A 288,358-nucleotide genomic window follows, 5' to 3' on the forward strand; every position below is an offset into this window, starting at 1 on the left:
CTACTTGGGGAGGCCATGATATGGCCCCCCCAAGTGGGAGCAGGCTGAGCCTTGGTGGGGGGTGGGAGTAGAGGTGGGAGAAGGGCCCCAGAGGGTTGGGGGGCATTTTGCATGCAAAATGCCACCCCTGGCAAAGGAAGCCTGCCTCTTCATTTTTTCCCATAGGAAATAATGAAGAAGATTAGCAGCAGCAAGCTAAAAAGACGCTCACTTTCCCCTTACTTAGGCGAGGATAGGGGGACCTGGTTTGGGGGGCCATAACATGGCCCCCCAAAGTCCAATCGGTCTGAAACTTGGGGGGTTGTTAGAGAGGGGTTAGGGGAAGGTCCCCACCAATTTTGGTATGATTCGGTGGGAAAATGCCTCGCCCAGGCGTCCGGGAAGACGGAGGCATTTTCCCATTGAAAAAAGCCGAAACAACCCGAAAAACCCGAAACGTTTCGGGTTATTTTGTTTCGGATAACCCGAAACGTTTCGGCTTTCCCCGAAACGTTTCGGATAACCCGAAAAAAGCCGAAGGACATTTCTTTCGGCTTTCTTTCGGCGTTCGGAAAGCCGAAATGCACATCCCTAGTGATGACCCCAGATCTCCGATTCACTCCGATCAAGTCCCCTTTCCGATCTGGGATCTGGGATTGGAGGGGCGCCCCCCCCATACACACACTTAGAACAGATGGGGAAAAAAGTTTTTAACCCAGCGACGAGCCGCGTCCCCCCAGGGAGGGAACGTTTTCTCTCTCTCACACACACACACATGCACTTAGAGCAGAGGGGGGGAGTTTTTAACCTGGAGTTTTCTCTCTCTCTCACACACACAAATGCACACACTTAGAGCAGAGGGGGGGAAGTTTTTAACCCATCCCTGCCTCTCCTCCAAATAGAGAGAGAGAGAGAGAGACACCCCGACAACAAGTTTCAGCCAGCTTTTAAAAAAAAGCAGGGATAGAATCTTCCATCCCATCTGATTTTAAAAACAAGCAGCCAGTGTTCCAAAAGCATATTTTAAACAGGAAGAAAGTAAAACCAGGATCCACACGGATCCTCGTGGATCCTGTGGTTTTTTAAATAGGAAAAACACAAATGAAACATCAAATCACATACCAACTTCTTGCAAAAAGCAGGCAGGCACTGGGCTGAGAAGCCAGGAGGAGGAGAGAGATATCTCTTTTCAGATAACTCTTTCAGCACTGAACGAACTAGGAGAGGAGCACAAAACAGCTTGATAGCTGCTCTCAAAGCAAGGGGTTTTTGAAAGAGTTAACACTGAGAAGAGATCTCTTCTTAACTCTTTCAATGGCACTGAATTAACTCAGGAGGAGCGCAAAACAGCTTCTGCTTCTCTCTCTCTTAACCTGATTAGACATCCCAATCACTTTGCTTATATTTTTCTCAGGAAGCCACCTTTTCACTCACAATAAGCCTGGGTCTGCAATGCAGGAGGGCTGTGTTTGGCCATAAGAGCTGCCTCTCAGGCTTTTCAGGGATGAGATTCGAGTGCCCATGGCTACAGAAGAACACCCCTTTCCCCACCCTCCCCTCTCTTCTCCCAAATGGTGATGAGACGGGCACATTGCTGGCTGCTCCGTGGTTGGAAGAAAGCCCTGCTGATCAAGAAAAGCTGGCCTTCCATTTGCATTTCCAGGGCGACAGAAGGAGGGGAAACAGCTCAGGCATTCTCCTGGCTCCATTTGCCCAGGACTCCGTTTCCCCGGGAATAGATGGCTGGCGCAAGAGTGTCTGCAATCCCGAACAGAAACCGATTGATCTGATCAAGACCCGAGCAAGCGCCCCACCCGACCGCTGGATCGGTTGCCGTGGACGGAACCGATCAGCCCGATCCCGATGGCGCAAAAGCCATTGTCGTTTTTTTTTTCCAAATCGTAATTCAGGTCATGCCCATCTCTAATCCTGATGCCCCACCCATCTTTGAATGGGAGATAAAGTCTCAGGGATCTCCATTCCTACTCCTGTCTGAAGAAGGGAGCTCTGACTCTCAAAAGCTTACACCTTGAAAATCTTGTTGGTGCCACTGAACTCAAGCCCTGCTGTTCTACTGCAGACCAGCATGGCTACCCACCTAAAACTATGCTCATGGAAAGCACTATATTCAGCCACAATGGAGTGAAAATTATCAACCTCAAGAAGATACTTGTATGGGTACAAACTGATATTATCTTTCTCTCCAAATTCAGAAGAATGGATATTATACCTAAAGGACTGAGAATAAAAAATCCACCACAAACCACTTACACTACGAACTATTGTGCCACACTTTCTCCAAGAAATTGCTCAATCATCAGATCAGTGTCTTTTACTGCAAGCAGAAACTATCAATGACTACCTCTCTGAACTGAACATTTTCATAAGGAGTCAACTTGGTTACCAGGATTTTTGCAAAATAAAGAAAGCTGTCTACAACTCATCTTCCCGAGGAAATCTGTTCTTTCTGCCCCATGAAATCTACACAGATAATACAGTTCTGTGGCAACTTGGAAGCTCTTTTTGCTCTTCATCTGAAGGAGTACTTCCATCGAGCCTCAGAACAGAACATAGATGGACAGGTAGCATTTTCACAACACAAAAACTCACAATCTATTGCTGACCAACTGCCAACTCTCCAGCTTTCCAATGGCCAACACACTGACCACCAATTGCTGTCCACTCAATGCTACAGGAAGAAAAACTCTACATGGACCCCACCCCCCGATTGTCATAATGCCACATTAGAACTCTATATAGAAACATTATCTCCTACAAGACAATCTCATACACACTGAAAGAAATGCCATAAACAGAAATAATCATAATTAAAGAAACTGACAGAGGAGTTTCACCAGTTTCACCAGTTTCGTTTTCTTCTCTCATTCTCAACAAAATGTCAGACTATGGAATCCCTGTTATCTAGAGTTCGTCCCCCCTTCTGCAAGAAGCACAATGTCTTGGTTTCAAAAGGTTTATTGAAAGACTAGGCTCTGACACAAGTATCCATATTCCAAGGCCAAGAAAGGATCTTGGCTGAACACATACATTGTTGAGAATGAGAGAAGAAAACGAAACTGGTGATACATCAAACCCTTCACTCCCAGCCTCCCCCCCCATCTTCCAGGGCGATGGGAACTTTGCTGTGGGAAGGCTCGGCCCGTCAAGGTCTCTGGCCGTAGAAATAGATAAGAGGATTCTCTCCCATGGAAAGCGTGGTCAAAATAACACCTGGACCTGGAGGGAGAAAAAGCTAGCAACTACAGATTAAACATGGCGTAACTCTGACTAAGGAACCTCACAACATATTAGATCCTGACATACCTCTCCCATCTAATTAAGCTGTATAGTACCCTTACATCCTGATACCATCCTTTATAACACCGTACCCACTTTTGGCTGGGATATAAAGGCTCAGGGATCTCCATTCCTACTTGTGTTTGAAGTAGGGAGCTCAGACTCTCAAAAGTTTACACTCTGAAAATCTAGTTGGTTTCTAAGGTGCCACTGGACGCAAATTCTATTGTTTAGCCAATTTGAGTACATAAGGGTGACGGTTGGTTTCTAACAACTTATCTATATGTCTTCTGACTAGTAATATAGGTGATCTGACTCAGGATTTTTACATCATAGTACTGTGGTGACAGGACAATCTGCAGTTAAAGGAATTCCTTGTTTAATGAAATTTCTCCCCACTTCATGTAGCCTTGAATGTATGGGAGCCATCTTAAGGTCTAGAATCAGCGTCCCAGCCATCACTAAGTTTCTGAGCACTCCAAGTTCCTTTGCCCATGTTCCTTCCTGTCAACAATTTAGGTTATGTCTTCACTTTCTCCAGCCTCCAGCATTCACTTCTCTTCTGGCTTCTGCTTTTTGATCCTTTGCTTATCCATTCTCACTTCTATTATCCACCTGGCATTTAAACTTGATTTCTTAACCATGTGTCTGCTTCCCTGACTCCCTGACTCTCTGAAAAGCTTTTCACTGTTATCAAAGGCTTTTGCCTTATACATCCTCAGTTTAACTGGAATATAGGAAGACTTGTTATAGATGGTAGTTTGATGGAATGGTCAGTGTGTGAAGGTAGCTGGCAACCCTCTAGGGTACGGCTACCATTCAATTAGATCACATGCCACTCACCCTTTCAGCTAGGGTTGCCAGGTCTAATTTGGAAAATACCTGAAGATTTTGGAGGCTGTGCTTAGCAAGGAAGTTATATCACTTCAAGGTCAAAGGTCAGTTGACTGCATGTCATGGTGTCACTTCTGGGACAACCTCCAAGCCCACCTCTTTCTGTGACGTCACTTCTGTGTTACCCTCTCAAACCTACCCCTTCCTGTGAAGTCACATCCTCCTTTCACCATTTAAATTTAGATCCCCATCACTTTCTGCTCTCTCATTTCCCCCCAACATTATGTTACTTGTAGACTTCCTATGCAGCCTCAGCCTCCTTCCAATGCAACAAAAATGGCTTTAAAATTAAACACTTTAATTATCTTAAACATTTAACATTAGAACGATTGGAACAAGTGAGCAGAGTAAAAGGAACAGTCATGGCTAAGTGTTCTGCTTCTGAGGGAGGAGGGGAATTATTTTTCTTGGCTTTTTGCCAAGAAAAAGTAGCTCTGGCTTACTTTTAAAAAACTCATAGAATTCATTACAGGACATCCTGAAGTTCAGTTTCACCTGGAGCTCCGCCTTGACAAGGCAATCACTCAGACAGTTTTTATCCTTGTTCCAGAGCTGTGTCATTAAACTGAAAACTCTTTTGCAGTAGGCATTGGACACAGGGATGGGAAGTATGGAAGAGACCAACTTGAACATTTCCCTGCCACCACTGTCTGGCATGTTCCTGAAAATCTTCACCCATCTCTGGTCTATCACCTTTTAATGTGAAACAAACTCTTCTTAACATTGCAACAAAACACAGTAATGATCATACAGCTTATTAAGATCTATGCCAATATCAAGGTCTTTAGCAAGAGTCATAAACTGATCCTATGTCACAGGACTGTCAAATGAGAACAGTGCCACATCATTGAAAAATGATGTTTCAAAATTATGCCATTTCTTGAGGGATCCAGTGCACTGTGTTAACATCTCGTATACTTTGTTTTTGAATTTCTTCCTGGCAGGTGGAGAGATGTTGTCTAGAATGTCAACAGCAGATCTTCTTTCTCCTGTCCAGAAGTTTAAAGTGAAGGCCTTTCAGGATCCTGTGTAGCTGACACTGGAACTTTCCAGTGTCTTCACCACCAGGTCAAACCATGCCATCACATTGTGCAGATACTAAATATAACACAGAGGGAGAAACTCCTCCTTTGCAGGACTGGATGCTTCCCAAACAATCTTTCGACATGCTTTTCCCCACCTGACAGGAAGTCGGGCCTCAGTGCTGACCAGCATTTCAGAATTCATTCTAAAGTAGGCATGTGATAACCACCGCATTGATACATGCCTAATATCATCTCTATACTCCGTGTCTTTGAACTCAAAGAAGGACATCAGGGGGTCTGAATTTTTGGATGAGTTTGAGAATTCAACATATACTTTAAAAACAAATGTTTCCACATCAAAACTCAATTCCAGCATCCCAGTTTTGAGGCAATTGTGGATAACATGGTATTTGCATTCCATGTCAATCGGTCACTTGTTGAGCTATTTGAGTTTCTGAACCACTGACTTCTATTTCCTAAAATTAACAGCATTATCAGCAACATATCTGTCCAAATTCAGACCATTGTCCCCTAGAACATGCAGATCTGTGCTGCAATTGCCTCACGTGTCTTGATTATCATTGTAGAAATCCAGCAAGCCTTCCTTAACTCCCTCTGTTGTGAAAAAGCACCAAACAGTCACTGGAAAGAATTTTCTGTTTCTCTTGATGGAAGTATCACAACCAACTAAAAAGAAATATGCTGCATCCAAGTTCTCCCATAACAGTTCTACAGACTTTGGTGCCAAAACATTCTTGGCAATACTGGTTGCTTTGGTCCATCCACAACATTTTTTTTGTTGCTGTGCCAGAATCAGATAAAATTCTTGGCAGCAATTTATTTGTATAATCTTGGCTGGAATAGTTATGATGGTGCATTGTGCTGTGGTACAGCTCTGCCACTTCAGCTGCTGTAACCAACTTCACAGCAGAAGAATCAACTTTGCTAAAAGCGATTAAACCTATGTCATCTTTCTGTGTTGCTTCTCTGCTTCTTTGTTTTGTACACCATCTTTGTGGTTTATTAAGGAATATTTTACCTCATACTATACACAGATTGTCTGGTAACACAACATACATTGTCAAGTCACCAAGTCTAAATGTGGTTAGTATTTGTCAGCCTCCGCGCCGGGGTTGTCGGAGCCTGAGAGGAGACAGCCCTCCAGGTTGGCACCTAAGACAGGAGGTCCTTTAGGTTGGACTCAGAATGGGGGGGGGAGGAGGGGGGTTACTGCACCCTGTCTACCTCTCTCCCTCCTGGTTGGGTAGCCATCTTAGGTGGGGCTAGTATGGAGGGAGGGGGTTGCCCCCAACCTCCGGACAGTATTTTACTCATCCGAACTTTATTTATTTAAAGTATTCATACATCCATCTTTTTCCTGAGGAACTCGGGAGCCATGGTGGGTAACTGCAATATAAAAATGTAAGACAATTGTATTTTTTAAAAAACATACAAAATGCATTAAAGCCAAATTAGAAGACAGAATGCCCACTGTCGACATAAGCCCCCTCTCAGGGTAATTTTGCTCACTGTTGGTGGGAATGCCCCTTGATATCTCGATTTTGGTCAGAAATACTAAATATTATTAAGGAAATAACAGGGTACAGTGTCCCTGTGTCGCCAAAAGTAATCTTCTTGGGACTGTGGGATCAGACATTAATCCCAAATGTTAGAAGAGACCTTATCAACTCTCTCCTGGTGGCAGCTAGGAGTGCAATAGCAACCAAATGGAAAGACCAATCTCCACCTACTACAGAACTTTGGTTTACAAAAATCTGGAACCATTTGATAATGGAAAAAATAACTGACAATTTACATCAGACGGAATATCAATCTTCGGGATCAAACTTCTGGGAAAAATGGATCCCATTTTATGAATTCATAGAAGCAAGAGATCTGCAACCTCCCTCTTCACACCACTCATTGTTGATGTATTAATGTTGAAGCACTGTGTTAATATTTGTAAATGCAATGTATTATATTGGTTTGTTGTTTGATTATTGTTACAGTTCTAAAATTGAATAATAATAATAAAAAGATAAGCCCCCTCTCAGACCAGAAAGCCTGAAGAGTAGAAGCCACAATGTTTCTCCACAAACATGGGGAAGTCACTGAAAATGCTGAGCCCAGACCATTACTGAAAGTGCTTTAGACAAAGTGCCATGGTGTGATCCTATGCAGTTATTCCAGGCTAAAGCCGTTTAAATCAACAGGCTTCTGCATAGAAAAGTGCAGCACAGTGCTTTGTGTGACTTTGTGGTTAGAGTCTTTTGTGTTCAGTTAGTGCTGTAAAAAACACTGCTTAAGGAAGTGGCAGCCTCTACAATTATATCTAATCAGTTACCTGCTTATATTCTGTGTTAAATCTAGCTCTGTTGATTGCTATATAGTAATTACTCTACTTGTTTTTTTGCAGTTCCGCTTACTTGGGATAATCTGGGATGTGGGAAGCCATCCGCTTGGCTTTCCTTCCTGTGTCTTTAATCTGGGTATGCACTTGCATGCTTTGCAAGATTTGAGCACCAGATGGCAATGCAAGTACAACAGATGTAGCTCCCCTTCAAATCCTACTTCCTTGTTAGAAAAACAAATATAATAAAGCATAAGGGAAGCTTGACCTTTTCTTGCCATTTCGACATATTTCCAAGAAGGAATAGGTTTTTTTGTGCCAAATGAAGCACGCAGCTTCATTGACGAGGACTAGAGATGGGCATGAACAGAAAAAAAACCCCAACATGATGTTCATTGTTCGTTGCCATCCACGAACAGGGGCTCACAAACAACCACGAACATGGCCCTGTTCACAAATGTTCATGGGTGGCTGTCTGTGGGGGCCAGCAGGCTCTCCTCCAGCCATCATCCAAGTCAAGATCCCTACTGCACCACTCCCAGAAACCTGACCTGAGCAGGTGCCAGGAAATGTACCAATAATAAATAATAGTTTGGCCCAGAGCCTGGCAGCAGCCCTGGAACTTGAAGGAGTAGATCCCTATCCCACCACACACAAAGAAAATTCAAGCTCCAATGCACTCTCTCTATCAAAATGCCAATAACAGCTGCCTCTTCCTCTCCAAAGCCAGAGCTGGGAGCCCCTCTCCCCCCTGGTCTTTGCTCCCTTGTAACAAATTTGGAGTTCCACACTTGAAAGGAAGACCTGCCTATCAAGCTAAATTGGGCTTAGATTGGGGTTTCCAGGGCAACAGCAGGAGTTCAGACAGAGTTCAGACAATCCCTGCCTAAGTTGCCAAGGGAATTGATTACAGGTGCCAGACTGTCTGGCTTGACAAACAGCAACTAACGAGGCTTGCAACAATCACCTATTCATTTAGAATGGGGCCTCATGAACAGCTTGTTCGCGAACAGCAGATTGGGCTATTCGTGGCTTTTTTTTGTTCGTATTGCTGTTTGTGCCCATCTCTAATGAGGACCCATTGCTTCATTTGTAGCAAGGAGAGACTTTCTGCAACCATATCCTCTAGGATCTTTGGGTGCAACCCAAGCTGAAGTGCCACACCTACATAACCATGACTATCCACATCTCTTTAGGTAACATGCAATCAGATGGATTTCAATGCGCTAAGGTACTGTGACAGAAAAAGAAACCTTTATTTCCCAATGATTCATTAAACAAACCAGATGAGATCAGCTCATCAATTTAGAAGGCATTGCATGTGGACTTCCGGTTTGGGATTCATGGAGGTCTAACGCAGCTCCACTTGCGGAGCTGACCGGACTGCCGTTTTAACCGGCCGGTGGGGTGAAAATAGCCCGCGGCCGACTGCTCTCAGGCGGAGAGCAGGCAAAGAACGCTCAAGACCCCAGGGTGAGTTAGATCTCGGACGAGGGGGGGCTCTACACAACGGGTTCCCTCCCGATCCTTGAGGTCCCACCTTGCGACGGGTCGGCTACAATCTCTGCGGCAGTTTTGGGGCCAATTCGGCTGGCATAAGACCTACATACCCAAGCTTCGATTGGGGGAAGAAGCTGAGAGGAGAACTTAAAATCGAAACAGCGATTACAACCCGAGAAAAGTGAAGAGAAGGTAAAGATCATTATCTTCTGATACGGGACAGATTGATAAAAACAGAGAGGAAAAAAAGTAGATTTTTAAACTGCAACAGACTAGCGAAAAGGAGGGGAAGACTCGGCAGGAGTTGTATTTGAAAAGAGACTAAGTTTAAAGAAGTTATTAAAGAAATCGGACTATTGTTTTGAATACCTGTGGCTTTGGAGCTGTGAGAAAAAGACACCATCGCGAGATCTGCTGTGGGAAGACGGGAGACAGGAAGTGCGTAATAACAATAGAGCGGCTGGAGAGAAGCGGCCCTTGCTGGAGGGCAGGAAGAAGGGAATCGCCATTTTTGAAAGGGGAAGGGTCGCGGCTTCAGCGGAAAAGGAAGTAGGCCATCTTGGATTACAAAATTATAGAGAAACCATAGAGAAAAGACGCCCGACATTTTGGACTCTTTAAAATTTAATTTTTGCAAGAAGACCGGGACATTTAAAATAAAAAAACGTTAAATTTTACGCCACGGAGTTAAGGAAGAGAGCGGATTCGTGGGAGCGAGCTAAAGCAAGCCCCACGATGTCAAAAAAAGAGTGGCAATCGGCAATAGAAAACCTGGATAAAAACCTGGACAAAAAACTTTTAGATGTGATTAAAGAACTTAAGGACACGAAATTGGAGCTGGTTAAAGAGGTTAAAGAGGTTACACAGACAGTAAAATCGGAGCTGTCAGAAGTGAAAAAAGGTATGGAAACAATACGAAGTGAATTACAAGGAACGCAGCAGAGAGTTAAAACAGTAGAAGACGCGATAGAGAATTTAGCAGACACGCAGCAAACAGAGATGAGACTGGTGAAGGGGAGAATGTCAGTTGCAGAAACTAAGCATATGGAGAAGCAGCTACGTTTTCGTGGCTTGCCAGAAGTGGAAGGAAAGTCAGCGCAAGAACAGATGACTGAGGTGTTGGCTGAATACCTGGGGAAGGAGGAGGAGGAAGTTGTGGCTATCCTAGATGTGGCATACCGTGTGAATTCGAGAATCGCAACCCAGAGGAAACTACCAAGAGATGTGATTGTGCAGTTTACAACACGAAATATGAAAGAGAAGATTGTGACAAAACAGTTTCAAGATCCATTGGAGATTGATGGCAAGACGATTATTATAATGAAGGAATTGCCCAGATCAGTGTTATTAGACCGGAAAAAATACAAAGTGCTAATTCAGATTTTGAAGGACATGAAAATCAGGTACAGATGGGAGTTACCAGAAGGAGTGTCCTTTGAGTTTGGAGGGGCCAAAAAACGCATCAGATCTGAGCGAGAGACGGAGCGATTTATTAAGGACAATGAAAAAGACTTACCAACAAGATTATGAGTATGGAGTGTAAAGTATTATCTTGGAATGTAAATGGACTAAATTCACCGAATAAGAGGAAAAATATTTTTAACTGGCTACTAAAACAAAAATGTGACATTGTTTGTTTGCAAGAGACCCATATTAGAAAACAGGATGTAAAATATTTAAAATCTGGAAAACTGGGCAAAGAATTTGTAGCGGCCTCTAACAAGAAAAAAAGAGGAGTGGTGCTGTACATAAAAGAGGAGCTACAGCCAAAATTTGTTATGAGAGATGTGGAAGCTAGATTTGTAGCAGTGGAATGTATTTGGAATTTAAAGAGAGTGTTGGTAGTCGGACTTTATGCACCTAACGGTGCAAAAGAAAGCTTCTTTGAGGACTTGAGGAAGCATTTAGACGATTTTTCATATGACCAGATAATTCTTGCTGGAGACTTCAATGGAGTGACAGACTTGGAACTAGATAAAAAGACTACAACGGCACAAAAGAAAAGAGGACTATTACCAAAGCTTTTTTTTGAGTTGATTCAACAAGAGACTCTTGAAGATGTATGGAGGAGAGAATATCCTAAAAGCAGACAGTTTACTTTTTACTCTGCAAGGCATTCTACATTATCAAGAATTGACATGATCTGGGCCTCAAAAGACTTAGCGTTATGGACTAAGGAGGTAGAAATAATGCCGATGGTAGGCTCAGATCACAACCCAATTATGTGGAAACTAGGAAAAAGGAGAAAAAGGAAAGCATGGAGAATAAATGAGGACTTGTTACAGGAAAGAGAGAATATGGAAATATTGAGAAGAGAGACAAAGTTTTTTATACAATACAATGTGAATAAAGAAGTACCAACCAATAAAGTTTGGGATGGTTGTTGGGGGTTTTCCGGGCTGTATTGCCGTGGTCTTGGCATTGTAGTTCCTGACGTTTCGCCAGCAGCTGTGGCTGGCATCTTCAGAGGTGTAGCACCAAAAGACAGAGATCTCTCAGTGTCACAGTGTGGAAAAGATGTAGGTCATTTGTATCTACTCAGGAGGGGTACAGGAGGGGTACTCAGAAGGGATACAAATGACCTACATCTTTTCCACAAATGACCTACATCTTTTCCTCACTGTGACACTGAGAGATCTCTGTCTTTTGGTGCTACACCTCTGAAGATGCCAGCCACAGCTGCTGGCGAAACGTCAGGAACTACAATGCCAAGACCACGGCAATACAGCCCGGAAAACCCCCAACAACCATCGTTCTCCGGCCGTGAAAGCCTTTGACAATACAAAGTTTGGGATGCTTACAAGGCGGTTATAAGGGGCATACTAATGGACTTAAATGGTAGAGCAAGAAAGAAGAAAGAGGAGAAAAGACAAGAGATTGAGGAGAAAATAAAAGCCAAAGAAATACAGCTAAAAAAGAGACCAGGGAAAAAGAAAGTATATCAGGAAATTAAAATACTTCAAGAACAGCTAACAGCAATGAGTAATAAAGAATTGGAGTGGAATCTTAAAAGACTGAATCAAAAAGCGTTCGAGGGTGCCAATAAACCTGGGAAGTACCTGGCATGGCAATTGAAGAAGAGAAGGGAAAAGAAAATAATAAATAAAATTTGTGAAGACAACAAAACGTATTTGGAGCAGACTACCATTAGTAGAGCCTTTTATAAATTCTACGCTAAGCTGTATAATAAGAAAGAAGTAAATAAAGAATCAATAGCGTTATATTTGGAGAAAACCAAACTTCCAGAAATCTCGGATGCTTGGAGAAATAAGTTGAACAGTGAAGTAACTGACGAGGAAATAAGTAAGGCAATACAATCTGCAAATCTAGGAAAGGCGCCAGGGCCAGATGGACTTACGGCTAAATTTTATAAGACAATGGCTAATGAACTGGCACCATTCCTAAAAGAGGTGATGAATGGAGTTTTAAGGGATCAAAGGATTCCAGACACATGGAGTGAAGCGAACATATCATTGATCCCAAAAGAGGGCCAAGACCTGACCAACGTGAAAAATTACAGACCTATATCGCTACTTAATAATGACTATAAAATTTTTGCGAAGATATTGGCGGAGAGATTGAAGGGGTGGCTCTCGGAAGTTATAGAGGAGGAACAAGCAGGCTTTTTGCCAGACAGACAAATAAGAGACAATTTAAGGACAGTGATCAATGCTATTGAATATTATGACAAGCGTTGTGACAAAGAGGTTGGTTTCTTCTTTGTTGACGCTGAAAAAGCGTTTGACAATTTAAACTGGGACTTTATGTTTGCCACTATGGAAAAGCTACAATTGGGAGAAAGATTCATCATAGCAATTAAGGAAATTTACAGAGACCAGACTGCAGCAATCGTGGTGAATGATGAAGTGACCAAGAAACTGACGATAAGTAAAGGAACAAGACAAGGTTGCCCGTTGTCTCCACTGTTGTTCATTTTAGTATTGGAGATTCTGATGATACAAATACGACAAGATGAGGAAATTCGTGGAATAAAAATAAAGGACTATTCATATAAGGTCAGAGCATTTGCGGATGACATAATGTTAATTGTAGAGGACCCATTGGAGAACATGCCAAGAGTGATAGATAAGATCAAGGAGTTTGGAGACTTGGCAGGTTTTTATATCAACAAAAAGAAGTCAAAGATATTATGTAAAAATATGACTAAGCAGAAACAGCAATTATTAACGGAAACAACGGACTGTGAAGTAACAAGTAAAGTGAAATATTTGGGAGTCGAATTAACTGCAAAGAACATAGATTTATTCAAAAACAATTATGAAAAACTATGGACTCAGATAGAGAGAGACTTGATTAAATGGAACAGACTGAATTTGTCATGGTTGGGTAGGATTGCAGCAGTTAAGATGAATGTGTTACCAAGAGTAATGTTTTTGCTACAGACAATACCAATCATCAGAGACTCTAAACAATTTGAAAAATGGCAGAGGAAAATATCAGATTTTGTTTGGGCAGGCAAGAAGCCTCGAGTGAAAGTGAAAGTTTTACAAGATGCAAAGGAAAGAGGCGGAATGCAACTGCCCAATCTGAGACTTTATCATGATGCAATCTGCCTAGTTTGGTTGAAAGAATGGATGACATTAAAGAACAAGAAACTACTAGCCCTAGAGGGATATAAAAAAATATTTGGATGGCATGCATATCTATGGCATGATAAAGTAAAGGTCAACTCGATGTTCCTGCACCATTTTGTACGGAGAAGTCTGTACATGATCTGGAAGAAGTACAGAATTTATCTACAAGAAGGAACTCCCTTGTGGGTGGTTCCATATGAGGTGATAGACCCGAGAGCTGTTGATAATGAACAACAATGTTTAACGTATAAAGAAATAACTAAAACTGAAGCATCCAAACTTAGAATAAAGACGCAAGAGGAACTATCACCTAATTACGACTGGTTCCAGTATAGACAGATCAGAGACTTATATAACTCGGACTCTGTAAAGGGAGGTATACGAATAGAGAATTCGGAACTAGAGCAGACCCTTCTTAAAGAAGACAAGAAAAGAATATCCAAGGTATACCAAGTACTGTTGAAATGGTACACCGAGGATGAGACAGTTAAAACACAAATGGTGAAATGGGCTATAAATTTTAATAAAGAAATAACAATGGAGGCATGGGAATACTTGTGGAAAACTACAATGAAGACAACGACATGTACTAATATTAAAGAGAACATTTACAAAATGATCTATCGTTGGTACATGACACCAAAGAAGATTGCGCTAGGGAATTTGAACACTTCTAATAAATGCTGGAAATGTAAGAAGCATGAGGGCTCCCTCTATCATATGTGGTGGTCGTGTGAGGTAGCCAGGCAGTACTGGGGGGAAATAATAAGAGAAATGAGTGAAATTTTACAATTTCAAATCAATAAGAACCCAGAACTCCTGCTACTGAACTTGGGAATGGAGGGAATTCCAGCCCAACACAGGACGTTGATATTTTATATGACAGCAGCAGCTAGACTTTTGTATGCGCAAAAATGGAAAGTACAAGAAGTGCCAACTATTGAAGATTGGATTTACGAATTGCTGTATATGGCTGAAATGGATAAGATGACAAGAAAATTGAGAGATCTGGACTCAGGGCAGTTCAACATAGACTGGGAGAAGCTGAAACAATACCTGGAGAAGAAATGGGAGGTGGGAGGAAAACTGTGGCAGTTTGAGAACTACTGAAGTACTGAAGTAGAGGGGGGAGACTTTACCGGGGGGAGAAGAGATAAATGTGAATTAATAAGCAGTTAGACTAATAGATTGACATATATATAGATATATATAGGTTAACAAACAGAATATAGATAGAAAATAATTAATTATAAGGACTAAATATAAGGATTGATTAACTAATAATATTTTCTTTCTTTGGTAAGTTTTGTAAAATGTACCAAACTGATTGTCTGAAGATACAGATGAGTCAAATTGATTGACTACGTGATGAGAGTTATACAGAATTATTACAAAAAGATAGAATGAGTAATATATAGAGAATAAGTCAAATTGTTTGATTTAAATGAATGTATGATTTACATGGTTTATGATATATAGAAATATTTGAAATTGAAAAATGGGATAAATTGTTTATCTAAGATGGAAACAAAGACTTACAGTTTGGGTATACAATGTTAAAAATAGTTAAGGGTGTACTGCTTAGATTAATGGAGAATATATATTTGTTTTAGATAGAGGAATCTAATAGAAGTAAGGGAAAGGGGACAAAGGGTTGGAAAGCTGTTGGAAGTCAACAAAAGGGGGGGAAAGGGAGGGGGTTAGAGATGAAAAATTGGGGAAAATTGAATGTAAATGTAAAAATAATGGATTCTAACCCAATAAAAAAATTTTCAAAAAAAAAAAACAATTTAGAAGGCATTGGAGCCCCAGACCAGGATCTAGTGAACTTTTCTCATTGACTCCTCCACCAAGGGAACCTTGTATACACTACTAGTCTTTTCCTGCCACATAATAAGTTTGCATGTGGAAATGACACAGCAGGTGGATCTGAGCCATGTTGGAGCAGAGTGCCTGTTTTAGAACTTGCCCAAGAAACTTGTAGCATTCTGAGTTCAATACTCATCCATAATATAAACATTTGAATAAACTATTATAGTGAAATTTTGGAAAACCATTTTTCATATTTTTAAATTATATGAAACTTATGGAATCTTCATACAGCTCTTTATTAGGATATGTGTGTTCTGTGCTGTCAAGTCATTTCAGACGTATGGCAATTAACAACTTCCAAAACGTCTGTCTAGTGCCAGCACCAGCCTTTGGGAGCCACTTGGTGTTTCCCATCCCAACAGCACAGCAGAGGCAGAAGAGCCCAGAAGGACAAGGAAGGCTGCGGCAGCCTGCAGCAACAATGACTGAGCCAGCAGGAAGGCAGGGAAGGCTGCAGGAGAAAGCAATCAGGCAGACCCAACTGGCACAGAAGCCGACGGAATGGGCAGTATCCGCTGGGTCCTAGTCACCACCATGTTCACAGCCCAGAGGCAGCCAGAAGCCCCAGAGCAAAGGAAGGCTGCCACAGCCAGCAGCAGCCAGGGGGCTGCTCTGAGGAAGGAGGGCTACCTGGGAGCAAGACAGGGAAGGAAAGGGCAGTAGGCAGGCAAAAGGGAGGGAAGAACTGGGCACAGAGAGGTGAGGGCCCTCCAGGGATTAGGAATTAAGCCCCAACAGGTGTGGCTGCCTAAGGCAGCTAGAGCAGCCACCCAATTGCTGGGCATGGGACTGGGGGTGGAGGTTGGAATTGGTAATGGGATAAATGGGCAGTCATCCAACAAACTGGGGAGTAGACAGTGGGAGACCGGGGTGTTCAGAGGTTGGAACTGATCCAAGGGAGGAGGGACTTGGGGGAAGCTAACCCCTCCACACACTTTTTTTTTGAGGCTTGTGACACCCCTACCAGCTGGAGAAGGTCATCATTGCTATGGCTGACCAGGCCAGTAGAGGATAAGGACAGGAGGGTTCTCACAATGTCCTATCATTAACAGCCTTGCTCAAGTCTTTCAAATGGGACAATGTGGCTTCCTTTATTTATTTATTTTTATTTTTATTTTTTCAATTTATATACCACCCATCCCCAGGGGCTCTGAGCGGTGAACAGTTAAAATTGATAAAAACAAAAACTAAAATCAATATACAAATAATAAAACAAATTAACAAGGTGCAGTGGTGGGGAGTTTATTGAGTTAAAGCAAATTATAGGCTTTTTTGTTTTTATAATGTTGATGTGTAGGGCCCTATTTGGATATAGACCATGCAGAAGGGAAGGGGAGATAATGCAATTTTACTGATTTACTGATTGGAAACTGACCTCCATTTTATTAGTCCTCTGGGAACAAAATATAGATAGCTCTTCCTTCCCCATGCTAGATGGACAAGCAACACAGTTTTTATATACAAATCCCTCAGAGAAAGAGTTAAGTACCTTCTTCCCTCCTCCACATGCCTGTCCCTAATCCAAGTTGGAACCACATATGACTTCAATTTACATTTAAAGGACACCTGGAGATCCACGATCTTGGTTTTGGCTATCTTGACTCTAGAATGAATGGAAAGGGGGAAAGAGTTCCATGAACCAGCTGCTATGAACCACCATGTAAACAATTCAAGCCTAAACAAAGCAAAAACCTTCTAATTCCCATGACTTGACTGGACCTAGAAGGGTTTACTTCTGTTTAGGATTTTACTGAAAGTTACATGCAAATTTTTTGACTCTGAACAGAGGCAATGGGGAAGGGCATTAACATCACCCCCTGATTTTAAAGCTGACACTCAGTGCTGTTAAAACTGACAGCTGATATCTATTGGAAGTGATATGGCATGATGGACTGTTCTAGAGGTGGGCATGAATTGTAATATGAAGCAAAAAACCCCATGAACCGGGCCGATTCGTGGTTCACAAAAAAGTGGTTCATGGGGCCACATTTTCCACGAACTCCACGACATTTCTGCCCAGATCATGAGAGTTGTAAGGGGTTTGAGAAGCCAGACAGCCTGGCACCAGTGAGGGGTGTGTGAGACTGACAGCCCCATTCTCCTGCCACCAGCGAGTGGCAGGAGAAGAGGGCTGTCAATTTCACACACCCCATGCCGGCTTCAGCCCTGTCAATTTCACACACCCCATGCTGGGTTCAGCCCATGGGCTAGTGAGGGCGGGTGCGGGGCCATGCGGGGTGAGTGAAGCTGACACCAAGTGAAGCTGACAGTGAGTGAAGCCCTGGGTGGCAGGAGAATGGGGACTGTCAGTTTGACAGACCCTGTGCCAGGTTCAGCCCATGTGGTTGGACTCTCCACATAACATCTTGATGAACACCGTGTGAAGCACCTGCAATGATAAAAAGAAAAGAACAGAAAGGATTATATTTTGACTCATACTTACCATCTATTTCACCCATGGAGATCTTGCCTTGTTCATAGAAGAAATGGAATGGGGTGCGTAGTCCCCCATGGCAATTGGACTATTGGGAAATGATGTAGGAATATTGTTGTATGATGAATGTAATAAGCTGGTATAATTGCACTGTTTGCACATCGGATAAATTTGAATACAATATTGCTATAATTTTGTACAAATACTGATATAGTGTTTGTGAATATCCGGGTGGTTTCCCACTTTTTGTGTCATTGGTCTGTACCGGATATTGGGCTTGTTGTTTTGTTTGCTTGGATAGTGATAGGTCCAGCCCATGGGTCGAATCCAGTGCAGGGTGAGTGAAGCTAACAGCCCTCATTCTCCTACCGCCCTGGAGAATGAGGGGGCAGGAGACGGGGGCTGTCACTTTGACAGACCCTACGCCGGGTTCAGCCCATGGGCTGAAGCTGGTGCAGGGTGAGTGAAGCTGACAGACCCAGCACAGGGAGAGTGAAGCTGACAGCCCCCATTCTCCTGCTGCCCAGGGAGGAGAACGGGGCTGTCAGTTTCACAGACCCTGTGTGGGGTTCAGCCCATGGGCTGAAAACGGCATGGGCCGAGTGAAGCTGACAGCCTTGTTCTCCTGCTGATGGGGCTGTCAGCTTCACACCAGCTTCAGCCCATTGGCTGAAGCTGGCTTGGGGTGTGTGATAGTGACAGCCCCATTCTCCTGCCATCTCCACCAGCAGGAGAATGGGGACTGTCTGTTTCAAACACCCTGCGCTGGTTCAGCAGCCTGTGCCTGGCATTTGAAATTCCATAAACCCTGAATCGATTCATGAACTGAGAAAAGGTTGTGGAAGTTCGTGGTTCCTGGTTTATAGAAATGCATCAAACCATGAACCACGTGGTTCGTTTTTTTCAGTTCGTGCCCATGTCTTGTCTTTTCCTCAAACAAAAACATTTTTTAAAAAATCAACTAGGCTACTAGACTGGTTTTTGTTAAATATTGTAAGTAGAATTCTCTCCTTAAGAAAGAGTCCTGGTTAAAAAACTAAAAGATCTGTATAAACGAATTAGATCAACAGAGTATCATAACTCTCCAGGGCTGTCAATCGTCAGGTGGTGGCAGGAACTCTTCTAGAATTCCAACTGATTTCCAGACTATTAACTGGCCTTCTATGACCAAGGTAAGCCTTTCCTGCAAGAGGGAATCTTTTCTAAGTTTTGTTTTGGGAACATACATCTGAGGAGAAAGAAAGAAACCAAACATCCAATTCATAAAGTTATAAAATTTATTTAGGCCAAGTTTCTTCAAAAATCATAATACTGAGCTCTAAGAGACCAGATTGTAACGTGGAAAAATGTGAATTACATAGACTAGAAACATCTAGAACTCGGTTTATTTCTATTAATAAAAGACCAGCAGAAGCAATTTTAGCAATACTTAAAATATATACTGTCATAGCATAGCAGGGTATCTCACCAATCCAAGAGGTCTGTGTTGAAGAGAGGAAGAGTTTCACCTTTTCTTTCTGGACAGCATACCTGCAAAATAGAGATGAAGTGGAGAGGAAAGTAGTTTCCTCCCTTCCCCCTTCTTACTTCCATCAGGTTTCATGTCCATCTTTATATTCTTTTGGGCACATCTGCTCACCTCTCTCAACCAATCAGATCTCTTGGATTCTATCTAATCTTTGGCAAGGAAAGCCCCATAATCAGCAAAATTTGCAAAATAACTGTGTCACTTTAACCTATCTTGGAATTTACTGTTGGTGCTCAAATTATGACAACTCATCTCAAATACATCAATATGAATTCTCTGGGTTGATTTGAGCCATTCCTTGAGCCAACTATGCTCCACTGCAGCATCCTGAACATATATCCCTATTTTAAATGTGAATAACACCCTATCATAATTCCATTTATTCATATAACTACTATCTGCTATATAACTACTATCTTGGTAGCTTATAGGTAAGTATGAATATACTTCTATATGGATATATGGTTACTGTATGATTCTATATTGATATGTATATGTGTAAGTGAATAGTAACACTTATAACTTGTATTAGTGAACATGACTCTATAACTAACTAATTCCTTTAACTCTAAGTGAAGTTTAGCAACCTGCAAAAGGAACTGGGCTCTTCCTATTATGAGTTTGGACAAAAGAACTTTTCTTTGTTTAAAGAAAGGACTTCAAACCTTTCCTATTAGAAAGAGATACTCTCTATAATTTTGGGAATTTCCTAACAATAATAAGTGATCATTCAGTCATTCCACTTCTTTCCTGTGTATGTGTGTCAGCAAACAAACTGGGGATTTCCAATAAAATAGATTTTATTGAGTGTGCAACTTTAATAAGTATGAATCTTAAAGATTGCAGAGAGAGAAAAGCAAACTATTAAGATTGCCCTCATTTTCTCTCAATCCAATCCCCATAGCCATTATTTGGAGTCCCTCAATAAACCAGAACCCTGTTCAAGTAAAGGTCTGTCTTTCAAAAATCATTAACTCTATTCGGAGTTTGAGTGGTCAAAGTTCTTCCAGGCTACCCACCAAAATAATCAAGCCACTTCACATTTCAACTGTGGCCATGACTCTCTGCCAGGTCACAGCAACTGTTTGGCTAAGTCTTCTGTCAATAACATTCATCAACTGTTTGGCATAGCTCGTTTTCAGAACAAAGGTTGCTTACTGTACAACAAAAATCAATTCTACAGAGCAGCATGATTATATCAAAGCCTATAGATTTGATCGTTAGGCCTGGTCCATAGGTCGAACAAGACTACATAGATCAGTTCCCCTGGAGAAAATGGCTGCACTGGAGAATGACTGTGTGGCATTATATTCTGCTGAGGCCACTCCACTTCACAAACCCTGCCCTTCCCAGGTTCCACCCCCCAAATCTCCAGGCCTTTCCCAATCTAGAACTAGCAACCCTAAGCTCCACAGATGTTGAGACTGCATTTTGAACCCCTTCGTATTGAAAACAATGCAATCCTAAACAGAGTTACTCCAAGCTTAGACTGGAGTAACTCTTCTTAGGATTGCATTGTTAATTAGTTTAAACCTGCCTGAACCAAGAAATCAATTTTCTATCAATTTCTTTTTACTGTTTCTTTTCATTCCCTGAAGAATTTGTTAAGGTTTTTCATATGATTAATTTATTGATAGTTCATTATGAATAATCTGTCAAGGTTTTTGTCACATCAAATAGGTTATTATCTTCCTAATTAAAAATGGGAAATGTTTTAAATTGAAGAATGTAAAAACTTAATAAATTGTAATTGTTAAAGCTTAGGATAAATTACTGTCATCTGTCTCCTCCTTCCACAGCTATGACCCGCAAAGTCTACCCTTCACCAAAAGTGAGAGGCTACATTCAATTTGTCAGACAATGAGGCAACCCCAGCTGCGGCCCTCAGCCGCTCTGGATGGAAGCTGTCCTTTCCCAACCTGAAAGGAGAAGGGACAGCCCCCTCCCTTCCTGGACTTCGCAAGAGTAGGCAGACCTATACATCTTATAAGGTGGCTCCGCCCCTCGGCGCTCTCAGTCTGTGTCTCATGCTCAGCCCACCCATTGCATCCTGTGACAGGGCAGATCTAGCTAATTGTTGATAAGGTGCCAGGTAGAACTTTCCCCCCCTTTCACCAATTTGGCTATGGTGAGAAGCAGGTTTTTGCTTACCTTGCTCTGTATGCAGTGGTTGTGGTAACTGGATTTGTTGGAGTTGTAATATAATTAGGCCACTGGCAGGTTAGAGTTGGGGAAATGAGAGCGGGCCAGTGAGCACCCTTGGCATATCCCCATTGATGGGGAATTGGGATCTGTCAGGAGCAGCTGGTTGCTTCATGGCTGCCAGCTGTGAGGGCAGACTGCCTGATGGGACCTCCTGAACAAGTCCTTCCCTCAGGCTCCATGGCTTGGGGTGTTTGGAGCTTTAAGGGGGAAACTATTTGCCTGGCCAGCTGGGCCCCAGCCATGCCTCATACCTAAGGCAGTGGGTCTCACCCAGACAGGTTCAAAGAAGAGGTCTCAGAGTGACCGCTGGCTTGATCTGTACCACTAGTTAGACCCCCTTTGCCATATTAACTGTTTATGTTGTTGCTTTAATAAAGTGGTCCTTTAGTACCCAAGCCTTGTGTCTGCCTCTTAATTCCAATTAGGATGGCAAAGTGACAGTTACCATCTTGTTCGTAAAGCAAATCTGCCTGTGCTTCTGCTTGACATCGTAATGTTAACTGTTTTGCATTTTTAACAGTGCAGTTGTGTATCTTTCAGCAGCTACTTAAAGCAATTAGAAGAATCCTCTCCAGTGAGCAAACTGTTTTCACACTGAATGGAAGCTGGAAAGGAAAACACTGCAATAGCACTTTGGTATAGTCCTCAAAGAAGTCTTGCATTGAAGGTCCTGAGCTGTTCAGTAAGTTCTGTGCTAAAGCATCATTTTAAGAATGGATGCCTATAAATGATTTTAACCACATATTTGAAAATTAGTTTTTCCTCCAATTCTAGTCTTTCCCTCCCACTTTTTCCTGCAAGAGGTGTTTCCTTGTTGGATTTTATTTAAAGAAACCCCAAAGTGCTGACAGCCTCATTTAATTTATCTCAGCGCTGCCTTTTTTGTTGCAGAGATAGCACTGTGAAATTGAAGAAGTTTGGGAGTTTGCTGTATATCAAAGTATATTGGTCATAAAAGCTTAAATCATAGCAAAGGGTAAAAGATTAACCCATTCTAGTATATCACACTGCCAAAAAAAAGCAATAACGTTCCACTAAGGATCCAAAGAACTGAGATAGGAAAAGCAAAATAAGGGTTATAAACTCTGGGATATATCCTTATCACTGTCATGCACTTAGGATTTATGCATGTAATATTCCAAGTGCAGAGATGAGAAAGTAACGTGAAAATAACCTTGCCTCCTAAAATGGATTATGATCTTATTTTTCCCATTTGTAAATGTTACTGATTTTTAAATTGGCAATATGACAAAACAACAATTATAAACCCTAAAACAAGCACATCCAAGCCATCCAATCCTCCCTTGAGCACCTACTTCTCCCTAACCCACCTTAACCCTATGTTCTACAAACAAAAAGATCTTGGATAGGACAAGGGGAAAGGAAGGGGGCTAGAAAGAGGATCATGTGGCTATGTTTTCAGTTAGGGTCAAAATACATGTTCCACATGACACAAATCAGATCACTGCTGCGCAACATGTGACTCTCAGTCACATGTTCATGTGAGGACTAACCTTTAAAAATGTCTCTGCCTTTCTGCTTGGTTCCAAAAGCTACAAGGGGGAAGACTTGCCTCCTGCACTGTTTTCACCAATGGAAAGAGCTGTGGTGGGCTCTTCACCCCTTTCTCAGGGACCATGTGCCTTGGGGTGGTCATATGGAGCCTGAGGAAAGGGCAAAGAAGCCCCTCAGTAGCCATTTCTGCTGATGAAAATGAAGAGGGAAGTCTTCCCCCTCATCACCTTTGGAGCTATGTGGAGTGACAAAGAGGTTTTTAAAGGCTAGTCCCTGTGTGAACATGTGACTGAGAGTCAGGTCAGGTGCCCAAGACCCAACTCATGTCATGCATAATATGCATTTTGGCCTTCAGTGGGGTATAACTAGACATGGGCATGAATGGAAAAAAAACCCTGAACAAGGTGTTCGTCGCTCATTGCCATCCATGAACAACGAACAACGAACAGTAACGAACATGACCCTGTTCACAAACATGTTCCTTGTTAATTGTTTGTGGCCCTTTAAAGATCCCTTTAAACTGGGATTCCTGCCTGCCAGCTGATAGTTTAAAGGACCCTTTCCTGCCACGTGCAAGGGGTAGGGCCCTTTAAACACCCCACAAACTGACCTTCCCAATGTCCATTACCCACCAAATCTGCAGGGGACATAGTCCTCACTGTCCTCTGAACCCCCCCCCCCCCAAGTTTCAGAGAGATTGCACCCCAGGAAAGGCATGATCCATGGCTGTCATTTTCTCTTCACAGTGGCAAAAACGGGACTGCCTGTTGGAAGGTAGCTACTTTGAGGGGTTGCAAACTGACCTTCTCAATGTCCAATACACACCAAATTTGCAGGGGAGATAGTCCTCTCTGTCCTCTGAAGACCCCCAAGTTTCAGAGAGATTGCACACCTGGGAAAGGCATGATGCATGGGTCTCCCCCTTTGTTGTCATTTTCTCTCCACAGTGGCAAAAATGGGACTCTCTGCTGGAAGTAATTTGAAGGGTTAAAGCCAGAAGGAAAGCCAGAGGAAGTTTAGACAGAGTTCAGTACCTGCCATTGCCAGGGGAATTGATTGAAAGGCCCCAGACTGTCTGACTTGACAAACAGCTGATGAAGGCAACGAACGAGGCTTGCAACGACCACTTGTTCGTTTAGAATGAAGCCTCATGAACGGCTTGTTCGCCAACAGATGAACGGGCTGTTCGTGGTTTTTTTCCATTCGTAATGCTGCTCGTGCCCCTGTCTAGGTATAACTCTGTTTAGGACATCATACCGAATTTCAGAAATAGACCTTGCTCCACATGCTCTGTCTCTGTGGTTATTTAATTTTACATCCTTCCATGGGAATTAGCTATGGCATAAAACCAGATACAAACTAGAAAATGCCCCCTAAAAATCCACTTGTCATAACCAACTAAAACATGAGCCAAAAATAAAATATTTGTCTTTACAAGAAAAGACCACAAGCTCACATAACCTTTTGTCAGAAGACACACAATGTTCTTATAATAGAGTTATTGTGTTTGAATAATGTATTTGTTCTTTGAGTTTCAAAATTATATAGTTTGCTTGTGTTCATGAATAGGATAGTGATCAATGGGAGTCATGTTGAATGTAATGAAAGAGGAAAGGGCAATTTAAATAGGGCAATTTAAATATGAACCATTTTGCCATAAAATACTTTTGCTACTCAGAGAGGGTGGCACAAGTGTTGCAACAGTAGAAAGGGGCAGACTTGGCACTCTATTTGCCATTTCCATTTTTATTTAAAAGCCCTATTCATTCTATTTGTTAGTAGTGAAGATGGCAATGCTGGGGCTGTAGATTTATTATTGTCAAAGGTTTATTATTTTCTAACCCTGTTTCATAGTGAAAACATTTATTATCCTTGTGGCATTCTGGAAAATATATGCTATAAAATTGTGTGTAATCTTTACTAAATATGAAAAACTGCCTGCAATTTTGATGGGCATCCTATTATTATGAAATCATTCCATGGCCAACTTCAGTCCTTCAGCCCTGAGTTCTGCAGATGTCCAAGAACTTTGACTTAACCTTCCAAGCAATATTTACAAGAAAGTTTTCCCCACCCTCAGTCTTATCTTTGTACTCAGAATATATCTTTGTACTCAGCTTTTTATACTATTAAATAGTTGCTCATTTTAAAAGTCCTCTCCAACATCTGGACATTACTCCTTGCAAACAAAGAGCTCAACTCAACTTACAGTCAAACTAGATGATCTAAAAAAGTTTTATGTTGACCACCAGCATTTCCCCATTCCCCCAAAGATTATACCCACCAGACAGACAAATTGGGTCATGATGACTCATGGTTATAGAATATGAGGCATGTAACCTCACAGCATTTTTTTCTGACTTAAATCATCCCCCTCTTAGTACACCTACAGGGATCTGCATGAAAGCTCTATGTTTTCTTCCATGGTACAAATTGTATCTTAATGGTAGGGATTACAATGGGTGGAAATGCCACAAAGAAAGAGTTAACCCTCTTTCTCAGCATCATAATTGTAGTAGGATTTGTTCTGCCCCCTTGCACACTATTTCAAGCCTTGAGATCCTAGTCATAGAAAGGGTCATCTAGTACACCCCCCTGCACAATGCAGTAAATTCACAGCTATCTTCCGCCCCCTCACCTCCCCCAGTGACCCCTGCTCTATGCCCAGAGGACAACAAAAAACATCCAGCATCCCTGGCCAATCTGGCCTGGAGGAAAATTCCTTCGATCCCAAACTGGCTATCAGCATTACACTGAACATATTAAAAAGGGCCACAAGAACCTAGCACTGGTTCATCCCTTCATGCCCCCTCTCTCCTGATCTGCCTAAATTCATACTGAGTCAGATGGCCATCTAGCCTCTTCTTAAATACCTCCAAGGAAGGAGAGCCCACCACCTCCCAAGGAGGGCTCATCCACTGAGGAACTGCTGTCTGGAAGTTCTTCCTAATGTTTTGCCAACACCTCTTTTGCTTTAATTTTAACTTGTTGTTCTTGATATGACCCTCTGGGCAACAGAAAACAGCTCTGCACCACCATGTCACCTCTCAGTTATCTCCTCTCCAGGCCAAACATACCCAGCTCCTTTAAGCTATCCTCATAGGACTTGGTCTCCAGATTTCTCACTATCTTTGCTGTCTTCCTTTAGACACGGTCCCACTTGTCAACATCCTTCTTAAATTGTGGTGCCCAAAACTGAACACAGTACTCCAAGTGCGGTCTAACCAGAGCAGAGTAGAGTGATACCATCACTTCGCATGATCTGGATACTATGCTTCTGTTGATACAGCCCAAAATTGCAGTTGCCTTTTTTAGCTGCCTCATCACACTGCTAATGTTCAGTGTGTGATCTACTAAGACTCCTAGATCCTTTCGCATGTACTACTGCCAAGACAAGTCTCCCCCATCCTACAATTATGCCTTTGATTTTTCCTCCCTAAATGCAGAAAATGGTTGACACTTTATGATTACCTTCTGAAGAGTCATGTATTACAGACCATAAGGGTCAGGGATGTATGGATATTCTTTTAGCCCTTGAAAAAGTGGAATTTACAAAACAGGTTGAGTGAGCTAGCTTGGTTGTTGGGCTTGTTGGGGGACTTGATCCCCAGGATGCAGTATCCAACCTGTACAACAACACAGAGAAAGAACATTAATTAATAGTCAACTTTCTTGTGCTATGTATAGATGGACATGATTGTTATTTATATAGAAATGTAGGAAGACTGTTTGAAATTGTGAATAACTTATTTATTCACATACTGCACTAGTCACTTTAAATACATTTATATGAATTAATACACTGTGATTCATTGCATTCACCTCCAATTCAGAGAGGGTCTTGTTCATTTGCTGTCATTTTACAGCCCGAATCTTGATTCTGTCCTCTACTGTATTTGCTGCCTCTCCCAATTTAGTATCATCTGCGAATTTAATTCCTCCCAGGGTGCAGCTAGTCCCAGGGACTAGCTGGGCACCATTTTGGGAACCAGCAGAAATTTTGAGGGGGCTTCATCTGACTGACCATGGTGTAGTTTGTTTGTTTGTTTGTTTGTTCGTTCTTTCTTGTTTCATTCTACTACATGCTTACTCCAGGTTGCAAGTCACTTAAACTAGGCCTGGTTGAAAGACTGGTTAGGTCACACTTAGTTAAATGCAAGAATAGGTAGGGTTAAGCAGCAAACACCTGGAGGTATCATGACAATGGGGGGAGACTTTGGAACAGACCATCACATGACAGCCGGCTGGGTGGTGCTGTGAAGGAGCACCCTGGGTGCGAGTGGCATCTCTTAAACCTCATAGGTGCCTTGGGGCTCATCAGGGAAGGCAGATGAAACTGGGCATCTCTTAGCACAGAAGTGCTGTGTAGGCTGGGACAAACAGGACCATCAATAACCATCTGCCAAGTTTGGAGCCAGGTGGGCAGCCATAGCACAGCCTGACCTCAAAAGGAGCAGCTTATTTAGCCAAGTACTAGCATTAAATAAATGAAAATAAATTTAAATACACAAAACTAGTTGAGCCCCACACAGTGTCTGGTGTCCTTGTTGTCCTGTGCAATATTTGGGGTTTTGGGACAAAATAAATAAATAAACAACAGCCAGTAGATCTAGCCTATGCACACAAATGGTGCTGCCTTGGATGCATGGGCTCTTGCCACATGTAGGAGCTCTGCTACTTACACAACTTTTCTGTATGCCTGGAGTATACAAGGGACAATTCTAGGAAGGCATCCCTACTATATCCACAGTGGTGCCATGAATGTGCACCCCAGGAGTTCTGTGTATGATTTGAAATTGTTTGTTTTCAGCACACAAGCAGAATCCTGTGCTTGTGCTCCTGAATTTATAGATTATGCAGTGTGTAGATTGGGCTGACTGTACTGCAGGAAAAAAATATCTCATGCAGCTATATTTTCAATGTAAAACACAACGGTGAATCAATACAGGAATAGGACATAAAAGCAATACAGGTGCCAGACACAATTATATTACAATATGCCTTGATTACCATCTGGTTAGTTTTAATTAATTTTCTTAATTGGAGAACAATGCATTTTCTAATTACACATGAAAACACTACCAGTTAATTCCAGGTCTTTATCTCTTGCACAAACTCTCCTTTAAGATCCACAGTCTGGCTCATTTTAACAACCCACGTCTCAGTGGACGAAGGCTGTTTGGCAAACTCTTGACAATTACTCAAACTAATCACATGTGAAGGAACAGTCCAATTTTGTAACTTGGGTGCCATAAAAAATGAAATGTGGGTAATTTAGGCCTTACAAATAGCAGGATGAAACCTCAGCTAGAAATGTAATTATAAAACAATAGAGAGATAGCTGGAATCAAATTTAAAGGGAAACATCCCGTTTTAACAACCGCTAGCAAAATGAAAGCAATGACCATTGAAATGGAAATACATTTCCCCATTTTAAGAAGAAACTTCCTGGGATCTAACATTAACCTTTCAGTGAAGTATATAATAACACTGTTAAGCCATACGATGAAAGCCATTAATAGCAATGGCCCAAATAAATCCAAGCTGTAGCCCTGCTGAGATTGGTTTGATTCCTTCTGGAGAGTAGATCAAACCAATGACTTAACCTATATCCCTCTTAAGAACATTTACCTAAATTTGTTAACTACCCTTTTCCTTTTGGTCAGTAAGGAATCATTACACACTGGTTTTAGATGCTTGCAACTAGAGATGGGCATGATCCAAAAAAAAATAAATGATCCAGCTGATCGTAGATCGGTGCTGGCGACGATCCCGAATTAACGATCCGCACCGATCATCTCCTGTTCCTGAGCCGTGCATCGTGGATCATGGATCGTGGATTGTGGAAGCCAAAGCGGGGAGCGCTGCTATTCCCAGCTATGTGGGAAGGTGGGTGGTGGCGGCGGCCGACTCTCTCAGTCTCTCTCTCTCTCTCTCTCCAAAGGCTAGCAAGTAGCAAGCAAGAGCTCTGTCCCACTCCACTGCTCGCAGAAAGTGAAACCCAGCCTGGGAGCCCATGGCATGGGTCCCATTCAGCAACACAGGAGGTCTGTGTTTGGCCGTCAGAGCTGCCTATCAGGGTTTGCAGGGATGAGATTGGAGTGCCCATGGCTACAGAACACCCCCTCCCCCCTCCCTCCCCTGGCTGTCTTCTCCCAACTGGTGACTGCTTTGCTGCTCTGTGGTTGGAAGGAAGGCCTGCTGATCAAGGAAAGATGGGCTTCCATTCGGGTTTCCAGGGCGACAGAAGGAGGGCAAACAGAGCTCAGGCATTCCCCTGGCTCCGTTGCCAGGGGAATAGATTGCTGGCGCCTGAGTGTCTAGATCCCCGATCCGAGCCCGATCACCCCAATCCAGGCCCCTCCTGATCACTGGATCGTTGGCAGTGGCTGATCATGATCTGCTGGTTCACGATCATGCGATCACCATTATCGTGGGGTTTTTTCGATCGTAATGAGGATTGTGCCCATCTCTACTTGCAACTTCTTGAAACATTTCTGCTTGACCATTTGGTGTAGTCTGAATTTTGCTGTCATGATGTTGCTTTTTGGAGCTCTCCTCACCTTCATTCCTAGTTCCTCATTCCCTGTCCCTATCCCACCTGCCATTAGTACACCTGGAGTGCAATGGATGAGTCTCACCCTGGGAAATAAAATTGGATGAATTATGGCAGACACCTGCTGTCACTCCCGAGGGGCCCTGGGAGTTGCGATCGGCCTCATCCTGGGCATTGATGTAGCCCTTTATACCCTCCATCTCATGATCTGCCTAGGTTCACAGAATAAGCATTGCTGTCAGATGGCCATCTAACCTCTCCTTAAAAACCTTCAAAGAAGGAGAGCCCACCACCTCCCAAGGAAGCATGTTTCACTGAAGGACTACGCTGTCAGGAAGTTTTTTCCTACTGTTTAGCTGAAAACTCTTTTGATTTAATTTCAATCTGGTTCCAATCTGACCTTCTAGGGCAGCGAAAAACAACTCCACACCATCCTCTATATGACAGCCCTTTAAGTACTTCACAATGGTTATCATATCACGTCTTCAAGCTAAATATACCAAGCTCTTTCAACCTTTTCTCATAGGACTTGGTCTCCAGACCCTTCACCAGCTTCATTGCCCTCCTCTGGACTAGAGATGGGCACAAACAGCAATATAAACAAAAAATAGCCACAAACAGCCCAATCTGCTGATTGCGAACAAGCTGTTTGTGAGGCCCCATTCTAAATGAATAGGTGGTCGTTGCAAGCCTTGTTCATTGCGGTTTGTTGCTCTTCCTCAAGATAGACAGTCTGGCCCCTGCAATCAATTCCCTTGGCAACTCAGGCAGGGATTGTCTGAACTCTGTCTGTACTCCTGCTGTTGCCCTGGAAACCCCAATCTAAGTCCAATTTAGCTTGATAGGCTGGTCTTCCTTTCAAGTGTGGAGCAAAGAGCAGGGGGGAGGGGGGCTCCCAGCGCTGGCTTAGTTTGCAGACAGTGGAGAGGGAGAGACAGTTGCTGTTGGCATTTTGATAGAGAGAGTGCACTGGAGCTTGAATTTTCTTTGTGTGTGGTGGGATAGGGATCTATCCCTTCAAGTTCCAGGGCTGCTGCCAGGCTCTGGAGCCAAGCTATTATTTATTATTGGTACCTTTCCTGGTGCCTGCTCAGGTCAGGTTTCTGGGAGTGATGCAGTAGGGATCTTGACTTGGATGATGGCTGGAGGAGAGCCTGCTGGCCCCCACGAACAACCAACCATGAACATGTTCATGAACAGGGCCATGTTCGTGGTTGTTCATGAGTCCCTGTTCATGGATGGCAACAAACAATGAACATCATATTTGGTTTTTTTTCCTGTTTGTGTCCATCTCTACTCTGGACATGTTCCAGGTTGTTTATATCATCCTGATATACTGTTGACTAATGTTTATTGTGTGATCTACTATGACTCCTAGATCCTTTCACATGTACTACTGCCAAGACAAGTCTCCCCCATCCTATAATGATGCATTTGGTTTTTCCTACCTAAATGCAGAACTTTGCATTTATCTCTGTTGAAATTCATTTTGTTTTAGTCCAGTTTTCCAGCCTGTCAAGATCATCCTGTATCCTGACTCTGTCTTTGACTTTATTTGCTACCCTTCCCAATTTAGTATCATCTGCAAATTTAATAAACCCCTCTATTTCTTAATGCAAAATATTTATAAAAATATTGAACAGAACAGGTCCGAGGACTGATCTTTGATGCACTCCACTTGTCACTCTTCTCCAAGAGGATGAGGAACCATTAACAAGTGCTCTTTTGGTGCAATCAGTCAACCAATTACAGACCCACCTAACAGTAATAGGATCCAAACCACATTTTACGAACTTGTTGACAAGGATATTATTGGGAGCCTTATCAAAAGTCTTACTGAAATCGAGATAAACTACATCTACAGCATTCCCCTGATCCGGCAAGGTAGTAACTTTCTCCAAAAAAGTGATAAGGTTAGTCTGGCATGACTTGTTCTTGAGAAACCCATGCTGGCTCTTAGTAATCACAGCCATCTTTTCTAAATGCTCATGGACTGATGGTTTGATGATTTGTTCTAAAACTTTTCCAGGTATAAACATCAAGCTGACAGGTTGGTAAGTACCTGGATCCTCCTTTTCCCCCTTCTTGAAGATGGCGACTGTGAGGCTTCTACCTAACTGGCACCCCCACCTGATGGCCTGCCATCCTACCAGCTCTCCAGGCAGGTATCCTCTGGCCTCAGATGGGCAAGGAAGGGGGTTGCATCACCTTGTTCCTTCTCATCCTCTAGGAGTAACAGCATGCTCCAGCTGCCTCTCCCTGCAAAATCCTCCTCGACCTTCACAGGACCCTGAATTTAAAGGTCTCTCCTTGCCCCACCTCCATGGCTCTGTCCCAATCTCCACCCAGTCTCCCTGACTGGCCCTGCTCCCAGCCTATCTGATAGGAGGGCTGGTTAGACCCTGCAGTCTCCTGGTCCCATCCACTCCATCCCAGCCTAGGGTGGGGCATTTGTTCTGCTGTCTGCTTGGCTCATCCCTGCTGTTTCTGAATCCTCCCCAGTGGCTCCCCTGGTAGCTTGGGGCTAGTGCCTGCCTGGCTTGTACTGATGGAAATCTCCTGTGGGCCTGGATGAGGTGGAGATGTCTAGGCAACTGCAGGAGAAGGGCAAGTCAGCTGGGTAGCTGCAGACTTCCCCAGAGTTGTGCCTGGGCGTTGGCTGCGACTAGCCTAAGGGTGAGGGAGGCCTGGGGATCTGTAGAGGCTCCTGCAGCTGAGGCACTGCCAGAGACCATGCTGTATGGCCTGAAGATGGTGTCTGCTACTGCAGGTCTGGGGGTGAGTGGACAGAAGGACGGCATCACCGGACAGCAACATTTACTCGCCTCCAATCTTCTGGTACCTCACCTGTTTCCCAAGAATTCTCAAAAATGATGGACAGAGGCTCAGAAATTACATCTGCAAATTCTTTCAGTACCCTTAGATGGAATTCATCTGGCCCTGAGGACTTAGGGCCAAGCTACACATGACGAATGACACTTGAACGGCAAGTGTATTTCTCCCTGTTCACTTGCCCTCCACTCAATCCACTTGCTGTTCAAGTGTCATTCGTCATGTGTAGCTTGGCCCTTAGTTTCATTTAAAGACACTAAATGATCCTAGGCTGTAACTCTCTTCCCCCTCCATGTGTTCTGTTTTTGCCATGTTGAGCAACATTTCCCTCACAGGAGAAGACTGAAGAAATTCATTCCTTAATCTTATTCCTGTCCTCAACCTCTATGTTCTGCTGAAGGAATGTACAGAACCCTATGTGCATTCAAGTGTATGTTATTAAATGTTTCCATGCAGTTGAGAACACTGCAAAAAGTAGGAAGCCGGATTGCATGTACACTTGTATATATGGAAAGCTTTCTGTATACCTTTGAGTGAATATTGAGGTTAGGACCCATGGTTGTGATTTTTGCTGTCCTGTAGGAACCTTCACTGTATGCTTGCTCAAACATCTAAACAGAGTTAGTGAAATGATTCCACAAACGATGTGGTGATTTAGGGGAAGATATATCAAGAGAAAATGAGAATTATGCATGTCTGTCTTTTGAACATTTGTGGAAGTTTGAATCAATAGTTTAAAATGCTCTTGGAGCAAAGATTAATGGCAAAATCCATGTAGTCAACATGATGATGACTGAATTAATGTATCACCCTTGCTCTTATTTTCTGTGTAAAATCTGAGCCTTATATGAGTTTGGTCTTGATTTTTTCCCCCTTTGCCTTTCTATTTTTACTTTTCCAGGGGAAGGGCGTGTATGGCTCAGAGATGGGATGTTTGTGAATGGGCAGTGCTTTTACTGCTCACCTGGCCCTGACCAGTGATGGGGTGGGTGTCCTGTCTGCCACTGGGGTGGGTGTCCCCTCCAGGCTGGGGAGGGTCCTCTTGTACCATGTGCGTACTGGAGTCTTTTGCTACCCAAATTGCTATCCCTGTGAAGGTCCTATAATAAGCAAATCCGTCCCTTTTCCAGACATGGAACAAGCATGTGTATGGCAGAGTATTTAAAAGATATTTAGGGGCTTAAACTAGTGCATACAGAGGTCTGGATTCCATACAACACCCAAAAGAACAAGGAGGAATGTGTTTTTAATTAAACAGATTTTTTTCTTGAATTAAGTCAAATCAAAAAACTATTACAAGAGAGAGACACACACACACGGAAAGAGATTTTACAACCAAACCCCCCCAAACCTTTCCCTAACTACTATCCATCTATAAGAGGAAAATAAGAAAGGGAGAATCAAAGACATAAGCCTGATCTCAGCAACGCAGTGAGGGAAAATTGACCAGGCAGGTAAAGAAGGCACAGCAAAGAAGGCCTGAGAGTGGCCAACAATGAAGTTGGGGTAACTGGAGGAGTTCCAAACTGACTACAAAAATTGAAGCTGAGGGATAACATTTTATACCTTTTTGCCAGCAATGAGGAGGGGAAGTGGTATTGGCATCTGAATGGGTGAGTGATAAAACTTCCATCTTCCCAGAGATCGGTTAGTTTGAAAAGGGAGTTTTGTTAATATTATGAAAGTGGAGTTTTTCTGGTCCAGAATGCTCCATTGATGAGATTTGGAACTGTAGATCTATGGCTGGCTGATTGATAGGATTAGGAAAGGGCATAAATCTTCCTGTATATTAATCAAGATGGGGAGGAAGGTGCTGGCTGGAATCGGTCCATCGCTTATTGTTTTGGAAATCTGACTCATTCATAGGGTCAATTACTTAGGGAGGAGGCTCTGAAGTCCTAAGGAGGTGGCCTTCTAGTTTAATATCTCTTCTGATGGGTTTTGCATGATTGATGGATGTGCTGCTCTACATTCCATTACACCTTTGGCGTGACTCACGGCTATTTAATATTGGTTTGATGCCAACTCCATCTTTTATTTGTAGGCCCATGCTGAAACAAGATGGGGACCAAAAGGGGAGTCTTCATGAGGAGAGGATTCCAGGGAGATCAGTTTCTTCCCTTTCCACTGATTCTCTGTGGGGACGGATTGAGGGCCAGTGGCTGCATTGTCGGCTGGTGATCGGCTGTGCTGGTAAGTGCTACTCACAGGGCTATCAATGGTGACTGTTGCATGATTAGTGGATGCTGGTGTTGTTGTTATGGGCTCCAGAGTGCTTGCTCCGCTGTTTGTACCTGGTGGGAAGTTTGCATTAGTTTGTACCTCCACAGACTGTCTGTAGGAAGCAGGCTAATGGTGCAGTAATTACATAGGTGCTGGTGTACTTCTGTCCTGGGGCCCCTCGGGATTGCACGGGCCATGACTCCTCTCCAGGAACATTACACCACAATTAGAAGAAATTCTATAGATTTCCCTCCATTTAAAGGCTTAAATTTCTTCATGGTTATCTTAATTTTCCACATAATTTATTAGGACGAATGGATTTGCTTTGACAGAAGTTTAATTAAACAAAAGTGGCACTTAACTTGACTTCTGATTTTCTTTTCTGGTATTACTTTTAGATTCTAAAACATTTCATTATACTAACAGCCTTAGATGTGTTTTCATTCACCAGAAACAATAATCACAGTTACAGTTGCACCCCTACCCCCCAGAACTGAAATGGCACTTTCTGAAGGTGTTAAAGTGTCAAAAAGAACCTGAGGGTGAGGAATGGAAACTATTTAAAAACACATCATTTAGGTCATGGAAAAAACCTTATTTTTTCCCACAACCAGCCCACAAAATTAATTTCCCCCCTCCTATTTTCAGTGTATGCTACTCTTCTGAAGTATTTTCCAGACTGCTTGCCTGGTTCTTGGAAGTTTCAGCTAATGCCAGTGTGAGTCATTATGAATTAATTTTAGGGCTAACTATATATTTTTTACCTATCCTATAGATCTACTGCCACAGTGTACCACCCAGGAGCTGAGCAAACAAGGAATAGTCTCCTCTTTGTGCAGCCAAGATTGGGAGTGAGGCCGTTTACACCTACATTATTTTATATAGCCTACTTTGGGCCTTGACTGTGGCTGAAGAAAGGTGATGTATATATATATACTGTAAACACTATACATTATCTATTAAAACAATTTAAAGTATTCTTAAACAGATAAACCAATGCTTGGGTTGCCAACCATTGGCAGGCAGCCAGTGGGAGAGGGATGGGGGTGGGGACAGTGTCCAGGATTTTGAGAATAAACATTTTTTTCTTAACCTAACTGCTGCTGCTAACTGGTTTTTTTTTTTAATGTTGATGATTCCACGTGATTAGCAACATGTCCTGCTGGTGCTAGGTTCCATTCAGTAGTTGCATTGGGGTATACATTATGAAATTCCTAAGACAAAGATATACATGGAAATCTCTGTTTTGGGTTGTTACTATGATTTTCTGGAATCCAAGATGCTAAGGAATTACGAAAATCCCTCCCTCAAAGAATCAGTGCTCCCTCCCAAGTGCTGGTGCTTACCAACTCTGCAGCATATGCTTGTGTTTTTCTTTGATTCTACTGATTTCTCAGCCAATGACATGTCTCCCTTCCAATTGGATCCTTGCAAAGAAGAAGCACAGTCCACAATCAGCCTTTGGAGACAAGCCACAGAGAACTGCAATTCTCTTTCCTTTTCTTTGTGGGGTGGAACACTTTTTGGATTGGTGGGGGCCCATAGAATTTCATCTATTGGTCCAATTCACTTGAAATATGAGTGGTCTTTTGTGGACAGGTGGCTCTAGCTCCTGTGCAATTTTGGTGTCATTTGATTGAAAAAGAGTCACTCCAGCCCCCCCCCCCCCAAGTTCCCCATGGGGAATAATGGAAAATCTAAGGTTTAAGGTTCTTGCTCACTCTTTCTTTTCTACTGTCTTTGTGAAGTAGAGCCCTTTTTCTCTGCAAGTGGTATGGTCAGGGGCCTTTGTTCATGGGACCAGAGAATTGGATCTCTTGGTCCAATTTGCTTGAAGCTTGGGCATTCTTTAGCAGACAGGCAGCGCTCGCTGTGCTGCTATTTTGATGTCATTTGATTGAAAAACAGTGACACCCCCCCACCCCCCAGTCCTTAGTAGTACATATTCAGGACAGGATGGGTGTTTTTTGCAAAGAAAGCCTTTGTGAAAGGAAACGAACAACATACCACAGCAAGGAATGGTGGCAGAGTTTTCAGTGAAAAGGGGGAAAAATGCCAGTTGGTCCCTGAAAGAGCAGGAAAATGAAATGAATGAAGATATTTTTTTTAAAATGCTGATGTTTTTCTGTGGCTTTCCTGCTAGGCTTCTGCTTGGCACCCATTTTATGAATAAGTTGAGAGAACTGCAGCTGTACAGAGAGGCACCTACTTGGCAGGGGGATCTGGAAAATAAAGCCCCTTTGTTCAATCTGCTCGAAACCTTAGAAGATCTTCAGAGTAGAGAGAGAAGTGTCTTCTGTGCCAATTTGATGTTATTTTCTTTATAAACAGCTGCCTCCTATCCATTCTCCATTGAAAATACTGGTCCCGGTTTTCAGAATCTGAAAAGCTGCATGGATTTCAATCACCTACGTGGAAATAACCTATGTGGAATCACACAATCATGGTAAAAATCCCCCCTCCAAAGCCCAGATCAAAATTATAATGAATTTTTTTCCTCAGCACATACCTCTAAGCTGCATGTCTGCATGTGCTACAACTGTAACCTCAGCATCTGTGACACCACCTCCTGAAACCCTCTTGAAGAGCCCCACATGACCTTCTCCTTTAGTAGTGCTCAGTGCTGGGAGTGGGAATGCTCCTGGTGAGAGTGGCTGCTGGATGTATTTTACATTGTAATCTTGTAAATGTATTTCACAGGATTGACCTGAAAAACTCACCTTCACAGTTACGCTTGCAAGTGTCAATAAGGATGATATTTTTTTTGTTAGGAGGAAGGAAGCACATGCTTCCATTCCCTAGATGCTGTGCTATGAGTTCAGCTAATGAAACTGCTGCAGTTCAGCTGAGTGGGCAAGAGGAGCTTCCAGGTTGCTTAACATTCAGTTCACTGTCATCTTCCACCGTGTTGCTATCATAGCTGATGTTTCAGTACCAGAATGCATCCACATGTTGCCTAGGTGACTAGGTGAGACATAACTATTTTGAACGACTATGCTGAACTTTGTTATCTCACTTACTATGTGATTCCTGATTGGCTGGGACCTGGGCAGGAGGAGAGTCCTCTGAATGGTCACAAAAAAATTAGAGGTTTTCTAGGGGCATCTTGTGCCTTTTAAATGTCCATTATACCCATGAGAACCTTGTTTATGCGACTTCAAGGTATGCATCGCAAATTACTACAAGCATTCATATCACACACAACAGTTTACACTAGAGTACTTTTCTGTAGAAAAAAGGATATGGCTTTTAAAAGGAAATGACATACAGAAATCTTTAAAAAGCAATGCAAAGTGGTTCAGCTGCACTAATGTAGACACAATATTTATGTGGAATTCTCTGTGCAGGGTTGAATTGTTTCATGTCAATGATGCAATGACTTTAAATTAAGATGAAGGGTTGATTCAGGCTCTTGTAGATTGGAATATAGTCACATGGAGGAAGTAATATTGCATTTAGTACTTTCGTGGAGACAGCCATAATCACTTTTTTGTATTTATGTTAGTGGTGAAAAATACGATGCCATACTCCTGTTGGTTCACTGGATTAATGCTCCTTCACACAATTGGGAATAATTTAGATGTTTTGAACAGGCAGCATAGTATTGTAAGATCAGATACTTTCTTTGAATGGGCAGTTGCTAGATAGCAAGCATATATTTTCATCTAAGTGCAATAGTTATTGAATATCCATTCATGGATTGTTTTGGAGTTAAACAAGTACATTAATTCTTCACATTTATTCAGCAAGCAGAAACTGCCAGAAAGATTTTTCATCGAAAATCAGTACTGGAGTCTTCTTCTCAATATTTCCATAGGCCCAATACTCACAGAGCTCTGTTGAAATCACTTGATGTATTATGCAGGTTTAAAATGCTGAATATGACTTACAGGGAAAGTACAAGAAAAAATATCAGTAACACAACTCCACAATTCAGAGTTATCAAAATAAGGATTATGCAATAGTTCTGTGATGCCCACACATTTTGATGTCCCTCATAAGCTATCCAATAATAGAATGAATTGAAACTATACCCCAAAGACTCAAATAAAGCATGGTTTAGTTAGGAAGCACTTGAGGGAAAAACCCTGTCATAATAGTTCTCTTAACTCAACTGGAATTTTCTAGTACATGCACAACTTGCTTTGTCCCCAGGCACTGATCCTGAACTGGCTGAGCCAAGTCTTTAAGCTTCTACTCAAAGATGTAAAGCATTAGTCAGCTCTTTCTGCTAGACATCACATTTGGACATAGCATATTTCCAGGAGATTCTACTACCCTACTGGCTAATTTAGTTTGATTCTTTTTTACAGAATATCTTGGGCAAGGTGTCTTCCCGGAGTAGGGTTGCCAGGTCTCAGAATCCAGTGTTCAGAATGGTGGGTTGAAACCATATGCCCATCGGCTATCCACACTTGATGACTTCTTTTAAGACTGTTTTGCATACCTGCTTGTAGTAACTACTAGTGTTAAGAGACATTTTCATAAATCCCCTTAACCTAATTTTGCTCTGAAATTCAACATTCTATTTCTTTTTCTCTTTTTAGAATTTTACAGTCAATTTCTAATTATTTCCATTTTGACCAAATCAAAGAGAAAAGGGGCAGGAAGGGAGGTATTTACAAAATTTCATTCTGCAGAAGTTTAGAGGCAGATAGTGGCCATTTCCACACACCTGTAAATGCCTCTGGAAAATCATGCAAAACTCGTGGCATAACGGCGCCTTCATAGCGCAATTTCCCATTTAATGGTGCAATGATGTCAGAAATCGTGCCATTAAATGAGAAATCGCGCTATGATAGACAGTGAGAATGCCCCATTTTACAGTGGAAACACTGAACATCAAAAGGAAGGATTTGAATTTGTCTCTCAACATGGGAACAAAACTACAAAGCACAAGGAAACATAGCAGCAACAGACAACAGCAGAATGTAAAGGTAATAATTTTCTATAGTGCCAATAAATTAATGAACATGAAAAACTGAACATGAAGTAGAATTGTTGTTAATGTTGCTTCACTGCACTGGTTGAAGTGCTCTCTTGTTTGAGAGCCACCCAACCTGCCAACATTCACCTTCTACGGGTCCATAGTTGTGTGTGAGTCAGGCTGTCAGGCTGTGAGTTTTGTGTGATTTTCCAGAGCTTACTACAGGCTTGTGAAAATGGCCAATATCTTCCTAAATTTTCCTGCCCTTCTGCTACAGCACCATTCCCAGGTGTGTAACATAAAACAACCGAAAGGGCTGGAGTTACAACAGTGTATATTGATTTCTCTACACAGAAAAATAAAAGCAAAACAAAAGAGAGATTCTTCAGTTAAAAGAGAAAAAAGAAAATAAGAATCAGTGAAAAAGAGTGAAAATAAGAATCAGTGAAATCTAAAAAAGCTGCGTGACACACATAATAGGAACAAGGAATGTGAGAAGTATGAAACAAGGTAAGCTAGAAATCATAAAACAAGAAATGGAACATTTAAACATTTCAATCCTGGCTGTGAGTAAACTAATGTGGACTGACTCAGCACATTTTCAGTCAGAAAACCACAAAGTGTTTTACTGCGGAAATGACAAACTCAAAAGAAATGGTGTTGCAATGCACATGAGTGCATTTCCTCACCTGTTGTTGCTGTCCAGAAATGCCATTGTCTCCAAGCCAATCAGTTCTCGCAATGGGAGACCCCTCCCCACCTATCGTCTTTAAAAACATTTGAAAGGGGGGATGTACTGACTTTACTCATAGGCTGCAATTCTAAAGACTCTTCTCTGGGAGTAAAAACTATTGAATAATATGGGACTTACATATGAGTAGACCTGTTTAGAATTGCTTCCATAGTCTTTCAGGGTTCTTTCTTTTTCTGAGTCACATGGCAAATGCATATCTATTCCACCCTTTCAAAAACAATCCCCCACCCCCTGCCCTCACAACAAAAAGAAAACTTATAGGAAAGACAAAGGTCAGTTTTGGCTGGTGTGTGTGTGTATGTGTGTAATTCAGACAACCATTCCACTTGCCTGCCTGCACTTGAGTGATGGAGAAGATAGACAGTGAGAATGCCCCATTTTACAGTGGAAACACTGAACATCAAAAGGAAGGATTTGAATTTGTCTCTCAACTTGGGAACAAAACTACAAAGCACAAGGAAACATAGCAGCAACAGACAACAGCAGAATGTAAAGGTAATAATTTTCTATAGTGCCAATAAATTAAAGAACATGAAAAACTGAACATGAAGTAGAATTGTTGTTAATGTTGCTTCACTGCACCGGTTGAAGTGCTCTCTTGTTTGAGAGCCACCCAACCTGCCAACATTCACCTTCTACGGGTCCATAGTTGTGTGTGAGTTATTGTGCTTGAGGAAAAACTCAGTGGATCAATGGTTTCGACTAGGAGGGGGACTACTGGTTGTGGTTGAGCATAAAAACAGCTGCCCTAGAGACTCATTGCCCTTTCCCAAAATAACAGTGTGTGTGAGTGACACCCAGCAGACACCCAGTGTTCACCTTGATGCCTTCCCCAAACATTCTTGGGGTCTGTCAACACTGTATCCCACTGCTGTGTGCTCAGACTCAGTAAGCTGATGGTTTAGAGGGAGGACTGCCGCTAACAGCAAAAAGAGCTGCTCATTGCAACGAACGGGTCAGAAACTCATGATGATGAAAAAGATGGATGAGATCTGAGCCAGCAACACCTCAGCTAGAAAAAGTAATGATGCATAGCTGGATCCCAAACTGAAATGGAATTTTTTTTCAGTGAACACCCCTAGTTAATAATGCACAAGTAAAATGGAGATGGAAGATGAATAATTTAACATAAATGACTCTACTACATTTTACATTTAAATGTTCTTTGTAAAAATATTTTTGGTGTCATCATTAGGCCATTTTTTCAAAGCTCCTACACAGATCCAGCACTATCATATGGTACAAGCTCTAGTAGTATGTGATGATGCACTTCCTATGCCATTCAGGATCGCCAGGATTCATTCCGGGGGTCCCAGGGTGTGGGATGCTGGGGAGCTGGCCATTTTGTTATACAGATTAGAAAACTGAATAGAATTCCAGCCAACCTCACAGAAATTTACATATAATTTTGATTCAGAAGCAGACAGATGCAAAGGGCATTGCATAGCAGACTTCTTTCTATTAGAAGAACCATTTAAATGGGAGGAACACTCCATAAGCTGAAGGAAGGCTTCAAAGTTGGCAGAGCACAGTGATAATACTTTTGTAGTATGATTTTTGTTCAGGTGTAGTATAATTATTGCTTTCTTTGTGTATTACAGTTTCTGTCCTAATTATTAACCTTCTCCCTGAGAGGTTTTTTTTTTTTAAGTGAGTCTATTTACTCCCAATTAAACAGGTTCGTGTTGAATAAATAACATCAGAGAAACTTAGAGGAGACCTCTGAACACTTCCATATAGGAAAAAAATCACTCCTATTGTATTATATGATAGGAAACCAGAATTGACCTACTTTTCTGGGGGTCTTGAACTGAGGCATAGAAATCCTTTAAAGATTTATGGATTGTAGCTGGTGAACTTGTTTTCTGGATGTATCGGCAACTGAACAAAATCAAGTTCCTTTCCAGACAGTAAAACCATAAGCTGTGCATTTTATGTGGGCATGTAACTCATCTTTTAGCATTAATGATGCATCAAGGGCAGCACACAAGAAACATTCATAGCCAAACAGCTCCCTTTAGACCAGCACTCTGGAGGATATCTCCAGAATTATGCTTTCTAACCCAGTAGTTGAAAGTGGATTTAGAAAAGCAGATTTTGCAAGAAGTGTTGAGCATTGCTTCTTCTCTTGTCAGCCTAATCGTATTTATCTTTTAAGGACACTCTATTATAACTATTTACTGCCAAACTATCTGTCTTATTTTCTATCTTAGAGGAGAAAGATAAACTTGAAAAGTATAATAACGTGATGAATAACCAGAAAACAATATTTTTGTAACCTCTTTTCAGTGTTGCAGCTGAAATTTCTTTTTTAGAATGCATGGAGATGTGGCTGTACATACAACTTTTTTTCCTCTTTAAGATCTGTATATTAGTAAACAATATTCCTGGCCACTTACCAGTTATAGTTTTCTTTCTGAAGCAAACAAAAAATACATTTGGGGTACAAAGGAACCACAGAAATCTACCATTTTGTCATTCATGGTGTGCTTTCTTTTTATTGTAGTACATATAACAAGTATAACAATATCCCAGAATAAAATGTGTATCAGTTTTCCATAAGTTTACCAGGAGGTTTTAAGCATCCCCAGTTTTTAAAATACAAGAATATAAAAAGAAAATACCTGATTAAAAAAATTTCATGATCTTTAGAATGTTGCTTCCGGTCTAATTTCTCCTCTTGCTTATAGCAAGGAATCCTATTTCTGTTAACTTGCTTTCAGTATTTATTATTTTGTAATTCACTGTTGTTAGTATTTTCTAATTTGTATGTTTTACCTGCTTGCTGCTCTTGTTAACTGTTTTAGTCTGATATTTATGCTACTGTCTGTGAATGTTTTGTGTTTTATTGAATATTGTAAACAGCCTTAACCATGATCTCATTGAAAGTTCATGGTATATATATATTAAATAACTAAATAATAATTACATATCATGGAAAGATTCTAAAAAACAGCACTGAGTGAAAAAGCATGTGTTTAGAGTTGCATTGACATTTGACTTCACAGCTGGCATGTAATTAAAAGGTTTGAAATATGATCAGCACTATCATTAGTTGGTATTAATAATCTTACATTGGGAAATGGGGGCATTTGGACTGAGTGAGATTATTGCTTTGTCTGTCCTTCCAGATTAAAGAGGAAGTGAGAAATGCTAGAGCTCAGAAGTAAGACACACATAGTCTTCATAGATCAAGATGGGTAGCCATGTTAGTCTGTCTATAGCAGTAGAAAAGATCAAGAGTCCAGTAACATCTATAAGACTAACAAAATTTGTGGTAAGGTATGAGCTTTCACAGCCCACTTCATCAGATACAGCTAGAATGTGAGTACATCTGTCCTTATATCTAGGAGAGTGGAGTGATTACAGAAACTGAATGATAATAGCTGGTGAATGACAATGGTGGGTCTTTCTCTGGCATCTCTGGGTGAAGTGGGCCATTGAAATGCCCCTGGTTCTGGGGACTTCCGGTTTGGTGTTATGGCAAGCTGAAGTGGTCCAAGGAGCTGGACCATCCGAGTTGCTGTTTTTCTGGCTGGCAAGGTGCCTTGACCACGCGCAGTCCCACGCTTTCAGGCAGAGAGCGGGCAGGAACGCTTTGTGACCCAGAGAGTGAGTGATCTCGCCAGAGGGGGGGTTCTGAATCAAGGACTCTCCCCCTGCCTTGAGGTCCTCTCGAAGAAGGGCGGCTTCTAACTCTGCAGCAGCTTTGGAGTCAATGAATTGGCATAAGATCGTCGTACCCAAGCCTCAGGAACAAATTTGAACAGGATTGGGAAAAGAAACAGTGATTACAACCCGGAGAAGAAATTAAGAGGTAAAGATTACTATCTCCCCCTACGGACGCGAATTTGGCTTAAGAACTAAAGTTTAAACGTGGAAAAATAGGGCTAGACAAAGTAAAAGTTTTATGAAAGCCATCCGGAATTTTTTTTTGAGACTTTAAAAATCGTTAAGGCGTAAAAGAACTGAAAAAGGATTTTGTTTACATACCTGTGGTCTGGGGAGATAGCGACTGTGGGAACAGCAGAAGTATCGCGAGAGGACAGCTTGTTTAGGTGTGAGAGCAGTGAGACGTGTGAAGAGAGACAGGAAATGCATCAGAGAACCAGCGAGTAAAGCACTAGAAGGATCAGTGGACCAGAAGAGGAAGCGGAAGGACACCATTTTGAACAAGGGAAAGGTTAAAGCTTCACCATAGAGTATACCATTGAGAAAAAAACACCCAACATTTTGATTGGCGCAGCAGAAAAAGCTTGGAACTGTATTGAACTATATGAGACATCTACAAAACAAAATTAATAAACGGAAAAAACAGAGCTTAGAAAGAGATCAGACTCGTGGGCTGGTAGTAAATCAAGCCCAACGATGTCGAAAAATTGGCAGACGGCAATTGAAAATTTGGACAAAAAAGTAACAGAGGGCAACAAGGAGCTTAATGAGTCTATACAAAAATCACAACAGACTTTACAAGAAGCACAACAGACTTTGCTCAGTGACATCAAAGAAGCAATAAAATCTGAAGTGGCAGAGTTGGCAAAAAATATTGATGAGATTAAAAAGGAGCTCCAAGTTACCCAACAGAAAGTTCAGGAGGTAGAGAAAAAAACAGAAAGTTTAGCTACAAGCCTTAAAGTGGAGACCTCAGTGTTAAATGACAGGATGGCTATTGTGGAATGTAAAGGTATGGAAAAAAGCTGAGATTTAGGGGCGTTCCTGAAACAAAGACGAAATCAACCCAGGAGTGAATCACTGATATACTAGCAGAATTTTTAAACAGACAACCAGAGGAAATTGCAGCTAACCTAGATATAGCCTACAGAATTAACTCAAGCTATGCACTGCAAAGGGATCTGCTAAGGGACATTATTGTCCAGTTAAACACAAAAAGAATGAAAGAAGAAATTATCAGCAAGCAGTTTCAAAGTCCACTAGCGATGGAGGGGAAGCGAGTGAGAATTATGAAAGAATTACCAAAGAGAATGTTGTTGGAGAGGAAGAAATATAGGGATCTAACTCAGATTCTAAAAACCCTGAATATAAGGTATAGATGGGAAATACCGGAAGTTCTGAGCTTTGAATTTCAAACCTTGAGAAGAGTCATCAAATCACGGCATGATTTGGAGGTTTTTATGGCAGAAAATGAAAAAGACTTACCAAAACCAGCCTGATCTTGAATATGGAATGTAAATTAATATTGTGGAATGTAAATGGACTTAATTCACCTTCAAAACAGAAGGCTTTATTTCATTGGCTGGTAAAACAACATTGTAATATAATTTGTTTGCAAGAGACCTATATAAAAAATCAGGATGCTAAATATTTAAAAAATAAGAAATTGGGGAAGGAATTTGTGGCGTTAGCAAAGCAAAAGAAGAGGGGAGTTGTAACTTACATAAAAGAAGACTTACAGCCAAAAGAGGTTATTAGTGACTCTGATGGCAGATATTTGACTGTAGAATTTATTTGGAACTCCCAAAAAACTTTAATTGTGGGGATTTATGCACCGAATGGATCAAAAGAACATTTTTTTAATGAAATAGTGGCACAATTAGACCAAATGACTTATGACCAGTTGATACTAGCTGGAGATTTTAATGGTGTTGTGGATTTACAATGGGATAAAAAAAGAAGGCTACTAAAAATAAAATGGGAAGATTGCCTAAATCCTTTTTTCAGTTGGAAAAACAGGAAAACTTGGAAGTTATTTGGAGGAAATATAATGTAAAAGTGAAGCAATATACCTACTATTCAGCAAGTCACCAATCTTTATCAAGAATAGATATAATCTGGCCATCTAAAGAATTAGCTATACAGACAAAAGATGTGGAAATAATGCCAAGAATAAGCTCAGACCATAATCCTATTTTATGGAGGTTTGGAAGGAGACCCAAGAAATTAAGATGGAGACTGAATGAAGACCTTCTTCAAAACAGAATTAATCTGGATGTTCTTCAAAAAGAGACCAAATATTTTATTCAGTTTAATGTGGACCAAGGCGTGCCAATCCAGAAGGTATGGGATGCATACAAAGCAGTTATCCGGGGAGTATTGATTGACTTAAATATTAGAGATAAGAAAAATAAAGAATTGAAATTAAAGGAGATACAAGAAAAGATAAATCAAAAAGAACAACAATTAAGGAAAAGACCAGGGAAAAAGAAACTGCAACAGGAGATAAAAATTTTACAAGAACAAATAAAAGTAATGGAAAATAAAGAGCTGGAATGGGAATTGAAAAGATTAAGACAAAAGACTTTTGAAGGAGCCAACAAACCTGGAAAATATTTAGCATGGCAAATGAAAAAAAAATAGAGAAAAAATCAATAAGTAGAATTGTGGATGATGGTAAGGAACTAATTGATCAACAAGCAATAAGTATGGCATTTTATAAATTTTATGCTAATTTATACCAGAAGAAACCTATAGACATTAACTAGATTGATCAATATCTGCAAAAGATAAATTTACCAGATGTACCTAATAAATTGAAGGAAAGACTAAATGCTAAAATTTCAGATGTGGAAATTGCCGAAGCAATACAAGCAACAAAACTGGGAAAGGCACCAGGACCTGATGGAATATCAGCAAAATTTTACAAGATAATGGCCAAAGATATTGCACCATTTTTGCAAAAGGTAATGAATGGAGTATTGGAAGGAAAAGAACTGCCAGAAACGTGGAATGAAGTGAATATAACACTGATACCAAAGGAGGAGCAAGACTTAGCTAATGTGAAAAACTATCGACCAATATCTTTGATAAATAATGATTATAAAATTTTTGCTAAGATTTTAGCAGAGAGATTAAAAGACTGGTTGATAGAATTTGTTGCAGATGAACAGATAGACAATTTAAAGACAATTTGATAGATAGACAAATTAAAGACAATTTGAGAGTGGTAATTAATGCAGTAGAGTATTATGAAAAACATCCAGAGAAGGAGGCTGGCTTCTTTTTTGTGGACACAGAGAAGGCATTTGATAATTTGAACTGGGACTTTATGTTTGCAATTATGGAAAAAATGCAGATGGGCAAGGAATTTATTTATGCAGTGAAAGCAATATATAAAGATCAATGTGCAGAAATTGTGGTAAATAACGAATTAACAAAAAAATTGGAGATAAGAAAAGGCACGAGACAAGGATGTCCACTATCACCATTGTTGTTTGTATTAGAAATTCTATTAAGGCAAATACGGGACGATGACAATATAAGAGGCATGAAAATTAAAGATTTCTCATATAAAGTAAGAGCATTTGCTGATAATGTGATGGTCATAATTGAAGATCCAATTCAAAATATGCCGAAGTTGCTAAACAAGATAAAAGAATTTGGAGATCTTGCTGGGTTCTACATTAATAGAAACAAATCTAAGCTGCTATGTAAAAATATGACTAAGCAAAAACAACAAGAATTAATGGAAATTACAAATTGTGAGGTATTACACAAAGTAAAGTATTTGGGGATTGTGCTCACGGTGAAGAATATTGACTTGTTTAAGAATAACTATGAAAAGATGTGGCAGCAGATAGATCGTGATATGATTAAATGGGACAAATTAAACTTGTCATGGTTAGGTCGAATTGCGGTGATTAAAATGAATGTGCTGCCAAGGATGATGTTTTTGCTGCAAACAATACCAATAGTAAAAGATAAAAAGCAATTTGAAAAATGGCAGAGGAAGATATTAAATTTTGTGTGGGCAGGCAAGAAACCAAGAGAGAAAATGAAGATCTTGTATGATGCCAAGGAAAGAGGTGGATTACAATTGCCTAACTTGAGACTATATCATGAAGCAATTTGTTTAGTTTGGTTGAAGGAGTGGATGACATTAAAGAATCACAAACTACTGGCGTTGGAAGGTTTTAAAAAAATATCTGGATGGCATGCGTACTTATGGTATGACAAAGTCAAGGCAGATGCTATGTTTTTACATCATTATGTGAGACGGAATTTATTCATTGTTTGGCAAAAATATAAGAGATACTTAAATGAAGAAACCCCATTGTGGATTGTACCGGCTGAAGTTGTTAACCCGAAAACAGAATATAATGGCGAGGAGTGGTTGACTTATAAAGAAATCTTGAAATTGGAGCAAAAAGCAGTTATAATTAAAGCAAATGAGGAACTACCATTTCATTATGGGTGGTTCCAATATAGACAAATTAAAGATTTGTATGACTCTGATCGCAGGAAATCAGGATTCAGAACAAAAAACTCGGAACTAGAAGAATGTTTATTATAAGAGGGGAAAAAATTGATATCTAAAACGTATAAAATTTTGTTAAAGTGGTTTACTGAGGATGAAACAGTTAAAGTGCAAATGGTAAAGTGGGCTATAAATTGTAATAGAGACATCACAATGGATGCATGGGAGTACTTGTGGAAAAATACATTAAAAATATCAACACGTACTAATATAAAGGAGAATGTATATAAAATGATATATAGATGGTACTTAACGCCTAAGAAATTAGCTTATGGGAATAGTCAAATGTCAGACAAATGTTGCAAATGTAAAAAAACAAGAAGGTTCGTTTTATCATATGTGGTGGACTTGTGAACTGGCTAAACAATTCTGGGGGAATATTGTTGAGGTTATGTCAGAAATATTGCAGAAAAAAGTGAACAAAAACCCAGAGTTGTTGTTGCTAAGCATAAGTTTAGAAGAGTTTGCGATCCAAGATAGAACGCTAATGTTTTACATGACGACGGTGGCAAGGATGGTATATGCACAATTATGGAAGACTCAAGAAATACCAACAATAGAAAATTGGATCCAAAAATTGTTGTATATGGCTGAGATGGACAAGCTGACAAAGAAAATGAGAGAACAAGACTCTGAAGAATTCTTTATTAACTGGGGGAAATTTAAATCGTATTTGGAAAAGAAGTGGGATGTCAAAGGGAAATTATGTATATTGGAGAATTTTTAAAGGGGGGGGGGTAAAGTGATCTTTACGGAGGGAATATATATTTGTGAGTTTAAGATAAGAGAATGGTATTAAGAAATAACATTTTATTTTAAATAATATAACAATATATAGTAGATATAATTAGATAAGGGGTTGGAAAACTGTTGGAAGTCTACAAAGAAAAAGGGGGAGGAGTGGGTGGGGGAAACTAGGATATGGGGGATAATAGATTATGTATGAAATGACTTATGTATTAACTCACCCAATAAAAAATTATTAAAAAAAATGAAATGCCCCTGGTTCTGATGAATCACGAAACTAACAAATCGTTTCATGAAATGGGTCAATTTCATGAAAATTCATGGTTCATGATTTGTGAAATATGATGAAACACGAACCTCTCATTTCAGGTTTTTTCCATTTCATGCTCATGTCTACCTGTAGGTGTCCACCTACGGTGTTCTGTTGTTATTTTCTTTGGGCTTGTCTTGTAGCAAACTGTCCCTGGATGTCATTCTGGCTTTTCCAATTATCTTTCTCACTATGTCATGAGAATACTGTGGTTACAAAAATGTCTGTTGCAGATCCTTCACGTGACTAGCTCTGTCTGAGGGGTTGGAACAGATGTGACTATAGCGTAGGGCTTGGCTATACACAATGGATTGCTTGATGTGGCTGGGGCGGTGGCATGAAGATATGTTTGCTGATCTATTAGTTTCCAGTATAATGTGGTACTTTGTGTCCCTCATGTATCCATACTGTGGTGTCCAGGAAGTTTATTTCTTGTGTAAAGTGAACCATAGTTAGATTGATGGTGGGGTGGAAGTTGTGGAAAGCCTGTTGAAATCTCTCAAGGGCTTCTTGCCCTGAGTCCATCCATACAATAAAAATGCCATCAATAAATCTCAGTTAAAGGAGAGGTGCCAATGGGTAGGAGTTCAGAAAACGCTGTTCTAGGTCTGCAATGAAAATGTTGTCATATTGGGGAGACATGCAGATGCTCATGGCTGTGCTGCTGATTTGGAGGTATAAATTCTCACCAAACCTGAAGTAGTTATGGGTGAGAACAAACATTCAGAGTACAGGGGCAAGATCTGCTGTGGTCTTGTCCAGGATGATGTTTCTAATGGCTTGTAGTCCATCTTGATGGGGGATGTTGGTGTACAACAACATCTATGGTAGCTAGAATGCTGTTTTCTGTTATACCTCCAAATCAGTAGCACAGCCACTGCATAGCAGTAGGGAATTGCCTGCCTTTTAGATAGAGGGGAGAGGATCGTCAAAGTCTCTACAAATATGGGGAGTTTCTAAAAAAAAGGTTGTTAAAGGTATTGCATTATTCCTATCCACTGTTACTCATGCTTATTTTTTAAAAAAACAGAAGAGAAACACCAACAACACAACCTGCCTTTTAGGGAAGGGGGATGGGACCATTGGAGGTATCTTCAAATACATAAAGGTTAATTTTTTCAAGGTATTGTGTTACTTTTGTGCAACACTGCATTACCTATGCTCTTCAAATTGAAAAAAAAGAGAGTGGAGAATTTTTAGGGCCATGTGGGAATATAGCAGTGGTGGAGGGGAGGGGGTAGCATCAGTGCAAATCAGGTATGAAAGAGGAACCATGGCTAAAATGGAGAGAAAATGGATTACTCAGGGCCGTCTGGAATTACTGCTGCCAAGGCAATTTCATATAGAATTGTATCAGAAACCAGATTACAATTTAAATTCACCCTGGTGTGTAAGGAGCTTATTGTTAGCTTGTGAGACCAGGATTTACATCACAATCATTAAAATTCTGGTTTGTCTTGAATAAATGCTGGGTTTATTATCTTTACTCCCCCCTCCCCTTGTGACCAGACCGGCATCCCAGCCTGGATTATGGTGCCAGCTAGGATTAAGCAAGAATGTCTCATTTATGCATTACATGAAACCATTGTTAAGACTATGGTTAATAAACCAGCTTTAAAGTGTGGTTTCAAACTCTGGTTGGAAGGAGTCTAACTAGTGGAGTGGTTCACATATGGAACCGTAATTGGGTTAATTAAACCATGTTTCTGCATGACATCTGAACTCCGCCATGACCTCTACTGTCACCTGTTTGGCCACATCTCCCTGCCCTGTGAAACTAAGCATTGTTTGGTTTGCAAACTTTACTGTCTGCATTTTACTGCCTGTTGGTAGCACTTGGAACTTCTCCAATTTTTTTTAAAGATTCTGAAACATTTTTTTTTAAAAAAATATTTAGTTTGTAAGAGAAAGCTGTCAATAAGAATGCATGTTTCATGTGTTCTTTAATACTCATTAAAACACTTCTAAAACCTTCCCTTTATTCTAGTCTAAGTTAACATTTCCTTTTTATGGACAACAGATGGCAATATTACATAAGGGGATCCTTGATGTCTTAGCTCAGGTATAGTTAAAAGCTTGGGGACAAGTTGTCCCTCTTTCATCATTTGAATAGGTCAATGACCAATTCATTGTATTAAATGGTGTTTTAAATAAAATAAATCCAAACTCCTAGCAGAGAACGTGGGTGCCTGTAAGGTACAGAATATATTTAGTGTGCGAGGCATATACATCAGCCTTTTAATCAAAACAAATAGTTTTGTTCCCAATAGACCCCTTGCTTCTCTTGGATGCAATATTGAATACACTGGTACATATAAACTGAGGATATAGCCATTGTTTATTAGCTTAGTACTAAAAACCTGCAAATAATTCATCACCACAACATCTAAACTTAAACTGGCTGGCCTATGTTTGGTTGATGAAAACCAACAAAGAAAGTAAGGAGCTTGCACAAAGGTATATAGAAGAATATGAGTATCAATTAACAAAAAGGAAAAAATAAAAAGCAGTCTGAAGAAGACTTAAAATGTCCAAGAACCATTAAGATCAGCTGAGTTCAAGGGGCAAAGGGGGCAGTAAATCAAGCCCCAGAGCATCGAATATACATGGTGATCCTATGCAGAGTTATTCCACTCTAAAACCATTGAAATGAATAGACGGAAGTAACCTTGCTTCGAATTGCATTGACTGTGTGCCAGATGGTAAAAACACTGATAGTTAGTTAATGGAGCACCACTTCCTGGTACAGAACTATGCCCTTTTAAAAGTACAATAATCTTGCTCTTCTACTACAGACCAACACAGCCACCACCTAAAACTAATAATAAAAATGTACTTGATTTTAATGTATTGATGAATATATTTCATTCTATAAAATTTTAATGATTGAAATTTGGTGGGGTGTGGCGGGATGGGCTGTGGCTCAGTGGAAGAGCCTCTGCTTTGCATGCAGAAGGTCCCAGGTTCACGCAGAAGATCTCATTATGATAAGAAAAGCAGTACACCCTGGCTGCCTGCAGACAAGGCTAGGCCCTTTACCAACTTAGGAGACTCCCTGGGTCTGCAGAAAAATATTAAGTAAAATAAATGGAGAAAATAGCACTTCTCTGTAGGTGAAAGATTCAACCTGCCCCATCATCAGAGAGGATCCCTGTGAATGACAAGAGTCTACTGCAGAGGTTCCTAACCTTTTTTTGAGCCTGCAGGCACATTTGAAATTCTGACACAGGCCGTCGTCACACGGGCATCTCTTCCGTTAAATTTACAGCATATAGCGTCCCACCTGTTATCGGCACAGTAACGTTTCTTTGGGTCACCTAACGGCTCTTCGCACCACCAGCTGTCCACACCGAAGCACTCTGTTCTGTTCTCTCTAACCGCGCAGAAGCAGCTCCCCCCCCTTTTTTTATTATTCTGGCGTTTAATTCCGCTATAACGGAATAACAGCATAGAAACATTCCGTTAGAGCAAAACATTACGACCCTTTTGTTTTTCCAACTTTGAAATTATATAAATAGCCCTTTGCCCGCAGAAAACTCCCTGTCTGACGTGATCCCCATCGCTGAAGACTCTGCCATGGCGATTGAGTCATTTTTACTTCAGCAGAAAGTTTGCATTGTGTTATGTCGTTATGGTGTTATAAGGACATAATAAAATAAAAAAGGGGGAGTCGCAGGAAGAAATGGATTCTGGGATTGAAGGGAGGGCATAGGACGTTGCGAGGCGAAATACATCGATGTGAAGCATTCACACTGAGGCACAAAATAGCGCGACTATCGAGCACAAAGCAGAAGAGAGAAAATCGCTACAGTGTTGGAATAAGGTGGGTGTTTGCTGGGAAATAGCGCCATTTTAGCGCTAAATAAAAGCCCGTGTGACGACGGCCACAGTGTGGTGGTGGGTGTAGCAACAAAATGGCTGACACAAAATGGCTGCAGCAAGAGACTGAGCTAGCCACAAATTGGCTGCTACAGCTTACCTTCAGTCACACAGTGAAGATTCTTGTGCTGTAGAAGCAGCTTCTACCAGATCAATGTTTTTAAAAATTTCCACAGCCGATCAAATCTCCAATGGCCAATCAGAAATCTTGCTGGGCAAAAGTCCCACCTGGCCCCACCCACTTTCTAAAAACACTTGATGGGCACAAGAAAAGGTATTGGTGAGTACAATTGTGCCCTCGAACACCATGTTGGGAACCCCTGGTCTACTGTATGTCAGATTCCTCCTCTCTGCTACAAGTCTATTGTTTTCTCTTCATCATCTTCTTAGAATTTCCATATGGTAGCTGTCTCATGTGAGGATTGTTCAATATGAAATACTTTATAGCAATCTATAGTTGCTATTCTATACTACATTTACAATACTTGTGCCCTGATTACCATCCCAGGTCACTTTTTAAAAATTTCAGGATCTATTCCATCTTGGTATGAAAACAGTATGTAGTATTGGCTGAAATACCACCACAACTTTAATATTTTCATCTTATTTATTTCAAGGAGAGGCTGTAGCTATACAACTTTCAATGAATCAACTGGAACAATATTGTGTTTCTGCATTTCCCTTCCATTAAAATGACAGGTATATGGCCTAGGAACTGATTTACTGCTGTAATTTGGTTATTGATAGAATGCAGGCCATTCAAATGTCCCTCATTGTAAAGAATATGGCACATTTATTTTCATAATGTTAAATCTGACCTTGCTTTCCTCATTGGCTCTTAAGTACTGTGCCTGTTTGCACCTCTTAGGCCTTGCGCAGTAGTCAAGAGCAGAGGCAGTCCAAGATACTTGGTGTCTCTGGAAGCAGAATACTAGATTGTGGTTTCTGCACTTATTTGTGGAAAGCTGCTGCTTCTTTCCAAGGTCTAGAGTTTCCTCAATCAGAATGCTTCTCTTTGTATTTTTCTTCCTTCTATAGTACTGCCCCAGAACTCAACTTAGCTTTATAACCACAAAGTCAAAGGATGTTACAAAGGGGTAATTAGTCTGATTTCAGTAAACCTGCATATGTGCTCTTTTTCTCTTAAATTCAAGAGTATGTATATAAATTCAGGAAAGGCAGCCAAGCTCTCAGTGTGTTCCTTTTCTCTTAAATTAAATTTCTCTTAAATATGTGCCCTTTTTAAATATGTGAACCTTTTCTCTGAAATTCAAGAGTACATATATGAATTCACTGAAGCCAGCTCAGCTACCACCTATTGTCAAAACTGAATGAGAGGCCTTCTGTATGCAAAGCAGGTGCTCAATCTCTGAGCCACAGCTTGCACACTTTTCACATCAAAATACTTTACTGCTAAACTTATTGCTGTAATAAACTATGCCTTTCTTCAAGGATAGGTAGGAATGCACCCTTTGCTGCACATAAGATTACTTCAAAATCCTTCTAAAAAGAATGATAAAAATCACTTAAGATATTCTCAGTATTAACAGAGCTATTCAAGAAAAACACAGGAGCTTCCATTCCCAGTAGTGATCGCATGCATGCGCGCACACACACCCACACACAAAAACAAACACACAACAAATATGGGACTTTAGGTTTACATCTGAAATGTATATAATACCGCATTCAAGAGAGTGAGGCAATAAGACAATTAAGTCTAGAGTATAAACTTACTTAACTGCACCATGGATTCCCAGTAATATAGACAGGCTATTTTATTTTATGTGAGTTACTGAGTTATTAAACGCGAAATATCGCGTTTTTCCCGGCATGATCCGCAATGTAGCGCATTGTCCCGGCTTCAGGTAAGCCGTGTGGAATCGGCCATTGTTTGGGCAAGAATCTATGTGAACAGCTCAACACTGGAAGTTTCACCTAGTTGACTGCAAACAGAGAATTACAACAAATGTGGGGAATGTTAAGACACTGGGTAGATCCCACATATCTCTTCTACTGACAGCACCACACATGCACAAGGTTCCAACATCATCTCTCATCATCTCTTCTTCTAAAAGTGAATACAATAATCTTATTCCTATCAATAGGACAGTGGACCTGCTGATGGATAAGGTTGAGGGTTCTTCTTTCTAAGTGGACTCCAGCATTGTGGAGAAAAGTTGGCCCCTTCCCGCCCGAAAGCGCAGTGGCTAGGGCGGGGGCCACTTTTGCCACCGCAGAAGAGGGGAAGGCAGTATCCCTTCTTCCCGGCATACGGGTGCTTGAGAAGGGCCGAGCTAAGGGCAGATAAGCCTGCTCCTCCTCTCCCTCTGTTGCAGAGGACGCTGGTTGTTCGGCCCACCCACCCTCCCTATTACAGTGCAGGCTTATCCGGTCGCTGTTTGTCAGGGCCAGGTAGAAATTTTTTCTCTTTTCCCAGTTTGCATGAAGAAGGAGGAGGGTTTTTTGCCTACCTTGCACTGTGGGATGTGTTTTGTGTAATTGGTTGGTGGAGCTGTACATAGTTCGGCCACTGGCAGGTTAGGATGGCAAAATGAGCGGGCCGGTGACCGCCTTGGCACATCCTCATTGGTGAGGAATTGTGGTCTGTCCGGAGCAGCTGGTGGGCTGTACGGTAGCCAGTGGCAAGGGCAGAATGCCGCATGGCTCCCCTGTATAAGTAAGGCCCTCATGCTGTACGGCGAGGTGCTGCAGACTTGGAGGGGGAACCATTTGCCAGGCTGCTGGGTACAGCCATTCATTGGATGGCTCACCCCTGGGGCAGTGGGGGCTCACCCAGACAGGTCAAGGTGGAGGTCCGAGGTGACCCCAGCGCTTGACCTGTACCGCTAGTTAGCTAGATCCTTTGCCGTAGTGACAAGCTATGTTGTAATCAATAAAGTGGCCCAATTTTAATCCCAAGCTTTGTGTCTGCCTTTCATTTCGACTGGGGGGGCAAATGCTAGTTTGCAAATTCAGAAAACTGGACTAAGAGGCACGGCGTGTGCTCATGTAAAGTTGAGGAAGATTGAGTGACAGTTTCTGTGTGAGAAAGGTGGAGTGAAAATGAAGTAAAATAAAAATAACAAAAATGGAAATGACAGGGACCATCAGCAGGTCCACTGTCCTATTGATAGGAATAAGATTATTGTATTCACAGCACCCCTACCAGCACATACTCCAAACAATACAAAGTATCCTGGAGTAAAGTGATTGATTTTGGAAGATATGCACCACGAAATATCCTTCTCCTGTCTCTAGTTCTCCCCACCCATACTACAAGCTTTCAATGGCAGAGGAGATTACAAATTCCTGGGGGAGTGCTGTTTCTCATCCTAATTTATTGCTCCTCCCCCAGGCTCTTTCAGTTGTGTCCTAATAATTTATTCTGGAATGAATGGAGGTAAAAACGGGAGGGAATGGTTGCTATGAAACATGCAACCTCCAATTGTAGTCCTTCTCTCCTGATTCTGAACTCTTCTGAACTCTTTCCTCCTGAACTCTTTATGGGCAAAGGCCTGTAAAAGAAATGTACCCTCCCCCTCCTGCACTGTATTTTTTAAGTTCATGGCTAGATAATCAGGTCTTTACAGTTTAGCAATCAGTTTAGCAATCAACACCATAGGATGATGTGATACAGAGTTAGATAGCTGCAGTTCAGGGTTAGATGAAGCTCATGCAGTCATGGACTTCAGTCATTCATGTTTTTGTTCTTTTGAGGAAGGGATTTCCCAACTATTTATCCTTTTGGCAATTTCTTGGTGATCTCCCACACTTGTTAGAAACAAAAGTAATACGCCTGCTGTCCTTTAGTGATTCCCCTAGTCTGTAGCCTGATGTGGTTGTCTCACTCTCATTGTGGATGCAGTCCTGAGAAAGACCCCCTCCAAAAACTTGCATTGATCTGCTTCGTAGATATACTTAGGAAAGCAGCTTCTACTGCTTCCATTATGGCTCCTTTCCCAAGCAATTACCTTTAAAAAGTGAAACGAAGCAAACCTGGCATATGTAATGTGACATTGAAGGAAGCTCATTTTTAAAAGTTGGAGTGGCTGTCGATAGAAGAAGTCACTTGCTGAGTCAGTGCACTGTGGACCAGTAATATGTCAGTGCCAAGTCTGGGTGATCTAACATATTCCCTTATCAGATAATTTCCCACTAAATCAAGCCACTTTTCTGTCAAACCTTTGGTTAATGATAATGGATCAAAACTGTCAGTGGGAAGAAAGATCACTATTAAATCAAACAGTTTGATAGGTGGTGCATTTTTTAAAATAAATGCCATATTTATAATGTGCAGTCCTGTCATATTTGTCACCCTCTAGCTGACTCTGGCTGTCATGTGGACTACAACTGCACAAGTAGGCACTAAGACTACTCTGGAAGGGGCTGGCAGCTCTTGCTCATTAGCAGCCATCAGTTTTAAGTTTCGATGCCCTACCCTGCTTTCCAGGGTGTGGAAGAGCAGAACTGGAGCCCAAAGAGCTTTTATGGAGCAGGGGAGTCTTTCCCTACTGAATATGGCTTTCTTTAATTTTGTTATAGGCTGCATTCAAACATCATCATAATAAGAAGTTTGTCATTCTTGCTCACTTTGCGCCACCTCTCCTCATATGCATAGAACATGATTGAAGGCTTCTAGGTTTGAATCAGCTCTTGATTTGTTTTGACATCCAAATCCAAGCATCTCAGCAAATGCTTTACCACCACTATCAAACCTGAGTCTGCCAGATCCTAGTCTGACACTTTAACCACTACATTAATAGGGCTCTCTTTCCTACCATTCCTATCCTACTTTCATTAACTCAAGAGAGTTTACAGACAATTAAAGCAAGGAAAACAATTTAAAAGTACCAATATAAAAAAAGCAGAAGTCAATTGAAATCATTTACATTAAAACAACAGCAATTAGAGGAGTCTTAGAGGAACAGCCGCAATTAAAAAAAAATCAGTAGAAAATCTGGGTAAACAAATATGTCATTCACTAGAAACTTACTACACTTGATGCTATCAAATGTCTTTGGGGAGGCTCTTCCCTAATCAAGGTGCCATTGCAGAAAAAGAGCACTGCCTTACATGGCTTCCCACCTCATTGCACAAAGAAGTAGGGTTTCAGATGATACCTGTATTGATTGGGATAATTCATATGGGATGGAGCAAGTGGTCCTTCAAATACTCTGCTCCCAGACCATTTAGATCTTTAATTGTCATAACCAACACTTTGAACTTAACTAAAAACAAACTAGAGTCTATAATTTATGTCAGCTAGTAAAGCCACCCATCTTCAAAGGCAGCACCAAGCAGAGCACACTGCAGCAATAGTGACGCTTGGATATGAGTCAGAGGAGTTAGCCGTGTTAGTCTGTAGTCGCAAAATAGTAAAGAGTCCAGTAGCATCTTTAAGACTAACCAACTTTATTATAGCATAAGCTTTTGAGAACCACAGTTCTTTTTGTCAGGTGCATGCATCTGGACTCTTTACTATTTTGGATATGATTCAGGCTGCAATCCAAAGAAAATGTTCCTGAGAATAACCCCCCAATGAATAAAATAAGTCATACTCCTGAATAGACTTGCTTAGGATCACTGTCTACAGTATAGGTAACAGTTTGGCCTATTCACGTGTCTTAAGGATGGACTGCAGCTAGCAAACCAATTGAAGCTAGTCAAAGGTCCTACATGCCACAGGGAAGAAATGGGCCTCCAGATTAAAAGACATCCTTATAATTAATTGCCTTTGAATGTCTCTTGCTTTGAAAATGCTATGGAGTTGCCATAAGTCGGTTGTGACTTGAACACACTTTATACACACAATTGTTTTAAACACTATTTATTATTTATAGTCAGTCTTTTCACTGACTGAAGGTGGATTACATAGTATCATTTAGTATAATCAACAGCTGGGCATTCAATAAACAATACAATGGGGTATAGGTTGCTGAAATTCGAAAATAAGCAGAAATCTGATACAGAACTGAAACAATGTTGAAACACAAAATAAGCAGTTCAAGATGACATAATTAATAACAGTAACAGGCAGTGCACAGTAGGGATCTGAAGAAGAGAACTGTGATTCTTGAAAGCTTATGTTACAGTAAAGTTGGTTAGTCTTAAAGGTGCTACTGGACTCTTTTCTATTTTTGCTTCTACAGACTAACACGGCTAGTCTGGATCTATATGACAGTAGGGGTGGCACTGTTGGGTAACTGTGTAGCACACATCCAGGGGAAACTTGGAAATGATGTTATGCTTCTCTAGGAATTATTGGAAACTCTATTGCAAACCCGTAGAGTTTCTGGTGATTTGTAGAGCAGAGTAATATCATTTCTCAGGAGACTGGCCATTATGGCCACCTGGACTTCTTTCAGTGTGTTGATTGCCTCCCCTACACCTGAGCCAGATTAGTCAAGGGCTGTGGGCCCAAGGCTCTCTTGAGGCTTGCCCAGCTGGGTGGAAGTAGTGTGTGACTCATCCAAGGCCCACCTGCCTCGATGGGCTGGTGCCTGGACCACACAATGATTACCCATGGGGGGGGAGGCAGTGCACAGGGGTGATCCCAGCCCTCTCAAGCTGGGGGGTAGTGATGGAAAGAGAAGGCTGGTTCAGCAGGCAGGCACCCTATCCTTTCCTTCCTCCTTTGGGCCCTAGGGCTGGGATGGGGCAGGCAGATTGCCTCTTTCTCCTTCCCTTAGGGAGATGGGGCCTTTCCCCCAGACCTTTTTCTTGTCCCAGGCTGTCTTTTCTCCCACTAGTCATCAGAGCAGTGGTGGGAAACAGGAGGCATGGAAACAGGATCCCCACACCTAATGGAAACCTGTTGCCCCAACAATCTACACATTCATTTTAGAAAACAATTTTGCTTTTATGAATAACTACTTGAGTTATCCATACCCGTGTGTCAAAGGATCAGAAGCCAGAGGTGAGCTTGCTGTGACTTTGACTTACTAGCAGCTGTATTTCCTTATAAGGTTCTTCAGTAATGATGGTAGTCCTGTGAATGAAAATATTTATAATACATGTCCACTGACATTTGCATTTCATGTTACAACACAGTGTCACTTACACATCCCGAGAACACTTTTCAGGGAGTAAACTGCATTGAATAGTAGTATTTTGAGTGTACCTTCCTAGGATTGTTCTCTTACAGTAAAATCCTAAGCAGAATTACTCCAGTCTAAGCCCATTGATTTCAACAGGCTTAGACTGGAGTAACTCTGCTTAGGATTTCATTGATAGTGTGCAAAACATTTTTCTGAGTCATCAAATTACTTTCCTCCTTGGCTTTTCTAGAAAAAAAAATACAAGAGATTAGAAATATAGCAATGATATAGGCATAGAAGTAACCCCATTACATCCTGTTCAATAATAACTGAAATTTAAAGTGTGGGTCTAAATTGGCATAAATACTGCAGAGGTGATCTAGTCAATCAGAATGGGGAAGAAATGGAATGCATCATTATGTACTTCCCAAAACAGACATTCAAGAAAATCGGCTCATTTCTCTTAAGCAAAGGGCTTACAAGCTGTGAAAAAGCTAAATGGGTCTCACTGGCAAACCCATTATAGGATTTTGAATATGTCATTAAAATGTATTATAGCTTGCATTTTTGCTGCTATAGTTATGGTTTTCACAATTTCATTAGAAATCCCATTTTTTAAAGGTTTTACAACTTAGTCATAAAATTCTGCTTTGAACTGAAGTGAAAGACTGCAAAATCCCAGTTAGAATGTTTTCTTTCTTGCTCATGTTGTAGAAACATTTCGCCTTTGCTCAAGATTCTGTGTGCCATCCAATTTATGTTTTTCTCTAGGCAGCTGGTGCTGTAGACATTTTTGCCATGAAATCATAAAAACACATTTAATTGACCTAACCTTATTTCTGAAGTTGAACTGATGGTCTTTGTTATGGCATTTTAAAAAAAGGGTCTCAGTTTCCTACAGACTTAGTGCAGTCATGTATGGCTTGCTGTAACTTCCAGTCTCTTTAGTTTATTATGTTATAACATTTTCCTCCTCCATCCCCCATGGGTCAGTAATGACTTGGTGCTTGCACAGGGGACTACCTCTACCTTTAATCTAGATTTATGATGTGATTATGTAGAGAGTTAGGCCAAAATTCATTCTCTGTTGTGTATAACCAATTGCAGGAAAATTTGAGCACACCAGTATCTCCTGCTCCACCCTTGATGCAATCATGCATATTTTCACTATAGCCTAGTCTAATCTACCCGCTAAAACTACTGTAATATGTCTCAATGGCTGTGGATATCTCTTCAATTGCCTTTAATTGTTGGGGAATAGCTCTGGTCAAGTGCTCATACAACCTAGAGGAAATGAATTTCTGGCCTATCTGGACAACTAGGGAAGCAGATGGGCTTGTGCGAAGTGAAAGTGTCATATTTTAGATGCTAAGCAAATGAAAGAGGAACCCACTCAAATACAAAGAAACATAAAGGTGAAACTACATGAGTAGGGTTTTTACAAAATACGAATCAAAAATTGTAATGAAATATAATGACGTAAATCCTAAATATAATATTACAAGTAATTCAGCTCAATCAAAAACATATTTTAGATGCTGACAGAAGATAGACAGTAGTGGAACCACCTAGGCAGACTATGCTGTCTCAGAGGATCTGATGTGAGTGTAGGAGTGATTCTGTGCCTATAAATAATGCCAAAATTACAAAGTTGCCACAAGCTTCCAAGGTTTTTTCCTGCAAAGGGAACCAGCTGAGGTAAGTGTTGTCTTCTGGAACCACCCACCGCCCAGAGAAGTGGAATACACATAAAAATATGATCATGCCAAGGTTGCTCTCCCCCCTCCCAGTGTTTCATGAGTGTGCATTGGTATCAAAGAGATGCAAAAGAACAGAATGAACTTGAAAGCAGTGGCAAACTGCATAATTTCAGTGATGCAATTAATATAAGAAAATCATCAAGTTAAACTGGAATTAAGGAAGAGTAGAATGCAGCACAGTATCCTTAGGGATTATTCAAATTTCGCCACAAATGGTGTTTGACAGTCACATTTACCATGTTCAAAGGTATTGAACAAATGTGAACCAATCTCCCAGCCTGTTTGGTTCATGCTGAACATCGTGAACATGTGTCAAAGAGGCTTGCATCAGGTGGTGCATGTGCAAAGATGCTAATGATTCAGATCATAAGCATCACTAACGACTACTTAGCTGAACATGGAATGGTAGGAGTTAATTAAAACTCCACATTTATTTATGATTATTTTATATGATGTGACTGATCTAATTGTCTCATTAAATAATTGCCTGTTGATTGTAGTAGTTACACAGCAATGATAGGAGGTGGGTGTTGTTGGAAAGTACATGTGCATGTAGTGGCACTTTTAACACATGAACCTGAAAACAGTGATCTGTGAAAGATCTTTTATTTAAGAACAGAAGCAAGCTCAGAATAAATAAACATCAACAAAGAGGCAGAGATACACAAAGATACAAACATACACAAAGTTTCATAGCCCACACCTCCATCAGTCTAGGCAGCTGACTAGTTGTAAATGCCATACACATTTTCAGCACACATTAAATACTTTTACAGACCAAAGAACTCTGTTATAGGGGCAATGATCAGTCACATGTTTTTTCTTTATCGCTTGAGCTCAGATCAGAACTTGTTTATCTAATTACACTGCTTGCTTGATTAGAAACTCCAAATCTCTTGTTTAGGCTATAACATGAAATTTGCAATCTCTGGTATCATATGTGACAAGCATTTTACAGGATAAAGAACATGTTACAAAGAAAAGAAATGCATTATCATAAACTGGGCACATCATGGAAAAAGCCAAGTGTGATGTATAGAATGATTAAAAAGGAATACAGCGAAGCAACCTGCCAATCAGCCATGAACAGACTGAAAAACAGTTGAACCGATTATCAAAAAACCAGCTTCCTTTTCATGACTGGTGAACAGAATGTGGTGGTTATTTGAGAATTCCATTGCTATGAATAATATAGTACTCTTTACAAGATTATACTAGTATCTGGGAATATGACAGATTTGGTCATCCTTAAAAAAAAAGCAAATGAAACTGTTCAGAACAGGGCTTAGGTATTACTCTAATGTTGGTGGGTGCAGAGCAGCTTGAAGACTGATGGGGGCATGTTGGACAAGTGATTCCCGTAGATTCCTTTGAAAACTCCACCCCCATTAAAATCACACCTAAGCATCTCACAGTACTGAGGGCATAGTGTGAGATCCTGTGCTTTGCTAAAACCACTGAATAGTTTGACGGGGTTGCTTAAAGAAGCACAGAACCCTTATTATCTAAATCTCTTCTTACAATATGGGAGAAAAGTTATAGGTGTTCTGATATACTGAATATAAAATGTATGTAATAGGGGTGAGTTTAGTGTGGCAACTAATTCTTATTATAAAAACCTATATCTAATAGCAGTAAAACTGCTGAGCTTTTGGTATCTCTCTGCAGCAAAATGCAACTGGAAAGTCTTGTAGCAAATATTCTTTCACTTGAGCCATGCAGCTAATTTATGACACCATGTCTATAACATTTTAAATGTTCCTTTATAAATATTTTAGTAGCAGCACATCAACAACTAATGTATGTCCAATTACAGCTCTCTTGTGTATCTAACTACATTGTGCTGTGGTCTGTGTAGGAACCTGATAACACCTTTCCCTATATTTCTCTTATTTTTTAATAAGCTTAGTTGTGCAACAATCTGGTGATTATGAAAATCACCTCAGAGAAGAAAGTAGGTGATCTTTTAACACTGACTCAAGATACCAAATGGTTTTGTTTTCCCTGGGCTAGATCTAAAATACCATGAGAGGAGCAAAATTTATGATATTGGACTTCTGCCCTCCCCCCTCCCAGTGTAGCTCAGTGGAGCCCTGAAATTCTGCTCCTAGGGGGATCCTCATGAACAATGTATAGGTAACATGGGGTTTTTCAGAGGGATTGGGGAATTAGCAAACATCACCCCCCTTCTGCCAATGTGTTATTCAGCTAGCAATATATGCAGCTGCCTTGCATAGCGAGCACTCCAGTTTAAATAAGACACTGGACACACAGAATGTCCAATGGCAAAGTTCTTCTGCCTCACTAATGCCACATTTAGATCAGGACAGCATTCTGATACATGAAGAACAGAATCTTCAAATCCACTCCCTTGTAGCATTCAGCTTTGCATGAGTGATGGGGAGTGAGTACTGAAGAAGAAAGCAGACCTCCAAAGAATAACAACTAGATTAACTCAGGTTAGTTTCTCTCATGTAGTGGCATGCATGGAAGATGATTGTTATCGCAAGGAGTCAGGAATTAGGTAGCCTGGGAGAGTCTGAAAAGTTTCACTCTTGCCAAGGTCTCTATGACAAATCCCTGTAGTTAAAAGTAAAAAATACTAGGAAATAGCTCAGAGATTCCAACCTTAGTCCAGGCTGATATCACAAAGCAGTATTGTGCAATTTGACTAGGGAAAGGCCCCATCCACTGTTGTTCTTTGGGGTTCCCTATAGCTGAAGGGACATGAGCATATTATTCTCTTGCACTGACTCTTCTGTAGATGTGGTTTTCTTCTGTAACTACTTTAGATTACTTAAATCTATTTTCCTTCACAAATTGAGTTCATCTACTTCCATATCTTTTAGAGGAAAACAATAATTGATTCTTGGCAATACCTCCTCCCCGACAGATAGCAAGGCAAAACTGGGACAGCACCATAATAGAGAGTATCCCTGGTAAGTAGAGGCAATTGCAGCCAATGAATGAAGGTAGGATTGCCAGCCACTGGCTGGCAACTAGCAGGAGTCTGGTGGGGCAGGGATGTGAGGAGATGGTATCGAGCAATTGTAGGAAAATCCCAGAAGTTACATCTTGCTGGCCTCAGAATAGCTGGAAACCCCATGGTAAGACCATAGAATGTATGGCAACTCCTAGAGTGGAGTGCAGTCACTTGTGGCTTTTCTCTAGAAATGATGTGATGTCATCATTCCAAGGGTGATTTTTTTTCTCCCATCAGTGGCTGGCACACGGCAAGCAATGGGACTTGGGGGTAGGAGATGTCTTGCCCCCAGCAGGTAAATGGCAGGCCTATAGGACATCTTATATTTGTTTTTGTATACCAGTTTAACTGTGAATGCTTCCCCAAAACAATGCTGGGAATTGTATTGTGGTGAAAATTCTGTTAGAGGTAATCACCTCTCTTCTCAGAACTACAGTTTCCAGGATTTCCTGGGGAGAGGGAATGACTGCTGACAAGCAGACCTTTTGGCCAATCTCCCACCAACTCTTGACAGATCTCTTGACAGACAGAGGGACTCTTGGATATTGCTCTGTGTGATGCCACCTGGTGCAAACCATAGGATGGCATCAGTTTAGGTTTTGCACCAGAAGTGACATAGCTAGTTAATGCAATGATGAAGACATTGTCTTCAACGCCAACCTCCATGTGAGGCCTGGGGATCTTTCAGAATTACAACTGATCTTCAGACTTCAAAGATGACAATGCCAAAATTGGAGCTCAGTTATTGTATGGGGCCCCGCTTTGGATCAATGCAATTGACAATTCAGTTGAATATGTTCACTTTCTGCATAAGATCATGGGGGTACCTATGTGTGTCCCATATGCTGCCTTATGCTTAGAGTGTGGTCAGAATCTGTTGGCTACTAAGGCATGGCTTCATGCTATCAAATATTGGTTGAGACTTCATTTTAATTCTGACCCCCCTAGTTATATGTGTCATTTATTATCTGAATCTGTCAATTATAGTTGGTCAGCCTGTATTGAAGCTAAAATAAGTTCCTTGAATTTATCTATGGAATCTTTATCCCTGCTCTCTGAGTCTGAGGCCTTCTCAAAAATAAAACTCAGTCTTTTGGGATGAGAACTCTCTATAATTCTTCTAATAGAACTCGTTCTCCCCTAAATTTGGGGATTGTTCCTAATGTAAGTTTCCCAGAAGTATACCTTTATCAACTCCTGGCTCCCAACTTGCGTAGAGCCTTTTCTCTGGCCAGATTTAATGTTCTTCCCTCAGCCATTTTATCTGGTAGTTTCCATGGGATTCCTTTTTCTAGCAGATGTTGTCCCTGTTTGATGAACTGTGTTGAAACTGTTTCCCACATCCTTCTCCAGTGTCCTTTTTATTTGGCGCCACACCAGGATCTTCTACATCCTATATTAGCCCAACTTTCAGAGTTTTCTGATGATTTTAAGGTTCATTTTTTGCTTGACAACCCAGATGTGGAAATAACTGAAATAGTAGCGAAGTTTCTCTACAGTGTTATGGCTATACACCTTGACAAGTAATATCCTATATTAGGTTTTGCTACATTGTTGTTCTGCTCTTGTCTGTAAGTTTAACCTTACTCTGTATGGACTCATTTCTGTTTCCAACATGTTCTTGATTACCACACACACACACACACACACACTCACACTCACACTCACACACCCCACCCCACCAATAAAGGCTTGTTTGGACTTCAAAGATGAGTCCCCTGGAGAAAATGGCTGCTTTGAAGGATAGACTGTATGCCATTATAACCTGCTGAGGTCCCTCCCTATCCTCCTCAAACTCTACCCTCTCCAGGCCTGCAACCTAGGCCTGCAAAATATAACTGCCATATCCAAAATCTCCACAAATTTCCCAATCCAGATTTGGTAACCCTACCTAAAAGCCAATCAGAAGGGGGCCAGGAGGGCCATTCGTCCTGGGTTTCAAGCTCATAGAAGGCCTCAGGTGTAGATACTTAATTTTTTAGCATTTAATAAGTTTCACAACATTTTTAATGCTGGTACACTCCCTTAGCTTCCTGGTATTATGGCTAGGGGCCTCAAAAGCAGGAATTGTCCTCCTGGGCCTCTAGACCAGTGGAAGGGCCTGCCGCTGACCATTTAAAATATATATTTATAACAAATATTTGCTTCTTTGCAGATTCCAGATGGTTGATAAGGGATCAGTGACCAGCACAGGCAATTTCACTTCTAAACTATCATTATCCTAGGCCTGCAAAATATAACTGCCTTAAATCTGCACCTAAAAAGGCAAATCTCCTCCTTGCAGCCTCACCTATGGCAAGAAACAGAAACTATTTATTTGAGGAGAAAGAAAATTGGCTTTGATAATAAAAAAAAAAGTTGTATCCAGAAATGGAAAGCATCTTCAGGGCAGGAAACACCTCAGTGGGAATAAAAGAAAGGAACTACAGGGGCTCCATACAGACACTTTAGAGCAAACATTTTACACTGTGAATTGGATGGGGGAAAATCTAAACAGAAACTTGAGTTAACTGTGGTTATTCTGGATAAGCAGCAGGGAACCAGGAGATGTAAGAAAGTAAATGTAAGAAAGTAAAACCATTGCAAAAGGTATTTTTATGCCAGACAATTCTGCTTTGAAAGCTCCAAGCTAATATTAGTTTTATTCATTTTTAAGAATTTTGTTTCAAGCACTTTCTTCCTCGTCCTATTTAATCTTTGAATGAACTCTTAAAATTAATGTCAAGAGACGTTACACAGCACCCTTGTTAAATAAAGAATTTAGCTTCATGTTTAGTACCATTTTGATTGTCTAATCTTCATCCTCATTATGAGAATAGCAGTAGTCTTCCATTTATGAAGAAGAGTGGAATTTGCAAAATTCTAGACTGATATACCCTGATTTGCTGCTGTATTTTATAGCTTTTTATTAAATTCATCATCTGGATAGTTGGGTGGCCATCGGAATTTCTTTTATTTAGTACCACATTAGACCAGAATGGGAACCCTGGGATTGGCTTTTACCCATACTTTTTTATAATGTGTTAATTTAATTTTGTTTCATTATCTGAGATGTGCATTTCTCTGCTTTAGTTAGCACTTAGAAGATACCATTTGTCAAGGCAAACTGCTTCATGTTCCTCTTATTCTGTTACAGATCCGGTGATTCCCCAATGTTTTCTGACTGCAAGTTAAGGTTGCCAGGGACTTGGAGTCCCTTGACAGGAGATCCCCAGTTCCCTGAGCTCTCCTGGTGGGGGATTGGGAGCTGGCACTTACCCTGGCTTCTTTCTTTGTGTGTGCATGCAGCATGCGTGTGCTCCCAGCTCATGTGATGATATCACTTCCTGGAGTGGTGTCATCACATGGGGGGGGGGTCAAAGGGCACCCCCAGGTCAAAGGGACCCTTGTCCTTGCCAGTGCTGGCTGCTTTTGCCGCTGTGGCTGTGGCCTGCTCTCATTTGGCATCAAGGGGCCGTGGTGGCGGCAGCAAGAGCGGGTGGCAGTGGCACGAGCAATTGGTGGCAGTGAGAGCAGACGGTGGAAGTGGCGAGAGCGGGCCATGGTGGTGGTGGCAGTGAGAGTGGGCCGCTCTCACTGCCACTGCTAGCACCTGCTCCCACTGCCATCACCAATGCCTGCTCTCGTGGTGTGGGAGCGTGCCCCCCAACCGAGGGTGCGCTGCACTGCCTGGCGAGGGGGCATCCCAGGGAGCATGCCCCTCTGCCCTCAAAGTAAGTTGACACAGGTGAAAGGGTGGGATTGGGGGATCCCCCACCCTGGTCAGGGGAATGGGAACCCTACTGCAAGCGTTTCCAAAACGATTGCAGACAGTAATGGGAAAACTGCCCTTTCATAGTCATAAGGCTGTGATGATATATCAGTATCTCTAGTATAATGTGCCAGGTTGGAGCAATATTAAGGAACGTATTGTGTTGCACAAACTTGATTCATCTTCATATTAAAACTAAGCAGCATTATCTATAGATGAGTACAAAAACAAACATTGGGGCAAGCTCCTTGCTGTAGATCACAGGAAGCTAAACTTGTTTGATTTTTAAACATATTCCATTGAACAAACCTGGAGAGTTACAAGTGATGGCAGTATTGAGTAACTACACAGCTAGGAATGACATTTGAGTGAGAAGAATGTGGGTTTTTTGGGAGGAATGGGACAGACAAAACAACTTGGCTAAAATCAGTGCTTTTTTCTAAAGGAAGGAAGGAAGGAGTTCCTGTACTCATGTTTTCCCCTCTTAGGCCAAGTCCTGAATGCCAAAGAGGTGCCATTATTCCATAATGAGGTGCTGGTACTCTGTAAAGGAGTGTCAGTACTTCATAGCAGTGTGTACTCCCAGAAAAAAAATGTCCTGGCTAAAACGTAATTTGGTTTCAGGTGAGATTTCTGATGTTTTTTTCAGCTTCGGTCATGTCAACTTAATGTGCAGAGATAAGAAAAGTGTTGGTGTTTTCTCTTCATATTGTTGGGGTGGGGGGAGGCAGCATGGACAACACCAGACTCCTTCTCCTTCCTGGAACCCTATGGTATTAAGCTTGGCATCTATTAAGCCCAGAGGAGCCACAGATTTTATTTGAAAATTTATTTAAAATATTTGTTTTAAATGCATGGATGCACCCTGTAAAGTTCAGAAAGCAGCCAGAGAATCAATAGCTGCCAGACAGTTAAAGAATCAGTCAGTCACTGAGAGCTGGCTATCTGACAATCATCTGACAAGAAGCTCCACCCTGGGTGCAGGGAAGGCAAGCTGCAGCGGAGAGATTGCACAGAAGGTACTATTGGTCTCTCATGGCCTTGGCCATACCCCATAGGGCTTCTGAGTACAGGAAGGCAACTGGGCCTCAGACTTGGATAGGGCCTTTAAAAGGTGTGAGAGAAGAGGTTGAGGAGGATAGACCAGCCCTGGCTCCCATCTCAGAAGGGAGTAGAGCTAGAGGAGAGGAGGACAAAGGAAAGTGCTTTAGCCAAACTGAGCTCTTGTGAACGATGGCTGTGACTTGGGACCTACCTGACATATATAATGAATAATCTCACTTGCAGATTTCTGTATACCCTTCCTGCATGGAAAAGGACAGGCTGCTGTTAAAGAGATGGAACAGATCACACCATTAAGGTGGTGGTAGAAGAGCAGCAATTATCTTTTAAGCAATGTAACTTTAAGAAAATTCCACAACGAATATTAAGCATATCTAAAAGCTTTAACTGCTTGGTGCTTTGCTGCTTGATATTCATGTTCTAGCCCCTCTAGCTGTTTGACGATTATGCAAACAGCTGCCCAGGGACAAACATATGGATAATAACAGTCTACTTTAGGGTATTGAACAGCTGAACTTACACATGAGCAGAATACTTCCTGTGTTTTCGGTGACCAGACGCAAAGGAGGACAGCACTTCTTTATCTGTTTGTTTTGTAGATGATGGAAGTTTGGCAGATGCAAGTTTTTCTCATCTCTGCATGATCTGCTGAAACTTTCAGCTTTACACAAGTCACAGAACAAGGCCATTCTGTTTTTATTGGCAATTTCTGCTGGTTTTTTTTAAATAAAATGAATTTTATATGTTGTCACATTGGTGTTCTAGGTTAAATAGCACCAGTGCATAGTCTGCACAAATCTATACTGTTACCAACAGAAATAGAATGGATTTGTTACAGATGAACACTTCTTGGGCATCATGGCAATGTAGAAATTGGTAAGATGAATTATTTAAATTCACCACCTTGTACATCATGTTCCATGTTTAGCTCTTCTTCCCTAAAATCTGGGACTATGTATAGCATAGTCATGCCAGAACTTGCACCAATGCTTGCCTTCTCTGAAAGTTTTCAGAATTGGGAAGGTACTATCATCTACTCATAAACATGTGTAAACATTACAATTCACAGAGCTTTTCTTGCTAGAAAAGGGAAGCTAAATGTCAACCAGATGTGCAGGTTCTTGAAAATGTGTCCTAAACTACATCAGACACCTTAGAACACAACAGAACGATAATGCCATATTATAAACTGCTGAGTTGACTTAAAAAGATGAGTTTTTATTTTAGCTGTTGTTTCTGGAGTTTAACTGCATAGCCAGACACTAAATCATTATAAATGAGTGCATGATTAGGTTAGGAGACCCTGATTAAAGCTTATTGTCATGCATGAATAAGAAGAATGGAATATTGACACAAAAAAGAAGGCCATGATTACAGAATGTTAACTTAACCTTGTTTGACTTGCTCAAACCTAGTAGTTCATGAACTGTCACTGGTGAGGATAAGTGAGGATTTTGATTATAGTTATTCTTTAACAGTATACTTAACTGAACCATCATATTTAACAAATGCAGACAAAGTATATTTATGTCAGAGTTCTTTCCCGTTGTAGAAGCTTTAGGGTCTGCAGGTTTCTGATGCAAATGAACTATGTTAATTTTCTTGCAATTTCTACTTCATTTCCATTGGGTTAAACAGGATTGTCTCCTTGCTGTCTGTTCAGTTAAGCATGCCCCCTCCATGGACTTTCTTCTTGCCATTTTATTTGTCTTTTGATAAATTATTTGAAATCTAATGCTGAGCATGCGAACAAAATGAATACTTCTTTAAGATTATGCTGAGATATTTGCTGTACAGTTGGCACTATTTATTGAAACCCAGGGCAACTAAATTGTTGAAAATCTAGGATCACATTGGACAGTTTTGCCATGATCAGTTTTTTCCCCTTCAGTTAGTAAAGCCATGTTGCTGGTTTTTTTTTTTAATTAACAAGGGTAAAGCTGGAAGTCTGACGATTCTTTTATTTATTTAATTAGTTAATTAATTAATTAATTTATAGTCCACTTTCTCAGCATGTGGGCTCAAAGTGGATTTACAGCATAATACATAAATTATTAAAACAGTTAAAAACATTGATAGCAGTTATAAAATACAATATTGGACATAACAGGTAGCACATTTCACCTCTTCCACACTCCTTGGGCCCACAGGGCAGGGTGGTTAAGATTCAAGATATGTAGGGTTGGAGACATATCCTCCCCCCCATCCCCTGAGAGAGGCTGGTTGGATGATTCATCTGCCTCACCCCCCATAAGCCTGACAGAACATCTCCATCTTACAGGCCTGGCAAAACGGTAACAAATCTTGTTTAGACCGGGCCTCCACAGACAGAGAGTTCCACCAGGTAGGTGCCAGGACCGAAAAAGTCCTGGCCCTAATTGAGGCAAGGTGAAACTCCTTGGGGGCAGGGATCACCAGAAGTTGTATACCTGCTGATCATAACGTCCTCCAGGGGATATAGGATGTGAGGTAGTCCCGTAAATATGTCAGTTCCTGTCCACTAAGGGCTTTAAAAGCCAAAACTAAAACCTTGAACCTGACCCAGAACTCCAGTGGGAGCCAGTGCAGCTGGCATAAAACAGGTGTAATATGAAACTGGAATGGAGTTCCAGTCAGAATATGTGCCACCACATTCTGGATCAGTTGTAACTTCCGGAGCAGACACAAGGGCAGCCCAGTGTAGAGCGAGTTACAGTAATCCAACCAGGAGGTGACTGTTGCATGGATCACTGTCAACAGATTGCAGGATGACAGGTAAGGGGTGAGCTGCCTGGTCCGAATATGATGAATAAAAGCAGACCCGGCAACTGCTGTAATCTGGGCCTCCATTGGCAAAGAGGCATCCAGAATTACACCCAGAATCTTTACTGTCAGTGTCGGCTCAAGAGATGTCCGACCAAGGGCTGGGAGCCGGATCCCCAAACCTGATAACCCGTGATCCAGGTACAGGACCTCTGTCTTCACAGGGTTCAGCTTCAGTCAACTCTGTTTTAACCACCCAATCACAGCCTCCAGACCCCTGGAAAAATTATCTGGGGTGGAGTCTGGCCAGCCAGCCATCAACAGATAAAGCTGGGGTATAATCAGCATATTGATGGCAACCCAGCCCGAGACTCCTCACCAACTGGGTGAAGGGGTGCATTTAGATGTTGAATAGCATTGGGGAGAGTATTGCCCCTTGCGAGACGCCACACATCAAGGGGTGACGTGGCAACAACTGCTCCCCAAATGTCACTCTCTGTCCTCGACAGTGGAGAAAAGAGATCAGCCACTGTAAGGCTGTCCCACGTATCCCCACCTCAGTGGGGGATGGGGGGTGGGCCAATAGGCTGTAGTTGACTGTGTCAAATGCTGCCGTAAGATCCAACAATATCAGCAGCATCGACCCATGTCGATCCAGGTGTTTGCGGAGATCAACCAATGTGAGGGCAACCAGTGCTGTCTCCGTCTCATGACCAGGGTAGAAGCCAGATTGGAATGGGTCCAGGACAGAGGAATCCTTCAGGAATACCTGTAGTTGTTCCACCATTGACCTAAGATCTTATATGATCTCAGGTCAAACAAAGCATACCAGTTGCTCACCTTCACCTTAATTCTTCTAAAATAAATGAACTTGATAGTAAATAAATCTGTGGAGGTTTATGTAGAACTGAAAAATTAATTAATAACTCTTCCCTCATTTAATCTCAATTGTTCCTCTGTTCCCTCAGGATGTGACTTCTTCGGTTGCTTCTAACTTGCTCATGGTTATTCATGGCTTACAGTGCCATCATACACAGAGTTACTCTGGTCTTTGCATTGATTAGACTGAAGCATCTCTGCAAAGGAATGCACTGTTGGTCACATTAAACCACAATATCTGCAGAAACTTCGTAGTCCAGAATATATCTCCTAATTATTCTTTCTCTAGATAAAGCTTGAGGTGCACCTCAGTGCACTCTGTTCATCTCACTGTGAACAACAGCCTTCAACTTTCCACTTTCATTTCTGTTCTTGTTACCATATTTTTAACATTTATTCTAGTTTCCCTGCAGCTAGAATTCCAGAAATGTGCAAGATGGCCCTTAAAGCAATCTTCCATAGACTCTTCATTGGGGAGTAAGGGAGGGTGTGTTTAAATAATGGCTAACTTGCTAGTGTGACAAGCAGCAACCAGTTACTTACTTTCACTGATTTGCCACTGGTAGCCTGTTTATTTAATTTTTTTATTTTCAATCTATTTACCGAACATTGATTGATTGATTGATTGATTGATTGATTGATTGATTGATTGATTGATTGATTGATTGATTGATAACATTCATTAGTTGGGATGTGAAAACCGCCCCACCCCAAATCAGTTGATCCAGATCTGGGTTTCAAGGATGCCACGAAAATTCTGTATCCCTGAAATCTGGGTAAGAGTCTCTAATCTGGTTCAGCAAGATTAGAGAATCCCAAATGTATCTGTCCATTATTCCCCATGGGGAAAACTCTCTGGGGGACTAGGGGATATTTTTCAAGCAAACTCCAACAAATTTGCAGGGAACCTATTCCTTCCTGTCCACTAAAGACCCCTCAAGTTTCAGAAAGAAACTATTGTCCCCTGAACAAGGTGTCTCTAGTCATTTCCAAGGCTTTCCAGGGAACCATTTCCAAGGCTTTCCAGGGAGGGGAAACCTTAAGCAAAGGCAACCTCTGGCCAAAAGCCAGTTCCAATGCAAGTCCCACTTCCAGTGCAAGCTGGAAAAAAGCCCAAGAGAAGCAAACTACAGCAAGAGAACCAATGTCAAACCAGAGAAGCCCAATGTTGAACCAGAGAACCGCACTTTCAAACCCGAAAATCCCAATGTTAAACCAAAGGATCCTAGACTGAAGCAAGGAGTTTAAAATCAAAATGCACAGGTTGAAGGATTCTTTTGGAGCTTGGGATGGAGGCAGAGAAAAGCAGGCAGCAGCAGTGGTGGAGCAGGCAGCAGCAAGAGGACAGTGGTGTGAAGTGGCTGAGCACCAAGGCAAGCTCCGTGGCAGGACAGCAGTGAGAGCAAGGCCAACATGGGACAGGAGACAACATCTAGAGAGGCTGGGAGACCAGCCAGCCAGGAGCATGGGGAGCTCCTCCATGCCTGGAGGAGGGGGGAGGGAGCTTGGAGAAACCACTTCAAGCCAGCCTGCAGCTTCCTGGATCTGATCCAGGATTCTCTAATTTGATCTGGCAGAGCTGGGTTATTCTGGATAGACATAAATCCAGCTATATAGGTGGATCAGAAAAACTGTATTGCACACTATTTGTTAGCCATCTTTCTACCTTATAGAAAATCAAGGCATATTACCATAATCATAACATTAATAAAACAAAGTTTAGGACTGTCAATAAATATAAAAACAAAGTTAATTAAAAGGAGTCCTAAATAAAAATGTCTTCAGTGGCTTTCTGATGATCAGCAGTGAAAGGCCAGGCACACCTCTTTGAGAATGGTGTTTTATAATTGTGGGACTGTCACCAAAAAGGCCCTCTCTCATGTATCTACCAGATGAGCGTTTTTAGCTGATGGGACAGTCAGGAAGGCCTTTCCTGTGATCTTAATTCCCAGATGGGAAAATATGGGAGAAGACAGTCCTTCAGATACCCTGGTCCCAAGCCATGTAGAGCTTTAAAATTAACAACAACAACAACATTGCACTTACACACTGCTCTTCTAGACAGATTAGTTCCCCACTCAGAGCAGTGAACATAGTCAGTGTTATAATTACCCCCACAATATAGCTAGGGAGCTGGGGCTGAGAGGAGTGGTTTACCAAGACCACCTCCTGAGCACACGGCAGTAGTAGATTTCAACCAGCAGAGAGCTGATTGGCAACCCAACCACTTAACAACTATGCTACAGCATCTCAAATAATTTTACATTATGTAAAATGTATTGCACTTACATTTTACATAATGTATTGAGGTCAGTGGATTACATCTTTGGTAATTTTCTTGGTTCTGTATTAAATCACATTGTATATCACAGCAGATCAGCAGGGTGTCAGATTGGCTGCTGGTTATATGATAGCCACCCCTATAGTGCAATAGCGTAATTAAGTATTTGTGTGAAGGAACAATCAGTTTAGACTTTGCTTCCTGATTAGCTCCCAGCTAGGAGGAAGATGCCAGTTGAGTGGAAAGGATCTCTGTTGTCCCATTGTTGCAATATTAATATACACATGCTGCAGTAGTGTGGATTGACAATGTGGGAAAACAATTTCATGTTGCTACTGTGAGTAAGCAAATGAGGCTTGTTATCCCTCCCCCACCCGCTTCTCACATAGTTGGGCTCACAATACATAAGCCCAGGAAGGACCATCAGGCCATTCCTGGACATTGTTGGCAGGTATTGCTGGTGAGTATGAATTAGGCCTGCCACCCATTCTAAATCAATCATCTGCAACCAGATATATCTTGTGTCTCTATTATATCACCCAGATACTTCCCTTTGGTGCCACCTTATAAAAATGTTTGAACAGGGTCTCCCCATCTCTGCTTTGGTTCTACTCCAGAACTTTCTTCCTGAACCATGAGCATGAAAGCAGTGGGTCCTCCTTGTCAAGATAAGCCAAGCATGTTTCTCTCTCATTATGCATCCCTTCACGAATAGACCCTTCATGTCTACCTGTTCCCCTTTCTCTTAGTTTCTTCATCCTCTGATCTTGCCAGCTAAACTTGCAGCCAACTGGCTTTCCCCTCATAACCTCACCTGGCTCAGACTCCTTCACTCCCTGCCCCCCTCAATCCTTTACTGCTTATCCTATCTTAATTTTGGGCCCTTCGTGACCAATCCATCACTTACATCTTCTCTTTGTGTTGGTTTCTCTGGACTATCCAGTTTGGACCAAAAGTAAATTTATTTGGGGTATTTAGTTTAAAGTAATAAACACATGGATTGTGCAAAGTTGGATTGCCACACATAAATTGCTGCTAAGTTGTTGTTGGATTGCCACTCATAAATTACTGCAGTATTGTTGCCAATGAATAGCTCATTCTAGCTGTCTTGTGCTATTGCCTGTCTCCCCTTCTTTTGTTCTATGTTTTGGTTAGGTCAATAAAGTAACTTTCTAGTTAAGCAACTGTTTCCCTTCCTGAGAGATTTATTGTCTGAAGAAGTATCAGCATCCTGACCAATAGAATTTATCACCAAAAGAGATTAGAAATGCATGACATAAGAAATGCATGACTCAGAAGTTCTTAAGCATACATACAGTGTAAGCGTTGAAGACTAATTGGGTACTACCCTCCAGTGAGATTAGTGTACTATATAAATCACATAGACATTTCGCAGCAGCCTGCAGACAGAAAGTTGTACATTTGATAATCTCAATAATCATTATTGTTCTTCAAAAGGAGTTGGTACAGACAACAGCAGATGCGGAAGGTCAATAACCTCTAAATTGGTTTCACAGGTCAGAGGGAGTCTATCCAGAATCCACCTGCCCCAAAGTTCACCAGCTGCCACCAGGTTCACTGCTAAGTCCTAGCACTGGAACAGGAACCACATTTCAGGCCTAACCAGAATATATTTGCGAGACATTTAGGTGAATTCCAACCAAAAAGTTCACAGGTAGCATTGGGCCAAACTAGCCAAGACCCTATTTCAGATTGAAGCAATTAATCAATGATGCATTCAGAACTGTAATATATAATTTGTTTAATAATAAGTGATTAAACTAGTAAGTTTGCATAAAGGATAGATAAAACAACAAAGCTAAATAGCATCTAATCATGTCTGTCAAAATCTTTGGCCAGTGTAACACAGAGTTCAGCATCAGTGTTTCCAAGATTCAAAGCATGATTATAAATCCAAGTAGCCAGGAGCTGAAGACTAACTCAAGACAAAGACATGGATGATCGAACCAACCTGTTCCTAGAAGCCCAGCAATAGGGTAAGATTAAGTAACAGATCAGGACAAGGAAGTGACATAAAGACATGAGACTCCTGAATCAGGAGCTGAATCTGAATCAGGCCTCTCCACTACTGCCCACCCTCCTCTTGAGAATCAAGCTGGCTCAGATAAGCTAAGAGATGGAATGTTACTGGGCTTTGCCATTCTTGGGTGTCTCTTCTTAGCAGTTTCAAGGGAGTCTTGTATCTGGGCAGGAAACAGGCTTCAAGATGTTTCTGGAAATGAGGTCATTCTTTTTGCTAACACACAAGGTATTGAAGGGAAGGCAGCATAGTATAGCCCGATCTTACCAGATCTCAGAAGCTAAGCAGAGTCAATACTTTGGATAGGAGACCACCAAGGAAGATGCTGCAGAGGAATGCAATGGCAAACCACCTCTTGCTTCTCACTTGCCATGAAAGCCTCTTGTGTGTATGGGAGGTGGCACCATAAATCAGTTGTGACTTGATAGCATTTTACTCACACAAAACACAAGGTTTTTTACCCATAGTGCTTTAAGAGACTCTCATCAGGCAGGAATTAAACTTTTAGCATGAATTAGGCCCAAAGCAAGCAGGCATTGTTCTTCACATATAAAACTTAAGACATAATTTATAGCTGTGTAATTGGTAAATTGTGCTCATTTTTTTACCTACACCAGCTCATTGCTTTCTGGAAATTAACTTTACCTACACTAGCCCATTGTGTACTGGAAATTAACTTTGTAGTTGCGTTAATGAGGATCTTATTGCTTCTTATTTAGCAGTGGATAGTATTCATGCGAGGATTTACTAGTAATGGCAGAATTTTCATTTACACGAGTCCTCTGCAAATGCTAGTTACAGTTTAGTAAATCTGGTGATGATGGGTTGGTTGTTCTTATGTACCATAGTCAAGAGTCCCAGAATGAAATTGTCCTGTCTTCCTCTCCCAGAGGAGCCCACTAACCCCCTGAAATTCTGTCCTAGGGATCAAGGGACTCTTACAAGCACTGAGAGCCTGCCTTATGATGGGGAATCATCAAAAACCACTCTTCTTCTCTGCTGATGCTAATGCCATCCTGGAAACATAAGCAGCACTACGCTGGAAGAGCAATACGTAGAGCTGTGGTGGCCATATGCGGCTTCATGCCATGACTCCTTTGCACATACAGAGGTCCAGCTGATAGGAGAGCTCTATGCTCTATGATTTCATTAGCGAGTATTCTATTCTTTGATGATCCCTGTATCCTTATAGTTTATCATATTAAAATATTGAATGAGAATTCTACTCTGACAGAAATTCCTTTAATGTCAACATGTCCAGCTCGTTGCATTCAATATATTTTAGAGTGCAGCATGAAAAGGGGAGCATATAAAAATTTCAGCTCATCCTTGTTAGTCATTCCTAATATTCACAGATGAAGAAAATAAAAGATGGTGCTGCACTAAACCTCTCCCACTGAATAGGTTTATGATGGCATCTCTGTGAAAAGATTTTCACAAAGTGGATGGGTGGGGGGAGGGAGATTTATACATCTTAATTGCAGGAAACCATTCAACGGGGTGTCCAACAAGCCAGATGCTCTCAAATGTGGCCAAAGGCTTTGTAAAATTAATAAAATGTGGCTTTGTGAAATTAACAAAAACAATTATTGCTGAAACAGTAGAAGTGGCATGCCTTGTCTTCTGTGCAATTGTCTAAGTCTAGCATATCATCTTCTCTGGCATTTTTGCTGACAGCCCTATGGAGTAGACACTGGCGACTGATGGACTGTGTGATTAGGATTATGGGAAAGACCTATAGAACCTGTCAGGGTCATTAGAACATCTAAAGGCTCCTGTCACAAATCTTTAGTTTTGATGAAACAAATACATCTCAATTACATTTACTGTGTAATCATTTGGCAACCTGTGGGAAATGGTAAACAGAAATGATTAAAGTGATGTGAGATCTGGAGGTGATCCTAAATACCTATCAGCACTAGTTAATGGTAACGTGCCATGCATAATCAGCCCAAGATAATGAATATACATGCTGGTTTTGGCACCATTTCTGATGTGTTCAGTAGGGAGAAGTGGAAGGGGAGGAATTGTTTATTTCTTCTTCCATGCAGTTGTGTATCATGAAAATGGCCTGTTTTGGTAAACCCCACTGTGTTTTCCACATTAGAATGAGCCACATAATAATCTTGTCCATCCATTCAACGTTCTGCTCATGAGTGAGCCTACACAATCAAGATGCATTTTATACGGAGCCCCAGAGTAATAATGGGGTTCACTAGCTGGGGGAGGGGAAATGTGAGTTTCCTTGCAATAACGCACTCTGCTTTTGATTACTAGAAAATGTGATTTTCCTGCAACAGAAGATATCACAGACTTAGCAAGAAGTTTTACTCTCATTAAATTCCCTTGAGAAAACTCAATAGGTATGTAATAAATGTTATGGATCCCAAAGAAAATAACAGTATTAGTGATGGGTCTGGAAATCATATCAAGTAGCATAATCATATTATCAAGTAGCATTCCAGACACCATCCAAAGCTTGTTTGCTTATTCATTTAAAACATTTATATCAGTCTTCAGAATCAAGGTGACTAACTGCAATACCAGGTTGCAAGGACACAAAAATAACAGTCCAATTGACAAAAATTTTGAAAACACAGAGAATTAAAAAGAACACAGCCAAATTTGCTGAAACCTTTCCAAAGAACTGAATCTTGCACAGAAAAATTCTGTGACCTGGCTGTTGCCATATGGCAAGGAAGGGTACGATGAGGAGAAGGTTGTCTGAAGAATTAATAATTAAATTACATGCACAAAGGTACTGGCTGGATATTAGGAAATACTTTTTCACGGTCAGAGTAGTTCAAAAGTGGAATCAGCTGCCTAGGGAGGTGGTGAGCTCCCCTTCACTGACAGTTTTCAAGAAGAGGCTGGATGAATATTTGTCCGAGATGCTTTAGGCTGATCCTGCACTGGCCAGGGGGTTGGACTAGATGGTCTGTATGGCTCCTTCCAACTCTATGATTCTATGATTCTAAGAATGTAGCTGGTGCCTGAGAGTATATTGGGAGATGTGGTTCAGTAAGCATGGAAGACTAAGGTCATAAATATCAGTACTTTGTGTTTTTATATGTATGCTGTAAACTGCCTTGAGCCAATGGTAAAGAGGCAGTATATAAGTTAAATAAATAAATGACCAGCACTTTGAACTAGGCCTGAAAGCATATAGGTAATGAAGGCAGCACTGGAGTTTTGTGTTCCAGATGCAAAAGTAGGCTAGTCAACCCTGGCTCTAGCTGTGATAATCCTCAGTGCACCAGGGAAAGGGATTCTGTCCAATTAAATGAAATGAAAAACTAATGGATGCAAAATTCTTATCCTTGAACTGCTGAAAAATTCCAAGCATTTTACTGAGAAATAACATTATTTTAGTGCATTAAAACCCCACATAGTTAACACGTCTTTTCCTACAACACCCTACCTCTTGGAATACAATGCAACATACACTTGGTGTATGAAATATACAACACGGCACAAATATGCTCTAACTGCTTCCGATGTATCCATTTCATTGTGCAGATGTTCCATAATTCAAGCAATTACCAAGCACTGAGGAGTGCAGAAATGCTTTCTAGAAGGTAGAGTGAATATTGATGGGGCAAGAATAGTGCTTATTGACACCTTTCTAGATGTGTTTCTCTTTTATGACTGCGGTGCTGAAGATGAATTTTAAAGGTAATCTTAATGTTTTTATTCCAAATAAAAGTCTGCCTTAAATTATAGATGCAGTAATTCTAAGGGGAATCCTGTGCCTTGGAGGAGATACTTTTCTGTCATGTTCTGGTTCAAGTCTTGCATGAAACAAGCCTGTTGGTCTAAGTTCATTCTAATAACAATAGTTCAATGTGACAAGAAAGCAGATTCTTTCATTATGTAGTCCAGCTCTACGGCCTTTCAAGGTTTAGTTTATCCCGCATACTTATAGTCTAATCTTGCCATTCCCACTCCTTTCCCTCTTCTAGAGGTTGTATCTATCTGTTTTGACTTTTCTTTAGGGATCCTATTTGGGTTGTCCCCAATCCTTATAAGGAGATGTCCAGTATTCTTTCCATACTCGCAAATGTTTGCACTGTTTATCTATGCAATTACCATCTGCAGTGTGAAAATTCTCATGCTGCTGAGCTTTTATGGTATTAGAACTACAGCTTTAACTCTTTCTCTGACACATGAAGCAGTTGATTTACAGAATGAACCAGACTTTAATTTTATAAAGTTATGTCAAAGGGCAGATGCAATTAAAGTCATTCCCTCTGTTTAGAAGTCTCCCTTCATGATTCATGATTCTTTACCTTTTTTGAAAAAAGGAAACAGCCTAGAGGATTTCCTGTAATGACTGATAGAAATGTATCCTTGCCCCAATTGAATGAAAATGCTGATACAGCTATGGTTCCCATAAATCCTAGCAATCAACTAAACTCAGAAATCTCTGTACCAACAACAGCTATTGGCCAGTAGCCAGTATGGTAATGCTACCAACTAGACATGGGCATGAACAGCATTACGAACAGAAAAAACCCACGAACAGCCTAATCTGCTGTTCTCGAACCAGCTGTTTGTGAGGCCCCATCCTAAACGAACAGGTGGTTGTTGCAAGCCGTCCCAAAATGCTTCCCTCCTTGGCTTCGTTTCCAAGCCTTCTCTTTTCTTCTCTTCTCACCACACATGCATTTTAATATCCCCTCCTTTTCAGATTTCTTTCTTTCTTTCCCTCCCTCCCTCCCTTTCCTTCTTTCTTTCTATGTCTTTCCCTTTCTTTCCTTCTTTCTTTCTTACCATGTCTTTCATATTCTTAATAAAAACGTTGGGGTTACCAGGTCCAACTTGGAAAATATCTGAAGACTTTGAGTGTGGAGCCAGGAGACTTTGGGGGTGGTGCCTAGCAAGGATGTGATATCACTTTTGTGATGTCACTTATAGGTCAAAGGCCAGGTGATGGTACTTCCCAAGCTCCACCCCTTCTGATGACATCATTTGCATACTGCAGCCAAATCCCACCACTTCCTGTGATGTCACTTTCAGGGCACTCCTCCAAACCTGCCTCTTTCTCTGAAGTCACTTCAATGCATCATGTCTTACGGCTCTCAAACATCTGACATTTATTCTATGTGGCTCTTACATTAAGCAAATTTGGCTACCTCTGCTTTATTTCTCTCTGTCTTCAGTTTTCCCTCCTTTCCTACACCACACAGCCTCTTCCCAGGAAAACTTTACTTTCACTTGTGCAATACTGGCCACTGGGCTGAGTCCAGATGCAGAGTGGGGAACCAGCAAGAACTTCTGAGGGACACCTCATTTCCCCTTGTATAATCTCCATACTATTTTCTCTTCCCCTCCTCTTCCTTTTCTCCTTCCCACCTACCCACCAACCTATCTTTTATCTGGACTCCCATCTTCAGCTATATTTATTATTTGTTTACTTCATTTATAACATGCCTTTCTCCACAATGGGGCTCCAAAGAAACTTGCATCATTCTCCTCTCCTCCACATTATCTTCAGAACAACACTATGAACAGGGGCAGACTGAGTATGAAAAACCCTGGAAAAGGGTCCCTCCCTCAGCCCACCCTGGCCTATTTCATTCAAAGGAGGGGGAGAGAGAGGAAGAGACAGTATGCTTGCTTAGGCCAAGCCAGGCACTGCCTCTCCTACCTTGCATGAGCCTCTGTTAAGACAAGCTCAGGCCTTCTGTCATGGGGTGGCCCAGCCCAGGTGGTGGAGGGAAAGCGATCAGACCATTCAGAGGCATCTCAGTGCTCTCCATGGCCAATCTGTCTCTGCCTATAAGGCAAGAATATGTTAACTGGCCCAGCGTCACCTAGTGAGTGTCCATAGGGATTCAGTGTCCTATTTTGAAATTCTAACCACTACACATACTGATTCTTGTGTGGTGGCTGTTGTTGAACAGTGGCAAGCAGCCAGGCCTAGGTGAGTCATACTGGTTGGGTGGTAGCAAATCATTCAGTGGTTGTTGCCAGGCCTGGTCCTCCCTCGTAGACCAAACCTGCCCTAGAAAAGGCCCTGCCCCTCCCCTCCCCTTTTATTAACAGAAATAAAGTCTTGAAAGCTGGCAAAATTGTTGAGGTTGCCAAGCAGCAGCCATTAAGGTCATCCATTTCTTAAAGATACAAGAGCTTCTTCTATCATTTCAGGGTCACTACCAGTGTTTTTTTTTAAAAAAAGATTTCAGATTTTCTGCAAACTTGAGGGATTTTTCAGGTTTGTTGAAAGATCTGTCTTTTCTGTTCATAGCTCTAATCTTTGAATTTAAGTATCCTTAGCTTTGACCGAGCTGTAGGGTTGTCAGGTTCCCTAACTCCAACAGTGAGAGATTGGGAGCCTGGCACTTACCTCACTGTATTTGTTTTTTGTATGTGCACTCTTGGTTTGTGCAATGATGTCACTTCCAGGAAGTGACATCATCACGTGGGTCAAAAGGTGACCTGGGAGTGCTCACGTGCTCACCAAGCAGCTGAATGTGGGGTGCAATTTGGCTTGAAACAGGCCCACTGCGGGGCCTGTTTAAATTAGGCTGCTGTGGGCATGGGAGTGCACTGTGCCACCTGGGGGTGCACTGCACCACCCAGGTGGTGCCCTGGAAAGGATGCTCCCCACTGGCCAAATAAGTGAGGGCAGGGGGAGGGTGGGAGCAGGCGAATGGTACTCCTACCAAGCTGATGAATTCAGGATATGCAGTGCATTTCTTTAAAAATTTATCTCAACTAGATAGGGGGGAAAGTTGCAACCAAAAGTGTGTTTCCCATTGAAACCAATAGAAATGAATAATGACCCCAATAAAGAAATCAAAATCTGCTATAAAACAATTTTTAAATAATTAAAACTAAAATGAAACTGAAATGAGAAGGGAGAACCCTTTGGAAACCTCTATAATAATTCGGCCCTCCCAGCCGGCAGCCTTTGGCTGCTTAGGATGGGGGCCGCGTTTGCAGCCCCGGAGGGAGAAAGCGGCTATCCCGCTCCTTCCTGTTCGCGGGCTTTTGAAGGGGTGGAGCCAAGCCTTGGTGAGGCGGCTCTTCCCCTCCAGCCCCACAGTTGAGGCTCGTGCGCTCGGGAGGAAGGAGGCTTACCTTTCTTTCCCTTTGAGCGGAGCACGGCCTTGTGCAGGGCTGCAGCAGAGGCGGCGGCGGCGGCGGCAGCAGCTACTGCCTTCTGAGCCTGCCGAGCCAGCTGTCCCCTGCCTTTGAAAGAGAGCGCGGTCCGGCGAGGCGAGGCGCAGCTCGGCGAGGCGAGGCCCGGCCCAGCGAGGCCCGGCCCGTCGCGGGCTAGCGCGGCGGGGCGCAGCTCAGCGCCAGCCGGCGCTGTGCGCAGCCCGGCGCATCGGAGCAGTTTAGCTGGCTGCAGCTGTCTTTTTGGAAGGCGCACGGCGTGGGAACGCGTCGGAGAGCAGCGGTTCCGCTGTTCTCAGGGTTTGCTGTTGTGGGGAGGGTGTTCTTGGGCGTCTGTGGGAGATTTTGAGAGCGGCCCTGGGAAGCCCCCCTCCCCCGTTGTGCTTTATCAAGGGAAGGTTTGTGGTGGCTGCGGCAGTTGGCGGTTGGGGTTATTCCCCCCCCCCGGCTTTGTCGGCTGGGTGGCTGCTTCAGCTTTATCTCAGCGCTATTGCTGCCTGCAGCTGGGGTGAGGAATTTTGCCAGCCTCGCTTGTTTGGGCATTGAATTTGGGCATTCTTAAACACCAGCTATATATAGGTTGCTTTGGCTTCGTCCAGAGCTCTTACTGGCTGCAGCTGGGGTGAGGAATTGTGCCAGCCTCACTTGTTTGGGCATTGAATTTGGCCTTATTAAACGCCATCTATATATACGTAGATATTTGGCCCAGGGGAAGCCCCCTGGTGGCCATTTTACAAGGCATTCTGTTTGGTGTCCATTTTACCTGGCAAGCAGCATAGCCCAGTCTAAGAGACCTCAGAAGCTAAGCGGGGCCAGCCCTGGTTAGTGCTTGGAGGGAGGCCGGGTTTCATTGGAAGAGGAAGGGAATAGTAGACCACCTCTGTTTATCCTTGGGTACAGGTATACGTAGGTTTTAGAGCCGCGATGCCTAAAGGAAAGGCCAAAGGCCCATCTAAGGGCAAGCAGGCTGCCAAAAAGCCTGCTGCAAAGCGTGTGGTTCCAGCTTTGTCTTCCTCAGATGAGGAGGATGGGGGTGTGCCTATTTCCCAGATTTTGGCACGCATTGCAGCGCTGGAGAAAGCCAGGAGCGTTCCTCCTGCAACATCAGGGGGGACAGTACGTCAGAAATCCAGTCGGCTAGCCACAAAGTCGGCTTTTCGATGCGATATACTCACACGTCTTTCTGCCCTTGAGGAGTCTGCAGGTGTGACGGCTGGCTCGTCGAGCGGTGATGTCCAGGCGGCTGGTGAGGTTTTGGAGGTCCAAGAAGCCAGTGGTACTGAACAGGCCTGGGCGGAAGAACGTGGGCCGCTTGCATTGGCTGTGGAACCTCCAGTGGCTGAATCTGCTGAAGATACTGGTAAGAACACTTCCACACCACAGAATTATTCATGGCCTTGGGGGCCTTGGCCTCAAGGAGTTCCCTCTACACTGCCTGGCCATTCACAGGCACTTGGTTCACAGGCTGGTTCCTCTCAGGCCTTGGCCACGGCCACTGTTCATTCACCATGGAGTCAGCCTAATAATTGGGGACAGTTTGGGGCCGCAGCACCTTCTGGCCAGGGACAGTCTTTAGGATCTCAGGTTAATTGGTATGGGGGTGTACCCCATGGGGCTTCTGGGCAGCCTGCAGTATGGCAGGCTTATCCCCCTGGTGGTTGGAACCCTCAAATTGGGACGGTGAGTTATGGTATGGTCCCCTTTAATGCATTGCCATTTGGCGATACGGCTCTTCCCTTGGGAGATCATTTAACTCAAGCCACTAGGGAGAAAATCCTACGTGGTGAATATGTAGACATCTTTACCCTTCTCTTTAGGGTACTAGAGAAGAAGGATAAGGAAGATTTAGATGAGCGTGATAAAGAAAAGCTGAAGCGTAGAAAGGTGGATAGGAATTGGCATAATTGGCTGCCTGGAATGTTCATTTATGCGGGTGTCATTGCTCGGGCGCAGCCCTGGCGGGCAGCTCCGCTTTTTCAATATATGGACATTATTTACAAGGGCTATACCGAGTTCTCGGGCACAGCCTGGATGCAATATGACGAGGAGTTCCGTATGAGGGCGGCCCTCAACCCAGCTATGCAGTGGGACCGCATTCACCAGCAGCTGTGGCTGCAGGTAATGTCTCCTGCGAAACCAAATCTGGGTGACCGCTCTGATAGCGGGCACTTGCTCCACAAATCTCAATCACCTTTCGGCCCCCGCACGGCTGCGGGGCAGGCGGTTCAACCCCGCTTGCTCTGTTGGGAGTTTGGGTCTCAAGGGGTGTGCTCTAGGAAATCTTGTTCCTTTCGGCATCAGTGCCCCTTCTGCGGGGGCCCTCACCCCTTCACGGCATGCCCCAGGCAGCCCAAAAAAGGGGGCAAGCGCGGTGGGGGTGGGGGCAGTGGCTCCCAGCAGCCTTTTAGTAAAGGGACCCAGCCCAATAAAACTGAGGGTCCTTAGGCAGCTTCTTGAAGGTTATCCCAAGCGCAGTGACGCATTGTTTTTGTTACGGGGTTTTGAGTTCGGTTTTCGAATTCCGTTCCGTGGCAATAGGGTCCCCTTCATGTCCCCCAACTTGAAGTCTGTGGCGGGTATGGAGGAAGTGGTACGGGCAAAAATTGCCAAGGAATGTGCGGAGGGCCGGGTGTTGGGCCCATTTTCCTCCCCCCCAGTTCCTTCCTTGCGGGTTTCTCCACTGGGTGTGGTGCCCAAAAAGGCAGCTGGTGAGTTCCGTCTGATCCACCACCTGTCTTATCCCAGAGGTAGCTCGGTTAACGATGCCATTCCAGAGCATCTTTGTTCAGTGCGCTACACTTCATTTGACCAGGCGGTCAAGGTGGTGCGGCGATGTGGGGTGGGTGCAGAGATGGCGAAGTGAGACATTAAGTCTGCTTTTCGCCTTCTACCGGTTCACCCCGACGACTTCGAGCTCCTGGGATTCTCCTTTGAGGGTCAGTTTTACATGGATAGGGCGCTCCCTATGGGCTGCTCTATTTCATGTGCTTCGTTTGAGCGGTTTAGCTCGTTCCTTGAGTGGGCATTGAAGCATCGGTTGCGATGCTTTGATGCCTGTCATTATTTAGATGATTACCTTTTTGTGGGACCGGAGGGATCAGGACAGTGTGCCCGTTTATTAGCGGGCTTTATTGCCCTAGCTGAGGAACTGGGGGTCCCCTTAGCCCATGAAAAGACAGAGGGTCCAGTTACTGTTTTGACCTTTCTGGGCATTGAGTTAGACACTAGACAGCAAGCTTCCCGTTTGCCTGTGGAGAAACTATGGGACTTGCGTGCCCGTCTGGCATCGTTCCAGGGGAAACGTAAAGTTTCTCTCTTGGAGCTTCAGCAACTAGTAGGGCATTTGAATTTTGCCTGTCATGTGGTTGCTCCGGGAAGGGCGTTTCTTAGACGCCTGTGTGAGGCAATGAGTAAGGCCAGTAAGCCTAATCATAGAATACGTATTACTAGAGACATGCGGGCGGATATACAAGTCTGGGAGGACTTCTTGGGCTCGTTTAATGGCGTCTCCTTTTGGAGAGAGGATGTGCTGCTTGAAGCAGAGCTTCAGGTTACTTCAGATGCATCCGGGTCTACTGGTTTTGGTGTATATTTTCGTGGGCACTGGTGTGCGGAGCAGTGGCCTGCTGAGTGGGCAGGTCAGGGGCTCACCAGAGACCTGACATTCCTTGAGTTCTTTCCCATCCTTGTAGCGGTTTGTTTGTGGGGGAAGGACCTTGCGAACCACTCTGTGCACTTTTGGTGCGATAATATGGCTGTGGTCCAAGTTGTTAACTCCCTTTCATCCAAATCGCGCAGGGTAATGAGGTTAGTCAGGGTTTTTTACACTGCAGTGTTTGCGATTAAATATACTGTTTAGAGCAAAGCACGTCCCAGGGGTGAGCAACTGCATCGCGGACGCTTTGTCTCGCTTGCAGATGGCGCGATTTCGACAGCTTGCCCCCGAAGCCGATTTGCAGCCGGCTCTGATGCCGCAATTTCTGTGGCAGATTGGAGAGCAGAAGCGTGCAGGGCCATTCGTTTAGCAATCGCCCCCAGTACTCAGAGAGCTTATGACCGGGCGGTGAGACAGTTTGCTGCTTTTAGACAGGCGGCTGGTCTGCGGCAGGTATGGCCAATTCCAGCTGTTCACCTTATGCAGTTTTGTGTCGACCGCAAAGGTAAGGGTCTGGCAGTCAAGTCAATTCGGAGTCAGCTGGCAGCCTTAGCCTTTGCCAGTAAGGCTCGGGGCCTGTCTGAAGCCACTGGTGATTTTCGGATACGGAAAATGTTGGAGGGGTGGTCCCGGGAAAAGGGAGCTCGGAAGGATGATAGATTACCCATTTCTCCTTCCGTTCTCCGGGGACTAAATTCAGTCTGGGAAGACGTTTGCCATTCTAGTTTTGAGGTCCTTCTCTTCCACGCTGCTGCCTTGACGGCATTTTTTGGAGCGCTGCGGGTAAGTGAGCTCGTCTCGCTTTCCTCTAGGGACACGTCGGGGCGAGCGCTGGTAATGCAGGACCTTAAGTTTAAAGGTGAGGCAGCCATACTTAGGGTTTGGCGTTCCAAAACTGATCAAAGAGGTTTTGGGTGTGAGATAATGCTTGGTCCTTGTACAGAGCAGGAGTTGTGCCCCGTACGTGCCCTGCGTTTGTATGTGCAAGCCCGGGGAGAGAGCCCGGGGGTCCTATTCTGTCATAGTGATGGTAGACCCCTGACGAAATATCAATTTTGGGCGGTGACTGGAAGAGCGCTTGGCAAATTGGGTTTCTCGGGCATCAGATTTGCAACGCATTCTTTTAGGATTGGCGCTGCCTCCACGGCGGCGGCTATGGGTTACCCTGGGCCGGAAATACAGAAGGTTGGGCGTTGGCGTTCATCCGCGTACCGGTCATATATTCGGCCACTTCCTTAGGTCGAGCATGTGGTTAATGCTGTTCTTTCTTTTAGGTGTTGTGTCTCGCCGTGGGAGGCTTCGGATCCTCATCTGCGGACACAGCATGGTGTTTTGGGCGGCCCACCAAGCCAAGAGGACGCAGATGGGGTCCCAACTGGGGCTCAGTGAGTGGGCCACGGTGGAATGGCAGGGCCGGCGGGGCCTTAGGTGGCCTGGGTTGATGCCGCTGCTGTTCAGGGAAAGGAGGGGGCTCCCTCCTCATATCCTGGTCATCCATCTGGGTGGGAATGACCTCGGTTTGATCAAGGGCAAGGCCCTTTCCTTGCAGGCACAGGCGGATTTGCAGCAGATATGCGTGACATGGCCTGGTGTCCTGATTTTGTGGTCGGCGATTTTGCCACGTCGTAAGTGGCGTGAAGGTCTTGACGCCCGGGGTATGAATGAGGCAAGACGCAGGGCTAATAGTGCTCTTTTAAAAGCTCTGGGTAATGGGTTGGGGATTTATTTGCCCCACCCCAGAATACGGGCTGCTGCTGCCCACCTCTACAGGGGTGACGGGGTTCACCTCTCAGAGGCAGGTAACGAACTTTTCCTCGAAGATTTACGGCAAGGGCTCAGGATGGCCATAAGCCACCTGTGGGGAGCAAGGGCCTAAGCAGAGGCTTGGCCCTGCCCATGGCAGGATAGAGTTGAAAAAAGGGAGCGGGCCGGCGAGCACCCTTGGCATATCCCCACTAGGGGGATTGCAGTCTGTCAGGATTGGCTGGTGGGCTTCACGGCGACCAGCTGAGAGGGCAGACTGCTACTGGGACCCCCTAGGTTGAGTCCTTCACTCGGGCTGTATGGCGGAGTGGTTGGAAATTCAAAGGGGAACCATTTGCCTGGCCAGCCGGGTTGCAACCATGCGCTGTATGGCTTGCACCCGGGGCAACGGGGCTCGCCCAGACAGGTCAGGGCAGCAGTCCTGGCGCGGACACCGGGCCTGACCTGTACCGCAGTTAGATCCCTTGCCGTATTTGCAGTTTGTTAAATTGTTTAATAAAGTGGCCCTTTTAAATACCCAGATACTTTGTCTGCCTCTTTATTCCTGACTGGGGGGGCAATAACAACTACAAAGATGTGCTTCTGGACAGATTAGTGCCCTCTCAGAGTGGTGACCAAAGTCAGCATTGTTCTCCCCACAATACCACTGGAGAGCTGGAGCTGAGAGGAGTGGCTTATCCAAGGCCACCTGCAGAGCTAATTTTCAGGCCAACCAGTTAACCACTATGCTACAGCAGCACTATATGACATCTAGCACTAATATGATATTCATTGTGTTGTGGAAAGGAATTACCTCTCAAACATTAAAGCAGGAAAAGAATTGCTTTGTGTGGGTGTGAAAGAATGCAGATTTATTAAAGCTTGTATAATATTCAAAGGAATGGGAGAGATGACAATGCGGGGTGGGGGGAAGCAAAATATTTTTAGTTCAGTTGACCAACTTTGTATAGCTCCAGCTTTGTTGTTGTTTTTTCCAGCAAGCCTGGTTCATTTTATTCTAACTCACCAGAGCCCTTCACATGTTACCATTGCTTTAGTTAATTGCACTTTTAGCCGTTTCACAGTTCAGTCCTGTGTGCCTCCTGAATCTTGCATTGGCAGGTCATTAAGCTGGAGTAAATGCTGGAGTCTTGTTGTTGAAAGTTAATCATGTCGGACTTCTCTTCTCCGGAGGGAAAGCCCACGATGCAAATAATATTCCTCCTTGATGTGTTTTTCAGGTTGTCAGCTGTACTTTGTTCCTCTGAAATGGGTAAGTGGAAGCACGCACTATAATTTTCTCTGTCACCTTTATGGGTCTGATATTCCATTACCACAGCTAAGACAGTGACATCAAAATCTGTCAAAGGGGGAGGCGAAGGGAAAGAAGTTGTCAGATGCAGAAAGACCTTCGCTATTATACCAGGAAAAGGTCACTATTAATATTTCATGATGAGAGATTAATAAAACATTGGACAATTAAATATTTCATATTACCAATTGAGCCTGATTAAGACATTCATGAATAATACGTACAAAAATTGATAGGCTGCAGATTATCCCAGAGTTAAGCAATCTGCTTCTCTAAAGATACCAGAAAGGCATATCTATTCCTCTAGCAGGTGGTAATGAATAAATGCAAAATGTCACTTTATTCTTTTAACCTGACAAATTCTTAATTAATTATTGGGTCACTACTTAAGGCTTAAATGGTATAATTTGGACTATAAATTGTATGCTGGGAACTCAATCTTCAAATAACTTTATATTGGACTGGTCTCTTATGTTATTTAAATAATGCCCAGAAAAGGGGGGGGGTGTATATGTGTGTGCACACATATGTGCATGAGTATGTGTAGGTACCACATACCCATACAGAATAACAGCAATTTCATTAGAAATACTGTTGACCTTGTTTCAGTTTTGAATATGGAACAGACTGGGTTAGTGTATCTGGATTGTTTCTTCATGGTGTGTAGCAATCTAAACAAACTCTGCCTCCTCCATGCTGGCTTCTGCTGCAAAATGACCCTCCTGTGCCTCCAGACAAATAATGTAAGCTTAGCTGGTCACTTCTTGGGGCCAAGAGGGTATATATGTGGGTTTTCTTCAAACCGAATGTAAGAGAACGGGTGTGAATGTTGCTACTCCACGTATTTCTTGGGAATAAAGGAGTTTCTTGTTAGGCCTGCTCTTGTCATTAGTTAGGACATAACTAGGGTTGGGCAAGAAGAGTACAGGTAGCTACAGCATAGATAGGGATAATTAGCAAACACCCATGTATCTTCTAATGATGAAAGAGTTTCCAAGCCAGACTGTCATTGGCTGAGTGGATGGGCGGGTTGGAGAAAGGCCCCCCCGCATTGGTGCTGGGCAGTATTAATGACTCCTTCAGCATGTGGGAAGAGGGAGATGAGGCTTAAGACTAGAGTCCTCAGCATTGTTTCATATACCAGCTGGGAAAAAATGAAATGAAGTGAAAGCTACCAGTGATGCTGGTCAAGTTTGGAGCCAGGAGGGTTTTGTCCACAAATATTTTTACCCTCGAAGCTACCTGTTATTAACAATCTGTATTTTAGAAACCTGAGAAAATGCTATGGTGTAGATGTTAGAAGAGGAGGACTTAACACGGTCCCTTTCCTCAGGTTTCAGAGGAGAACAAACCAAAGAGTTCAAAAGGTAGACAGATCAGGTCATCTGCTTACTGCTATGACTATCCTTTAATGTGAAGATTGCTATTCTCAGGACTTCCTTCTCATGACACCTTCTCTTCCTGATTTTGTCACTTCTCTCCCTTCTGTCCATCTTGCAACCATGGATGCAGGACTTGTTTTGCCATCCATGTCCATCCTTAAATTAGATAGACAGATAGAGATCTATCTCTCCTACTTTCCTATCAAGGTATGGAGTTTCTATAAACAGAGCCAATTTAGTGTAGTGGTTAAGAAAGAGCATGGGATTCTAATCTGGAGAACCAAGTTTGATTCCTCACTCCTCCACTTGAAGCCAGCTGGGTAACTTGGGCTAGTCTCAGCTCTCTAGAGCTCTCTCAGCCCCACCCACCACACAGGGTGTTTTGTTGTGGGGATAATAATGGCATACTTTGTAAACCACTCTGAGAGGGCATTAAGTTGTCCTGAAGGGCAATATATAAATTGAATGTTATTGTCACGGGCTGGGCCAGCCCAAGCAGGGTGGTTCAAGTCCAAACCTTAAGGCCAAAGTCAAAGGGGAGTTCCAAGAGCAAAAGCCAAGTCAAACCGGTGGTCAGAACACGAGATAAAGCCAGGAGTGAGTCCAGAGTCCAAGAGCAAGGTCAGGCACAGTCCAAGGTCAATCACTGATAGTGTCAGGTCCAAAAGCAGGCACGGGCAAGGTTCACAGAACACAGAGCGATTGCAAGCAGTAGACACGTTGCTTCCACGCCCAGCAGTTCCTCCAGATTGGCTCTTATAGCCAGACATGGTTTTCAGCCAGCTGCTGGGGCTCTATCCTGCCACTACTCATTGTCACTCTCCAGCAGCTAGCGTTGGCTCAAGAGGCGAGCACTGCGCCGTCTCTCCTGCAGTTCCAGTCTCTGGCGCTGCCTGCGGCGTTCCTTGGGCGTGGGTGAACCTGGGGGGGTGGAGGCTCTTGGCTGCGCTGCACATGTAGAAGTCCCTGGCTGAGCTTCCTCTGTAGTATTGGAGCTAGAGGGTGCTGGTGCCTCAGCTGCTGGCTGTAAGCTCTGATCAGCCAGCAGCTGTTGCTCCTGATTGCTGGCTTCTGCTGAATCAGGGCTAGGGCTGGCTACACAGGGCTCCTCTTCTCCTGAGGAGTCCTGGCTGGCTACATGAGGCTCCTCTCCTCCAGAGGAGACCTCACTCTCAGACTGGGCCATGACAGTTATTGTTATTATAATAAAGAACTCTTATTTTATTTCTAAATATTAACCAAGTGTAAGTTTGTTATTTTCTCTCTCACATTCACACCAGCCAGCACACAAGCTCTAACCACCAATCACACTTATGGATTTCTTTAAATAGGTTTTTGGGGCCAGCTTCTTATTCCCCCTTTTAATAGCAAATCAACCACAGATTAAATCTAGTTTAATCCAAATATTGGTGTCTTTTATTGTCATTCTGGGTGTAGGGACCATGGATTTTAAAAAATAAAATATAGGAATAGGCAGAAAGTTTTCCCCAGTGGTGGGGAATTTTTGAAATTTGGGTCCCCTGCACTCACCTGGAAGTGGTTTGAGAGTCTACTCAGCACAGCAGGTAAAGTGAATTCTGTCAGACTAGGATCTGGGGGACTCAGGTTTGAATTCCCACTCTACCACTGAAACTTGCCAGGTTACCTTGAGCCAGTCACATTCTCTCAGCCTAACCCACCTTGCAGGGTTGTTATGAGGGTAAAATAGGAAAATGAGAATGATTAATGTAGTAAATTTACTACATAAAAAATGTAGTAAATAAATGTAGTAAATGTTCAGTCCTAGGACTGTGTATGAACACAAAGATCAGTTCTAAGCCTGCCAATAACAGACCAGCAACTATGGAATCAAACCTGCTTTTCACAAAATTTGATAGCAGCCTTATTGAATAAACCTTTGTTTTATGCTTTTTAAAATTTAATTTAAAAAACTTCATTTATGCCATCCCCAATGAATGTATCCTATCTTAATGTGCATCTAGTTCTTTCTGCCCATCACATCATACCCATTTGCTCTGTTGCCAAGGAAGTTACAGTTCTTTGACGGTGCAAAGAGGGGGGGGGGGACTGTAAAATAACAAATCCTGAGTTGTTTCACTCGTCTCAACAACTTTTAATAAATCCATGTGTAACTAAATGCTAATCACAGTTATATTGATATCTACCTCAGCCTTACCTAGGGGAGATTGTCAGTACAGATGGCAACCAATTTTGCTTTCCAAATGTGTAAAAACTACAGTGTGGCAAGAGTTTTAAATTGAACCCATCTGAGAGGATCTAAAAAATACCCAGAAATATCTAAACCAAAATACATTTTTGAGAATGTTGTCTAGACAAACATTACATATGTGCTTTCACACTGGAAAGATTATCCTGAAAGAGAAGTCAGGAGGGATTTTTCCCCCTCTTGAAAAAAATACAATGCATACACACCAAAGAAGTAAGAGGGAGAATGATTTTTCCCTTCCTGAACATGAAGAGGAGAATTTAAGAACCATAATTTGTTCTTAGCATCACAATGAAGGCCAAAAAGTGATTTGAAAATGAAGATGCTGGGCTCAAGTAGCAAACACTGACTATGAAGATCTTTTTGCTTATGAGACACAGCTGAATATGAGCCAGAATAACCAGCTTTTAGAATAAGATCATAAGAAGAAGGGACCAAGAGGCCATCAAGTCTGTTTGTCTCCCATAGGCCTACAGAGTCACAGCATATCCCCATTTGAGCCCCTTGAAGAAGGGAATAAGATTGTGTTGTTGACCTACTCCCGCCACCATTTATTGAGTCAAAGGCATGAAGAATGCCTCCGCATACACAAATGAACACATTAAGCTGCTTAGACAGCTGCTGTAGTATAGTGGTGAAGTGGTTGTGTTGAGAATGAGGACTCTGCTAGTTCAAATCCCTCTCCTGCCATGAGCTCAGTAGGTGGCCTCAGGTAAGCCACTCTTCTCAGCCCCAGCTGCATTGCTCGAATAATGCTGACTTGATTCACTGCTCTGAGTGGGGCACTAATCTTCTAGAAGAGTGGTATATAAGAGCAGTTATTAATAACATTTTATCTTGAATAGATAGCAAGGTCAGTGTTGTCTACTATGAGTCAGAGGCTCTTCTTCAGTATCTCAAGCCTTTCATACCACCTCCTACTGGAGATCCCAGAGATTGAATCTGGAACCTTCTTCATACAAAGCAGATGCTTTGTCACTGAACCACTAGATGTATATGCGTAGGCTTTTACTGCCTGATCAGGAACCCTGCATAATGTACACAGGCTACATTCAGACTTCTGGATCAGTGAATGGAGATTGGAAGTGGCACAAAGCCACTCCTCCACATAGGGATCATAAAAAGGCACTGAAAGTCTGAACAGGATTTATGTCAACAGCAGGCATTAGGTTCATTTTAGCACCCTCTGAAATAAATTGATCCAGGCAATGCAAGGAATTACTCAAAGGCATTTGCTATAGGGAAATAAAAAATTCCCCTCAGTTTACAAAACATTGCACAGGAGAAAATACCTTGTTGATCTCACTTTTCATAGGAATGTTTGTCCTTGTCCTTGAACCTGTGAATTTGCAATACTCATTTTTTAGGTTTACTATGGATCATTGTACCAACTATTACACCATTACATCCATTTCCCACGCAAGCAAAGTGATGTTCAAGATTCTACAACAAAGACTCTCACCATATATGAAATGAGAAATGCCAGATGTTCAAGCTGGATTAAGAAAAGGAAAAAGCACTGAGATCATATTCCAAATTTGCATTGGTTATTGAAGCATACCAAAGAATTTCAGACTGATTTTTGTAGACTGTGTGGATCATGAAAAGTTATGGTGTTAAACGAAATGTGTGTGCCACAACATATTACTGTGTTGATGTGCAATCCATACACTGGATAAGAAGCTACTGTTCGGACAGAATATGGGAAAACAGAATGGTTTCCAATTGGCAAAGGTGTCAGGCAAAGATATATTATCTGTTCTGTCTTTATGTAGAACATAGCATAAGGAAAACTGATTTAGATTTAGATGAAGGTGGAGTGAAAATTGGTGGAAGGAACATTAACAGTTTGAGATATGCGAATGACACCACATTGTCGGCAGAAAATGGTAAAGATATGAAACAATTGCTGATGAAGGTTAAGGCAGGAAAATGCCAAAGCAGGATATAGCTGAACATCAAGAAGATAAAAGTAATAACTACAGAGGAATTATACAATTTTAAGGTTGACAATGAAGAAATTGAAATTGTAAAAGAGTTTCTATTCATTGGTTCAATCATCAATCAAATGGGAGACTGTAACCAACAAATCAGAATGAGATCGCAACTTTGAAGGGCAGCCATGAAGGAACTAGAAAAGATTCTTAAGGATAAGAATGTGTTGCTGGGGACCAAGATCAAGACAATCCACACTGTGGTGTTCCCCATTGCTATTTATGGATGTGAAAGCTGGATAATGAAGAAAGTGGATAGGAAGAAAGTTGATTCATTTGAAATGTAGTGTTGGAGGAGAGTTTTATTGATACTATGGATGATCAAAAAGACAAAGAAGCGGGTTCTAGATCAAATCAAGCCTGAATTTTCCCTAGAAGCTAAAATGACCAAACTGAGACTATTGTACTTTGGTCATATCATGAGAAAACAAGACTCACTGGAAATGATGATAATTCTAGGAAATATGGGAGGCAGTAGGAGAAGAGGAAGATGAGCCAAAATGAGATGGCTTGACTTAATAAATGCCGTCCTCCACTTTACAAGAGCTGAGCAAGGCTGTTAATAATAGGACATTCTGATGGTCATTAATTCATAGGGTTGCCATAAATCGGAAACGACTTGATGGCACATAACACACACATGGACCATATACACTTGGTAGGCAGTAGAAAAGCAATGAGTGGAAATTACGCCCAATATAAAAAGAAGCTATGCTTGGCTATACAGCCTTTGGAATATTAATCAAATTCCATTGCCTCTCAGCTATAATGTCAGTGAGCCTGTTTACCTCAGAAGATTCAGAGAATGTCTCTGATTTTTTTATTCTAACATTATCATCCCAAAAGGACAATCCCTGTCCATAGGAAAAGCTATTGCATCGTGTTTCATCCACATATTCTTGCTAATTATGGGGGGGGGGGGGTGTAATTTATAGATCACTGTCAGCTGGATCATATGTTAACCCCTCCCCAACTGTCTCTGGAAATATCCAGAGCTGCTGCAAAGCTTGTTGCTTTCTGATTGGGATTCTGAGTATGTTTTGTGTGAATTGTTAACTGATGTGAGATTGCTGCATTTTGTGTTAGGGAACGGGCAGTTACTTTGCAAATGGGTTCCAAAAAATCCTGAGTTTAGAAGTGGGTTGCACTTTAAAAATAAAAAGTAAAAAACACTGTGTATCCATGGTAACCATGTTTCCTGTGAGGCTGATGGCAGGAGGCAAGCATAGGATAGCTGTCACATATATAAACCAGTTCTATGTTTCCCTGTGGAATTATGAATTCCACATAGAAATAACTGATCAGGTTTCCCAGACAGAAAAAGAGTGAGTCAAGAGCTGTGGTGAGTCAAAATTACTTCTCCCATTTCGATGTCAGGAAATGTCTTCCCGTTTCAGCAATGCTTTATTCTAGTCAAATGGTTTACAAGCTTCTCCTATCTGCATCATGCTGCTTCTTTTGCTTCACCCTCACTGAAAAGAAATAGCAAATATCAGGAGACTAAAAAAAGAGTTGAAGAGCATCAGAAACAACATATGTTGTCAAAGGGATGCCAAACAGCATCAAAACGCTGTAAACGTTTGGCTGGGTGAGGATTTTCTTTGCCTGTGAAAAACGTCCTATTTCAAGGCTAATATCAGCAATGGTGACACAGACAAGACATCTGAGGCTGCATTCTGCCACTCCTCTTGGTTAATGACAGCATATCCAGTGCAAGAACGCCTCCCCCCTCCCCCGCAAGAGGCTGCTCTGCCATTAGAAGAACCTCTTATGTTGCAGGCAGGCTCCTTGTGGCACTGTTAGCTGAGCAGAGAGAGAAAATACATGCACTGGTCTTGCTAGTGATTGTTGATTTTAGGGGTCTGGGGAAAACTTTGAGCTGAAGTACTGAATACTGAGTACTGAGTACTGAATATTATGTACTGTCTTTTAATGTAGCTTTCACACTGATATCTTATTCTTTCTTTCCGTACATCAACAAATCAGAAGTTGAGATTAATTCAGTAACTGAAATTATTTCATCCTAAGAAACTGTGGTTTGATAGGGAGGAGGTTTACTATTTACAGATAGATTGAATATGTGGGTTTCTTTTCAAAAAAATGTTTATTCTTACATTTGATCTGTGTTTCTCAAGCAGTTTTAGTTTGGCTGCATAGGATTACAGTTAGAACCAGTTAGCTGAGAAAAAGGCACAATTTATTCGGCTTCAGGCCAAAGAATGAATGGGGAGGAAGTAATAGCCCTTATATGGTAGAGTCTAACATGTGCGTATTAATGCAGCCTTACATTTTTAAATGTACCCTGATGATTAAAAAAATCTGTAAGTAGAAAAGTAACAGAGATACAGCAAGGATTAGACTAGATTAGAACTGTTCTCAATGATATGTTAGATATTTTTTTAAAGCAGGCAGTTTTTAAATAGGGAACACACCCACCTGCAGTTCATTCTAACATCTCTGTCTGCTGCATTTTTAGATCAGGATTAAAAGAAGGAATCAGACATTAAACAGGGCTGTGCTTTTAGACGGGCTAAAGAGAAGCCTGTGGAGAACAGTAGGAAAAAAAAGAATTGGGAAAACTCTGGCTTTGGTCAAGGGAGATTTTTTTCCCTTGATGGACAAAGGTTGTAGCAGTTCTCTGTTAAATCAGCTACATCCAGCACTACTTAATCCGATTAAGTCTACAATCTGTATACAAAACGGGAAGGCCACAGCCTTACCCCCACCCTACATAGCCTGAAAAGCATCTCACCCTCCTTTTAACATCAAATTGGGTGAAGAGCCCAGGTTAACTTGAGAGCTTGTGCATTTTTAATGATAACTTAAGTATCACACAACTTTTGTTTTTGGACTTTTCTTCCTTTGGAGATTTACTGCTGTTGTTATAGACTTCTAGAAAAAGAAATAAAACTTATATTTTGTGATTTCTTGTATCTGCGTATGGTGCATATTAAAGGGCTAGACAGAAAAGGGTAAGTGACACGTGGTCAGTTAGGTTTGTATGAGTAATATGTAGTTCACCAGTGTCATTTACCATTGGTTTAGGGTCAGTGTTTGTATTGATTGATCAACAGCAATTCTACACTTCTAGGTACTAAACCATTGATTGCATCATTTTGAGGCTTTGATGCAAGGACCAGGAAACAATCAAACTCATTTCCATTTGCGAAAGAGAATCATAAAGTTTCATCTTTTCCCAGGAAAAGCGTTTCCAGCTTTGATTTAAAAATAAAACCTCCAGCAATGATGATGGTTGTAAAAAATATTTTTGACAGGCCGTTGATGTACTAGGGGGGTGCTGACATCTTATGATCACCTAGGGGACTAGCATGAAACCTGCAATTTATATGCCAGTTGTAGGTGGAAGAAGCCACAGCTGTTCAAGAAACATTAGTACCATTTTAAGACAGGGGGTGAATGCTAGTTAAACGCCAATCTCATGCAAGAAGCAGCTGGTGGAAATATTAGCGCAGATGAGTCACGCTTTGGTGTCTCCTTTGAATAACATGAGCAATAGGACTAAAGATGCACAGGAGGCAACTGTTCAGGTGATTAAAAGAAGAGGACATCAAGGAATGTAAAGGAAATCAATATTTGCTCACTGTGCCTTTAAAGTGCAATTCTGCTCTTAAATGTAACTGTATAGGTGGTATGTTGAGTTCAATGTTTATTGTCTTGCTGGGATTGCCGCACCATGCTGTTCAAATTAAAGGTGAAAGATGTTCTAAACTAAATATTCTGCTAAATTTTCCAAGTCATCATCCAGTTCCCTGGAGTGGTTCCAAAACTGTGAAAGGCTTGCTTGGTGAAATAGCCTTTTTTTTTTTTTTTTTTAAATGATGGCTTAAAAGCAGAGCTGAATAAAAGTTGTTCCTCTTCTGGAAAACTGCTATTATTGTATTACTCAAAAGGAAGATGACCCTGAATGTAAGATGACCCCAGCCCCCCATGTTATGGACAAAAAGATTTTATTATCAGATAACTGTCATTTGTGTGTACTTAAGATGACCCCCTCTTTTTTATGGCATACTTAGAAAAAATCTATAGTCTTGTATTTGACTAAATACAGTACTAACCAACTAAAATAAGATGATACATAGATGTGCTTTACTTGACCCATTGTTCAAGAGACATCTGACAAAATCTCTCCTGAAGCAATGAGTGTCATAGGAAGGGCAAGCGTGGCAACTATCCCCAAGTCCTGCCTATCTTCTAGGGCTCTGAACCAATCTTTGGGTTTTAAGGCTTATGGAAATCCAAGTGATTGCCAGCCAATCAGAGCCCCTGGAACTCCACTGGATGGAAGGGGATGAGCCAGCCTCAGTTTAAGAAAGGAAAAGAGATACTTTCCCCCTCAGACAGGGAACTTGCAGCCCTGAATAAGGGCATCAGCTTAGTCAGGGTTTTATTTTGTATTTGGGGTCAGGTTAGGGAAGGAAACTTGTTTTAGTGAAGTAAACAAGCATCCTATGAAGGACCCATCAAATTTAACTTTCTGGGCACAGTTTCGGGTGGGTAGCTGCATTGGTCTGTAATAGAAGAGCAAGATTAGGGTCCAGTAGCACACTTAGAGACCAACTAGATTTCCAGGGTACGAGCTTTTGAGAGTCAGTGTCATCTGATGAAGGGAGCTTTGATCATACCCTGGAAATCTGGTTGGTCTCTAAGGTGCAACTAGACCCTAATCTTTCTGGGTACAGGTTCTATTATCAGGATCTCTGTGAGGTAACCAAAAGTTAACTGCACTTCCTATATCATGTGTATAATCAGTGTGCAAACTCTCACACCTCCTTTTCTTGTGCTCTCAGGGACTTCATACATTGCAGCCACCACTTGTGAAAACGTTCTCCATGTTGCAGCACTCCATGGGTTAGTGGGATAAGATGTTACTCTCCAATGTTCCAGTAGCTGCCAAACCAGAGAAAAAAATGATTTAAAGTCAGTTTTGTAGACTGTACTGCTGGCATATAAATGTGGTACTTTATTGTCTCTCAATCTTGTTTACAACTACAGATTTGTATGACTGAGTGCTATGGTCTATGATTAAGACAATAAACCATATTGAACAGAATGTTCTTACTTTGTTACATTTTTAATAGGGAATATTTCCAATCCTGCCCCCCACCCTTCCCAGGTATCTTTCACAACATACTCTGCTCCCACGGGCAAATGGCACTATGAACCTGCCCTACATAGACAAAGATGCCACGATGGTCGGATCTTGGAGAATGTCTGGGGGTGGGGGCAGCCACCAGATGCTCAGTAAGGGGTGTGTGTGCAAATGCAAATTATAGTGTTACAAGATCCTGCTTACTATTCCTGAAAAATACATGTGTCAAAGTATGATCCATTCTCTTCTGCTCCTCCCCTGCCTTGTAAAAGTTAGGTAATTTTGCAAAGATCTCTAAAGCAAGACATATTATGAAATATGCCCTTTGGAGAAAGCAAAGTCATCCTTGCCATAAGAAACATGCAACAAGTTGTCAAGCCTAACAATACAACACCAAATACTCATTAATAACCATTATGCAAAGTCCAACATTATCAATAAGCTTTGCCAAGGGTAAGTAAAGAAATTAAAGAGTTGTAATGGATCTATTGCAATTTCTACTACTTACCAAGTTTATTCATCTTCAGATCTTAACCAAACCAGCATTCCTCCTGCTTGAATTATATCGTGGGGATGACCTTTGAATTCATGTTTTGAAAGCCATAGGAAAGTGCTTCATTTAAAAAAAGTAGTAAAGGGAGAAAAATCCAAACAATTCTGTAAATATCTGCAAATAATTATAAAAAACAGACACTCTTGCATTTACCTAAGAAATTAATTGGGAGAGGGAACAATAGCAGCACACCTAATAAAGCAGCTTGTGAGTGTTCACCTTAGTAAGACCTCAGCTGATACTGAACTCCTTTTAAGGCATTACCTCTGGCTATACAGCATACATTGAATATTGTGTGCTGTAGACAATTTTGATTCCAGCAGATACATGCAACAGTAATAGTGCAATCCTAAGCAGTGTTACATCCTTCTCAATTATGTGACGTCAATGAGCTTAGAAAGATGTAACTGTGCTTAGGATTGCCCTGAAAGTCTTTTTTGATTGGCTTTATCCTTAGAACTTAAAATGTACAATTTAGAAGGTAGACAAAGGCCATGTTTCATAGTTGCTCCTCCTAAATATTTCTGCAGCCTTCAACATAGTAGACCATGCCATCTTGTTGAGGTATTTGGAGGCTGAGGTGGATATCAGGAGATGTGGTCAGCAGGGCAGCCCACACCGCTCAGAGTCAAATGCTCAGAGTCAGTCAGAGCAGGCTGGCCTGGGCAGGGAGAGGGCTGCAGACCTGGGAGGCACAGTCTCCTCTCAGGTCCACTGCTGGACTTTGTAAAGAGAGGTGGGCCCTGGACCTCAGCACTTGACTTGTGGCTGCAGTGGTTTGGCATTTGGCACCAATCTGTTTTGGGGGAAACAGGGCCCGTGAGCTCAGTTTCCCTGTTATGGGGATCCCCTTAAGGGCTCTGGGTAGTATGACATGGCAAGTGTATGCCCAGCTCAGGGGCTGTCAGGTCCATCTCACTCCCAAGTGGCAGGGGATCCACACAAGGGTGTCCATCCACATGGTATCCCACTAATTGTCATCCCATGGTTTCCTCCCCTCAACCCTGGTCTGAAGGGGCGCAGTGGTTCATTAGCTGGCATATCTGTACCACTCTATACAGAGTCAAACAGTAACTCTGTATCGTCTATTCCTGTTGGTAGATAAAGCTCTTTCCCAGTATCTGCTATCTGAGATCTTTTGATTGGAAATGCAAGGGATTGAACCTTCTGCATGCAAAACAAGTACTCTTATAATTGAGCAACCACATTTCATGCAGCAAGGTCCTGTTTTGTGTTTCTGATGAATAAATGCACTACTATCTCTTCTAAGAATTGGGCTTAGATGGATCAGTTTCTTCACTGATCCACTGATGAAGGTAAAGAATTGAACTAGAGAGACCTTTGAACTTTTCCAGCAAGTAAACTTAACAACTCCTGCCCTGTTAAATCACTAGTTAAAAAGCAATATGTTAACACTTTGGTTATTTATACCCCTGGTTGGAAAACTGATGCACAGAGAATTTTCTATGAAACAGAGATTTGTCATGGCAAACAGCTACAAATGATAACAACAGCAGAACATGTTTCTATTAATTATATGACACAAACTGTTAAACCTGATGGTTAATTTATCATAATGACATCCATGATGACCCTCATTAGATCATGGTTTCTGAATCTAGCGCAATATTTTATTCACATACCTCTCCCACTTTTACAATCTCCCAACAAGTTATAGATACCTTTATTCATTTTTATCACAATGTTTTCAGCGTTTTGTGTCACAAGTTTATTAGCCTCTGTGGATCAAGTAACTATGTGTTTACCATGTGGGGATTCCAAATTCGATTTCATTTTCCTTCTGTGAAATGTTCACGTGAAATTCTTGTTCTCCATTTAATGTGACCTTAGAGCCTGATCCATGACTCGTTTTAGCACTTGGCCAATGGAGGTAAGTCCTTTTGCTCATTGATGGATAAACAGAGTATGGAATCTTCAAAATACTGCACAATTATATTAGCATATTCCCCCAGTGCTTTCTTGTGCTCAGCACTTCAGTATGGGTTTTATACAGGTTTTATTTCAATGTTCTCTAACTTTACAATCCAGTTTCATTGCACTCTTTGTTGCTTATATTATGCTGATCTTCATTGCATTGTTTTCTAGTTTTGTAATTCACCCTGAGTCTCAACAAGAAATGCAGATTACAAATGATGGTTATGATGATGTAGCTTGTGAATGTACTCAGTAGAGCACATGCTCTAGTGGTGTCTATGGTTCAGTGTCTGATACAATTAAGTAGCTGCAAATAGCAGGTGATGAGGAAGACTCTTCTCTTCCTGAGACCCTGGAGAGAAAACATTATAGAGCAAGATGAACAAACAGAAGAGTTTAGTATGAAACAACTTCATATATTATTTATTTACATTGTTTGTAGTCTGCCTTTCTCACTGACACTCAAAGCAGATGACACAATGTAAACTAATGCAATCAATAGGATGATAGTAATAGGAAGTAATAGGAATAGGAGTTGCAGAAATTTTGAAAATGAGCTGTCACCTGAACAAAACATAGGAATTAAACATGACATGTTAAACAATGCAGAAATGTATTGGAGGGTATTACATCAGTAAAAACACAATGCATTTTCATTGGACCAATCTGTTATGATGCAGCCCTATTTCTGTTATTAAAGTACTCTCCTAAGCAGTTCTGTTTGGGGAAAATCAGAAATGTGGGAATCTTCCTGACCTCTTCAGGGCCAAGATACATGAAACAGTGGCCATGGGTTTATCCCCATTGTGGTGGATACAATTGTGCATGGGAATACATGGAAGTTGTACTTTTGTAAGTTTTGTAAGACAGAACCATATAGACTTGCTCAGGAACACGTGAGGGAAGGGATTGCCCTGCAGCCCCCTGCTTAGCTGCTGCCAGCTCCCTTCTTCCCCCTCCCCCTCCCGTCCACACTCTGGGCTGCAGCAGCTGGGCAAAAAGTGATCCTGCCTGATGCTTTCTCATGGGTCAGCCCATTTCAGTGCATTCAAGTCCCACTGGCAGCAACTCTCAGGCTCTGTTACCACAGATCCTTTTCTGCTGGAGATGCCTGGAGCTGAATCAAGCCTTTTCTCCATGCTGCTGCTGCTGCCTTCCTCCTGTCCTTGCTCCCTCCTTCCATGCTGTGAGTGGCTACATGCCTGCACCATCTGATGCATGGCCACCATGGCACTGCATTCAATAGTGCAGGGGGGAGCTGATGGAGCAGCCAGCAGCAGCCAGGTAGAGGGCTGTAGGGCAGTCCCTCTTCTCACCCTTCCCCCAGTGAGCCCGCGTGACTCTGTCTTACAATACTTACAAAACTACAATTCTCATGCACAATTGTGTCAGCAGTGGCAGGGACAAAACCAAGACTGCTGTCTCATGAAGTTTGACCCGCAGGCAGGTAGTTCCACATGTTGATTTTGCCCATTTGCAGGTTGGCACTTGCAGAAGGAACTGCTCAAGCAAGCAAAGTTTTCATGTCTGAACATAGGCGGAGCGGTGCAGATATGAGTGTCCAGGGTGAGGCGATCTTGCAGATTTGAGGGTCCAAGGCTATGAAAAGTTTTGTATGTGATAGCCATAGCCAATACCTTGAGTTAAACCTAGTAGCTGATAGGCAGCCAAATGGAGTGAGTGCAGAATAGGTGTAATATGCATGTTCCTCCTAGCTCCCAATAATAACTGAGCTTGTGGCATTCTGCACAAAATGGAATATCCAAGTTGATTTTGAGGGGAGACCTATATAAAGTGTATTACAGTAGTCTAGCCTTTATGTTTATGTGATGTGGATCCAGGTGACCATATCTGCTGAGTCATGGTAGAGGGCCAATTTCTGGCCTAACCTGAGTTGACTACATTAACTTGTTTCTACAACAATGCTGGGCCTAATATAACCCCTAAACTCTTAACTGAGTCAGCAGGCCTCAGCTGTACCCAATCAAATGTGGGAAGCCTAAGGTCTTGAATGACATCATGCTTTCCATATTTGATGGGATACAGCTAGACTTCCCAGTTGCCTGCTGGTGGTGGGCAAACTCCTGGCGCTTTGCCCTATTGCTTGCTGATTGCGGATAACAAATGTGAGCTTGCAAGCTGCCCAGCAATCACGTTTCATTGGCAGGCAAACTGAGCAAGTGCGTGTTTGGTGTGCTCCAGGTGGGGCATGATGACTATTGTGCTTCAATGGGAGTGCTCCCATGCTTTGCAGGGGCTATTTGGGCCTCAAATGGGCCAACTCTAAAAGAACTGGGAGAACTCCTGCATGAAGCACAACAACATTTCAGGAAGTGATGTCATCACATTGTTTAAGAGCCTAGGGGTTATAAGGCCCAGAATTTCTGAAGAGGCAAGTTAATGCAGCCACAAAAATGTTTTTTTCTAGTTCAGATTAGGCCAGAAGATGGTCCTCTACCATGGCTTGAGCTATGGCATGCAAGTTGTGATTATGTGTCTCCTGTACCAAACAAGAGAAACCAGGCCACTCTGCACCCAGAAGTTGTCATGCGAACACCTCTGGAGCACAGCCAGGATCTATTTCTATATATGATCAAACTGGAAACTTCCATCTTCATTGTCAGTCTCTGTGCCTCTGTTATTGACATTTATCTCTTTATTACTTCTAAACCTGAATAATGTATTCCATTTTTGCTCTGCAAGAAACCTGAGTCAAGAGATTTTCAATTAATGCAAAATGTCATTGCAACATTTATTACTTTTCAAAAAAGCTCAAATTGTGTTCCCACCATTCTCAAGTGGTACATTGACTTCAAGTTCCCATTTATATAGATCTGAAGATTTTTCACCTGACTAACTATTACAGGACCCTAAAAGATCTTGAAATATTTTATATTTGCATGCCTCTCCATGTCACTATATTTCCCCAGTCTCGTATTTATACTTTTACGGACAGGCACATTTGCTACAGGTGTCTAGATATAATTCTGTATTTTGAATTCTGTAATGGAGTTACTTATTATAGTTTTTTCAACAAGCCTCTCACACATATCCTGAAGTCACGTTAATGACTCCAAATTTTAAGAGTAACAGGGCCAAGCTACAAGTGACGAATGACACTTGAATGGCCAGTGGATTGAGTGGAGGGCAAGTGAACAGGGAGAAATACACTTGCCGTTCAAGTGTCATTCGTCACTTGTAGCTTGGCCCTTAGTCACACCAAGATAACTCCAGGATTATTTCCTTGAAGTTGAAAAGAGTCCAGTAGCACCTTTAAGGCTAACCAACTTTGCTGTAGCATAAGCTTTCGAGAATCACAGTTCTCTTCGTCAGATGCATGAAGTTCCTTGAAGCTGATGTTTCAAATATTTGTTAAAGTTAACTATATATTAGTAATCAGTTATTTGTGTTTATGAATTTGACCTGACAAAGTTATTATAATGGAAACTTTACTTTCAAGGATGTCTTCAGACTTGGCCACATTGGGCCATATCCAATCCTGAAAAAACTTTGAGTTTCCTGATAAAAGAGAGTGAACCTGACTTATTGATTTGGCGTCACTTGCTCTTCTTCCAAGCCTAAAGGCAAAAGAAAAGATTATAGAAAAACCAGGGATAGATGGGCCATAGCAGCCCACAATGCATTTTAAGGATTACAAGTCATGCAACCAAAAGAAGACATGGGAAGAGACAGCAGCTCTGTAATCCACAAAAAGTTTAGAGGAGGTGTTTTGAACAATCTGATGTTTCTCTAACAACGCTTCCTTAGTGAGGTTCACATGTATTGGGTATAATTCCTTGGCATACAGCCGAATGTGCTTAATATGTCTTGGCTACATCCTGTCCAGAGTAATAAGGGTGATGTGGAGCCACTGATACAGAAAGATAGCAGCACGGACAGCAACAGAGGGATTTTGGTATATCATAGATTTCAGTCTTCAGGGGATCCACAAGAGTAAAACCTGAAATCTTCTGCTGGAGCTTAATTAAAACTGTATTTTAGAAGACGATCTAATGATTTTTCCTTTGACTCTAAACTAAGTGGTTTAAACGGGTCCCCTTTCATCTGAAAATAACTGGTGAAACTTCTTAGGCATTGCTCTTTTTTCTGGGAAGCTGGAAGAAAAGAATCTCTGAAAGGCTAAGGTGGGCAACAGGGAGTGGAGGCAGCAGCAGCTTCCACTTCTCCTTCATTGCCTACCTGCCTGCCCTCTTGCCTGCCCACCTGCCTGCCTGCAGAGGAAATGTGGCAGTCCAGAGCAGGCATCAGTGGTGGCTCTCCAATGGCTATTTTGCAGGCTCTTTCCCTTTCTTGCCTCCTTGCTCACAATAAGATAACATTGTTTCCACAAGCACAGACAATATGTATCTTTTGGGAGGGGGAGTCAACTTTCCTCCATTTTGTCCCCCCCCCCATTTTTCTGGAATTCTGAATGATCCCCTGGTCTGCAGAAGAATACTTCCTCTCAGAACCTGCCCCCCTTCTTGGGTCTATTAATCCACATTAGGGTTGCCAGGACCCCTCAACCTCCCAGCGGGGGCTTGGGGCTTGGCACTTACATGTGTGTGTATGGGGGGGGGGTATGTGCATGCTTTGCACATGTGTGGTCCCACAAGCAGGATGACATCACTTCCTGGAAGTGACACCATCACGCCGCCCCTGGGAGCATGCCCACGCTCCACAGGGGCCCGGATTGGGGATGTTGCAGACTGCAGAAGCGTATCTGAATACAAAGAATATTGTGGGAACAAGGCCTTAGTTTTTTGCACATTTAGAAGATTAGTCATTTTACAGCCATTTGGGAAAAAATCCTACCTCTAGTATACTTTATTAAATTGTCATGGGCAATTGACAGATGCTCCTAGGTGCCCTCTCTCTGATCTAAGCCTGGACAGTCCTTGGTTTATTGAGAGGCTGTGGACGATGAAAATACAAGGGAGATGGCTAGAGCGACACAGGAGAAAGACTCAGGTCAAATCTAACAAGGCAATCGTTTGAGCTCATTTTAAGGCACACTGCATGGCAGTGATGGTGCTGAAGAAGCAAAATTTCTATGCCACTATTGCATCCGCACTGTGTTGACCTGCAGAACTCTTCTGGGTGGTCAGGGGCCTATTGGGGTGCAACCTACAGGAGTAGGCTGCTCTGTAGCCTGTTGTGATCTTGATCCTTTTGCTAAACGCTTTGCAGATAAAATTTCTCATATCCACTCCAACTTGGACTCTACATTGGCAGTGATAGAACTGGATGGTCCTATGGTGCTGATATGTTCACTTCTGCTTGTCCAGCCTGAGCATGTGGACAGGATTCTTGGAAGTTTTAGACCTGTCACTTGTATCACTCCTGCCCCTCCAGGCTGCTTAAATCTACCAGGGGTGAGTGGGCTAACAAACTGGATTTGGGAGATAGTAAATTCTCCCCTGAGCAAGGGAGTGGTTGCCTCTGCCTTGAAGTGAGTAATGGCACGTCCACTCCTAAAGAAGCCTTAGGACAGCTGAATAATTATCATCTAGTCTCCAATGTACCATTCTTGAGTAAGGTGATTAAACAAGTAGTGGTGGGCAACTCCAGGGTTTCCTGAATGAAGAGGATTGTTTGGGCCTGTTGCAAACTGGTTTTATGTCTGATTTGAGACCAAAATGTCCTTGGTCACCCTGGTGGATGACCTGCTCTGGGAGATGGGCAAGGGGAGTACGGCATTGTTAATTCTCCTGGATCTTCCACTCAATTTGATATGATCAGTCATAGCATCATTCTGGACTTCTGAGACAGGTGATCTGGAGATTTGGGCTCAGTTGCCACAAAAAAGTGGATGGCACTGAGGGCTACATCATGTTTCCAGCAGATCCCAGGGAGGGTGTGAGAACTGTAAACAGGAGTCTGGAGGAAGTGTTAGGATGGATGAGGGCTAAAACTTATTACAACAAAACAGACATGCTTCCAGTGGCAGGTAAGGTTTGAGCCAGGAATCGAGCATCTCCTGTTCTGGATGGGGTTGCACTCCCCCTAAAGGAACAGGATGTGGGATACTATTCGACCCAGGCCTCCTTTTGGATAAATAGATGGCCACGGTGGCCAGGGATGCCTTTCACTAGCTTTGGCTGCTCCTTCCCAGATGGGAAAATATTGCTCTTGTGGTACATGCCCTGGTAACATTTAGATTAGATTACTGCAATGAATTCTATGCTGGGCTGCCTTTGAAGACTGTCTGGAAGCTATAGTTGGTACAGAATGTTGTGGCCGGAATGTTGACTGGAGTGGATTGTAAGAACCATATTACTCCAGTTTTGTCCCATCTACGCTGGCTCCCAATTTACTTCCGGGCTCAATTTGAGGTTCTGGTATTAACATATAAAGTCCTATATGGTCTAAGGCAAGCATACCTTAAGAGCTGCTTTCTCTCATATGAACCTAACCAATCACTTGGGTCATCTTCAGAGGCCCTGCTAAGAGTGTCCCTACCATCTGAGGCTGGCAGGTGTCAATTATTTACCCTCTTCCCTGTTTATGTTATGTGTGTTTGTACTGAATTGTTTAAATATTTTATATATGCTTTATTTTAAATGCTGTTTTAATTTCTAATTTTTAAAAATGTCTTGATGTTTGCCGCCTTGGGGACCCTATTTGGAAGGAAAGGCGACACAGAAATGTTTTCAATAAATAGATGTTATTTTTAAGTAATAATATAGCCATCCCTTTGAAAACACATCAGTAGTTACAAATATGCTTGCATACTGTTCTCTCTCTCCCTACATTTGAACACCCCCTACGTACAGGCCATCTCCACTGTGGTTTGCTTTTCAAAGAGATTTGAATGTCTTTACACTGAGACAGTTTCCTGCAGACATTGCCATGGTGCCACCAGAGACTTAACACTGGGCATATTTATTTTTTATCTATTTGGGCATCATTATGCTATAGTTAAGGTCCCCTTGGGAACCTACAGTTGAAGCTGAGTCCAATTAATGTGTACAAGAGAAATACTGCCACTAAAATTTTTATGTTAAACTGCTACTAAGCTGCCAGACATTCACCACCCTTGAAATCTCACTTCATTAGTTTTTAAAACACTGATAGGGGAAATTTCACATTAAGGAACAAATGGATAATCCTGAGAATGTCAGAAGATTATTAAGTCTCAAAAATGAAACTTAACAATGAGTTAAACTGCCCTATGCTGACTTTATGAAACTCAGGGAGGCTATTCACATGTACATACTGTTCGCTGAATTAAACAGAACAGCAGGGTTTGAGTCCAGTAGCGCCTTAGAGATGAGCAAGATTTTCAGGGCATAAGCTTTTGAGAGTCAAAACTCCCTTATTCAGATACTTTTGAGCTTTTTCAGAATATAAGATTTTGAGAGCTTTGACTTCCGAAAACCACATTATGAAGTCTAACAGATTTGGCTACATGTTGATGGCTCAGAGGTCAAAGAGTACCCATTTGGAATGAGGGCAATAATTTTCAAAGAGGTGAATGTTTTAAGTAATCCCCTTTTAAGCAATCACTGAAAACTAAGGAAGTGTGTGGAATAAAAGTGCATTTTAGCTACTCAAAAAAATGAAAAATGCCCCAATTCCATTCAGCCCTAAAGAAAAGATCACAATGTAGTTTCTTCTTACACCAGGCAATATTTTGAGGCAAATGCATCATTAACATGTTCTTAGACTTGAGACATTCTCAGAGTAGTGAAGGGTGACTGCAGCTGAGGTAATCTTAGACAGTGTCCTTACTGACAGCATACCTTTCTCCCTAGAGATGGTTGAGGATAGGAGTCACATAGCTATGGCCCACTCCAATCTTTTAAAGCTCTTTTTGAACCCCTCTTTATATTTATTTGTGCTAAGCAGAGGCTAGTGGGTGTTTTTTTTTTTTAATTTGACATTTGGTAAGCCGTCTAGCATGGGGTTCATTTCTGCCTAAGGGACACACATGCTTTCTATACTTCACGTTTTGTACACAAATGAGGCTACGAATATGTGGTTGGGATGTATCTATGATCTAATTGCAGCACAGTCCTAGACAGAATTACCTACATCCTAGTGGTTTTAGGATCACCCTAAAACCATTAGGATTTAAAACATTATCAAACTTTTAATAATTTAAAATGTAACTATGCTGGCAAGTTGTTCTTTATTCAACTGCCACTTTTGCTTTTCTGTTCCAAACGACATTTCATTTTGCCAATAAATGGCAAAAACAAAACAAAACAGAAGACTTATGGTTCCTGCAGAAGAAGCCCTTGCCAAGTGAGAAAACAGGAACATGATTAAGAAAATATGATGTAATAACATATGGATAGAAGGCATCAAGTCTCAGCTATCATCTGGTCCCACCTTGTGGGGAATACTCATTGCTGGCAAATTGCTGAAGCATCTGCTCTTTTACTTATTCCCTGACAAGACTTGCACACAGATATCCTATTAAAGAATCATAAGCAAAATCAATTTATTTTGATTGATTTTCTCATAGTTTTGTTTACTTTCTTCATATATTGAAAATCTCACTCTCAAAAAGAAATGTAACCAAGTGCAAACATACAGATGCATTTTTACTATCCATTTCTCCATACACTTTTCTGGAATAATTCTTTATTTTCTCACAACATGTCCTCAAATATGCAATATTGACTTTAAGAACTAGAGGTATACTGATGTAAGTCAAGTCAGTGATCCACAGCAATAGGAGAGAGAATCAATATCACTAAAGTAATTAATCTAAGTTATCAGCATTTTCAATTGCAAAAACAAACTCAAAACAGTTGAGGGAAAAGGAGGGAAAGTAAAAACTCCTTTCCCACACTTAAAAAGACTGGATCTAGATTAACTTGTAGGATAGCCTACGGGTAGTTCTTGACAGAAGGAAAAGAATGGGCATTGAATCTTTCCAACTATAATGCTGTGTTTCACCCAGTGAATATCAAAGGCACAAATAGCATTGTTTCATAGCTGAAAATAACGATCACTGTTTATTTTCTTTCTCTTCTATAGCCAACAGTGGCCTGGCAACATGCACGGCTCGCTGGAATGCAGCGTAACTGGTTTATTTTGGCATGGATTTCCATAGGCACCCAACTAGCTCATGAGATGCTAGACATGATCAAATCATTTTTGTGCTTGATGGCCACTCAACTGGTCCTTGGCACATTTTTCTAGAATTGGCTGCCCACTGGCAATGAGCGGCAATCAAGCAGTGATTCCTTTGAGACAATCAAAGTGCTTTGTGAGGAACAAAGCAATTCAAACTGAATGGGGCATTTCAAAACCATCCATTCTCTGGTCCAATTTTGATGAATTTCCTTTTAAAAATAAAAGTGCTGATAGGCATTCCAAAACTAATTTACAATTGAACACTTTTGGACATAATCATATTTAGAAAGAAAACAACAATAGAGTGAATGATATATTTGATAGAGGAAAATGAAACAAACGCAGGACAAATAAGGAGTTAAGCCACTTCATATATGACACTTTAGTACTGATATGGTAAGTATATAGTTTTGTTCACTGTTTGCCCACCTTAAAAAACATGCTATGATGAACACTTATATCCACTCTGATATAAGACAAAAGATCTAGGATTCAAGAAGAAGGATTGTGTAGATGTCATTTTTAGTTTTGCCTGTTTTCATGAATATCATTATTTGTGAGTCACCTGGGGAAAAATTGCACCCTGAATGAACTTTTTTTTCTTGGGCGGGGGGGGGGGGGGGGGCGGGACAGCATCTTATACAAGTGGCTACACCACATTGTCTCCTGCACACTGATAAACAAAATACACACACTTAGTCATTTATTTTTATCTGTATATTGTTTTTCCTGTTGCTCGTTGAGGTTTCTAACAAGAGATTAAAAGCAACAGGATGCAAAAACAATATGCTTACTACAGTGGGTCATAGGGACCATATCACTCCAGTCTTATTTCATCTGCAGTGGCTACAAATTTGCTTTCATGCCCAATTTAAGGTGCTGGTATTAACCTTAAAAGCACTATACAGCTTGGGACCAGTATACTACAAGGACTGCTTTCTCCCATATGAACCCACCTGTTCACTCTGGTCATCTTCAGAGATCCTGCTTTGGGTGCCTTCACCACCTGAGGTTAGATGGGTGGCAACCTGAGAAAGGGCCTTCTCAGTCATGTCACCAAAACTGTGGAACTTCCTCTTCAGGTGGGTTCATTTGTCACCCTTTATTGCAGTCTTTCACTATTGGGTAAAGACTTTTTTGTTATGTCTAGCGTACTGTCAGTAACAATTATTGGCCCTCCTCCCTGTTTTGTGGCCTCTTCTGTGGATACTTAAATGCAGAGACTGGGGCTATGGACACACCAGACAGATGTTTCTACAAACCTGAGAAAAGCCCCAGGTTTGCAGAAATATATGAAATCTAAAAAATAAAAAATAAAATTACATATAATTTTTTTAAAAATACTGAATGCGTATGTTAAAACATCCCCAAATGACTGCTTTAAGAAATGAATGCTCTCAGTGATTGTTGCAAGGCATAGCCAGTGGTAAAACCTTCATTTCAGTGACTAAAAGGCAGAGGGATGGGCAAGGACCCTTCAGAGGACTGTTTTTGGTGTTTGAGGGAGGATTCATTGGGACCAAGCGACTTGCTGCCATGTGACTTGCATGGCTCATCCAGTCCTGGCTACTGACTACTATTCAAGAGTAGCTATCCTACAAAATCCAGTGTGGCTAGAATTTAAGACCAGGACTAGGAGACCCAAATTTGAATCACCACTCTATTGTGGAAGCTCACTGGGTAACTTTGATCCAGTCACACACTCTCAGCCTAACCTACCTCTTAAGGTAGTTGGGAGAACAATGTGGAGGCAAGGAGAATGATGTAAGCTATTTTGGGTCCCCATTGTCAAGAAAGGCAGCATTTAAATTAAGTAAATCTGCCTATATAAAAGGCTAAGTGTATTCAAGACAACTCACTTCCTACCCTGGTGTGCCACCAGAGGGTGCTGCTGTGGAAGAAAGCCCAAATGAGGCAGCCAGACCTCCATAAAGTGCACCATGGCAGGAAGTCCAGGCCAGGAGCAGGCACAGAGAAGGTGGCAATGAGTGCCCCATGCCTTCACCCAGCTAGGATCAGGAGTGGAGCAGGTGTCAATGCCTGCTCTCCACCTTCACCCAGATGGGATCAGGAGCTAACCAGGTGGCAATGCCAATCTCCTGCCTTCACCCAGCTGGAGCAGAGGGAGCAGAGCAGGAGGCAATACCCACCCTCCACCTTCACCCAGCTGGGGTCAGGAGCAGGGCAGGTGTCAATGCCTGCCTGCCCTTCACCCAGCTGGGATGAGGAGGGGAGCAGGTAGCAATGCCCGCTCCCCACCTTCACCTAGCTGGGATCAGGATGAGAACAGGTGGTAATGCCCAACTCCCGCCTTCACCCAGCTGGGACCAGAAGCAAAGCAGATGGCTATGCCCGCCCCCCACCTTCACCCAGCTGGGATGAAGAGAAAAGCGGGTGGTAATGCCTGGCCCCTGCCTTCACTCAGCTGGGATCAGGACCAGAGCAGGTGGCAATGCCCAACCCCTGCCTTCATACAGCTAGGATCAGGCACAGAGCAGGAGGTAATGCCTGCCCCCAACTTCACCCCACAGGGATTAGGAGTGGAGCAGGTGACAAGGCCTGGCCCCTTCACCCAGCCGAAATCAGGAGCAGAGCATAAAGCAATGCCAATCCCACTTCACCCTGCTTGGATCAGGCTCAGAACAGGAGGTAATGCCCACCCCCAACTTCACCTGACAGAGATCAGGAGTGGAGCAGGTGGCAATGCCCACTCCCTTTACCCATCCAGGATTAGGCGAGGAGAAGGTGACAATGCCCGCCCCCTTCACCCAGCTGAGATCAGGAACGGAGCATGAAGAAATGCCTGCCCCCCTTCACCTGGCCTGGATCAGGCACGGAGCAGGAGGCAATGCCTGCCCCCTGTTCAACCTGCTGGAATCAGGTGCTGAGCAGGTAGCAATGCCTACCCTCACTTCATCCAGCCAGAATCAGGCACAGAGTAGGAGGCAATGCCCATTTCTTCTTCACTCAGTTGATATCAGGAGTGGAGAAAGTTGCAGTGTTCACTCCTGCTTCACCTGGCTGGGATCAGGCACAGAGCAGGTGGCAAGGGAAAGGCAAGCCTCTTCACCCAGCCAGGATCAGGAGTGGTACAGGTGGTAATGCCCTCCCCACTTCACCCAGCCAGGATCAGGCACAATGCCCCCTCCCCTTCACTCAGCTGGGATCAGTTGCAGAGGTGGTGGCCTGCCCGGCCCCCCTGCCTTCATCCGGACTGAGATCAGTGATGGAGGAGGGAATGCCTACCTGCCCGCCCTCCCCTTTCTCGATCCCGTTGTATTTTTTCCCACAATTGGCTTTGTTCCTAGTTAAGAAATATGGGTGAAGATGGGAGCGGGCAGACAAAAGGTTAGTGAGTAGGGACAAGAGAAGGAAGCAGGAAAAGGGAGAGGAGATGGGAGCTATCAGAAGAAGGGAAAGAGGAAATACTGGGATATGAGAAGTGAACTGATTCTTGCAACTCCTTGTGGGTCCCCTTCTTGTTACTTCCCTATAGCATAGTCCTACTATTCTATTACCACCCTTCCCCCCCCTTCAGAAATTACACAGTGTTATTATGGCTATGGATTTCTGGTCTTTAAAATGAGGGCTATATATTAGCAGTTGTAACTTGTGATACACCCAACAGAGTACATTGGCCCACAGGGTTGCTGCTGAATTTTCTTGGTTTGTGGTTCGTGGCATTTCAAACACTCAGTGCCGGCTGCTGAAGCCGGCATGGGGTGTTTGAAACTGACAGCCCCCTTCTTCTTTCCCCAGGAAGTGGCAGGAGAAGGCTGTCAGTTTCAAAACACCCCACGCAGGCTTCATCTGATCAGGTGAAGCTGGTGCGGGGTGTTTGAAACAGAAACTCCCTTCTCCTGCCACTTGTGGGCGGCAGGAGAACGGGGCTGTTACTTTCATACACCCCGCACCAGCTCAGCCGATCAGCTGAACCCAGTGCGAAGTGTGTGAAAGTGACAGCCCCCTTCTCCTTCCCCTCATGGGTGGCAAGACAATGGGGCTGTTCACCCGTTGTGGAAGTGACCAGGGAATCCCCAGGCTGCTTCTGCAGAGGGGTGTGTGAAAGTGACAGCCCTCTTCTCATGCTGCTCACCAGTGGCAGGAGAAGGGGGCTGTCAGTATTACATGCCCCGCACCAGCTTTAGCTGATCGGCTGAACTGAGCGTGGGTGTGTGTGAAAGTGACAGCCCCCATCTCCTGCCGCTTGCGGGTGTCAGGAGAACAGGGTTGCCAGTTTCACACAGCCAGTGTGGGAGACAGTGCTAGCCTGTCTGGCTGCACAAACCACTCACGACTCTCATGAACTGGGGGAAAAAAGTCATGGAATTCGTGGAAAACACGGCCCCATGAACCGTATTTTCACAAACCACGAATTGGCCTGGTCCATGCATTTTTTTGCTTCATATTTGTGCCCACCTCTATTCCTCACGGCTGCTTAACTGGGGATGGGGGGGGGGGGGAGAGTTGTCAGCTAATGGCCTGAAGTCTGCAGTAGGCAACTTACAGTGCAATCCTATGCAGTTCCTTCATTCTAAGCCCTCTAAAATCAAGAGGCTTAGACTGGAGTAACTCTGCATAGGATTGCACTGCTACTGAGCTAGGACCAGCCCAGACATATTTGTGTTTTCTTTGTTTGTCTTATTTATTTAAATTGTTTTATAATTTGAAATTTCCTTTAAGCTGCTATGTCCCTTCAGGGAGAAAAGTGGCATAGAAATGCTTGAACAGGTAAATAAATAAAAGTCACGGAGATCCAAAACCTCCTTGTGCCTCCAGGACACACTTCAGCTGGAGGCACATTCAATATTCCACACATAAATATTGTCTCGTGTTAGAAAGGGAAACAGTGCCAGCTCTCACTGTTATAATAGTACCGATTTCAAAACATTTAAAAATCATGACTACAGCAAGAAGTTCAGTGGTTGACTGCTAAATCTATGCTTTCTTGTCTTGCCATCAAACCACACATGCTAAAACATGTATCATCTAGCTGAATAATAAAATAGTAATGCAGAGATTATATTTGTGTTCTATGCAAAAGAAAAAGAATTGCAACAAACCAGCTGCTCAAACAGGCTTCCTGGCCATGTGACCCTAACCAGAGAAGAATGAGAGCACTCTGAAATGGTGATGATGTCACCTGGACCATTGTTATAACTGCATGTACACACAATGGTCTCTGTGCTCCATTTGACTAGTATGGATGCATGCCAAGATGACAATAGCTCAAGGTCAGCTAACTAGGAACGGTTGTTCCAGGAATCATTTTTACTGCAGTTAGGGAATGAAACAATTTGCTATTTTAGAAAAAAGAAATTCCTATCCCCCTTTTCTTCTACTGTAGATATGTAGAAGATACACTTATTGAGCTAGCATCAAGGGAATAGCTTTTAAAAGTGTATTTTCTTGATGCAAAATGAGAAGGGGCTCAAGCCAAATAAAGCATGATTTCTTGCCTCCGCTCCAAGCTGAGGGTGGGAAAGGGCTGGCTATGGTCCCTCAATGATAATGAAAAGAGAGTCTGCATGAATTCAAAGCCATTCTTTACAGCTTTTTATATTTCATTACAAAAGATTCATGGCATTAATGCATGCAAAGATGTTAGCCATGAAGAACTTGGTAAAGAAAGCTGTGCAGAACTAGGGGGAAAACAGCTCTCAGCAGTCTTTTCCTGAATTTTGATCAAATTTTCTGCAAGAATCTGGCTTGCTGCTTTCTCATAACTGAACAGCTTGCTGCTGTTAGCAATTTCCCTTGTGAGTATTCCTCAGTTCTTCTAGTCATTTATCTTTAGCGCTTTCTGCCCTTTTCTATTTCATTAATGCATGTCCCTTATGGTGACATAGACTTTTTATTTTGCTTTCTGTTGAAACCTGTAATCTTAATTATTCATGCAGGTGATATTGACATGCTATACCAAGATTTGAGTCCTGTGGCACCTTAAAGACCAACAAGATTTTCAAGGTATGAACTTTGGAGAGTCAGAGCTCCCCTCTTCAGATACCTGGTAATATCAGAAATCAGATATCTTGAAAGCTCATATCCTGAAAATCTTGTTAGTCCCTAAGGTGCCACTGGACTCAAATCCTGCTGTTTTACTGAAGACCAACACAGCTACCCACCTAAAACTGACATGCTATAGAAACTTTAGGTCTTCCTTTTCCAATCACATACCTGACATCTTGTTTGCTGTAGAAACACATGAAGCTACCTTATACTGAGTCAGACCACTAGTCTGTACCAATGTCCATATCGTCCACTCCATCTGGAAGCAGCTCTCCAGGGTCTCAGACAGAGGTGTTTCACATTACCTGCCACCTAATCCTTTTTTAACTGGAAATATTAGTGATTGAACCTGGGACCTTCTGCATACAAAGCAGATGCTCTGCCAGTGAGCCACAGCTCTTTCCCATTTAATCATATAAGTGAGCCCGCTGATGCGGGGAGGGCGGAATATAAATGTAATAAATTAAATTAAATTACTTCATATAGTACGTATTAGTTACTATATTATTAGGTAGTTATCTAAGTTTTTTTTAAAATGTATACACATAATTTAACTTAGCGATGTTTCTATTTTTGTATGGAACATATTTGAACAATGAACTTCCCTATTCTCAGTGCTTGTTTTCTCTTGAGTCAAGGCATCAAATGTGACTGCAAACTCTGGACAATTCAATTAAGTAGAATTCTGAGCAAATCTGTATGACAGACCCAGCCCCTTCACTCCTCTACTCTGAGGCAGATTTTCCTGCCAAAATCCAAGTTTGCCTGCTCTGGCTGAGCCACCTCAAGTGGCTTGTCTCTACTTGTGGTTTTAAAGTTCTTTCTGTGTCCCACCCTGATAAACTGTTATATTTTTGATTTTTCAGCCCGGCTCAGAAACTTGATGGGGGGAAAGCAGGAGTCTTCTTTTTCTGTGTATGAAATGGCACTGGAGGCTGAATAATGTTCAAAAGAAATAAAAACTTTATTGTATAGGCAGGGATGGAATAAGGACAGTCAGGGAATGAAAGTGCTGAGGTAAAACTTGCTGGTAGAACAGAATACTCTTTAAATTTCAAGCAAAACAGTTTTCATTAAGCTTAGTACCTATGTTCTTATTTATGAAAGGAGTTTGGTTTTGGGGTGAGGGTGCCTTTTTTCCTCTACCACACCCCAGCCTAGTCTCAGGCCTTTGTCTGGCTCTGGGGTCTAGCTTGACTGAGGCCTCTCTTATTTTTACTTTGTTTCTTAATTCTTTCTCTGCTCTTTTGAGGGCTCACACTCTTGTTTCCTTTGGTTTTATTTTGTGCACCTCTCCCGCCTGGGCAGGTGTCTGTGTGGTGGTTTTGGGCCCTCCCCCCAAGCCCAGTCTCAGGGCCACTGCCTGGCTCTGGGGCCCAGCTTTGTGGGTTCCGGTCAACGTTTTGCAATCTTTGCCAAACTCGGAGGGTAGGTGGAAGAGAGCCTGCTGAAGTCTCCCTGTGAGTTTGGCATCTCTGGGTATGAAGAGGGCCGTTGAAGTTCCCCGCATACTGACGAATCACAAATCTAACAAATCATATCACAAAACGGGACAATTTTGAGGAAGTTTCGTTATTTGTGAAATGTAACAAAACTCAAAACTCTCATTTTGTTTTTTTCTTGTTTCATGCCCATCTCTACTCCTGTGTCATCATAGACACCATTTAACGTCAGGGTTTCTTCTAATATATATTTGCTGCTTTTGCATCTGCACAGTCAGCAGCTTTCATCATTCAGCACATTAATCACTGCAGCACATGCTTGGAAATTCTAGCTCCTACCACAGTTCCCAGGTGCAAAAACATGCAAATATTTGTGATCCAGTTTAGAAAATTCAATAAACAAGAACTGTCTTGGCCTTGGCAAAATGGAAAGTAGGAAAAATGGCAAGACTGGGAATTTACCAACAAGCCATATGGATGCACACAATTTGCCATCAAATTGAGATCACATGTTATTGATGTAAATGTGAATATAACAAACGCATGACTGTGCCATTGTGGTGTTGACAATTTGCAGCTAACGTGCATTTGTTGCTGAGCAATATGTGAAATGATCCTTGTTTAATGCTTTTGCTTTCAACTGTTAAAGATATCCCCTTTTATATTTTTCTGTTCCCTCATATTACAGCCTTCTGATACCTTTTCCCCCTTCATCCTGTCAAAATCCCCCCTGTAAAATGTATTGAGTTGTATTATTTATATATGCATAGAGTAACAACCAGATGGTAGCCAGCTTTGAATTGTGAAGTCAGCAGCTGTTGACATGACCACAAATGCTTTCAGCTGTTTTTTGTAGCTTGGCACAATCAAGAAGAGATTGATTTGTCAGAAAGGATGGGAGCTTTATTCGGATAGGCTGTTGTATACCTAATAGAAAGTGGAGGCATAATCTATCCAAAGTTAAGTACTAGAGATGTGCACTTAGATGTTAACAAATGAAAAACTGAAAGTCCCTTCCTTTCCTGGATATATTTAATATATTATTTTGGACTGCAAAAATTAATAAAAGTTGTGATCTCCACAAATCTTTAGAAAATAGCTGTTATTCTTGGACATCGCTATCTGCATTTCATGTTTGTGAAAAAGAGGCTGTGATTATGAAGAATGACTTTGTAGATAACTGACAGGGCATGTTCCAACCAGAAGGAATAACACATAACCACAGTCAAAAGGGGCAATAGGCATTTCTGAGCACATTGTTTCCATGTTTTACTATTCATTGTGCTGTCTAACTGGCTTTAGGAGGGTTTTCAGGAACTATATAGCAGAACTGTGACTTGTTTGCTGCCATTCCATTTTCTATTCTGCTTTGCAGCTTTTCTGACCTGTCTGCCAAGAACTAATGTTCTGTACTGTTCTGTACGGGAGGGGGGAGGGGGGCGGGGAGTGAAGGCAGAAAGCAGAAGCTATCTCTCCATGTGCCTGCAGGGAACAGTGGTAAATATTTTGCTTTTCCCCTCTCTGGGGGCATAGAGGCAAAGGCTTAGCCATACTACATCCCTCTACCTGCAATTGCATATGTTGCCTGTATCTGGACATGAAGTGTATCTTTAAATATTGTGTATTTTTTATATTAAGCGGATGACTAACATTTGTCTGTGTGTGCGCACGTGTGCATATGCTGTAAAGTTGCAATCAACTTATGGCAACTCCAGCTGCCGAGGGAAGTGAGAAGCAGAGGTGGTTTTCCAGTGCGTTCCACTGCAGAGTCTTCCTGGGTGGTTGCTCATCCAATTACTGAATAGAGATGGGCACAAACAGCAATACAAACTAAAAAAAACCACGAACAGCCCAATCTGCTGTTCGCGAACAAGCTGTTCGTGAGGCCCCATTCTAAATGAACAGGTGGTCGTTGCAAGCCTTGTTCTTTGCTGTTCATCAAGCCAGACAGTCTGGCACCTGCAATCAATTCCCTTGGCAACTTAGGCAGGGATTGTCTGAACTTTGTCTAAACTCCTGCTGTTGCCCTGGAAACCCCAATCTAAGCCCAATTTAGCTTGATAGGCAGGTCTTCCTTCCAAGTGTGTTACAAGAGGAAAAGACCAGAGGGGAGGGTGGCTCCCAGCTCTGGCTTTCAGGAAGAGACAGCTGCTGTTAGAGAGGCAGGGTGAGTGCATTGGAGCTTGAATTTTCTTTGTGTGTGGTGGGATAGGGATCTACCCCTTCAGGTTCCAGGGCTGCTGCCAGGCTCTGGGGCCAAACTATTATTTATTATTGGTACCTTTCCTGCTGCCTGCTAAGGTAGGGTTTCTGGGAGTGGTGCAGTAGGGATCTTGATGGCTAGAGGAGAGCCAGCTGGCCCCCACAAACAACAAACAATGAACATGTTCATGAACAGGATCATGTTCATCAATGTTCATTGATCATTGTTCGTGGATGGCAACGAACAACGAACACCATGTTTGTTTTTTTTCTGTTCGTGCCCATGTCTAGTACTGACCCTACTTAGCTTCCAAGATCTGACAAGGTTGGGCTATACCGTGCTGCCTTCCCTACCTTTACTGATTTTCAGGGCACAATCCTCACTATCAGGTTGAATCCAACCATATGTGGACTTCACAGAGTGAAATGTTCTCACTTCCTACTCCTGTTACTGCCTATTGAGCCTGAATTTTTTTACAAGGGGTAAGTGGACCTTCAGGAACAGCATAGGGAGAAAAGGGGGGGTGCTTTGGGAGGGGAAGTAGGTGGACATCACCTTCCCCATTTCACAAATCTAAATGTCATTCAGTTAGAAGAAATACATGATTGCGTTCATGCCATAGAGAGTAATCCTAAGCAGAAGTGAATCCTATTTTTATTAAATGAGGTATTCTACTATGAAAGTATTCTGAGATTTCAGCCATAGCCCTTCTTATTTTCCAGGGAAAGGTATCCCAGATACCCTTTCTTTTTCCAATCTTCGCCCAGCATGAAAGCATCAAGACCACCAAGCTATCAAGGTTTCTGTAGTGTGTATGTCTCTGTGTGTGCATTGTAGGGGGAAAATAAATTCGTGCATTGACCATCTTTTTACATAGCAACCGTTTATTCCTGAATTGCAGATACCACTTCAATATGAACAACTCAGCCTATATGAACAACACAGTGCCTATAATTCCCAGTCAATTTGTCTGTTTTTCCTTCTTCACTCCTTCTCTATGTAATAACTTATTGTATTATGTGTATGTAATATGATAACGTTGTGCCCTAAGCCTGCTTGCAGAGAGGGCAGGCAACAAATCTAATTGAAAAAAATTGCTATATAATGACCCTAGATACATATTCATCCAAACATTCAGTTGGATCCCTGTGTCTTGCATAATTGCTGTAAAACATGAGGTAAATGATAACTGAAAACATGGCTAAACTTGGAGAAACTTTGAATGTAAATGCACAAGTTTATCTCATCTCTGATTTGGATGTTCAGATTTCCTTAAAATTTCATGGATATTCTGGGTTGGCTCTAGCCAATTTTCTCATTCAGCCTCACTTTCTTACTACATCTCCCATCCTACATGGTTTTGTCCTTGCAAGTCTTATAATGCTCAGCATAGCCTTTGTGGTTGTCCAGAGGTTGGAGGCAGCCCTCTTCCCTTAGACTCACCTCCATCACCACCAGCTGGGGAGGTGACAAACCCCCATGGCCAGCTGGAGCCTCGGTGTGTCAGGAGGAGCAGCGGCGGTGGCTGCAACAGTGACAGGGGATCATGGCAGGCGCAGAGGAGTGCTGGCAGCAGCCGCACCAACCACCACCGAGCCCATGGGGTTGGGAGGAGGCCTGGCCATGGCAGCAGCGATAGGGGTGGACTCAGAGGCCATGGAGTGAACACTGGCCATGGTAGCACTGGCAGAAGGAGGCTGTCCCCAGCCTGAACCAGCATTCCACCTGCCGAAGGCCCCAGAGGAGCAAGCCCCGACCATCATCGGGCTGACCAGCAGGGCCTGCCAAGAGAGCTTCCTTGCTGCTGGGCAGAGAAGCAGCACTTGGGCTCCTCACAGTCAGAAGCACCTTGGGAAGGGTGCCAGAAGCAGCCAGGAGAGGGAGAGGAAGTGCCCTCGGCATCTGCTGTGCCCCTGCCAGCCCCACTCCGAGGGGCCCTTCCCATTGGTGGAAGGAGGGGGAGAGAGGCAGGGGTCTCACTCCCAGCCCCATGGTTGGCCCTGGGACCTGTGTGGAGCAGCAGGGTGGAAGGCCTGGGTTGGAGCCTGGGGGAAGGACAGAGCCTGGGACAGGGAGACCCCTATGAAAGGAAACCCCAGAGGCCAGTCAGAGAGGAAGTAGACTGAGGAGTAGCAAATGCTGAGCAGTGAGAGCAAAATAGAGGGAAAGAGAGAGTGGGTAATAGCCCCACCTAAGTCAGCTATCCCTCCTTCTCCCTCCATTCTGAGACAGGCCAAGGGAACTGCCTGCCTTAGGTATTATTCTGGAGGGTGCCCCACTGACAGGGGCTGACAGTGATGATCAAATGGGGCCTCCTCCTCTTTTAACCAACTGGAAAGTTGGGCCCTGGTTCAAAATTTAAGTTTTGCCACATATTCTTTTCACCATCACAAGGAAGCAATATCCAGAATAAGATCTCATATGGAAGACTTGGCAGCACTTATTGAACACTACGAAACTTTATAAGGATCATATTCCAGTGGAACTGCTCTTCTACTTAGATTCATTCATAAAAGGGTTTCATATTCATGCATCCTGAAGAGGCCATATATTAGACTTATTAGTACATGGTAGAATCTCTTGAGGTTTCTGCATAGAGGAGAATCTCTAATGTGAACACCACCTCACAGTAATGTGTGAAAAGCCCTTCAGAACATTTCTGAATATATGCTCTATGTTTTGTATGATAACTAATGATATGCCAGAAGGGTTTTGAAGTCAGTCAAATGTACAGAAAACAAGAAGAACAAGATTAAAGAGTCTAGAGGGATTGACTTATTAGAATCTTTCCTAAGTTCTTTCTAAGCATGGCTAACTCCTTATACATTTATCTTCAACTGAAAATGGAGAGAAGTACAATACATTTCAAAACTGACTCACAGCATCAAATATTTTATTCTAAAGTTGTTCTGTTCCAGTTATAAAGAATTATTTCCCAGCTTGTTTCACGTTCATAACAAGTTCACTGGCATGACTTCCTTGGTCAAAAGCACTTGAAGGAATAGGATAAAAAGAGGAGTAGAAATAGAGAACTAAATGCTGGTGTTAATGAAGTAGCTTCTAGGATGCCAGTGATACTGTCCAAATTTAACCTCACCGAGAATTTGGCCTGTGGCTTTCTATAGCAACAGTAAAACTAATGCTTGCCCAGAAGAACATTAGCTGCAGGATTTGGCATCATACATATACTGAAAATAATTAATGAGGACCAATTTTCAGCAATTAAAATATATTTCCTCCAGCAATATATATGGTGTGCCACAGTTTTGCTTACAAGTCTCGCAAATAATGAGCAGCTCTGCCCTTCAGCTTTCAATTTCAAATAAACTGAAGACTCCACACCATTTCCTCTTTTCTTCATTGCAACAATGATTGCATTTCTGTATGTATGTTTTGTGTTTCTATATGTATTGTCCTGTATTTCCTTATGCTACATACAGAATTGTGGTATACCAGGGCAGTAGTTCTGAGGACATTTTTCTAAGGACACTTGAATAATATGTGGCTTATTCTTGGTACATCTGCTTAGGACTGTTACTCAGGGCCAAGCTACACATGACGAATGACCCTTGAACAGCAAGTGTATTTCTCCCTGTTCACTTGCCCTACACTCAATCCACTTGCTGTTCAAGTGTCATTCGTCATGTGTAGCTTGGCCCTCAGAGTCAGCTATGTGAAAAAGCCAAATCCCATTCTGATATAATCACCATCTCAACATATTTGAATGTTTCTGCCCGTGCTATGATCATAAAGCCAGCTTTGGTGTGAGCTTTGCAATGCACACCACTAGGTGTGGGGATGGGATACAGGAAAAGTGAGGCACACGCTGCATGTCCTTGCAGCTTACCCACCTTGTATCTGGGCTCAGCTCAGCTGGCACTACACAACATAGCCAGTTTCTCCTGGAAGGGGCTTTCAGGGGGAGGGGAGCAAAGAAAACTGCAGGTGGAGGGGCAGATAAAGGTAGGTTGGCTGGTGGGTGGGAAGGAGAGAAAGAAGCAGAAAAGAGAGGCTATAGGGGATGCCAGGGAAGGGAAAGGTGAAATAATGGGGGAGAAGAAAATGAGATGTTCCCCCAAGTCTTAGGGCCAAGCTACAAGTGACGAATGACGCTTGAATGGCAAGTGTATTTCTTCCTGTTCACTTGCCCTCCACTCAATCCACTTGCCATTCAAGTGTCATTCGTCACTTGTAGCTTCGCCCTCAGTGAGTTGCCCACCGTGGGACTGGCAAACCTAGTCAGTTAACCCTAGTCAGTTAACATGAGGCTATTTTACAAGAATGTAGTTATCTGGATAGTTACAAAGGGAAAAGGAAAATCTATTTGGTACTATTTCTTGATTGTGTTAGGCTATTAAAAGCTGTAGACCAACTAAGTAGGCCTTAGAATTCAATGTACCATCATGCTCTCTTTCCAGTCTGGGGACAAAAACCCTAGCATGATACATGTTATGATGTTCCCTCCTCCTCTTTCCCCTTTCCTTGTCCTTAAACAGCAGAAATGTTACCAGAGGCATTTTTAAAAATCAAAAATAATTATTTTATTTATTTTAGATGGAAAAGGTCAATTGAAATTAGAAGTTGAAAATTTCTGAGGTAATTCAGCATAGATATCTCCAAGGTAAAATCAGTACATTCTCAGATTTTTGTTCTTATGCTCTTCACAGATACTTTCTGTCAGTTCCTGGCAGGTAGATCCCTCAGCCCCCTCTCCAGTGAACACACATTGATTCCAGTAGAAAAACTTTTATTAGGATCTTTCCACTTCATGTCTGAACTCCATCATGGAGCTTGGTAGAAGTGACAAGGCAAAACAAAAAGTCTATGTTATACTTGATTTTCCTGCGCTCCTGCAACTGTTAAGGTTTTATTTATTTATTTATTTATTTATTGGATTTTTAATCCGCCCTCCCCGCAAGCAGGCTCAGGGCAGGTTGCAATCATAAATAAGGTACAATAGGTAAAACCAATAAAATAGCATCTCAGTGCAAACATGGATATCCACATTCCAGATGGGGCACCCTTCCCCCTTTCCCTGCCCACCATACACAAGGGAAGAAAAGGGTGCACAAGTCTACATGAATCCTGTGCATTATGGCTAAATAGTGAGTACACAATAATAGGTTCCCAGCATCTTGGCAAAGTAGCAAAAGCTGGTATCTGGAGTCTCCAAGGTCGTCTCTAGCTAGGAGATGCATAGTTCTGTGAGAACATGAGAGGCCCATCATGGGTCTGGAAAAGTAACAATTATAATATGGAAAGAACATGGCTAAGGAGAGAATACATCAAGTTAGCATTAAAACATTGTACATTCAATATACTGTGGCATCAGTGACATAACAACCAAACAATCATGGCATGGCTGTATACAGACATGACACTTACATTCTTATGTTTAGAGGCTTTTGTTCCCACATTTTCCCCAAACTTTCTGGTATACTTTATTTTAGTATTCTTGGCCTCTTTTGGGTTTGGGAACCCTGGTATTCACTTTCTAGCACGCTAAACCCCTTCACTTCCAGCACCAGTGCTTTCCTTCAGTTTTTTTTTTAAACTGCATCATAAGGTATCCTAAGGCAATTTCCACCCACACCCATTCAGGGATCACTCCATTCTCCTGAGCTACCTCCCTCTTTAACTGGGTTGGGAAAGTCTTCTCTCCTTAGAATACCTATCCCCTTTCTTTGGCTCGAACTTCCCAAAGTTCCTTGACAAGTTTTCCCCAGTTCTCCTGCCAGTGTTAAACTGCTTTCAGTTAGGACTCCATCTCCCAATGGTTCACACTGTATTCTACTCAGCACGGGATGAAAACAGACCATCTTTTCAGCTCATGCTACCCAATCAGATTCCTTGGAGTGGCCTGTCATTCAAAGCTCTCTGTGTCTGTGAGGGATTAACAGTCCTTCAGCTGTCTGACCAGAACCTCTAGTCTTTTAAAAAGTGAAGTTTGTCACACGTCTTCCCTTTTGTGGTCAAGGATTCGTGATCACCCCTCTTTACATCACAAGCATATATCATGATAGCAAGTCATCTGGTGGTTGTTACTGAGTCTGGCCTGGATAAGTTTTCTCTCAAAGGCCAAAATAGCCTTGGAAAAGGGACATTCTCCTTCCCCTACTTTTCAGTTACAGAAACTTGGCCTGGAAGACTTTTGAGATTGTTGTGTTTGCCTAGCAATAGCCATTGAAGATACCCGTTTCTTAAACTACAAGCATTCCTTTTATTTAAACCACTTCCTCCTTTTTAGATTTCAGATTTTTTTTTGCAAAACTGGGACTTTTCTTAGGTATGTAGAAAGTTGTCTTATCTGTCCATGCCCCCAGTCCTGTTCTTACAGGCTCTTTAGGGCAGCTGTTTTTGCACTTGATGGCATCAAAATCCCACGGAACACAGTCCTCCCTTTAAACCATCAATCCATAGAGTTTTTCCTCAGTTACACTACACACATACAATAATGGATCCAGAAGAAGGCCAGAGTTGGTGGGTGCATACTATGGCAAGAAACTGGCTGGTAAAAGGGATAGAGGGGCAGTGGCATTAAAAGCAATCCTGCTTTATGTTCACTGATTTCCCTTATAGTGTCATTACATTATTACATTTAGTGCCATGTTTCTTTGTGCTTGCTCCCAGGGAAGAGTCTTTAGAATTTCACCCTATGATTGATGTGTGGAAGTGAACACATCACTTCCACACACACTCCGAGGGCACTTTTCCTCACATTTACTGGCCATCCAGGTGCCTTGATGTGGATGAGGGAGACATACCAGTGCCTGTGTAATGCTGCAGAACAAACAAGATGCACATCTCCTGCATAAACAGGTCTACTCAAATGTAAATTTCATGTTATTCAATAGTGCTTACTCCCAGGGAAGTGTCTTTAGAATTGCAGCATATGATTGAAGTCTGTACATTCCTCCTTCCAAACCTTTACAAAGTTGATATGTGGGGAGGGGTTTCCCATTGTGAGGAGAAAATTCCATTGCCTGGGTAGAAGCAAAAAAGATGCACTCATGCACATTGTGCACATTTCCCCTTCCCACCAACAGAGTTAATTAATAATGCAAGGCATCTCACCTCTTGGGATCCAATTGCAGAATGCTGTTAAGGAAAACAAGACGCTACTGTGCAAGTTCAGTGCCTGCCTGCCTGCTGCTGCTGTGAGGTACAAACCAAAATGAAACACACAAACTTTTTGGTGGGAGTGTGCCATTATAACTTGGTTTCCTGGATATGGTTCATTGTTCCTGAAGCTGCTTTAACAAAACAAAACAGTGATTTCCAGGTGTATTTTTGGCTTGTTCCATTTTGCACACCCCTAGAGCTACTCTTGATAACAGCAAAAAAAGAGTGACCAAAACTTGGCACAATAAAAACCATGAAGGAGATTAGACTTCTGGAAGCCTGATGTGGTAGAACTTCAGAGAGGATTCAATCCCAGTTCATGATTAAAAGCAGGGAACAAAAATGCAAAAGGAATCTTGGGTCAACTTAGTCTATCTTTTCTTTTGCTTATGAAACTCCCCTGACATCTATTCCTCAATTTCCAACATTATAAATCACTTAAATGATTTATAAATGAGTGACATAATTTAGGAAACTATTGGGTAACGTATATTTTGCACTTGACCAATAAATTAGTTATCTGACTAATAAATTATTGCTGTGACTTATAAATCAGACATATATTATATAAATCAAAAACTTATATATGTGGATGGCACTTAAAGTTCTAATTTATAAATCGTTTCATGATGAATTAGGTCACATAATAGAGAAGAAGCCATCCATCCATCATTGCCTCCCAATATTTCTGACTATTCAATGAATGAACTATGGCAGAGAATGACAACTAACAAATGAGCTCAGATTCAATACAAGAGATGATGCTTACATGTTATTGGCTTCTATAAAGCAAATGGAAGATGTGCACTTTAACTTCAGCCACCAGATTTCCTAAACATTAACAAGCCATTAGTTAGTTTAAAAGGCACATAACTTTGAAAACTTGATTTTCAGCTTGTCAATTTTAATCTTATCGTTTTAAACCTTTCAAATAACAGAGTCATCTTGTTTAAAAAAGATGCAAGGATCCTAACTTTGTTCTTTTCCAGAGGAAAGTTCACACCTACTGTTCCTTACTCTTTTCCCCTGGGAAATAGATATGGAAGAGAAAAGACAAAAAAAGAAAAATTCCTTCCTGGCAGCTTGCACCCAGAGGACCACAAGAAGAATTTTTTACATTGCAACTCAAAGGGTATGAATTTTTTAAATGTACCAACCAAGTGCAAGACAAAGTAGTGGTGACTGATCCTATCCATTCCTGTCATGATCTTTTCATTTATCCTTCTGTCTCCCCTGTAGAATAAAGGAGGATTTTGTCTTCTCATGGATAGTGGTGGTAGAATGAAAATACCAGGGGAGGAACAGGAAGGGGTACCAATAGCTACCTTATTTCTTGCTATATTATAATCTTGCAGCTATCACCAGAGGATCTAATATAGGCGTCTCATATAGATGCACTGGAGTGGGCAGCTGATGGTATCTCGGATTCTGGCATGGAGAAAGTAGGACTATTGTCACCTGAAGTTAGTGACTTCTCCAGGATGTAATTTTTTTCAAAATGCCTGTATATTTTCTCCCAAAGGACATATAAATACCTCAGCAAGTGGCTGGATGCTGTCATTGTGGCCGTGATTTGTTTCCTATAGCTTTCTCTTTACCGTCTTCAACTTTTTATTTAATTACAGGTCCCATCCCTCATTTCCCCTTCGAAAACCCATGATATTCCCTCTCATTTCTCTGTGCCATTCCTTCTTGTCAAACTCCATCTTCTCCTCTTTCCTTAATCCCTTACCCCTTCTTATTTCATTTTCCCTACCCTTGTCTGTCATGTCCTTTCCCCTGTGTTTATGTTTCTCAAGGCCAATTTTGTGAGTCTCCAGTGTCAACTGACCACTGTTTCCTTTGTTTACTATATTGTCAGAATTTCTTTATCCACACACAGGTTGTTGAATGCACAGGGTCTCTGAGGAATCAGAACAACTTGGCCAATATATGTCAAAGTGACAGGCTACAATATCACATTCTGAAATTGTTGGTAAGATGGCCAATTGGGGAATGAAGAGCGGGGGGGGGGGCGGCAATCAGTGGGAGGGCTTCTAGTGTCCCTTCCCCACTGGCATACCTCCTGAGGACACCTGGTTTTTGGCCACTGTGTGACAAAGGGTGTTGGACTGGATGGGCCATTGGCCTGATCCAACATGACTTCTCTTATGTTCTTATGCTCTTAGAAAGTGAGCAAGGATTTGGGGGAGACCCTTTTCATCCTCATATACTAATTTCATGTTAAAATTGTTTGTGGGTGAACATTTGACACACCACTAATCAAAGTATAAACTTAACAGCAATGCACAGAAGAAACTGTAGGATATCATCTAGTCTAGACATAGGATCTTGTTTTACATTTCAGCATTGCTGATAGATTGAAGCTAGGATTTCATTCTTGCACAGTGTGAATTCAGGGTATTTCAAAATGACTTTATCATAACAGAGAAGCATCCCTTCCAGACAAAAACTCTAAAAAATACAGGAACAATATGCAAATAAAGTATGCCATAGAGGGGCTGAATCACTGTTTCTAAGAAAACTTGCAAAGAGTGGGAGTGAGTCTTTCTGTAAATTAAACTTTACTTGTAATGACAAACCATTACATGCTCTGTTGGTGTAGAAAATGGCATTTTTCTTTGAGCTAGGTTACTTTGGAAAATTATTTGAATAATGGTACACTTGTACATCCAATTCAATTTCTTGTTAGAATAACCACACATTTTTGAAACATCGTTGCCTCGTATAAAACATGTTTCATTGCAGTAGAAAATAACCGCTTATTTTACCAACCCCATTCAACCATGAAGTTTAGTTACTAAATTAATTAACATGCCTCTAGATATCATTGCTGTGGTGTCAATCAAAGTTCAATGGAAAATGACAAAGTACTTCCATAAAAAAACAAAATAAGGAGTATGAAGTTCAATTTCTGCAAAATGCACATTTCTTCATTAAACAGCAGCAGAGCTTTGTGCAATACCTCATATAATAGCTAATATTTGATCTTGGGTTTTTTTCCTGGTGCTAAAGTACTCAGTTCATTTTAAAAGTACATGAGCTCTTATCCATAGATTCCTTGCTGATAGAAGAACTCTACTGTATACATGCAACTATCAACTTGCAAGATTTCCCTATTGACTTCAGTCTCAAGGATGCTGCTAGAATGAATGGAGACTTGATAATACTACTTACACAAAAGATCTCTGAGTGGTAAAGCACATCTTGGGCTCTTGATCCCAGACAGAAGAATCAATATATCTAATTTGCAATGTAGCCCCATCTGTGGATATTTAAATCTGGAGACTGGGACCATGGACAAACAAGACAGATCTTTCTGCAAACATAAGAAAAGCTGTAGGTTTATAGAAAAACCAGAAAGAAAGAAAGAAAGAAAGAAAGAAAGAAAGAAAGAAAGAAAGAAAGAAAGAAAGAAAGAAAGAAAGAAAGAAAGAAAGAAAGAAAGAAAGAAAGAAAGAAAGAAAGAAAGAAAGGAGGTGGGGATAACTGCCCTAGGGCCTTGAAGGGCAGGATGGGATAGGACATATGGGAATCGGCCTTATACCAAATCAGATTACTGGTCCATCTAGCTAAGTATTGTCACCTACTCTGATGGGCATCAGCTCCTCAGAGTTAGGCAGAAAAACGTCTTTCCTAATATTTACTATTGGAGATGCTGAGGATTGAACCTGGGACCTTCTGCTAGAAAAGCATGTAGCCTCCTACCAAGCTACTGGGAATTTTCTTAAAAGCAGCACCACTGGCTGGTTTAGAGAGCAATCCAAACATGTCTGCTCAGTTTCCTACTGAAGTGTATTCAGTAGGGCTTAGTCCCAAGAAAGTGTTCATAGGATTGCACTACTATACACAAGATGCTATTTCTTTAAATGCAACTGTACTACCATAATATTGTCACCTCCCTGTTACTCTCAGTTTTACAGGAGTCCGGTTATGTACATTTGTATCAGTATTTTCATTTTTGGTAGGTAATGTTGATATGGAATTTAACTTTAATTGTAGGTTGTTTCCAACTAGCTTTTCTGCTGGTGAAAAAGGAGGGGAGGGTCCTACTTTGACTACCAGAAAGGCAATGCTGGGGAGCATGAGACCTTCATGAACAGAAGGCATCTGCTGTGCAACAGGGGCCGGATTACAGAGGGGGATTAGGTGAGACTGAAGATGCTGGCTGGATCAATCCTAAAGAAAATTCTAGTATATTCCAACAGGAGGGTTTCCCCAACTTTTAGCAGCCAGAACCTTTACCTGTGAATAAAGATATTCACTGTGACTTCTCCATCTGAACTCCTGGATTCAAAAGCCAAATTTATCTTTCATTATAGATAGATATATAAAAGTGTCAATTGCTTATTTATTTTCAGATGCATTTGCATTTTTAAAAAGACTTTCTGATGGCTGGTGGCTATCCAAATATATTGGTTTATATACAATTTCCACACTATATGAGTTTGTTACAGGGAAATTAGTTCTATTTTAAGTTATTATAGATCAGCTAGCAGCAAGAGGTATTGGGATCTTCTCCTAAAAAAATTATTGCTACTCCCGTATAACTTGCTAAAAATGTAGTACACATTTATGAATCACAAAAGAAGATTAATGCTTATATTAAAAGACTGTAAGTTTGTTTTGAAAAAAGCCTGCCCGCCTGCCTGCCTCCCTCTCTCTTTCTCCCCCTTCAAGCTAGCTTGAAGGGATGCAGTTTTCCAACCTCCTCAGCTGAGTGATCAGGGACGCTAGGACCTAGGATGCTCTATACATAGTTGTATCCAGCCATGAATGGACTCAGTCAGAATTAGAAGGAGGAAGTCTGAAACCTCTGAAATAATAGAAACCAGACATGGGCATGAACGGAACCCCCCCCCCCCCGAACACCCTGTTCGTCATTCGGTGCCATCCACGAACAACAAGCAATGAACATGGATGAACATGAACTGTTCCCAGACATGTTCATTGTTTGTTGTTTGTGGGGGCCAGAACCACCCCCACCCCACCCCACCCCACCCCACTTAGCCCCTCCCCTCAAATCCACTTACCTGGCCCTTTAAAGATCCCTTTAAAGGGCTCTTCCCTGCCATGTGCAAGGGGCAGGGCCCTTTAAACACCCCACAAACTGACCTTCCCAATGTCCAATACCCACCAAATTTGCAGGAGACATAGTCCTCACTGTCCTCTGAAGACCCCCCCAAGTTTCAGAGAGATTGCACCCCAGGAAAGGTATGATCCACGGGTCTCCCTGTTGGCTGTCATTTTCTCTTCACAGTGGCAAAAATGGGACTCTCTGCTGGAAGTACTTTGAAGGGTTAAAGCCAGAAGGAAAGCCAGAAGAAGTTCAGACAGATTTCATAGATGCAGAGAAGTTAGCCGTGTTAGTCTGTGGTAGCAAAATCAAAAAGAGTCCAGTAGCACCTTTAAGACTAACCAATTTTATTTTAGCATAAGCTTTCGAGAATCAAGTTCTCTTCATCAGATGCCTGATACAGAGACTGGACAAACACAGAAGAGCAAGAGAGGGAAGAGGCAATTAGGGGGGGAGGGGGAGGGAGCAATCAAAACATTCCTTTGCTAGTATATGTAAACATCTCCTTTTGGTGTGTGTATCAGTTGGCTTCAAAGGAGTTTGCCCTGTTAGTTTGTAGAAGCCAAACAGCTAGACCATCCAATTCCAATGCAGTATGGGCCTTCGATAACCACAGCTCTCCCTGCCAGATGCATCTGACAAAGAGATCTGTGGTTCCCGAAAGCACACGCCAGGTACCACTGAGCTCCCCCAGCCCCCACCTCTGTAAAGGAAATCTGTTACCTGTGGTAATGTGATAACCATTCATAGTCCCTATTCAGTCCCAGCTTGACAGAGTCAAATTTGCATATGAATTCCAGTTCAGCAGCCTCCCGTTGGATTTTGTTTTTGAAAGGTTTCTGTTGAACTACAGTGACCTTTAAGTCTTTGATGGAATGTCCTGGTAGATTGAAGTGTTCTCCCACTGGTTTCTGGACGTTTCCATTTCTAATGTCAGATTTGTGTCCATTTATTCTTTTGCGTAGAGGTTGGCTGGTTTGTCCAATGTACAGAGCAGAAGGACATTGTTGGCACATGAGGGCATATATCAGATTGGAGGATGAGCAGCTGTAAGAGCCAGAGACAGTGTAGTTGATGCCATTGGGTCCTGTAATTGTATTCCCTGGGTAGATATAGGGGCAGAGCTGGCATCTGGGTCTGTTGCAGGGCCTGGTACCTGTGCTGGTGACTCTGCAGGCTGATTCATGGTTGTGAGTGAGAAGTCGTTTAAGGTTGGGGGGCTGTCTGTAGGCAAGGAAAGGTCTTCCACCCAGGGCTTCTGAGAGAGAGGTATCATTTTCCAGGATGGGTTGTAGCTCACTGATGATACGTTGGATGGATTTGAGCTGGGAGCTATAGGTGACAACCAGTGGTGTTCTGTTGTTAGTTCCTTTAGGTTTGTCCTGGAGTAGGCTGTTTCTGGGTACTAGTCTGGCCCTGTTGATTTGTTTCTTCACTTCATTTGGTGGGTACTGTAGTCCCAAAAATGCTTGTTGTAAATCTCTTAAGTGTGAGTCTCGGTCGAGAGCATTGGAGCAGATACGGTTGTAACGTAAGGCTTGGCTGTAGACAATAGACCGAGTGGTATGTTTAGGGTGGCAGCTGGAGGCATGTAGATATGAGTATCGGTCTGTTGGTTTCCGGTATAAGGTGGTATTTATTCGTCCATTATGTAGTTGTACAGTGGTGTCCAGGAAGTGTACCTGTTGTGTAGAGTGGTCCAGGCTTAGGTTGATAGTAGGGTGAAAGTTATTGAAGTCTTGATGAAATCTCTCAAGAGCTTCCTTCCCATGGGTCCAAATGATGAAGATGTCATCCAGGAATCTTAAGTATAGTAGTGGTTCCAGTGGATGGGAGCTGAGGAAGCGTTGTTCCAAGTCCGCCATGAATATGTTAGCATATTGTGGTGCCATGCGTGTGCCCATGGCTGTGCCATTAATCTGTAGATATAAGTTGTCACCAAATTCGAAGTAATTGTGAGTGAGTACGAAGTGACAAAGTTCAGTGGTGAGGTGTGCTGTGGTTTTGTCCAGGATAATATTCCGTATGGCTTGCAGTCCATCCGCATGTGGGATATTGGTGTATAAAGCCTCCACATCCATGGTTGCTAGGATGGTGTCATCAGGTAGGTTGTCAATGGACTGTATTTTCCTGAGGAAGTCAGTGGTGTCCCTCTCTGCCTCCAGTTGCCAAGGGGATTGATTGCAGCAGGTGCCAGACTGTCTGGCTTGCCGAATGGCTGCCGAAGGCAACGAATGAGGCTTTTAATGACCACCTGTTCGTTTAGGATGGGCCCTCATGAATAGCTTGTTCAAAAACAGCAGATTAGGCTGTTCGTGGGTTTTTTCTGTTCATAATGCTGTTCGTGCCCATGTCTAATAGAAACTACCAACAGCATATAAGGAGGCCCCTGCATCTTCAATCTTCACAATTTAAAATTGACTTACAGCAAGTCAGTAGAAAGGTTGCAGGGAATGGTACCAAGTTGCCTTTCTTTAATTTACTTTCTATTACTGATCAATGTAAAAAAAGAGGATTACTATGATTTTGACAGTAGAAAAGAGCAAAAGTCCAGTAGTACCTATAACACTAACAAAATTTATGGTAGGGTATGAATTTTCGCGAGTCACAGCTCACCTCTTCAGAACCCCTGCCCCCACCTCGGTCTCTGTATCAGAAGAGAGTTGTTGGACAGCTTTGATCTTGCTCACCACCACAGGTCTATAGTGGTTCAATGAGCAAAATAAACTCATCCTGATGTAAAATATCTTGTATCAGTTATTATTCATTGTGTATAGTACAAACCTTGCATTTCCAGCAGTGGTCTTTGTTATTCCTGTAGTATCCCTGAATGAATTATTCTGAATTGCCCTTGTTATAGATGGTTTGGCGACATGACCCCTTCCATGAAACCATTTCTTGACAGCCAGTAATGATGTATAGGTATTATTGACTGAGCTTACTCAGTGACCATATCAGATTTTTGGCAGATTTATGAAGGGATAGATAAACCATCAGCTACAGTCTGGAAAACAGTGATTCTAAAATAAGATTACATTTCAGTTTCCAAATATGACATTCTAAATGTAGGCTGCATTTAAACGTCTTTTAAAATTAAGATTATCCACATTTTGCATGTGAGCTAGCATACAACTTCTGATAAAATGCACCTCCTGCTCATATATTTTGTAGTAAACACACTAGATTTTGTTTCATCTTCAGTTCCTGACAATATGGGTGAAAAAAGCCATCCAGGCTGTACAAGTAAGGAAGCATCTGCAGGTCTGTTGGAAGCTGTTGAAATGATATACAATTCAAGTGACATTGTCAATGGTAACATCCTATGTTCTTTCAATAACATAATGGCTGCACTGGTGGGAAGGAACAGTAACTATGTAAATTAGAGTATTTCATAAAAAATGGCTATTACATTGTCAGTGCCAATGTTTCACTCATTTTATGCTTCTTATAGTTTTAATACTCAAATATCATCTTAGAAAGACATTACATGAAAATCTACCAAAATAGCAGTAAAGGTCACAAATCATTTGACAATAGGCATTGTACTCTGAAAATATAGCTCCTTCCGTCCTTGAATGTCCTTTATAGAAAATCATTGTAAATTTTGCTATATTTCAACAGGTGAAATCAATTATACCTCCAACATCTATATATTCAAGGAACACTACTCAGACAGTTACATGCAAGGTTATAGAATAGCTTGGAGAGCTTTCCTTTACAACATATCTTTGGCTAGACATTTTACAGAAATTCCATTTTAAAAATAACTACTTTGGAGCTGTTGCATTTGAAATGGAGACACTGTTCAGCAGCAGTGAGGTGGAAAGAAGTAATGGCTGCCACCACTCATCATTTCAAGGGGTGGGACTGACCCCCTTGGGAGAAAACACAGGGGTGGGCTTAGAGATTCTGGTCCTGGGCAAAAAGCCAGGGTGGAACCCCAGGACCGTGGCCACTCTGACAAATCACTCAGCCCTTGCCCTGTTCAAGGTGGGAGGGTGTGCATGGCAGCAGCCAAACAGACTGATATCTGAGCCCTGGAGAGGAATGGCACACATGGCAACCACTAATCTGGTGGGCTGCTGCCCACCTGCCCAAGACTTAGAAGGGGGCAGGTGCACATGATGACCACTGAACGGGCAGCTACCACCTGCCTGCCTGAGCCCAATGGGGGCACAAGTGCATGTATCACTGCCAAGCTGATGGACTACCACACCCCAACCAGAGCTCTGGAGGGGGACATGGGCACCACCAGCTGTTCCTGAGCCCTCCAGCAGGGGAGGAGCAGAGCCATGGGCAGTCAGGGATCTGTCCTGCCCAAGGCTGAGGACAGCTGCTTGGATGCCTCATGACTCAGATTACTCTTGAGGAAGCAGTGTGAGCAACCATGTGCAAGAATACTACTGAAAGGCTATCAATTGTGCAAATTGTGCAAATATAAGATATGGGCGTCTATTAGGATTGCGCATCTAGAAAGTTTCCATTGCAGTTTTGGTTCCATGGAGGTCTGGAACTATCTTGTTCATTCTGTATGCACTTTAGCTGCACATGTGCAAACACATGCCATTCTTTCAGGGTGTGTGTGTGTATAAATGAGGCTCTCGGGCAGCTGTTTTCATGCTTAACCAAAAATAGCATCAACGATTAGGCCCCCTCCTAGTCTAAACCATTGCCGTACTGAGTTTTTCCTCAAGCACAATAGCACGCACACACTTAACAATGGTGTCAGCAGGTAAAACAGCAGTGGGGCATTCCCAAGTAGGAGAGTGTTGCAACAAGTGCAAAAAACTATCCTGCTTTATCTTCACTTGTTTCTTTTTCTAAAGTCCCAATAACTTATGACCTTTGCATTCTGCTGTTGCCTGTTGGTTTCATGTTTCCTTGTTCTTTGTCCCCACAATGAGGGGCAAATCCAAATCCTTTTGATGCTCATCATTCCTCTGCATAATAGAACATTCCTGCTGCCAATCTTCATCACCCAAGTACAGGCAGGCAGGCAGGCAGGCAGGCAGAATCATTTGCTGAACCCTCCTCTTCCAAAGTCCTATGTTTTCCTGGTAACTTTTCCTTTTGTTGTGGGAGCAGGCAGGATTGTTTTTGAAAAGGCAGAGTAACTGAATGGCTCACAGGATGAGGGGAGCAATCCTAAACAGGTCTACTCAGATGTAAGTCCCATGTTATTCAATAGTGCTTACTCCCAGGGAAGTGACTTTTGAATTGCAGCCTATGACTGAAGTCTTCCTTTCAAATGTTTTCAAAACTGATAGGCAGGGAAGGGAAGGGTCTCCCCTTGTGAGGACCTGATTGGCAGGGGGGAGATGCACTCAGGTACATAGGTCTCATTCTCTCTCCCTGTGAACAGAGTCAATTAATAATGTAACGTCTCTCTCCCCTTGGGATCTGATTGGTGCTGTTCAGGAAGATAAGCTGCTGCCCTGCCCTGCAAAGAGAGCCTGCCCAGTGCTGAAGGTATGAAACAAAACAAAAAAACACACTTTTTAATAGGAGGGACTTACTTCAATTTAGTTCCCCAGTTTTGGTTCAGCATAGCGCAGGGGTGGGCAATTGTTTTGGCTCGGGGGCCACTTTGTGGGAGCGGAGGTTAGCGGAGGGCCGCACCTTTTAAAATGATTGCGTCCATTAGTCAACTTTGCATTTCAGAAAAGGTATAAATTGTATCATAAAAATCAATAAATATAAATTAAATAAAATAGTGGTAGTTTTATTCAATTTATTTATTGTGCTAATTTCATATCATCTATAGCTGCAAGCACATTTAATTTTAGAATCAGTTTAATGAGACAAATGTACCCTATCACACTTTTCTACTGTCTTGGCGGGCCACAAAAAACTCTGTAGCAGGCCGCATGTGGCCCGCGGGCCGCAATTTACCCACCCATGGCATAGCGGAAGCTGCTTTAACAAGTCAAAACAGCAAGTTCTGTGTGTGATTTCAGCTCATTTTTTCCATTATGCACACGTCCGTTCTTGCCAGGACATTTGCACAGTGCTGCCCATACGACCTCTGTCTCCATTGCCTCCCAGAAAGAGCTACAAGGGAGGATGTGGGGTCTCTACTTCTAGGTCCCTGCTCAGTGGTAGTGGTTGTTTAATGCCCTCTCTTCACTTCATCACATGGGAAGCAGAAAAGGTGCTGAAACGCTTTAAAGTCCCGGTGTGAAAAGGACCTGGTCCTGTTGGAATCCATTATGGTCTGTGGAACTGTGATATTCTAGAATATAAAATAAGGGAATGCCTTCTTCAGAAAAAAATTCAAAATGCCCCATGAAATTTATGAAAGCCCACAAAGTCACCATCAACGTGCAAGATAATTTTCGTAAGTATGTCTCTGTATCAGGTGTGCAATAAAAGAGGACAGAAGGTTCCATATCCCTCACCTGCACTAAGGAGAGATTTGCAGAACTTACAGAACTGCATTTGAACAGAAAGGAAGTGATGTAATATTTCTGCTGCACCAAAGTCTGTAGAGTAAGGTGAATTTTTAAAATTTAGTTTTATATCATTTATGTCCCACCTTTCTCCACACTGGGGACCCAAAGTGGCTTACATCACACTCCTCTCCATCATCTTTTACTCACAACAACCCTGTGAAGTAGGTTAGGCTGAGAGCATGTGACTGGCCCAAGGTCACCCAGTAAGCTTCCAAGACAAAGGAATTGAACTTGGAGTCACCCAGATGTCTAACCCAGTGTCTAACACTCTAGCTACTACCCTACATTGGCTGTCATGGAAATTAACTTTTAAACTGTGCATAAGCTTTTGACCTATCCATGCTTCATCAGGCTTCTTTATTCAGTACAAAACTAGAAAATATTACTTAAAAATACATTTCATGCCCAATGGTGGCTGTTGCCCTTTAGAACAAAGGAGCAGAATGGCCACAGTAGAGATGTGGACTGTTTCATGTACTTAGCTAAAGGCCTTTCTTTGAGTGACAGAGGAGCATGGTGAATGCATGATTAATATAACACCTCCCCCTTTTAAGAAGGTGTTGATAAATTATGAGAAAGTGGGTATGGGATGTATGTGTGAGTGTCCATGTGCTAACCTCCAGCAAGACCGGAATCAAACTTTGCCTAAGAAAGGTTCCTATTACAGTTTAAAGACTTTTTTCCTCTTTTGTCTACTTTCTTTGCTTTCTAAAAATGCCTTTTCTATAGGCTTTACACCTGACTTAGTTGCTATGGCAACTTCCTCCTTCTACTATTTTTCCTAAGCAGGTATTGCCACCTGTCAAGACAGGTTAGCTCATTTAAACACTTACATTTTCTCTGTTACCTAAATGAGTGGACAGATTCTCTGTAGAAGGGAAGAGCTGAGAAGATGAAAAGCCAAAATGAGCTTTCTAATTCAAACTCGATAATGAGTATTTGTTTGGTGGGGGAAGGACATAAACAAATTATATCAAGATGAAATGATTAGAAATATAAATGAAATTTACTTCCAGGTTTCAAGTCCTCCAATGTGGCAGAAAATTACCTCAGAGATCTATGAACTGGCCAACTTTTATCAGTGAAATTAATTTGACCTTAATAATGCATGTGCGAGTCATACTAAAAATTAACTTGGGCAATTGACAGGGGCTATCACTAATTCTCTATTCCTGTGAATGATACCCCATTCTTGAAGCTAAATTTTAAATTAACTGTATTGTTAATTAAATGTAATGACAAAGGAATGATCCACATATCTCACTGATATTTTCAGTTTTAAATGCTTTTAAATCATTTGATAATAAAAATGTTTCTATTTTTTCCATGGCTCTTGATTGAAATTGTCAGCAACTGAGCCATTTATATAAGTTTGAGACAAACAAAAACATTCTTTTTTTTTGCATTGTCTCCTGGACTTGTGTGGAAGAGCATTTCAGAATTACAAGAAAATTAATTATAAATTCCTTTGGTTGGGGTCCAAAGCACTGTGTGCAGTGTTCTGCATACTCATGGACTGTTTTTCAGTGGCATCTCTTGGCAACTACCCAACAATCCCATGAAGTTTAGGGAGTAGTCCAGAAGAGTACAGCATGAAGTCTGAGGGGCTACCACAAGGAGTAAAAATCAGCAACCTAGTCTTCTTTGTTCACACGTGTATTGCATGTGTGGATGCACCTTTCTGGCTATTGCTCTTATCATTTTTTGTTGTTTCTATTTTTCCAAAGTGGCTTAGATAGGGACCTTCTTATTATGTAAGAATATCGGCAACCCGATGAGCAGTTCTTGTTTCCTCATCACTGAATTTCAGCATTAAGCAATGCTTTACAAATCAAATAGCAGATATACTTTCTGCTTTCTAGATGCAGATAAGACAGAGATTAAAATAACAAGACCCAGTGGAACGGCTGCAGCAGTGAAGATACAGCAGCTTGACTGAAGCTGATGATTTTTGGTGTTGCTGACAAAATGAAAGTCCTGGGCATTGCAAAGGTGTTCACTGCTTAGTTGGTGCATGTGTTTTGTAGTGTATTTTTAGCAGGCATGACGTCTTTATGGATCAAAAGAAGCCTAGGAGCAAGATAGCTAGCTATAACTGGGATACATGTGCCATTTTGGGAGGAAGACTATCATGAGCTTTTTCTGCCTTTATCACAAATTGGTTTGACAAGTTTGTATTTATAGGACTGCCTTTTTGATCAATATTTTTTTCCTAAAACTGCTCATTTATTGACAGGCCATCCCTATATTTCCATGCTGTGGTGGAATTCCACAGTTCAGGTTTCTGGTATTATTCCAGTGCCCTCTCATCCACACTGACACCTTATTAGCTGCAGGAGACAATATAAGATTCTGACCAGCCTGGATCCCGCATACCCAAGACTCATGTTTTATTTTCTACCATGAATTTTAAGATCAACTGAGTGCCCCTTCTCTTGACTGTACAGTCAGCATGACAAATTTTACACCACTAGTATGTTGATAACCACATTCACTCAGCAGGGTCCAGTCAAAATTCACCAGTGCCAGTAAAAAGATTACAACTCTCACTTCTCCCCAGTTTCCTTAATTAACAATACTTAGGCATTGATCAGATTGCATCACATTTCCATCACAGTTACAGTATTACTCCCTCTGCAGGCTTATTAAGATTAAATAGATCACTTAGTGAAAGCTATGTCATATCTTAGATTTTAATCGTCAAGACTAAGCTGGTATGAATATTCATTTTGGTTTAACATAGAGCTTTTTTTGCAGAAATAGATTCTGAATGAGAGGAATATAGCAGAACTGCTATGTCAGTGGCTGCATTCTGCCACTGAAACATACCTGCAGTTCACCTAAATATCAATGGAAAATACATTCTCCCAGAGGACCCACTGTTAAAAGCAGTTTACCAACGAAGATTACTAACTGGAGGCCAAGTAAAATAGTTCAAGTTATATTTTGGTGTCCCTTCAGTTAAGGTCTGTGTAGAACTGGAAGTAAGAGAAATAGAAATAATAACCACTGAGTTTGGTACAAGAGTTTCTTACACGGCACAGCACAATAGCCTTACCAGGTCTCCACTGGCAGTGGGGGATACCCTGCCCATAATGTTTGTTTCCTGCCAGTACTTGGAGTGGTGTTGGGCTGATAGCATGGCATTACTTCTGGGGAATACCCTGCCATGATGTCAGTTCTCTCTAGAAATCACCGACAGCTGCCCCCATATTCCTATACCCCCGGGTCTCCCACTGGTTACCATGCCATGCCTGGCAACCCTACAGCACATCAACAGCTGTGCACACCTTGTGGACCACACCTTGTTGAATGGCTTGCAAGAGGAGGTCAAGAAGCCCCCCCCTCACCTCTATCATTCCACAGAAATATTCAGGAGGGCATTTATGAAGGACATAGGGTAGTAAGGCTGACTTAGTTTCTGTATGTGAAGTATGCAGCACACTGCAGAAGTTCCAAGCATTGCAAACTTTGTTGGACTGATGAGCTGTCCAAGTTGGTAGATTTATAGATTGGTAGATAGTTTCAATTTCCTGTAAGACTGCTGTGATTGCCATAGCATCAAGACAAGATCAGGGACAGATTCTCACTTCTTACTTTGCTCCAGTAGTGCATTTTCATGAGTCTCAGGACTGGGAAAGCTCCACTGGTGAATCTCCTTTCAAACAATGTGAGCTACTGCAGTTGGCATAAGAGCAATCATCACAATTCTTGTCCTATGACAGATTTTTTACTCTGATTTTGGTCAATAGCCGTGAGGGGAAATAATTACTTAAGAGAGTCAGAGCATCCTGGAAATACTAGGAGGGCTTTCCCCCTTCCCCCTGAAACTCTGGCTTATGTTTGCTGTCTGGCTTCTGATGCTTCATTTCACACTCCAGATTGCTTTGGATGAAAATTAACACACTGGTATCGAGAGATTGCTCTGGGCATAGATACACTTTGCAACTTGGATTCATTAGTTGCTGCAGGATCTAGCACTAGTGTAGCAATCAAAAGTAATTTCTCACTTACAAAAAGGACTTTCAGCGAAACAGCTTGCTCCTAGTGTCTGTTAATAGGCTTTATAAGCTAATTAGATAACTTAGGTTTCTTAAGAACACACTGATCAAGATAGATATGTTTTAGAAACTAATAACTCAAAAAGTATTTTAGATTTTTTCTTTGTTAGAAATAAACTTAGTAAATGCAGTTTGATCATCATCTGACACTAAGATTTATTCAACCAGCAGATGTTGAACCAATGTGAACTAGTGTAGTGCAATGTTTGGAATGCTGAGCTACGAAGATCGAGGTTTGAATCCCCACTCTGCCATGAAAGCTTGCTGAGTGACCTTGAGCCAGTCATGCACTCTGAGCCACTGGGTTGTTGTAAGGATAAAATGGATGAGAGGAGAACAACGTAAGTTTCGTTATTTCCCATTGGGGAGAAAGGCTGGGTATGAATGAAGTAAGTAAGAAAGTAAATAAATAAATAATTTATTTGGAGCGATGTATCAACTGTGGAAGGAGCACAATATAATAAAAAGGCGGGTGTGCTAGTGCTCTGAAGGTAGACACAGGCACAAACATTTAGGGTGGTGAGCTTTTTATATCCCCCCACCAAGTTTGTTATCCATACATTCCATCAGTTGGATTGTATTAGGATCACCCCTAAATGCTACATGTGGACCACCAAGGTAATGGTTTCCAATCAATTTCACCCTTATAAAGCAGAGGGGAATGAGGAGTGGGAAAGTCTGTCTGGGAATAACTGAGGTCCTGTGGATCTCATTTATAGCACTTGGACACTTCTGAGGCAGCTATGGCACAGAAATCATAGTTAGAAAATGGGCATCAAAGCCCAAAGTGATGGAGGCTATGGTAGTCATATGTAGCTTTCCTCCTAATAACTGGGCTAGGGAGTCAGTTGGCTGTTATGGTTTTCCCTGTCTTGCCTTTGCATGCTACATTTGGGTTGCCAAGAGTCATAGAGGTTGAGGCTACTGGTCAGGTGCTACCCTCCTGCCAGCTGGACTGAATTGCTCATGAGAGACTTTTCTTGGCAACTTACTAGTCCATTGTGTGTGGTTCCATGTGGCCTGGATTCCATGATGTCATCAAAGCATTCCTGTAATTATTTCAAGTTGACTTTCGTCTTTTGTTCTGGAGAAAGATGTGTTATCCATTGTTCTATGTAATTAGTTGGTGGCAACATACTTTCCTGCGACTGTGTGGAAATACCAAAGTCTATGGCTTGAACTCCTGGTTTGAAATCCTTGATGTGTTGATTCTACAAAGAGATAACTTGAGGGAATATGGATTATATTCTGGATGATGCAAAATAATGAAAATACTTAAGCACAAACAATAAGTACAAGAGCACTTGATACCATGGTGAACATTCCAGAGAGCAAAACATGGGCTGTAGCTAGAGTAGGTTTGTCTGAGTGTAATGTGTTATCAAGTCGCTTCTGATTTATGGTGGCCCTATGAACAAAAGACCTCCAAAAGATCCTATCATTAACAGTCCTGCTCAGACCTTGCAAACTGGAGGACATGGCCTCCTTTATTGAGTCAAGTCATCTCATTCTGGGTCTTCCTCTTTTCCTAGTGCTTTCCAATATTTCCTAGCATTATTGTTTTTCCCAGTGAGTCTTCTTGTGTTCTCATGATGTTACCAAAGAAGGATAGCCTCAGTTTCATCATTTTAGCTTGTATTTGATTTAGAATCCACTTATTTGTCTTGTTGGCTGTCTATGGTACCCATTCCTCCAGCACTACATTTCAAATTAACTTTCTTCCTGCCAGATTTCTTCAGTGTCCAACTCTCATATCCATACATAGTAATGGAGAATACCATAGCTGGATTATCTTGATCTTGGTCCCAAGTGACACATCCTTATTCTTAAAGGATTTTTTCTAGTTCCTTCATGGCTGCCCTTCTAAGTCTCAGTCTTCTTCTGATTTCTTGAGTGCAGTCTCCTTTTTGGTTGGTGATTGAGCCAAGGAATAGAAAGTCTTTAACTATTTCAGCTTCTTCATTGTCAAACTTAAAAATGTATAATTTCCCAGTAGTCATGACTTTTGTCTTCTTGATGTTCAGCTGTAATCCTGCTATGGCACATTCTTCATTAATCTTCATCAATTTAGTAAATAACCTTACTTTTGCTTCTCATATGTTGTTGGCAATTTTAAGTGTTTCGTCTGTCATCCACCTGGCTTCTCCTGTCTTTTGGCTACTGGAATATTCTTTCTTGATACTATCTCTGGTTTCAACCCTCAGTTCTTGCAGTACACTTATATTAATATTATAAAATTTGTTTTAATTCATATATTTAAATCTTTAAATCTATCTAAAAATCTATCTTTATCTACTTCAGTAAGGCAATGTGTCATCAGAATTTTAATGCTAACATTTCTTTACAAGTATAACACTAATATTATGAATATGGATGGATTTATCATCAGGACCTTTGATAAAAGAATGTTAATGTTGCTTTAATGAGGTGGACTATTCACAAACATGGGACAATTCACAAGCATGGATGGTGTCTCATCCTTATACTCTAAAAGATGCATGCAAGAAGTACGCTAAAGATGCCATGTTCTCCTGTGGCTTATTCCATGCTTCATAGCAGCCATAAAGGTTCCCAAAGTGGATTGGGGCTATGGCATGGGGGAAAGGTAATCCATTCCATATTTTGTGCTAATCCATTTTCCTTACCTAAATGACCTCTTGAAGCATCTGTGTGACCTATGAAAGGAAGGAGGGGATGGTGCCTCTGTGTTTCCCTTGTGAGACAAATAATTTCAGGGAGGGGGACTGAAGTCATAGAAATGGCATATTTCGAAATCATTTCCCCCTCCTCTATTTCATCTTCACAATAACCACCCTAGGCTGAGAGACAGTGGTGGGCTCAAAGTTACCCAGCAAACTTCTATGGCAGAGTAGGGATTTGAACCATATCTTCCAGATCCTAATCCAACACTCTAACCACCCCCTCACACTGATTTTCCATTTCTAGACTGTGAATGCATAGAGACAGAGATAAGAGAAATAGCAGGAAGTGATCTAAAGTGGCATGTAACTTTGGATGCGATTGCTGTGGAATTAGTAAAGAACCTAGGTGCCATTTTGATGTTATAGACCTCTCTGCCTCTCAATACTCCTAGTCCCAGGGACGCAGCTAATGTCCCTGGGGCCACAGCTGTTCTTTGGACATCTGATGCAGAATTCTGTGCTATGTTATCTGCATCCACTTTGCTTTGCTTCATTTTAGTAAATAAAGCAAATGTTCCACACACTGTTTGTATCTCCAGTGCTCTCTCATAAATGAAGGAATTTACATCCCATTCCATTGCTCCTGGAACTCCTCACTGCTCAAAGCTGGAAAGCACATAGTGATGTTTTATACAACTGAGATTTCCTATTCCCTCCTACTAATAATCTACTTCAACTGCTGCTCAGCCATTCCTGTCTGCTATCTTCATTTTCTCAGAGAAGAGCCTAAAGAAGGCAGCAAATGAAATTACAAAATGCTTAAAAGGTCAAAACTTCATAGTACAAGTCAGTAATTAGCAAAATCCAAGAGGCAGTCCACTACATCACCTTTGCATTGGAAACTGCAAAGAGTGTGGGATAAGAACTGGAAGAAGGCAAACATTGTCCAACTGTTCCTGAATTTGAGCTCAATCCAGCTAAAATTAAGCATCCCAAAATCCCATTCATAATTTCATGGAGAGCCATAAACATACACTTAAATGTCTCCCAGTGGAATAAATGAGACTTACATGAGCTTAACTTTGACTGGATTATGTTACTGATTTGGTCCTTTCAGGAATCATTTATACTTAGCACGAGCTATTTAAGCTATACTTTAAACTATTTAAAGGGTCCTGAGTATATTTCCATCTTTTATGTCTTCCTATGCTCATTGTAAGCTTTCCGTGGACACATACCCAAAGAACAGCACTTAGTGAAATCATTATTACTATTTATATGCTCACCATTCAGCCATTGGGCAATGGTATAACAACATTTGATTGAAATACTGCCCTTCAGGGTGACTTAACACCCACTCAGAGCAGTTTACGAAGTATGTCATTATTATCCCCACAACAACAATCACCCTGTGAGGTGGATGGGGCTGAGAGAGCTCCTAGAAGCTGTGACTGATCCAAGGTCACCCAGCTGGCTTCAAGTGGAGGAGTAGGGAATCAAAACTGGTTCTCCAGATTACAGTCCCACACTCTTAACCACTACACCAAACTGGCTCTCAGTTTGTATGTGGAATTAAAAGATGAGTCACAGAGATAAGCTACAAGTGACTTTTTTCACGTGGAGAACACTTGATTGTTTTCGCAAGTTTTCCTGGGAACTGAAGTCCGAGTGTCCTTCCCCTCTCTGTTAGAATCTCTGCCTGAAGATTCTGTTAGAATCTCTGCCTGAAGATCCAGAGAAAGCCGGAGGCAGCAGCAGCTTTTGCAAATCATTCCTCCAGTCACAAGTCTGCTGGACAAGAGGGCTCTCAACAATCATTTGGGGGCGGGCAGCTGCTACTTTCTCCCTGGGCGTCCTGCTCCCAGGGAGCTGCTCTGGAGAAAGCCGCTGTGTCGGTGAAGCTCCAGCCGCAGCAACAGCAGAAGAATCTGCTGCTGTTCTAACATGCCCTTCCCCTCCTCCTGAGCTCCTGGAGAAAAACTGGAATGAGGGCATGTTAGAGCAGCAGCAGATTCTTCCGCAGTGGAGAGATTATCAGCAGTGCAGTGGAGCACTAAGGGTATACAATTTGGCTTGAATATGGTAGCCAAAAGTAAGCAGCCTCTGTCCTAAATCATATGTAGATACTAGAATCACCACGGAGCCCCGTGGCACAGAGTGGTAAGCTGCAACACTGCAGCCCAAGCTCTGCTCACAATCTGAGTTCGATCCTGGTGGAAGCCAGGTTCAAGTAGTCGGCTCAAGGTTGACTCAGCCTTCCATCCTTGCAAGGCCAGTTTCCTGGGGGTAAAGTGTAGATGACTGGGGAAGGCAATGGCAAACCACCCCGTAAAAAGTCTGCCAAGAAAACATCGTGATGCAATGTTCCTCCCCCCCACCCCCCGGGGTCAGTAATGACTTAGTGCTTGCACAGGGGACTACCTTTACCATTTCCTACTAGAACCACCATTTTAAAGAGGAAAAAGTGGAGGCCATAGGAGTTTAGGTGGTACAGCCAATCAATTAACTAGGGAGCAGGATTACAACAGATTTTTCCAGATCAATAATTTTTCCCCTTGCCCAAGCATATGGACATGACAGACATGCCTCCCCATTTTATTTTTTTTTCTACTTCTACTGTTGGCAAAAATGGTAAATATGGAATAATAACCAGCTGGAATAATCCAACACTTTGTCTCACAACCTCTACTGTCAGGATACTTCAGAATGCCTCTCTACACATAATGAAGTACATAGGTTGAGTCTGTCACCCCCAGCCTGTCTGCTATGTAACCGTCAGTGAGTTGTGGGTTCTCCTCAATTCTGAACATGTCTTGCCTGAATTAGATTATGACTTTGGTGTGTGTGGTAGTGGTGTGTGAGGTTGCGATATTGCTGACCTGGTAAAATTTCCAATATTTCTGGTATTGCAGTACCTGTAATATCTGATAGTGAAACCCTTCTCCCAACTATTCCTGATTTGATATTTCGATTCCTGGTAATGTGGGAATCAGGACTAACCTAGGAGGCAGCAGGAGGGAGGAGATGGGAATGCATCCAAGATGCGCAGAGACACCTTCTTCCTTTTAAATTGCCAGGGCCATTACTTTCAAGGGGGAGACCTGGCCTACATGCTTCTGCTGCTTCCGAGGGGTGGGGAGAGGGCTTCAAAATGAATCGTTTTAAAAAGATACGGTCACTGTTTTCACTTGGGGGTATTTTTCTGATATATATTAGAATGATTTCCAAATATATGCAGCACAAAAAACTACCCATAAAGCAGAAGCAGAGCACTTAAAAAGCTGTTAATATACAACCCGTAATTGAGAGGTGAGAGGATATGTTTTGGTCTGGTGCCTAAAGAAAGTAAGGTGAGCCTCAAGTATGACAGCTTTTCAGAGGTGAGAAGCCACTGCAGAAAATGCCCTGTCAGTGTAATCCTAAACAGAGTCACCCCAGTCTAAGCCCACTGATTTCAATGGGATTCGACTGGAATAATTTTTCTTAAGATTGCAGTGTGGGCCTAGTTACAACCCGCCTCATTGCTGAAGGCACAGAAAGCAGGACTTGAGAGGCAGATTTTAACTGGTAGACTGGATAGTATGCGAGAAGATGGTCCAGATACCTTGGCCCCAAGCTATTTAGGGCCTTAGAGGTGAGAATCGGCGCTTTGGGGACTAACCAGTAAGTCCTTTCAGCTCTGGGTTGATAGAATTCCTGTTACCAAACCTGACAATAGCCTAGCTGCTGTTGTATTGGACTAATTGACGTTTCTGGACTGTTTTCAAAGGCGTCTACAGATAGAATGCATTACAGTAATTTAATCTGGATGTGATCAGAGCATGGGTCATTGTGGCACGATGATACTTTTTGAAGAAGGTTATCGCTGGCAAAGCATCCAGAGCTGATAAAAGGCAATATGTGCTACAGAGGGAACCTGAGCCTCCAGCAATAGGCCGGATCCAGTATCACCTCCAAGCTATGAACCAGTTCATTCAGGGGAGTGCAACTCCCTCCAAAACAGACTGGCTCCAAGCAGCTTTTCCATTGACTAACAACACCTCAACCATGTATAGATTGAGCTTCAGTTTATTGTCCCTCATCCCTAGTCATGCCCTTCCTGAGTTTCCAACACACAACTAAAACACTACAGCTTGAACTGCACACAAGTGGAGAATGGCCTTCTATGGGGCAATATTTGGCCCATACGGAAAATTCACAGTTTTCCCAGAGGCATCCCCTCAGCACTGTTTCTGCATGAGGTGGGGGCAAGGCTTTTCCATGTACACCACAGCTACTGTGTCAATCAGGCATTACACGCCTGGGAACTGAAGAGAACCTGCATCTTGTGTCTGACTGTTACACAAGACATAGGGCAGAGACCTCAGATGCAACCTTTGTATTCTGTACTGTGTAAAGACACACTAGGACTTCTAACAAGAAACCTCTGTCTTTCTGTTCATGTTTCAGAATGAATCATGAGTCAGCCAAAGCCAACTAACACATGGATACAGAAATATATAGCCTTTTCAGGTAAGATCATTCATGTATTATGGTCAATTACCTATGCTTAATTGCCATAGACTTAAGAAGTTCTCTCATTGGCTGAGGGCTCTTTAATGGCAAGCAATCAGGTTTAACAAAGAAAATAAGTCATCTTGCTGAAAACCATACCAGATGTGCTCTGCAATTTTGCCATGCATGGTCTATATATAATTTCTAGAACACCAGGAAGAAATAAAGATGATTTTGTAAGGTCACAGTCCACAGACCATTGCTCAAATTATATATTCCTGACTAGTTCCACAAGGGCAATCAACATTTATGCAATGGAAATTACTGTATGCTTTCAACCTTTTATACTTTCAAATAAAAGTAATTCAAAAGTTCAGCAATACTTTAAGTATATTATGTTATTTAAAAAATAAAAAAAAAAGATATTTCTCCCATAACTCCATTAACATGAATTTTAAAGGCATAATTCTATGATCAGAATCATAATGACTAAAGACCTCATAAACAATAAGTGGAGTACACATCCCTGTTCATAGATCCAGAGGAGTTAGCCGTGTTAGTCTGTAGTAGCAAAATCAAAAAGAGTCCAGTAGCACCTTGTCAGACCTCACCAAAGTCCCTCTTGTGCAAGACTCAGTGGGAGGGGTCAGCCCTCAGCTGAGTGCCTTCCCTACCCCACTCTCATCATTGGCTCAGGTATTCAGTGACATGGATGATGCTCATTAAAGATTACCTGTTCCTTTAATATATATTCTTTCATTCTCTTCTTCCTAAATTTGGAGCCTGCCTTTCTTGTGGCTCTGCCTCATCTGAGAGAGTCTCAGTGAGTCTCTGGGATCTTTATATATGTGTTCCCTTCCTGCTGAGAGCCGCGCCCAAGGACAGCTGTCCTGCTCCTTCCCCCATCAGTAAGTGGGACCTGTTCTGCTGGAGAGATGCATGCCCACTCTCTCTTGCCTCCCTTACTTGCTCTTTCCCTCACCAGTCCCAAGTTTTCATCAGGTCTTATCACAAGGGGTGGAAAGGGTGGGGGTGCTTGGGCCTGTGGAGGCCCAGTGCCATTTCTACCCCAGCTGTGTTTACACCCAACTGGACTGGCAGTGGCAAGGGTCCGATGAGCGGCCCCCGCAGCCTCCCTCCCCCACAGCATTCTAATGCCTGGTTTAGATTCACAGGAGAATGAGCTAGCAGAAAGAACTATAACAATGCAGTCAGCAGATGGTGGAGTTCCCTTTTAATTTTCCTTTGCATAAAATAACTCCATTCAAATGGAAAACTAGCACTGAAGATATAGAGGTTTTATCCCCTTTCTTTGCTTGCTGTGCTGATGTTCTGTCATCAGGGAGTTTTAATCACAAAAGCTATCTTTCAAACTTTTGCAATTGTTAAAACTTCATTGATTTATTTTATTTATTTAAAACATTTGTGTGCCACTTTTCTGTCCAATTAGGGCCCTCAAGGCAGCAAGCAATTAATGTTCTTATATTTATTTATTTATAATTTATTTTTATTTATTCAGAATTTCTATTTGTTGCTTGAAGCAATTTACAACACTGTCAAAGGCGATAGATCAAAAGAGTAATGAATGATAACATCCTAAGAACACTTTCCTGGGAATAAGCCTTATTGACTATACTTGAGTAGGATTTTGAGCAGACCTGCTTAGGATTGCTCTCTAAAATAACAAAGAACAATCAAAAAGTATGAAGCAAGTCAGACCAAGAGTACTGTGATTAAAACAATCAGTATAAAACAAAATAACACTCAAATGATAACTAACAAAAGCAAAGATGCAGTGGAGTTAGCCATGTTAGTCTGTAGTAGCAAAATCAAAAAGAGTCCAGTAGCACCTTTAAGACTAACCAACTTTATTGTAGCATAAGCTTTCAAGAATCACAGTTCTCTTCGTCAGATGCATGGAGGGCAAGAAGAAACTGGTCAGATATATAGGCAGAGAGGGGAGGGCGGAGTAGATGCAAACAGTAGCTTCTGATATGGAGATCAGTTTGCTTCTGTTAAGGAAGTCAGTTACTTCTGATAATGAGATAACCATTCATAGTCTCTATTCAATCCCAGCTTGACTGAGTCCAATTTACATATGAATTCCAATTCAGCAGCTTCCCGTTGGGTTTTGTTTTTGAAAGGTTTCTGTTGGACTACAGTGACCTTTAAGTCCTTGATGGAATGTCCTGGTAGATTGAAGTGTTCTCCCACTGGTTTCTGGATGTTGCTATTTTTAATGTCAGATTTGTGTCCATTTATTCTTTTGCGCAGAGGTTGGCTGGTTTGTCCAATGTACAGAGCAGATGGACATTGTTGGCACATGAGGGCATATATCACATTGGAGGATGAGCAGTTGTAAGAGCCTGACTGTAGTTGATGCCATTGGATCCTGTAATTGTATTTCCTGGGTAGATATAAGGGCAGAGCTGGCATCTGGGTCTGTTGCAGGGCCTGGTACCTGTGCTGGTGACTCTGCTAGCCTATTCATGATTGTAAGTGAGAAGTTGTTTAAGGTTGGGGGGGCTGTCTGTAAGCAAGGAGAGGTCTTCCACCCAGGGCTTCTGAGAGAGAGGCATCATTTTCCAGGATGGGTTGTAGATCACTGATGATACATTGGATGGGTTTGAGCTGGGAACTATAGGTGACAACCAGTGGTGTTCTGTTGTTAGTTCCTTTAGGTCTGTCCTGGAGCAGGCTGTTTCTAGGTACTAGTCTGGCCCTGTCGATTTGTTTCCTCACTTCATTTGGTGGGTACTGTAGTCCCAAAAATGCTTGTAAATCTCTTGAGAGTCCCAATCAAGAGCATTGGAGCAGATACAATTGTAATGTAAGGCTTGGCTGTAGACAATTGACCGAGTGGTATGTTTAGGGTGGTAGCTGGAGGCATGTAGATATGAGTATCGGTCTGTGGGTTTCCAGTATAAGGTGGTATTTATCCGTCCATTATGTAGTTGTACAAACAAACAAAAGCAAGTGAGCTTCTATTATCCATTCGACTTGGGAAAAGATAACATACTTGACATCAATATTGACAAATGAAGCAACAATCAAATAACAATACAGAATGGGTTAAACCTTAGTAACTCAATCCCCTTGATCAACAAAAAGGTGACCAGGACAATGTAGCTAAAATCCTGGGTAAATATATATGTTTCCTTGGGTCTAAAAGGTAGCAAAATAGTGCTGTGTAAGATGTAACAATTATATGCTTGTTGTTGCTTTAATTATGCTGCTCAACTATTAATTCTTACCTACTCTTTTGTTAGTTGCTTTCATTGTTAGTTTTGTTAGTTGCTGTCCATTGGACAGCAGTCGGAGAGCCAAGCTGCAAGACCAGGATGCTTATCTGTTTCCAGCCTGAAAAGAACTGTTGTCATAGATACATAACCTTGGAATTCCTGAACTTTTGAAAACATCCTCTCCACTTCATTGCTAGCCGCTTTGCTGTGCTTTTTGCTTTACATATACACTGTAGCTATTGGGGGATGGGGAGTAGGAACCTAGGCTAGGCTGGCAGCTAAGGGGGAAGAGACTGGGCTGTACTCAGAACTCAGTATAAGCTTGTGGGCTTAGTGCAGACCTTCATTCCTGGCAATGAACCTGTACTGGATTGCTGAACTTGTAGGTTATCAATAAAACTTTAACTCATGCAGTTTTGGACTCATGCAGTGAAGTTATTGAGGTCTACCTGGCAGAACCTGACAACTGGCTATTTTTGAGCCTCTGTTTGGGTGAAAGTGGATGCAACTATTTGAACAATTTAAGAAAAAAATCAATCTATATATTTAAGGCTGATCCAAAATATGGAACAAATAAATGATTAGGAGATAAGGTGTAGTAAAAAGAGGAAAAATAAGATTAATTAGCCTGAAAGAGCATAACAGAGAAAGAAGATAGAAGCCTGAAACACAGTGTCATGTATGCCTGCCTGCAGTACATGCCATGTGTATGTTATATGCAACCTGTTGGTTCTCTGACACTAGGTAGAGTTCTGAGTACCATTCAATGCCTGTTATTTGGAAGTTCAGTGTGTTATTTCTGCTTTTAAGTTAAACACTTTCACTTCTGTGGCCAACGGCCTTGAGACCAGATGCAGCCAGTCTGAAATGTATCTTCCCTGAGAACATGGATGATTTCATTCCCAATTTGCTATTGTTGCTTGTCGTAGTCTAAACTCTGATACTTTTGTCTCTGGCGTTCACACCACAATTTCAACGAGCTACTAACCTGGGGGTGGGACATTAATCTATAACTAACCATTCTTTCCCTCAATACGTCGCTTCTGCCAATTCCTCTGTCTGAGCACCTTGAACCTGATAGATCTCTAATAAAAGTTGCTTCAACCAATTCACCTGTGTGATTGCTGTGGAGAACTTGGGGATTTACTTGCCAAGGACTGACACATAGTTAACCAGGAGAAGAATGAGTTTGACGCCACAGATCTTCTGCATAAAAATGGAGATTGCAAACCCTAGAAATGAGTGAAGAAAAGAAAGCCTAGAGTGAGGAAAAGAAAGATGGTACAATCACTACAATGAAGGAAAGTAGCTGAAGAACAGAATTAAGTGCGGCAGAAGAAAAGAAAATGCAAAGCAAAAGAGGGAAAGAAATAGAGAAACTGTGGTCATCTTTTTATAAAATGATTATTGTGTTAATAAGCTCCCTCACAAGGTTGTTGTAAGGAGTAATGATCTGTGGATGATAAAGTCCTCCACAAATTAATTGCTGTATATAATGAGAATTATTTTCCGAGTAATATAGAGAGCAATGAAATTCCATTATATCTGATATAATAATGTAATGATTTCTTTTATAGACTTAGAATAATAGAATCAAAGAATCATATGGATGGTCAGGACCTCTAGGGTCATCTACTCCAAGCCCTGCACAATGCAGGAAATTTACAACTACCCCCCCCCAACTGCCCCAGAAGCGGGCACACCACGTCCGCAGCGAGAGCCCCTCGCCCCGCTCTGCATATCTTAGGAGCCGCCCCGGAGAAGAACTAAGTGCCGACCATCCCAAGCACTTAGAGAATGCATCTCAAAGAAACCTCCGCATTCCAGAGCTGATGACATCAGGACAAGCCCTGTCCGCTGGAACATCCTTTCAGCCCACCTGGATTTCCCCCTCCCTCTTTTGTCCCCTCTTCCTGAGGTGTCACGTATCACAATCTGATTACTAAAGTGGCCCATCCAAGCCATTCAGTAGCCCATTAGACCCTTTGTTTTAATCTGTGAGAACCACCAAGTACAGCACCAGCCCCAGGGTACGTTTTGGGGTATTTAAGCCGGCCTCTCACACCGCATGGTGCGCGTGCCATCCTATCGAGACTTCCTTGCTGTCCATCTGTGGTTCCAGTGCTGGCATTGGACCACCACCCTCGCTGCTGTGTCTCTGCTTCGCTCCAGGATAAGTGAGTATTCCCCCTATCATCGTTGGGAACCAGCTAATGCGAACGTCTCTGTATTTCCTACTCTGTATTTCCTAGATCTTGTGTGTTTCTTGTATGATTGTGCAAGTTAGGCTTACGCCACACTAAATACACGTGTTTGGAACCTATTTGTTGTCTGCCTCTCTTTCACTAGAGTGTCTGGGATCGGGACCTCCGTATACATAGGTTATGATCCGCGCTTAATATTAAGTTACAGACTGCTACAGCTAATTCCCCATTATAATAAAGAGCAGTTCTGGTAACAGTTTACTGGTGGAGAATGCGGGCATAACCCAGTTCGTGTGAATGCACGTGAGTCGACACGCGTGTCTTCGGCGAACTGACTTAGAGGAAAATTTTCCAGACCTCAGTGTAAGGAGCGCAATTTAGCTCAGGGAATTAAAAGTGTGAGTGTGTGTGGCTCTAGCGAGCATTTCTATCTTGTGGGTTGGCTTTTCCCCATTTCCTCCTTCAGCCAGCTTTGGACTACTTGCCTTTTGTGGTGCACCACGAGGCCCTCCAGCCGTTATAACCGGTGTACTGTGGGTGAGGACCTCTGAACTGGTGAAGTTCCTGGCCACCTTCCGGGCCGCCTAAACGCGTCTATGTGGGTGGGATCCCAGAAGTAGGCTCTATAGATTTATACATATCCTGAAGCAGCACATATAAAATTCTCTTCCGCCCTCCCCCGTCTCTCCTAAGTCCGTCCAAACCCCGTTCCTGCCAGCACTTAGGCTTCAATCCCCGCTCCGGAGGAAACGTGAAGGGATCGATAGTCCGTTTGGTCAGTTAGCTTTGGGAATCTAAAGCCAGGTTCCTGAAGCCCCGTGGCAGCCGGCCGCACCATGCTTAAGAGTTTTAAGTTAGACTCTTGGGCGCCTTTCCGCTTGCGAGTTTTAAGTCAGACTCGTGGGCGCACCTCGCTTGGGAGTCAGTGGGACTCTTGGGCACTTTTGCTTGGGAGTTGTTAGAACTCTTGAGCGCTTTTTCCGCTTGGGAGTATTGTAGTTTTACTCCTGGGCACTTTTGCTTGGGGACTTGCAGAGGCAGTCCTTGAGCGCATTTAGTCTTTTGGTCGAAGCTTGGAGACAGTTTAACCGTTTGTCTCTGAGCACGAGGCCTGGGGACACTTTTGAGTACAGTTCTTGGGCAGAGAGCTTGAGAGCATTGTTGGCTTCTGAGCAGAGGCTTGGGAGCGTTTCTGGTTGCCTGAGCAGAGGCTTGGGAGACCCCTTAGTAGCAGTTCCCGAGCAGAGGCTTGGGAACACTTTTTGGTTTTCTGAGCGCATAGGCTTGGGAGACCCCTGAGCTTTGGCTTCTGAGCAGAGGCTTGGGAGCACTGAGCGTTTTTGTTCTTGGGCTTGAGCTTGGGAGCACCCTCTGAGCCAGTAAACTTTTCCTGGTCCCGTGGCTTGTAGGCAAGCTTGAAACGGGAATAGGAATTTTTCCTTCTCCCCCGGTGGAGAAGAACCGAGTGTAGAACCCTTAAAAATACCCTTGTTAACCTAAAAGTAGGACCTTAAAACCCCCTGGTAAAAACCCTTGAGGACCTGAGGGAAGGATAAACCTCCCAAAGGAACATAGAGAGGAAAAGTTGTTAAAAACCCCTAAGAATCCAGTGTAAGAATCCCCGAGGACCCGAAGGGAAATAACCTCTGAATGGCCCCTAGACGGGAAGACTTATAGGGAGCTTTAATCGCCCCACCCTTGGTGTCGCTGATCCACTTTTTAACCACCCCGAGGTCAGCCTTAAACGAAAGAAAAAAATGTACCGGGCAAACCCCACCGTGCCCCGCCTGGAGAAGTGGCTAGTGAAGAAGGGAGATTGCCCCTGGGAAGCCGGTTCCTTCAAGGGACCCGACCCACTCCAGATAGTTAGAAGCGCCTTCCAGGACTTCTGTGACAAGGAGAAACCTAGGTCTAGCAAGAAAGATAGATATGGAGCCTGGGCACTTTTCACCGCCCTACAGGACAGCGTGTCCCTCATTAGTAAGTTGCACACAGCGCAGGAGGAGTTAGAGGAGAGGTCAGAACGAGAGCAGGACGCTTTGCGTCTAGAAATCCAGACTCTCAGGACCAAGCTAACCGAACAGGAAAAAGAGTACGAGAGAAGAGCAGTTGAGTGGCGCGCCGAACGCGTCAATTTCATACTAGAAAAGCAAGGACTAACTACCGCCCTCCAGGACGCTCAGCACAAGGCTGAAGCGGCCACCGCTCGTGCCGACATGGCTGAGCACGCATTAACTGAGGGACAAGAGGAGATTACTAAGCTCACCCATGCCGCCCGGTTCATGGCGGACCACAACCAGTCTAAAACCGCAGCCGCGGACCATTCAGCTTGTAAGAGGGAGCTAGAGGCCCTGAAGCGACACTTGGGGATGCAACAGGCCGTAATTTCCGCCGTGCACCCCTCAGCCCTCTTGGCCCTCCCAGAAGATAGTAAGGATAGCTGGGCATCTCAGTCGCCCCAGCCCGAGGAAGCTCCACAGCCCCTCCATCCGATAGCTACCAAAGAAATTGTCTCCACAGACGAGGATGGCAGGAAGACAGACCGAATAGTTAAAGAGACCCGCAATTGGAGGCCCGATGAGCTCCAAGCCATAGCGGACCGCATGGGACCCCTGAACCGAGACTCAGCTATACAATGGTTCGCACACGTGACCATGTCCCAGCCCTCTGCCAGTGGCTCCGATGTAGCTCAGCTGGCTCGCCATTGTGCCAGCCCCGAAATAGTCACCTCTCTTAACGCATATATTTCTAACCGAAGACTAGCCACTCGCAGTCAGTATGGTGCCATGAAGGAATTGTGCGCCTTCCTCTGGCCTACCAAGAGCTTGAAGGCCTTATACATAGCAGAATCTCAAAAACCCGGAGAGGACCCAGAGGCATATTTAGCCAGGAAGCAGCTCCTAGCCGAACTAGCAGACGAGGTAGACTTAGACTTGAGCGACATGCCTGACTTCGATGACTTAGAGTTTAGGAGGGCAGTTATAGATGGACTCAACAGCACCACTCGCCTAGCCCTAGCAGGAGTAGAGCCTGGGAGCATCTCATGGGGAGACCTGGAAGCTCGCATCAGGAGCATTGCTGGCCTGTTGCGAGAAACCGGCGCCATCCGCCATGTGAAATCCCCGGCCTCTCGTAGGAAGGAGAGCGAGCCGATAAGTGCAGTCACTTACGCCAATCATGGCCCCCACTCTCAGTACCGACCGCAGGGACGCAGCTCGTACTCGGAGGCAAGGGGAGGAATCCTGAGGGGAAGGAGCAGCAGTTTCAACCGGGGAAGAGGGCCAAGGGACTACCGCCCGGGAGTTTCCTTTGCGCCCACCCCGAGTTACGGTTCCTCCTCCCAGCAGGGACCCCACGAGCCCCGATCACAGGATGCGCCCCTAGCCCCTTCTCACTCGCGAGCATCACACCCGTACAACCATCAGGTCTACCCGCCTCCAGATCAGTCTAACGCTTGGGGAGCATCGCAGGGCGACCACGAGGGCTACCGGGACCGTGGCAGCACGCCCCAGTCCAGGGACTCCCTCCGTTGGGAACTGTGGATGCGCCTCAAAAACATTGGAGCGAACATGGAGCTATTCGATGGAAAGCCCACGTCCGTTCTAATGAAGGCAATCATGGAGTGGGAAGACCAGCAGCAGCCCCCAGTACCCCCGTCGGCGCCCCCTTTACCGCCAGACCCTCCCTTCTTGAGTCCCCCGATAGCTGCGGTCCGGGAACGCCCGAGCCCCAACAACCCCTTTAGAGGAAGCGCCACTTCCACCGACCAGGGTGCAGGATCAGAATACGGTCGCCCCGAGTCCCAGTCTCCTTCCGTGGGCATAGTTGCCAAACTAAAGCCGGACACATGGGGGAGACCGACAGTAAAGGCAGGGATCGGGACTCCCGGAGAAAAGAAGAAGCCTGCCACCCTCCTCATAGATACCGGAGCTTCGCTTAATATACTCCGGCCCACCTTAGTTACAAAGGGAACTCAGACCCCTACTACCATGCAGCTCGCCGGTTTTGGAGGCGGCATGCAGGAATCCCCGGTCTGGCAGGATATCCCCCTCTCCGTTGGGAACCTGGCCACCCGGATTTCGGCATGCGCAAACCGGGGAGAAGATGATGGACTTTTGGGCATGCCATTTTTCCGTGCCGAGGGACTGACCATTGACCTAGCAAATGGGCTCCTGTGGCGCATCCCAGGAGGCCCAGACTTTGTCAATGCAGTCCATCGATGTGCAGCCCTTAAGGCCCCCCTTCCTCTCGCCCCCATCACAGGAGACCCCTGGGTTCAGGACTTTCCCGAAGTGTGGGTGACAGACAAGGCCGAGTGTGGGATAGTGAAGGGCGCCTGCGTCCTGATTGAAGGAAAGGACCCCCCTCCCCAAAGACAGTACAAGTACCCAGCGGAAGCTGAGGCAGGGATAGCCAAGACTATAGAAGGACTCCTTGAGTGGGACGTCATACTCCCGATGCAGTCCATCTGCAACGCCCCATTGTGGCCAGTTCTAAAAGCAGATGGAGTGACCTGGAGAATGACGGTCGACTTCCGTGCCCTGAATGCCACCACCCCTCCAGTTGCCCCGGTTGTGACCAAGTACAACGAGATCCTGACGGCCATTGCCGCTGGGTCCCGGTTCCACTCGGTCATAGACCTGGCCAACGCTTTCCACTCCATCCGGTTGCATGAGTCTTGCTGGTACAAGTTCGCGTTCACTTTCCGCGGCCAGCAATACGCATTCAAGCGGACACCCCAGGGATTCCACTCCAGCCCCAGTATTTGTCATGCCCATGTAGTTCAGATGTGGGAGCGCCTCCAACCCTCCTCGAGGCCCCACGTACTGAGCTACGTGGATGACATTTTAGTCCATGCCCCTACGGAAGAATTAGCCCGCCAGATCACCAGGGAAGTCCTGGAACTCCTCCGCGAGACTGGGTTCAAGGCAAGCAGGGAAAAGGCCCAATTGGTTCAGACCAGCGTCAAGTACCTGGGTCTGACCCTGGGACCCGAAGGACGCACCCCGGATGCCCAGCGAATGGAGGTCATTTCCAAGCTGCCTGCACCCACCGATGTCCCCTCCCTCAGAGCCCTTCTAGGAACTTTTAACTTTTCCCGAGACTTCATCGAGTCCTTTGCAGACAAGGCTCGCCCCCTTTATGCTCTCCTCAAGAAGAACACTCCCTGGGAGTGGGGACCGGATCAACAGACAGCCTTAGCCGAGCTGAAGCGCAGCCTGGCCGCAGCCCCGGCCCTAGCCCATCCAGATGTTACCCAGCCATTCTTTATTCAGTTAGCCGTGTCAGACAAGAGCATAGGAGCCACGCTCACCCAGCAGCAAGCGGGAACCGCTAGAGTAGTAGCCTATGCCTCCCGCAACCTAACTTCAGTAGAGACCAAGTTCAGCCCATGCGAAAAGACGTGCCTTGCTCTAGTTTGGAGTCTGACCCATTGGGAATTTATTATAGGTGGCTCGCGCACGATAGTCCAGACCACCCACACGCCCCTCAAATATATTCTGTCGGGCAAAATACAAGATGGACAAGTCTCAAACGCCCGCATAGCACAGTGGACCCTGGCCCTGGTCAACCGCGGAGTAGAGTTTAAAAAGGAAACCACCGAGCCACCAGCTCCCTATGGCCTGTTAGTGACCGGGACCGAGCACGAGTGCCCCCTGGACCCGCCACCGCAGGTTGTTTGGCCAGTCACTTGGGGAGTCCCGCTAGAGGAAGCCCGACTGAACGGCTTCACATGCTGGTTCTGCGACGGCTCCTCCTTTCACGTTGGAGGCTCCCCTCGGACAGGCTACGGCGCCGTGCGAGTGAGCGACGCATGCACTCTAAAGGGTCCAGCCCGCCCCCATTCCAGCCAAGCGGCTGAGGTGCAAGCGCTTCTGGCAGTGCTTGAGTTTGAGCCCCCAGAAAGCCCACTCGCTATTTACACAGACTCGGATTGGACGGCCAAAGCCGCCACAGTCTGGCTCCCGGTATGGCAGAATCAGGGGTGGAGAGCTAGTGATGGGAAACCCGTAGCCCACCTACAGCTATGGCAGCAAGTAGCAGCGCTCCTTCAGTCCCGCTCAGGCCCAACGCAGGTTACCCATGTCAGAGGACACCAAAAGACAAACTCAGAGACCGCTTATTGGAATGACCAGGCAGACCTCGCAGCCAAGGCAGCCGCCACTGAAAATGCTCCCCTACCGGAACCAGCCACCGATTGTCCTCTCCACCCTGTCACCACCCGCGCACAAGCCCGGAGCCAGGCTCAGGGAACTGCAGGAACACTAGACCTAGCACAACTGCAGCTATCTGACCCAGAAGTAGCTGACCTCCTAACCGCAGGAAGAGATCAGACAGGAAGACTAATGATCCGAGAAGAGGAAGGCATAGTTTGGGCAGTAGATACAGCCGGTGAACGCCACTGGGTAGTGCCATTGGAAATTAGGGCCGACTTAATTCAGTTTGTCCACGAGCAGGGACACCGAGGCAAGGACCTGACTCTGGAGAGGGTAAAAGAGGTTGGATGGTGGCCTGGCATGCGCACCGAAGTAGCGCAATGGGTAGACAACTGTCTGTCCTGCGCTATGGTCAATGCAGACCCCACCGGACCTAGAGCTCCCCTCCAGCATCAGAGAATTGATGGACCCTGGGCTCGCATCCAGATTGATTTTATCGGCCCCCTTCCCCCCACTCCTCGCGGCAATCGCTACTGTCTCACTGTCATAGACCCCTTTAGCAAATGGGTCGAAGCGTTTCCTTGTAAGCGCAACAATGCAGCCACCACCGCCAAACTACTGTTTAACAATGTTTTTTCAAGATGGGGCATTGTGAGAGTCATGGACTCTGATTTAGGCTCACACTTTATCGGAGAAGTCACCCAGGAGCTTTGCAAGGCGCTAGGCATCCAGCAACGCTTCCACATAGCCGGCCACCCTCAAGCTTCAGGCACCATAGAAAGAACCAACCGGACCCTCAAGGAGGCCCTCCGCAAAATGGTTCGCTCCTCCGGGAGAGATTGGGATGAAAAACTCCCCATAATCCTAATGGCCATCAGAGGCACCACCGCAGTGCACGGGCTCACACCCCATATGGTAATGACAGGGCGAAGAATTCAGCTCCCGGAAGCCTTCAGGCTAGATACGCAGCTCCCTTCTGATATGCAGCCCGTAGTGATTAATGACGCTTGGGTCCAGGACCTGCTCTCATCCATACACGCCATCCACATGCAAGTGGCCCAGAAGTTGGGCGCAGCCCAGAAGGATATGGACCGCAAATTAGGGTGGGTCAGGAACCCAAGGCAGTGGGAGGAAGGACAGCTCGTTCTGTACAGGAAGTTCTCGCAAAAGGCACATTCACTAGCAGCCAAATGGCAAGGCCCAGTCCCCATCACGAAAAGAGTCTCCCCAGCCGTCTATCAGGTAGCTATCCAAAGGAAGACAGGAGGCACTTGGCTAAAATACTTTCATGCCTCTCAATTAAAGGAATGGAAATGGAAGCCGCTCCAAACCGCCCCTCCTGTGTATGACCCTGGGGGAGCCGCCACCAGCCCAGCCCCCCTCTGCCCAGTGATTCTCCAGATATCCCTTCACCCTGGGCCAGAGATACCCTGTGTCCCCTTAGACCAGACCTTTGTAGCCTTAGTATAAAAGAAACAGTAGAATATGTAGATATAGGTGTGAATGTCAAAATTTTTTCCAGTTCTATTCTTTAACTTCATTAGGCGGGCCCCACAGTTGGGACCCTTGAGGAAGACACGGCAACCAAAGCCAAATAGGACCACCACCGAAAGTGATTCTTAATTGGATTTTTAAGCCGCATGTTCGGGAAAAAAAATTGCACAGGCAAAAGAGATTTGCTGTGTGTGAAAGTGGTTGGAGAGGCTTTAGCCCAAGAGTGAATGCATTTCCAATATTGGAGACACACCAATAAAGGTGATCTCTGTATTTGAAAACATTTCACCCGCCGTGCTGGTGAAGATCCCGCATCTACGTAGATTCGGGGTCTCACCTGCCAGACCCACGCTTTCGCATGATGGTCGGCTTTGGCTTTGAGGGCCGTGCCTCCCCTGGAAAAGGATCCCCAGATAGCCCAACATCCCTCTTTTACTAATGTTCATATTCGTCATGGTGAGTTGCTATACGGCGCCACCAGTCAGTACGCTTTAGTGCAAAGGTAAAAGACCCGCCAGTATTTTGTAAATATGTAACCTCTGGAATATGTTATTGAGGTGCGTTCGCTACGCACAAGGGGCAGCGTGCCTCATTTACATAGCCAGAATTCCCTGCGCCAAGATGACCCCCGAACAACCTAGACCCAGTGGCGCCGGCAGATCTCGGCCGCCTCCGCCACTTTTCAATAAACGCCGCCGAGCACCTTCGGCTCCACTTCGGCCCTTTCCGCCAGCAGCCGCCCGCCCCACGTAATCTTTTCCCTTGCCCGTACCGTATAAGGGAAAAGAAGGGGGGGGGGAGACATATTGAAGTTATAATGAAGCCCTGCCAGGCCTTCCAAGTGAGGGCAACCTGAAAATAACCCACGCCCGTGTGCTTTTGCTTTGTGTGTTTCTTTCTTTTAACATGAAATTGGGGCCCCCCCGAGGGAGCCCCTCCAAAAATTGGTTGTCCTGCAAATATATGACGAAGGCCTATTTTTGAAAATTAAAGCGAGGGCCCCCGTCTGCAGCAACCCTTATAGTTAATGGAAACCGCTCTCTAGGTTTTTCTTCCTTTTAAAGCGGCAAGGCCAGGCCGAGCCGGACCAATAGCTCTCAGCCCGCAAAGTAAAAATAGCCCGCCACCGAGCAAGGGGCACCTGAAGGCCACATAGTCTAGGCACCCAGGGACCCCTGGGGCAAGTTTGCATAAGCCCGCCTAACGCACAGCCGACTCTTGCTCGACGTAAAGACGCCCCCCCCTGAAATATACATGCTTGAGGAAGAAACCTTTGCACAGGAGTTCCCCAGAGCAACAAGCTGGAAGGCTCGCTTAGTGCCCCTGGGACTTCTCGTTCGAACCCCGCTTAACATACAGTGCTGGCAGAAAAACGCCCTCCCTTTTCTTTTTCCCTGCTTCACTTTATTTTATTTTGCTGCAACAAACTCAGGGAACCTGTACTTATATCCGCAGGTCTCCCCAGGATATTTTCACCACAAAGGAAAGAGAAGGCCAGGAGATGAGGCACCTGGCTACCCTGTGTTTGCTCGTGCTGGCAGGCACCCTAATAGAGGGACGCCCGTCCAAATTAATGCCCTACCCACACTGGAGATGTATCAATACACTAGCAGGGAATGAAATGATGGTCTGCAAGGTTGTACAGCAGAGCAATATGACCACCCCCACGGATCGCACAAACTCCCGCAGTTGTGAAGAGCAGTGGATCCGACCCCCAGAGCTTGTTATTTTATGTGTGGGAGTGAAAACCATGTCCCAAGAATTAGTATGCTATTCACCTACTGACACAGTGTCACCACTTGCTCCGATTCCATGTATGTTTCTTCCCCGTATCAGGCCAGCCCCCACCGCAGTCCCGGTGGTAGACAAATATACCACCCCTGCCAATGTCGAAACCTCGCCCTTTGTCACTGAGGCTTTCTGACCATACTGTGAAGTTATTTTAGTGTCGGCCGCAGTATGGAAGGCAGGAGACCCCTTTAGAATGACCATCCTACTAGGCACCACTACCACTGAGTCTGCATCTGTCACTATCACGCCCCCTTCAGGCACGGCTCTCTCCTTCGCTATAGAACGCTGGGAGAACCTGACCTGGATTGTAAAGGAGGAAGACCTAGCCAAACACGGCCCACCCGATTGGATACTGGTTCAACAGACGCCCAAATGCCAAACCAAGCCCCTAGTAGAGAAATTTCACCGGCTTGGGCTGCTCTTTGTAAATTTGACTCACGAACCAGGCAATTATTCCCTGCTGATCCGGACCCAGGAGACCCACACCATCCAAATTGACCCTTTGATTGCTAGCAATGAACAATTAAGCCAAGGCGGCACACATATAGTGGGCTCCCATGTTTTGAAAACTGACATTCGAGAGAGAGTTCTAGTCCGCCCGCAAATGTCTTTAAAAGAGATCCGCATAGACTTAGCTGAACTAAATGTAACCCAGAGGCTGCCGCAGTGCGCTCCCTATCTGGAGGCCGGTAGCAAGGGTTGGAATGCATGGCTACAATTGTGGATTGATCCCTCTCCTTCTCTCTCGCGTGCCAGACGAAGCATTGCCGACTGGACTGCTCCTGCAGCCGGAGGCTTAGCAATCATGGATTCGGTCAACATTGAGACTCTCGCTAATAAGTTTGCCCATGTCACGACTAGCATCTCCGACTTAGGTAAACCGGTGGTGCAGTCCCTAAATTCCATTTCGAATGGGCAACATGAGATCAGCTCCATTCTAGTTAACTGGGAGAGTCAAATTGAAAGAGATTTTTCTCTGCTGCTCAAAGGAACACAGTCTTTGGAACGCAACATGTCAATAGCCATGGCATGTATGCAAGCCCAACAATTAAATCAGGCTGTGGCCATGGGGCTAATTCGGCAAGCCACGGACGGGCACTTGCCCCTGGATATTAAAAGATTGATTATGCCCAAATTGTCACCCATAGAACTGGAGCTTGAATCCTGGTGGTCTCTTGTAAATTCCTCATTCTCACCGACCACCCAGGAGCTTAAATTATTTTTATTAACGGCCAGTGCGCACGAGTCATTCCATGTATATCCAGTCGTGCCTCTGGGACTCCAAGTCAGCGACACCGAAGTCCTCTACGCCCGCCACCCCGACCATTGGGCCCGCTTCACCCCGACCGGATGGCAGCTCGTCAGCCTCCAAGGGTGCCAGCATCGAGACCAGACCGGCTTCATTTGCCAAGACCAAGCCTTTGCACCGCATCACCCCTGTGTAGCCCCGCAAGTCGACGCCCTCAACAAGTGCTCCTTCGAGGTCGCCCGGGAGAACAGCTCCGCTGTGGTCTACCTTGGGAAAGGATGTGCCTGCATGCGAACGGCCTGCGACTTTGTGATCCTGAACTCGTTCCAGCTTAAGCCCGTGATCCCGGGAGTCAATCGCTGCTTTTGCAACCTGTCTTCGGTAGCAGCCTGCGACTTCACCTACACGGTACCGGTCTGGACCCAAGAAGAGATCCTGGTGGCACCCTCCATCTATCGACATGTGAAGCCCATCTCCCTCGGCATCGGTCTGGAGCTAATCCATGAGCTCCTGACCCACCCGCAGCTCCACCGCACCCTCCAGAGCATCCAGAGGGACGGGGATACTACTGCGTTGGTTGTGTCCCACAACGGCAAGGAGATTTTGGATCTTGCCCAGCGGATTAAGACCACCGGCGAGCATTCGTGGTGGGAGACCCTCTTTGGCTGGAGCCCCACTGCCACTGGAATTTACAATTTGGCTTTGCACCCGATCATTGTTATTTTGGCTTTTCAAGTTTTACTGTGTGCCTCACTGCTTTATTTGGGCTGTTGGAGCCGCCGACAGCTCCAGCAACTCCAACTGTCCTACCGTTTGGACCATTACAATCCCGACCTCCTTCTGCCTTAGTGGTTGTTCTTGGCGCCCCGTTTTTTTTTAGCCCTTGTTTATTTTGTTGCTTGTGTGGTTACGAACTATGCTTGTGCATTTATGTGTAAGAACTCTGCACCGGCCCCATGGACGCTTTGCTGCCGGACACCGCTCCGAGGCCCTCTTGTGGACTAGGGGGGGACATATTTCCCTGCCTCCCAGCCCACGGCCCGTCTCCAAACGATCGCCAGCAGCGCCACCTCCATGAGGACTAGAACTGTGTGTCTGAAGCCCTTCTCGCCGCCTGCCGACCCTGCCCTGCGGATTGACGCAGACAGCAAGGGGGGTGGAAGTGTGTTTTGGAACACATGGACTAAGTTTGCTTGTTTCTGTAAATATGCAACCCAGTCTAGCAGCTGTACTGCGGACTGAGCCATCTGTGATCTTTGTAGCTCTATTGTTTCATGAGTTTCTTTCCATTACTTTTATGAATTTTACTCCCATGAATTTAGCCCCGAACTAGTCCCTCCCTCTATCTACTGCAAGTGCGCCCATGATCTTCCCATGAACTGGGACCCTTTTTATCACCCCCTATTAACTTTATCCCTATGAATTTGATTTTAACCTTTTGAATTGCCTTTTTAACCTGACTCCCTCCGCCGAGGTAATTCTAGCATATCTATTATTTTATGAATTTGGTTTTAACCGGGACCCCTCCTGAACGGTCTCTTTTAAAGGTTACTTTATTCCTGATTTTAAGCTCTATGAATTTGGTTTTAATCTAGCCGCATGAGTTGGTCTTTTAATTGCAGAGTTTATTTTTCTGTCCCCCATGAGCCCTTCCGCCGCTTACCCCTCATGAATTGTTTCCCCGCACTTGTTTTTATTGCTGCTATCCCTATGAATTGGTTTTAACTCCCTAGATCATTGCTTTTATCCTATGTATTTATGTATTTATGGTTTTAACCATCTATGAATTGTTCCACCCTTGATGAATTGGTCTATGCCTTGCTTGCACATTTCACTTTTACCTTGTATGAATTGCTTTTAATCCTGCATTCATGAATTGACCCATGAATTGCCTTTGCTTTTAATTCTATGCCTATGAATTAATCCATGTATATGAATTGCTCCTGGTTTTTAGTACTTTTAACCCATCATGAATTGCGTATGAAGTGTTCCCATGTATGAATTGATCAATGTACACAGTATGAATTATTGCTGCTTGTATACATGAATTGCTCATTGCTGCCTATATCACTATGAATTATTACTATTTATTCTGACGATTGCACTTAGCACACCCCCTGGTGTGAACCCAGAGACCTGCAGCCCATTGGCTGATCTAAATTGCACTAATTCGGTTAGGTGGTTCTCCAAACTAAATTTTTGAGTGACGCCTCCTCCCCCTTCCCTTCCCACTCCTTCTTCGCTCGAAGCTCGACCACCGGACATTGCCGACCACCTCGCCTTTGAAGTAAAGTTCGGAGACCCGCGCGCCTGACGTCACGGGGTCTCCGAGGGGGGGAATTGTTGCCAAGTAGGCCCCCTCCCCTGCTTTAAAGCCTGCTATGAACTGTGTTAAAGTTTCCTGCGTTGCTGTTTTACTGCTGCACCAAAGACTGCTTTGCACGTGTGTGTTCTGATACACGTGTCAGTTTCCTGCCTGCTTGCTAATTATCTTGCTGCTGCAATAGACTGTGTAGTTTACTGACTCCATGTTTGGTTAACTGCACAAAAGGACTCTCTTTCTGGGCAACCCTGCCCTGACCTGTATCTGGACTTCCCAGTGTGCTTTGGACTGTGTTACAAGTATGCCCCGTACCTGCATTGCCATCTGCCACGGACCGTGCCTGTTCCCTGCTTTGGACTGTGTTTTAAAGTGTTGTTCCCGCTGCCTCCATGGAAGCCTGCCTCATATGGGCCCAAGCCGCTGCTAGCAGCCGGGCGCCTGCCGGGGAAACCTCCAGTGAGCCTGGCTAGGCGCTCCCTGGTCAGTTCCCGCCTGGAGCCTCCCGCGGGCCGGTCCCCGAGCTTGCCCTCGCTACCGGGCAACCTGCAAACCAGCCCCAGCTATGCCCAGCCGGCATCCATGTTCCTAGGCAGCCAGAAGACCCTGAGAGGAAGACTGCTTTGGGAAGCCATTTCGGCGAAGCGGGCACACCACGTCCGCAGCGAGAGCCCCTCGCCCCGCTCTGCATATCTTAGGAGCCGCCCCGGAGAAGAACTAAGTGCCGACCATCCCAAGCACTTAGAGAATGCATCTCAAAGAAACCTCCGCATTCCAGAGCTGATGACATCAGGACAAGCCCTGTCCGCTGGAACATCCTTTCAGCCCACCTGGATTTCCCCCTCCCTCTTTTGTCCCCTCTTCCTGAGGTGTCACGTATCACAATCTGATTACTAAAGTGGCCCATCCAAGCCATTCAGTAGCCCATTAGACCCTTTGTTTTAATCTGTGAGAACCACCAAGTACAGCACCAGCCCCAGGGTACGTTTTGGGGTATTTAAGCCGGCCTCTCACACCGCATGGTGCGCGTGCCATCCTATCCAGACTTCCTTGCTGTCCGTCTGTGGTTCCAGTGCTGGCATTGGACCACCACCCTCGCTGCTGTGTCTCTGCTTCGCTCCAGGATAAGTGAGTATTCCCCCTATCATCGTTGGGAACCAGCTAATGCGAATGTCTCTGTATTTCCTACTCTGTATTTCCTAGATCTTGTGTGTTTCTTGTATGATTGTGCAAGTTAGGCTTACGCCACACTAAATACACGTGTTTGGAACCTATTTGTTGTCTGCCTCTCTTTCACTAGAGTGTCTGGGATCGGGACCTCCGTATACATAGGTTATGATCCGCGCTTAATATTAAGTTACAGACTGCTACAGCTAATTCCCCATTATAATAAAGAGCAGTTCTGGTAACAGATCATCCTGTATCCTTACTTTGTCTTCGACCATATTTGCTACCCCTCCCAGTTTAGTATCATCTGCAAATTTAATAAGAATTCCCTCTATTCCTCCATTCAAATCATTTATAAAAATATTGAACTGAACAGGTCCCAGGACTGATCCCTGAGGAACTCTACTTGTCACTCTTCTCCAAGAGGATGAGGAACCATCAACTAGCACTCTGGCTGCGATCTGTCAACACGTTACAGATCCACCTAATAGTAATAGCCAGGATCCAAACTACATTTTACCAACTTGTTGACAAGGATATTATGTGGAACCTTATCAAAAGCCTTAATTGAGATAAACTATGCCTACAGCATTCCCCTGATCCAGCAAGGTAGTAACTTTCGCAAAAAAAGAGATTAGTCTGAAATGACTTATTCTTGAGAAACCCATGCTAGCTCTTAGTAATCACAGCCATCCTTTCTAAATGCTCAAGGACTGACTGATGATTTGTTCTAAGACTTTTCCAGGTATAGATGTCAAGCCGACGGGTCAGTAGTTACCTGGATCCTCCTTTACCCCCTTCCTGAAGATGAGGACAACATTAGCCCTCCTCCAATTTTCTGGCACCTCACCTAGTCACCAAGAATTCTCAAAAATAATGGACAGAGGCTCAGAAATTACATCTATGAGCTCTTTTAGCACCCTTGTGTGCAATTCATCTGGCCCTGAGGACTTAGTTTTTATTTAAAGAAACTAGGTGTTTATGTACTACCTCTGTGCTGATCCTAGGCTGTAACTTCCTTCTCCCATCATGGGTTCTGTGATTGCCATGTTGAGCATGATCTCCCTCGCAGGAGAAGACTGAGGAAAAGTAGGAATTGAGCAGTTCTGTCCTCTCTTCACTGCCTGTTAGAATTTCACTTCCCTGTCCCTGCAATGGGCCTACCACATCCTTGCTCTTTTTCTTACTTTGAACATAAGCAAAGAACGCTTTTTTGTTGCTTTTAGCATCTCTTGCTAGCCTAAGCTCACACTGAGCTTTAGTTTTTCTAACACTCAAGCACTGGTTATTTGTTTATATTCATCCTTGTTTATAAGACCCTCCTTCCATTTCCTAAATGAGACTTTTTTATTGCTCAATTCATTAGAAAGCTATTTATGAAGCCACCATCGCTTCTTTAAGCTCCTCCTGTTTTTCCTTCTCATAGGAATAATTTGTGATTGTACTTTCAATATTTTGCTTTTTAAGAAACTCCCATGCCTCTTGGACTCCCTTCTCCTTAACTATTTCTGACCATGTGATTCTACCCAGCATAGCTTTCAATTGGTTAAAATTTGCCTTCCTGAAGTCCAAACTGACTACGTATAGCTTTTCCCTTCCCCTAGATTGTAAATTCCAAAATTACATGGTCACTGCTACCCAGAATGCCAACTACTTTCACCTCATCAACCAGTTCTTCCCTGTTGGTGAGTATTGTCCAAGATAGCAGAACCCTTTGTTTCCCTCTCTACTTCCTGAAAAATGAAGTTGTCAGCAAGACAAATCAGGAATTTATTTGACCTTTCATTTTTAGCAGAGTTAGACTTCCAACAGATATCTGGGTAATTGAAATTTCCCATGACCACTGTGTCCCATCTCTTTGTGAACTTTGTAATTTGTTCTAGGAGCTTCTCATCCAAGTCCTCTGCTTGGCTTGGTGGTCTATAGCAGACCCCCACCAGAGTAGCACTATTACTTCTTATTCCTTTTATTTTTACCCAGAGACTCTCAACTGAATTTCCATACTCAGACACATGCATTTCCTCATGACTATATACATCCTTTACATACAATGCTACTCCTCCCCCTTCCTTAATTGCCTATCTCTTTTGAACAAGTTGTATCCCTCAATCCTAATATTCCAATTGTGAGTGTCATTCCACCAAGTTTCAGTAATGCCTATTATGTCATAGTCCCCTTCCTGTATTAGGCCTTCAAGTTCCTCCTGCTTGCTCCCCATACTCTGTGCATTAATGTAGAGATATCGGAAGCCATGAGTTATATGCCCTGAGGTTTTTGTTTCTGTGCTTACCTACGAGTTAATGTTTCCTAGCATATGTTCCACTCCCTGCAGGTCTTCCTAGCATATGTTCCACTCCCTTCTCCAGTTATAGGCTTTGAATTTTTGTCTCTCTCCCCCATAGGATTTAGTCTAAAGCCCTCCTTATCAGGTTTGCAAGGCTCTTACTAAACACATTATTTCCCTACCTCGTGTGGTGCAAACCATTCCTTGATAGAAGAGCTTCATCTTGAAAGTGTAAGCCATGGTCCAAAAAACCAAATCGCTCCTGATGACAGCATATATGTAGCCAGTCATCTATTTGCAGCATTCTTCTTTCCCATCCTAAACCATGGCCAATGACAGGAAGAACTGACGAAAACACAACTTGTGCTTCTAGGTCCTTAACCTTTTTACCCAGAGCCACATAGTCTCTTTTAATGCTTTTTGGACTGTTCCAGGCAATATCATTTGTTCCCACAGGTATCAGGAGGAAGGGATAATACTCTGTGGGTTTGATGAGTCTTTGTACCTTTTCTGTCACATCCTGGATGCATGCACCTGGTAGACAGCATACCTCTCGAGACAACAAGTCTGGTTGACACACTTTATCCTCTACCCCTCTCAGTAGAGAGCCCCCAATTAGAGATGGGCACGATCAGCCTTACAATCGAAAAATACCCATGATAATGGCGATCGTGCGATCGGGACCCAGCAGATTGGTGCCATCCACAGCGACTGATCCAGCATTCGGAGGGGGGGGTGCTTGATCAGGGCTTGATCAGGGCGATCGGGCTCGGATCGGGAAGCCAGACACACAGGCGCCAGCAATCTATTCCCCTGGCAACGGAGCCAGGGGAATGACTGAGCTGTGTTTGCCCTCCTTCTGTTGCCCTGGAAACCCGAATGGAAGCCCAGCTTGCCTAGATCAGCAGGGCTTCCTTCCAACCACGGAGCAGCAAAGCACTCACCAGTTGGGAGAAGACACCCAGGAGAGGGAGGGGGAAGGGGGTGTTCTGTAGCCATGGGCACTCCAATCTCATCCCTGCAAACCCTGAGAGGCAGCTCTGATGGCCAAACACAGATGAGCAGCCAGACCCCCCCACCCCCTGAGGGGAGGTGGCTCGTCGCCATCTCCCCATGCCCACTGGGCCCGGCGGCCGCCATCTTCCCCCACCGTTCATTTCTTGCCAGCACACTCCTTTTTGGCCTGGCAGACGGGCACATGGGGGGTGCCGCCATCGAGCAGCCAGACCCCCCACCCCCTGAGGGGAGGCTGCTCGTCGCCACCTCCCTGTGCCTGCCAGGCCCGGCAGTTGCCACCACCACCCACCTTCCCACATAGCTGGGAACAGTGGGGCGCCTCTCCGCTTTGGCCTCCCTGATCCCCGATCCCCGGATCAGAAATGGGAGATGATTGGTGTGGATCGCTAGTTCGGGATCGTCGCTGGCGCCGATCCATGATCAGCTTGATCGGTAATTTTTTTTTGGATCATGCCCACCTCTACCCCCAATTACCAGCACACACTTTTTACTACTAAGAGGAATGGAAGCTTGAGTCTTTTCATCCTCAGGGGCCTGAGAAATTTCTTTCAAAGTTCGAGGAGTCTGGAGTAGTAGCTCTTGATCCAGTGGTCCAGAATCAATATCCATGGGGAGATATCAGTATCTATGGGGAGACTCGAATAGCATTGGCATCTTTTAGTTCTTGGGTGAAAAATTTCTGATTATGGCATTTGCAAAAGGAGTGACTAAGCTTTCAAATGAGCCAAAATATATTGTAATAGCTTACAGAAGACAAAATTAGTCTTTGCAATACATTCCCAATGGAACTCAGATATTCCTGAATGATTTTAGAATCTAATTATATTGCTTCAGTGCAGTAATCTTGAAATTTTTTTTTTCATGTTTTCTATAAAATATTAGCATGTTCACAATTCTCAGGATGGGAGAAGTTCCTCTGATCTCTATCCTTTTGCAATCTCCTTTTAAAATTCTTGTCTTTCTGCCCCTATCAATCCCTTTCTGGTTTCATTGCGGATTTATGTTGCCTGGAAGCTCGGCTGTCATTAGCTCTGATGTACCAGAGGGACTTGCTAAGTGGACAGATCTTAGAAACCATTAAGTGCATGTACAATTTTGTTTGTAATTATACTGCAAAAATATTGCCTGTAGTGTAGGCCAGGTGGTTTCAAATATTACCTTACTGGTAAAAAATGGTGAAAGGCTTCTGAAATCTTGTAATTTGCAATTATCGATCACTTACTGACAGACAATAATGCTTATGGTGGTTGATATTCCCTGAGCCAACAAAAATAATTTGTATGAGTTGCCTTGATCAATACAAACTACTTGTGCAAATGCAGGAATAAGAAATAACTCTCTCTCTCAGTGCTAGAAAATTTGATCTTTGTTGGACTAGCTTCATTGATGTGCCCAAAATATATGATAGCAATGATCAGGAAAGGGGATTCACTTGGGAGTGGATTTGGGAAATTGCCAAATAAATGGAGTTGATTATTATGCACAATGTTGGGGCATTGTGGTATCATCATCATGACCCACTGTCGACTAAATAGGGGTAAGACTGTTTTTTTTAAAAAAATAATGTGTCCAAGGAGAAGTTGGAATTGGCAGCAAATGAGTCTCTGAATAAGGGAAATAAAGTTGAGTAAAGGATTTTGGGAAAGGATTTCATTCCCTGCCCCACAAAGCATTTAGGTGCTGAAAAAAATTACCTGTCTAATCATGACTATTTGTTCTTCTTTCTGCTTTCATGTTCCAACAGCTTAGCAGAGGTTAACAGAGACACTTCAACATCCAACAATTTTAAAAAATTCATAACAAATTTGGAATATTTATTTGGTCTGAATTGTTTGGTTGCTAAGATACACAGGATTTTGATAAAATATTCTTTTTGCATTTTGATCTACCAATGATATGCTTCACAGAGTAAGGACTGATTCATGTTTCCAGTTAAAAACAGCTTGCCACCATTAGATGATTTTTTTTCAAACATAGATCCACAAACATCCAAGTCATGGATAAACCCATGATTAGAAATTTGCAAATATCAATAAGAAATTATAGTATTAATCTATTGTAAATATCTTGATCGGTGAAGTGTGAGTGACAGATTTAAACTGCTCACCATTAATTTCAGGTATCTCAATAGCTTGCTGTATCACATAACCATGTTTATAAGGAATATGAAAACACTGCCAATTACTCTTCTTTTTAAATTTTGGTGCTGATATCTAACAATGCCCATTTGCATTGAACCTCAATGCCCATTTGCATGCACAACAGATGTTTGCAAAGTTTACATGAGGCCAATTCAACAATGTACATTTTAAAAAAAATCTGGCCTTCTCAGCTGCTACAGGCAGTCTATGATGAACTTTTCAAATACCTAATATTGTACTAAATGGAAGGATGAGCACAGATCATCGATACATTATATATGGTAATGCCTCAGGAAGCTTATTAAGGACTAAAAGCAGCAAGGAGTTCAGAAGAATACTAAAGAATCATAACTGTAGCTTTATTACTTCTGTAGCTTTATTGCTTCTGGGAGACACCTCTTGCTAGGGTGAGCAATCTTCCCACACCATTACATTTATATTTCTGCCATTCTTTCAGAAAAGTATTCTCATGATTGGATTAAGTCTTCTCCACCTGCTCTATCTTTTATGTATATAATCTTCTCTCATATTTTCTTCTCAGAGAAACTACAGCTGTGGTGTGCTCTGAGAGACACTAAAAGGATTTTCTAGGACTTTTGAATCAATTTTTCCTTTTGCTTTTTCTCAACAACCTTCCACAAACAGGCGATCTTTGATAGTAGGTAGACTCTCACCTGACTTTAAAAGACACAGCAAGTTAAATGACTTCACAAAACTTCTCTGGAGAGTAATTCTTTCTGCTGTTCAGAGTACTTTTAATAGATTTTTGTTATTTCTTTGAAAGCAGCATGATTCAATGCATGCTTATTCAGAATAGGTTAACTTTTAAGCACAAGTAAGAGTTAAAACCTTTCAAATTTTCCAGATTCTCTGGCATACTAAAGGGCTTACGTTGTTCAGTGTACCGTGTACCCCATGATGAAAGAACAAAAAAGGCTGGGTGAATTTCATTTTCAATATTATTGGATTGGTTTGAATGAAACACAGCTGTCAGACTAGGCATGATATGATATTCTTATGCACTGAAAACCTTAGTCGATTTCATTTGGGAGAGCAAATTATAACAGCTTGAGTTGGGTGGAAGACAGCCTGAGAGACTAGGAACTTAAATTACAGTAGACCAAAGCTTTCTTAGCTGTGGAGGTGCACAAAAAGAAAACATTTCTGACTGTGGAGAGCAAGGGAAAAAGAAGAGATAGAAAAACGCTGCAAAACAATGTATGTCGCCAATGGTGCAGATACAAAACAATTGTATATGACTGAACATAGCTGCTTTTAAAAGACATACCCCATGATAGTGGAATAGTAAATAAATAGAAATGTTGAACACATTTTGAGGGTTGTGAAGGTTGAATTGGCCAAAGAATCTAGATATCTGGCTTGAAGGACTATATAGAAAGGAGGAGAGAAGGATGTCAAGAATTTTTGTTTACGTGTTTGTCTTAATTATTGTTTTAATTATTTTATATGTGTATGTGTATATTTTTAAATCTGATTTTAATAGTTTTAATTATTCACTGCCTTGGGGGCCCTAAGTTGGGTGGAAAGGCAGCATAAAAATGTTTAAAATAAATAAATAAATAAGCAATGCAATCTTTTTCTATAGCTAAAGAGAATAGGACAGTACAGACACATATGAAGACTACAGAATAAAGAGCAGTACTAGGAAGAAATTATGACCAGGGTGAGAAATGTCTTCTTATAAACTGGAAAATGGCAGGCACTCCAAAGACGGGATAAAGGCTAGAGATAAACAACCAGCATTGCTTCAAAAAGGGAAACTAGCTTAACATCCAACTTTATCTGAAAGGGAATTGATTGTGGGGCCAGCTGAAGGGCTGAGGGGTAAGGGCAAGGTGACAGAAGACTGTGGGCCAAGCTACACATGATGAATGACACTTGAATAGCAAGTGTATTTCTCCCTGTTCACTTGCCCTCCACTCAATCCACTTGCCAGGCAAGTGTCTTTCGTCATGTGTAGCTTGGCCCACAGATGCACAAGACAGTTAAAAATGCAACAACTTTATTGATTACAGCTTATGGAGCCTTGGCATAGCATGGGGGCACAGATCCTAGCATAGGCTTGCCTGCCTGCCAGTCAATGACCTGCTGAGAGGGAGGGACCTCAGGATAACAGTACAAAGTCTAGAAGGGGCAGAGGGCCTCCTTCCAAATGGGTGTGAGTGCCAGCCCCAGCACCATGGCTAGACAGCTACTTTCCTAAGGTGGAGGGCTGGGCTTCAGTGGACCCTCCTTCCTCATGGAGGAGGGCTCTATGGCTTGAAAAGGCTGCTGGCCTCTTGGGTTGGAGAACACAAAGGACTGAAACAGCTTTCACAGCTGTGGTCAAATTTACACCTGTGCAGATGGCATCTCCCCTGATTGTACTCCCAACAAACACCCTGGTTCTGTTCCCTCCTGCTGCCCCATTTTCCTGCCTTAGAAGGATCAGCCTTGCCCTTAATATAGGGACCCACTAGCAACAACAACTATAGCTTGTAACTGATGAGGACTGATGGAATCTACCCCCCAAACTGGCCTCATTTTATTTAGTTGTGTTCATATTCCTCAATCAATAAGGCATTTCATTCCCATTCCCACTATCTACAGTCCTACATTTATTGCAACTGACCCAAATCTTTTCAACTGTGATCTGAAGTTACTCTTTGTGCTGAATGGTGTCTTATCATTCTTTTCCTTTTAAATAACAAGATGAAAAACAGGTTACTCTCAGCAAGGTATTTATTTATTCATTTATTTAATGCTATTTATAAGTCCACTTTTCTCACTGAGACTCAAGGCAAATTACTCAGTATAAGTCAATATGATCAATGGCTGGGATGTTCAATAAACAATATAATAGGCTAAGGATAGCAGAAATTTGAAAGCACGGAGAAATCCAACACATCTGAAAAAATGCTGAAACAAAACATAAGCAGATTGATGTGATTCTAATGTACCTAATCTTTCCTTTAAATTTTATTTTATTATATTATATCAAAAATGGGGGACAGAAAAGAAGGGGGGAAAGGGGGACAAGCAAAACAGATATAAAACTGTGTACTACAATGATTATTAAAACACAAAGTACCCAAGTCATGACCTTTATAGATATTAAAAGAGTGATTAAATATTTTCCAAAATAAACAACACATGCAAAATTCAAACCCATTTCTACTCATTATTTTGGTAAAAATAAAGAAAGAAAACAATTAACACTAACACCCCTTATTACTTAATATAACTGATTATATAACCTTTAAGAGCCTTAAAATAAAGTACTATTAAGAATTCTAACCTATTTTTACTCCTTATCTTCATTACCTATTACTTATACTTTACTTAACAGTAACAATGCTGACTTTTTGCCAATATTTCAATATTATACAATCTATTATCTTTATATAACTAATTATCTTACAATCAGATTGTCAAATATATCACTATGCAATCATTTTCAAATCTGCAGGACTAAGATACCTTATAAATTTTATCCGTTATAGGCAAAATATTTTGCCTATTTCTCTTCAAATTTCTCTTCTCTACCTAATCTTTCCTGATATTTTCTTCTCAAATACAGCTGTGGTGTGCTCTGGGACACACTAAAAGGATTTTCTAGGATTCTTGAATCAATTTTTCCTTTAGCTTTTTCTCCAAAACCTCCCACAATCAAGTGATCTTTTCCACATCAATTGAGAAAGGGGAACATTATGCATACTCAGGAGTCATTTTCACTAAAAAATGTTAATCTGATACTACCATAAAAAAGAATTGTACTCTTCTGTCTGTCAAAGTCAGTGGGCTTAGAAGAGTATAACTATGTATGCTTAGGATGGTGCTCCATATCTGTTGCATAAAGCTCCTTCCCCACAATCCTTATATAAATTTTCCAGAGCCAGTATAATATACTGCTCTTTTGTAATGAGTCCAGAAAGGACACCCAATATTTTTAATGAGGATATTTGTGCCTTACAACTAATAAGCAATTTTCATTAATGTGACCAATAAAATGTTACAAACTTTGCATAAGGTCACACTTGTGTTTGCAATTAGCACACCTGTAAAATATGGGGGATGTTCTCAAGCTAACACAGTAATAGTTATCTTGAGAACATTATAGGAAAATTCCTTCACGATCATCTAGTGTTGTGCACATCTAAAGTTTAAACATGCTGTGGCTATGAAACAATGGACTGTGTCCTTGTCTTGCTTTCTGGCAATTATATTGTCTGACTTATGGCATGTTTAAGGGGCCATAATGCTAGAAGCAATAACAGCAGCTTCTACCATGCATATGGCATCTTAAACAAACTGGTTTGTTTCCCCATGAACTCCAAGAATGGCAGCGTTAGAGATGATAGGGTATCAATAATTTGCTTTTAATGGCTCTCTTAGTCACAAATTTATCCTGTTCAGTGAGTATTTAATTACCTGTCAAGAAATTAACTTTTGCTTTAGTGACCACAGTGGTTCCTGTAATAGAAAAATAAGTGACCAGGGAGCTTTTTAAAAATCTTTGTTTTCTTTTCCTCCAAGATAAAGGGAAATCAAAGAAGAAGGAAAATCTTCTAAAGAAGAGTTTGCTAAGCAATACTTTGAAAGTTGTCTTCAGTTCCAAGATGTTATCTTCCCTTTCTTTAAGAAAGACAGCCCTTCCCCGCAGCTGCATAGCAGCTTTTGCTGGGGGCTGAAGTTTGCCTCCTCGGATGGAGGAGGTGACAGACAGCTGACCTTGGCATCTGGGCTTTCAGCCTGGGGGTGGAGACAAGGGCTGTTGAAAGTGACTCCGCCCCCAAGGCCGCAGTTGTTCCATGAGATCGGCCCATTCTCCTCTCCCTGTTTCAGTGCAGAACTAGCTGGTTTCTGTTTTCAGGGCCAGGTAGGATCTTTTTCCCGTTCTCCCAAATTGGCCTGAGGGGGGGGGGACAGGGTTTTTTGCCTACCTTATACTGCAGCAGGGGTTTGAGTTGTGTGTTGGTTGTGTGGTTCTTGGTAGGTCATCCATGGCAAGAGAAAGTTGGGGAATAGGAAACGGGCTGCTGAGGACCCTTTGGCAATGCCCCATTGGTGGGGAAAGGGGTCTGTCAGGAGGGATGGTATGCTTCATGGCTACCACCGCCTGTATAGACCACCTCCAGGGAAACCCAGGTGCAAGTCCTTCCCTCATGCTGTATGGCTGAGGCTTTAGGAACTTGATGGGGGGAACCCTTTTCCTGGCCAGCAGGGTCAAGGCCATTCTATGAATGGCTCATGCTCGGGGCAGTAGGGCTCACCCAGACAGGTTAAGGCAGAGGTCCTGGAGGGACCCCATGGCTTGACCTGTACTGCTAGTTTGCCTTTGCCACAGTTTAAGTTTCTCTTAGGCCCAAGCTACAAGTGACGAATGACACTTGAACGGCAAGTGGATTGAGTGGAGCGCAAGTGAACAGGGAGAAATACACTTGCCGTTCAAGTGTCATTCGTCACTTGTAGCTTCGCCCTTAGCCATATTGCAAGTTTTTTTTAATGCACCAACATTGCAAGGGAGGGATGGAGAAAAGCAAACACCTGCCTGCCTGTGAGAGACAAGCCAGCCTCTCAGCCCCACCCTTCTCTGTGCTTGAGGTACTTTAAGAACATCTTGAAGTGCTGCAGTTGCTTGAATTAATGTTGTGCTTGTCTGTTGTTGTTGTGGGGAATAGAGAGTAAGTTGGATGATGGTGGCCATAGGGAGGAGGGCCGGCATGAGGTCAAGGATCCTCTGGGGACGTGGGAGGTATGACGGTGGGAGCTGCTCTCAATTGAGAAGGGCACGGAGATATAGAATGTCTCGGTGCCTTTCTAACCTGCGTCCCATCCTGAGAAACGCTGGTGATGGAGCTAGGATAAAGAACCTTCCTTCGACACTGACATTGTGCAGTGCCTGGTCCCTAAACAATAAGACCGCAGTGCTGCAAGATCTCTTTGCAGTGAGTGATGTGGACCTTGTATGCATGACTGAAACCTGGGTGAGGGAGGGTGAAACAGTTGACCTAGGAGAACTGACCCCCCCCTGGATATTCAGTCCTCCGCCAATCCCAAATAGGAGGTCAGGGGGGAGGGGTGGCAATCCTTGCCCAAGAGTCTTTTCCCTTCAGGCTGCTCCCCATGCCTGAGTTCTCTGGCACTGAATGTGTATGCCTGGTGTGGGGTGCCAAGGAGAGTTTGGCGTACCGACTGCCTAGCGCACCAGCAGATACCCTGTCACGCCTCCTAGAGTTGGTAGTGGGGTGGGCCTTGGAGTACTCCAGACTGATGGTACGGGGGGACTTCAACATCCATGTCGATGATGCCTTCTCTGTGGAGGCTGCGGACCTGGTGTCTTCCATGGCAGCACTAGGACGCTTTCAATTTGTATCGACCCCTACACATCAAGCAGGCCACATGCTAGATTTGATCTTTGGGATGGGGTTAAATGTGGATCTAGAAGTGGTATAACTGGTGCCATGGTCAGACCACTTGGTCCTCGGGCTTGTCTGGGGGTATTCCCCCCCCACAAGGGCGGTGAGCTGATTTATGCTCACCCACAGGGACTTATGGACCCGATTGTGTTCCAGAATGCTTCACAGGATCCAATGCTCCATGGCGGTTCATTAGATGAGCTGGGGGAGGACTGGCAGTGCTGGTTCTCCGAAGCCATTGATGAAATCACCCCCCGTCACCCTCTTTGCCCCCGTGCAAGAAGGGCTCCCTGGTATACAGAGGAGTTCTGATGGAAGAAGCGGGAGCTAAGATGGCTTGAGCGAGTGTGGCGACAATCTTGGGACAAAGAGGCAAGATCATCTTATAGGGTGTTTATGAAAGGTGGAAGTGAAGGCTGTGAAGAAAGAGTTTTATGCAGCCTCCATCGTGTCAGCTAGCTCATGCTCAGCAAGATTGTTTAATGTGGTTCGGTCATTGGTCTCCTTGCCAGAGGGAGGCCATCAAATTTTGAATTCAGATATTAGCTATGAGGCTTTGGGGAGCTTTTTTGTCTCTCCATTGCGACTTGCCAGCCACAGTTGATTCAGTGAATGGGCTAGAGACCCCTTGGCTGTCTTCAGGGCCAATATTTGATCATTTCAGCTCACTCTTTGGGGAGGAGATTGACAGTACCCTGCAATCGGGCCCACCACATGTCCCTTGGACCATGGCCATCATGGCTGATAAAGGCCAGTGCCGAGGGGCTGTGGTCCTCGCTGGAGGCCATTGTTAACCTATCCTTAGGCTCCAGGGTTTTTCCTGGGCCGTTAAAGGAAGCTGTGGTGAGTCCTCTTTTAAAGAAACCATCGCTGGACCCCATTGACCTGGTCAATTACCACCCGGTTTCGAACCTCCCATTTCTGAGAAAGGTGATTGAGGAGGTGGTGGTGGAACAGCTGCAGGGCTTCCTGAAGGATGTCTCAGCTCTAGACCCCTTCCAGTTGGGGTTCCGTCTGGGACATGGAACAGAGACGTTGCTGGTCGCCCTCACAGATGATCTTTGTAGACATCTGGATTGAGGCAGCTCAGCGCTGCTGATATTATTGAATCTGTCGGCAGCGTTTGATACAGTTGATTATGATCTTCTGACTGACTGCCTTGCCGATGTGGGGTGCCTTACAGTGGCTTGTCTCTTTTCTCCACGGTTGGGGACAGAGGGTGGCGCTTGGGGACAAATTGTCATCCCACCACCCTTTGGAGTGCGGGGTCCCACAGGGAGCAATACTCTCCCCATTATTGTTTAACATCTATATGCGCCCCCTTGCCCAGTTGGTGCAAAGTTTCGGACTTGGGTATCATCCATATGCAGATGACACCCAGTTGTATCTGATGATGGACAGCCGGCCCGGCTCAGCCCCAGATGTCCTGGAACATGCTTTTGCAGCTGTGACTGGTTGGTTGAAGCAGAGTTGGCTGAAACCGAACCCAATGAAGACAGAGGTCCTGTACTTGAGCCATTGGGGATTAGGTTTGGGACTCCGGCTCCTGGCCCTCGATGGGGCACCGTTAGTGCCAGTTCCGAGGGTTAAGAGCCTGGGGGTGATCTTGGATGCCTCCCTGAAAATGGAGGCACTGGTCACAGTGCTTGTCAGGTCCTCTTTTTTCCATCTGCAGCAGACCAGGCAACTTGTCCCTTACCTGTCAGCCTATGACTTAACTACAGTGATCCAAGCAATAGTCCTCTCTAGGCTAGATAACTGTAACTTGCTCTACTTGGGGCTGCCCTTGAGCCTGACCCAGAGATTACAGCTGGAACAAAACGTAGCGGCTCATGTTATTACGAGAGTGCCAAATAAGGCACATATAACATCATTCTAACGTGAGCTGCATTGGTTGCCAGTGGAGTACCGGATTAGATTCAGGTATACCTTATAGGTATTGACCTATACCTTATAGGTATTGACCTACCTATAGGTCCTGTGCAGACTGGGACCAGCGTATCTACGGGACCATCTCTCCCCATATATTCCCCGGAGGACACTCCGATCAGGGGACAAACAGCTGTTGGTGGTCCCTGGCACCAAGTAGGCCTGCCTAGCCTCGACTAGAGCCAGGGCCTTTTTGGTCCTGGCTCCCACCTGGTGGAACGCTCTGTCTGCTGAAATCAGGGCCCGGCAGGACCTACTATCCTTCCGCTGGGCCTGCATGACAGAGTTGTTCCACCAGGCATATGGCTGAGGCTGGGCCTCTACTGGCCTGAAAAAAAGGGGTGTATAAAATCTTAACTCTCCCTATGAAGGCTGTCCACTATCCTGTTTTAAATGTGTATGGATTTTTATTGTATTTTAATATGTTGTTTTTACTGTATTTTGTATTTTAATATGTTGTTATCTGCCCTGAGCCCACTCATGGGGAGGATGGAATAGAAATTTGAAACAAACAAACAAACAAAAACAAACAAACAAAAACAAAAACAAACAAACAAACAAACAAAATGTTTAAAAAATTAAAAGGAAAAAAAACTGGATTGGTTGCAGTTCAGGATGCAGGAGATGGAAGGGGAGGGTGAAAGGCAGGGACATGGCTAGGCTTCACACCAAAGAAACCATTCTGTGCTTCAAAAAGCCCTAGTTTGACTTTGCGGGAGGTATGTATGCAGGGAGAAAAACCACAGAAACCCCACCAAAAAATTGATTCTGCAGCCAGTGCAGCCTTTTACTGTGCAGAACACAAAAAGTCTGGGAAGCAGTTTGGAGACTGAATCAGGAATTTTGACCACACATGCAGAACTCTAGAGAGAAACTGAATGGGGCCAGAACTGATGAAAAAACCTGGTGTGGGAAAGACCTGTGCTTCTAGTACCTCAGTAGTATTGAAAGTCACCCTCCCTCTTCCTCCATTCAGCAAGATAGGGCTGTCTTTCTGCTGTTCCTTGAACTGAGAGTGTTCAGGAGGACAAAACTACATGACTGGCTTGGACAGATTCGGTTTCGTTTTCTCCGCCATGTCGGACGCTCCTCTTCGCTGGCTCGAGAGGAAGCGGCCGAGCACCCTGTCCGGGCGGCTGATCTGCGAAGATTAGCCCCCAAAACTCCCAGTGAGGGAGGCTGGGTCCGGGACGCTGCGGGAAGAGCCCCCCGGAATCAATGCGGGGGGTTAATTGCCCGTTTGTCCCTACGGAGGCCGGCGGACGTGCGCGGCGCCTCGAGTGCTGCCGGGCCATGAGAAACGGCAAAGAGCAGAACTAGGCGAGAGCCTACAAGTAAGCGAATCCCTTCTGTTACTACAAGCGCACGCGAAGGAGTGGTGGGATCTGAAGCTAAGAAGGCTCGTTCTTCCCCTTCTCTGAGTTTCAGAATCTGGTTGGCGGTTCCCCCCCCCCCTAAAATGGCAACAAAAAAACAAAGTCCCGCCCTTGGCAAGTCAGTTTCGGCTGCCTTAAAGGGAGAATCGCTGGAGGAAATTGTACGGAGGGCGGTTGGTGAAGCTATAAAACCCTTTGTTGACAAGCTGAATGAAACAGATCAAAGGGTGGGCTTAATTGAGAGCGAAGTGAAAACCATCAAGGAAGCAGCGGGGGGGGGCAGAGAAGTCTGCTCGGGAAAGTGCGTCACTCGTGAAGGCTACGAATAAAGAGCTTAAACTGGTGGAGAATCAGTTGATCGGGCTACAAGTGGAACGAACACAGACAATTTTGCGCCTCCAGAATGTGAAAGAGGAGGAAAACGAGGACTTACGGGGTCTTGTCTCGGAACTATTGGCGACACCCGCGAGGGCAACTAAAGAAGAAGTTAAAAGCGCCATTTTGGAAGCCCGTTGGGCTACTTCAAAGTATGCAATGAAGCGTCAGTTGCCGCGCGAGATCATCATCGATTTTTCATCTAAGAGGATCCGGGACACTATCCTATACAATTCATACAATGCAGATTTGGACTTCTTGGGCAACAAAATTAAGATATTGAAAGACGTCCCATTTCTAGTCCGGAAAAGACGTTTTAAGTATAAAAAGTTCGCAGCTCTTCTGAGAGAACGTGGAATAAAGTACAAATGGTTATTTCCGGAAGGAATCTGGTTCACCCATAAAGATCAAGCCTTTAAGATATTATCAGAAGATCAACTAAGGGATTTTGAGGACAGGAACCCAGAATTCCAGTGCACCAAGCAAGACGAAAAGGAGAAGTCTGAGGGGGAGGGGGAGGAAACGAGCACTGCGGCTGCAGTTGCGCAGAGAGAACTCCGTCCGGGACCCAGGAGGGGAAGAAAAATTTAACTTGAAATTAAATTGTAATTTGCATTTAGTAAGGTCAACCACTCCATCAATATAATATAAAGCTTTAACTTTTGAATAATGGCAGTATGAAGGGAAAACAGAAATGTAGTGTTTAGTGTTTGTAGGGTACCTTCCCCTTTTTTCCACCCCTCCCTCCCTCTCTCTTTTTCCTCTCCTCTTTCCTATCCCTTGTGCTATTGTAGTCTTTTGTAGTTACTGTTTTGTAGGGTATGTATGTATGTAGTAGTTGTATGTTAGATATTGAAAATAAAAAATTATATATAAAAAAAAAATGACTGGCTTGGACAAAATTGATCAGCCTCTCAGCAGCTATTTTAAACTGAAGTGCCTTCATAGGGAACTGTGACTCTGACTGAAATGGCATCAGAGGAAGAGAGCACTTAACCCTTTGCCCCCCCCCAGCTGCCTTTTCCCCTGTAAGAGAAAAATAAATCACCAGTCATATGAGTGCTTCCATATGGAAAATGTACACAAGGACTGGAAGCTGCTGAAGTCCTAACAAACCTTCATTGGGTTTCTTGTCAATGTTGTTCATTTGATGACCTTTCCATATAGTCTATTCTGCAAGTTTCATATCTTGTGTTCGTATATAAGACAATAAAATTTCAAACTGATAATGCTATTGCCTAATTCTACATTGCTTTGCCTATTGTACCAGAAAAAGAAATGTGTTAGCACTCCCCTATTTCCTGGCTGAAAATTACACTAAATATACTGTGTGAAAAGATTAGCTATATGCCTTAGAGCTTATAATATGGATCCAAAGAAACCGAACAGCATGTATTGGAAGATTTCTTCCCTGGTTTTCAGTAAAAAGTAAACACCTGCAGCATGGAACTTTCATTTCCATCTTTTGGGATGTTTTAATTAGATACTTAAAATTACTTGAACACCATTATTGTAACTAAACTGCTGGAACAGAACACAAAATGAAAACAACAAATGCCAAGAGAGCATCCTTTACAATGTAAAATATGACTTCATTTAAGAGAATCTAGTTCAACTGCATCTTTGAAAGAGTTTCCCTGCAGTAACCATTTCATCTACTTAAGTCAGCTTTGTTGCAGTTTTAAAGTCATCCCCTAGACAGGCCTGGGCATTTGCCCAAGGTCAAGTTAAGAACTGTCAGCTGTTTGTTAACAGATACTATTGTTTATTCATCCTCCTTTAATCAGTTGAACAAATAGTCAATGTGCCACCTTTAAGCACTAGTAGAAGGTTATCTCTTCCTGCAGTCAACTCCTGAATGATGGATTTTATTTTTGTGCACAAAGTGAGAAAGTAGATAAAAGCATAGTGAAATAAGAGAAAGATGAACTCTACAAAAAGCAGAGGAAATGTCAAAATAATTCTGTAAAAAATACAATGATAGTTACAAAAAATGCTCTCAGTCTTCTTTCTCTGAAGGTTCACATTCAAAATTTTATTGATTTTTGCACATAAAGAAATAAAGAGCATATTAACAGGAATGTAGTCATATGCATCTGATGAAGAGAACTGTGGTTCTCAAAAGCTTATGCTGCAATAAAGTTGGTTAGTCTTAAAGGTGCTACTGGACTCTTTACTATTTTTAGAATTTATGAGGTTCATTAGATAGTAGATCTTCCAAGGCAGTAGATCTTAGAAGCTAAGCAGGGTCAGCCTTGGTTAGTAATTGGATGTGAGACCTCCAAGGAGAAGACCAGAGTCTCTATGTAGAGGTAGGCAATGGCAACTCAAGGGAGTAACAGGGGTGAGTTGCCATGAAAATCCTGGCAGGGATCTTCATAAGTCATCTATGACTTGATAGCACTTTTCACCACGATCACTACACCATTCTATATGGAACACTAAGCAATAAAAAGAAGCTTCAAACACGCTCCAGCCAATCAGAACTCCTTCTAAGTTATCTTAAAATGCTTTGTTTGCTGAACAATCTCTGAGAGCTGGCCTTAAAGCAGTGGTATATACCAATATATCAGACACAGGATGGATTGGACCAATATTCCACACTTTTCCCATATATAGGCTATTCTGTGCACCTTCTTTGCTACATGCATCTTCAAGATCAAACTTCCATTAATAGCTTTCTGACATATCTGAAGCAGATCTTCTATATCCATGTTTTTGTGTTACTAAGAATATTCATTACTGAAATGCCAAACTTTTTGGTACAGTCATCTACAGAAGTGCACTTCAAGAATAGAAAATGGCAAGTGGAGAAAGATAATAGACATTATTGATGTCATTCACTGTCACAGAAAACCCAACATCAAGCTAAAGTCTGAAATGGAAATATGAAATGTACTTTTTGAATAAAAAGACATAAATATTCACTTGAACTTGTGTAGTAAGTAGGTTAAGCAGCTGTGTATTGTGAAATTTATTCCAAATTGACTGCATTATACATTTTTAGGAATCCAATTTCAGTTTCACCCTGAAATTAAATACTCTCAGTGGTATGAAATAATAAAAGATAGAACCATACTTTAGTTGCAGGTGTAAATCAAACAACCTAACAAATTTTTAATCATTTACATCGTCAGTTAAGATAGTTTTTTTAAAGTGTTCAATAGTATCATCTCTAAGGTTAACCTTGCTCTGCTTTCAAGTGTAAGAAACAAAATCTTGAAATACCCTTATTTAGGTATTTCAAAGTTCTGCAATTTTTTTCCCTTGGATATTTTATAATGCGTCTCATGCAGGTTTATTCACATACTATTGACTCCAATGGAGTTTACTCCCAAATAAAGGTATATAGAATTATAGCTGTATAGTATATTCCTTGATCAATAAATGAGGCTACTGATGATTTTTTTTTTAAAAAAATGTCCTTAGACAAATCATCAAAAGGAAAGATTTGGATTCACCCATCATCAAGGGAACAAAACTACAAAGCCCAAGGAAACAGCAGCAACAGACAACAGCAGCATGCAAAGGTAATACTTTATTGGCACTATAGAAAAGTTAAAAAAAATGAAAATAAAGCAGGATTGTTTTTAATGTTGCTAAACTGCACTGCTTGGAACATTTCTCCTGCTTGGGAGCTGCCCCAGATCCACTCACCTGCTATGCCTTGGCTGCCTGCCGACAGTCTCCTTCTATGGGGTCCCTTGTTCTGTGTGTGCATTATTGTGCATGACAAAAAATTCAGTGAGTCAATGGTTTAGACTAGGAGGAGGACTAATAGTTGATGCAGTTTTTGATTAAGTGCAAAAACAGCTGCTCCAGAACCTCTTTTCACACCCCTGAAAATAACAGTATGTGTGTGTGTGCACGCATGCACGCATGCACGCGCGCAGCCTCCCAACACTCACCTCAATGCCTTCCCCAAGCATTCTTCAGTGTCTATAAATACTGAACTCTATTGTTTTGTTTGATAAAACTTGCTGGGTCAATGGTTTAGAGGGAGAGCTGTGTTCTGTGTGATTTTGGTGCTGTTAACTACAAAAACAGCTGCCCCAAAGAGTCTGGAAGCCCTCATTACAACAAACAGGGCTGAAACTCATGATAATGAAAAAAACAAACAGTTTATATCTGAGCTGGTAATACCACAGCCAGGGGGGGAAAAGTAACGGTACATAGTTAGTTCAGCCCCACCCCCCTCCATGGAACTGAAACTGAAATGGAAACATTTTTAGTGCACACTAGGGGTGTGCAAGCCAAAAAATTTCAGCTAAAGTCGAAAGCCGAAAGCCGAAAGCCAAAAGAAGAATCTCTTTCGAATAAGCCGAAAGCCAAAACGGCCAGCCGTTTCGGCTTTCGGCTTTCGGTTTTGTTTCGGCTTTCTTTCGGCTTTCGGCTTTCGGCTTTTTCAATAGGAAAATGCCTCCGTCTTCCCGGACGTCTGGGGGAGGCATTTTCCCACTGAATCAGCCCAAAATTGGTGGGGACCTTCCTCTAACCCCTCTCTAAAAACCCCCCAAGTTTCAGACCGATTGGACTTTGGGGGACCATGTTATGGCCCCCCAAAGCAGGTCACCCTATCCTCCCATAAGAAAGCGAAGGAGCAGCATATTGTTAGCATGCTGCTGCTCATCTTCTTCATTATTTCCTATGGGGAAAAAATGAAGAAGCAGGCTTCCTTTGCCAGGGGTGGCATTTTGCATGCAAAATGCCCCCCAGCCCTCAGGGGCCCTTCTCCCACCCTTCCTCCCACCCCCCACCAAGGCTCAGACTGCTCCCACTTGGGGGGGCCATTTCATGGCCTCCCCAAGTAGGTCCTCTCAGCCCCTAAAGTCCACCCCTTACAGCCCCACACAAACCCAATTCCCCCCCCAGCTGCCACACACGGACCCAAATCCCCACATTAGCCCCTCACAGACCCAAATCCACCCCCACCTGCCCCACACCCATAACCCCAGGAACAGGCTGGCAAAGGCCAGCCCTCTCCCTTTGTTCCCTATGCTGGGAACTTCTAAACTCTCTTTCCCTGGGCAATTCTGCACAGCCCAGGGGTGCCACAATGGTGGGCACAATTCTGAGTGCCAGCTGGTCCCTGTGAAAGAGCACCTGAACCACAGACACCCTCCCTCAAATTCCCCCACCACCTACAGAGATGGCTGGCCAGCCAGCCCCATTGTTCCCTATGATGGGAACCAACTGCACAACAAAGAATAAAACACGAACAACACAAAATAAAGTTTTTTAAAAATTGTTTTCTCCCTTTTAAAGTACAAGTAGGCAAAGCATTATAACACATTACACCAGCAGTCCCCCACACAGAAAAATTAACACAACTCACTTAACATCAGAGAATCACAAAACACGATTCCTGTCAAAAACACTTTATTTCTTGAACAGCTTTAGGTTACACAGCAGGGGGGCACACCAAAGGGCATGGCAGCAGTATCTTACACAAAAATAACACAACTCACTTAACATCAGAGAATCACAAAAACACAATTCCTGTCAAAAACACTTTATTTCTTGAACAGCTTTAGGATACACAGCAGGGGGGCGCACCAAAGGGCATGGCAGCAGTATCTTACACAAAAATAACACAACTCACTTAACATCAGAGAATCACCCCAAAATATTGCTGTCAAAAGCACTTTATTTCCTTAACTGCTTTAGGTTACACAGTAGGAAGGCACAACAGGGCATGAAAGCAGTGTACTACATAAAATAACACAACTCACTTCACATCAGAGAATCACACAAACACAACTGCTGTCAAAAACGGTGAAGTGGGTTGTATTATTTTGTGTAGTACACTTCTATCATGCCCTTTGGTGTGTGGGGCTGTAAGGGGTGGACTTTAGGGGCTGAGAGGACCTACTTGGGGAGGCCATGAAATGCCCCCCCAAGTGGGAGCAGTCTGAGCCTTGGTGGGGGGTGGGAGGAAGGGTGGGAGAAGGGCCCCAGAGGGTTGGGGGGGATTTTGCATGCAAAATGCCACCCCTGGCAAGACAAGCCTCCCCCAGCTGTCAGTGGTAGAGAAAAGAGCACCTACTTGGGGAGGCCATGAAATGGCTCCCCCAAGTGGGAGCAGTCTGAGCCTTGGTGGGGGGTGGGAAGAGGGGTGGGAGAAGGGCCCCTGAGGGCTGGGGGCATTTTGCATGCAAAATGCCACCCCTGGCAAGACAAGCCTCCCCCAGCTGTCAGTGGTAGAGATGAGAGCAGAGCACCTACTTGGGGAGGCCATGAAATGCCCCCCCCCAAAGTGGGAGCAGGCTGAGCCTTGGTGGGGGGTGGGAGGAAGGGTGGGAGAAGGGCCCCTGAGGGTAAGGGGGCATTTTGCATGCAAAATGCCACCCCTGGCAAAGGAAGCCTGCTTCTTCATTTTTTCCCCATAGGAAATAATGAAGAAGATGAGCAGCAGCATGCTAACAATATGCTGCTCCTTCGCTTTCTTATGGGAGGATAGGGGGACCTGCTTTGGGGGGCCATAACATGGCCCCCCAAAGTCCAATCGGTCTGAAACTTGGGGGGGGGGGTTTAGAGAGGGATTAGAGGAAGGTCCCCACCAATTTTGGGCTGATTCGGTGGGAAAATGCCTCCCCCAGATGTCCGGGAAGACGGAGGCATTTTCCCATTGAGAAGCCGAAAGAAAGCCGAAAGAAGCCGAAACGTTTCGGCTTTTTTCCTTTCGGCTAAGCCGAAATGTTTCGGCTTTCTCTGAAACGTTTCGGCTAACCCGAAAGAAGCCGAAACACTTTTGTTTCGGCTTTCTTTCGGCATTCAGAAAGCCGAAACGCACATCCCTAGTGCACACCTCAAATGATAAAGCACAGAAGACACCACTGTGTAGGCCTCTCATGGGCAGACATCGGGGAGGCTTTTGGAAGTCCAACTAAATTATGGCCATTTCCACTCTCTGTTAAAGAGATGGCCCACTCACTGAACTTTGGCATTTTTTTCCACTCACTCCATACATCTCCAATTTCAAAGCGGAAGCAGGCAGTTTGGCTTCCGTTTTTTTTCTGGCATCTTTTGGCTGGCACAGGAATGTGTTGGAAATTCCATTCACAGAAAAGTCTCTTTAACAGCGTGTAGAAACGGCCTATGTTTGGTTTTTGAAACATTAAAACGCTTTTAAAGGTTTCTTCAAAATAACAAGGTCTGGAAAGTTAATTGTTTCCTAATTCACACTAGGAATGCTCAACCACTCTGTGTTTAAATTGCTATTTATTCACAAACAGGGAATATCTGGGGAAATTTCCCCCCCCCTGAAGAATATTTTTTGCAATATTTCCAACAGAAAAAACGAAATTTTGAGGAAATTTGAATAAACCTGCTATGAAATAATTCCTCTTTTGAATATTCATTCCAGAATGAAAGCAAAATTAAATAAGAGTCCAGTAGCTTCTTAAAGACTAACAAAATTTATTCCAACATAAGTTTTTATGATTCAGAGTTAACTTCATCAGATGCAGAGAGTGTCCATCCAAAGCAGCTTATTTATATTTAGAGTTCAGGCAACAGAAAGGAAGGAGGGCATGGGCAGAAATAGTTACAAGAACAAATAGGACCAAAGAATATGCAAAAGAATATATGATCCATATTTGGCATTAAAACCACAATGTTCAGAAACTAACCTGGGAATCATTTCAGTCTTATAGAACATATTGTATCTGCATGCGTTTTATTTGTTGCCAGAAATGAAAATAAGTTACACAGAAACTTAGTTTCAAAACATGAACGACTTTGAAATAATAAAGGGCCATGAAACCTGTCAAGTTTCAATCAGCATCTGCCATATCCCAGAAAAGTACTGGATATGGAGCTGAAATAAAGAATGTATGTCGCCTTGGTTGTTGTACAAATGGGCTTCCTAGACCTTTGCAGTAATAGAATAAGTTGGTCACAAAAACATTTAGTTTCTGATGCCAGCATGCTTACAGAACATTGCTCTGCCTGTTTACTTAGAGGCAAGACCCAATAGGGCTTACTTGCAGCTAAATGTGCATAGGATTGTAGCCTAAGAAAACTATCCCAAACAAAGTGAGCATCCTACACGGGCCTATTCAGAGGGGCTGTCCCCCAGGTAAATATGCATGGCAGCATAAGGCTTGGATTTGAATGTATTTGAAAGTAAATTCTCTTGAAACAAACTAGACTTTTTGTCAAGCAAATAACTTTAGTACAGAGATACAGGAAATAACAAATCCAATTTATAATTTCAATTCCTGGTTTGCAAGTGAGGAATGAATAGGGAATATGACATCAGAAAACTACGCCTGAAAATACTTATTACTTCAGACAACTAGTTAGGAATCAACTAAGCGGAATCAAGCTGAATAAAGCAAAATACAATTAATATCACAACAGCAGACCTATTGCCAATGGCAGAAAACAGATAATGTGTGATTCAATGGAGGCAGTCAAATCCAGATAGCAATTTCTCAATCTCAGTCCTGTCTAGTAAATAAATGAGAACATCATCAACAACCATGACTGTTTCCTTGTGGTTTTGCCTCTGCTCACTGGCTTAGACTAATTGCACAGTGACAGAGGCCATAGACAAGAAGAAATCATCTGATAAATGGCCTAGAGCGATAGTTAGCTGAACAATATGTCATATAGATTTTTTTTAAAAAATCTTAGGGTCAAAAAGACATGAGAACTGAAGAATTGCCCTCCTTCTTAAGTCCTCTGAAATCAATGCATTTAGAAAATGGAATTTTGAATAGCATTGGGAGTGTCTTATTCCATTGAAAGCACTTCTATCTCTCTGAAACCTTTGTGATAGACATCCTTATTGTATGATTGCTGCATATGGTGGCTGCAGAGGCAGAAGCAATGGCTTATTCCATAGTTAGCATCCTATCTCTGGCAAGTGAACTTTCATCTGCTTCCCAAATTTGAAGTTCTCATGGAGAGGTTGTTCAGGTTGCACTGGCCGTGTAGTTCTAAAAGACCAGTGGTACTCACTCCACTGCTTGTGGAAAGCCACATTTTGAATTACCATCAACCAAAAAATAGGTCTGACAGGTTTCCCTGGCACCCAGCAAGAGGCTATGGCAGTACTTACCAGACTTCAGTGTTCACATGCCTGCAAAGCATGTGCACTTGTAGCTGGCGTACAATGACGTCCCTTCCAGTAGCTGACTGTAGGAATGCTTTCATGCTTTGTGCAGGGCTGATCCTTTAAGAATCACATGTTTAGGGCTGAAATTGGCACTGCACAACACACAAGAGCACTCTAATGGTTGGTGCAATGATGTCACTTCCAGAAGTCATATCACCACACTGGCTGGGAGCAGGCACTCTGCCCATTTGCCTGAGATGCTTGCCGATGGCAGTGATCACTGGGCAGCTCACCACTTCTTGTTGACCGACAGCAGTTGGCAGATGGGGCAAACCACCAGGAATTTGCCCATCACCAGTGGGCTCCTGGCAAGTCTACAAAACAGCCACATTTACTTCCATCTCTGGCATGAGGCCTGAACCTCAGAAAGACTCACAGATTACCCATACTTCCAGTAGTGGCTGTTTCAAGGAGGAAATCATCTGCTAATCTCACTAGGCAAGGGCCTTGCCTACTTCCCTGAAACATGGGCCAGGTGCCACATTGGGTAACAGTACTCAGAGAGCCACATATGGGTCCTGAGCCAATGACTTAGTATCATGAAATAGATCCAAGTGTTCTTATGCAACTATGAGGTGCTTTGTCAAAGGCAGGTAGATTCTGTTATGAGACATGGTGAACAGGTGTGAGGACTTTGATGGCCTATCCTAGCAACAGGACACTAATATGTGTAATCTGAATGACAACCCAGTCTTTTAATCTGCACTTGCAGGTGATGAGTGTAGTTTATTTCAGAGTTTTCCTTGACACTAAAATTAGTGGTGCATCTCACTTGCATAACACTTTGTATGTCCAGTTGAACCCTGCAGTGTTTGGAACTGGGACATAAACCTTCAGCATTTCTAATTCTAAAGGAATTCCTCTTACAGGTTACCATATCTATTTGAGAGCTGTATATGATTGCAGTTAGCTGTATGATTGCAATGTGCCGTTGGAACTTCACTGATCAAGGAGCAGGATTCAATTCCACTCACCCCAAAGCTTCAATCCCATCTCCTGCTTGAGGATCCTGGAAAAGAAAGTAAATGCACATTCACACAGCAGTTCATGTCTCCCTGTGCCTGGTCTCCAAGTGAGAATTTTGTAATGCTATACAGAGAAGTCCAACTGAAGTCAATGTGAATTATTCCCTAGTAAGTGGTTTAGGATTGCAGACTTAAAATGCCATCTTAAACAGAGTTACATGCTTCTAAGTCCATTGAAGTCAGTGGGCTTTTAAAGGTGTTGTTCTGCTTGAGCAAAAAGACTCCAGTAGCACCTTTAAGACTAACCAATTTTATTGTAGCATAAGCTTTTGAGAATCAAGTTCTCTTCGTCAGATGCCTGATACAGAGACTGGTCAAATACAGAAGAGGAGGAGAGAGAAGAGGCAATTAGGGGGAGGAAGGGGGAGGGAGCAATCAAAACATTCCTTTGCTAGTATATGTAAACATCTCCTTTTAGTGTGTGTATCAGTTGGCTTCAACGGAGTTTGCCCTGTTAGTTTGTAGCAGGCAAACAGCTAGACCATCCAATTCCAATGCAGTATGGGCCTTCGATAACCACAGCTCTCCCTGCCAGATGCATCTGACAAAGAGATCTGTGGTTCCCGAAAGCCCACGCCAGGTGCCACTGAGCTCCCCCAGACCCCACCTCTGTAAAGGAAATCTGTTACCTGTGGTAATATGATAACCATTCATAGTCCCTATTCAGTCCCAGCTTGACAGAGTCAAATTTGCATATGAATTCCAGTTCAGCAGCCTCCCGTTGGATTTTGCTTTTGAAAGGTTTCTGTTGAACTACAGTGACCTTTAAGTCTTTGATGGAATGTCCTGGTAGATTGAAGTGTTCTCCCACTGGTTTCTGGACGTTTCCATTTCTAATGTCAGATTTGTGTCCATTTATTCTTTTGCGTAGAGGTTGGCTGGTTTGTCCAATGTACAGAGCAGAAGAACATTGTTGGCACATGAGGGCATATATCAGATTGGAGGATGAGCAGCTGTAAGAGCCAGAGACAGTGTAGTTGATGCCATTGGGTCCTGTAATTGTATTCCCTGGGTAGATATAGGGGCAGAGCTGGCATCTGGGTCTGTTGCAGGGCCTAGTACCTGTGCTGGTGACTCTGCTGGCCGATTCATGGTTGTGAGTGAGAAGTCGTTTAAGGTTGGGGGGCTGTCTGTAGGCAAGGAAAGGTCTTCCACCCAGGGCTTCTGAGAGAGAGGTATCATTTTCCAGGATGGGTTGTAGCTCACTGATGATACGTTGGATGGGTTTGAGCTGGGAGCTATAGGTGACAACCAGTGGTGTTCTGTTGTTAGTTCCTTTAGGTTTGTCCTGGAGTAGACTGTTTCTGGGTACTAGTCTGGCCCTGTTGATTTGTTTCTTCACTCCATTTGGTGGGTACTGTAGTCCCAAAAATGCTTGTTTTAAATCTCTTAAGTGTGAGTCTCGGTCGAGAGCATTGGAGCAGATACGGTTGTAACGTAAGGCTTGGCTGTAAACAATCGACCGAGTGGTATGTTTAGGGTGGCAGCTGGAGGCATGTAGATATGAGTATCGGTCTGTTGGTTTCCGGTATAAGGTGGTATTTATTCGTCCATTATGTAGTTGTACAGTGGTGTCCAGGAAGTGTACCTGTTGTGTAGAGTGGTCCAGGCTTAGGTTGATAGTAGGGTGAAAGTTATTGAAGTCCTGATGAAATCTCTCAAGAGCTTCCTTCCCATGGGTCCAAATGATGAAGATGTCATCCAGGAATCTTAAGTATAGTAGTGGTTCCAGTGGATGGGAGCTGAGGAAGCGTTGTTCCAAGTCCGCCATGAATATGTTAGCATATTGTGGTGCCATGCGTGTGCCCATGGCTGTGCCATTAATCTGTAGATATAAGTTGTCACCAAATTCGAAGTAATTGTGAGTGAGTACGAAGTGACAAAGTTCAGTGGCAAGGTGTGCTGTGGTTTTGTCCGGGATAGTATTCCCTATGGCTAGTAGTCCATCTGCATGTGGGATATTGGTGTATAAAGCCTCCACATCCATGGTTGCTAGGATGGTGTCATCAGGTAGGTTGTCAATGGACTGTATATTCCTGAGGAAGTCAGTGGTGTCCCGTAAATAGCTGGATGTGCTGGTGGCATAGGGCCTGAGGATAGAGTCCATGTATCCTGAGACTCCTACCGTGATAGTGTCTCTTCCTGAGACGATGGGGCATCCTGTGTTACCCGGTTTATGGATTTTGGGTAGTAGGTAGAATTTTCCAGGCCGTGGTTCCTGGGGTGTGTCCGTATGGATGCATTCTTGTATGTCCACGGGAAGAGTCTTTAATATTTTATTGAGTTCTCTTTTTTATTGCTCCGTAGGATCAGCAGGTAGTATTTTATAGAATGTTGTGTTGGAGAGTTGTCTTTATGCTTCCTGTATATAATTCTGTTTGTCCATGATGACCACTGCTCCGCCTTTGTCGGCTTCCTTGATTACGATGCCAGAATTGTTTTGGAGGCTGTTTATGGCATCTCTTTCTGCATGGCTGAGGTTCTGCTTTAGGTGTTGTTGTTTGTCAATTATTTCAGCCTGGGTGCGTCGATGGAAGCATTCAATGTAAAAGTCCAATGAAGAGTTCCGGCCCTCAGGGGGTGTCCATGTGGAATTCTTTTTTCTGGAGTTTTGTAACGATGATTGTGTATTGCTGGGTTGGGAGGGTGATGGTTGCTGTGATGGTGTCTGTTCAGTGCTTTGTTCCTCATTTTGTTCAGCAGAGTAGTTGAAGAATTCTTTCAGTCTTAGGCGTCTGAAATAGGCCTCCAGGTCTCCACAAAGTTGTATGGTTTGTGTGGGTCTGGCTGGGCAAAAAGATAGTCCACGTGAGAGGACAGATTCCTCTGCTGGGGTCAGTTTATGGCTGGATAGATTGATGATGTTGCTGGGTGGATCCAAAGTGTTCTTGTTCTCTGTTGCATGCAGGATTTTTGAGAATTTCTTCTCCTTTTTTTCTGTAGTTCAGTAAATAGTGTGCAATAAATAGTTCCTCTGGTTTTGATAAACATCTGCCAGTTCCTGGTCTGTGCAGAGGGGTTGTTTTTAATGGAAGAGTCTAGTTCAGAGATCTCTTGTTTGATCCATTGTTGCTTGCTGTACATCAGTCCAATGAGGTGAGTTTTCTGGATAAGGTGTTACATAGTTTCTCACTGTAGTCTGTGTGGTAAGTGGATTTCAATGGGTTCTTCACACACAGTCCTTTGGGTAGAATGTCCAGTTTTTTGCATTTAGAAAGGAACATGATGTCTGTTTGTATTTGTGCCAGTTTCTTCATGAAGTTGATGGAGAACTGTACAAAGGTGATAATTTTTCTTATCTGCCTGAAATTTATGAGGGATAAGGAGGGAACCTGCAAGGACATGGGCAAGGGGGGCATCTCATTACCACAGTGCTTTCTTCCCTTCCTATCTCTGCTTTTCTTTCTTCCCTTCCCCTGCCCTTTTCTTCTCTTCTTTCCTAACTCCATCCCCATTTCCCCCTTCTGCTCCATTTTTCTTCCCTCTCTCCATTTTACTTTAGCTTCTTTCCCCCATCCTTTTTGTCTTTCATGCCCACTCCCTCCTTTCCCTGCTGTGCCTCTCCAGTTTCGAAGTGGAATGGGAGTAGCCATTTTGGATTACCTAAACCAGTGTTTTGCAGCCTGTGGATAAGGATCCAAAAGTGGGTTGCAAAGACTCTGAAAGTGGGTTGTAGGCCAGTCATCCCTAATGGAGGCTCCTGCCCTTTGCATCCATCTCTGTCTCTCTCCTCTTCTCCCTTTCCAGCTTCTCCCATTCTCACCTCACCCTTTGTGACAGTATTGGAGGAGAAAAAGCTATCTGGTAAGCAGTAGCTGAGAGAAGAAGGGAAAGGCTGGAGAGTAGGTGGGACCTGTTCAGCATATGGAAAAGTGAGAGGAGAGAAAAAGATGTGTGCAAGCATAGGATCCATTTTGGTGTAGTTCTTTCAGCTTCCCAAATGCTTGCCCAGCCTCCTGCAATGCTTCACTACCCTCTGCCTGCTGTGGGAGCTGCACTGCACTGAGCCACTTCCCGCCCACCTCTTTGCCAATGTCTGCCACCTTCCCATATAATCTCAACCTTGTGGCCTCTCTTACACCTTCTCAGGGCCAAGCTACAAGTGACGAATGACACTTGAACAGCAAGTGTATTTCTCCCAGTTCACTTGCCCTCCACTCAATCCACTTGCCGTTCAAGTGTCATTCGTCACTTGTAGCTTGGCCCTAAGAGAAACTTAAACTGTGGCAAATTCTTTATGAATTTCCTCCTAATTGGGTGGTGGTGGAGAATTACACTCGCCAATGTAGTTCCTATTGAAACTGACTTTTGGATAGATTTTTCTTAATTCAACTAGCTTTAACACCAATATTGAATTACTTAGCTCAGGCTTTCTAAAATGACAAAAGAACTGATTCAGCTTTCTTTTTACACACCTGCCTGCCTGAGGATCTGGCAAGCTAGGGGTTATACATTAGGGATGAAGTACCTTTTAATTGTTGCATCTGGATCTAGCTTGTTATGCAAATGGCAGTTTCCCAAGCTTTGCTAAAGTGAATGTTCTGTGTACTTAAAATAATGGACTACTAGCCCCTGCTGCTACTTTGTGCATATGGTTGGAGGTTGTTGGAGGTTGCTACTCTTCTGGTCTGAACGATTTTTTTCTAAACTGCAGTTTTATGTTGGGAAGAATGCAATATTTTACCAGTGAATTCAGTCCAAAGTTTCACCCTGCTAATGCTAAGGGGCATTAGCACACAATCAGTCTATGGCAGCAACAACTTTTGGGTAAGATGAGAATGAATTTCCCAACCACAGGGAAATGAATATAGATTACAGAACATTAAGATAACAATAGAATTATTAGAAAAAACAAACTGAACCTCAATGGATTCTGTCTCCAAAATGATTCCTTTTGCTCAAAGTTTTAGTCTAATCTTAAGCAAGTCCTGCAATACTGAGTTATCCATTTCCCCCCCTACTGGCTATGCTATGAACTTTCTTATTTATTTTTATAAATGCTCATATTAAACTCTTGCAGAATGGATCCAGAGGAGTTAGCCGTGTTAGTCTGTAGTAGCAAAATCAAAAAGAGTCCAGTAGCACCTTTAAGACTAATCAATTTTATTGTAGCATAAGCTTTTGAGAATCACAGTTCTCTTCGTCAGATGCATGGAGGGCCAAAAGAAACTGGTCAGATATAGAGGAGGAGAGAGGAGGGCGGAGTAGATGCAAACAACTCCTTCTGATATGGAGATGCAAACAGCTCCTTCTGATATGGAGATCAGTTTGCTTCTGTAAAGGTTCAGAGGAGTTAGCTGTGTTAGTCTGTAGTAGCAAAATCAAAAAGAGTCCAGTAGCACCTCCAAGACAAACCAATTCCACTGCAGCACAAGACTTCAAGAATCACAGCTCTCCAAAGAACCACTGGATGGGGTGCAGAAACTCTGCATCCAATGCATGCCCCAAACAATTTGGTCTATATATAAGATGGCCAGGTCAAATGGGGTGTGCTGCTGCTGAAGGAGTGTGGCCCACCCTGGCTGCTGGGCCTTGCCTCTGTATAACCTGGGCTACACTGCAATAATCCACCAGAGGCCCAGGTGGTGCAGCTGCATGTTGGTGGCAAGTCTCTGGGTTGCCCTGGGGCCGGCACACAACAGCTACATAGTGCCCTGGCCACAGTGGCTGCACAGCAGTTTGGGGGCACCTCAGGCCCTGTATGTGTGGTGGCCGTGATGCAATGTATGCCTTGTGTGCAGCCATGATTCAGGCAAGGCCCTGCACTGAGGGAAGCATCCAGCCAGCATTGGGCTGGGCAGAGCCCTGCCACCCCAAGCCAGCACTGGAAGCAGCAACACCTCAGAGGCCAATGTTCCCACCTTCTCCACCCCAACCCCACTTACCTGGCTAGTGGGGACTTGAACCTTGCTTATCTACTGCAGACCAACATGGTTATCTACCAGAAACTTGGCACTGTGTTTCCTGTTGACATGAAATGAAATAAGTCAGAACTCCAGAGGAATTTAGATGGCCAACTTCTATGAACATACAGTTGCTTCTCAGCTAGTAGAGTGGGGTGTGGTTTTTTGTTTGGAAGTTTCTTCTAGAAATTTGATAAAAACACAAAATGAGAATTTGTCTGGAGTCTTTATTTCCTGTTAATTCCATATAGATGCTGCATGTTTTTTTAAAAATATTGCCAATACAATTTTTTGTTAATTTTTTCTGGTCCTGATTTTGTGGTAACATTATTCACATATGTTCTGTCTACAGGGTTAGTGATTAAAGGCAATAAAATGGGTAATATCTTTGAAAGATGTCTTGAAGTACTGTTGAGTTAATAGCAGCTTCTCTCTTTCATATAGTAATTAATTGAATTTATCTATTTCCAAACATTACCTTTTAATTGGAATTTCCCCCCTCTTAAAATTCATGCAAAATTCTGCTCAAAAAAGAAGATATTTGAATTAAAACATTCCATGGACACAATATTGCAACATTTCCATTCTGAAAATGTATAGTATTTTGTAATGTTTGTGTGTTTATAGTCTTGCACTAAAAACTATGATACGCATAGATCTAGCTTCCTGTCCATAATGATTAACTTCTGCACCTTTACAGAATTTTAAATACAAGCAATCTGTAAGGGAACCAATCTGCCTCCCTGGTTTCAACCTTTCAGTTCAATACATTTTAATATTGTCTTCCAGCTAATTAGCTGAATAATGTCACAAGAATGTCTACAGTGTTATTCTGGGAGAGTTTAATACAGGATGACAGAAAAGAGAACTTTTAAAATAAAGTATTGATCTTCCTCAACTGCAAACATTGACTAAAAACTCAGGACTTCACCAAGTAGATTAGATTGCAAACATTCTTCTATCCCATTAAACACTTTTTTATTGGAATTCTTGTCTAAACATAATACTGGAAACCTTCCAAATATGTTTTAAGACATCTCTGCATTAATAGCTATTAATCACTAGCCTGACAGTATATATATGAACTTTCTTGGTCAGACTCAGCACTTTCTAATAGTTTTTCACTCTCCATCATACTAAACTGCTCTTCTAGCTTCCTCTCAGATGCTACTAGAACTATGCAGTCATTTCCGGCTAGCAGGAAAGAGCTTTACTAGTCATAGCCATTTTATCATGAAGGTATCATTTATCTGCAAGATAAGCTCCACACAGCTTGATCCTATGTATATTTACTTAGAATTAAATGCCACTGAGTTCAGTGGCCTCATTCCTAAAGAACTAAGCACAGGGTCACATCCTTAATGTTTCAACAAACTAACCACCGTAGCTCAATGGACTGATCTACACAGGCATGCCTGAAGCTTTCTCTGTCATAAACTGCTACCCATGGAAAACTAGTGTTTCAGAGAAAGGGTCTAGCTTTGTCTTCTATCTAGTTTTCTGCATACAGGGAAGGTTTTGCTTTTAACATAAGGAGTATTCCAATTATTTCTTACATTTCTTACATCTTAGAACCTAAACTCAGAGGTCTGTTACCTGAATTGCTATACACGTGAAGGCCCTGTAACAAGCAAAGGCATCCTCTTGCTGGCACAGAACAAACATGTATATTGTAGAGTATTTAAGATAATATTTCGGGATCTTTAACCTGCATATACCAAGTTCCAGATTCAACTGTTATGAAAAGGAGGGAGGGAGGGAGAAATAGAGAAAGAGACTTTAAAAACATACAAATAGAAACCTTTCCCTAACAGCTACCTGTCTATAAGGGGAAACAAACAGGGGTGGGGTGTGTGTGGCAAATGATCTGTCCTGTAGACTGTGGAAATCCTGTAGAGTCCTGATGTGGAGAGCAGAAGAGAGAACTGTGGACTGTGGAGTGTAGAGACCATCTTGTGTCTCTAAGGAGCCAATTCACACAGGAGCAGCGGCTCGGCCATCAGGGGAAACTGCTGCAAAGTATTTGGGATTTGGGGGCTATACTTGTACTGGAGGTGCTAAGATCAGGTTGCTCCTTGCTCAGGATTGTGTTGGAGCCAAAAAAAAATATTGTATTGGGTAATTTAAAGTTGTCAGATTGGTGAATGTTCAGAATGAGCCTGTGAACTAGTACAGATGTTCATGATCTGAAATATGCTGGTCATAAAGTGGGGCAGTGACAAGTGAACAAAAGACTGGGAGTGACAAATGGCTGTCTCTAGGAAGATAGTGTTCTGTGATAAGGCTGAGGACCTGCTAGATCCTGCCCTGCATTAAGGCTATCAAAAAACCTAATTCCAGAGAATCGCATTCATTTCAAGTGAGGAGGAGGCTGATAGGAAAGCCTTAGATGGACCCAACTAAGCTAGGCTGTTTCCTTAAGGAGGTTTGGAAAACTATTGCTGGGTGATTAACATGGCCATAAAAGGGCAGGAATTTTCCTGCTCAGTTGTTAAGATAAGGGGAGAAACTAGCTGGGGTCAGTCCATTGCTTAGTGTCTTAGAGATCAGAGTTGTTAATTAGGGCCAAATTCATCTGGGGGGAGGTTCCAAAGTCCTTGGAAGTTGGGGGAGGGGGGATATCCATCCAGTTTAATCTTTTGGGGAGGGGGGGCTCCACATGATTTGATGGATGAACTACTTTGCATACCATCATCCCTATAGCATGACTTACTGCCATTTAGTCACTAGTGTGGTTCTCTCCCATTTAATCACTAGTGCAGCTTCGGTATAGGTTTAATACAGACTCCATCTTCTGCTAAGCCCATGCTGAGACAAAATAGTGGATCAAAATTGGGATCCCTTTGAGGTGAGGGTCCTGCGGGCTACAGGTCTTAGCAGGAGTCTAATATGCAGATGTGGAAAACAACTTAATATGTAAGACCTGATGCCGCATTAGGCTATATTGTGGAGTGATAGGATGTTTTCATGGAACATGATACATTATCATTTTTATCAACATTCCACCTGCAGAATAGTTTTCATAACCCTACAGCTCCAAAGCATTTCTTAGTATATATTCAGATTTGGTAACCAGATATGTAGTTCAGTAACCCGATTTGGCAATGTAGTCTTTAAGTAGTCTTTAAGTAGTTCTGATTTATCCCATCATTGATACAACTCTAACCCACATAGGTGACTGTAACCAGCACACACTTTTCACCCTATATGGCATGGGCATGGAATGGGGAAAAAATGAACCACGTGGTTTGTGGTTCTTTCATTTTCATGGAACACGAACCACAAATTAGCCAAACTTGAGCTGGTTCTGAACCGGTTCGAGGGAGCCCAGAACGGTTACCTTCACACTCACAGTCAAACTAAACAAGACTTTCCCAATGTCCAATACTCACCAAATCTACAGGTTACCTAGTTCTCACTGTCCTCCAAAGACTCCCCATGTTTCAGAGAGATTGAACCCTGGGAAAGGCATGATCCATGGGTCCCTCCCTTTCCTGTCATTTTCTCTTCACAGTGACAAAAACTGGAGTGTCTGCTGGAAGCTACTTTGAGGGGCTATAAACTGACCTTCCCAATGTCCAATACCCACCAAATTTGCAGGGGACATAGTCCTCACTGTCCTCTAAAGAGCCCCCAAGTTTCAGAGAGATTGAACCCTCGGAAATGCATGATCCATGAGTCGCCCCCCCCTTTCTTGTCATTTTCTCTTTGCAGTGGCAAAAACAGGAGTGTCTGCTGTCAGCTACTTTGAGGAGCTGGCTCTTTTCCTGTCTGGATGAGCCAGAGTGGGAGCTCTCTAGTTCGCAGGGACAGCTGCCAATCAGCATGGAGGCTTCAGATCGGGAGCAACCAAAAGACTGCCACCGTTGCCTGTGCGACAGATAGAATGGTGCAAAGTGTCTGGCTTCCCAAACCAGCAAAGAAATGGAATGGAATGGTAGGAAAAGTCATTTGTTCCATAAAAACACGGACCTGCAGAACACGTTTCTTTGAAAACGAACCAGCCATTCTGTTTGGAATTTTGTTCCGTGGTTCGTTTCATGCCCATCTCTACTCTACATTATCATTAATGTATGCAGAAACTGGAGTAGTTCACAGCTGAAAGAGGTTGTCTTTTTCTGGAATTCTCTCCATGTTCCTATTTGTGACCTTTAGCATCCAGCTGGGAGAACAGAGAACAACTGTTGAAAGGTGCCCTTATTTTAAAAGGCTAGGATATGTCAACATTATTTAGATCAAACATTATATTGATCAATCCAGTTCTTCATACAGGCCATGATAGTGGCTTTCCTAGATATCAGGCAGAGGGCCTCCCAGTTTTTGACCTCTTATGATGCTTTGACCTGGCTTTGGCATTTATGGATTAGCTAGCATGTTCAGGTCTGTAAGGATTGTATCAGAATTAGCATTTCATAATCTTTCTTCATATTAAATTCAGGGGAGGTAAAAGTTGGCAGCTCATACATGTCTACTTTTAGTAAGATATATGACATATTGCCTGAATGTAATGATTAATGCCAGAATATTGTTGATAGAGTCATTACTAGGCTCGTAATTGTTGAATGTTTGAAAACAAATAATTAAGTCTCAAATCCATAAAACATTCCTAATTATACTTACTATGTTTTATGATTGTTCTAAGATGTAAGATTTATTATGGTGGTTAGATTTTCAATTGCCTCAACATCTTGCTACATATGTGAGATGTTGATGTATTATTATTATGCTTATGGCAAGAGTAGAGAGATTTCTTACCAACAATGAAGCAAATGTTATTTTAGTTTAAAATAATACCCCCTCCCAATATAATGCACTTCCCTATTAGCCCACTAAAAGCACAAATAAATTAACTGGAAATGGTTTTTTGTACAAATTTATATAAACTATCCCATTAAAATAAAATGCCACAGTTCATAGCTAATGACTTAAGCAGACATTTATAGATTTACAATCACACACACATTTGCCAAGCAATAAGATGTTATTAAGGTAGCAAATTAGTCATGTACACTACATCCTTGGCAGAAATAAGTGAATTGCTATATGCCGTAACTATGTTAGCCATGACATAGAACAAGCAGTCAATTGGATGATTCAATTCTTATTTATTTAACTGCATGTGCTATGTTTTGGTGCTATGGGCCAACTAGAGTTGAACTAAAGACATCCATTTAGTTTCAGTTTTGCTGTTTTCCCCCACTACATGCAAGACACTTTTCAAAATGGAAACTTATGAGTATTTTGGCTCAGTCCAAGTTAGAACTGCCCTGATAGTTTCACAGAAGCAGATGTGGTGTTCTGACTGCACGTTGCCCTTGCAATTTTTTGTCCTTTCCTTCAAAGGCTGGAGTTGTCTCACTTTATATCACATAGTGATTTATGATTTACTGCTTTCTAACAATTGAGAGCTGCAGAAAGAGAAGATGAGGAGGAAGGCTAGAGGTTTCAGAAGGATATAATACTCCTGAATAGGCAATGCAATGGTGGGATGAGGTTTAGTGAGGTTGTGTCAAATGTACAGAAGCATCATGACAGGAATTAAATTACATTAAAAAAATAAGATTTCAAAAATATCTCAGCTTCAGCTTCCTTCCATAGCCTGATTGTACTATGGCATGTCGCAATCTGAAAATCTGATCAATGAAAGGAAAACACCTTCACATACCAGCAGTTTTGGCTTTGGTCTTTATACATTCACAAAGGCAAACATGACAACTATGTATATGACACATCAGAACTGAAAGTATAGATTCTGTAATAGTGGAACATGGGTGGGAATTATTTCAGTCATTCTAAACCAGCCGGGGTGAACGGGGGGAGGGGAAGGGGGGTGCAAATGAATCATGCTTTCTCCTTCCATTCTTATTTTGACTATACAAAGATGTGCTTTCCCATACACCCACATATCTTGCTGACTTCACTTGTGAAGCATATGCATCCTTCCACAGTGAAATGTGGTGGTATAGTGTTAGAAAGTCACAGATTGATTTTTGGCAAGCTAATCAGGTGTTGGAGGAAGCACAAATCACAATGTCTCACAATAACTTCTGTTGTAAATCATGTGTTGTTAAATATATGAGAGATAAAACTGAAAATTGAAAAAAACCCACATGTCAATTTGTGATACAGAATTCAATATACAGTTTATTCCTCCTTTGCATTTTAGTAATGCTAAGTGTTTAAGGACTTGGTGTAAACTAAGAGAAAACTTTCTTCTACTCGGAACAGCTCTTGCATTCTGACCACTGGGTGCCAGCGTTGCTCCAGTGGAGCAGCAGAAAGAATGTTTCAGGGAGATTAGGTAGAGGTTTCCATTGGTTTTCAAACCCTGGCATTTTATACAGATAAGCCATAATCATGCTAAGCAGTCTCCAATGAACTATAGTTTATTCACTGGGGAATTAGCTATTATGTCCCTCTCGCAAAAAAGTATTCCTCATTGTTATTTTTGATGCAGTTATTACATATTGTAACTGTAGAAGTCAAAGCACTTTACAGTTTTAATTTCATTTATCCTCATACTGATGCCGTGAAGTTACTAATAATCTTTGACTCATCAGAAATGCAGGCTGAGATACAGTGACTGGTTGAAATGATTTTTTGAATAAGTAGGGTTGAGCCCTTATTCAGCCAAACCACTTTCCATTAGATCTCACTAGGGTTGTATACCTGGATATTTCTGGTCCAAAAATATACCAAAATCCCCTTATCAGTACTTTTGGAGTATATCATGATCAGCCAAAATGGTATTCAGGATTCCAGAATGCCAAATATTGATCCCTTGAAAATCTGGAAATATTCAGAAGTATCTGGAAGTATCCAGATATTTAAGGCTCCCAGGATTGTTGTTGTCCCATTTCTCAGGATTCCCTGACAACAGGAGGGGGTAAGGGGAGGCAGCTGTCGCAGGCAATAGGATCACATGTTGGAGGGAGCATGAACTGTTTGCCCAACCATGACAATTCTCACATCCTTCTGTGAGAAACAAATACATGTTTGTGATTGCAATGAGTTCATTTTAGGTTCCCCAGATCCAGCTCAGGTTCCCTGCAGCAGCTGTGGGCAATGGCTTTTTTAAAATAAAGGAGAGCCCAAATGGGCTCAGAAGACACTGGAGGGAAAGGAAGGGCTCCTGCCATCACCCCAAACCATTTGCTCACACCAAAACAATATGCATGGGGGGTTATTTTCTCCATTTTGCTGCTCTGTGCCAGGGCAAAAGAGGACAATGTGACTCACCCTGTGGCTGCTTGCAGCTCAAGCAGGGAGTCACCTTTTGCAGCCCTGCCAGAGGAAAGGAGGCAGTCTCCCTTCCCTCCCGGGCATCCAGGGCTTTTGCCAATACTTTAGCAAATATCTTATAGTCATTGTTTGTTAGAGATATCGGTCTATAATTTTTAACATTCGTTAAATCTTGGGTTTCTTTTGGTATCAATGTAATTCGACCCTACCTCCGTGCAGCACACGCTGTGGAGGAGGGTGTCGCCCATTGCTCTCCTGGCAGGAGGGAGAGCAGACGTCTTCCCGGGCATCCGGGTAATTGGTGCGGTGGGCGGAGCCTGGAGCCGTTTGCGACGGCTCTGCCCACGCTGCACCAGTTGCAGTTTAGTGCTCGGAGGAGACGGTCGCGTCCCTCTCTGAGCTGAAGGCGGCGGTGGCAGCAATGAGTGTTGGAGGAGCCAGAAGCAGCTTGGTGCTGCTGCTGGCCATGTGCGGGGGTGGCTGAAAAGCGGCGGCAGCGGCAGCACAGATTGGGCGGTGTGAGAGCGTCTGGTGCGGCCTTTGCAGTGCCGAGTGTGAGGCGGCATTTCTTCTGGCACTGGCCGGCCGTGGGGCCGCGTTTGCGGCGGCGTTTGGGCTGGTGCTCAAGGGAACGGAGTCAAGCCCAGTTGGGGGGTGGGGGCATTGTCACTGCCTCTGGGGGTTGCGGTGGTGGGCCCCTTGGGGTGGCTTCTTTTTCTCCTGCATAAGGACAGGGGTGTCTGTGCCAACACCCCTCCCCCCTGTCTTTCATTGTTGCACTTGGTTGGGGCACTGGTTACAGATACCACTCCCCCCTCCCATACCATACCCCGGGTTTGTTTGAAGTAATACGGGAGTGAGCTATTGGACCTGGTTTCCTTAGCCTACTAGACGGTGGCCATTTTGTGTCTGCACAGTGCGGCATAGCGGTGGCCATTTTAGGTGTGGGGTGGTTGCTGTTACAGGCTTGGGATGCCTGCAAAGAAAGGGGGTGGCCCTTCAAAGGGCAAGAGGCCTGCTACAAAGGCCCCGGCTAAAAGGCCCGTAGCTGCTGGGTCTTCTTCTGATGAGGACTCTGAGGCTTTTAGCCAGCAGGAAATATTGAGGAGGCTGGCAGCCTTAGAGCGGGGTACAGGGGCCCCTGCTGGGGTCCTAGGGGGTAGAGAGCGATCTAGGCCGGTACGAGGGGCTGCTAGGGATGCTGTCAATAGAGAAATCCTGAGACGCCTCTCTGCCTTGGAAAGTTCTGCAGGTGCTGCTGCCGAGGAATCCGGTGGAGCCGGTGGGTCAGCGAGCCAGAGTGACGCTGTGGCAATGCAGACGGTCGATCTGGAGCGTGAGGCTGTGGTAGACCCTGTGCCTGTTGCTTTGGCAGTGGAGCCTGTGGAAGGTACTTGTAAAAATGTTACACCACAGAACACTTTCCCTTGGCCTTGGGGGCCTTGGGGGCAAGCGGAGGCCTTTGGGAGCCAAAGGCCAGCTTTCAGTTACCCGCAGTTGCCCGCGACGTGGGCGTCTGGTACACAGTGTCCACGGGCAGGGACAGGGTTAGGAGTGGCAGATACTCAGCAGAATGCCTCTGTGCAGTCTGCCTGGGGTGGTGTGGATCCTGTTTGGGGACAGCCTCAAGCTGGGGTGTGGCCAGGGTTCCAAGGAGGCCCTTGGGGTTTTTATCCTTATGCCCCATTGGCATATGGCAATGTCCCCTTTAATGCTCTCCCCTTTGGGATACAGCTCTCCCACTGGACGACCATTTAACCCAGGCAACGCATGACAAGATAGTTAAGGGAGAGTATGTTGACGTCTTTTCTTTTCCATGAGTTGGAAAAGAAGGACAAGGATGACTTAGATGACAGGGACAAGGAGAGGCTTAAAAGGAGGCGCGTAGACAGGAATTGGCACAATTGGCTCCCAGGTTTTTTGATTTACGCTGGGGTGTTGGTGAGGTCTCAGCCGCATAGGGTGGCGGCTCTATTTCAATATTTGGATATAATATATAAGGGCTACACTGGCTTCTCAGGTGCTGCTTGGATGCAGTACGATGAGGAGTTCAGGATGAGGGCGGCCCTTAACCCCAGCATACCTTGGGACAGGATTCACCAGCAGCTGTGGCTGTTGGTGATGTCCCCATCTAAGCCCAACCTTGGGGATTGCTTAGATAGCGGCCATGTAGTGCAGCGGTCAGCATCTGTGTCGTCGTCCAATACCCACTTAACAGCGGGACAGCCGGTTCAACCCCGGCTGTTATGTTGGGAATTTGCTTTTAAAGGAGCATGTTCTCGAAAGCCGTGCAGCTTCAAGCATGAGTGCCCCTCCTGTGCAGGTTTCCACACCTACAATTCCTGCCCCAAGGTGAGGCAGGGGGGTGCTGGCAGGGGATTTGGAGGTGGCGGCGCCAGTAAGCAGCAAGCTCCTGGTAAAGGGACCCAGCCCAATAAGGCTGAAGGTCCTTAGGCGGCTTTTGCTGGCTTACCCGTGTAGGCAGGACGTGTTCTTCTTGTTGCAAGGTTTTTCTGTTGGCTTTAGGATTCCAGTTCAAGGGAGGCGTTCTCCTTATATGTGTACAAACTTGCGTTCTGTGGTGGGGATGGAGGACGTAGTTCGTAATAAGATAGCTAAGGAGTTTGCTGAGGGCCGGGTGCTGGGCCCCTTTGACACTCCCCCAGTTCCCAATTTGAGGGTTTCCCCACTAGGCATGGTGCCTAAGAAGGCGGCAGGAGTGTTCCGCCTGATTCATCACCTCTCCTTTCCCAGAGGTGAGTCTGTGAACGATGCTATCCCAGAGTAGTTATGCTCTATTCGTTACACATCTTTCGATCAGGCGGTTAAGGTGGTACGCCGCTGTGGCCTGGGGGTGGAGTTGGCAAAATGCGGCATTAAGTCAGCCTTTCGCCTTCTTCCGGTGCACCCCGATGATTTTGAGCTACTGGGTTTTCATTTCGAGGGAAAGTATTATATGGATCGTGCCCTGCCGATGGGCTGTTCCATTTCATGCGCAACATTTGACTGTTTTAGTTCCTTTTTGGAGTGGGAATTGCGGCGCCGAACAGGTAACAGCAATTCCTGTCATTATTTGGATGATTTTATGTTCTCTGGTGAGGCTGGGACCGGGCAGTGTGCCCGGTCGCTAAGCATCTTCACGCAACTGGCTGAGGAGCTAGGTGTTCCTCTGGTGGGGGAGAAAACAGAGGGCCCCTCTCCAGTTTTGACTTTTTTGGGGCATCGAAATAGACACCCTGCGGCAGTGTTTCCATCTTCCTCCGGACAAGGTGTTAGACCTCAAGGCTAGGCTTCAGGAATTTAGGGCGCAGCGTAAGGTGTCCCTGGTAGAGCTCCAGCAGCTTGTGGGACGCTTGAACTTTGCGTGTAAGGCTGTTGCTCCGGGACGGGCCTTTTTGCGGCGGCTTTGTGATGCCATGTCGGCCCTGCGAGCTCCACATCATCGCCTTAGGATTTCTAGGGGGACGCAGGAGGATTTGGACGTCTGGTCTGACTTCCTGGAGGGCTATAATGGGGTTACTTTTTGGAGGGAGGACTTGCTCCTGGAGGCGTACTTTCAGGTCACGTCTAATGCATCCGGGTCTACGGGTTTTGGGGTGTATTTCCATAGACATTGGTGTGCTGAGCAATGGCCCCCTGAGTGGCATGCCATGGGTCTGGACAAAGACCTCACCTTTCTGGAGTTTTTCCCCATTTTAGTGGCAGTGCGCCTGTGGGGAGCGGAGTTAGCCAACCATGTCGTACACTTTTGGTGTGACAACATGGCGGTGGTGCAGGTGGTCAACTCCTTGACCTCTAGATCTGAGCGGGTAATCAGGTTGGTCCGTGCCTTTACGTTACTGTGTTTACAGAGGAACATTTGGTTTAAAGCCAAACATGTTCCAGGGGTTAGCAACGGTGTGGCAGACGCTTTGTCTCGCCAACAGATGGGGCGGTTTTGGCAGCTTGCTCCGGAGGCGGATCACATACCGGCGCAGATGCCATCGGACTTATGGCTCCTTGGGAGGCTGAAGCCTTCAGGGCCATAAGACTTGCGGTGGCTCCCAGTACACAGCGCAGCTACGACAGAGCGGTAGGGCAATTTATGGTGTTTAGAACTAGTGAGGGACTGCAGCAGAGTTGGCCTATTCCTCTTGAACATCTGATACGCTTTTGTGTGCATCAGAAGGGGCGTGGGCTGGCGGTTCAATCCATCAGGGGCCAGCTCGCAGGGTTGGCTTTTGTTAGCAAGGCTCGGGGGTTCTCTGAGGCCACGGGGGACTTTCGAGTTAGAAAAATGCTTGAGGGATGGTCACGCGAGGTGGGTCCTTGGTTAGATTCTAGGGAACCTATATCGCCAGTGGTTTTGAAAGGACTGATATCTACCTGGGCTTCGGTTTGTAGCTCAAGGTATGAGGTTAGGTTGTTTCATGCTGCGGCCCTTACAGCATTTTTTGGGGCGTTGCGCATCAGCGAGTTGGTGGTCCAGTCCAAGGTGGACAGGTCTGGCTGGGCCCTTATGGTTGGGGATGTGGATTTTGGGGGAAAGGAGTTTCCCTGGTGATTAGAAAATCCAAAACAGATCAACAACAGAAAGGGGTGACCGTTAATCTAGGTACTTGTGCTGACCGGGACTTATGTCCGGTGCGCACCTTACGAAGGTACCTGCGTGTTAGGGGGGATGACACAGGGGTGTTATTTTGCCATGAGGATGGTTCCCCTCTTACACGTTACCAATTTTGGGCAGTGACTGAGCGGGCACTGGAGAAATTGGGGCTAGCGGGGGTGAAATTTGGGACCCATTCATTTAGGATTGGGGTAGCATCCACAGCTGCAGCTATGGGGTATTCAGCCCAGGCCATTCAGGGGGTAGGCAGGTGGAGATCATCTGCTTATCGGTCCTATGTTCATTCTTTTAAGCGTTTGTAAGAGTTTACTAATTGATGTTTCCTAGGTGCTGTGTCCTGCCAAGAGAAACGAAGAATTTTGATCTGCGGGCACAGTATGGTGTTTTGGGCGGCTCATCAGGCCAGGTGGTCTGCTGTAGGGTCCCAGCTGGGCCTGAGCGAGTGGGCTTCAGTTGAGTGGCAGGGCCTCCGGGGCCTGCGTTGGCCTGGTTTGTTGCCAATGTTGTTCGGGCGTCGTGGGCCTATTCCGCACATCTTGGTTATTCACTTAGGGGAGAATGACCTGGGGTTCATTCATGGTAGGGCCTTGTCTCTGCAGGCCAAGTGGGACATACAGGAGATTCTGCAGCGGTGGCCCGGGGTCCTTATAATGTGGTCCGCCATGTTGCCTCGCAAGGTGTGGCAAGAGGTGATGGACCGTCAGGCTATCGAAAGGGCTAGAATGAAGGCCAATAGGACTATTCAGAAGGCTCTTGGGGACGGTTTGGGGGTTTATTTGCCCCACCCACGGATCAGGGCCAAAGTTGCCGGCCTCTATCGTAATGATGGGGTTCACCTGTCAGAGGCCAGCAACGAGATTTTCCTCAATGACTTGCGGCAAGGTGGATTCAGTTTCGTTTTCCCGGCCATGTCGGACGCTCCTCTCCGCAGGTCTGGGAGGAAGTGCCCGAGCAGCCTGACCAGGCAGTTGATCTGCGAGGGTTAACCCCCAGGACTCCCAGTGAGGAGGTCAGGGTCCGGAGCGCGCCGGGAAGAGCCCCCTGAAGTCGATGCAGGGGGTAAATTGCCCATTTGCTCCTACAGAGGCCGGCAGACTTGCACAGCACATCACGTGCTGCCGGGCCATGGAGAATGGCAAAAAGCAGATTTAAGGTAAAAACCTGTAAGTAGCGAATCCCTTCTGTCATTTCAAGCGTATGCGAAGGATTGGTGGGAGTTGAAGCTAAGAAGGTTCGGATATCTTCCACTTCATTGAGTCTCGGAACTTAGTTGGCGGATTCCCCCCTCCCCCCCTAAGATGGCGACGAAAAAGCAGAGCCCTGCTATGGGCAAATCTGTTTCGGCTGCCTTGCAGGGGAAAGGAGAGTCTCTTGAAGAGCTGGTTAAGCAGTCGGTCGTCGAAGCTATAAAGCCCTTTGTTGATAAGCTGAATGAAATCGGTCAAAGGGTTGGTTCAATTGAGAGTGAAGTGAAAACCATTAAGGAAGCAGCCTCGGGGGCAGAGCAGTCTGCTCGGGAAAACGCAAAACTCATGAAGGCAACAAACAAAGAAGTAAAGCTTTTGGAGAATCAACTGATAGGGCTACAAGTGGATCGGGCTCAGATGGTATTGCGTCTCTAGAATGTGAAGGAGGAGGAACGTGAAAATTTAAAGGACTTGGTGTCGGAACTTTTGGCGACATCCGCAAAGGCAACTAAAGAAGAGTTAAAAAGCGACATTTTGGAAGTCCGTCGGACATCTTCAAAATATGCAACGAAGCGTCAGCTGCCTCGCAAGATTATTATCGACTTTTCATCTAAGAAGACTCGGGACACCATCTTGTATAATTCGTACAATGTGGATTTGGACTTTCTGGGTACTTGGCACTTCCCTATGTGTGGGGAACAGGGGTCTGCTGGTACTGCTTGTGACGGCTGCCAGCACGCGTGGGCAGGCTGCTGTTGTGGCCTCTGAGTCCTCAGAGGATGAAGACCTTGGGGAGGACGACAGGAGTGGGACTATTCCAAGCCCCTCCAGAGGCAGCTGCTTGGAAGACCAGCAGGGAATGGAGCAGCAGGAACCCTTGCCAGAGCTGGTTGAGGAATCCAGGGCAGACTCAGGGACAGAGGCTGTTCTCTTACCTGCACCAGCTCCTGAGTCCAGGGCAGAATCTCCACCCAGCTCCCCTGAACCTGATAGGCAGCGCAGAGGGAGACAGCGTCTCGCTGCACAGGAAAGGGGGCGAAGTGCAAGGCTTCAGGCACTCAAACAACGACGTAACGACCTTGAGTTGTAACAGGGTGCAGCACTGCCCTGCAGGTGAGAGCTCTTAAGCCAGGACGCCCTTTCCCTTGTTGCAGAAGCACCTGTGCACAGACCCGCCCGGTTCTACTGCAACTCAGTTCTGCTCTGACTGCTCTTTGGCTCTGACCCTTGCATTTGGCTCCTTGGACTATGCTTCCTGCCTGCTCCCCTGTCGGCTTGGTTGAACTCTGGACGTTCAGAGAGGCTTGTGGCAGACTCCCTGCCTGCATTCCAGCACAGCTGCCTAGGTAATCCCAGGTGCAAGTCCAGCCTCACTGCTGTATGGCTGAGGATTGGGAGCTTGGAAGGGGGAACCAATTTGCCAGGCTGTCCGGGTATCCTAGTCATCTTTTGGATGGCTAGCACCCGGGGCTTCGGGGCTCGCCCAGGCAGGTCAAGGCGGGGGTCTTAGATTGACCACGTGGCTTGACCTGTACCACTTTAACCTTGCCGCAGTTTGTTGAATGTTAATGTTGAGGTTAATTTAATAAAGTGGCCCTTAGATCCAACATTGTTGTCTGTCTCTTCATTCCCACTAGGGGAGCAATGTTTGCCTCATTCCATGTTTCCGGTACTTCCTCTCCTTCTAATATTCCAATCATTATTCTCTGCAACAATTGGATCAATTCATCAGCCATTACTTTATAAAATTTAGCCAATATTCCATCTGGTCCAGGTGCCTTACCCGTTTTTGTTGCCTGTATCACTTCCATTATTTCTGTTATTTTAATTTTATCAGGTAACATTGGTAAGGTTATCTTTCGAAAGTACTCATCAATTAGTCTAATATCAATAGGTTTTTTCTGGTACAATTTTGCATAATATTTATAGAATGCTCTCCCAATTGCATCTTGATCAAACAACTCCTTGCTGTCTTCCATAATTTTACTTATTAATTTCTTCTCTCTCCTTTTTTTTAATTGCCATGCTAAATATTTCCCAGGTTTGTTGGCTCCTTCAAACGATTTTTGCTTCAATCTTTTCAATTCCCATTCCATTTCTTTATTTTCCATTGCTCTTATCTGCTCCTGTAAAATTCTAATCTCAAGTTGAAGTTTCTTCTTACCCGGTCTTTTCTTTAGTTGTTGCTCTTTTTGCTTTATTGTTTCTTGTATTTCTTTCAATTTCATTTCTTTGCTTTTCTTATCTCTGGCATTTAAATCCATCAATACTCCTGAATGACTGCTTTATAGACATCCCAAACTTTTTGAATCGACACCCCTTGGTCCACATTATGTTGAATAAAACACTTTGTTTCTTTCTTCAGGACATCCAAATTTACTTGATTGTATAAGAGATCTTCATTTATTCTCCATCTCAGCTTTTTATGTCTCATTCCAAATCTCCAAAAAATAGGATTGTGGTCTGAACTAACTCTTGGCATGATATCAATCTCCTTTGTCCAGTTCCTTAGATGTCTAGTTCCTTAGATGCCCAAATCATATCTATTCTTGATAACGATTGATGACTAGCCGAGAAATACATATGTCGGATCTTCGAATTATATTTCCTCCAGATATCCTCAAGGCTTTCCAGCTTTTGAAGCTCAAAAAATACCTTTGGCAGTTTCCCTGTTTTATTTTTACTCACACTAGGTTTTTTGTCCAATTGCAAATCCACCACTCCATTAAAATCTCCTGCCACAATCACTTGATCATATGTCATTTGACCCAGTTGGGCCATAACTTCATTGAAAAATTGTTCTTTTGCTCCATTTGGAGCGTAAATTCCCAAACTTAATGCTTTTTTGGTGGGCAATCTTTAGTGGGCAGGCAGCACTAGGTCCCTTACAATCTCTTCCAGAACTGAAACTATGTTCCAAATAGAAAATAATAGAGCATATCTGTACCAATGTGATTTGGGGTCAGAACTGCACTCAATATGGTCCAATAGACATTCTACCCACCATGACTTGCACAGTGGATTGGATGATACGAACTTTCCCATTGCTCCAAGAGAGAGGAGGTACGGTTAAGGTTCACTGCATGGGTTTTTGTCCATTTGTGTCCCGCTTTCCCCAGAAGAACCTGCACCACTCCTCCATCTTTGCAGTAGCAGAAAAGCAGAAAACTCAGTGTTCACTTATGGTACTGACAAATGAACAGTGGGTACAGTTTGTAAAGCAGCAGGAGAAATGATGGCAGCCCCACAGTTCATTCAGACCTGTACTGACAGTGTGCCACCATCCTCTCATGCCACCTTCTTCCTTTCTAAAGAACAATTCTCTTCCAATTTTCCACACTGATGAGTTAAAGAAAGAGCACATGAAGGACTGGTTCAAGACATGGGCTTATTTTATTCATCTGTTGAAGGCCACATGGGACATGAGATACAGAAAAGACAAGCAGATTGGACTTCCAGACAATGAAGAAATTGACAGCACTTGGTTCAGACAGTAGCTTGCAGATCCTTATTGGAGGACACCATACCATTTTTATCCCTGTTTGTGCAACAAAGATTTCTGACAGATGTATCTCTAGGCTGTTTTACTTTAAATATTCTGTCTGGCTTCATTAGCTATGAGTTTAACAAAAGAATCCATGGCTTCAGCATATCTTTTCTTTATACAACTTGTGAAAATCAAATAACACTGGTTTGGTGCATATTTGATCATTTCAAGGATGAAACTATCAGATCAGTTTGCACAAAAGAGCCCTCTGTGAGACTATGACAGCCCAAGAGCTAGAAATATGCCATTTTTACACATTCTGGATACAAACAGATGATGTGGAATACCAAGGACAGAACTCTTACTTTACAATAGTCAGAGGTCATTTATAGAATGTTACATAATTGATGGGTTCATCTGCTGCTTGTGTGTGAGAACAAGGAAGGCAGGAACTCTTGGCTTCCCTTTAGCTAAATCTTCTCTGCTTTACAGTGTCTGAAAGTCCATTTGATCAGTTTCAGTATGTGCCAGACAGAACCCTTCCACAGCTGTTCCACAAGAATAAAATGTATAGCTGGTACTGGATAAGCCATTATACTAAGTACACCATGGGAAAAATAACCAGCCAGAACATGATCTTTGTGAAGGTGTTCTTAGTTATTAATAACAAGGGTCATTGCAGACTTCAGTACAACACAGGTAGTTTATTATTGTTGAGAAGAGAGCTAAGCATTCCTTTTCTCAGTACAGAACTTTAAAATTCCCTACAATTTCAAGATAGTGATGGATCTTTTCTTATCAGGAATCCCAGAAACGGGAATGTTTAGCAAATAGGACAGCATGAGGACCAGACCAGAATGTCTTCATGTGTTTGCATAAGAATGTACATTTATATGATCAATGACTATTATATATTGGCATCTCTCTAAGTTATGTGCTATCATGAATTTACAGGTTCAAGCAGGGGACCTGCAAGTAATGTATAATTGTTAGAGTGATGGACTAGCATCTGGAAGACCCAGATTGGGAGAGGGAAACCTTCTGCCATGGAAGCTTGCTAGGTGACCTCGGGCCAGTTTCAGTTTAACTTACCTCACAGGGTTGTTGTGAGGATAAAATGGAGGAAAGGAAAATGAGGTAAGTTGTTTTGGATCCCCAAATGAAGTAAATAAATCTTATAGGCAGGAATCCCATCCTGACCACATTTTCTAAGTTGTTCTATCTGCATCGGGAGGGGGTAGGGAAGCAGACACATATGATATATGTAACTTGGATAAGTATCTTGCTTGTGTGCTAGTCTAGGATTCATCTTCTCTTGGAATATACACAGGTGGAGCAGAACTGTTGCTTTAAAGATTTTCAACAGGGCAGAGTTTTGAAAAACAAGGAATCTCAATTGAAATGAGATGATCGTAGGATGTGAAGATATACAGACTGTCCTGAACAATGGCACTCTTCTCTTTGAGGTTGACTAATAGGCCTGAACTCACAGACAGTCCATAATATAAAATAGTAATTGAGAAACAATAACAGACCATAGGATATAAACCCAGGAGCTTGGCCATGCAACAAACCTTGAAGCAAATTTCCAGATGGTAGGGAGTAAAATGAAGCCAGATCAGTTTTGGAGGAAGGAAAAGAACAACTATGGCAATGGGGAGTAAGGCCATTGTCAGTGCAATCCTACACAGAATTACTCTAGCCTAATGGCCTTAGGGTGGAGTGACTCCTCAGAATTGCACTGTGACAGAATTTATTAAACAAATTTGAGCTTGAGCTTGTAATGTGTACATGAACTCTTAAGTTTGCCATTATGAGCTCCTCAGTTTTGAATTTTGACAGAATCAGTACTTGTATTACTTCTCGTTTTAATTTCTCCTGGTTTTCTTTTAGTTTAAGGTGTTTCACTGGAACAATCAGTCTGATGTCTGTATTGAAACTGTCAGAATACTATTTTCCTTCCAAGTAAAATATCCACTATGAAAATATAGTCCAAAGATCATGTTTACAGCCAAGTTTCAAACTGCTGAAAAATGAACTTATAATGAAAATGCTGATTCAGACTATAGGAACCCTGCCACTGCTCCCTTAATTTGTTTTTCCCTACAGTGTAATGAACCATATGGTCCTGGGTTCTGATAGTATATGTGAGGCATGGTTTTCTGCTCAGTTTATTCCTTCCCATAAATGAAAGCAGGTCTTCGTTAAAGGCTTGAGCACCATGGGTCGCAAGCACTGAAGAGTGTGCATGACAGAAATGTGATTAAACCTTTAATTAGGAATTCCAAACTGATCATTGTTTAGTTGTAGATCATGCTGACTGTGCAGGTACAAAAAAAATGGATGCATAATGGTGCTATGAAGGCTCATGCCGGTTGCATGTGTTGAAAATCCCTTGGTGTGGTGAGTAACCATGTGCTTGGTGGACTCAAGGGGTGAACAATAAGAAGGCAGTGATATGATATTCAGTGACAGAGGTTTTTTATTTTTACGGATTTGGAGTTTGGATTATTATCATGCCCTTGACAAAGTTTTATAGCATGAAACGAGTTAAATTACTCGTCGGGCTGGGGGGTCCTTATGCCTCCTCTTCTTGTGATGGTCCAACCTGGAGTAAGAACAGAAGGACAATTAGTTTCCACTCTTGGGAATCATTCAACTGTGTGTCATCAATGGTTTTTGTCAATTTAAACATCTTCACCCTGGTGTTTCTGCAAAAGGAGAAAAGAGCATCTTAATTGGAAGGAGAACCTTTTTTGGACTCTAAAAAATAGATTAAATTGATTTGCATTGTGGCTGGAATATGTAATTATTGACTATAATTAATTTGTTTAAGATAGTATATTTATTGACTTATTTATTACATCTACCGTATTTATTGAAAGTTCTTAGGAACATTGTTGGGTCAGTAGCTATTGATATGAGTTTTGCAGAAGGATTGATGATTGTATGATGATTATGTATGCACTTGACACTTTATAAATTATACAAGAGAGTTTCACTTTAAGACATTGTAAGTAATTGATTGTTGTTGGTCTGGTTGGGTGGGCTGATGCTGTGTTCTAATTTACATTCTGTTTTCCCAGAGGTGCCTCTTGTCAGTTTTTGTACATCATTGAGAGGCAGCAGAGGGGAGGAGGGGAGGAGGACAAAAACACCCAACACAAGTAACTGGAGTAAAAAGAGGCCATAACTTTATTAAATTACATCTAACAGGAACATTGCTGATACACAGGGTTCAGATCCCAAGGATCGGCTGAACAACCTGCCAGCCGATGACCTCGTACCCCCTCAGACCTTGCTGAGGTGGGGAAACCATGGAGGGACAGCAAATGGGATATCACATGGGTGTACACCCCTGTGTGAATCCCCTGCCATCTGGGAGAGAGTATGCCCCAGCAGCCCCCAAGCTGTGCATGCACCACCATGATTCACTCCCAAGATTCCTATGGGAGACTGAGCATGCAGGCCCCTGCTTCCCCCAAAGGGACCCAATCCCAATGCAAAACTGCCTACGAAGTTGTTACAAAAGGAACATTACAAAAAAGCATTAAAAAAAAACAGTCAATAACCCCAACATGAGCCAAACCATCTGAAATGTAGGCAGGGCTCAGTGGGATTTTGCTGGCAGAGCACGAATGAGCTGAGGTGGTGCCAGCTCCTCTTAATAAGCCTGCCTGTTGGACCTGAGGGAGAACAGGACTGGTCAGGTCTGGCGTTGAGCCCTGCCCCTGCCTGCAAGCCCCCTGGTCGGCCCTGATTGGCCGGCCAGGCATTTCAAATTGATTGGGCCATGGGCCCGCCCAGGGTATGCCTCATACCCTTCTGATGCCCCACAGGCAGAAAATCAGCCACTCAGGTAAGTCTGGGGGCTGTTACTTTTTACCAGTAGTGAACAGAAACTGCTAAAAATAAAGAGTCCTAAATGGAAAAGTGCAGTCATTGTACATCTCCTAGGCTTAAAGGACCAGGATACACAGTCTCAATTGTGATATTATTTCTGGTCCAGTGTAAAGAGTAACAGCCAAACAAATGAGATGCTGAGAGCCTGGTGCATGATGGCCTACCTGCTTTTTTTCTTTCAAAAAGCCTACATTTTGGGCATAAAATATCAGATGCTTCAGCCAGTAAAGAGCCCAGTATTGCTTCCAAAACACTGGAAGTAATGTATATTGCTTCACATGGTGAAATCTAAAAGGTGATACTGTATTCATTTCTGAAGGCCACAGTTAAAGAAGTATGTTGTAAAGTTAGAAAAAGAGAAGCAGCTCACAACATTTTACTTCCTCAACAGCTGGACCATGATCTAAGAGATATATCCTAGGACTACTTGCAACTATGGAACCCCACCTTGGCTCAAAGCTTAGCATAGCACTCAAAAACTGTAGCTTGTTTCTCACAGCGTACACATCTAGAGTTATGCTAGAAAGACCCAACAGCAAGAGCATCTCCCCAGAATATTTGTTCTAAGATTTCACTTGAGCTACCCAACCCTGAGTTCCGTCATCATTTCCTCCATCTCTAAGGGGTTGGGTTAGAATTGAGAAAACCTCAGATACCACAAAGCCCTATGTTTGCATTCAAAATCTTCACTATATCTTCCTTAAAGAATCTATATATAGGGGAATTATGGACTAGTTCTAACTAGTTAACTAAGGGCCAAGCTACACATGATGAAAGACACTTGCCTGGCAAGTGGATTGAGTGGAGGGCAAGTGAACAGGGAGAAATACACTTGCCATTTGAGTGTCATTTGTCACTTGTAGCTTGGCCCTAAGTGACCAGGCCAGCTGAAGATTTCTGCCACTTGAATACCTGCCCCACCAGTGCCATGTGCTTCTTTCCTCCTAATGAGATTTAAGTGAAACTGTCTCCGCCCACATGTAGGTTAGGAGACTGAGCCTAACTATAGCAGGAAGAATATTTCAGCTGTTTTTACTATCAGAAGCTTTAACCCAACTGCTTGACCAACCAGGTCATGGTTCACTGTTTGCTTGGCAATCCTGGGAGAGCTTCAGCTTTGTCCAACAAACCATTTAAAGTTCTAGACATGTTTGCTTGGGCTGGAGTTCCTGGAAATCATTCTTCAAGCCTCCTGGATATACTTAGGAGATACCAGCCTTTCTGGATTTTCTCTTGGTTTTGGTCCTGGGGTAAGCTGTGTCCTGTGATTCTGGGGCTATGTCAACATCCGTCAGGGCCACCAACCTCATCAGAGACACACATCTTAGGGAAATCTCTTGCTAGTGAAACATCATACTTCAGACAATCGTGGTCAATATTTTTGCATGAACTTCTACTAAGTGTCTGGGTCTTCAAGATTCTAAATTTTGTGAGGGCCAGAAGTCTATATGGATTTGGGATGTTGGTTGAGGTAGTCCTGTGATGAACCTGAATACGGACCAAAAAAACCCACCAACCAGCCCGGGGCTGGGGTTTGTGGGCTTTGGGCCATTTAAATGGCCTTGCCACTTGCAAGGGCCCTTTAAACTATCAAATGACCCTTTCTCTGCCACTGCTAAGTGGCTGGAAAGGGGCATTTAAGCCCCATGAACCATGAACTGGTTTGTGAACTTGCCCCAGTTCATGGGGTTCGTGGTTCCTGGTTCCTGGTTTGTGGAAACGCCACGAACCCCATGGTTCGGTTTTTTTGTGGTTCATGCCCATGTCTAGTCCAGAGTCTTTCGAGTGGAATATAGAATCCTCCAAAACTGAATATGTCTACTTTGGGATGTAATGTTGCATGGCTCTTATCGAATAGAATTAGAAGTGCATGGTGACATGCATCCTCCAGATAAAAAAAAGTCTGCCTCACCTATAATTTTCTGCAAGAATTCGATGTGGCAATAATACATACACAGAGGAACTAAGAATTCAAGACAGATTGCTGGTTGATCTTCAGAACGATCAATCATGTCAAAATATGAAAGTAATTTCATTCCTTAAAAATGAAGAGAAGATATGATTCAAAATGTCATGTTTAGGATAAATGAGACCGATCAGCCATTCAAAATGAGTGGTATTTTTTTAGGAGTATTTGCAGAGATACTGAAATCCCCTTTGTATACCAATTAGGTGTTCAGTATTTCACAAATTGAAGCTGCATTAAAGGTACAAACTCCCTGATTTGTGATTTAAATCAAATGGATTCAGCAGCTCTGCAAATGAAGAGTTAGCTTCATTGCCTAAGCCAGCACAAATGTCAGGAGATCCTGTCCTAGTCTGCTTAACTGAATGATTTCAATTTCAGGGAATAGAAAGAATTGGAGAAAAGACTCATAAAATTACTCCTATTGATCCCCATTGTCAATTCCAGCCAGTGAGGGTCTGCTAATAATTCCCAACAGAACTTAATAATACTAGAGGATGAACTTAACAAAACACCTCTAAACTTACAAGACCATCCATGCCAAATAGAAGAAGCCAGTTTGTGTTTATTCAGATACACTATGGTACTTTGTACAAAATACAATAATATACAAGAAGACACGTATCCTAACATAAAAAAACACACAGAAAGCATTCTCCAAGCATACTTGCAACACAAACCCCAAGATTTCAGGACAGTGTATAGTGCAGAATTGAGTTCTCTTTATTTTGCGTTCCTGAGAAAGAGAACAAATATTGTTAAAATATTATTCTGTTTGACCATGGAAGTATCAGCCACTTTTGGAGTTAGACTGAGATAATAGTGTATAAATCAATAAACTAAAATAGATACAAATGTAGTTTTGTCAGTCTGAGGATGATGTGTGTCTGGTTCTAGGTTTAAAAGAAAAACAGTTGCTGGGGCAGTAAATCTGAGTCTGAACCAGAGTTCAAGCAATGGATCGAACAGGGTGTACTTTATCAGTGCCAACAATAGTGCAAGCCAACAATAGTGCATTATGATTGCATGTATATATTTGATTTTTATTCTGTTCATTCTTCAAGGAGTTCAGGGTGGGGTGTAAATGGTCCATCCCTATTTTATCCACATGCCAGCCCTGTCAGAAAGATGAGGCTAACAGACAGTGACTCGTCCAAGGTTATCCAGTCTGAATCCAGCTACATGTTCTCACTCCCAGACAGCTGACCAATGCCATTGCAATGGCCTTGGGGCTAAGATTTTGTGCACCTCACTTGTAGCTGCTGTACTGGGCTGGAGAATTGCTTGCTCAGAACTCAACTGCATACCCAATTCTCTAACCAGCAAACAATATGCACAAAGAAAACTGCATCTGGACAGGAATAGCTCCAGCTTGATTGTGGCATATATATTTAGGCCTGCTGTGAGATTTGACACACTTAAACTTCTCCTTTTCCCCTAGAAAAAAACAGACAAAGCCAAAGTCTAGAACTGCCAGCACAATTTAACCCAAAGTGCTTGTTTTGAAAATCCTGTAATAGTGAACTAAGCCTTAGTTCATTCATCTTCTGGGTCCCACGTGGCCCAACTCAATTTTCTTTCTGTAATTATCTAACAAGCTCTGGCTCTACTTCAGAAAAGCACAAAAATGAAGTGAAAAGATCTCCTGGAGACCACTGCACATATAAAGCAGCAGCAAGTCTTCTGGATCATAGAAGGTATCTCAGAGACCAATAGCACAGTCACACCAGCTTGTTTCTGAGGATTAAATTTGCAGTTACATCTTTGGCCCTGATTTATCTAACCTTGAAAAGCTATGGATTGATTTTCAATAATTCCTGAGCAGTTGCGTTCACATTTAAAGCTGGCTATATAAATTGCAAAGAAGTGGGGACAGAGGGACTGGAGAGCATATTGCATTTATATCCCACCTTTGTCCATGGAATTCAAGGCAGCATACATACAAGTACTAACCACACCCTGCCCTGCTTATCTAAAGCAAAATTATGGTATCATTTGCCTACAACAGCATGCTTTGATGCCTGCTTTTTAATAAATCAGCCGCATTTTTGTTTGCCTGTGTAACCTGTTTTGTTCAAGGGCAATATCAAATAAATACATTTATCTAATTTGAGAACTGGGAGAGTTCATGTCTATGACAGTGTGATCCCACCTTGTGACACTTGCATTTATAAAAGATTACAATGAACAAACTTGAGAAAAAAACCCAACTTATTTGGAACAATACAATAATAAAGCATATATAACAACAATCATGTAACAAAACAGGCCTGTTTTACTCAAGCAGACCCAGGTCTCAGTCTTTCTGACTTCTGTATGGTGGTCAGTCCCTTGAATTGCAGCAACTTGTAGCTGTGCTCTGTGTTGAGATGCCTTCTGTGCTTCATAGGAGTCCTATAACATTAATACAGAGTTCATAGAAAGGAGTGTTTCTGGGCCAAGCTACAAGTGACAATTGACACTTGAACGGCAAGTGGATTGAGTGGAGGGCAAGTGGAGCGCAAGTGAACAGGGAGAAATACACTTGCCGTTCAAGCGTCATTCGTCACTTGTAGCTTGGCCTTCTGAGGAGAGAGTGCTTCTCCCTGCAGCTTCAGGCCCTCCAGTCTCTCAGGGGAAATTGTGCCTTTTTTCCTTATAAGGAATACCCCAACTGTCTATCTCCCTCTAGTGGGCAAGGGTTACACCTACATTTACTTTAGTTGACTATATCAAACTGAATACAACAGCATTCTTTTGCAATATATTTTACCATACCATAAGAAGGACATTTCCCATTCTTCAAAGAACATGTGATGATAGCTTATATTGCACCTGACCAACTACCCCCAAAATGTCTACTGCTACCATGGAATAAGGGACACAGATGTATTGCACATTTATGCAGGCACACTTAGGATTTCTGAGTCTATGGATAAACATGCATAGTTGAAAGTAATACCAAAAAAAGGAAAAATTGGCTCCTAACCAATAGGACAATTTTATTGACTCTAAAACAAAAAAGCAGAAAAGACAGGAAGAAAGTGGTCAATATAAAATGACCAACATAATGCTCAGTGAAACTATCTTTTGGAGGCAGTCAAACATATAATTTCATGAAAAATGGAACATTGCAAAAGCCCTCCCCATATATGAATTCTGCAGTAGCCCTCCCAGTGTAATATGTGACACAGAACTGAGGAGAAGAATCTGGGAATAAAGTCAGGGAAAAGTGGAGGCTGGAAGTGGTTGAATTTTGTCAAACTGGAATGAACAAGAGGAAGGAGGGGCTTGCCAAAAATGGGTGAAGCCACACTTGCACAAAGTAGGACAGACATAATAGGAGAAAGAGTAGGTTAAAAGGAAGCAGAGGTAGTCTAATGGGAAGAGGCAGGTTACAGAGACAGAAAGAGAGGGAAGAAGTGTGTTAAAGACACAGGGAGGAGAGAAAGGTACCTGAAATTAATACTTTGCCTGTTCCTGTAGTACTAATAGTAACTGTTCACTCAGGGCCAAGCTACAAGTGACGAATGACACTTGAACGGCAAGTGTATTTTTCCCTGTTCACTTGCCCTCCACTCAATCCACTTGCTGTTCAAGTGTCATTCATCGCTTATAGCTTGGCCCTCAGACAAATAGCTTGGTGTATAGGAGGAAAACTTTATGAAAGACTAGTCTAAAACTGAGGAGTTTTAGGGAGTTGCATTTAATTCAAATTTTGCAGTTTTTTGGTTTGGAGTTTTGTGTGAGGATGAGAGGGTAATGGCACGATGGGCTCATTGTTTAAGGAAAGATGAGATCGCAATTCTCTTTGATAACATATAATAAGGAGTAAAGATTGAGCCCAGTTATTCATAGAGACATGACGTCTCTAGATGGGTTTCTGATGTCTTGAGATGGAAGAATAGTACCAACCATCTAAAGTTATTAATTTTTGTACAGAGCTCATCTCAGTGGTTCACCCAAGACTGTTCTGACAGTGATGCAAGTTTCACAATTCGTGTAGGTATAGTTGGGTAGCTTAAACTTACAGCAATGGCGGGGGGGGGGGGGGTTGACTTCACCTTCTTGATTTCAAGATGAAGATAGTTACAACATGTGTAATATCACAACATGCGGTATGTTAGGGTTCTGGAGTTCTACTGAAATAATAACAGCTATCCAGACTAAAGAAATAAATTCTCTTGGAGGAAATGGCAGCTTTGGAGAATGAATTTTACAGCATCTCATGCCCACTGAGCTCCTTCTCCTCCCCAAACTCCATCTCCCCTAGGCACTACTACCAAATATCCAGAAATTTCTCAGACTTGAGTTGGCAACTCTAGGGTGTATATTTGCTAACACAACTTTGTACTGACTTACAGTGAATCTCCTGGATCTGAGGTAGAGAAGAGTCTGCTGAGATCTTTTCACTGAAAATGCCATGAACTGAACTTTGAACTTCAAGCATGCACTCTACAACTACTTCATAGCTCTTCCCAACATTTTGCATGTGATAGAAGCATTCATTAAAACTTAACTCACAATCTAATTTTTATAGTATTTACATGTCAGCAAATCAGCCTGCTTATTCAGAATGAATGCCAGAAACTAGACCTGTCTCTTACACAAGCATGAAAGGTAACAGGTACATGATGTAGTGATGGTCTACAAGTTGGCTTAACTTGTTGTTTCATGTTCACAGCCCTCATTGCAAAGCCCACTCCTTTTTTCTACTTGCTAAAAGTAAACACTTCTGTCTGATAAACAAGCAGGCAGAGAACATAATGTGTTTGTTGCCTAAGTACAGACATTATATAAAACAGAACTGTCAAGTGAAATGCATTTTTATTTGTATTGGTAGACACATGATTGATATCAACGCCTTATCTGCCTTATGAGTTTACCTCATGCCAATGACACATTGAATCTGATCTAACCAGCTGCTAATAAGCACATCTATCCTGAAAATACAAAGAGACTGGACTAAATTCCATTACAAATTGTGTTTGTCAGAATCAAAATGAACAAAATGGTAAACGAAGTACATAAATCCACAAAGAGGGACATCTGAGAATCTTGCAGTCTTGGGGCACAGTCTAACTCAGAGTTAAGCACACTCATTTCAGAGACCTTAAGTGAATTAAGAGTGCAATTCTAACTACAGCTGGCACCCTTCTAAGATGGTTGGCTTCAATGGTTTTTTTAATGTGATGGTCCACTTCAAGCCAAAAGAGGAAATTCTGGCAAGTTGTACATCAAGCCCTAAAGCTGCTGAATTGACCTCAATACTTGAAAATGATGTGTGAGTTAGTTTAGTCTCATGGGGTGAAGTTCCTACTGGGCTCTGTTTCTTAGTCAGAATTGTTCAAAGCATGAAATGAATCCTCAGATGAGTTGCTCCCATCCCTGTATCTCTTTGCTTATAAATCGGTGTTTTGAACACACCTGTGAGTCTCTCTACACAAGACATCTAACACGTGTTCTTCATGTGTTGGGAGATGCAATGTTAGCCAGGAAGCATAGTTTTGAAAGATAGAGCAGGCAGAGATTGTGCTAGACTGTCTTCCCTTCCAAAGCTTTTACTCTGCTGCCCTCACTGCATAAGACTGAATGAACCGAACCTCAGCAGGGCAAAGGCTCTGGAAGGGGAAATGGTACTAGTGGGCTATGAGAGAATCCATCCCCTCTGGAGCGATCTCCACTGGCTCTGTCTTTCAAAACTACACTTCCCAGATAACACTGCATCTTTTAACACGTGATGAACACGTGCCCAGGCTTCTCATGTAAAGAGACTCTGTGTCTGCTGTTTGAACCCAAGAGTAAGAACTTGAGCAAGTACCCTATTTCTACATTGCAAACAAAAGGAAATATCACAGGATGTAAAAGAAGCCAGCCTGTAACAACAAGCATTAGGGAGCTTTAAAGAAGCACAAGAACATTTCTAGTAAGACAAGTAGATGACAAAAGGATTGTCCAGGTCAAAGGAGCAAAAAAGAGAAGAAATCAAGGGGAAAAGAGAGAAAGTTGCTGAATTCTGAAAACGCTTTTAGCCTCTGACTTTACTGAAGAATGTATGTCAAATCTAATGAAACAAAAAGACAGAATTGAAAAGGCGTAATGATGACACTTTTATAAGGCATACTGGGGAGTGACAGTAATTTCTCTTTTCAATGGAAATGGCAGTGTGGGCAGCAAATGCAATGCCCCCATCCTCATATCCAATGCTCCGGCTTCTGAAGACATACTTCTAGAAATGTCAAGGCTGGCTGAAATCCATCCCACTCATTTTGCTTTTGTCTAACTTAATTTACTTTCCTCCAGTTATTACTTCCTCAGTATTTTCTTTCTTAAAAATCAAGAGTGTTCTTCTCCAGTAACGAAGGCTACTATTACAATGGTACCTTGCAATGGTACCATTGTTTCCTTAAATCAGATGCTCTTTAGGCATTTCATCTGGTATCTCTTTCTCTCCATATCCCCTCATGTCTGCCATTTCCTCTACTGCCATCAGTCTTTTTACCAGCTTAAAAAAATTGTAGTGAATACACTGTTATAGCATCATAAGGCTTTAGTGTTATGCTACTACTGGTTTATTTAAAAGCCATTAAAACACACTCCACTCTGGTAGTTGGGGTGGTGGTGCTCACAAAGGTATGCTGTGGAAGATACTAGCATGTGGGGACTCTTGATTGATGCTTTAAATGCCTCTGTATTTGCTTTGGTGATGAGAGCATAATGAACCATCATCCCTGCTGGAAGCAGCCAGAATTTAAGCCTACACAATTATTGATCATTTGCATTCAGGTGTTGATGTCAGGTTTATTGGTAAAAAGAGACAACAAAGGGCCCAAACAGCAATATCAGAAAACACCATGACATATTGAAGGACACCTTTCCTACTACGAACCTGTGTGTCACCTGTGCTCATTCCATGGGTGTTTGGGAAAAATAGTTTGGGTTCCAAGGGGCTTTCTGTTAAATGCTGAACTGCTTATAAATGTTATTGAACTGTTGGTGGCTTGTTTGATTTTGTGGCCTATTTTTGTTGTATAGTAAACAGTTGTGGAGCACCCACATGCCATCGTCCTCCACCTATTCTTCTGTCTCCTTTTAATTGTTTTTCTAGTTACCATTATTGTATTTGTTTTAGATATCTTATATACTGATGCAATTTTTTAATAAACTGGTTTGGAACCCATGTTTAGAAGAAATGGCAGGGTAGAACTCTGCTTAATTACTTTAATCACCTGATCCAGAGGAGGTAGCCATGTCAGTCTGTAGTAGCCAAATAGTAAAGAGCCCAGCAGCACCTTTAAGACTAACCAACTTAATTGTAGCATAAGCTTTCAAGAGCCACAGCTCTTGAGAACCACAACATCTGACGAAGTGAGCTGTGGCTCTCAAAAGCTTATGCTACAATTAATTTGGTTAGTCTTAAAGGTGCTGCTGGACTCTTTACTATTTAATCAGCAAAGCACTTAATAGTACAGAATCTCTCTTTCTGGGTACTGGATCTCTTGCTTTGTAGGAGTATTCGCTCTGTCGCCTCTATATCCTACTTGTTTTTTCTTAACAAAGCAAGTATCACACAGACAGAGTAAATCTACAGTGCTTTCTCACTGAAAAGGATCCAAACCAGGTAGTGCAGTGCATCCTCTGGAATTTTTTACTGCTCAAGGGGAAGTGAGGGCATAACAATATAATTGCTTCTCCAGGTACCTCAGAACTGTTTTACAGCATTCCTTAAAGTGATGTACAGAGTAATCCTGTGCAGAATTGAAATCAGAGAGTTTAGGAGTAACATGAAAGACTGGGGTGTTAAAATTGCAAATAGCTTTTCTGGAAAAACCAAAGAGTTTACTAAATAATCTCACTCCACTTTCAGAGAGAAGAGGACAACTTCAGATAGTATTAAGACTTTTCCTAACACTGTATAACAATTTATCAGCCAAGGAAGAGATATATTTGAATGCGTAAAAGAGTGCAATGAGAATTTAAACTCACATATCACTTGATTATTTTCATTCAGCAGCTGACTTCAGATTTATTGGTAAAGAGACCCCCCACCACTTCCTGGAAGTAAATCCCATTGAATAGATCTGAATAAGATTCTGCATAGACCCTTCTAGGATTATTCTCTTAGGCATACTCAGAAGCAGGGCTTTTTTCTGGGAAAAGAGGTGGTGGGTTGCCCTTGGAGAAAATGGTCACATGGCTGGTGGCCCCATCCCCTGATCTCCAGACAGAGGGGAGTTTAGATTGCCCTCCATGCTGCTTAGTGGCCACCAGCCATGTGACCATTTTCAAGAGGTTCTGGAACTCCGTTCCACCGCATTCCAGCTGAAAAAAGCCCTACTCAGAAGTATGTCCTATTTCACTCCCAAAAAAAGTGTTCTTAGTGCTGCAGCTCTCGTGTTTATTTTGATTTTACTGACCATAAGAAGCAAGATAATAGAATCTCTACGAATAGCCCACACCTGGCTCCCTCAATTTTAATTTGTTGATTCCAAACTATAAAATTAATGGGCAGTTCAGGAAAAAAAGTCACTCCAACTCATCCTTTTCATGTTTACGCAGAGTAACTGCCGTTGACTGGAATCCAAACTGCTGTATGGTCCTGTTCTTTACATACAGAGGATTTTCATTTCTGGTGGCAGACATCCTTCCTTACAATTAAAAAAAACCCCTCAAAGTAGAAGGTCCTCTGGACTGATCTGATTCCATGAGAAATGAGGGGCAATTGCTGGAATTGTCCAACCCCACGTAAGCAAATAAAGGCTTTGTGTATGTATGCACTGTGTCTGGGCTTGGAGACTGGTCTGCATAATTTTAAGAACATGAGTTAGAGCATTTTAAACTGATGTATCTACAAGTTGTCATCTACCCTAACTATAGAATAACAACAACAGCAACAACATTCAGTTTATATACCGCCTTTCAGGACAACTTAACAGCCTCTCAGAGTGGTTTACAAAGTATGTTATTATTATCCCCACAACAATCACTTTGTGAGGTGGATGGGGCTGAGTGAGCTCTGGAGAGCTGCGACTGATCCAAGGTCATCCAGCTGGCTTCAAGCAGAGGAGTGGGGAATCAAACTTGGTTCTCCAGATTAGAGTCCCGTCGCTCTTCTTAACCAATTACATTGAAGCAATTAAAGTAATTGCATCCATTTTACCTTCTAGCTTTGATTCTGTTTTGTTACTGTAATTACTTACTTTAAAAGACAGAGAATTGAATAACTCCTGTTTTTGCTGTAATGGAGAGCATTATAACATTACAGATTCACGAACATTTTTGATAGGTGGTTTAAATGGTCCCACCTGAATTACAGTATCGGTAAAGCCTATGGAAAGAAAATGTGACAGTTTTAAAAGTGAAGGAAACAACCCCTATGAGGCTTGTGAAAGGACAGCTTGTCCTTTAATCAACATACTTTTGTGAGCTGTTCCCAGAAGTCTCTCTATCTTTAGGACCCTAATAAGCAGCCCTTAACAAAAAGAAAACAGCTTTTAGACTGCAAACACAGTACAGAACAATGTTATCAGATATCATGCCAGTTAAACAATTTGGAATGTGACATGCTTGAATCTTCCACAAGTAGTTTATATCTCTCTGCTTTATTCATTACAATACAGGCTGTCTATAGGCGATAACATTTCAGAGGCTTGCAGACCATATTGTAGAGCTATCATTATTCATGATTAGAGATGGGCATGAACAGCAATACAAAAAAAGCCACGAACAGCCCAATCTGCTGTTCAAGAACAAGTTGTTCATGATGCCCCATTCTAAATGAACAGGTGGTCATTGCAAACCTCATTCATTGCTGTTCGTCAAGCCAGACAGTCTGGCACCTGCAATCAATTCCCTTGGCAACGTAGGTAGGGATTGTCTGAACTCTGTCTGAACGCCTGCTGTTGGCCTGGAAACCCCAATCTAAGCCCAATTTAGCTTGATCTTGGTCTTCCTTCCAAGTATGGAGCTCCAAATTTGTTACAAGAGAGCAAAGACCAGGGCGGAGGAGGAGGGGGGCTCCCAACTCTGGCTTTCAGTCTTTGCAGACAGTGGAGAGGGAGAAACAGCTGCTGTTGGCATTCGGATAAAGAGACAGGGAGAGTGCATTGGAGCTTGAATTTTCTTTGTGTGTGGTGGGATATGGATCTACCCCTTCAGGTTCCAGGACTGCTGCCAGGCTCTGGGGCCAAGCTATTATTTACTATTGGTACCTTTCCTGCTGCCTGCTCAAGTAGGGTTTCTGGGAGTGGTTTCTGGGAGGGATCTACCCACCCTCAGGCTCCAGGGCTGCTGCCAGGCTCTGGGGCCAAGCTATTATTTATTATTGGTACCTTTCCTGGTGCCTGCTCAGTCAGGTTTCTGGGAGTGGTACAGTAGGGATCTTGACCAAACTTGGATGATGGCTGAAGGAGAGCCTGCTGGCCCCTATGAACATGTTCGTGAACAGGGTCATGTTCGTGGTTGTTCGTAAGTCCCTGTTCATGGATGGCAACAAACAACAAACATCATGTTTGGGTTTTTTTCTGTTCGTGCCCATCTCTATTCATGATATGCATGATCAATTTTTTAAAATGTTCCTGGTCAAACTAGCCATATATACCTGGGAAAAGCCTGAAACTCAATCCCTTTTTGGTAGTGATGCTGTGAAATTTGAAAGTAATGGGTTAAAAATAGACATTTCCCTGATTTATAGTACTCATTTCTATTACATAAAGCATTCTTTCCCTGAGATTATTGCTGAATCCACAATTAAAGAGAGAGAGAGAGAGAGATTTGGTAGATATGTGCTATGCTATTATGACATTTCCTTGTCCTTAACAGAAATTGTACCAAAGGTATTTTTAAAATTCCAAAAATAAGTAACTAGTGTATTTACTTTAGAGGGGAAAGGTCAGGGGAAATCACGGGTAGAAAATTTCTGAGATAATTCAACTTATATCTATGTCTATATCTATCTGAGGTAAAGTTAGAACATGCCCAGGCTTTAGTTCTTATTCTTTTCAAAGATACATAGAGGCTTCTGTTTTGAGGCTTTGGTTTCCTTATTTTCCCCCAAGCACTCTAGTATAATTTCTTCTAGTGTTCTCTTTCTCTTCTGGAGTTAAGAATGCTGGTACCCACTTTCTAGTACCCCAGTCCCTTTCTCTTCAAACACCAGTGCTTTCCTTCAGTCATTAACTGAATCTGAAGGTCTCCACAGGCAGTTTCCAAACATACCCAAACAGGGATCTCTTCACTCTCCAGAGCTACCTCCTTCTTTTACTGGGTAGGGAAAGTCTCCTCTCCTTAGGATATCTATCCTCTTCCTTTGGGAGTCTGCACGTACTTCCTAAACCTCCTTGCCAACTTTCCCCAATTCTCCTGCTGGTGTTTAAACTGCTCTCCGTTAGGACTCTATCTCCTAACCCTTCACACTGGATCTCTCTCTGCTAGGCCTGAAAAAAGACCGTCCTCTTTCTAGCTCATGCTACCCAATCAGATCCCTTAGAGTAGCCTGTCACTTAAAGCTCTCTGATTCCATGAGGGATTAACTCTTAACAGTCCTGCAGCTGTGTGTGTACAGCCCTTTCAGGGTTTTTTTTAAATGTGCCATTCGTCACAGCTACATTTGCTCTTACATGGTCAGAGTTCTACAGACTAGACAACCAAGGCTGATAACTTGGGTAAAGTAGCTCAGAAGGTGATTTCTGTAACTCCTTACCTGGTCTAAAGGAAGCTTTCCTGATTTCTGACCTTGACTTAAACAAATAAGACCATTTTTAGTTTTTAAAAGAATATTTCCATTAGGAGTAGAAATGACAATCATTCTGCCTGCCATCTGTTCTGCTCAGTGTCCCCACCCCATTGATGTATCCGGAATTAGAGGAAGGATCTGCAATTTGGTGTAAGGCAAAAAGTTTTCACTCCTGCAGAAGAACCTTCCCTTTGCCCATTACACCTGTACAGTTATCTGCTTGCTCTGGAAGGATCACAGCTAGTTCCACAACAGTGGTAAAGAGAGTCTTGCTTTACAAAGAATGACTTCTATCTACAGTTTTACTTTAAACAAACAAACAAACAAAACCCCTCAGAATCTAGGTGTAACTTTTTCCACCCCAATTGGGAATAAAATCCTCAGCAACATTGGAGGCAGATAAGAAAGTACCCCATTCTAAAAGCATGTAAAGTTTGCAGTAGTAGAGTGATCATGAGGGTGTGTGAAATAGTGTGTGAGTGAGCTTTTCCTTCTTTTCTGAGATCCTCAGGTGAGATCTGTTTACAAAAGGTCACATATGTGAGAGGCAAGCTCCATTCTGTCCTCTACAATCACTTTATTTTTCTTTGCTCTTACACTTTCACAATTTTTTCTGCCAGCCTACCTGACTTTCCTGATTGGAATCTAATTGAGGGGGAAATGTTGAAAGCGCTTTCGTAAGGGCCAAACTAGACAAGACATGGTCAGGATTGGGCCCTTGCAGCATTTTAGAATGACTTTAAAATGGCAATGGTGTCCTTGTGGTGACCATAAGAACACCATCACATCTAGTTTGGCCCTAAGACATGGGTTACCTCAGGGTTTAACTCTCCTGGCCTGCATGTTCCAGTTTCCTTTCTTATAACAGGAACAAAAAGTGTTGTTATTTGTTGTTTTCCCTATCAAGGCTAAAAACAACTGGGGAAGGTTGTTTTGTATTGGAGAAAAGATGTGAATGCTTAATGCTTTTACATGAAATTACAAATTTTGAGAAATTTCAAATCCTAAACCAGCAGTTCTGTCTCAAATAAAGTGAAGATCTCCTTCTTCATCACTGATCTGCCCCATCTCATCTATGGGTTACCTGTGTGCATTTACTTTTGGGAGTAAGGCTTTAGCCTCTGCCTCTATGCTCTCTCAGTTGGTCTGCCAGATAGGCAACGTGCCTATTTCCAGCAAGGTAAAGCCTAGGCCACTGTCTCTACACCCATCTTCCAATCTGCCCAGCCCTGCCTCCCACCTAGTACAAGCAGTGTGTTTCCCTCTGTCCCCTGCAGGGCACATGGTGTGGCTACTTACCATGGGAGCCAAGTCATCATGACATCTTCTAATTATTTATAAGTTATGTTATTTACAACATTTCCAAACTGCAACAAAGCACATAGATACATGAATGGGAAGAAAGGTCAGTGAGAATCAGTGAGGAGACATCAAACAAAATAGAAAAGTCTTCATTCACTGGCAGAATACAATGATAGGAAGGGACTTGGCCCCAAGTTGTCCCCCCTCTCTGTGCAAAGAAAGCCTTTGTCTTCTGCAAGGCTAAGTGTCTGGCATGCACTACCTACCTATAGGAAGGAAGCTTTTTGTCCCTCACACAGCACAGCGCAACATTATCCTATCTTGCTTTCAGTTGTTAAAAATAAACACTTTCCTTGCCTTCATAGTATGTGTGCAAATCCAGATAACAGAAAGCTCAGACAAATGGGACATAAGTCTGAAATCCCTCCTTGAGTCAGTATAAATATTGATGAAAAATAGGAAAAATGAGCACAAAAGCACTACTTGGCAATGATGAAAATAAGCTGGTATGATGCAGTTCAGAGTACTACTGATTTAAAGTAGTGGCTGAAGTGGTATCCCCTATCTTCTGCTTTGAGCCCCCCCTGCCCCCAATAGATAGTACAAATAAGAAATTCAGGTTACTTTCACCTCAGCCAATCACTGTGATCTTATTCAGCAGGAACTCTTTTAGCTGGATGGCACACCTGTCACATGATGCTTAGTTCCATATCTTATATACTAATATACACTAACAGCCAAGTGGCCTTGATATGTGAATACTTAAATCTGGCAGGGCCCTTTCCAGGTCTGTTTTGGCCTTTCAGGGAGGACTCATTGGGGCCAGGTTGAGAAGCAACCTCTGGGCAACTTAATACACTGCAGCTTGCATGACTCACCCAGGTCTGGCCTGTCTAAGCCAGTGTAGTGTAGTCTTTAGAGTTTCAAAGTAAGCTCTGGTAGACCCAGGTATAAATCACCTTTCTGCTGTGATGGCTCACTGGGTGACTTTGATCTAATCATACACGTTCAGCCTAACCTACCTCAGAGTTGTGGGGATAATATGAATGGAGGCACATAGAGGTGTGCACCCCCAAAAGGTCTGGTTTTTCCACTTCAAGTTTACCAAAGCAGGAAAAAGATTCAGAAAAACCTGAATCCCAAAGCAGCAAGCCGCTTCGAGACTTGAGTATTTAAGCCGCTTCGGAAAGCGTTAGAGCGGCGGCAGCTTCAACACTTAACTTGCTGTTTGCAAACAGCAACTATAGCACTGCATTGAGCTTGTACAACCCCCTCCTCCCCCTCCCATTGAGTAAAATAGAGTGGCAGGAAGCTTGAAAGTAGCACTTTTCTTGCTGTTTGCAAACAGCAAGAAAAACGTTGCAGCTGCTGCCACTCTACCTGAAGGTTTCCGAAGTGTTCTGAAGTGATTTGGGAAGATTTGTTTTAGTATTTCCAAATCGGCTCAGCAATTCTGGGGCCAATTCAGAAATACCGAATCATTCCGAACTGGGCCTGATTCAGATTAAACCCCCAAATTGGAGATCTGAAGCACACACCCGTAGAGGCAAGAAGAATGATGCAAGCTGCTTTGAGTCTCCATCGTGGAGAAAGACAGCGCAAAAATGAAGTAAATTGGTAACTATAGATGAAGATGGGGAGGGGCAGATAAAAGGTAAGTTGTTTATTGGGTTTGAAGGAGAGAAGGACATAGGGACATGGAGCATATGAAGGCTGCTAGGAGGGAAAGAGGAAATAATGTAGGGGAGGAAAAGTGAAGTACTCCCCTCAAGTCCTTGCAGGTTCTCTACCATGCAAATGGCCTGGCTCAGCCAGCACAACACAGCTGGGCTATACAAGAATGGCTGCTGGGGGGTAGGTGAAGATAGGGGTAGACAAAGGTGCATGGGGATGAGAGGAGGAGGCAGGAAAAGGGGAGAGACTATGGGGGGGCAGGGAAGGCAAAGAGGACATCTTGGGGGAGGGGCAAATGAGATGCCTGCTGCAAGTCCTTGTGTGTCCCCCCACTTGTTGCCTGTGGGTCCTATTGCCTGTGAAATGAAACACCAAGATGTTAAAACAACTGTCAGATACAAAGGCTTCTGCTCCCAAATGTTGGGAATATTTTTTTTCAGCTTGGGAAATGTATTATATTTCAGATGGGGGGTTTCAGGTAAGATTGCAACTTGTCAGGTTCCGATTCATATTCCTACATTTTTTCTTGAAGTAAAACACGTAATGTGTTACATTGGGTAGAGGCCAAGTATGAGCAGGGCTTTTTTTCAGGGGGAACACGGGGGAAGGGAGTTCCGGCACCTCTTGAAAATACTCGGCAATAGTGCTTGAAAATAATATGATTTCAAAGAATCCCGTGTGTTTCCCTCTTGAGAGTTCCACCACCTCTTTTCCCAGAAAAAAACCCTGAGTATGAGGGTTTCAGAAAAGGCTCATTAATGTGTTTGGCTTCTGACATGTCACTGAGGGTCAAACTATACATGAGGACATCCCCAGGGTAGACTCCATCACTATTTTAAAGCATAATGAGGCTGTTAAAAAATACCATGCAGCATGGCTGGATAGAGAGCTCTTGTCCTCCCTTCTTGTGCCTTTTCAACTGCCAAAACAACCGCCTCCCTCTCCCCTTCCTACCAGCTTTCAACATTTGAAAAGGCATGTGGGGGGTGGGGGGAGAGTGCCTTATCCAACCACAATGCAGGCTTGATCAGGCCCTCACAACATTTTTAAATTTCCTTATTAGGCTTTAAAATAGTGGCAGTGTCCATGGGTCAGATTCATGGATACCATCACAGCTAGTTTGCCCCTGAATTCTAAAGAGGTCACAGTGAACAGAAGATTTTCCATCAGAAAAATGAGACCCTCCCTCATAAATAACCATTTACATGTAGAAATGATTTATATTTATACTCCAAAGTTTGAAGTGGCCTTCTTTGGACCCCCAGGACCATCTTTTCTTTGGGGGGAAAGTATTTTGAGCAGCAGTTAGTGAACATTTGGGTTTGAGACACATTTTAACACTAATTGTTTATGATGGCTGCATGTTTAGTGACTGGACCTTTCTGGGCCTGGCAGATTTCAAAAGCTTGTTCAGCAGCTGAAGATATCTCAGGCCTGAAGCCAAGACTAACTGTGGGGGAGACAGTTTGTAAACCAGGACCCTACCGGCTTAGCTAAATGGATCAGCTTTTTATTGTTGCTTAATTGATGATGTTACTCCAACTCAGCAAATTTATGTATCATTCAGTTCTAATAGCTCCAGGGAAATACACAACTATTTGAGTGGAATTAGAGTGACTTAGAAATGCCTCTCTGACCCATGCTGCCTTATCTTAGCATGACCTTTTTTATTCTTGCCCTCAGCATTAGAAAATAAAACATAACTCAGTTGTACAAGCTATTCATAATTACAAGCCTGTGCTTTTAAAGAGATAAAGAGTAAAGTTCTCCAAATAGCCTATTCTGTTCATCTGGACCAATGCCAGCATTGTAGTTGATTATAGTGCTTAGAAGTAATAGACCAGGTGAGACCACTAAGAAAGTAATTCAATCTGTTACAACAACATTAATTTTTTTAGATATACTTTAGTCATTATACAAATATATTTTATATATTTTAGGTAGGTAGTTTAACACAACTACCTTTGTGCAAATTATATTTGTCTGCAGTAGAACAGCAGGACAAGTCTAGTGGCACCTTAGAGACCAACCAAATTTTCAGGGTATAAGCTTTTGAGAGGCAGAGCTCCAGAAGATATCTGAATGTTGGCGCTTGTACCTCATCTCCCCTTGCAAAATAGCGAAAGTTGGAACTAGGGTTGTGCTTGGTTGCTATTTTCATTTTTAAAACATCTGGAAAATGTATTTATAGAGTCCTTTTTAGTATGTGCTTAAAAGACTATGGCATAGACACCAAGCAAACACCTTAAAGCGAGGGTTGCCAACCTTCAGTTGATGGCTGGATATCTCCCAGAACTGCAACTGTTTTCCAGGTCAGAGAGATCAGTTCTCCTGGAGAAAACAGCTACTTTGGAAGGTGGACTTTATGGCACTATACCCCACAACCTCACTGAGATCCCTCACCTCCCCAAACCCCACCCTCCTGGCCCTCTCCACTCCCAAAACCTCCAGGAATTTTCCAGCCTGCAGCTGACAAACCTACCTTAAGAAAGGTGTTCCTGCACAGAGAATGCCCTTTTTCCAAGTTGCCATTTGCTAGACCTCTGAAAATGAGGGCACCTAAGACATGGCAGCTGATGACATTCTGAGTGACCTGCAGGATTATATTGGTGAAGGTGGTCTACACGGACTCTATAGTTTTTTTAAAAATCTTAAAATTGTGGAAGCAAGTTTGTTGTGGCAAACTCTTGGCTAATGCTTTCAATACTAATTGAAGTTTGCAAACTATCTTCAAGAGTAGCCCTAAATAAAATGCATCAGTGTAATCTAACTTGGACGTAACCAGCACCTGGATAATTGTGAAAAGTCACCCTTAATCTAGAGTGAGGTTGTAAAGTGGAAAGAGACCAGAGATGTAGATGAACAAGTTCTTCTGTCATGGGCTGGGCTAGCCCAAGCAGAGTAGTCTAAGTCCAGTCCAAGGTCAGACCATGAGTCCAAAGTCCAAAATCCAAGTCAGGGGGCCCGTAGGTCAGTACCAGTAAGGTCCAGAGGCAGGCAGAGACAGGGCATGGTCCAGAGGCTATAGGAACAAGACACGGTTCAAGAGAGCGGCCACAGCAGTAGCCAGAATTGAACTCATTGCTTCCACACCCAGAAGTTCCTCTCGACTGGCTTTTATAGACAGGTGTGGTTTGCAGCCAGCTGCTTGGGCTGATGCTACTCATCATCACGATCCACAAGCAGCTGGCGTCGTCCCAGGAGGTGAGCAGTGCACCTTCTCTCCTGCAGCTCCACTCTCTGCCTTTGTCTGTGGTGTTCTTTGGATGTGGGCAAACCTGGGAGGGTGGTGGTGGAAGCCCCTGGCTGGGCTTCCCCTGTGGTGTTGGATGGCTGGGCTTCACCTGTGGTGTAGGAGCTGGAAGGTGCTGGTGGCTCTGCCTCAGCTGCTGGCTGTGGACTCTGATTAGCTAGCAGCTGTTCTTCCTGATCACCGGCAGTGGCTGAGTCAGGGCTGGCTACATGAGGCTCCTCTCCTCCTGAGGACTCCTCACTTTCACTGAGCCCAGACTGGATCATGAGTCGTCTTCTGTATTTCAAGTTTCTGTATTTTAGTTTTCATATTAAATAGTTAAGAGGCAAGGAAACAATTCATATCAATGCCAAAGTAAACAACATATTGTAAATCAACATGAGGCTGGCAAATTTACCACATGCATATTTTTATAGATCAGGCTGATCATATTTTTCATGATAACCCTATTGATGTTTGGATTCATAGTGGGCACTAAAATAGGACTGCTGTTGCTCCATCATAAAAATCCTGGGCTTTGTTTTGTTTGAGGGTACATGAACATAATTAAAATGTTCTGTGCTAGACAAGCTGATAGCTAAATTTTCTTATAGAAAAGTTCTTATTGCAACAAATATCACATCATAGAAATTTAGGGAAATTATGCTAACAGAAGGAAAAAACGAAGGGCAATACAACCGTACTATGGAGCTAAGTAACAGGAACATGCAACCAAAATAAAATCAATCTTTCTTTCTTTCTTTCTTTCTTTCTTTAAAAAATACCATGCTATTTATTATCTGTGGGTATTTGTTAACTGTCCTTGGTCCATACCAGACAATTCAAAAAGTCTTAAAATAGACAGCTTCCATCATATTTATGGCACAAAATTCCATTCTATTATTTGAAATAATAATTAATTCATGCATTACAACTACACATAGCAAACTATAAGGTAATGAAGCTAGCAATCAAATGGGGCAAATGTGTCCTCTTTAGGAATGCCAGATCCCAAGCCTTGTAGCTAGATCAAGCAAGAAAAATTGAACACATTTGAAGCCATGTCTTCAACTGGTAGAGTGAAACTTTAGCTCAGATGGGTCCCTTCACTAAGAATACCATTCATTTTCTGTTATTTTTTTCTTTGCTGGTGATAGTTAAAGCAAGAAGTGGGTTGCAAAGGAGGAAAAAGATACTCTGGTGTGATCTAAGATGACTACTTCTGGATATCTGTGGGTCAGCAGTTGGTAGGAGAGTTGTGCCTTTGCAAAAGGGAGGAAGCAGCAGAAAACTGGAGAAGGGTTGGAGAGGGAAACAGAAGGATAAAGTACACTTTAAAAATATGATCTTCATTGAATATTGGGGCTAAAGGTGGGTACAATTCTGAAAATATTGTAGACCATTATATTCAGTACTATTTTTTATATTATCTAATTAGTTTTAGTATTGTTGCAATTATTATTAAAATTATTATTAAAATTGTATTCTGCAATTATTTACTGCATAGGATCTGTACTACTAAAAGATGGTATAAAAGGCATACTAAAAGGGAAATAAATGCATTTCTTAGGTTTAAAGTTAGATATATTGTTTGTTTGTTTGTTTGTTTAATACTTTGTTTTGTTACTGCTTTGATTTTTTTAAAAACTGCTGTAATTTCTTGACATTACCCTGTTACAAAAAAGGGAAAACCTGTTTTTTTTTTCTATATTAGAAGTGGGATTTATTTTCAATCCAATTCTTCTTGTCTGATACTAAATGGCATTGGATGGGGCATTTGAATACCTAGCTTTTCTCACTGAGAGTGATGGAGGATTGAAAAATACATTAAGACATCCAATCAAATAGCAAAGACTTCCAATAAGCAACATGGCAGAACTGAAATTATAGAACTGGAAAACAACGCAGACAAAAAACTGTTCTGTGGCCAGTGAGTTGATCACCAGAAATATGTATCCATCATGCCTGACTAACTATACAAAAAGCTTTCTTGCAATGCATAAACACACAATAGACTGGTGGAAAATATTGCACAACTGAAAACAAATGCAAAGTACTGAAAAACATCATGCAAGAACCTTGCGTTGGAGCCCCTTGTGACTGAAAGTCACTTCCACTTGAACAATTTCCACAGTTTGCACCAGGAACTCAAGAAAGATACAAGACCAAATGTATGGATTTAATTACTTTATTTGAATACTGATCTACATCATGTATTTAGATATGCCAAATATTTAAATGGGGTGGGCTGAACTAGGCAGCCTGACTATTTGGCTGCATTATTTGGCAGATCCATCCTGGTTCCAAATGTGGCCAGCACCTTCCACTGGCCTTGTTTATTCTCAGCTAACTGCACAAATGTTCTAGTGATGCCAAGCTCCATCTCCCTTCCCTGATGCATCATAAGGCCACTTCAAGGTTCAATAAAATGTTGTGCAGCACCAAGGCCCCACTCCTCCTTAAGCTCCATCCCACTGAAGTCCAGTGATGGGCTGGTCAGGTCACTCACTCCATCCAAGTGGGAAAGCCTGCTGAGAAGGGAGCAAGGCTTGCTTATAAACACCCTTGCTTGCTCTTTCTCTTTGGCTGAACTAATTAATACCTAGTTCTTTATTTGAAAAGGAGCAGGGGCAAATCAATCCCTGGCCAAAATGCCATGAATACCTCTTCCATAGATTCTCTTCTCTAGCTGCATCACCTATCCTACACTACTCCTGAAGGTATTCCCAGGTAATTTTTATTTCATCTGTATTTAATTTATGGTGCACTTCAATATTCTCCGCAGGGCAGTCTGCTTGCTTATTTTTTTTCTTGTACCATATCCTATTACAATCTGCACAGTGTAAATCATAAGTAAAATCTTTTGTCCAGGGGCCCATGATGGGTCTTGGCAGCTCTGTAGGCACATAAGACATAAAGAGGGAGAATATCTTGCTTTAGTACCAAAATATGTATACTGTAGCTCATTAGTCCAAGGTCTGAAATTCTCCACTGTTGTTGCTGCATGATCAGTCAGTGTCAGAATGGGGTACAGTAAAGTCTTTTTTGTTCTTTGGTCCAGCCCTAAGACAACATTGATTTATTAGTAAGAATAACATTAGCTGGCAAGCAGCATGATTAATTGAAAGCAACCCTATCTCCATGACCCACTGAAAGTTTCTTTATTCTTTACAAACTAAAGCATTGGCAAATGTTCATTCATAATTTTTTAAAATAAAAGCAATGCTTGATTCCAATCGCTATTTGTGCCCCATCAACAAAACAAAGTATCTACAAACCATAACCATTCATCAAAAAAACCCCTCTAAAAATAATAATTTTGCAGTGCCTTCTCAGGGTGTGAAAAATGAAACAAAGTAACTGGAAATTGGCCCAGAAATAGTAAAGCAGCTTCCAGAACACTGAACCAAATCTGGGAGACTGAATTGTAACAAGTCCCCCCCCCCCAAAGTTCATGTGTTTAGTTTCGATTTGTACCTACTACCTCACAGCACCAGCAGCAGGCAAGCACCAAGCTCCCCTGCAGGGTAGCATCTTGTTTTCCTTAATGACATTCACCAAGCAGAACCCAAGGGGAGAGAGCCCTTATATTATTATTTAACTCTGTTGGCAGGAAGGAGGACTGTGAAAAATGTTCATGAGTACATCTTTTTCCCCATGTTGCTACCTGGGAAATGGGATGGTCTCCCTGCTAATTTGGTCCTTGCAAAGGGAGACCCGTCTTCACCTATCAGCTTTGAAAACATTTGGAAGGGGAAATGTGCTGACTTCATTCATAGGCTGCAATTCAAAGGAAACTTCCCTGGAAGTAAATACTAATGAATAACACAGGACTTACATCTGATTAGACCTGTTTGGGTGCATCTTGGTTTGTTTTGCAGTGCTACCCAGGCACTTGTCTGTCTCACCCATCCCTATATGGGCACTTACACGGTAGCTGTGAGGAAAAGTGCCACGTGTGTGTGCGTGCATGTGCAAGTGTTCTGTATAATTAATCAAACTTGATAAAAGCCCTGGGAGACCTCAACCAGAGGCTGCAATTATAAAGACACTTCCCAAGGAGTAAGCACAATGAAACACAAAACCAACAGGCAACAACAGGATGCAATAATTTATTTTCACTATAGAAAAAGAAAAAAGTGATCATAAAGCAGCATTGTTTTTAATGTCTGGGTGCCATTTGAAGCGTATGATCTTCTATGGGTCAAGCCATCTCAGAAAGCTCTGGCTAGCTGGCTGCTCTTAAAAACAGAGACCTATCTAGCTAGGCCATTCTTATGGTTTTAGATTCATACTCCTGTACCAGCATTAGCTTGACCTATAAAAACAGATTGAGATGCTAAAGAGAATTTTTAAAAAAATAGTTCCTGGAATCAAGTATGGAATATCATGCAGATTAGTGTTTAGTTGCAACATGTTCTACAGACTTAGACAAGAAGAGAGTATTAGTGATGGTGGAGTAGCCAGTAGAAAAAATCTTCATCAAGAAAAAAAAATCATGAGACAATTTCTTGAGCAGGGATGAGGAACTGATTTATGACGCTTTTACTTCCTACCCAATCAGGTAATCATCATTCCAGCCAGCAATAGTTTCAGCCTCTGCCAGTTGGAATGGATGGATGTTCCTGACAGCCTGATTGAACAGCATTTATAAGCAGCCAATCCAAACATGCCCATAGTTGTGTACAGAATATGAAAAAAAAATCCTACAATGCATAAATACATAAAAATCATAATAAAACTGGCATCAACAATATACCACCTGGCATCAGGCCTGGTTTTGGAACTTAATCAGCATTAGTCACTATGAAGTAAATGGATGCAATGCTTCTCTTCTGATCCTTTAAAAAGACAATTAGCAAAGCAGTATCTTATCAAATTTGATTTAAAAAAACAGTCAAGGTCATGCTTTTTCATCAAACAATGTAAGTTTTATTTAAGTACTTCATTTTAGCAAAAATGCTTTTATATTTCTTCCAAGATACATTAGCTTGGTATTTTAATATTACTACTACTACTACTAACAACAACAACATTCAATTTATATACCCCCCTTCAGGGAAACGTAATGCCCTCTCAGAGTGGTTTACAAAGTGTGTTATATTATTTTCCTCAAGACAATTACCCTCTGGGGTAAGTGAGGCTGAGAAGCTCTGACTAACCCAAGGCCAGCTGGCTTGGGAGGGGTAGCAAACACCCAAGAAGATAGAATTAAAATTCAACAAGACCTGAATACTCTGGAGAAGTGGGCAGCTGTGAATAGGATGCAATTCAACAAAGATAAGTGCACAGTATTACATCTGGGCCACAAAAATGGGAACCACAAATACTGGTTGGGGGATACACTTCTGGGCAGTAGTATATGTGAAAGGGATCTTGGGGTAAGAGTGGACTGTAAACTAAATATGAGCAGTCAGTGTGATGCGGTGGCAAAAAAGGCTAATTCAATCTTGGGTTGTATCAAAGGGGCCATAGCATCGAAATCGCAGGAGGTTATAGCCCCTCTCTATACTGCTTTGGTCAGGCCACACCTGGAGTATTGTGTGTAGTTCTGGAGGCCTCACTTCAAAAAGGATGTGGACAAAATCGAGAGGGTGCAGAGGAGAGTGACGAGGATGATCAGTGGTCTGGAGACTGAGCCCTACGCGGAAAGTCTGAGGGCCTTGGGACTGTTTAGTTTGGAGAAGAGGAGTTTGAGGGGGGACATGATTACTCTCTTTAAATATTTGAAAGGCTGTCATTTGGAGGAGGGCAAGGAGCTGTTCCAGTTGGCAGCAGAGGGTAGGACGCGAAGCAATGGGCTTAAATTACATGCACAAAGGTACTAGCTGGATATTAGGAAAAACTTCTTCACGGTCAGAGTAGTTCAAAAGTGGAATCAGCTGCCGAGGGAGGTGGTGAGCTCCCCTCACTGGCAGTTTTCAAGAAGAGGCTGGATGAATACTTGTCAGAGATGCTTTAGGCTGATCCTGCCCTGGGCAGGGGGTTGGACTAGATGGTCTATATGTCCCCTTCCAACGCTATGATTCTATGATTCTGAGTAGAGGAGTGGGGAATCAAACCCAGTTCTTCAGATTAGGGTCCCGCTGCCACTACACCAAACTGACTCTCTTCGTTAATTTTGTTTGTATAGCTTTAGCTAAGTGAGCTCTTTCAGCTAATTAGCCACTATGGGTATGATGATGAACCTAAATATTTCCTTGTTTAATTCCAGTGGGCCAGCCATATTACTCATATCTTATCAAATAAAAACAAAACAGAAGTCCAGTGGCACCTTAAAGAATAAGAACATTCATTCTAGTGTGACCTTTCATGAGTCAGAGCTAGAGATGGGCACGAACAGAAAAAAAACCCAAGCATGATGTTCGTAGCTCATTGCCATCCATGAACAGGGACTCACGAACAACCACAAACATGGCCCTGTTCACAAACATGTTCGTGGTTGTTTGTTTGTGGGGGCCAGCAGGCTCTCCTCCAGCCATCATCCAAGTCAAGATCCCTACTGCACCACTCCCAGAAACCTGACCTGAGCAGGCAGCAGGAAAGGTATCAATAATAAATAATAGCTTGGTCCCAGAGCCTGGCAGCAGCCCTGGAACTTGAAGGGGTAGATCCCTACAGCACCACTCCCAGAAACCTGACCTGAGCAGGCAGCAGGAAAGGTACCAATAATAAATAATAGCTTGGCCCAGAGCCTGGCAGTAGCCATGGAACTTGAAGGGGTAGATCCCTATCCCACCACACACAAAGAAAATTCAAGCTCCAATGCACTCTCCCTATCAAAATGCCAACAGCAACCATCTCTCCACTGTCTGTAAAGTCAGAGCTGGGAGCCCCCTCCCCCCTGGTCTTTGCTCCCTTGTTGTAACAAATTAGGAGCTCCACACTTGAAAGGAAGACCTGCCTATCAAGGTAAATTGGGCTTAGATTGGGGTTTCCAGGGCAACAGCAGGAAACTGTTGTCAGTTCAGACAATCCCTGCCTAAGTTGCCAAGGGAATTGATTGCAGGTGCCAGACTGTCTGGCTTGACGAACAGCAATGAACAGTAATGAAGGAGGCTTGCAACGACCACTTGTTCATTTAGAATGGGGCCTCATGAGCAGCTTGGTCGCGAACAGCAGATTGGGCTGTTCATGGATTTTTTTTTCATATTGCTGTTCCTGCCCATCTCTAGTCAGAGCTCACTTCCTCAGAAAGAAAGAAAATAATATTCCTCATTATTACACAGAAAAAAGAGAGAAGTTGAACAGCTTTGCTCCCCTTCGTAATTTTTTGTTTAACAATGAAGACAATGATTTTCTTTCTTTCCAATGTATCTGAGGAAGTAAGCTCTGACTCACAAAAGCTCATACTGGAATAAACATTGTTAGTCTTTAAGGTGTCACTGAGCTTTGTCATTTCCTCGCCTGTCATTAAAAAAAGGGTTAGAGAGACCGTAACTGAAATTTACAGTGTAGAGATGCTGGATTTCTACCCGGGGTAATTTCCCAAGCACATAAGTGAATTTTCCATTAACGGCAATAGAAATAGTCTTGGGGGGGGGGGGGGGTAGGGGGCTACTAGGCCACCCCTGCCAAGGTTAAGCCAAAGCTTAAATGGAACATGCTACACAATTGCCCTGCCTCTTTCCCCTTCATGCTTACAGCTACTACCAAGGATAGGATTGCTGCTATAAAGCTTCCATTTTTGTTGGCCTGTTTCCTTCTTCCTTTACCTTGGTGCTGAGAGCAGCTGACTTCTAACAGTCCATCTGTTCGTGTTCGTCATCCGGAATGAACAACAAACAGCTTGTTCGGTTTTTCTTTCCTGTTCGTGCCCATGTCTAATCAGGACCATCTAAATGACTTTTTTTCCAGGTTTTCCCCTGCATGTATGGCATCATACATGGAATGGAAGTATCAAAAGGAGAGACTGTAGTTTCTTCAACTGTTGGGTTGTGCATTGTTTGTTGAAAAGGTGCTAGATTGACTCCAGGTTTTAGAGAGCCCTGGAGATGCTGGGATAAAAAAAACTAAGGACCTCTTGCATGCAAAGCAGATGATCTACCACTGAAACGCAGTTTCTCTGCAAACCAGAACCACTAAAATGCCTGAACTTACTGTTAAGTATAATGAACTATTTATTTTAGAGTTAAACCCCAACACCTGTAAACTGGGATTTAGCTGTAAAGTGATTAAGAGAGCCATCCTAAAAAGGTCTCTTCAGAATCCTGCTAAGGATTATTCAATGGGATTACTTCTAGGAACTTGTTATTAGAATTGCACTGCAAGACACTCTAATCCTGCAGAGAGAAATCTGGCTGCTTAGAATTAGGTTAAAGTCAGTATAATCACAGTTGTCTGGAAGAGGGAGGAGCATGTTCATAGCAAAGAACAGTTTCAGCCTTGCTTTTGTCAGCATTTTTTACACTGATTTAATTTTGTCTATTATTTAGAGTTCCCATTGAGCAGTTTTCACATGTTTACAATTGGAGTTTTGCCTTTGTATTAATTTTTAATCACAGCTTCAAAAGGCATTCTTAATTTTTTTCCTTCAAATGGCACCAATGACTAAACATGGCCCCCATATATCAACATATTATTCAGAAGGCAAAAAGTTGGATTTGTATCCTTCTGCAGCAGACCTGCAAACCTGCATCAGAAATGAAAGGTTATTAACAGCATCGTAATCTGTGCAGCTGACCCAATTTCTGCCCTTTCCTTTAAAAGTAACATGCTTAAAGTGTTTTTATCCTCTGGTATTAAAAACTATAGAAAAGTTTTAATACAAGCATTTCCATTTTAATAAAATATACCATAGGGGATTAATATTCTACCACTTGTGCATCATAATCTTAAAAGAAGATATTTAGGCATTTTAAATTATATTGCTTGAAGAAAGACTTCAAGAACTGCAGGATAAATTGCATGTTGATGACATGTTGATGAACTTGTTTGCCTTACCTTGGAGTAGCTCTTTCAGCTAGCTTGATTAAATCAATCCATTTTAAAAACCAGTATTCATACCATAAATCAGTGCATTACATTAGTGTACAAGGCTGGAAAAAAAACAATTTAGATGAAAATATAATAATAAAAAAGTAATTATTTGTTTGCCAGAATAGATCAGACCAAGTCAGACTAGTATTTTGTTTCCACTTGCAGCCGGCCACATGCCTTTGGGCATTCACAAACAGGGTGTGAATGTGATGTCCTTTTCCTGCTGATTGTCTCCATACCACTCCCCACCCACCCCCACCCCCGCCCAAAACAGTTCTACTTTATTTTGAACTTTTAATAGGGGCTTTGGACTTGTTAATACGATAATTTCTTCTCGCAAATGAAAGCTATTTAAGTTATGGATTGTGCAAAACTGCCAATATTTGGATAATAAACACAATCTGTTATGTGACATAAGTAAATTACTTCCAAAAATATATTACATAGGTTCAGACCATCTTTAAAATTCATTTAAACTCTAGCAGCTTTGCACACAAGACATACACACTTTCCACAGGTGCACCATTACATGTGAATGTGCAAATTCATTGCACTGCTGCTGAATTCAAGTAAATGCTGATTGGTAGACATGCACTGGGCAATTAATGGTCACTATTTATTTATACATATCCCACCTTTTCTCCCCAACGGGAACCCAAAGTGGCTTATATCATTCTCATCTCTATTTTATCATCACAACAACCTTGTGAGGTAGGTAACAACCTTGTGAAGTAGGTGAGGTAGGACAGTGTGACTGGCCCAAGGTCACCGAGCGAGCTTCCATGGCAGAGTAGGGATTCAAAGCTGGGGCTCCCAGATCCTAGTCTGACACTTTAACCACTACACAGCACTGGATCCTGAGTGGTTGTGTGCCATTAAGTAGCTTCCCACCTACAGGTACTTCTTCTAAATCTCATCCATCTTTCCTTATGATATATTCTGCATATAGGTTGAACAGATAGGGAGATAATATACATCCTTTGTCTGACACCTTTGCCAATTGGAAACCATCCTGCTTGCCCATATTCTGTCCTAATAGTAGCCTCTAGTTCAGAGTACAGGTTGTGTAACACCATCTATAGCTTTTTGTGAGCCACCCAGTCAAAAGTTTTACTGTAATCTATAAAATACAAGCTGAATTTCTTCTGAATTTCTTTGGTATCCTCCATTAGCCATCATAAATTTGTGCTTCTTCCTTTTCTGAATCCAGCTTACACATGTGGCATTTCTCATGCCATTTACGGTAAGATTCTTTGCTATAAAATTTTGAGCATCACTTTGCTTGTGTGGGAAATTAACACAATGGTCTCTTTAGCAATTTTAAGAGTTTCATTCATCCATATAGGCATCTCCTTTCTTTTGGCTACTGGAATAATCTTTTCACATTCTTTCTTGATTACATCTCTGGCCATTGTTCTTCTGGTTCATGATCTAGTTGCATTACTTAATAATGCAAATCTGTTCTTTACATGATCTTTAAATTCTTCAGGAATGTTATTTAAATTATATTTTGGAACCATGATTCTTTTAGAGTTTCTCCTCGGCTTTATTCTAATTTTTGATATTAACAATTCATGATCTGTATTGCAATCAGCGTCTGGTCTTGTTTTAGCAGAGAGAATAGACCTCCTTCATCTTCTGCTTCCAATTATGTAACCTATTTGGTTCCTGTACTGGCCACCCAGTTATATCCACATATACAATCATCTATTTGGTTGTTTGAAGCATGTGTCAGCAATGAACAAGTTGTTGACTTCGCAAAATTCTATGAGTCATTCTCAGGATTCATTTCATGATCCTAGTCCAAATTTTCCAACAATGTTGGATTTTGCTTTATATCCTACTTTTACGTTCCAGTCACTTATGATTATCAGCCTATCTTGTTTGGTGTATGATCAATTTCTTCTTGGAAACTTGCATACAATTTTGCAATTTCTTCCTCTTCATCTGTAGTTGGGGCATAAACTTCAATGATGGTTACGTTAATAGGTCTTCCAGGAAGTCTGATTGATATTAATCTGTCAGACTTTGAGTTATAGCTCTTGACTGCTTGTGCTCCATCGCACCTCACTATTAGAGTAACACTATTTCTTTTGAGTTTGTCATTTCCACAGTAAAACACTTTGTAATTTTCTGATTAATAATGTCCCAGTCCAGTCCACATTAGTTCACTCACACCCAGGATTGCAATATTTAAACTTTCCATTTCTCATTTTACAATTTCTAGCTTACCTGGCTCCATACTTCTCATATTCCATGTTCCTATTATATGTGCTTTGAATGTTCCTTTGGCTTCTATTCACATCAACAGCTGGACGTCCTTTTGACTTTAATACAGTCCCATCATTAAAACCAGCGGTGTATGATTTTGTTCTCTGCCCCAGTAGCCAATCGAATGCCATCTGACCTGGAGTTCCTGTCTTCCAGCACTATATCTTTTCCCCTCATGCAAAAACAGTGTGGGGAAGGAGAGTTTTCTCCTTCTGCTGATGCACATGCACAGAATACCTCCACATGGAGCAGCATAAATGGGGAAATGTCTCCCTTCCACATTGTTTTTGCATGGGGCAAAAGCTTGGGAGGAAGGCAGGATCTTTCCCTCCTCCAGCAGCAGCTTTCTGAGCCTATTTGCATGCTGGATTTGTTTTTATAGAAGCCAGTCCCGGAGGGGATGTGTGTCTGGCTGCTTTCACTTATCACCACATGTAAACTGAGAACATCCACTCTGGATTTGTGAGTGAGTGGCAATGCCAGTGCTAGAAGTGGCACTTGATAGATATGTGTCATCAATAGTTCAGGGAACTACTCTGGCAGTCTAGCAATTCCTGCCTTCTCTGTTTGGGAGGGAGAAGAAGTTCTTTCTCCTTTGCCCTCTGTTCCCAGCACAATGAGTGGAAGCGGAAACAGCAGAGTTCTCATTTTGCCTACACCAGCAAAAATCTTGAAGTAGGAACAGATGGTGACAGTAACAAAATTTGTCTGGGCTTTCAGAAATTGCTGATGGCCAAATCCATATTTTCTTGATTTCACATGGAGAGAAAAATGTGTGGGGTGAATGAGCTCTCTAGTAATCATACAGTTTAATTTATACAGCCAGAGCACAGAGCATGAATTAAATTGTTCAACTGTAGGGAATTATACCATGTTAGTAGTGCAGTATGTAGAGCCATTTAAAGCAAATGTTTCCCATCCGGTGCAGTGAGTGAAGAAAATGATAGTAGACACAGCACAAATAAATGACCCGGCAACATGACACTCTCTTTCCCGTAGTACCACAAAGAATGGAAATGAACACTCCATCTGAGTGCACTCCTGCACTTCTTTGCGCTTACAAATGAAGTTTCCTTGCCAGGCATCTTGTTTGGTCAATAACCCCAAAGCAATTTAGCAGTGCATTTTCCCTGCACTCCAAGCATTTGAAGTAACAGTGTACTCTGTCAGTGATGGAAAAGATATTTTAAGATAGGCAAGTTCATCTCGGTTATTTCCTCAAGGTACTTGCTTTGCTGATTTTTTAATGTCTGTTGCCTTTAGCAATTTCATGCTTGGGCTATCACATACATTTAATATATTACTGAACCAAAGATAATAGTAATAATGGTATTCCATTTTGAAAATCCCAAAGGTATTTTTCAGGATCCCTTTCTTCTGCTTAGCACTAATATTTGTGTAGGACTTTTCATCGGCAGATGTTACACACCTGCCAATCGATGCTGAAGGATGCTATTCTCATTTCACAGATTGTGACACCTATCACAGAGAAGTGAAGTGATTTGCCTTGTGCCTCAGAAGGAGTCTTTGAAAAGAAAAGAAAAAAGTATACTGCACTGTGGGCAGAACATAATCTTTTCACTAAATTATCATAGCCAGTTATGTTGGCCACGATAGCCAGCGGTGCAAAAATGCCATCAAATTTCACAAGATAGCTGATTAGATTCAAATATCATATCCCCATTTTGATTTGTCTCCTTGGGCAAAAGGAAGCCATGCATTTTTATTTCTGCATATTTTTCTATTGCCTCATGTTCAATTTCCCCTTTACATTTTTGATGTTATTTGTGTCTCAATAAAGCAGCATTATACATTCTATGTATAATAGAAGTACAATCAATCCCTATGTAGAGTTATTGATACCTATGGAAAAGTTATTCTGCTCTAAGCCCCTTGAAATCAATTGGTTTAGATTGGATTAACTTTGCATAAGATTGGATTGCAAATGATTTACATTGTATGGATAAACAACATACAACTTGTATACAAGTTACATAATATTGGTAAGAGAAATAAGTGAATCATCAATACCAGTAATGAAAATGGGACAACTGAAACCATTACCATGATAATATATTGGGGTAGGGGTAGAAAAAGGGCATACCTTCCAATCACTACAGCAGCAGGTGCTTCAGAGCAGTGGTTGGGACAGCTGGCTGCAGGACTGTGGGTGTTCCAACCCTCTCATCCCCTGGTTGGTTGGTCAAACAACTGTAACAACCTGCCTGGCCCAGCAACAGCAGCATAGTCAATGTGGCTGGAAGAAAAGGAGTGAGGGAAGGACAAGAATTGTTCAGGTGCACAATTGGAGCTAGAAAGGAATTCAGGGCTGTAACATTCATGTTTGTAATTGAAGGTGGCCATTATAAGATGTTGAAGACTGTACTTCTGAGCATAGGGGATATGAGTTTGTCACCCTTTCCCCCGTCCCTCTGTAACCTCCCAACCTACATGACTATGAGTAAATGAGGGTCCCATTTTTAGCAGTCAGACCCTTACCATGCTAAAAGGGCAGTTTATAAATGTAATATCATAAACCCTTTCCTCTTATGCCATAAGCACATGGCACTTCCTAGTCCAGGGTGGTTGCCAGCCTGGCTGGAGCATGGAAAACTACCAGAAGCTGAGTCTGGTAGCTGGGTAGCTGATGCTCCCCCCCCCCCCGGCACGCTCCGGGGAGTGACACATACCTAAGAACAATGAGGTCTCCCAAAACATCCTGGCTAAGCCCATCAACTCCCTGCTTCTCTTCCTTGACTCACCTACCCTAATCAGAGCTAATCAGTGAATCTGATAGCTCTCTCCATCTGGCAATTGCAGGGTCATCACGCCATGTTCACATCTTTTGTCTACCTCAGGTAGAGGGATTAAGCTTCTTCAAACTTATTGTCTAAACCTCTGGACAAACCATTAAGGTATTGTTTTTGAAAGCAAAATGTCAGTTTTGGTCCAGGGCACTTCTCCCAGCCATGTGCTCAGTGTGTGTGTGTTCTGGATCCAGACATGCACCCTCTGAATCCTCTCTTCTCCCTGCCATGAAACGCTGGTCGTTTTTGCTGTTCTTCCCACCGAACTTCCCTCTCTCCAGAACTGGTAAATATCACCCTACCCTGAATTGCTCTCCCACTTTCCTCCCTGTTCCCTCAGTTAGTCCTGGGTGTGTGCTGTGTATGTTTTGTGCTTGCTTGCCTTTTGTCTCTTTAATAAAGAAGCCTTTCTTATTGAACAACTGCATGTTTATTTGAGAGTTCTCTAAGGGAATAATCTTGGTATACATAGGTGGAGAATCCCACGTTATTCCCTCTCGCTTCCTCCTTAATACTAATACTCCCAACTCACAAGGAGACCCCCAAATTAGGGTAACACCATGGCCACAGGAGTAAACTTTCCTGGGGTCAAAAATAGTTGATTGAGGGAAGAAGAAGCTAGGACAACTGGCTACTGTCATTGCATTCTGCTGACATACCATGGGACCAATGTTTTTCACAAGCCGTCATACGAGTAGGTAAGCAAATGGAGACCTTTTCTTTCTTGAAATTACTCTCTGCAGTGCAGTGAGAGAACCATATCACAACATGCAAATTCTTTTCAAAGAAAATTGTGCCTGGCTCATATTCATAGGCCAGTTTGCAGGATATAAAACTACAATTATTGTTTCAACTCCAGTTCCCTACAATTGTGCACTAATTCATTCCTAATAAGAAGTTTGGATCTGTCCTTAAGTGCAGCTATTACTGAACTACAGTGCTAGGTTAATTAATTTGGAGGGGGAAAGTTAAAGCATTTCATTGGGTTTTAAAAAACTGTTCTTATATTCTCCAAAAGTTCTCTCCTAAAATAGAAGGGCCTTATGAAACCATCTAAATATTGTGGTTTTCTAATAGTAATCATTCTAGATGTAGAGAACTTTGAAATAAATGTTGCATGAATCAGTCAATGGTTTAACCTGCATCTTATCATTTTTCATCTGATGAGCCATTTGTTCCCTTTCATAAGTTCTACATCAGATGCAATTATCACTTAATCAATCTTGAGCTTCATAAAGTGTGTAATGAAAAACAGGATCAATTAGAAAGTTAGATCACTTCATCAATATGGCATTAAATAGATTATTTTAACACTGCTCTTCTTGCTTTCATGCTGCTACTTTACATGTATAATGCTAAGCTGAGGTCCAGTCTAAATTATTAATAAAATTGTTTGGGGTTTTAAAATCAAAACTGAATTCTTAAACAGCCAAATCAAGTCATTTACAATAAAGCCAAATCAAGCCTCACACTAGTGAATATAGATATATGGTTGTTGTGGATTTTCCGGGCCTAACCCTACCTTCAGCCCAACCCTACCTTCCTGAGTAGATATAAATTACCTGCCAACATCTTTGCCACACTGTGACACAGAGATCTCTGTCTTTTAGTGCTACACCTCTGAAGATGCCAGGCACAGCAGCTGGAGAAACATCAGGAACTACAATGCCAAGACCACGGCAATACAGCCCGGAAAATCCACAACAACCATCGTTTTCCAGCCGTGAAAGCCTTCGACAATACAAATTTAGATATAATTCACTTACCTTTATTTCCATGTGATGTTTACATTAAATATTTGTTTGCTCTAATGCCTAATGATTATCCAGCCTGGATCCATGTTCATCTTCCTTATCAAAAAAATTCATCCATTTAATTGGCTAAATATGACATAGCAAGAACTGAAAAGCAGTCCAATAGGAAAAAATAAGAATATTAATTTTCTATGAATTTATTGGATGATGAAGTCTGATTCTGTTGTGCATAATTCTAAGCACACATTATAATGGTGAGTAGAAAAGAATTAGATCGCCTGGGAAAAGAAGAATGTGTTTTTTTAATTAACAGTTTTGTGGCCTTTAAAATTGGTAAAAATATCAGTAATTGTTTAGTTAACACTTTCTGAAATTAATACAGCATGGCATGCAATGCTTTTATATGTTGCTATAAATATGGAATTCATCATATTGTGGAATTTGCAAACAGCTCTTCACTTTGGATTATTTTTTTAATGAAGCATACATAACTTGTTTATAAGAAAAGACAACACAAATAAATGTGAGGAAAACTCTTATAGCTGCTGCAGAAAATCATAAACATAAGGAAAAGTTATTCAAGTCTTCAGCATACCAGGTAACATCTGATATTAAAGAGACTGAAAGACCAAGGACATCTTACATTGTAGACCAATTCAAAGTTTTTAATTAAATAGTATGGTTTCAAGAAATATTGTAACTCCTTGCATTTTTCTCATCTATAAATTCCAGCTTGGCACAACAGTACAGCTACGTTTGCTAAAGCAACTTCCTATTTCAGCTAAATGGTGCACTGCTTTCCAGTTGTATTCATTTGTATTTATTTTTAAAATAATTTTTAAAAAATTAAATAATAATTTTAAAATAATTATTTAAATAGTTGTTGTAGATTTTCCAGGCTGTATGGCTGTGGTCTTGGCATTGTAGTTCCTGACGTTTCACCAGCAGCTATGACTGGCATCTTCAGAGGTGTAGCACCGAAAGACAGAGATCTCTCAGTGTCAATGTGTGGAGAAGATGTTAGCAGGTAATTTATATCTATTCAGGAAGGTGGGTTTGGGCTGAGTCATCCTGTAAGAGTTTCCCAGGGTGTAGAATGCTAATGGGGGGAAGCTTCACTGTATCCTGAGGAGGTTCTTTTGCATATGGATTGGTGGTTAATATGCTAATCTTATCTGCAGGGCTATTGTAAGATGTAGAGTGTTTTGTTAGTGGTGTTTTTCAGGACTGGAAACCATGGCCTCGACAACAATTATTTAAATAATTAAACCAGTTGGGTTTTTTTGCCTTTTCATGGCTTGTGTCTTAGACAATTTCTGATTTTCCCTCAATTTTTTTTGTTATTCTGCTGTATCATGTATTCTAATCTAAACTCAGCATCTTTTAACAGCCTATCAGCCTGGTTCCTATGATTACCTAATGGGTACCCAATCACTTTACATTAAATGATATGACTTTTAGAACTCATAAATCTTTACCAATATGCTAACAAGTCTGTAAAACAAAATACATTTATCTTCAAGAAGAATCATTTAAAAACCATTACACAAATTACCTCTATACTGAAGGGGGAAAGGATGGGGGTTTAAACTACAAGTTATGGAACAAAACAAGAATATTGAAGGGCTTTATGCTGTATTCCATTCTGATGCAAATTCTTATTTTAGCACTTTAAATTGATTTTCCTCTCAGAGATAAGATCTGAGGAGTCAGAAGCACTTGGGTTTCCTTTTACATTTTGTTTTACACTTTTACTCCACAATCGGCTGCTCCTCTTCACTGGTTTCAGATGGGTAGCTGTGTTGTTCTGTACACAGCTCTTCCTCTTCCCTGGCTAACTGTTGGCTGCTGCAAAGGTGCCAGAGGCATTCCTTACAACAACTCTTTTAAGTATTTTCAGTTTTTGATTAGTGATTGCTTATCTTAAAGTACTTTGTCCCACCATAATAAGGAGTGCCTAGTCTACATACCATCTTGTCCAGGGGATGTCACATCCTCCTGAATATAGTATTTTTGATATATCCTGAACATGTAATCTACCTATGTTTTCTAAATGTTCTCATTTTAGACAAGGAATAATAACCAGAAATCATTTTTTGAAAAACACCAAGAAATCAAAAGCTCTTTTGAAGACCATAGTGATGCCACTAGATTCTGAGCTACATACCCTTATGTGGTCCCCACTTCGGCAAGCACTGTGCAATTCCAGGGACAGTATTTACATAGATTGGTTCCCTTTGGATGAAAGAGTATTGGAGATGTATAGCATCTGTAGCATACAGGTAGATGACAGCTGGAGGCAAATAACCATGCTTTCTCACATCAGGACCCAGAAAGAGAAAGATTCTGTACCACCAATGTGCTTCATCCCACTCACAGCAGTGTCTGTCTGCTTCTTTCCCTGTTTCTGCCAAAATCTAAAAAAAATGCTGCTTTTTTACATACACGCAGACAGCTGGGAATGGGGGGGGGGCACCAATCTCTGATAGGTATTTGATATTGCCATATCTTAATAATTAAGACCCATTGAGGCGAGATCTAAACCACTAAGAGACATGACCCTTGTTTTGTCATTGACTCTGGCTCCATCCAGGCATGCCACTTTAGACAAAGTCTACAAGATAGATCAATTCATAGTAGCCAGTATCCAAGTTTGCAACAATACAGAATTGGTTTAAAACACCCGATTGCATTTATGACAGAAATTGTTCAGTTTCTTAGCAGCATAATGCTAAATATAAATATAAAATCACCCTTTAGACTGATGTCTGCATTAATCCTATAATATTTGTTTAATGTTAATATCTAAAACGTCTAACCCATTTATGAAGCTACAAATGCTTTTTATTTTTCGATTTCAGTATGCTTGGGAAAAATGACCTGCCAATAGATTCAGAAAATTAATATGGATCTTGAAAATGTTCAGTGTTTCAAAATGAAATATTCCTTTGCAGATACAAAATGACAGCAGCTTTTGTTCTGAATCACAGAATCTCTGCCAATAAATGTTGATTCATCTGTAGACTCAGCAATATTAGCAGGAACACTGTAAAGAAAGACAAATTCTTGAAAGAAAATAAAGCCTTCGTTTTAAAGTATGAAACAGTCTGCATTACATTTAGCATGTCAACAAAATTATGACAAATCATTTTTGCTCAAGTGTGATTAAGTAATGTGAACATCTACTTGTAGCAATATGCATCCTAATTACTTTCCCTTGGGTTGTATCGGAAATTGTCAACTTACAACATGTGTCACAGCTTGTTTACAAGGCTAAATAAAACTGTTGTTGCCAGCAGTTCAAGGAGAGTTTTCTAGAAGTAACACCTTCATTTATGTTTACATGAATTCAAGGACAGGTTAGAATTTATTTTTGGAAAAAAATGTTTAGCTGTTTATATTCCACTTTCCTCCCCAGTGGAGATCCACGGGGGCTTACATTATTTCCCCCTTCTCCTTTTTACCTCACAACAACATCCCTGTGAGGTATAGGGATTGTAGACTATAGTACTATGTACTGTTGCTGTAGGTATGCTCCTACTGGATAGTTCCACATTGTGTAATATGTCATGTCAACTTGCTAATGTTTAGTTTTCAGCCTTGTTTTCAGCCTTGTATCAGATTTTTGCTTTTTTTCAAATTTCTGCAGTTTTTTACCCTATTGTATACTTTATTGAATGTTTATTGACTGTCCCAGATGTTGACTGTATTGACCTACACTGTGTAATCCACCCTGAATCTCTAAGAAAGGCGGACTATGAATGAATTAATAAATTAATGAATGATGCTTAGAGAGAGTGATGGCTGAAGTTCACTTAGAAAGCTACTATGGCAGAGTGGAGACTCGAACCTTGATCCCCCAGATCCAATTCTGACACTCTGATCACTACACCATGCTGCATGTTTCCTTACATACTTTACTAGATAGTCTATCTGATTATACTTGTAGTGATATCCCTAACTGTAATATAGCCTCAAGATGTTGCACTTTTATGGTGATGTTGAACAAGGGAATCAGCATCACATCAACTTGCAATATCACTTTCAGAGTTAAACTAGAAGTGCTATTATCACTTCAGGGCAACACTATAGGAGTCACCCCAAACTCTATGGTTAATCAATAGATTTTGGGACAAATTCAAAGTGCCAGCCCACTGTAATGGCATAACTTCCACTTTTGCACCAGAAGGGATGTTGTGCATGGATGTGACAGTAAACTCCCTCAAGACACATTTTTCTCCTGCTTCCCTGTTGAGTGGTAGCAGGGAAGGGAGGTCCAGGCCAGTACGGTTGCCAAGGCTGGTTGGAAAATTCCTTGGGACTTGGGGTGGAGTGTAGGAATGGAGGGATTTGATAAGGCAGGGACTTCAGCAGGGTATAATGCAATACATTCCACCTTCCAAAGTAGCCATTTTCACCAGGGGAATTGATATCTGTCAGCTGGAGATTGGTTGTAATTCTGGGAGATCTCCAGGCCCCATTTGGAGGTTGGCAAACCTAAGGTCCGGAGGTATCCCTGTGTTGAACCAAGCATCTTTTTAATGCTTAATAGCTGAGTGTAAAGAGATAAGAATTTTTTCCCTCTGGAGGAACTATGAACTGCAACCAAACACCCAGAGAAGCCTCTACCAAGAAAGAATAATAGGAAGGAGGAGAGGTTGTTAGTGCCAGTGACCCCTGTTCTGTCTGGAAGGAACTGGGAAAGGCATGTAGGGATGGGAGCTCTTGTCTGGCATGGGACGGTGATGAGGTGAACCCCTACTTCCAGATCACCAGTTGAACCTGGAACACTCATACATCCTATATATTTTATGGTGTGCCCTCTGAGGCTCCATATGACTTCCTTCGTATTATTGCAGGCCATCCCCAATGATAGAACCAATGATGGAAAGATGTATTATATAACATTACTCATTTACATAGTGAGCTGCAGAACTATATAAGCTGCATGCCTGTAAAGACTTGCACTGAGGACTATTTGTAAATCCCATCCCTCCCCCCAAAATCAACCCCTCCAGGATTTTTTAAGCTCTTGAGGTCGTAAGCAGGCTGATTTCTCCTTTTCTCCTCCCTTTTCCTTTTCCCATTCAGCTGGTCTCAGCATTCTGCTCCTTCTTAACCTGTTCAGCATTTATCAGGTCATTTTGGAGGAGGTTTCTGCTTTTTCTTCTGGTTAATTTACAAAGTCATACTTCTCTGCATATTGGAGAGTCTCCTGAGAACTAGAGAACCCTACTTTGTCCATGGGTGATGCATCCGGGGAAGGCACTTTCTGTTAGTTACACTGACATATAGGCAGATAAAAGCTTCCAAGAGAACAAATGTGATTGGAGCAGCTGAACATTCCAAGGAACAGTTAGAATTTGAAGTAAAATACAGTTCTGAGGGACTAGAACAAGATGGGTAGCCATGTTAGTAGCAGTAGAAAAGAGCAGGAGTCCAGTAGCACATATAAGACTAACAAAATTTGTGGTAGGGTATGAGCTTTCATGAGTCACAGCTCACTTCTTCTGAAGATACCTATCTGAAGAAGTGAGCTGTGACTAGAGATGGGCATGAACAGAAAAAAAAAACCCAAACATGATGTTTGTTGTTCATTGCCATCCATGAACAGGGTCTCACAAACAACCACGAACATGGCCCTGTTCATGAATATGTTCATGTTTGGCTGTTTGTGGGGGCCAGCAGGCTCTCCTCCAGCCATCATCCAAGTCAAGATACCTACTGCACCACTCCCAGAAACCTGACCTTAGCAGGCAGCAGGAATGGTACCAAAAATAAATAATAGCTTGGCCCAGAGCCTGGCAGCAGCCCTGGAATTTGAAGGGGTAGATCCCTATCCCACCACACACAAAGAAAATTCAAGCTCCAATGCACTCTCTCTATCAAAATGCCAACAGCAATTGTCTCTCCACTGTCTGCAAAGTCAGAGCTGGGAGCCCCCCCCCCCCGCTCTTTGCTCCCTTGTAACAAATTAGGAGCTTCACACTTGAAAGGAAGACCTGCCTATCAAACTAAATTGGGCTTAGATTGGGGTTTTCAGGGCAACAGCAGGAGTTCAGATAAAGTTCAGACAATCCCTGCCTAAGTTGCCAAGGGAATTGATTGCAGGTGCCAGACTGTCTGGCCTGATGAACAGCAGTGAATGAGGCTTGCATTGACTACCTGTTCGTTTAGAATGGGGCCTCATGAACAGCTTGTTCTCGAACAGCAGATTGGGCTGTTTGTGGCTTTTTTTGGTTCATATTGCTGTTCGAGCCCATATCTAGCTGTGACTCACAACAGCTCATACCCTACCACAAATTTTGTTAGTCTTATAGGTGCTACTGGACTCTTGCTTTTTTCTACAGCTGAGGGACTGGAAGGGGAGGAAAGGCAGGGGATAGTGGCTGACTAGATATTTTTTTACCTCAGAAAGGCAACCATCTTTAACTAAGACATGACAACACCAATGGGGAGGGGCTCTAGTTCAGTGGTGGAGCATCTATTTGACATGAAGAAGGTCCCACTTTCAATCCCTAGCATCTCCAGCTGAAAGGATCAGGCAGTAGGTGATGTGAAAGACCCCAGCCTGAAACACTAGGGAGCTGCTGCCACTCTGAGTAGACAATACTGACCCCTACAAGCGGGCTCAGGGCAGCTTCTAACAAAATATTCTGTTAAAATACAATAAGCATAAAATCCAATGTTAATCCACATTTATCCAAATAACATTTTAAAAAATCCAGGCATCACCAAACTAATCAGACTACTGTAAAATCACCATAAACAATGGGCACTGCTGATTTCTGGGATGAAGCAATGAATTTACGGCAGTTGAGTTTTACGAGCTCTCTGCCATGACCTTCCTGGTTCCTTGGGACTCAAGAATTCGGACCCCCAATTTCCCCCCCTGGAGAGGGGAGGCAGGCTGGAAGAAGGTGAAAGAGCTCAAGGGTTCTGGCAACCCCTGAGAAGCCCCGACACTGGTTCTGAAAGCAAGGACCAACAAAGGAGCCAATATGGCTACGAAGCTGCCAAAATCGAAAGTGCAACAAGCCAAAATGAAATACAGCGAATAAAGCAGATTCCTAACAAGACAGATAAAAACAACTTGAAGACAGCTCAAGAGCTTTCCAATGCTTTCCATCAAGTAAGGAGATTGTTTTATGGTTTTATGAGGGCTAACCAGCCTGATTGCGAGGTGGCTGCCGGGGCAAAGCTGGGAGGAGGGAGAGATGGAGAGAGATTGTAAAGAGACTCTCTCAGCAGACGGCTGGAAAGCAATAAATCTTTGAACATAATTAACAAAACAAAGCTTTGGACATAACACCTATAACGTAATTTGAAATGGCTTCCTGGGAAGAAGAAGTATTTTCAAATTGCAAGAAATTTCTAAATTAATGACTGAACTATTAATTAAAGCAGACAGGACGTTTGGAGCAGAAATGGATAAAAGTAAGACAAAAAATGACAATACAGAAGAAATCTCTAAAGAGACAGATCTAACTGAAAGAAAAATAGAGTGAAATGAGAAAAAATATAATCTACAAGGCAGTAGCAAGAAAGGGGCAGAGCCACAAAACAGACCTGCAAAGAGAGAACCTAGCATTCTACTACTGAAGGGGGGGGGGAGAGTGCAGCGGATTTTAAAGCAGAAAAATAAACAGAGAAGTGACAACATTTTTATCGACCCTCGTTGGAATTGGCTGGAAGATAAAGAAATCCACCTTTGGCGGCGCAGATGGAATAAGGACTGGATGTACCATTTTACAGGAAGAAAGAAGAAAAAACAAGGATAAAACTCAGATTAGGAAGGAGAAACACGGATTATGACCTAGATTTCCTCTATATGTTTAATGATATGCAATACAGATTTAATAGAAGTTTTAGAGGCTCAATATTGCTATCCTAATTGGAAGTAAGAGGCAGACACAGGCTTGGGTACTAAGGGCTACTTTATTAAAACAACAACATAACATTCAACAACAGCAACAAGGGGAGCTAACTAGTAGTACAAGTCAAGACAGCGGTTGCCATGGGACCTCCTCCTTGAACCTGTATGGGCGAGACCCACTGCCCTGGGTGCGAGCCATCCATCAGAGATGGCTTGGGCCCGGCCAGCCAGACAAATGGCTCCCCCCTTAAAGCTCCAGACACTCCAAGCCATACAGCCTGAGGGAAGGACTTGTCCGGGAGGTCCCATCAGGCAGTCTGCACTCGCAGCTGGGCCATGGAGCCACAGCCGCTCCTGACAGACCCCACTTCCCCACCAATGGGGATGTGCCAAGAGTACTCACCAGCTCGCTCTCAATTCCCAACTCTAACCTGCCACCGATGAGGCCAAGCCTGTGCTTAGGCCTTGACGCCCCACAGGTGGCGTAAAGCTTCCAGTGACCCCTGCCGTAATTCCGTTAGAAAAATGTTGTTGCCCCTAAAGGAGAGATGAACTCCATCACCTTGGTAAAGGTCCACAAACTTAGCCCTTATACCCGGATGGGGCAAGTAAACCCCCAATCCGGTCCCCAAAGCCTTGTGTAAAGCCTTATTGGCCTTGTAATGCGCTCCCTCTATTGCCTTATGATCCAAGGCCTCCCGCCAAACCCTCCTGGGAATTATATCAGACCACATTATCAAAACACCAGGCCAGCGCTTGCCTATCATCTGCAAGTATGCCTGTGCCTGCAGTGACAGGGCCTTGCTCTTCACCAAGCCCAAGTCATTACCTCCCAGGTGAATGACGAGGATGTGAGGCGGAGAGCCACTCCTCCCTTCAAACAATAGTAGAAGCAGGCCCGGCCACTGGAGGCCACGATGGCCCTGCCATTCCACCATAGCCCATCGGCTCAGGCCAAGCTGGGACCTGAACGCTGTCCTCTTGGCCTGGTGGGTGGCCCAGAAGATGAAGCTGTGCCCGCAGATAAGAATATGGCACCTTCCTCGACGCGCCATAGCACCTAAGAAAAGACAACAGTTAGACTATAAAGGCCCTGATAGGGGGCGCACATAGGATTTGTAAGCCGAAGACTTTCATCGGCATACCTTCTGGATAGCTTGCCCGGAGTATCCCATGGCTGCAGCTGTGGAGGCCGCCCCAATCCTAAAAGAATGGGTGCCAAACTTAACCTCGGCTAAACCAAATTTGGCTAGAGCCCGCTCAGTTATTGTCCAGAACTGATAACGGGTAATGGGGGCCCTGTCTCGATGGAGAAACAGCACCCCAGGCTCATCACCACGAACCTCCAAGTATGCCTTTAATGCCAGCACGGGGCAGAGATCCTTGTCAGAACAGGAGCCCAGCTGCACCACCGAACCCTTCTGCAACTGATCTGTCTTGGATCACCTAATAGTGATAGCTACAGTATTCCCCAACAACTTAACTTCCCGGGCCAACAAGGCCCGGTTCGACCTGTCCACGGCAGACTGGACAACCAGCTTGCCAACCCGCAGAGCACCAAAGAAAGCCATGAGAGCCGCTGCATGGAAGAGCATGGCCTCAAATTCAGAATGACACACGCTGGCCCAGGTTGCCCCCAGCCCTTTAAGAACGGCTGGGGAAATGGGCTCCCTGTCATCTGCCTAGGTGCCCAGCTCCTGTACCCATCCTTCCAGCATTTTGCAGACCCTGAAATCCCCTGTTGTGTCCTGCCAGCCGCGAGCTTTACTCACAAAAGCCAAGGCTGCCAGCTGTCCCCTGATTGTCTTGAGAGCACAGCCCTTACCTCTACGGTCAACACAAAATTGCAGTATATGCTCTACTGAAATTGGCCACACATGGTGCAGTCCAGCCTCATGCTGAAAAGTGGCAAATTGCCAAACTGCGTGGTCGTAGGACCTCCGGGTGCTGGGGGCAATGGCTAGCAAAATAGCCCACTGGACCTCAACTTCCCAAGGCGCCACAGCTCCGTGGGCATCTTGGAGGGCTGCTGATCGGCTTCGGGAGCAAGCTGGCGAAACCGTTTCATCTGTTGGCGAGACAAAGCATCTGCCACCCCATTGTTAACCCCAGGAACATATTTTGCCAGGATCCAGATGTTCAGTCAGAGGCACCGAAGCGAGAACGCCCTAACTAGTCTCATTACCCTGGACGATCTGGATGTAAGGGAGTTAAGCACATGCACCACCGCCAAATTATCGCACCAAAAGTGCACCGTGTGGTTGGCCAACTCGTCCTCCCACAGCCAGATCGCTACCAGAATTGGAAAACATTCCAAGAAAGTGAGGTCCCTGTCTAAAACCCTATCGTGCCAGTCAGCTGGCCACTCTTCAGTGCACCCATGCCCCCGAAAATAGACCCCGAAGCCAGTCGCCCCAGAGGCATCAGAAGTGATCTGGAGTTGATTTCGGTTTCGTTTTCCCGGCCATGTCGGACGCTCCTCTCCGCAGGTCTGGGAGAAAACGTCCGAGCAGCCTGACCGGGCGGTTGGCCTGCGAGGGTTAACCCCCAGGACTCCCAGTGAGGGGGTCAGGGTCCGGAGCGCGGTGGGAAGAACCCCCTGAAAGCAATGCAGGGGGTAAATTGCCCGTTTGCTCCAACGGAGGCCGGCAGACTTGCGCAGCACATCATGTGCCGCCGGGCCATGGAGAACGGCAATAAGCAGATTTAAGGTGAAAACCTGTAAGTAAGCGAATCCCTTCTGATTTCTAAGCGTATGCGAAGGATTGGTGGGAGTTGAAGTTAAGAAGGTGTGGATTTCTTCCCCTTCACGGAGTTTCGGAACTCAGCTGGCGCCACCCCCCCCCCTAAGATGGCAACGAAAAAGCAGAGCCCTGCAATGAGTAAATCGGTGATGGCGATGTTACAGGGGAAGGGGGAAACCCTGGAAGAGATGGTCAGACGAGTGGTCTTTGAAGCTATGCAGCCCTTTGTAGCGAAGTTAAATGAAATGGGGCAAAAGGTTGATTCAGTGGAAAGCAAAGTGAAAACCATTAAAGAAACAGCGTCTGGAGCAGAGCAGTCTGCACGTGAAAACGTAGTACTCATGAAAGCAACAAGCAAAGAAGTGAAGCTCTTGGAGAATCAAATAATAGGATTACAAGTGGACCGTGTCCAAACAGTACTGTGTCTTCAGAATGTAAAAGAGGAGCAAAGTGAAAATTTAAAAGATTTGGTATCGGAACCTTTGGCGTCATTCGCAAAGGCAACTAAAGAAGAGTTAAAAAGCGATATTCTGGAAGTCCGTCGGACATCTTCAAAATATGCAATGAAGCGTCAGCTGCCTCGCGAGATTATTATTGACTTTTCATCTAAGAAGACTCAGGACACCATCTTATATAATTTGTATAATGTGGACTTGGACTATCTGGGCAATAAGGTTAAGATATTGAAGGACGTTCCATTTTTGTCTCGTAAAAGAAGATTTAAATATAAAAGACTTGCAGCTTTCCTGAGGAAATGTGAAGTAAAATACAAATGGTTGTTTCCGGAAGGCAGCTGGTTCAGATACAAGGATCAAACCTACAAGATAACATTGGAAGTACAGCTGAGAGACTTTTTGTTTAACCATCAGGAGTTTCAGCAAGAAGAAAGTCCAAAGTCTGAAGGGGAGAGTGGGGGAGAGGAGGGAACGAGCGCAGCTATTGTAGCTGCACAGAGAGAACTGAGACCGAGACGTGGGGGGGGGGGGGAGAAGACCTGATCCTGAATGTAGTCTGTATTTTATAAGATCTACCAATCTGATAGCATATTAGAAAGTTAACTTTAAAGAAAAATTGCAGTATGAAGGGAATACAAGACATGTAGATGTAGTGTGTGTTTTCTGTTTATTTGTTGCTCTTCCCTTTTCCCCAGTCCCCTTTTTTCCTTTATATTTTTGTAGTTTTTTGTAGTTTTCTATGTTAGAAATTAAAAATAAAAAAAAATTATAAAAAAAGAAAGAAGAAGAAGTGATCTGGAGTTCAGCCTCAAGCAATAGGTCCTCCCGCCAACAGGTGACCCCATTAAACAATGTGAGAAATGCCTCCCAGACTTCCAAATCCTCCCTGATGCTGCTGGTTATGCACAGCCTGTGATGTGGCAGTCTCAAGGAAGCCATAGCATCACACAGTCTCCGAAGAAAGGCCCTCCCCAGGGCAACTGCCTTGCAGGCAAAGTTCAGATGCCCAACTAGCTGTTGCAGTTCAAGAAGAGAAACCTTGTGTTTCTCCTTGAAGGAGGTTAAATGCTCGAGAAGGTCTTGCACCTTCCCCTCCGACAGTCGAAAGGATCGACAAACAGTATCAAGTTCAATCCCCAAAAAGGTTAGGACTGTCGTGGGGCCTTCAGTCTTCTCATCTGCCAGGGGAACACCTAACTGCTGAGCCAGCTCCATAAAGCCTCTCAACAAACGTGCACACTGCCCCGTGCCAGCCTTCCCAATGAAAATAAAATCACCAAGATAATGAGCGGTATCATGACAGCCCATCCATTGACGCAATGCCCATTCCAAAAATGAGCTGAAGCGTTCAAAGGCCATGCATGAGACTGAACAGCCCATGGGCAGAGCCTGGTCCATGTAAAACTGGCCCTCGAAGGCAAATCCCAGCAGCTCAAAATCATCAGGGTGCACAGGGAGAAGGAGAAATGCCGACTTGATGTCACATTTGGCCATCTCAGCCCCCTCACCACAACGTCTGACTACATGCATTGCCTGGTCAAAAGATGTGTAGTGAACTGTGCACAGATGATCAGGAATGGCATCATTAACTGATACCCCTTTTGGATAAGAGAGGTAGTATATCAGGCAGTATTCGCCTGCCGCTTTCTTGGGCACCACCCCAAAGGGCAGACTCGTAGGCATGGCACAGGTGGGGCAGAAAACGGGCCGAGCACCCTGCCTGCAGCACATTCCTTTTTTACCCCTAACCACCCCTTCCATGCCAATGACAGACTTAAGGTTCACTGACATGAAGGGGGACCTTGACCCCTGAAAAGGAATGCGAAACCCGGACGTAAGCCCATTCAACAGGTAACTGGCATCATCTCGGCGAGGGTAATCCCGCAACAAGTCACTGAGGTTTCTCAGCTTTATGGGTCTGGGACCCTTTCCCAGCCTGATTCTGGTTACCCCCTCATGGGCGCTTCCCCCCGCCTCTCCGCTTGGATCGGGGACAGGCCATGAATGCTTGGGTCCCGGCGCAAATGGGGCATTCATGCATGTAGAGGCAAGACTTCCTGGTGCAGAGGTGCAGACGCCCTGTGAGGCAAACTCCCAGCAAAGCAGCCGTGTCTGAACCAACTGCCCTGCGGAGGCGCAGGTGTCAGAAGAAGTCGATGCCCTATGGACCAGATGTCCACTGTCTGATCTATCTTCCAGGTTCTGTTTTGCTGGTGACATCACCTGCAACCATAACTGCTGGTATATCTGGTCCCATGGAAGGTTGGGGTTCATGGCAGCGTGCATTCGGAACTCCTTGGTGTACTGCAACCAAGCAGCACCACCAAAGTCCGAATAACCTTTGTAAATTACATCCATGTACTGGATGAGCAAGGCCGCCCTCCAAGGCTGTGCCTTAGCCAGCACACCTGCATATATAAGGAACCCCGGCAGCCAATTAAACCAGGTCCTATCTACCCGTCTATGCTTCAGCCTCTCTTTTCCCCTGTCATCTAAGTCTTCTTTCTCCTTCTTCTCCAGCTCCCTGAAGAGAAGGGTGAAGACGTCAATATAATCCTCTTTTAAAATCTTTTCCCGAGTGGCCAGGGTCAAATGGTCTTCCAAAGGCAAGGCAGTATCACCAAAGGGGAGAGCTCTAAATGGGACAGACCCATAAGGGGACTGAACATAAGGCTGACCATTCCAAATAAAACTGGGACCAGGGAACCAATTAGGCTGCACCACTGAAGCCTGTGGAGCAGGCAGCATGGCCTGCTGAACAGGGGGCATAGCAGAGCAACTCGCTTGCCAAGCAGACAGACTCCATTGTGGCCATGTACCCACAGGGAACTGCGCAGCAGTTGTTCCCGGCATTGGCCTACCATAAGGCTCTGAAAGCGCCTGCTGCCCAGGGGATGTCACAGGCCAGTAGGTGAAGCTGGTATAAGGAGCAGGGGCACTGGAGCCTGAGGTTGAGGCCTGCACGCATTGGCTCCAAGGCCAGGCAGTTGCAGACTGGATCAAAGATGACTTACCATCGCCTGCAGGGGTATCCACCACCTCTGCCACTGGCAAGGCTGCCTGGGGTCCAGCTTGATCATCTGTCCCCTCATCTCCAGGAATCACAGTCTCGCTCACCTCCACAGCACTGCAAGCATCTTCTCTGGCTTGATGGGTTGAACCTTCAAGAGCAGACAAACGTTTAAGAACCTCTGCCTGAAATGCTAGGCGAGACGAGGCCCTGGTGGCCCTAGGCCTCTTTGAACTCCTGCTTGGAGCAGAGGAAATGCCCCGACCCCTTCCCAGCACGGCTATGCGGGCTAAAATCTCCTGCTGAGGTGAATCATCACCCTCATCCTCGTATTAGGATAATGCAGGTGGAGCTGCCCACTTGGCTGGAGGCCACTTCACTAGTTGCTTACATTTGGAGGTGCCCACACCTTTCTTGGGAGGCATTGTAACCTCACAATTTTTATTTATGTATTTTAAATTTATTTATGTATTTATTTATATATATATATATATACATTATATATATATAATTTATATATATATATATATATATATATATATATATATATATATATAATTTATATATATATAATTTATATATATATAATTGGTGCAGTACAATTATATATAAAATAAATAAATTTAAAATACATAAATAAAATGTATATATATATATGTGTGTGTGTGTGTGTGTGTGTGTGTGTGTGTGTATTGTTTATATTGGTACAATTATGGGCACCCAGCTTATGCCCCCAATGGAGAACCAGCCAACTAGCCCTCTACCCCTATGCCAAGGAGTCCATGGGCCCAAATCAGCCACAAATCAACTAGCTAGCTTCCTTCAAAAAGGCCACCACACTTCCCTGGGCACCACCAGTGCCCAACAAAATGGCCGCTTGCCCAGCCACAAAATGGCCACTGGGCTTTCAAAATGGGTGGGGGGGGGGCTGTAGAAATAATGGCAGCCTACCAAGGCAAGCCGACTACCCCCACACAGTCAAGGGCCCAGCTTGCCTCAGGCAGAGGAATAAGGGGGCTGGGCAGAAAACCCTTGCTACACCCCCAAAGAGTAGAAAGGCCGCCGCACAACCTCCAATATGGAGTAAGTAGCACATGTGGCAAAGCCCCACTGGGGGCCCGCTGCCGCCCGCACTATTAATACGCCACCCAGGGAAGGCCCAGCGAGTGGCAAAATGCCGTCCAAAACTGCTGTGGTGTGGAAAAATGCCACACCGCTCAATTGGCTAGCTGGGAGTGCAGAGCGAAGCCTTGCCACCACTTTCGCCGCTTCCGCGCTGCACGCCACTCTCTCCGCTTCGCTGTAGCTTGCAGCCACCGTCGCCACTCCTCTGGAGGTCTTGGAGCTCAGAGCTCTGCTACAGGCTCCTACCACTCCGAGCTTGAGAGGCAGAATGAGGAAAGATACAGGCGGAGTGCGCCTTAATGCGCCGGCTCCGCCCCCCCCTCAGGTCCTGGAAGGGGAGCATTGCCTCCTCTCCTTCCAGGGCAGCAAAATTGCGGCACCCAGCCTTAACGGCTGTGCCATGGCTGGGGGTTGCCGTCTTATAATAGATTTTGAATATCTACTGTCAAAAGGATAGTGATAATTTGATAACTGGGCCCTTGGAGCTTTTTAACTATTCTTAAATTATAGCCCTTCTCTCCAGACTATCAATGAGTGGATTAAGCTAAACAACTATCTGCTCTTCTCAACCTTACGATTATGAGAACCCAAGTAAATGAGTGCAGATGGTTAAGACAAAACAGATGAAGGAGCTACTCTTTCTAAAATGTAAAACTGTGTTTTACCCATATAGTTATGTGGCCATTCCAGCCTCATCAATATGAAAACACAAGTAAACAAGTTTGGCTGGAACAAAATATAGGAAAGAGATATTCCCTATAGAATATAAAATTGTCTTTAAACCAAATATTAATTTGGCCTCCCCACCCTTATTACTATGAAAACCCAAGTACACAAGTTTGGAAGGCTTGGCCAGAACAGATGTAAGAAAGAGGGAAAATTAGCACAAAAATGCTCTCTTTATACATTGATGTATACCATTGTTTTGCTGATATATTTTGTTCTATTTCCATCTCCTACTCCTGGAATGACTAAGGGATTAATATCTCTGGCTAAAATGCAAAAGCTGGGAAAGGTGATCTATCTATAATATACACAAAAGAAAAGATTATTAGAAATGACATAAGGAATAGAGTAAGTGGATTGAAAAGCATAGAAATTAAATAATGACTATAGAAAATAAAAGGGAAACTTGAAGGTATATGGGGTGTTAATTACTTATTTAGTAGCTTTTGTATTTGGATTGATCGATATATGTCTTGTATATGAATCTGCTAAATGTTTGTGTCTTGTTGTAACCCTTCCCTGTTTACTAAAAACCCAATAAAACCTGATATATATATAAAAAAAACAATGGGCACTGCCATGATGTAACTCCAGGGTGCCTGCAAAAGGAGGGTGTGGTGGTCAGAAGGGGGGGGACAAAAGGCTGCCCCCTAGTTAAAGGCCTGGCATTATACTACAAATCAATTCACATTAATTAGACAGCAAATCCGTAGCAGTATGTTAAAAAGGGGACAAAGAGCTGTGTTTACATTTCAGAGTCTGTGGTAGAGGAGATCATGGAAAGTTGTTTCACTGAATTCTTATATAGGGACAGTAATTCACCAACTTCAATTAATCTGTGTATAGCCTCGAAAATTATCTCTGTGTGTAAAGCATTCCCATGGAATCAACTGGAAAATTAGTAAGCTATCGTTCGAGCATGCTGACTTCTTCAATTTATGAAATACTGAAGTCAAAACAGATTTATGAAAGCCAACAATTTCTTATGCCAAAGAACCCACTGACAAAGCTAATCATTTTTACCTTTATATAACTCAATCTGCAAGAGTAACGTAACAGACTAATTGCTGACAGCATCTTCATGCAGCAGTTGGACAGTCTCAAGAGGTCATGCCTTAACAAAGCTATTCTGGTCATGTGGAGATCAACATATAGAAATGAAGCTTCCATTCCAGTGCCAATAAGTGAACAAATTATAAATCCATCTGGAGGCTGCAGCTAAGGTTGTTTGTATCACAGCAACAAAATTCTTTTCTAGCCAATTCATTGTCAATCCAACTCCCTAGCCAAAAAGCCTTCACTCATGCCATATCTCTCAGAGGTAATCTAATAACTACATAGTAATTTGGATCATATTTCCCCCTACTTCTTTCAATGATAAATACAGCAGAAAAAGGAAGCACAAACTGCAGCCTTTTATTGTTACAGTGATCTTGTGGTAGTTGGATCATGGCTTTCCCAGGGTCCAATCTCTCTGAAACTTGGGGGGTCTTCAGAGGACAGTGAAGACTATGTCCCCTGAAAATGTGGTGGTATTGGACATTGGGGAGGTCCGTTTGTAACCCCTCAAATTAGCTTCCAGCAGACAGTCCAGTTTTTGCCACTGTAAAGAGAAAATGACATGAAAGGGGGAGACCCATGGATCGTGCCTTTCCCGGGCTGCAATCTCTCTGAAACTTGGGGGGGGGGGGTCTTCAGAGGACGGTGAAGACTACGTCCCCTGCAAATTTGGTGGGTATTGAACACTGAGAAGGTCAGTTTGTAACTCCTCAATTAGCTTCCAGCAGACAGTCTAGTTTTTGCCACTGTGCAGAGAAAATGACATGAAAAGGGGAGACCCATGGACTCTCCTTTCCCCAGCTCAAGTTCAGCTAAGTCCCAAGGGAGCCGTTCTGGCTCCCACGAACCTCCAACTACGAACATGTTCATGAACATGTCATGTCTGTCGATGTTCGTGAATCCCTGTTTGTGGATGGCAATGAACAACGAACATCGTGTTCATTTTTTTCCTGTTCGTGCCCATCTCTAGATTTGAACATGGGTCTCCCATATCCTATTCCAAGACCTTAGCCACTATACCATGTTGGCTCTCACATACCTGGACTGATTTGTCCAAGTAAATTACTTACTGGACTACTGACCAATTTAAGTGGATGGTGTTTGGGGCTTAATTGCTGCTGAGTGAGTATGATACAGTTACAAGAACAGTACTGAATAATTAAAGAGAACTAATGTTGTTTGGAAAGCTTGGGACTAGCAAACAGTTCAGTAAATATGAATGTGGTGTCTAAACAAGGGAATATGTCAAAGGTGCTTAAGCAAAAAGCTTCATTTGGAAATAAACTTTCTGTCTATATTTGAACGAAGGACAATATTTTTGTCCCTGGAGGGGAAAGAGAACCAGCATGACTTTCAAATAGTTTTCTGACAAGAATAGCTCAATTAATTCTACTTGAGGAAGTATGAAACACTACAGATTATCATAGTGGCACAGCTCTCCTCTCTTTCTTAAGGACTAGTTGCTCTGTAGTTAGGATCATGAACCTCAAATTGGAGCAAGGAATTCTCTTTGAACTACAGCAGATCTCCAGATTACAAATATCCATTAACCTGAAGGAAATGGCAACTTTTAAGGGTAAACTGTATGGTAGAGTCTAGGAGAAACTGGAGTCCTAGAGTGATATCACAGCCGTGCTGAGCTCCCTTCCATCCTCAAAGTCCACCTTTCATGGGCATCACCTGCCATATCTCCCGGAATTTGTCAAGTTGCAGCAGGCAACCCAATCACCTAAATTCTTCTGTATGAAGTGATATAAGACGTGGGCATGAAGGGCAATAATAATCTTTAAAAGGCAAATTAGGTTGCTGCAGCGTGCTTTACAAAGGAGTAGTTTCAACAACTCAGACTTTATTCAGAAACTTACAGAATCTAGGATGGATATTCTTGGCTTTTCCCATAGCTCTCTGACCTATATCCTGGAGTTACATTTCCAGTTCCTTGTACAATTCTGATAAAATCTGTGTTTATCTCACCCTTCTGGCCAAGAGGACATGGATCCTGATTAGTCTGAATTTTTTAAATTCAGATTCCTTCACATTTCCATACATTTTTTGCAAATAAATAAATAATTTGGAGCCAAATAATGTTTCGGTAGCAATTGTAATGTATTAATGTACTATGTGTATTAAGATGAAGTGGAAGGCTGGGTTGGTGGTAGGGTTGCCAGTCCCCTGCTGGGCGTGGGGGATCTCCTGCTCCCACCCTCCATCCCTCATCTCGCTTACTTGGCTGGCAGGGGGAAAGTAAGCCAAATTGGGCCCATTTGGGGCTGAAATCAGCCTGCTGTGAAGCGTGGGAGCACTCTAGGGCCCATGACGCAAAGGTGAGTGCTAGGTCTCTCACCTCCAGCCCAGAGGGTGAGGGAACCTGGCAATGCTAGTTGGTGGCTATCCATAATCCTTCTCCATAAGATAGAGGATTGCATAGCTGGGTAGCCTATACTCTATTTGAACTTGGGCTCTGTTTGGAACTTTAGGACTTGTGGTTTGGTTTTAAACAAATAAATCAAACTACTAATCTGTGAGTTAGGGCTTTGAAACTGGGGTATTTAATGGGAATATCACAGGTTCCTGATTTGGGATTTTAAAACTTATTTTATTTATTCATTTATTATTTTATTTATACCTCACCTTTCTCCCCAATGGGGACCAAAGCAGCTCACATTGTTCTCCTCTGCATTTTATCCTCATAACACCTGTGAGATAGGTTAGGCTGAGAGGGTATAACAGGCCCAAGATCACTCAATATGCTTCCATGGCAGAGCAGGGATTCAAACCTGAGCCATGCTGGCTCTCTGTTTTTTTTTCTTTTTAATTAGAATTGAATTTAAATATTTTATACCAATGTTAAAGTACTGCTGGGTAGTCTTGAAGTTTTCTCCCTTTCTTACAGCTGTGTACAATCCACACCTTACTGAATGGTGAAGAGACTCAGATTTGACTAACACTGGACTGCATCCTTTATTTGGAATAACATGATCACCATCTGAATTTGTGCTGAATACTGACTTTGCTGGGCTTTGGCATCCAGTGGTAAGAAAACTGTAATATTCTTACTCCAAATAAGAAGCTTAGAAGCTTATTCATTTTGACGGTTCTTACAGGTCTGTTTATTAAAAAGGCTTACAAAGCTAAATGAAAAATGTGCATGTTCATAGGGACTTGCATAATAGGATTTGGATGGAACTGAAGCTAGCATAAATCTTTTAGGTCTGTTAGTATACAAAGCTCAGAATGTACAAATATTTCTTTACAAGTATTTCTGAGGAATAAAGCAACCTAGATGGAGAATTCAAATTCTCCAAGTTTCATGTTACCTATTATAGTACCAAGAAGGAAGTGTTATTTCTTATTGTTCCAGCTGAAGTCTTTAGAAGTATTCTCTTGATAGATCAAAAGCTATCTGATATGTGTCAAAACTTGGGTTTAATTCTTGAAATGAGCATTTAGGTTCTTGATATGGAATATACTAGTGGGCCTACACTAAGGATGCCAGGTTGCTGCAATGCAAGGGGCAGACAACAGTACACCAGCTGATGCTCTGAGCTTCCATGATGTACTGATGCCATGTCCAGGTTTTTGGCCAAACATAATATTGATGCATCATGCAGTGTCATCTTTATTGTACTCCCCGACCCCCGCAGTTCTCCTGCAAGCTTGAATGCAAGGATGGGTGGGAGGGCCAGAGCAGTGGGAGATTGCTCAGCTGAAGCGAGCAAATGACAAGGCTACACTGGCAGACAATTTCAGATGCAAAATATCTTTCCTTATGGACCTGAGGAAGAAATATTAAAGAGTTTTTATAAAGATAAAATGAAACAGATTTTGCACTTCTTTATTATACAAATGGACATTGTTGGGCACAAAGTAGGATGTGTCTACTCTGTAGTCTTATCATTACCACATATCAGCATAAACTACTTTGTTTCAATATATTTAGTTCTGAGTATGGCCCAACAGTGCAGTTTAAAAATTCAGTACACTGAGGCCATGTGCAGATGGGAGGGATGTACAATTCTAGAAAAATGTTGAATAAAAAAATGAGAGGGGTTCTTTTTTAAAACAAACTGCAAGCTATGATGAGGGTAAGATCGTGCACTACTACATCGTGATTAGGGGTGTGCAGGACCAGCCTGATTCAATATTCTTGATTCAAGTTTACTCGAACCAGGAAACCGATTCGGAGTAAAGGGAAACCTAAATCAGTAAACCGGTTTGGGATACTCGAATCTGAACAATTTGACTTTGATTCGGAAGGATTTGGCCATTATTTTCAATGGGGAACTTGCTCCCGGGTTTTCGGGAGCCTGAGGGGGGGCATTTTCTTTCCGAATCAAACCAAACATGGTGGAGACCTTCTCCTAACTCTCCTCTAACTAAACCCCAAGTTTCAGAAGGATTGGACTTTGGGGGGGGGCATGTTATTTCCCCCCAAAGGTGCCCCCATCCTCCTACACTCGCCATTATTCTCTATGGGGAAAAACAAGACATTTTTCTAGGTGGCTTGGAGTGGCATTTTGCAAGCAAAATGCAACCAACTTTCAAGGGACCTGCTCCCACCTGTCCTCCCACCCTCCACCAAGGCTCAAGCAGATCCCACTTTGGGGGGCCATTTTATGGCCTCCCAAAGAAGGTGCCCCTATCCTCCTCCACTCCAATATTTCCTATGGGGGAAAAAAGAGAGGCTTGTCTGGCTAGGGGTGGCAGTTTGCATGCAAAATGCCCCCAACCTCCAGGGAACCTGCTCCCACCTGTCCTCCCACCCCCCACCAAGGATCAAGCAGATCCCACTTTGGGGGGGGCATTTTATGGCCTCCCAAATTAGGTCTCTTAGCCCCCCCCTACTCCATTATTCCCTATGGGGGAAAAAAGAGGCTTGTCTGGCTAGGGGTGGCATTTTGCATGCAAAATGCCCCCAACCTTCAGGGGACCTGCTCCCACCTGTCCTCCCACCCTCCACCAAGGCTCAAGCAGATCCCACTTTGGGGGGCCATTTTATGGCCTCTCAAATATGCTGTTCTTACCCCCCTCCTACTCAATTATTTCCTATGGGGGGGGGAAAGAGGTTACACAAAAAAGAGGTTACATAAAAAATTACACAACTCACTTCACATCAGAGAATCACAAAAACACAATTGCTGTCAAAATTCTTTATTTTTTAAACTGCTTTAGGTTAAACAGTGAAGTGAGTTGTGTTATTTTTGTGTAGTAGACTGCCTTCGTGCCCTGTTGTGCCCTCCTACTGTGTAACCTAAAGCAGTTAAAGAAATAAAGTCTTTTTGACAGCAATTGTGTTTTTGGTGATTCTCTGATGTGAAGTGAGTTGTGTCATTTTTGTGTAGTAGACTGTTTTTATGCCCTGTTGTGCCCTCCTACAGTGTAACCTAAAGCAGTTAAAGAAATAAAGAGTTTTTGACAGCAATTATGTTTTTGTGATTCTCTGGTGTTAAGTGAGTTGTGTAATTTTTTTGTGGGGGAGACTGCTGGTGTAATGTGTCACAATAGTTTGCCTAGTTGTACTTTGAAAGTTAGAAAATAATTTTTTAAAAACTTTATTCAGTGTGTATTTGTGTTTTCTTCTTTGGTGTGAAGTAAGTTCCCATCATAGGGAACAATGGAGGATGGCGGGCCAGCCTGCTCTTGGGGTAGTGGTCAGTGTGGGAATGTTGGGGAGGGTTTCTTTGGGTCTATGTGGGGCTGTGGGGGGTGGGCTTAAAAGGGGGACTGTGCCTGTGGCCATAGATGTCACTTTCCGTGGGTTCCTGCTGTGATAGTCTGGATTTTCCCATAACAGGAATCAATAGAGAGAGTGAGTGGCTGGCCACAGGGGATGTTAGGTTTTGGGGAGGGGATGTGCGGTCTTCGGAAATTTGGGTGCAGGTGGACTATGGCTGTGGCTGTGGCCATTGGCAGTCCCAATGCCATGTGCTTCTGCTGTGTGGAAGTCTTCCCCACACTAGAAAGATATTAAGTGGTGTGGCAGGAGAACCACCTTTGGGGGGGGGCATAAATGCCCCCCAAGTGGGATCTGCTTGAGACTTGGTGGAGGGTGGGAGGACAAGTGGGAGCAGGTCCCCTGAAGGTTGGGGGCATTTTGCATGCAAAATGCCACCCCTAGCCAGACAAGCCTCTTTTTCCCCCCATAGGAAATAATGTAGGAGTGGGGTAAGAGCAGCATATTTGAGAGACCATAAAATGGCCCCCAAAGTGGGATCCGCTTGAGCCTTGGTGGAGGGTGGGAGGAGAGGTGGGAGATGGGCCTCTGAAGGTTGGGGGCATTTTGCATGCAAAATGCCACCCCTAGCCAGACAAGCCTCTTTTTTCCCCCATAGGGAATAATGGAGTAGGGGGGAGGTAAGAGACCTACTTTGGGAGGCCATAAAATGCCCCCCCCAAGTGGGATCTGCTTGATCCTTGGTGGAGGGTGGGAGGACAGGTGGGAGCAGGTCTCCTGAAAGTTGGGTGCATTTAGTTTGCAAAATGCCACCCCAAGCCACCTAGAAAAATGTCTTGTTTTTCCCCATAGAGAATAATGGAGAGCGTAGGAGGATGGGGTCACCTTCTTTGGAGGGGCATAACATGGCCCCCCAAAGTCCAATCTTTCTGAAACTTGGGTGGTAAGTAGAGGAGCATTAGGAGGAGGTCCCCACCAAGTTTGGTTTGGTTCAGAAAGAAAATGCCCCCCCCCAGGCTTCTGGAAATCTGGGAGCAAATGTAAACGGCTAGCAAAATGGCAATTCTTTGATTGCCGAATTGACCCAAATCATCCGGAATCGATTCGGCAATCTCCGATTCGGTATTGCTGAAACTGATTTGGTATGCCGAAAAAGTTTCAGCAATGCCGAAACAAGCCAAATCGGGCCTGATTCGGGTATTTTACCCTAATCAGGATCCCGAATTGCACACCCCTAATTGTAATATCTTAACTGCCATCTTGAGTGTTGCCTAGGAACCTCATAACATTTGTTGAAGGTGACCATAAAGAAGAGGAAGACAGGAGGCAGAGATGACGGGAGAGAAAGTGGGAGAAAAGTGGAACCACAGGGAGGAAGATGCACACAAATGAGCACCTATAGAGGTGAAGCAAAGAGACCGTACTGTGGTGGAGTGTGAGAAAGGTGACTATGGAGAGGGGTGAAGAAAGGAGCCAGAGGAGGAATTTGGAACCAATGAAGGGTAGGTGGGATTTCTTCTCCCACATGAGATCCTTGTGGGTCTCTACTTGTGTATCCTTTAACAGATAAAGCCAGATAAAACTTTGTATGTTAATGTGGAGATGTTTTTTTTAATATAATAATAATGTGTGGGTTCATATACATATAACTTTCTTCCTTTGCTAAGATCATACTAGGCTGTATGTCAACATGTCCATCACTATTAGGAATGTTTTGTCCCTTTCTGCATATTATAACTGTAAAAAGGGAGGGAAGTTCACAATAGCTGAAGCTGCAGTTTATCCATACTCCTTTCTGCATCCCTTGTCCATGCTTGAAAACTAGCATTTCCCCTTGAAACTCTTTAGAAAAAAAGATTTGGGAAGGGAGAAAAATGATCTGCTTCCCCTAACCTATTTCTATTACTTTCTATGCATGCCGTTTGATTAGGGTTCCAGCCATTCTAAGCTTTGATTGGAAGTGTAAAGAAAAAGGAGACACAGGGCCAAGCTACAAGTGACGAATGACACTTGAACGGCAAGTGGATTGAGTGGAGGGCAAGTGAACAGGGAGAAATACATTTGCCATTCAAGTGTCATTCGTCACTTGTAGCTTTGCCCACAGGCTGCCATCTCCACTTGATCATAAATTCCTTCCTTTCCAAGAAACTTGAGATTCTGTCCTCTCTACCACATGGAGAGGATTTATAAACAAAGATTTGAGGTGTACTGCATTGCAAGTATAGTAGATAAGAAAGATGCAAAACTTCATTGAGCACACTGTTTATTTGATGAGTGAAGAAACACAAGAGATATTTTATTCTTTTCAGTTTGATGTCAGATAGTTAAGGAAAAGAGTTCAAGCTTTGATTAATAAATTTGAAGCTTACTATGTACCCTGATGAACTACCTCCACATGGAGGTGTTGTGTGCACTTGCAGCAGCAGAAACAGGAAAACCCTTCCCGCACCCTAGTTTTACACATGGGGAAAAGCTTGGGAGAAAGGCAGGGGCTATCCCTTCCCCAGGAGCATTTGGGCTTTCTTTTTTAAAAAATAGAATCCATTCCCTAGAACTCCTCTGTGACCGTGTGGAGCACAGGATGGCTCAGTGGCAAATTCATAAAAGTAGTAAAGTTTCAAGTAACCCTGAATGTAAATTATTGAGAGCAGCAAAAAATAAAATGAATGCCATACTGTAAACATACTTTGAAAACCTAAAAGACAGTGTGACATGTCTGGCCTGGCTCTGGCCTGTGCTGGCTGTCCCCACTCCTCCCCCACTGTGAGGTAGATTTTTCCCTCCAAAACAACGAAGTTGTTTACTAGGGCTGGGAAGCCTTTGGTAGCGTATATTTAGGTGTAACTTAGAGCCTCGCTACAAGTGACATCTTCCACGCGAAGGGCACTTGATCATTTTCGCAAGTCTTTCTGGGTACTGAAGTCCCTCTCCCACACCCCTTTTCCTTCTGTTCCTTCCCGTCTCCGTTAGCATGGCTGCCTGAAGAGACGGAGAAAGCCTAGGAGAGCAGCTTTTGCAAATCATCTTGCTGGGGGGTGGGGAATGCTCTAGAGAAAGCTGACATGTGAAGTCCTCCCCTCTCTGTTAGAACTGTTAGGATCGCTGCCTTAAAAGTCAGAGAAAGCTGCAACTTTCTAAGCTTTCTCTAGAGTATTCCCCCCCTCCCCGAGCTGCCCGCTGCAACTTTGCTAATCGTCTTGCTCGGGGAGGGGGGGAAATACTCTAGAGAAAGCTTAGAAAGTTGCAGCTGCCCGCCCCCAAAGATCATTGAGAGCAGGCTTGCGACTAGAGAAACGATTTGCAAACGCAGGCTTTCTCTGACTTTTAAGGCAGCGATCCTAACAGTTCTAACAGAGAGGGGAGGACTTCACATGTCAGCTTTCTCTAGAGCATTCCCCACCCCCCAGCAAGACGATTTGCAAAAGCTGCTCTCGTAGGCTTTCTCCGTCTCTTCAGGCAGCCATGCTAACGGAGACGGGAAGGAACAGAAGGAAAAGGGGTGTGGGAGAGGGACTTCAGTACCCAGAAAGACTTGCGAAAATGATCAAGTGCCCTTCGCGTGGAAGATGTCACTTGTAGCGAGGCTCTTAGAACCCCTTTTGTCCCACACTTCAAGTACGTATATATAGTTGGTTTATTACCCAGCCCAAGTTTAATTAGAGGAAAAACAAAAGCCCACGTCTCTTTAAAAGTGAAATGGCACCAGAGGCTTAGAAAAGTTCAAAAAGATAACATCAAATTTATTCAACAGGCAGGGTTGGTAAGAAAATAGGCAAGGAAAGGAAAGCTGAGGTAAATTTTGGTTTGTTGATCAGAACACTTCACTAGCATGAGGCACAATAGTCTTCTTCAAGCTTAGTTTCAAATATTTACAGTACTTAGATGTGAGAAGTTAGTATCTTCAGACTTAAGTTACTTAAAGAAAAGTTCCTTCAGTGATTTTACTTCACAGCTTAGGTGTACAAACATCCACACACAGCGCACTTTTCTTTTTACTGCAGACCTGGGTACTTCACAGAGTCAAAAACCCCTTTCCAGACACTGAGCAGGAATTATTCTTTCATTAAAGACATAACCTTGTTTTTTTGGCTGAAGAGGAGTCTCCTTTTACTACCTACTTCCTCTGCCAACCCCACACTCTCAGTTCTAGCTTGTCTGAGTAATATTAATGCTGGCTTTCCCAATTTAGTTCTTCAACTAAAAGCTTTTTATCAACCATAAGCTGTCATAGTAAGGGCAAACTTTTTCTTTCTTCAAACAAAGAAATTTTAGTCTTATCCTCCCTGGTCAGATTCCAAGCATGGACGCCTCCTGACAATCCTGTCATCTCCAATTTGTTACCTTCTTATTGGCCAGTCACAGAGAGGGGGGAGCAGCATGCTAATCATCCTCCCTTGTGGCAGTTGTAACCCTCTCCCTGCCTCTCTCTGGATGCAGCAGTTGGTAATCCTTGCATTTAATGCCCATTCTGTCATACACAGCATTCTCAGATCAAAGAAAGACCTAGCACTAACAAAAGTATCAAACATAAAGAAGTGTCACAGGAG

Source organism: Eublepharis macularius, chromosome 6, assembly GCF_028583425.1.
Source record: "Eublepharis macularius isolate TG4126 chromosome 6, MPM_Emac_v1.0, whole genome shotgun sequence".
Classification (NCBI taxonomy): Eukaryota; Metazoa; Chordata; class Lepidosauria; order Squamata; family Eublepharidae; genus Eublepharis; species Eublepharis macularius.